The sequence below is a fragment of the Scatophagus argus genome, chromosome 9 (genome assembly GCF_020382885.2).
Source record: "Scatophagus argus isolate fScaArg1 chromosome 9, fScaArg1.pri, whole genome shotgun sequence".
In the NCBI taxonomy this organism is placed as follows: Eukaryota; Metazoa; Chordata; class Actinopteri; family Scatophagidae; genus Scatophagus; species Scatophagus argus.
The window spans coordinates 19882256-20170613 of record NC_058501.1 but is presented as its reverse complement, the minus strand read 5'-3'; the positions used below and the strand labels follow the sequence as shown (position 1 = coordinate 20170613).

Here is a 288358-nt window from a genome sequence, read left to right as displayed (position 1 = left end):
TTCTTTGATGTAATTGGAATACTTTTGATCTGTAGGCCCAAAAGGCTTCCCTGGCGCTCTCTTTCTTAGTCATCCACCAGGTTTCTCTTCACTCAAAAGAGAATGGATGGTACTTAGCAGCTCTTGGATTAGCCTTCTGCTGGAAAGAGAGAGTGAGATTTGCGCTTGCATGTGCATAAAGTGGCTGCTGTTTATCTGTCTCTTAAATACTGATACCATGAACACACTCCTGCTGCTCCTCTGGATCTCTGCCATCATCGCAGCAACATAATGAAGCTGGAAAATGGGGATCTCAAAGCAAGCAGCAAGAAGAGGAAAAGGTTATTGGCTTTAGAGAAAAAGTGGTAATAGGCTTTTAAGGCGTAGCACGTCGTGCATATCTGCTGTTGAGATGTATGAGCGGATGTCGAAGAGCGCAACTTAAATGAGACAAACAGGATGTGTCACTTAGGGTGGTGACTTCTTATCCTAACTACCACTGACGTACCGATGTTGGCAAGAACCAAATATTCGATCTTTATTCACCAAGACCAGACACTGACTGATCAGTCAGCTCTTGTGTTCTGAGACAAAATGCAAATAAAAAAAAAAAAGCCAAATTGCCAAATTTCTCAAAGGAATGAAAAGAGCAGCCACAGTGTCTTTTAAGATAGGCTACTTGAGCTGCATTGAATTGTTCCACTTCATATAAAATTGGCGGATATGGTTATGGATATGGAGACCTGTAGGAAGTACACATAGGTCAGCTTCAGGAAATGTCTGTGTGAATTTCTAGGTCCTTATTGTCCCAGTGTTTTATCTAATGTCCTCTACACTTTGTTAAGCATGATGAAGTCGGACTGTTAATAAGGCCAGGCTGGTAAAAAGAAAACATAGTTAAGACCAGGCATGTTTTTTACGCATACATTTTTGCCGTTTTGTTGTCAAGAAATTCTGAGTCTAACTTCTAAATTATGTTTGCCCCAGGCAGACGTGCTATTCATCTGATGATCTTATGGGAAAATCGATTGTTTTGTCTGCGCTTTGAGTTACCAATTAGAATTAGCATTCTAATCACAAGCATCAACAGCCCAAAGAATTATTTAGTTCAAAATGGCAGACGGGAAGGCGTAAACAGAAGCGAAGGTGGAAAGAACCCAGAGGTGGTTTAGGAATCAGATAGATGTAATGAAAAGTGTTTCAGCTGGACAGGAAAAATCTGAGCTGCAGAGCGACGGCTGTGGTGTGGAGGTGTTAAGTGTGCTGAATCTATCAAGGCAACGGTTAAAGGGGCCATATGGAGTTTCTGACCTCTAGTTGGCGCTATGGAGCAGTCCCTGTTTAGTCAAATGATTTCATGTTGTTCCACTGATCGACAGATAGCAGTAAAGTGCCAATACAGGCTGAGAAGAAGAGTGCAAGCTAGTAAACATGGACGCACAACCGTGATTGTAAAAAAAGGTAGGATGCTGTATAAAACGTAAATAAAACCAAACAAGAACCCATCCTCGCTTCTGACTGACCAACTTTTCATATTCGCTCATGATACTGTCAGCTGTTGCCAACCAACTTCATCCACTTCAAAATAAGCACATATAAATAAGTATCAACATGGCAAAACCTTCAATATCTCGTCTTCGCAATCTTTTCAAGTGAATATATGGCCAAAAAGGATGGTTTGATTTCGGGGTTACGGTACTGAAAGTAAACACAAGTTGTTTGTTTACAGGAAGACTCCACAGGGAAACCTGAAACATGGAGGTCATTTCAAGTACCCAATAACCGCAACATTAAAGCAAATTAAGACAGCGACACTTCTGAGTAAAATATGATAGAGTGTATCCACAACAGAGAGTGAGACGGAAATAAACGTCTGTCTCAACAGACAGACAGACAGACTTATTTCAAATGAAGGTTTGGGTTTTTGTGCAGTCGCGGTAACTTAAGGTCTTTTGAGAATTTCATGGCACGAAAAGCCTTAGACAAAGTTGACTTGACTTGACTTGACTCCATGGTGTAATTTTCCAGCTGCTACTCCTGTCTGCTCGGTATAAATGACACCTATCTTATGTCTGTCCGTCCAGGAGGAGACCTCATCAGGCCTCTTGATGAGGTTTTTCTTCCTGTTTGTTTCTGTCTTTTGTGGGGTTTTTTCCAAATGGAAGCCAGTGACCCACTGAATCTTCCTCTTTTAAAGGTGTTTCAGCCTCAGCACATAGACTGCTGCTCTTTGTTTTTAATTTCCTTCCATTAACCGTCAAACACTAAATATTTTCCTCCCTCTCTCTCTCTCTCTCTCTCTCTCACACACACACACACACACACACACACACACACACACACAGCTTTCTTATTTCAAGGTGATTGTCTGGTCAGATCAGAGGCAGATACTTGCAGAAACTCAGTGACCTAAAAGAACCTGCTGCCTCCAATTTTTCCAAATGGCTGCGCAGTGTTTGTCCAAAATCACAGATGATAAGCCAGAAGGAAAAGGAAAAAAATAAAAAAATCAAGCACAGTAGGTAGAAACAAAATTTCTGAACCAATTTTGCGTGGCATAATACAGTTTCCTCTCCAAGGAACCAAGTGTGTTTCTGAATGGAAGGTGTTGCTATGCCGATGTTCCTGTCCTGACCTTGGCAGAAATATATTCCTTTGTGCTGTATCATGAATAGAACCTTGTTTTCATGTGGTCTGGAACTGTGGCAGAAATAAATGTAAGTAGGGAGAAGAATAAGGAGAAAGAGGGGAAAAGAGGAGTCCGCAGACCATCTGGACAGCTGCAGAGGTCTTACCTGTTTAGTCTGTGCCTTATGTTTTAATCTAACAGTAACTCTGATGTTATTTCAGTTACTTCATTACGCTTTGAAGAGGATTCTGGATTTACAAATTGACTGCAGATGTGCTGAAAAAGTCCCTCATGTCTGTAGGCCAAAAGACAAATCTGTGTTTTATTTTTTTTATCTAATTTCCTGTCTTTATTTTATGTCTCTTGTCAGCCACCAAACTGGGACCCGAGGCGTTCAGATTTGATGCCGGAGGTGAAGCCACAGCAACCAGGCTGAGCGACAGATATTACATCCTGAGGCCGGAAGTCATCGAGAGCTACATGTATATGTGGAGACTGACCCACGACCCCAAATACAGAGAGTGGGGTTGGGAGGCTGTTGAGGTGAGACACACCAAGTACAGTGTTGATATTTACTGTACCAACCAGAAGTCAGACAACATCCCCTTTTCCAGCACGACCCTGCACTGAGATTTAAGTCACTGTGGCCTGAAAGTGTTTAGGAAGGCTCCATCCGAGTTTCCTGAGGAAAGGAAACAAGTGGAAAGTGTCCCCTATGATTTCCACTGCAGAAACAGTGAAGTCAAGCAGCCAGGCATTACCATTATTTCAAACAGTGTGAAAAATGATAGCAGCTACGGGGAATCATCCTGAACACTTCAGCAGGCTGACAGGAGAGTATGTGACACACGTAGTTTCTGTTTTAATGTAGACATTTCATTTCTATGAGGGGGAAAAGAAAAAAAGGTTTCAGGGATGAGGTCCAGTCCCCAAAATAAAAAACAAAAAAAGAGCTGTTGGAAAAGAGAGGGGTCGTCTTGTATTCAAGAGAATTTAAGTTGGAGATAAGGTGCGGTATAATTTTGTAACCTACACGCTCTTAGCTGTGGCTTGGACTCTGATTTTATAAAGTGTACTCACCTATTATGTCAAGCCCCTTTAATACCCTCAATTACCCTCAGCCAGCTTCCTTGATATTACGTGGCACTATACATTAGCCTGTAGATCAAGCAATCCCTCTAGTAGGAGGTGGAGGTTGTGTAGGGAGCACCATTATTAATGTGGCAGTAGACAGGACATTAGCTGTAGTAAACTGTAGAGAGCTGGCATGATAGATTTAGCATTAATTTAGTGTGCACAGAAGTGGAGAGATCAGGCTGACGAGTTTGACGGGCCTTTAATTATCGGTCACAAAGGTTGAAAGCGGTGCACAACGCTTCTCCTCATGAACATCAAGCATTAACACGTCGGGGTCTTTGTTAATTAGCACGTATAAGCCATGCCTTTGTAGCAGGGGTAATAATGTGCTAATCCGCTTGGCTAGCTCAGCCACTCTCCTTTAGCCCTTGTCAGATTTTGCATTGCTTGGGCTTCAATTGTTTAGCCGGCTGAAGGCCTTGACATGCTCCCATCATTTACTCTTTCTTTACATGTACATGGTCACACTGTGGTTTCCTCTGTGAACTATAATGTCGGAGGACTAGGCAATAGTCTTTCACTCGTATGCCCTGTGATTTGTACAATATTTGGTCCTGTCACAGTGCAGAAGTGAAAAGGCCACTCTGAAAAGCTGATTAAGCGGCTGAATAAATACACACGAATAAGTGAATGAAGTATTATTCATCCAATTTGCACAATCAGGCTGGCAGCTGCAGGAAGCGGTCTTTGTTCGGACTAAGACGTTTTTTGAAGCTACATGTACACATGTTAAACCTGCCGTCTGCCTCCTGTCAGGCCCTGGAGCAGCACTGCAGAGTGGAGTCTGGCTTCTCTGGGATCCGTGATGTTTACACCACGTCAGTCAGCCACGACAACATGCAGCAGAGTTTCTTCCTCTCGGAGACGCTCAAGTAAGTCCTGCTTTTCTCGACTCACCACTGCCTTGGTAACAGAGAATGTGAATGTGGCACATGACATTTTACAATCTGCGTAAACCATCACAGCTACAGGAAGTCATGCAGCGTTCAATACTGATTGCTGGGGATCCATTTCTACCTCTTATCTGCTCTGCCCATGATGTACCTGGTTGTAAAAAAGAAAGGAAGAGAGTTAGTCATCAGAGTCATCAGTTAGATGACTCAATTTTACCTTCACTCATTCTTGGTTCATTAAGCAACACAAACCATTCAGATGGTAAAAAGTCTTGTTGGTTTGTTTTTTTTGGTGTGTGTGTGTGTGTGTGTGTGTGTGTGTGTGTGTGTGTGTGTGTGTGTGTGAAGACACGAGCATCAGGACTTATATTCAGGTCAGCAGTCACCAGACAAATTTCAGCACCAGACTGTGCTGACCCAGTGTTACTACACCCCTAATGTGCATCCACTTTAAAACTGAGCTGACTAATCATGACAAACAAATCTTTGCTTGTGAATAATTTAGTAACACTGGATTGATCATGCAAAGCATTTTTGTTTCACTCCTGTACAGGAGATTAAATGTGGCCCATGCTAAGAAAATGTTCCGCTTAAGTGGTTAAAAAAAAAAAGATAAGACTGGTATTATTTTAGATTTTGCTTATCTCAAAAAATCCCATGAAAAACACAAAAGCCACAAAGTGTTAATCAATCACAGACAATTTTAACAGCCGAGAGAAGAAGACTTGCATCGTGTGGTAGTGATAAGCTAAGCTAAGCCAACCAACCAAGCTAAGCTAACGAGCTGCTGTCTGAAGCATCATACTTATTTTATATAATGTTAGAATAAAAATATAATTTTAGAATCTATTGCTCCGCAAGAAAATGTAAAAAATATTGATGTAATCAATGTGATCACACCTCATGTTTAGAAGTTACGTTTTCAGTGAGCCCAGATTTTGATTAAATCAGTGGATGTTTCTCCTGATCAGGTATCTGTACCTGCTCTTCTCTGACGATGACCTTCTCCCGCTGGAGGACTGGGTCTTCAACACCGAGGCCCATCCGCTGCCCATCATCCGCAGCAGCTGCCTGTGGGACGAGGGGACACAGGATAAGGCAGTCTCCGAATAAGACCAACCGCCTCCGACAACAACTGAGACAGTTCACTGACACAGTTCATCTGCACACACACACACACACACACACACACACACACACACTCACACCAATACTACAACACGAATTTAATGCAGGTACAGAGTCTTGTCAGGAGCGTGTTGTGGGACACTCAATTCCTTTCCAGTAAAGGATGTTGTCGTTTTACGCTGTGATTGTATATCCTTTCGCCAGGCTAACTTCCTGCTGGCACTTCTTTTTTGTGGACAATCAAGACGAACATGATTTTCATGAAAAGAGCACCTTTTTCTTTCCTTCTTTCCTCTGTGAGGAAACCAGTACAACTTTCAGACCCAAATGTATGGGAGGAGGGTTGAACTATGGGCCATATTGCTAGAAGAAGAGAGAAACATATGGAAAACCACTTGAGATTTGCTCTTTGATTTCCTTGTTTTGTTAATCTTAACTGATGGATGATTTCCTTCCTTCTCGTCATTGTATTTCTTTCCTTTGTGAGTACAATCTTTGACCAAAGGTTTCTTTGCATTTCTGTTTCCGTCTTTTCCAGTGATGTGTTTTTGGTTTGATTTGACAGAACGTAAATTTGACTTTTAAAGACTGAAGTGTACTGAATATTGATTAATGTACAGACAAACAAGAAATGTGGTTCTCGAATCCGCCTCGAAACTAATGTTGATGTCACGTTTCTTACTGAAACAATCTTGAATGAAAATCTTTTCCAGTTAGGAGATGTCAGGAAAGTGGCAGTGTCTTATGCATCCAGGGACCATTTATTACAAAGATTGATGTTGGGCTGTGTTCCCACTGTATGCTGTTATTGGTATGGGTTATTTTGTGAACAGGACGATGCTTTCTCAGTCCTCTCAGCCTTTCAAATCAAAGTAACAAATGGAGTACCGTCAGTTCTGTGGTTGTAATACACGCATAAAAGGAAAAAGAACGCATTCGCTAGCCAGCACCAAATGGGTTTTCCTGTTTCTGTTGTAGTTTTTCCTGCTTCACTCTGCCTTTACGTGTGAATCCATACGGCTGCCAATACTGATGTTAAAGCCTGTAGCCGAGAGCCGAATGCCGAGACGAGTTTTCATTCTCATCGCTGTTCTTTTCATCACTGCTGTCCTGCACATTTGTGGAGTGAATGTGCTGTACATACAGACGAAGTGAGTGACCCCTGTATGAGCTTGTCTTGACTTTTATTTTGTGATCTGTTCTTTTATTTTGGTTTTGGTTTTTTTCTTTTTTCTAAACTTCAGTGGTTATTTTTTCTGGGTTTTCTTTTGATTTGCTTCCCTCAGGTGATTCAGAAAAAAAAAAAGGAAAAAAACTAAACAGTTCAGATTTTAAGTCTAGTTATTGCTGATATTAATTAATGTTATTACTTATTCTTACTGTTTGATTTAACTTTCATTGTTGAATATTTTTCAAATACTGATAAAAAGACCTGTGCAACTTTGTACATTTAAAACAATCACAGTTGTTGTGTCGTTTTTATTGGCCTCGTTTGTTTGCTCATTTACAGATCCTTTAAAAAAGAAGAAGAAAAGACTCTTTTATGTGGTTTTTGTTTTGACTCTTTGATTCACACAGCCGCTTGCTACAGCAAAAAAAGGAAAATCCAGCTGCTTCCATTTGTTTCAGTATTTGCTTCCGTGAAGTTCATCACAGATTTAATTTAAGGAGGGCTAAAAGCAAGATTTAATACCATCCTCCCCAAATGATTCCACTCTACTTGGTGTCTTCTGAATCCTAATTTCAGCGAGATGGCTTGAAACGATTTTGCCCACTTGCTTCGAATAGAATCAGCGCACATTATTGACGTGATTGACATTTAATGGTAATATAAAAGATGGTGCTTAAATGTCACGGATCTGGTGACATTAATCTTACTGTCACCTTAAAAAAAGAGCTGCTGCAAAGGTGTTTGAGTTTAAATTCTGAGCGCAAATGTAATCTAATTTGAGGCTTGCGGCACTCTGCTACAGTGCACGGACGATTATTCCCTTCAGCGAAGGCATGATATTGAAAAGAAGGGCAAACGTGAAGGGCACAATTTGTACATGTGAGCTTGCCTGAGCTCCTGGGGACATAAATGGGAGGATCACTGTCCATTTGAATGCACCTGAGACTGATAGTGAAGGACAAACGGTACAGATAATCCCTCCACCCCCCGACTTATTTCTTCCTCTTTGCTGCTCTGAAAGACCCTGACAAGCCGAGCTGGGCAAGCAGAAACAGAAATGTTGGGGCTGCTGTCTGACTGGGTAAGACCTCGCGTCCATGTGCAACGAAGGGGGGAAGAGCCATCGCTATCTCTCCGCCACAGTCGTCCCGGCACGTCATGGAGATCTGGTCCAAATATTACTTCATTTCGAAACATCTTTGAGTCCCGTCAGCTCACATTGTCAGCTGCCGGGTGATGGAGGACAAAGGAAGGAGCACCGATAAAATATTGTTTTCATACCAGCCAAAGAAAGCAGCAAAGCGTAGTACTGTGATCCATGATCTGCGTTAATTACAAGCTACGTTAATGACAGAGATAAAGACAAAAACCAGCTATTATTCATTAAATGAAACATGTTTTCTGTGACTTGCGACATGCGCAGTATTAGGAAAGGAAAATGCCAGAGTGAGATTAGAGATACAAACTAGCCCACACGTCGACTGACATTTCAGTTGCTGACCATTCACACACTTAAAGTAGAAGAGCTGAAGACAACTCAACGGAGATATCAGCTGTTTAAAACCTCTTCAGCTCTAACACATCCGCCGCCTTCATCTCTTATGAACAAAAACAGTTGAACCTTCATCACTTATTCGTCCGCTCTCGTTTCATCTCATCTTCTACTGTTTTCAGCCATTTCACTTCAACAGCTGACACCTCAACTCCTTTCAGCAGGCACTTAAACTCCTGCATTGTGTCAGCTCTCTGTCCAACAATATTTTAACAATCTTGTTTTTTAAAATATTCTAACTGCACATTTTCAGCAGCTACCTGTTAACATGACTATTCTGTGGGGTCCAGTTATTGTAGATAACATACTGTGGGAATGAGACTATGATTTGCATTAACTACAATCCTCTGTTGATCTTGTATGTCCTTGGCACTATAAAGATACTGCAGATAAAAGATAAAGATTAGATGTTCCATTAATATGATCTACATTTTCTGAGACTTACGGCATTAGGAAAGAAGGACATCAGTGTCATATCAGCTCATTAAATTTCAAGGAAAGTTTGTTTAGCATTTAGTACTTTTTAATGGTAAACATCAACTTGTATTTCAGCTTCTATCAGGACGTCCTCTCCAGCTGAAATTTCCAGCAGGTTCATCGCTTCCACTTTAACTGACACTTCATCTACGTTCAGCTGTTATATATATCAAACCTCAGCTGCTTGAATTTCCCTCGGGATCAATAAAGTATCCATCTATCCATCTATCCATCTATCTATCTATCTTTAACTGCTTTCAGTCCGTACACATCAAACTACACCTTTTCAGCAAAACGCCAAGTCCTTTCCATTTACACTTTATGTTAATTTAAAAGCACCAAAGATGTAACAACATGTTAAGACATTCAAACTAATTAACTAAAAAACTAATAATACTAAGTTACACATTTTCAACAACAAGCATAAGTAAACTTTCCTCAGAAAATGGAGCCATTTATAGTTTAACCAGAACAGACTTTGATAAATTATCTCTTTAGTTGGGTCTAATTAGAAGTCTTACTGTGAGAAGCTGACTGTGATTTACGATAATTACATTAATGATGACTTTTCTTGGTACTGCAACGTAAAGATGCTATAGATAAACACAACAGATAACTAGATGTCCCTTTAAAATGTAGATTTTCTGTGACATACAAATGCCGGTGCACAAATAGCAGATAGTTAAGATACAAGTCAGGTTTTCTTTGTGTTCTCCAGGCACAAAAACAGTAAAATGACAGGTTCATTCTCCTCATCTCCTATCCTAAGCCTCCCTACCACCACCTTTGGATGAAATCAAAGAGTTTCTTAGATGTATTCTGGGATAACAATGTCATCTTGCGCAGTTCTTAAATAAACAAAACAAACACATCTCACCTGAAATGTCACCATCTGACAAGGAAAAGTTTGAAGTTAGTGAATAACTTCAAAAATAATTTAGCAAGTTGGACGTCTCATGTCTGCAGCAGTTTAGTCACATTTTTTTTAAAAGCTACTGAACATCTCAATTTGTGGAGTGAAGCCTTTCAAATTTAGGCTTAATTTCAAACTCCTATTCCCCCACCCTCCTTCCGATCATTCCTTCCCTCACAGGTCTTGTCAGCACACTTTCATGCTTTGTTAGACATAGTTATTTTCTCTCAGGCTTGCTGGTAAAAAGGAAGGAAAAGGAGACAATATGGAAGGATTTGCAGGATCGTTCCCACCTTGTTAGTTCCTGCCTCGTTGAGTACCTGACTGTGAATGTGCACAGATAAATATCTTGTAGAAAAAGTGTAGTTTTCATGGTCAGAATACAGAGAAGCAAACACTGGGATTTCTGACTGCATAATTGTTGAGGTACCACTGGACTGCCGTTAGCTGCTAAAGCAAGAGTTTGACATTTCAGGAAATGTGCTTAGGTGCATTCTAGTAGAGGTTAGACGCCTCTGTCTTGTCTATGGGGCAAACATGAAGAAACTAGCAGTGGCCCGTTAGCTTAACTTAGCTTAGCATAGACAGGAAACAGAATGAAACAACCAGTATGACTCTGTCCAAAGGCAACAAAATCTGCTTAACTGCAACCAAATTTCACCAATTGACACATTATATCTTGTTTGTTTTATCCCTCCCCCCCCAAAAAAGAAAAAGAAAATGGTATATGTGGTTATGCAGCTATTGGTCTTCCTGAAATTATGTAGATTAGCTAGTAAAGAAAATTGTAACATTTTATTTTTTCTTAACATAATGTGCTAGTGAACATTAGAGGTGCTGCTAACCCAATTTTGTAAGACAATCTGTTAAGTCTTTATGCTAAAGCTACGCTAACTGGCTTCTTGCTGAAGCTTCATATTTACAGCACACATGTGGAAGTTATATCTGTCTTTCAGCAAAACAGCAGGTAAATGTATTTCCCAAAAGCCTGGAAATATCAAAGCAGTATAAAAGAATACTTTTCCGTGTTAGAAATGAATTTCAGAAAATACTGAGCACCATTTTTCAAAGCCAGAGATGATGTCTTGAGATTCTAAGTGTTTTGTCAGACATGCAAGTTACAAAAATTTAATTTACAACAATATACAAACAGAAGAAAGCAGCAAATCTTCGCATTTCACAGCCTGGAAACACATGCACACGTTTTATTTCTATCCGAACAAAATGACTTAATAAGCTAATTGTTCCAGACTTAATAAGCAATAAAACAATATAAAATATGATAATAGGTGCTGTACACTACATTAGGATTCATCACAGATAAGGCAGATGGCACTATTCAAAGTCAGCGAAAAGACAGTCAAACCACAGAGTATGTCAGAGCGACTTTAACTCAAACTGGAAATGGATGCTGAAAGAAACATGAGAGCGGCTCATCGCCACACAGCTCCCCTCCTCCCTCATTGTGATTTCCCTACTTGTGCATCCCATCAGCAGACTGTAGCTTTACAATGAACTCAAGCCAAGGACAGAGAGATATGAACAAATTTGTTCTGCACAATGAACTGAAAATGAAAACCTTTTTTTTTTTTTTTTAAATCAATCTTTAATCTGGGTCTCATTCATGTATTGCAATTTTATGTTTTCAGGGAAATGAGAGCCTAAGGGCTGTTTTGAAACAAACTAAAATTGCTCTCTTAGATGAAGACAAATCGTTTAGAAACTGAGAAGTGAGTTACAGTGAGTGAGTTGGCTGTAATATTCTGCACTTTCTTGGACAGACTTGAGAAAGTGTGAAGTATATTTGAGAAGCGCCGACTGATGATTGGATAGCACTAATCAAGGCAGTATGGAATATGCTTTGTCCCCTGCCAGTAACCAATTTTATGATTATTAAAATTTTAATGTGATTATTAACTAGAATCTGATTTAGGGTAATGATACTATTCAGTCCATCCATGCTGTCATTTTATATTAATATTCAATTATTCTAATTAGAAACTAAAAAAGTAAAACTAAAAGTAATGCTAGAAGCCTATCTTTCTTATTTTTTTCAAATCAAAATCTCCTATGAGTTCCAAGGTGAAACTATGAGCTTACAGAGTGTTTGTCTGGCGTGACTTGATCTGTGCTTTTATGTCAAGTCTTGGAGTGTGTATAGCGCGTGTTTCTGCACATAGATGCACCCGTGTGTGTGTGTGTGTGTGTGTGTGTGTGTGTGTGTGTGTGTGTGCGCTGAACAGATGTCTCAGCCCTCAGACAGAGAACTGTGTAGCTTGTCAGAACATCCTGTGCTACTCTGTACTGCCAACACTTGAAGGTCCGCCAGGCCGGCCTCATCTGCTGCCCCAGCACCTTGTTAGCGCCCGGAAGGGAACACAACTGCATAATCAGCTGCTAATACTTCTAAAAATAACACAGGCAGCTCAGGGGTCAGGAGCAGGAGGTCTGAGAATCGACAGGTAGACAGCGTGCATAGATCCCTGAACACATCATACGGTAATGTTGGGTTGTTGTATTTGGCAGCTCCAAAGCTCCAGCTCCAGCATTTTTTTTTTCTTTTTTCATGAAGGTCAATTCAGAGGTTTCTAAACAAAGCAAGCAGGAGATGATAGAGCTGCTTTATAGTGCAGGATTTAGTATGATAACATTAAGACTTCAATGCGGCCTCCATGAGGCTCTGCTTTGTTTTGAGCTAAATGCTAACATCAGTGTGCTAACATGCTTGTGAACACGCAACCGACGAAAATGCTAATGAGAATACATAGTTGGGTCACCATTAACCCTCCTGCAGGAGGGTTAACGTTTTCAAAACACAGATTAAGTAATGAAACTAACCTGTTGGTGGCGCTAAAGGAAAAGTCACAGGGCCGCCAAAGGTTTTACTGTTTATCCTCTGGATGCCATGAATATGAAATGGATCAAAGTGGAGGATCGTTGTTGGTGACAGGAAATTGGAAACTACTTTGGGAAAACATTTTTCTCACTCTGTATCACTCTGTATCAGCTTTTGCAGGCTATGCAGTCAGATGGGTTGGTACATTAAACACCATCTGTAGGTCAAGTATGAAGTAAGTTCAGATCTATGCAGTTGTTTTTATTTTAAATAAAATAAGCATGACGCAGTTATGATTTGACCACATGCGTGATACTGAGTGATGAATAGCTGTATTTTAAAGCACACTCGCTGATTTTGGCGCCTGTGCAGCGTGATTGTTCTGTAGTGGCCCATCCTCCTTGACAATTAAGTGTTTTAATGTTCAAAAGCTTTGAGGAGCCTCATGAGTGGAGTAATTTAACTCAGAATCCTGATGAAAGCTAATGCTAATTGTTGTGGTTCCCACTGTCATAAATATTCATCTGTCAACACGGTCTAGTGTCTGTGACACACCACTTACTGCTCTCTGCAGAGAGTTACAGCTTTGAAAATGTACATACTTTCATTTTTCATCTAAGGAACTACTTTAACCTTTCATTAACCAAACCCGCTTTTACTGTGGGTTTGGCTGATGTGATTCATTACCTTTATTTCTCCCAATTTCCCTGTTTGCTGTGCCTACAATGACAATAAAGGTCTTCTGTTCTGTTCTTTATTTACAGCTGACTTTATTGCAGTGGAAGTAAGAAATACTATTCTGCAGACTATCCAGCATTGTGGCGTCTCTCAGTTTAATTTTTTTGATTCTTTGAGTCCCGTGAATGAAACGTCATTCTTCTCCATTGCAGAGAATCTCAGTGGCAGAAATTACAAAAGCCTCTGAAAATAAAAACCAAAACTATCTGCATGGCTTGATACCACTAAGGGTACATTTTTGTGATTTCAGTTAACTAAGCCCAGAAGAAGACGTTTGGTCTTAGCTCTCCACACTGAAACACAAACGCATACTGTGGGCTATTTGTCACTTCAGTGAAATACGGCACATCATGCATGTGCCATAAGCGTTAAAGTGGGGTGTTTTAGTGGGTACTAAGCTGCTGTGGACAAAAAGGTTTCTGTAGACAAAGTTTGAGCTGGTATTAGGTATTGCACGTATGGAATAATACTACAGCACAGGTGTGCAGCTATTGTGTAGCATTTAATCATTATGTTCTACATTTTTGTGTTTGTGAACCAGGTCCAATCTGGTGTCCAGCAATTTTATTTTGCGTTTATGATGTTGACCGAATCTCAATTATATGTTTTCATTCCTCAGACACTGAATACAAAAGCTGTTTCACTGGATATTCCATTCAAGTAGCAGTTTACTTGACAGTCTTGACAAAAACTGACATTTTCAGCTGCGCTCTATGCATTTTGTTTAAAGTAATTGTGGAAGGCTGAGGTGGTTTCATCAAAATGTGACTGGAATGACTAAATATACACATTTGAACACTGGAAGAAACTGCATGTTATCAGTGTAAACGAGGATACAAACGTGCTAACGTGGAAAAGAGAGTGAACTCTGAAGCAGCAAAATGTATAAAAAAGAGACTGCAGCAAATCCACAAAACTCCACAATCGACCTTAATAATGAGTCCATTTAGGCAGTCAATCAGGCCATAAGCAATCAACTCAAACTGCAAAACTCCTCCTCGACCACTGAAGCCGAGTGCGTCTCAGTCGGCTCTTCTCAAACTTCCTTTCTATTCCATGTTTTAACTTCTTTAGCTTCTTTAATGCCTTTGTTTTTATTGCATTACTTCACAGTCAGCAAAACTCACAGCCTCAGTGTGTTAGAAATGGACACAAAGCATTTGCAGACTGGAGCAGCTGCCTTCCTGTACAGTGGTTCATAAAGGCCTAGAAAGGATTTCTCTCAGTTTTTAAAGACATATTTTGTGGAAGCAAACATTATCATGTCTGTCCTTTCTCCTTTGTGCGTCTGTGCTGCTACAGGCAACCCAAATCCCTGCAGGAACTGTGGGGCCTGGTTGGCAGTGCCAGGACCACACTGGGTCTGCCCAGTGTGGGACACAGGCAACGGGCATCTCGCCAACCCAAGCTGAGCCTCCAAGCTGTCTGCACTCCCTCACTGCTGTGGCGGTATGATGAAAGAAATACATTTACATTAATCATGTCGCCGTGATTCTCTCCCTTCCTGTTGTCCCTCTATCCATATATATACAACAAAACAACCAAGACATTAGGTGTGGGCTTCTGTGGGTAGAACAGATTCAACAACAGCTATTTTAAAGTTTGTGGCTGCTGACAGGCTGCTCTCCCCACACACAAAACAACAGAGAAAACTAGTAACGCCAGCACAGCTTTAATGGTAAACTACTGCAGTGCTGCTGTGGCAGCGCCACTCAGGTGTCCTCACACTTTTACATTATGTTTGGTGAGAGATTGTTTGTACTGAAGTGAAGCCATACATTTAATTTGGATTGGTCCCTCACATGTTTTCTACGTTACCAAACGTCTGGGCTGGGGAAGCAGAGGATAGTCAGACGGACCATCAGCACCATAAAGCAGCTATATAATAAACTTATCTTGTGCGTCCACCAAACAGGTGTTAAATGTACATTTATAATGTTGGCATAATCATCTGATTGTTATCGTAACAGGGAGTTTATGCTACCTCAGCTGCAGTGTTATATTGTAATATTAGTTTTAATAAAGATGGCTGACCTCTGGATTTACAGGGCAGAGAAAACAGCTGGTCACTTGTGTGTTTTTGTTTTTATCTCACATATTTTCTTTGCTTTTGCTGTTGAACAAGCATGCGCGATTTTAACATTTTACGATTTACTAAAAGTAAAAATTTAGTGGTGGTATTGGCAAAATGACAGCAGTTTGGAACACAGCGGTCATATGGAGGGATGGAGTTTAGGTGGATTATGCTGAAGGAGAAGTTTCAGATGTTTGAGCCCTCATGTTCTGCTGTCATACTGGAAAAGTCCACTCCCGTCACGAAGGAAATGTTTCATTACAGGATAAAGATGACAACAAGGAGGGGGGACAACTCAGTCCATTCCAGCAAAGCACTCCCTGCTACACAGTAAAGCAAAGTAAGAGTCCACATGTCGTCACTGTGACGTTCTGCTGCCGTGCAACATTTACAAGAGTTCTGATCTTAGTAACTCTGAATGCTTTTGCAAAAGCAGATGGTGATTATCAGACTCTGACTGCAGCTGACTGACGTCTCGGCTGCGTTAGTCTCCAGACTGGACGCGAGTGACGCGCAAGTTTAAAACGTGTTCTCAATTAGACCCACAGGGTTTATATCTCTACACAGGTTTAGTTATTGGTCTGACCATTGGAAGCAGATTAATAATAAATAAAGTCTAAATAAATAAAGCACCCTGAGAAATGAAATGACATGTCTCAACCTTTTGTCTAGTATCACAGAGTTTGCTGTCTTTTGGATCTATCAGGAATAATGATGCCATCTGAGCAAAGGCAGCACATATGAGACACTGTGTTTTCACAGTGAAAGATCACCAAAGTCCATGTCCAACAGGGACAGTAATTCTTTCATCTCTCAGACCGCAAGGCTGTTAAGTTTCCACAAGTTTCCATATAAACAGTTGCCTGAATGGTGATGGCTTAACATTCTCTGGTTGGAAGACAGTTATGATAAAGTTGAACTACAATACTATGATAACCTTACGTTAAAACAGAAATGTTCATGCCTCACGGTTCAGAGGTGGTTGAACCTTGTTTTGTGTGAATCTGTGCCATGAAATCTTTATTTCGACTGGATAGACGGTGAAAACAGAAGCTGAACTCTGAGCTAGCTTTATATGCAAGCCCCAAAGGGAAATTATCTTCACATACTCACTGCATAATCACATTTAATTCTCCATTATGGTTTTTAATGGTCCATTTTTTTCTTTATCTGTTCAGTTCCCCACCCTTTAGGCTACATATTATTGATTTGCTGTGAAGTGTTTGATTAATATTCCTGGCCCGTGGGTTAGAAATGAGTTGGTCATAATGTCCACACAGAACTTCGATATCATTTCGGAATACACAGGCAGGAACAAAACCTAAGTCTCATTATCTATGCTGTCTGCAGAGAGCCTGCAATGACACTCCAAGTTCATTTGTCTCTTGAAGGAAGGCAAAAACATTATTGTTTACTCTGAATCAGAAAATAAAATTATTTTGATGACTATCAGCCTACACTCACATCATGCTAATTGCCCGTGAAGTCATTTCCATAAATAATAGCTCCTGTTTATTACAGAGGTGCCATCTGTCACACAGGAGTAATCAAATGAGCACAGTGACATTGAGTAATGGCACTTGCAGGGCTCATATTGGAATACTCCACCACAAAAGCAAATGAAGCACAGGTTAAATATACAGATCAGGCTTAACTCAAACATCAAAGGAGACAATGTGATTTTTAGCCATGTTTAACAGATAATAATGTGTTCTGATAAACCACTTTGGTCCAGAATGAAATGTGTGTATTTGAGATATTGTCATGAAATTTTGAACAAATTTTGTGGTCCTCAAAGAATGAAGCCTACATTTACATTAGCAACGCCACGAGTTTTATTTCAAGATTATTATCAGGTCAAATTTTTCACTTAATGGGTCAAATATCTCAATGTCTACTGAACGGATTCCAAAAAAATTCTGTACAGATTTTCAAGGCTCCCAGACATTAAATTAGAGAGACTTTAAGTGTTCCTTCCTTTAAATTTGGTACAAAACATTCCATGTTTCCTTTATTATGAACTTTCCATCTAATACCATCATCAGATCGACATTTTTGCATGCTAACGTGATCTATAATGATACTGATTTTCTCTCAACTGTGAAAACTGTGGGGAAAAACAAAAAAAAAAAATCAGGATCAGTCAGGATAATTTTTCCAATTGTCCAATTTTTCCTCTCTGAAAACAGTTTCATTTTTTTTCCATACTGTGTTTCTGTACTAACATAAGATGTTGACAATGATGACATTATACATAAAGTTAACACAATATGATCACCTCAAAGATCCACTTTTCAAACTGAGGCCAAATGGACAATTTTTTGTACACGTGTATCAGCTAAAATCAGCCAATCATAATCTGATCCTTTCTTTACCAAACTCTACTGAGTCCGTCCACCTCAGCCTGCTGCTGTTGCTTCTGTCCTTTACCACATCCGACCGCATATTAAAATGAGAATTAATGAGTAAGAAATCATTTGGGTGTCTAAAACATTCAGGTAGCAGCCTCTCATGTTAAGCCAGTGTGTACCAGCTGCTGCGTGTTAGCTTTAATTCCGTGAGTCACTTGATGACAGGCCAAAATTAAACCTGTCAGGGTTTTGTGCTCTCTTGCACTCCTCCAAAGATCATGTTGTGATGGAAGAGGCCTCACTCTGTAACACCGCTGTACAACCACAAGCTACGACTCCGAAAGAGTGGCACATCCTCTCTGTCGCTGATTGTGTCACATTCCCCAAGTTAAACTGGCTTATCGTATCAGTAATTTATTCATACCAACCTACAAACTGAACCAGAATCATCCAGCATTTTGGAAAAATAAGGTGTGTCACATTGAACAGGCAACATTTTAATGGGTTACATTGTACTTATCAACCTTGGGATTGGGATTGGGGCCAAAAAATTTGATCTGGACATCCTTAATCTTGACAGAGTTTCCTTTTTTTATGGTTTGACTTTACGAATTTTACGATAAAATGGCCTTCATCACTACAATCACATAGGGCCATACACACAGGAGGACAGCCTACATTTCCATTTCACCTTGCTCTTCTAGTCTTCTAACCGGGTGTCGAACAGCCAGATGCTAACTGCTACCCTGCTAAAAGTTGCGAGAAATCAACTGACAGAGAAATGAACTAGCACATGTAGCATGACTAACATTACAGATTTCAGCCCAACTAACCAGACAAAGCAGGACAGAACGCTTAGAGAAATATGCCAATAACTTTGTAGCTGTCCACCGAAATCAAAATAAAAGTGCACATTGTGAAAAGGTGACCATTGTCGTGCACGCACACCACTAAGTATTAGCATGGAAATACTGTTTGTAGGATGACTTGATGTAGACAGTCTCAAAGATGATACTTAGCTGAGTCAATTAAGCAATTATATGCTCCATTTGACTGCTGACCATTATGTCCCCCACTGTTTTCTGCTTCAGTACCCACTGTGTGTCTCTAATCTTTATAAAGTGTTTAATTTAATATTGGTGTACCGGCAAATGACTGTTCTCAATACTGCAGAGTTCAATAAACTTTCGAGCTGAGATAATGTCTATTTGAACTTCTTCAGACTGAAGAAAGCATTCAAAAGGGACAAAAATTAAGAAAAAATCTCAAGTATTCTGAACGACTGAAAACATAACATTAAGGACTGCGATAACATTTAAACTCTAATTACATTTAAATTCATTGTTCTAATTAGAAAAATCTTTGATGTTACCATCAAATTAAGCAGAATCGTCAAAAATGTTGAAATTAAAGCATGAGGATGGTAGAAAAAAAGCTTCAATTTCACCATTAGTCACAGAATGTGTACACAGCCCAGTTTCACCTTTAAGCTTTTACCATCTCGAAAATGTATCAGTCTGTAATACAAACGCTGTGCGTTCAGAGGGGCCACGTCAGTGCTTCAACCATGTCAGTGCTTCAACCACGTCAGTGCTTCAACCACGTCAGTGCTTCATTATCAAATGCATTCTGCTTTCCACATTTACCACATTTTCACTACGACCTGCACTGAGGCAGATTCTCACATAGTGTATATACACACACACACATACATCGCCAACATTAGCTAGACAGTGATTCCCAGGCGCCAGATAAGCTGAGTTCAGCGATGCTGTCTGAGTTAAGGCAGGTCACACACCTTGAGCAACGAGAGAAGAAAGGAAACCTGACAGGAAAGTGAAACGGAAAATGAGACTAAAGACAGAAGAGACAGAGAGAAAAAAAACAAAGGTACCGAAGTTACAAGCGGAGTAAGAGAGGAAACAAAAAGGGGTGGAAGGTGAAAGATTAAAAAAAAAAAAACTCTGAAAGAAGTAAAAAAGGCACATTATTCATTTTTTTGTGTATTCCTATTCTTACTATCAATCTTTTAATTGTTACTGCAGTGCGAGCCTTACATTAGCGTTACATTTGCTGGGCACTGACTGATGACCGTATGAGGTAAAGCATGAAGCCCCTCAAAAATCAATGAAGTTGAGGTTCTGTTTTCAAGGAAATTAGGAAATCGTGACACTTTTTTTGCTTGTTTTTGAGCTTCCATGGCTTGATAAGTGATTTCTCCCAAGCTTGTGTATTCATACTTTATACTCTTGACTACTGTAGTGTCGTCCAGTTTGTGGTCTTAAAAAGTTGACAACGTGTGCACAGTTTTGTTGCTGGTGGTGCCTCTTTTTGGTTTCTTGTCGTGACTCCGTTAGCCATCTGATTGAGCCTCAGATGCATCGCATGGGGGCCTTACATTTTGAAGAGGTGCTGCCTTGGGCCGAGAGACACTTAATTATATCTGGATAAACAAATCAAATTCTGATACTGTTCCCTGATGATAAGCACTTAGCAAGTCAACCTCTGAAGTCTGAAGTGACTTGCAGCAAGCCACCAGGTGTGACTAAACAGACAGCCACATAGCAAGCAGTGACGTGATGAATAATTATTTTTCTGATTCCCATGAATCACACGGGTCAGAAGTATACAACACAAATTTTAGAGTAAATTTTAGAATAAAACATGGCATGAAAATGATATGATACAATAGAAATATCGTGCTTAAACAAAATGAAAAGAATGCTGATTTAAAATTTAAAGGTCAAAGTTATGAATGAAGCGTTAAACTATTTCAGATAATTTAATTTGATAATTTCACAACCCCATTTAATTCACCTTAAACTTACTTGTTAAAAGCCAATCGTTGAAGTCTGACAAACTGATGAATTGGAGAAAGTGAGGATTACAGATTTATTATCGAGTCCTGTGTGAACAGTGTGGCAGTTAAGTGGAAGACAGAAGGGTATGACTGGACACTTGAGTTGAAGGTTAATGCTTGTGTTGATATTGTTTTCTTCTCGCCTGTTACGGATTGATGGCGGTTTGATATGATGACATGTCATCAGTCACCTGTGATAGTTTAGGGATTGTTGGCTCAGATGAAAGAGTGAAGGCTAACTTAAAGATCACGGATGAAGGATTGAGTGTACACTCCCCTGCTGTAAACATCCCAAAGGGTGTTTCATCCTTCACAGGATCAATATTTCAATCCTCTTTATTCAGTGTGAGGATGAAGCGATGATTAACGGTGTCATTTGAAAACATCAGTGTCCAGTGCAGATAGACTGGGTTTCCTCCCTCAACGCATTCCTTAATTAACTTCTTGTCTCTCCTGTTTCCTTTCTTTTGTCACTGTTCTCATTTCGCTCATTTGTCCCATGACACTATTTGAGTCACTGGATATTCTTCACAGCTAATCTGTAGGTGACTCATTAAATTTTATGAGAATTCTTCTCAATACTGGTCACAGGAAGAAGTCTGGCAGAGAAACAGAACTGATTTCTGATTGACAAAAATGTGTGAAGGGTAATACTGATAATCAATCTGGTTTTAATGCAGGCTGTGCTGCAGATTTCCTTTCCAAGTCCTACAATTGAAAAGATGAAACATGAAAATATTTGATGTTTTCTCCTTGAGAAATGTAAACAATAAATATATATATTATTAAATAGTTACAGATGAATTTTTCTAGACAATCAGCTAATTGTTTCAGCACTATTTACTCCCTATTTAAAAGTGACCTCAGTAGCTTTAACATAGATTTAGTGGTTCATTTTCTTCTCCTCTGTCTTTGCAAACAGGACCAACTACAAATATCCATACGTGAAAACTCAACTTCAGAGTCTGTATTCAAAAACGTCACGTCAGACAAAGAAATAAACAAAACCAGAAATAAACCCAAAGGTCAATACCACAATAACAGCACAAGTGAACAGGAGAAAGCTTGAATATCCAGGTCATAGAGATACTATAAAGTGGTACACGTGTAATCTGCTGTGATTTCCTCTGGACACGTGACTTTAAAGGGAAACATTAAGCTGAAAGTTACTTCTTCCATTCTGAATTTGATTCCAGCAACACATTTGAAACGAGTTAGGACAGGGACAACAACAGACTGAGGAAAACACCTGTTGGAAACATTCCACAGGTAAAAACAGGTTCACAGGCAACAGGTGCTGGTATCATGATTGGGTATCTTCAAAAAGCTTCGTCACTCTCGAGCAAGGAGGTTGGCAGAATATTACGATGTGGCCTCAGGAACGCTTTGTAAAATCTTTGTCAGCAAACATTTTGTTGGCAAAACGATTGAATTTTGTTATTATTAACATTTTATTCTGTCTTACGATGATATACAACAGAGAAAAGTAACAAGTCACATTTAGAAGCTGAATTAGCAAATATTTAGCTTTTTTTGGCTCATAAAATAGTAGCCATTTATCGATTACCCGAGTTTATTTATTTCCTGGCAACTGACAAGCGATTACTCAACTGACTGCCTTTCGGAGTCACCTGAGGCTACCGTACGTTCCCTCTCCTCTGAAGACATGCAGGCTTTCACAGTCAAGATGGCTGCTGTGTGCATTTAGAAATTAAGCGTGCTGAGATTTAAGAGATGGCACGACTGCATGCAATCAATAGGAAATTAAAACTGAGGTGACAAATGTGAAGAAAATGTGTTTGTCGTTTTCTGAAGCAGCAAAAGAGTTTATATGTTGACAGTTAAGCCACAGATGAAACCTGTTCGATTACCGCATTGAATGTTTGTGGCAAATAATCACACTGCACAAACAACCCAGCGGTCGAACTCTCTTGTGAATAAAGCAAGAATCGTTTCTGTGATTGAACGGCCTTAGAAGAATAGTCGGCTCGTCATTAAAATGCAAAAGGCCGCAACTCTGTTAGTGTAATTAGCAATGTAAGCTGTCATAACAGATGGATTGTGAATGCCTGCCACAGACGATGTTCTGCAGATTAATACATCTGCTCCTCTGATGGTTAATGTTTGTTTGATTTGGAGCAGCAGCCTTACAGCTTTAGGACACTCGATAAGGACGAGGAAGGTCCACGCTCAGCTTGTCGGTTCGTGTGCAGGGGCTGCGCTTCACCTCAACTTCCCAGCATCAAACTCTGAATGAAGATGGAAGCCACTTAAATGCCGACCAAGTTTGAATGGAAAATGTTTGCAAAAGCAAACACCATAACATGATGACTCATGGACATGAAAAAACTGATTTAATCATGACTGAGGATGTTTTTGAATTTATTTACATATTATATTAATACTAACACACTGCTTCTTACAGCTATTTCTTTGGCTGTGATTACAACCTTCTTACGTGACAGATTTCCAATATTTTAAAGCAACATTTGCATCTTTGTCAGCACACCATCAATTACAATAACCAAGGGAGGATTTTTACGTAACAGTTTTGCATTGCGACTTGTCTGCTTTTCAAAGTGGCCGCTGTTTCATCTGGTCTGGTCTGCACTTGAGCAGCGAGTGATCGGGAAGCAGCAGATGAGCTGCCAGCTTCCATTACACGGCCGGCGTCGCCAGGTATTCGAAGTGTCATTCAGAATTTAGAGCGCACACAGTCAGCAGCAACATCTGAACAGAAAGCAGCTTGTCGGATTAAAAATTTCACTCCTTCCAATTAAGAGGCAAATAAAGAATATGAGACTGAGCGGTGGAGTCCCTGAGTAAAGACCTGACATCAATTTGAAGCACTGCACAAGACTGCACGCTTATCTGAGGTACGGACCACATTCTTCACACTGTCATTAAATACAATAAATGATATTTGACTGTATCTCACAGGTCGCTGAAACCTTAGACAGTGGAATTTAATAATTTCGCAACACATACAGCAGATAAGGAAAGATTTTTATTAGCTTTTCTCTTTGAAATAGGACTGTAACTAATGAATGTTTTCATTACTGAATAATCTCTGGCAGTTGACTGTTTCTTGCGATTACTGCGACAATCTTTAAGTCTAACGAGGTCCTGAATGGTGCATGATGTCCCAACAAAACGCACAGGAGACCAAAATGACGTTTCGTCTGATCAACACTCTACAATGAAAAGGCATCCAGTTTTACATAAAACAGAGAGAAGCAGCAAATTACAGAAGAAACAATTTTTGGGCTTTTTTTCCCCCCTTTTTTCCTGGTAAACGACTTCCACACCTGATTGATTAACAGATTAATCATTTCAGCACCACCTTGAGGCATCATGTTTAACAGCCTATTAGCCTCACAGCAGTGAACCTTCTCGCACTAAGCACTACACACATCATGGCTGAAAATAAAGAAGCAGAACACCTGATCAGTAGGGGACATTTGAAGACTTCGGTTCGTTCATAACGACGCGTCCTAATCTACTTTCTCTATGAACCCATTTTCCCTCAGTCTGACTCGTCGTACCGCCGTGAGTTGGCGATTAACTGCGTTTCCGAGAAGGACTTTCAACAGTCCAAAGAGAGGCATACATCATAGGTGCATCTCATTTCTCTTATTTCATATCTACCACAACCTCCAGTCTCATGTGACCTGGAAATCGATTGAGGTCTTCCATCACTGAGGTAATTTCAGTTTGCTTAGAGCCACTTGGAGGAGCGAGAAGGAGATTCAAGACACAGAAGTGAGGATAGAAATAACTATATGGCTGAAATCAATATCAAGATATTAACTGGAGTGAGACTGGCCTCACTGGGTTGCACTATGATGTAGATCTATAGTGTAAAGCTGAACATTTTCAAGTGTAATAACATTTATCACAATCTGCGTTACCGTGTTGTTCATTCACATTAACTTGAGGAGACGTAACTTTGAACGGCAACATCTCCCGCACAGTCTGACAGGAATAACTTGAGTGTGAGTCTTCCTTTGTGTGTGTCTCCATGTGCAGCTGAAGTTCTGTGTGAAAGCACATGTCAGAGGTGAGTTCATTTTTCATTCACGAGTTTCCGGGGATACAGCGAGGTTTTGATTTCCCCTTTCACATGGACGGTCTTCCTCACTCTTCCATGACAGGTTCATACATCAACACACACACATAAGACACACCTAAGAGAACTCCACCTCAGGACATAAAGAAGTTTTTTATTGTTTTTATTTTTTGGAGTTTTTCTTTGGGCAAACGCCTTATTTTTTTGACATCAGAAATGGAAAGGAAAAGAATGTTGCCAGTGTTGACTGCAGAGCTCCCTGGCCTGTTTTCACATCATCTGCAGCTTCAAAGGCTGCTCACAGTCTTCCATACAAGCTCACGCAACAGAATCACTGTGTGTTCATGGAGTCTCTGCTGGCGAAACACAGACCATCTAAAGCCTCTTGGCCTGAGCTCATGAAGATGAAAAGAAAACTTCCTTTGCACTCCCTGACCAAAGTTGATCCCAGTGTTGGGCCGCGTTTTCTTCGTGCGGACGAACTGTTTCGTCAATGTGTAATAATCATTAATCAAGTGTCAGCCTGATGTCAGAAAATCAGAAACCACCGGCTGAGCTAATCAAAGGCACTAAGTTGAACCAGCTAAATTTAATAAACACCAGGACTTAATGCCAAGAATATGATCTTTAAATGCAGCCGCCGACTTGGGCCAACCACAGTGACTTGGTGCCAAAATCACGGCTGCTTCCTTCATGTTGACGATGTGCTCAACAGCTGAGGAGGCTCCAGCGAACCTCACGTTGTCAGTGAAAGCATCACGCTTCACAGCACGATTTTATATGGATAAACACAGGACAACAGCGGGGCAGACTGCAAAGTTTTATGAGGGTAATCTTGTCTCACATCCGGCTGTCGTGGAAATAGATGGATGGCGGAATATGATGGGCACAATCATTCTCCTTCACTTGTGTTTCTGCTCACTGCCTCGATATTTTCAGCTTGAATGCTGAATGCTACCGAAGTTGGCTTACCTGTCCCTGAACCAGAACAGACTCTGTAACTCCCTCCTCTATGGCCATCGCGCAGCGCAGCCATCAACATCCTGCTGGTGTTTGCAGGATATCCGGTGATTTCACGTGACAGATGACAATCATGTTAAATGAACTAAAGCGTGAGTCTTGTCTTGCAGGATACTGTAGAGGTTTGCTCCAGGGGTGGCACCTCTGCAGGTTGCTTCCTAAAGATGTTCAAAAGGGGAAGCTTAAGGGTTTGACTTTAAATTTCACACACAGCTACTGTGCTCAGAATCAGCGTTAAATGGCCCTGAAATCTTTTTTATTTCACTCTGTGTCTAAAGTTATCTCCTGCATGACTGAAAACTCTCAGTGGTTTAAAGTTTGGGTATAATTAATTAGACTGGACAGATCTGCAGGAGAAAGGAGAGGTTCTTTTTGCATTTAGTACTGAGAGACACGAGATCAGGAAACACTGAAATCAGTCCAGTTCACAAGGACGTGAATCATTAGGGATGAAACATGAGAAACAAAAGTCAAGGCCTAAATAAAACTTCTCTCTTCTTCAGTTCAGGAGAGGCTGCCGCTTTATCGGACTCATTTTGTTGCTGTTACACGCTAACTTATATAAAATGAAGACGCAGCAGCAATTTGGATATAATTGAATGAGATCCCAATGAAACCGCAGTAATACTTTATGTATCCAGGAATTATTTAGTATGCACTGCAGCCGTAATGGATGTTTTATAATTAATGTGTAATAGAGAATTGGAGCCTGCTTACATGTATGAATTATTTATTTATGAAAGGAAAAATCCTATTTATAGGTGTCTGCACATGCAGCATCTGATGTTCACATGGTGATCTGTGCGTCACGTGGCCTCTAATCTTCTAAATGAGCATTAGCCTGTTTGTGATAACTCGAAATGCTTTGCCTTGTGCCTCCAGCCTGCAACAGATGTTTTTCTAACCAATGATGTGAAATCCCACTGAAAGTTCTGAGGATTTTCAGATTTCCTGTTTACTATACGAGATCTTTAAAGTCTTTTGAGCATCTCAGAGCTAAGTGATTTCCTCTGGAGATACGAGTGGGAAGACACATGCAACAACGCTGAAGTCAAAGACAAGAGTGTCTCACAAGTTGTCAATTATCTCACAGCCTTCTGCATACTAATGTTTTTAAAGATGCACTGATCAATCTTTTATATCACAAATGTTTGCTATAGTGCATACATATGTATACATATGCATACATTTGCACATGTATATAAACTTCATCTGGTGATAATGAGGTTGTCCTGCTGCCCCCAAGTGGCTAAAAAAAAAACCAAAACCTCAAAGCAATTTTAAGAAAAAAAAAAAAGCTAAACGTATGAAATACAAACAAGTGACACAATATTTTGCACTGATTTTCACTTCACAGAGTTAGAGTGTAAAAGGTTTGAACACAACTAATTATTATGGTTTTAGTAATGTACAGCTGGATATATATACATATATATATATACAGTTGTGTTAGCAGAGAGTGGTAAGCCTTCTGTAACACACAAAGGAGAAATAACTGTATTTTCACATGATTAGTTAATTTGTCTGTGAGAAATTAATTTCCTTTGGGTATGCGAGTCCATTAAAAAGTGCTCCAGTGCCCGTGTGAGATGATGATGCAGTGAGATGCAAAAAATGGACGCATAGACACATCTGTAGCCTGGCAAATATAAACTAATCGCAGAGGCAGGGCCCACGGCTCTATTCTTCATCCTATTACTCATAAACCTCTCAGTTTCCCCCCCAGCTGTCTGCTTTCCACAGATAATAAGGAAGCCAAACATTTTTCTCTCTGCTTTATGAGTCTGTCCTGTCCTCGAAGTAGATGCTCCTTCTCAGGATTTCTTCGTTTTCTCTCCTCCCGGAGGACGCGCCAACTGTCTTTGGCGTAGACTTGTTATGAGTTGTATACATTTAATTAATGTGACCTTACGAACGATTTTTGGCTCAGAGTGGAGGCCAAACATGCAAAATAATTTCTTGCTATTGTGCGGCTTTGATGTGCTGGTGAAACTCTGCGGGCGATGGACACAAATGTCAGGGGCGACTGTTTTGGGGGATGTTTTAATCTTTTAAATCTGAATTCAGACAGAATATTGTAACTTTCATTGTCTATGCTCTATTGATTCAGAGCATCTCTATTATTTGTTCCATGAGAGGGTGGTGTTAAGTGGGAGGTGAGTTCTGCTGTGAGAAACAGCAGGGTTTCTGGATGATATTTTGTCCCTGCCAGAGCCATCTGCACTGTTGGAACTGCTCTCCTTTTTAAGCAGTCGGTTTGGTCGCTACATCTGTTTGCGAATTCTCTCACACTGTTGACACAATGCACAGTGTGAGAGAGAGAGAGAGTGTGTGTGTGTGATTCTCTTCTAACTTTGCAATGACCATTTTGGGTTTCACACTTTCAAGGTGACAACATCTGTACGACGTATGAGGTTAATATGGCCGATCCTCGCCGCGAGGACATGAGGTCTTTATGGTTTATGCTGAGATTTACGATTAAGTTAAGGTAAGAGCTGAGGCTCCGCATTAAGTGCTGAGCCAATCTGTGAAGATTTATTTATTGCTTAATTAATCAAGCAGCTGCATGTTGCCAAGAGTAATTTTTCCAAGTACTTGTTGAACTGCGTAAAATGCTCGTGGTAGACCTTCACAGGCCAGCTCATAAACTCCTTTGTAGTTTACTATAAATTGCTTGTGGATATGTTTTTTTCAGAATCCTCTTTACCTGGCTGAAGGGCTTTTCATTTTTCTTCTGAGGTATTTCATTCATTTAACGCGTCTTAGCGCCTTCCTGATGAGGTGAGTTATTTCATCCATCCATCCATCTTCTATACCGCTTATCCTTCAGGGTCGCCGGGGGGCTGGAGCCTATCCCAGCTGACTACGGGCGAGAGGCGGGGTTCACATTGCACTGGTCGCCAGTCAACCGCAGGGCTGACACACAAAGACAACAACCACACATGCACACACTCACACCTAGGGGCAATGTAGAGTAGCCAGTTAAACTAATGTGCATGTTTTTTGGGATTGTGGGAGGAAGCAGGAGCACCCGGAGAAAACCCACGCAGGCAAAAACATGCAAACTGAGTTGTGTTATATGCTTTCTTATTTAAGTTTCTGATACGATGATTTTACTGCGTGATTGGATTCGTATGTGATGCAAACGTGACTTCATCCCACCACTCGTGTTAAGTGTTTGTATGTTCACACCACCACTGCCATTGTGTTTCTACAAATAAATACTGTAAAACCAAATTTGCATAGTTTCATTTGTCAAGATGAACACACAGCACAAGGCTTCAAAGCAGAAATGTAGGTTTTTTTGTCTCCCCATAGAAGTAAAGAGCTGATTCACTGAGTTAAACCATTTCGCAGATGAGCTCACAGCTAGAAGTGGTTCGACGTGGTTTGGTGGTCCAGAGCCAGACCAGCACAACATTTGGTCCATAGCTCACCCTGCAGGGTAATAATACTATTCACTCCGCCGCTCCTGTGCCCTCGCCATCTGGGGATTTAATGAGCCCAGACCAGCCTCACTGATGCCAACCAATTGCAGAGCGCGCACCCGGTTCCCTGGTTAGTCAAACCCCAGCATGAGTCAGGAGCTTCGCAGAGGCAGAGAAGCATGTCCCATACAGCGAGTTCAAGTGAGGCCCTGCGTGACGTGCAAGCTGTATACACACACACATACACACACCCCATCAGACACAAGACACACACACACTCTCTCTGCAAATCAATGTACTGTACATCATTAGTCTTAGAGTTAGAACCATAATTGCTTCAAAATGATGAAGGAAATCCAGCGTGGCAGAAAACTCTCACACATGACTGAGCAGCCGTCTTAATAACGTTGCATTATCTTAGTTAAACATCTGTAATTAGCGAGTCACACTGCTCAACTTTTCATTAACCCATCGAAGTTCTCAGGCGTCTAATTCCAAACCTGTAATTGAGAAAAGTTTGTTTTTCCTCAAAACTCCTATTTCCACACAAGGACATCTGATAAGACCCCGAGCAGTGAGGAGGGCAGCGCACTTTTGGAGGCAGTTTGCGAATCCAAGTCTGGCTGAACTGCTTTTTCTCACAGCGTGTGGCCAAAAAGATCAATACTGCGTGCGTGTTGCTCATGTTTTGCCCCGGAGTGCTTTGAATGGTGTCATCTTGACATGGTAGCAGGCCCAGTTGCTGATTCAGACTGCACTGATGGTGGTGAAATCCCTATGATTGAGGACTTTAAAGCAGCAGAGCCCTCCCAAAAGGCCTGAGTGGGTCTCAATCAAAGCACTCTGATGCTGTTCTTCAGGCCTGGAGAGCCAACAGGGATTTCAAGCTGTATGCATTTAGTTAAAGAAAAAAAATATACAATACAGAAGACCCTCGTTCTTCTTCTGTATGGTCTTATGTATGACCGGACCCTGTTTTCCTTTCAGCACGGACAGTGGTAGCTGTAATGGTTGTTAAAATTAGTTAAATACTGCATTCAGAGTGCATTAATGGTGTTGAAACAAAACAGAATACTGCGTTAAGCTTGCCACTGCTGTACTCGAAAGACATGAGCTTCAAGTACTGTGTGCATTTACTCACATATCTGGAGGAAAATCTGAAGAGCTAAAAACAGCTTTTAAGTCCTGTGCTAATATATACACACACATATACATATATATATATATACAAGAAAATGGTGGTGCCAATACAACTGAACAAAATCCCTATCAAACAGTAAGCAGAGGGAGGCTTTGACGGGCTCTTAATCAAATTATGGAACCATCTGGAGCTCTCCTATTAATTTCTAAGCGCTGATACTAGCGTTCATTCAGGCCAACACTCGTTTTATCGGATATCATCAAGCTCACATTAATGCCAGATTTGATGAAGCCCGTCCAAAACGTCACACTGCGGCTTCGAGGAAAGTGACAGGAGAAACACACCACAGTCTTGTGTGTAAAGCTTCAGTTAACTTGCCGGTAATTTTCCCAGATAGCGGCACTCAATTAAGAGCCTAAATGGCACCTTTTATGCATTCAGGCACCGTTTTCTTATAGCTGATTTAACCCTTTGTGCCGTTGCAAACCTTTTATTTAGAGGTTTGCTGCTCCTTTGAACCATGAAGAAACCGAGCACAAGTTTGAGAGGAGAATCGAAGACTTATTTTCTGAAATGCACAGCGAAATGACACAACCAAAGAGGAACTAATTAACCATATTTTCTGCACTGACACCACACAGATAAAAGTGACTTTGCTGGCTTCTCCGTCGTCTCTTTGACCAGGCAGACTTTGTCAACACAATTTAATTACTTCTTCATTGGTCACAAAGAGGACTTGTTTATTGATGTTGCCTAATTTATACGCCTTTGATTCTGTTTTTCACTTTGTGAGACTTTCCAGTTTTGCCCCACAGTTGCAGATAGCTAATGAGCAGCTTTCTTTGTGTCTGCTGCCCCCCCCCCCCAACACTCCCGTCACCGCCACATCGCCTCCTTCCTCCCTCCTCCTCTCAGCTCACATAATGTGCCCTTCAGGAGACCCTAAAACTGTGCTCCACAATCTGCGCTGAGGTGATCCTCTCTGTCTGCGCCTCTTCCCAGCTGAGACTGTAATTAACTTGCACTGATTGAGCCATCAAGCCCACTCGACGTGTGCTCCCGCTCATTTGAATCCCACTGACGAATCAACGTAAATACGAGGCGCGCTGCTGTTTGGTTGATGATGCTTGTTGTGGTTTTCTTCTTCCTTTCTTTTCAAGTTCTATTGTGTTACTATTTCAGATGACTGTGCCTCCATCTTAAAGCGCTAAAATTAATTCTGCCCAAAGGTAAAAAAAAATACAGAATACGGTGTTAGAAGAGAGCTCGGTCTCACAACACTCACATGGTTTAATCTGGAGAGCTTTATTAACAGTTACTTTGCGTTATCTCTCCAAAGCCTCATAGACTCTGGCTCAGCGTGAGGCACACCACTCAGTCCACATGCAGGCCTCCCTATTGGGCCAAATTATTACAGCTAAAAATTTAAAAAAAAGACTCTTCAAAGGCCTTTGTGGCTTAGTCCTGCAACCAACAACAGCTAATTTCCAGCCATGGGGTTTATCTGGGGTCAGACAGGGATTGCAAGAATTGTGTCTGGGCCAATTATGCAAATAAAACAAGCCATATTTATTGTCCTACGGAGACTTAACTACAGCTCACTGATCTTATCATCGGTTTGATTTAGGAAGTTTAGATGCACTTGATGGGGTTTCTCTGTATCATCACTAGACTTTATGGTCTTAGCATTCATCCTGTGGATGGCAGAAAACTCTCAGCAGACCGTTAACACACTGCAGTGACTTTTGCTGCTGTTAACTAATTTCTTTTTTTCTTTCTTCTTTTACTCTGAACACTGGCTGTCTTGTAACTAGTGATTACAGTACAAAGATTTTTTCATCTGCAAAATTAGAAACTATGAACTGCAGTGCCATATAACGTATGACAAACACTTCATACTTCTGACCAAAAATGTTAGTAACTGACAGTCCACTTCTCACGTTTGGTTAAATTAATCAAACAAAGCACAGGCTGTTGTTTTGCTGTCAAAAATTCAGTCGTTATTCCAGACAAATGAGCAATTCCTCTGAGGAAACTTTACAAGTCAGCGTGGAAAAAACTAAGCTCAAAAGTAACAAACACCTTAAATACAAAGAGGTGTTGAGAATAAACAAGGTGACAAGAAGCTGGTGATTAGGGCTACAACTAATGATTATTGCAGAATATTTCCATGATTAATCAAATTGTTAAGTTGTTAAGTACAATGTAAATAAAAAAAATGGGAAAAATACTCATCACAGTTTCCCAGAGCCCAAAGAGACGTCTTTAAGTTGTTTTACTTTTTCAACCAACAACCCAAAAGACTTTTCATTCACTATCCTACATGACAAAGAAACTGGAATCAGCAAAAGTTTGACATTTTTGTTCAAAAAAATGACACAATCAACTCATTCAACTAACTGATTAATCATCGCAGCCCTGTTGATGGTGTGGCCACCTTGTCTTAATGCCAAATGAGATTAAACTACTTCCAACACAAAACAGACTGGAGATGTGCACCCTCAACTCTGCCAAGAACCTGTGGCAAACAAAGATGGGAAACATGACACAAAAAATAAACCTAATTAAATGAAAACACACAAAGTGCATGGCATTTACGGTGTACACAACAACAACAGCAATTAGACCCCTGCTGAAATGAACACCGTGGCACTCAAAGAAACATTCCCTCAACAAACAGTAATATTGCTTTTACTTATTTCCAGCGCAAGCAGACACATCAGAATTTCTGCTGTTTTGTCTGTGTGTTTTTTCTACAGGAAGCAAACTTTTCATGAGAATTCATTCTGTATATTGAATATTCACTGTCTTTTTTATATTAGTGGATTTTCTGTGGGCTGCTCATACAATAAGCCATTTTCAGGGTTTGAAGGTAGCTGAAGTATATGATATTGTGATATGATGAAATGGTTTGCCTGGATTGACAGCCTATTCATGTGACAAACTGTATTTCTGTAGCTGAAGAACAAGAAAACAACAACTTACATACAAATAATTTAGCTCTGAAAAGGACACATGGTGTAAAAACTGATCCACTGTGTACTCAGCAGCTGTTCTTCAACGTGAATGTCAGTCACATTTATCGAAGACAGCACTGGTATCGTGAAGTCAAACGAAAATGCACTGGCAGTTGTAGCTGCATGTCCGACACACAGCATACACTGAAGGCACAGATACTGTATCTGAGGCGTCTGCGTTGTTAGCAAGAGATGTGTGAGGAGAAGCTTAAGATTCTGCGAATTGTTTGGGAAACAGGCTGGAATGAAATTAGGAGAGACAGCAGTGAAATGAATCCTGGTTGGTCTCTCGCTTCAGCTAATCAGATAACAACAAAAGGCAGCAGAGCATGGGGAGGGAATCTGTCAGCGGGAAGCTACAGTCATGAAACTCCGGGAGAGGAGCGAGGAGATGGAGCGAGTACACAGCAAATGTATCTGATAGAGGATAAAAGAGTGCTGGAGTTTCTTTGAGAGCACCGTGCATCTAATTGCTTTTGTTATGGATGCACCAGCAGGTGTCAGCAAAGCAAATGCTAACTAGGACGTACACCAAACCGCCTCTTAGATGAATTATTCACCCTGAGCCTGATGATTTGTTGGGCAAAAATTGGAGTATGAGAAAGAGAAAGTTAGTGCAACCTACTGACGGCCGTGATTCATGAGCTGTTCTTTCATATTCAGTAAGGCACAGACAGACACACACACACACACACACACAATGGCAGGCTTATATCGCTAAAGGAAATGATAATGTCATTTACATTTTCCTCAGGTTGAAAGATCTGAAGTTTTTAGTGCCTTGGAAAATAAAACAAATGGCACATTTGACCGTGTCAGAATAACTTGCCGCCTCTCAGATGTGTGACAGCAGGGCGTCCCAACTCCAACACTGCCTTTGATATCCAATGTCAAACTAATTGTTATAGGAGCTTAGTCTATTACAAGCTACTGAGGGGTTTGACCCCAGAGCGACCTATCTGACGCGCTAAGTTGTCCAAATTTCCTTACACGTCTCCATTGACTGTTTCATCATACGAGGTTTATTCTCCAATCAATCAATAAATTGAGAAAATAAAGGACGAGATTAATCGATTATGACCATAATTGTTAGCTGCAGCTGTTGATTTTAACATTTTGTAAAAACTATCTTCCTCTGACAGCTTTGGTACATGTCGCAGGACCTTCGGAAGCAGATGGAGTTTGTCGGGCTGCCATTAAATTGTAGATGTTCAAATTCTGTTGCTTGCAAGGTCAAGAACAAATAATGGACCTCAGCTTTCAAGGTAACACAGACAAGAAGTCATTAAAGGGCTACAATTTACAACCTACAATAAAGTCCAACGGCTGATGAAGGTCTTCTGGTATGAAATGCGGTTTCTAACATAAAAAATGACATTTTGACTTCAGATATTTTTGAGGTCTGTACCTCAACATTTGATAACTTTTCTGTTTAGTGATTCTGTGCAGCAGAAGAAACATCTCGTAGGAAAAAAAATTACTCTCCTTTAGAAGAGTAGAATAGAATGTCTTTACTGTCTGCCTGTCACTATAGACGTGTACAATGAGATTAAAAGCCAACTCCGCAGTGCAAACAGTGCAATCGTAGAATGAAGTAAGAATAAACAAAACAATATAAAAATAGATATGTTTGTTTTAAAAAACGGTGCGTTAGTCATTCCTTCAGATTTGGCTAACAATATTTCCTATGAATTGTGCAGCCCTGCCTCAGGTGAGTACATTATCTCCTGAAAAGTATGACACATGGGAAAAGATATTTAGCATGAAGTAGCTCTGAGTGTTGGTAGTTGGCTGGAAAGCTCACAGCAACTTCTAAAATTTATTTAGCATGACAGAGGCATGAAAATGTTGGCTTAAGCATAAGCTTGTACAGCATGAGCCTAAAACCAAACAAAACACTATTATACACGTGTAAATAAACACAAATCGGAGATTGCACGCTGCTACATACTGCATGTCAGTATTACAGCATGATGGCTCTGTAAGAGCACCTGCCAAAACGAGGCATTTGACAAGTGAATACCTGAGGGCACCAACTGCCATCAATGCTATAGAGCCTTATGGACTAATTCATAATAGCTCCTGCAGACGCAGAAGGTGGTAATTATGGATCGTCTGTCATGCAGAGGGAGGCTCGAGACGGATGGATTGGCAGCCATCTCTCGTTCAGTGTCAGGTCTATTTGCATCTCCTTAAGGCCTTAGTGCTCCTGTCTGTCTCGCGTCAGCTCGATTCCTGTACTCTCTCAGTTTCACTGCCACTTTTTCTGTCTCTTTTTACAGTCTCACTCCCATGTGTTCTTTCCAAATTCTCAGTCTCTGCCAGCCTTCACTACCTCCCTCAAAGCTCAGGATGAAGTTAGATCAGATTTATGTCTGAGAGTACGACCAACTTGTACGTAAAACTAACCATATGCACAAGCAAAAGTAATAAAATATAAAAGGAGTACTCAGGGTCCTCAGCTCTCTCACTTGTTGCGTAAATCTCTCAGCCCTCGTTCCCTGCTTCCTTTCTTTCTCCATCCCTTGGTAATTCTTCATGGTCGGCAGATTGCAAAAAGGGTTTCAAATCATTGTCAGCCCTGACCTTTCCTTTGAAAACTGGCCCGAATGCTCGGCATATATTGTTGAGTTCGTGGGTATGCATGTGTTTCAGGGCATATTTATGTGTGTGCATATGAGTATACTCCATCTGCACAAATTTAAAAAAAAAACAAAACAAAACACACCGTAATCAGAATGCCACAGTCATTACCCTTCATTTCTCCAGAAAAAAAGGAGCGAGTTTACAAAAATCTATTTGCAAAAGGTCACAGCAGACAGTCCAACACTTTGCTGTTTCGTTTTCATTGTGTGCCACCCTCCTCCTCTCCCGGCTCCCTCTCTCCCTCTTGCCTCACTATCTCCCATCCCCGTCTGTCTTCCTCCACAGCAGTTCTCATCAGACAAACAGAGCCTGTCTTGCTTTCCAAAGCAGCTACAGCGAGCAGCTATCAGCCTGTCTGATCGTATCTGAGTTTTCGCCTACTTTCGGGGAGAGGAGATGGAGCTCCAGTGGAATCAGGGCCCTGTAGATTCTCAACCATGAAATAATAATAAAAATAATGAAAAAAAAGGCTGGCAAGATCTTCTGCCAAATTGTTTCTACCATTTTCAAGTATTTTGGTCACTGGTGGAGTCCACAAGTTTGTTCCAGGGCTGGAGAGTATTTCTCGGTCACATAAGGAGAGAAAGTTGGATCTGGATCTCAGTTTAGATGAAGAAATCAAATTTCTTCAGATGGCAGCTGTGGTTGCTTGTTTTACAAACCAGCATTTGATGACACTGATAAAGATCACAAAAATCCCCCTTGGATTCATTTTTCTGTGTTGTATATTTTGCTGGATGTTGTTAGATGTTGTAGCAGCATAAATATTTCATAATTTTTTAATCATTTATCTAAGACAAGTTTTTTAAAATACTTTAAATAGCCTCCAACTACTGACATATTAACAGACAACACTTAATATATAAGTTTGTTTATATGTTATGTGAATACATCACATCAATCTGTGTGTCCCAAAATATGGTGAATAATCTGTAGATTATGACATAAACATTTTTGGATTCAATGATGCACTGGATGTTTTGTTTGTCAGATGTATTTAAAACCTGTCACAAGTCTTTGGGAATAAATTTAAAGATAAATGTCTGCGCAGTCAATTCATCGCGTCTTATCTTGTTAACGCCCACCACATGACAGCCCTGTCTGAAACTCGGAGCTCAGCTGCGATTGCTTTGCACAAGGTAGGATTATTCAGCGCACTCTGGTTTTAAAAGAAGCACGAAATGCGACGAAGATTACAGCGATACTGTGTCAAGAAAGCCTCTTTGACATTCAGTAATGGAAACAGGCGTCCTTGCCAACATCTGAGGCCGGATGGATATTTAAGAAGAGAGAATGGGAGGGAATGGCTGAGTGAGATAACCTTGAGCAAGTCACTTCATATTTGTATGGCTTGGAGCCCTTTGTGAAAGATGGAGTCCAAATTTCCATAGAAATGTTCAGCATTTAGCTGACACGCCTACTGTACTCCGAGTGTCTTATTATAAGTTGAACAACAGAAAAAAAAAAAACTTCAAATCCTCAGAGCATCAACATTTTCAAGGTCACAGTAACCAAGAAACAGAGGAAGCTAACATTCGCTCCTTGTACCTAAAACACGCATGCTTAATGAATGAAGTTTTGTTGTAATTGTTAAAAAAGGACCAAGGAGTAAACGTATTTCCTAAACCAAGAGACAGCTTGAAAAATTCTGCCCTTTACTGTATCCAGAAGGTTAATGGAATAGAGTTCCACTTAGTCTTCTAATCAAAAACTACAAAATGGGGCAAAGGGGGACAGATACTGTAAATCGCTGATATTCATGAGTCACTTTTTATCTCCCTCTCTCATAATTAGCTGATTAAAAGAGAGAGTATGCAAAAACATTTCAGTGCTCATGTGAATTCTAGATTCATTTACATTTCCAAAAACTTCTAAATCCTGAAACTGAAGTCATACTTTTTTTGTGTCTTGTTTCTTACATCCATTTTTTTTCTTAATTGCCAGCTTTGTTTGTTTGTTGTCTTCTCCTGGTTATGATGTTTGCTGTAGTTGTGTCTTGATTATCACTACATCAACAAGTAGTCTTAGCTACACTTTGGGTTAGCTTGCTGGTAGTTCAACTACGTTCGGATTCAGTGATTCAAGTAGTGAAATTACTATTAATTACATTTTCCCATTTTTGCATGGTTAACCACTGCAAGCTCAAGCAGTCAGTCAGCCTCTTTTGTTGACTTTAACTGTCTGTCCACCTGACTCTTTCAATCCTGTTTTGCCTTCATATTAATTTATGTAAGAAAATGGCCTCCCTGTGGCCATTGTGAGAGTCAAACGGAGAGAGGAAGAGACTGTGTTTTTACAACCCCATGCCCTGTACTTACTTCCTGTGTGTGAGTGATAAGAGTTTGATTAAAGATTGTAGCACTCGGGGGGGGTGGGGGGGGGGGGGGCGATTTACCTGAGGATTATACCTTGTTTTATTTTTGTTCGTTTGTTTGTTGAGGGAGTATATTCCAATAAATAATATCAAAAGGTACATTACTGTGTAAAATATACTTTTTCATATCTACCTAAATGAGGTACTTCATATTCTACACACTCATCACAAAGGGGAACTGAACACGAACACAAACAACCTTTTGGTGGACGGGTTAACTACGCTTACTCGTGTCTTACAATATTTTCCTTTTCACTACCTGACGGCTCTTCGGAAAATGCTAAACTGTTGAAATTTACTTCAAAGTTTTTATCATAAAGCTCCCAGTATGGAGTTTGGTTCAAGTCTGCACAAAATACTTGAGTCACTTTGATTCAAAAGCAAAGACTTCATGCAACCAACTGCACGTTCGGTTTGATCTCGACATTTCTTAGGGAAACAGATAATTGTCTCTCAACAGAATGGTTTTTAAACTTTTATTTTCCCACAATTTCCAGATCAGACAAAATGAAAATAAAAGCCAAAGAAACCCCTTTATAGAAAAGGCCAAACTAAAGCATCCACAAAGCATTGCTGGAGGTCATGGATGTACGTCTTTCTTCGCTTCAAAGTGAACTCCTGCTGACTCCTTTGTTAATGCGAGCTCTGAACCTCTCTTCTCACCCATGAATAAATCAAATCTTTAGAGAAGAGCGAACAGAAACAAAGTAGGCTTGAAAAAGAGGAAGAAGGCAAAGAGCAAAAAGTGGAATATGTCTGAGGTTGTGTTAGACTTTCTTGATGTCCATCGAAATATATTATCATTTTAATTTGCAAATGGGAATGAGATGTAGCCTATTTAATAGCATCTGAGTTTGAAAAACAACTCAATAACAATAACATTTAATATACAGAACAAACTTACAGATTGTGCATTCATAAGCACAATCAAATTAGATAATTATCATAATTAAAATATGATGAGAAATTAAATACAAATTAATTGACTTGCTGTAGTCTAGACTGAACTCAAACCGTCCTTCTGGTCCACATGGACTTAAACCGGGTGCTCGGAAAGACTCTGAGCATGATTCATTCATCAGGAATCGCACAGATTAAAGTAAATTATTTAACTCAGTAACATTTAATTTAATTTGTAGCGCTTACTATACAGGACTAGACACATGTATTCTGGGAACAGTTAATCAGCACTCCCAATGACATTCAGATAAAACTGACTTTACTGATCTCAGGTGAAAGACGGAAATGCAGCAGAGAATTTGACTGAAGCAGGTAATGAACAGCCTGGTTCAAGAAGTTTATATTTACACATATATGGATGTATTTGGTATTTAGTGAAGTCACTGTAAAATTAGTCAGTTGCCATTTTATAAGATATTACCAGATTTTTTTCACAGAAAGATTGTTAAAGTGACCTTGCAGGGTGGCAGGAACTCAGTACTGAGCTGCAAGTAACATAAAGAGGAACTATTATGGTCTTTCATTGCTGACAAAGATGTAAAACATCTTATGAAATGAAAAAGAAAAAAAACACACACATTAAAACATTAATGTTGTGAAAACATTATGTGATTGAATACTCACTACTGTTGTGTACCTTTGTCTACAGTGCACTAAATCTATGGCTTTATACAGATTTATAGGTACCATATGGATGAAACAGTATTCAGAGTTATTATTTTCACTTCACTATTTTAAGTCCGCTGTCTGCCCGCACTTCTTCACAGCATATTAAAAAAAATCAAAAACATTTGTCATGCAGACAATAACAACAGGGCGACACCAGGAACTTATACAACAATGCAGACTGTGACATTTTCTGTGCATTTACCACAGGAGGAGTCCTCAGGAGAAAATACTCCACAGGAGTGTAGTGGCTTAATGATTCATAAAAAAACTTATAATGAATTGATTAATGAGTCATTTACTCTCACTTTGTTCTGACTTGTTGCATAATTTTAAAAAAATAAATAGCATATTCTTCACTAATGAAGTCCCAACGCACAGTAAGACAGTCACGGATTCAAATCACACTGCTGTTTTGCTTCACTTTTGTCTCCGGGCTTTGATCGCAATGGAAACCTGTTCAGGATGTTTTCCTGGTCAACAGAGATTTTATGTGCGACGTTATTATTCACACAATACATGTGAGTGTCTCATGCCTCCTTTAAAATATCAAGTTGTAATTATTTATTTACTCATAAACAAAATAAACAAGAAAAGAACATCTGAATATCTTCTACAGTCAACCATCACAAGTTATTTTAGGCTCTGAACAAAACTTTTAAATCACACGTCAAGAGAATGGCCACAAGCATGACATGCTCCGATAAGCAAAATAGTGAAAAAATAGAAAAGGTGAAGCTCATTTCTTTTTGTTTTAAACCTATATCATAGACTTAATTGTTGCTTTATTGATTCTAGCTTTTCTCTACATTTCTCATCGTTCCATCTGCCTTACTTTTCATCGCTGCATCTCAGTCTCTCTGTAAAAGAGAAGCCACCGTCACTGGTTCAGAAAAGGAATACTTTCATTTAACAATCTTCTCTCACCAGCCAGTTGGAACCTTTTGTTCTATTCTGTATCTTCCGTTTAATTTCATTTCAACGTTGACTGATTTTGAGGGGTGGTGTTATGTGCTTTGGCTTAATACTCCCATGCTGGCAGAATGGGTAAGCAGCTTTCTAAATGTGAGAGAAGCCCACAGGAGTATAGCCACACACACAAAATGTCACTACCATGCCGAATAATCCCGGTGCTGAACAGCTTAGTGAGTGTAGTTTAATTGAGGATACGATGCTCTGCGAACAAGGACATGCGAGCTCTCATCCGAAGAACAAAAAGTTGAAATGAGGACTCGCAAGGCGGGAGGAAACAAACCGCAGCCTGTCTGGTCTGCGTCAGTGATACGAAAAAGCTAGATTTCACATTGTTTGGTAGACTCTAACAAACTACCCACAATTACAGAGCTGGCATTGTGGAAAAACGAGTCAGAGTTGCACTGTGGTGCAATTTGTTTCGGACAAGGTGGTAACCCTACTTCGGATTAAAAGAAAAAAAGAGAGGTGCTGTAACTTCCCACAGATTTGGATTGGTTGAGCGTTGTCTGAGGCAGCATGCTGATGTTTGGCGTGCAGGTAGAGGCACTAACGTTAGCTCATCTGGCTCACTGTCTGTTGATGCTGGCAGTCGATGGAACAGCTTTTCGACACTTTCCCCTTTACTAAAGCTGCTTCGTCTAATGTTTTAGTGCAGAGCCTTCATCCAGCACGGCTAAAGTCTGCCTGTCACATCAGCTGTGTCTCGTATTTATTGTTCAAAAGCCATAAATTAAACATGCACTTCCCAGGCGTTTGTGCAGGTAAGCAAGGTGATGAAGTTTACTCACTCGTTAGACATTTTGACCCACCGACTTGCTGCATACACCAGTGTGATTCTAGTGATACCAACTTTGAGACCAGCATGCTTTTATTTTTGAGACCAGGTAATATCATGATGCTTTTCTGCGACTGAGAAGAAGTCAACATCAGAGCTGTGGAGACTCGTGGAGACACAGCTGTGTGTGGTACAACTCAACCTTGTATGGACTGCACATTCTGCCACAGCGGTAAACCAAGTCTTTGGCTAGAGGTGACACCGTTCAGGAATGTGGTGATTCGATTAAATTTCCTTTCAAAATGGATCCATAATTCAATAAACAGAAAAGAGAGGACCGTTTTCAGACTCTTCCTCCTGTAGCGTTTCAGATTGTTCACTTGTGTCTTTAGTTCACCAAGCTGCAGCAGAAAACATCACTGGTGGTTAAGCTAACTGGTCTTGATGAAGGTCGCTGTCTGACAAACAAAACAAAATAAATCTGAGAAAAATGTGTTTGAGCGTGCAGCTTTTTTTTTTTTTTTTTTTTTAATTTGAAAAGGTTAACTGAAACTGGGAAATTTTTAACAGTCTACCCCTTAAATAATGATATCAAAGTATAATATAGTGATGTGGCTAAGCGTTTTTTAGTGGAAAGGGGCTCACAGGAGGACTGCTACGCCTTTTCAAACAGAATATGGACAAAGTTATTTTCTCCACCTGTTCAGATTGGCTGGTGACATCAGAGCCGGAGTTCGGTGTTCCTCTCTTCTACACCTCACCTTTGTCTTGCAAAGCCAGTAATTAAGTTATTAAATCTAAAATGTGTTTCCTCATGAAACACATTTTAGATTTAATAACACTGCTGCTTTTAGTCTACTTCTGACGATTACTTCTCTTTTGGCAAAAATGGAGATGGTTTTTGGTTCTTAAGTGATGTTATTTTGTAAGATCATTACTGTCCTCTGGAACACTGCATCATCTGCCGTACTGGATTGTCTGCGAGCTGTCATATTTCCTCAAGTGGTGTTTGTTCAGAGGGAGTGTGATTAAAAGACATGTTCCTTAGGATTGGGGTTCAGAAAAAAAGGTTTTATCTTTATTTACAGTCTTGCCAGATGTTTTCAGAGCGAGGTCCCAGTACACCGCAAATCCAGACAAATATCCACCAATATAACAACAGACAACACTGACTTTTGAGAAAGAGAAAAAGCCAACCATGTGAACCCAGAGGCCTCTGCGAAAATGCAGTAATAGGGACAAATGGACTTGTGACTTGGAGGACACCTTATCCCTTTTGTAGGGCACATTTATGACTCTTTTAAAATTCAATTCCCAAGGTGAAGTGACGATCAGGAAAATATTACACAGGCTACAGTCTAGAGGCTGGTTTGTGCCTTTCAATTGTCACATTTTGATTTGTGAATCCTTAGAGAAGCCTGGAGGGGACGCATTATTCTGTTGTGATGTATTTTGTCTTTTATCCGCGCATGAAATGTCCAATATGCCTGCTTCCCTGGGACGAATGATGGATGGTGCTTGTCAACCCAGGATGACGCATGAGGCCTGCGGTAAACTCTGTCACGAGCCTGTATCATCCTTAGCTCTCCAAGGTGGCGGCTGCAGATCCACATCACTCACTAATGTTGAGTTAAAAATGACAAGGCTTGCATTAAAACCCTCACGGCTGAGTTTGCTGGATATTGGCTGTCTGAACTCAAATATTCAATGATTTACTCGAGGCCCTAACACATTAAAGTCAGTTCTAGCATGGACTCGGGGCGTGGATCTCCAGAACATTTACATTTAGGAGAGCCAAAGCAATTTACAATGAGAAAATAGGGCATTAGACAAGGAGAGATAGAGCTACTGAACACATTCTTCCATGTGTCACATCTAAATGATTATGCTGGCATGTATTGTGCCAGTCAGTAGCGTCATTTAAATACGTTTCTACAAAAAAAGGAACAATTTGTCTGTTGTATTTCCTTTGACCAGTCTGGGTTTACCAAATATACAGTACATTACGAGTCATGGGTGTGGTGAAATATTTTCAATCTTATCTAATTTCAGACACCCAATATGAGAGTAAGCACAAATTTCAACTGCTGGTCTTCAGCATTGAGTTTTGTCATGGAGACAGCCACTCCGTCCTCTCCTCCTCCCATACTCTGCCTGCAATTCCTCACAACTAATCAAACCAATCAAATCGTTTCAGACCTGCTATTCCTCACCTGTCCACCAGCTGTCACTGGTGAGTTTTTCTTTTCACCCAGCAGCACCTAACTTATAGCTGTTGGTTTATTGTTCCAGTCTCCTTTGAATTACAGCATCATGTATCTGTCTATACGACCATCTATCGGCCTTCTGACCACTGCTTCTTGCTTGTCCTGTCCCTCTAAAATGAGAATTTATTGGTCTGTGATCCAGGTCTTACTCTTCACCTTTGATGGAAGTTGAAAAGTTTGTTGCACTGGGAAGAAATCTAACACAGGACCAGAGCACGCCACTTGAGAATTCCAGCACCAATGCAATCACGTTATCTTGTGATTGAATGGACAGGAGGTATTAGCTGGTCCCCTGGAGACCCAGTTTGTCTATGTAGTCACAAACCCGGAGATGCTGATAGTCACGCCACTGGGCAGAGCTGTCGTTCTGCGGGCTGCCCTTTTCAACTCTGTAGTTTTGTTGAGACAAAAATGCAGCCATTCTGGGAAGCCGAGCACGGTCAGCCAGGTCATTGTTTAATTCTGGCAGGAGCCTGCTCTTGTTAGGCGGATGTAATGATGTCTATGCTCTAACCTCAGTGCTCATTCTCCAAGACCAGTTCAACTTTTGCACGGGTAAAATATACAGTTTGTTATTCTTGTTAATCTAAGCAATTCAAAACTGTTGTCGGCTACTTGTTTAAACCTCCTGATTGATGGTTTATCGACTGCTGCTCCTGTGCAGGTAGCATGGAGCTACGCTACAGAAAGCTTACAGAAACGCGTAGATGTTACGAAATCGATACGCTTCTTCTTTGATACTGTTGCAGACCGTATTCTTCTTTCTTTTTGTGAATCTTTGGTGTAAACAAAATCAACAATGTGTTGGGAAACCGGAACTGTGAAAGAATGTTTTGGAATTTGTTTCATCAATGCATTTCTTCCTCATCCAAATACTCATGCTGTTCCATCAGTCAGGTTCTCCTTTTTGACTCACTGCCTCCACAAACACCTCCACCCCCTGCGAAAATTATAATGATCTGGTGTTAATTGATGGGTTTGGATAATGTCATGGCACAAGGCCAAGCATGCACCACACAAATCACATCACTGATTAAACCAAGGGTCATAGCCTCAAGACACACTGCAGATGAGTTTTACATAAGAAAAAAATCATTTCTCATTAATTTATGAAAAGGGCACATCTTACGACACCATAATGCTGCCATTAGTGAGCGTGTTGTTCACAGGAATCAATCTGTTTTGAACTATACGTTCTAAATACCTCCTCGTCGCTCTGTTGTGCTTAATTAAATTGTTTAGATTTATCCGTCATGTGCTGTCGGAGCTTCATGTATTTAAATGGCTGTTAATGCAGAAGTAAAAGCAATGCAGTGTCACTCAGTTTTTGTTTAAGTCTGCCGTGTGCTTGTAATGGGAGCATATCAATAACCATGCCGTCAGAAAATATCACTTCAATATAAATTCCCTGGCTTGTCTTTAAGAGAGTGATTTGTTTACCTGTCTGTTTTCTGCCTATCTTTAGAACTGTATTTTTATCTTGTTCTCATTCTGCCTGTCTGTAAACTAAGCAGCTCATGTTTGCCTGTCTACCTGTTTGTCTGTGACTCATCATCCTCTCAGTGACGATTTCCCTTAACACTGCATGAAACACAGCTTTCCTTTCTTGCTCTTAAGGACTCTGATCTGTCAGGTTCTCGTGAACTTTTTAAATATTTCACTTGAGGGTCTGTTGTGGGAAAGCGATGGTCATCAGTGGTAGGAGTGGCAGGGTTTCAGTCAGGAGACGGGACTCGTGGCAAGCAGCAGAGTCTTTGTGATCACCATCTTTCCCTCCAATCAATCTCTGTGATAGGCACAGCTTCAGGTCCCAGCTTCAAAATCGCACAAGAGTACAAATTGGAGTCTGCTGTCTTTTGTTCTGTGTTTCTGCACTTGACTGAAAGCACTGCCTACAGTGAAGTGCGCAGTACAACATGTTCAGCATCTTTTGGGTGTGTCACACAATACACAAAGGAAACTACTGATAGGCAAACAATCCTACCGCTCAATGTATCATCACTTCGTACTCCATATGAATACTAGAAGCCAAAAGGTGTACTTACACCACTTTCCACGCAGCTTTAACTTCTAAAAACCTACTGCATGGTGGTACAGTACATATCTTTTTATAGTTACACGATAGTTAGTTGACGATAGTTAAATAGTTACAACAACATTATATAAATGATGTAGTTGTGTGTAATGGCTGTGCCAAATGAGCGGTTGCTTTGGCATTGCTGGAAACAAAACTCTTATGGAGAAACCATGCAGTCCACCTTCAAGAGCTTGTGGACAACTCAGAGACATAGCACTCTGCTCTGAGCCGGGTCATGCTCATGACGTGAGGTGGCATAATTTACATCATGTTCCCTCACACAGCAGCTGTAACAGCAGCCAACATCCAAATGGATTCACAGCAACGCCCGGCATCAGCTGCACCATCATTGCAATAAGGGCACCTTGGGAGGATTCATTTGTTTACATTAATCTGAAACATTTTCACTCCATCAGTGTCCACATTGTTGGTGATGTGCAACTGATGCCAATAAATGTGGTTGCCAAATGGCCTGGGACAAGTCAAAATTCATTTATACTGTCTCAAAGCTGTGTAGGGAGGAGATTTCACGGTGGAGCTTCTTAGTAAGATATAATTCATTTATGCTGTTTTGAATTCATGCTAAGTAGACAATTAAAAACACACATTTTATACCCTCAGGTGTCAATGGGTATCAATTAAAGCTATAGCTACCTATGGCGTTTATAAACACCAGAGTGGACAACAGATGAGTGACAACGTGGTTGGCGGAACAGGTGCTCTCTCTCTCTTCATGAACAGCTCATTTCACTTAATGATTCTCAGAGAGTCACTTAAAATTCCCTCAGTTCCAAAGCAAAAACTATTCATAGAAATTATGTTTTGTGACTGTAGCGTAGTGAGGCTGTGACGGCTATGACACACTGGATTCTCTCCCCTGAATCTCTATCTGTTTGCTGGTGGCACCAGGGTGTTCATCAGAACCTGTGAATAAAATGTTCTACATTGTAAGAACGGACAAACTAGTCTTTTTCAACCCATTTCCAATGACATTAACACCCAAACTGGATGACCAAGCCTGTGGGGTCCCGGTTTTCTCCTCCAGGTTGATTTCACACACTCACTGTGTGCAGTAATGCGCTTCCCCGCCTCACGGCCCATTTCAGCCCGTTTTTTTAATCGCCAGGGTCTGTTGCTCAACGGCGATTACCGGTTACTTTCTGCCATTCAATTTGGCTTTTTAGGCTTTGAAATAATACACATTTTCTTCTGTCAGTTTGATAGACCATTATTTCAGGTTCACGGTTGGTAAAATTGCACTTCTTCTTCAATTGCTTCTTAGGTGCTTCCGCCATTTTTCCTCAAATCCCTTTCTATGCAAAATGGGCAATTAGAAGCCATTTATAGTAAATTGTTGGATGGGCAGAAGGCGCATGTACAGAGTTTGAGGATGAGATGTATGAGGAAGAAACACATGAGAATGAGCATATGCAGGGTTTTAGAAAACTGATGAAAAGAGTGAATATGAATGTTTTATGTTTCTGTGGGTGCACAGATTTATACTCCTAAATGTGGTGTTTTATACATTTAGTCCCTGGATGAAATACAAGTTCTACATAAACTGAAACCTCCCGAAAATGAAACATGAATTGGGAAAATTGGAAACACTCTTAGCTGAAACAGATTTTAAATAGAAATCTGGTCTCTCCTCACACTGGGACCTGATCCAGAGCCAGAGACCTGATCCAGGGCCAGGATGTGCTCAGTCCAACCTGTGTGTTTACTGAATAAGATCAAAGGTTTTTGCTCAGTCTTTGTGACTCAAACAAGCTGGCAAGGTGAGAGATGCAAGATACATTTGATTTGCTGTGACAGCGCAAAGGGATGATTCATTGATGATGTTCTTGAAGTGCAAGAGCCCTCAGAGGTGCATCACATCCCCGTGTCCAACAACATCAAAGCCTTTCGTCCTCTCAGGGACGTCTCCACTGTGAACGGATTTAGTGACAGAGGGAAAAGGAAAGGTTCTCCACAATGAAATTCACTGAAGTGTAACGTGAAAACAAGATGCCATACTGCACATGGTATCAGACTGTGCACCACGACATGGACATCTTTGATTGTTGTGTTTTTGCTTTCCACAAAAGTCACTCTGAGTTTGAAGGGGAATGGGAAACTTCGGGGAGGTCATGGTTACAGGCTGCTCATCATTTTTAAAATTAATAACTCATAAATTATTTAACACCAACAAGAGTTTTTCTGCTTTCACACCAAATAAATGAATTCACTGTGCAATGACGAGGATCGGCAGTCAAAAGACATGTGCTCATGTGCTTTGTGGTTTGACAAGTTGTGGTTGTTCAGCTGTGATTGGTGACATTTTATTTTTGTCCTGAATAATGGTGAAGGACTTGAAGGACAACCACGTCAGCTTCTCAACTTCCCATGTCAAAAACAGTTCAACAAGATCCATGTAAAGCCAGCATCATCTCTCAGTTTCATAAGTGGAGCACAGCCTTTATTATTTTGCAGCCAGGTGGCATATTGTAATAACACTGATTACAGGAGAGTAGTCAAACAACAGCCTAATTAAAATCCTCCATCGAAGCAAATCACTGCCAGGATGTTGTTGTCTATAACCCACTGACCATAACCCAATGAAAACAGACAACACCTGATGATACACAGATTGTGTACACAAAGATCAGTACATGCAATATTAGGAAAAGACTCAAATCAATAAGGATTTAAATGAGATTAGTGGAAGTGGACTGCATTTGCTTTGGTGGAACAAATCAATCTGTGCTTTGCATGTTACTCGTGCAAAGGAAGTTTCAGTAAAGGCAACTTTTATGAGACAAATTTAACCAGACCTTGTCCATTTAAAGTCTAAGTCAGCCTGCTGGACGGCTGATCGCTTCTTTTGTGATCTTAATCATTTTAATCTGGTGATGTTTAAGAGATCTTACTACAGAGGGGTTATTACGGCCACACTCTTATTTCATTGGCACTGGAATAGCAGCGCTGTAATTATGACCTGCAGCAAATCGCTTAAAACCACTTTTCTTTAGCCCATACAGTCTGAACACTAAAAATTAATATCTGCTGTATAACATGTAACCTCTCATTTATGCAAGAAAGAAACTTTAAACTACTCACAACTCACAGATATCAAAAGATGAGGAGTCACACCGAGAGGTCGCTTCATTTTAGGGAAAAGGAGCCAAAATGTTTGGGTACCATACAACTGAGCCATTTTTTAAACTAAAAAAAAATAATAATAAACCTGAGCTAACTTGCAGAGACTAACGTTTGTGAATACATTTAATGTATTGTGGGGAGGTAATGCTGGCATGAGTGAATCTGTCTAGATTTTGGACTAGATTTTTCATTCTCTTCTATGTGAATAATTAAGATTGCAAAAAATTAGCGGGAGAAAGATAAAGAGAAAAGAGAAAATAGAACAATCATATTCACTTCACCAAGTCCTGATTTTGCAAATTAACAGATTCAAAGAACGTGCATAATCTCTGAGAACAATGCAGCCATAACACAGTTTTATTTAAAATTAATCAGACTACAGACTACGGGTTAAGTAAAATGATATTGGCATTACTTTTTCAAAAAAAAACAAAAAAAAAAACAGCCTCAGTTTCTCTAAAAGCAAGCAGACTGTCTGTCATTACAGAGAGTTCAAACATCATGAATTGCACCAATATTCACCGAGACATACACTGACTTATTAAACAGTGCATCTGTTCACATAATACGTTCTCATTTTATGGCTGTGAGAATTATGGACACCTGACGCGCGCGAATCTAATGACATTAATAACGGCTGCGTTCCATTTATAGCAGGGTCACAGTGTCAAGGTTCTGTATGGTCGCTTGTTCAGAAAATTCAAAGAAACAAGGACATCACTGTTTGTTTCTAGGTGGTGTCAACTGAGTCAAAACATCTTTTAGGCATTTTTCAAAAGGACTCAGTGCTGAAACTCATTTTAACTGACTTTTTCCCCCCATTTGTTCATATGGCACCTTGGAAATTGCACCTGTTCACCTCAAACCTCGGTTACTTACTTTTCACCATTACTGTACTGTCCTCTGTCATCTGGAAACAAACAAGCCATTTGAATATTCATTCTGCTTTTTTTTTTGGTCACTTGACAATAGTGCCAGCAGCTTGTCACTAAAAACTTTACTTGACATGTTAATACTGAGATATGTTTTATGTGAACACTCTTGGAAGAATCCATGTTTATTATTTTTACATATGTATAAACAGACAAAGTCCCACAACTCCGTTTTTCAAATATACTGACTGCATCAACCATTACAAAAACCTTTTCACATATGACACGACAGCTATCACACAGGCCTTCAGTTCTGCATGTGTGTGCACAAGCAGATGTGGTTTACATCAAAGCAAGACAAGGCGCATCTCCCAGCTCGTTTTCGATTCATTACTCTCGTATGAATTACTGCAATATGAACAAAAATTACCTACCTATTCGTTCAGCGGTTTGCTTGCTCATTGCCTAAGGCTTTTGATAACTACGCCAAAGCCGACAGCCAGTTGCCACAGTTTCTGTGTAATGCAATGTTCTGCATGCTAAGATACACACCTCAAAACATCGTGTGTGTGTGTTTAATCGCATTGTTTCAGTTTCTGTCTTATACAGTTGGATGTCCTCACCATTTCCAGTAAAACACAGAAACCAGAAATAACCTGAAAGACAAGCAGAGGGAGAGAGAGAGAGAGAGAGAGAGAGCGACTGACTCAAGGTGTACAAGGGAGGAGGAGGAAAAGGGAAGCGGACAGTCTGAGAGGTGAATGTAAGTGGGTGGAACATACAGTAAGCAGAAAAACAGGAACAGAGTAATAACACCTGCACACCTGACTACAGCCACTCCTCAGAGATGACTGAGGAACGGAGGCAGAAAAATGCAGAGAAACTTCACACATCTTTAACATTTTACAGGACTTTCTACACTGATTATGGTTTTTGTCGGGAAGGATTTTGCTGATTAGGGCGTTTACGTGTTGTTTTTTTGTTTGGGTATTTTTTTTTTTATTATTATTATTATTTTGCGGGTTTTTTCTTCTTTGTTTTTTGCGTCTGTTGCTTTTGTTTACAGCCAAAAACTTTGCGGCAGCATCTTGACAGTAGGACAAATACCCATAAAAAGATGTGGTCCATGAGGGTCATCATCCTCCACCTGTTCTACTGTGGTGAGTGCACAGGAGCTAATATGGATTTCGGCTTTGATTTACAGATGTTGACTACAGCCAGTATTTCAAGGCCCATTTTTTTCAAGGGTGGTCCTAATAGGAGAAATAAACAATAACACAGATGACTAGTAATATATTTTACAGAGAGTGATTTCCAGAACACACTGAGGACTTTGGCCATTTTAAATGATAGTAATCAATATAAATGCTATTTCATTTTAGAGTCGGACTAATGTAATATTGACTACATGGTTGTGCAGCTTATAAAAATGCTAATTTTCAACTGACTACCCTTTGTCATTTTTCAATGCTGTGTCCTCTACAACAGCAATACACTAAACTACATGGGCTGTACTACAGTAACATTCTGTATGGGAAGTCACTGGCTGTGGCGTGTATGGCTCGACAGAATTAAAAATGGGTTTATGTATGAACAGCTAGACCTATAAGATACAGGAGACTATACTGCTTACACTTAAGGATTGAATTCTCATGTATTCTCGACTTCGTGTGACAGTTCAAGACTTGGAACTTATTTCCTTGTGTCAAAGAGGTGAATGTGAAAGTTAAGAACCAAAGTCCATCTGACATAATTTTCCAGTGTATGCTTGCTGTGTCACTCAGATCTCAGCAGTGATACTATTAAAATATTGGTGATGGACTGACTCTCGGACACAGACTTCAAGTGCTGGTTGAGGTTGCAGGGACTTGAACAGTGTGTGATTGAAAATGATTGAAAATTTGGGCTGCAGCACAGATAAAACGTGATATAACCTAGTACTAAAGGGTGTCTACGTCTCTTGCAACAGTAGAGTATAGTGACTTTACTTGTTTGGAGTTTAGAACAAAGTATAAAAACTTCAACTAAAATCTCAAAAAATATGTCAGTCCAGTTTGTTTCTCTCCAATTTGTATTTTAAGAAAATACACCACATTGCATGAGACCAAGGACACAGCATTAGTGCCTGCCATAAAATGATTCACGTAGACTTTGCTCTTTTGCCCTTTTTCCCTCTCCGGCAGCTTGTCTTTCAACTAAAACTGGGAGCGTGTATTTTATCTCCAGGAACTTTAACAACACACTTCACTGGGATGCTGCGAACCCTGCCTTCCCAGGGGAAAATGTCAACTACATGTACAGTGTGCAGTACAAGAGGTAAGAAAGACCCAGATGAGCGATTATTATTGCAGTTTTACTCCCACTGCCCTCTTGCACCTTTGCGTTCCCACATAGAGATCCATATGGAGAGGTGGGTCAAAGCAGGATAAATGGGTTTGTAGGGTAAACACTCAGCTCGCCCATAGTTTCAGTGTTTGTAGGCTGGTAACAAATTGATCCGGTCAGCAGATGGTCCGCTCTTTTCTGTGAGGAGGAATACAGTATACTGCATGCAGACACGCTGGATGAAACTCCAACAAAGCAATTTTTTGCCATTTGAGTGACATCCCATGCTGACAGTAATTTTAGTTGAAGAAGTCTGGTCACATTCTATAGTTTTCTTATGGTCAACAAATCCAAGACAAAAAAGCAACAATTTATTGAGTCTATACTGGCTTATTCTATGTCACAGACCTACATTATTATCCAAAAGCAATGAAAAAAAAGGTGCATAAATTTTGTCGCATTATTTCACATTTACCTTCGTTATGACAAACATGGACACAGAAGTTAATTTTGAGCCATTCCCACCTACAGTGTGCTGCTACCGTAAATACTCGCCACATTTAAAGCTGCCTCCAACATATACTCCGTTCAGACCTGTTTGAATAATGTTTGGTAAAACTACAGCACTCGGCTGAGTAAAGGAAATTAGATACGCCCAGAGGCCCACACACTGTATCGTATGATGAAGCCATTAAGAGGCGCATTTCCATCTTTCCTCTGCAGCCTCTCATCGCCATCTCTTCAAAGTAGAGCCTTGGTAAATGCACGGCTCAAAAAACTACCGTGCAGCTACTGAAACAGCGTTGCTCAGATTTAACTCAATTGCCAGCAACTCAGAGGAAACACTACAGAGTAAGTTTAGGGCCTGTTGCCAGTTACGGTCTGGACTACACTCCGCTCTCCCCACTGAAACATGAGGGAAAATTCAAAGTGCACCTTCATGGCTTCAAAGTAAAATTTCATTCTTCTTTTATTATTTTTCCTTTTCACTCGTCTCTGCAAATGGCCTCATCAAAGTGGAAATATCATCTTGTGTAATTACTCATGACGCAGTCTCTCAGATAAATGTCAAGTTCCACCCCAATCCTACTGATTTTCTCTCAGCCACTGTCATCTGGAATTGCTAGAGCGACTAGCAGCAGCAAATCAGCTGCAGAGGAAGAACGGTTTAATGATGCACGCTCAATACGTCTTCCTTTTTCCCTTCCCTTGTGCACTGCACAGAGATGCTTCACTGCTCAGCTGTAGGTTGTCACAACTTCATGTCTTTGCTTGACAATGTTTACTTTTGAAAGTCTGTGTTCTTGTGCTTCCAGTATCACAGCGTGATCGTGCTGTACTGCTCTTTTTACAGTGATGCTAAAGGGCAGTCGTTCCAGATGAAAGAAGGGTGTCAGAACATTACTGCTCTGTCCTGTGACCTCACTGCAGAAACCCCATCGCTTCCTGATGTTCACTACTGGGCTAAGGTGTTCGTTAATGGTCTCTTTTACAACTATACCAGAGTCAGATTTAAACCCTTTGCAGACAGTAAGAACCTCCATATTCATTCATGCATTTCTTGCTTTCCTACAAGACGCATTCTATTACATTTATTCAGTCATCTTTCTTTGTCCTTGTAGCTATTCTTGGACCACCCACCCTGTCTATAAAGACAACTGTGTCATCCTTGTATGTTAATGTCAACCTGCCTTTGGGGCCAAACGGAGTCTCCATTGCAGACATAATCACCAAAAGCAAAAACGGACCTGTGAAAACTTCTATTATTTATACCTTAAAAATCACACACCCAAAGTGGGCTGAAGTGGTGAGTTTTCATTTAAACAATATACTGTATATGACCGGTAATTCTTACATCTCTTCCAAAACTGAATATGAAGGATTGGAACCAGGTATTGCTCAATTCCATATCTATTTGTTTCTATATTAATAAAGGCACTAAAACAGGAGAAATCACAAGTTATTAATGGTTTCCAATGCTGTTAATTGTCTGTTTACATAGTAGTCAGAACCTCTGTATATTTTCAATCATATTAAGTTGTAGTTACCGAGTTACTTTTATCAAACTGCCCTCAGGATCTCCAGCTGTGTTTGTTTGTTTGTTCCTTCTGAGCTGAAAGTTTTCTTCTTTATCTGACTTCTACAAGCCACAAAGGACTAATCTGATCAGTTGTCATCCATGTGTGTGCAGACTTGTGAAAACTCAACTGGCAAGTTTGTCATCAACTTGAAGAACAACAAAACCAATTACAGTGGCTATGTGTTCTACACGCCCAATTCTGAACGGGGTCGCCCAGAAAGTGAGAAGGCCTACTTCAGTGTCACACTGCCAGGTGAGGCCAGTGATAAATACAAACTCTTCTTTTCTTGCACTATCAATAGATAGAATGCATTATCAGCATACGCATTATGTTTTACACAGTCTGAAACAAGTTTGAATGGATCAAGCTAATAAAAAAAACTTAATGTGCACTTTCAAAAACTCTACTGAAGGAAGCAGATGCACTTTTACAATATTTACAAAAACTTTGTTTCACTTTTGACAACACTGTGACACTCGAACACTTAAAATGTTGCGCTTCCTATGTTTTGTGTGAAGTAGTTTGTGCTCATCTCCTCGAGTGATTGCAGCCACTTGTAAACAACGCAGTGTTTAGCGATTAATCAAGTCAGTTTTGTAATAAATCAGTCCCTTTTTAGACGCCTCCGTCTGCATCAAGCTTCCCAGTCACAGCATAAAAGAGAGGCAGACGCCGGTTTTGCAATGAAATGGTAAACAATGGTACTGGCCAAACTGTTCATACTGTGAATTCACATCTATGAAAATAGTTTTGTTAACCACCAAATGATACTAGTAGTGCTTTCCAAGTTAAATGTGTGGGCTGTGATGTCTCAATCCTCTTCTGACATCATACTGATGGCACAGGAGATTAGATTACAGTCTGTTTGCAAAGGTGACATATTTCTCACCTGGGCTTGCCTTATTGTTTGTTCTTCACAGCTAACAGTACAATACAAGCTCTTCAGCTAAAACAACACAATAATGAACATAGACAACTATAAAACAATATGCACTATATAAACAAAAGTACTGAGACAGAGTTGAAAGTAGAGTTGGCCCTACCAAACTCATCCAACCATGTCTTTATGGAGCTTTGCTTTGTGCACTGGGGCACAGTCATGCTGGAATAGAAAAGGGCCTTCAACGAACTGTTGTCACAAAGTTGGAAGCACATCATTGTCCAAAATGTCTTGGTATGCTGAAGCATTAAGATTTCCCTTCACTGGAAGTCAGGGGCTGAGTCCAAACTCTGAAAAACTGCCTCATACTACAACTGAATTCAATAATAAAGAATAATACTTTTATATTAGAAAAATGCAAAAGCAGTCACAGTTTTCGAAATGCACCTTTGAGCCATATTGCCATTCCAGAAAGGGGGAAATTCACTTCTATAGGTTGCTGTGTAAATTTCCATTCAGTTAAATTCCTGCTAAGCAACATTCCTGAGAAGTACTCACATGTACTGGTACATCCAGGAATATACGGTGTTCAACAGGCTATTACTTAACATGACACATGCACGTCTAAGCTTGCGTGTCATAGTGTTGTGCTTTCTTTTTTTAAGCGCTGTTTTCAAGTGCTTTTATTTTTAAAACGCGTTGTTTTTTTCCCCAGATTAGTATGTGACACCAGTTTTTGTCTCCCTCAGACGATCCTCTCATGTTTTTGCCATGGTTCATCGCAGCCGCTGCTCTTCTGGTGGTCATAGTCATTATATCAGTCGTGTGCATGTGTATCTATGTCAACGGTGGCAAGACTAAGAGCATACCACACAAACTGGTAAGTCTGTTCTTTCTGCCACGTGCTTTGGTGTGTCTGGGTTAGGACAAGACACTGATGCCTTGGAGGAAAATCAAACCCTTTGACGCATTTGTTACTGTACACTAACTCCACTAGCCTAAGTATAATTATAGACACATTAAAGACAAACAATGGAGATGTTTTCATGAAGAGAGGGAATGTTTCGGTTACTCGTGATGCTTACCCAGATGACAAATGTAATGAGACTTATGTCTTGTCTTTTATTTGTCTTCTTCTTCAGAATATTTGCCTTTTAAATTTTCTAACGTGGTGTCGTCCCACATTTCAATTTTATGCATATGTATCCGCATATACTATTCTAATCACACGAAAAGTTGTTGATTCATCTACAAAAATCAAACTTTCATTCGAGGGCTCTGTCTTCATTATCTCAACAGGTAACCACTTCCAGCATCCCGCCCAGTGTACTGCAGTCTCTAGATAGCGATATCATCATTTCCAAACCAGAGTTCTGCTCTCAAAGTGAGAAAACAGTTTACGCACAAATTCGGACGAAGCCAACTGTGTCCTCAGCTGGGGTTGGAGGTTATTCTCCCCAGGACACCCCCTGCCAAGCATGGCAAGACACCAGTGGCTCTTCTGTGGACACAGGGGCACACAGTTCAGCCCCAATTCCAGAGGACACAAGCGCCCAGTCCTCCGAAAACTATGGCGCAGTGGTTGCCCATGTCCCCACAGAGGAGAAAGATTTTCAGCAAGCCACCATTAAAGACAGAGCAACCAGCAACACACCGTTGATTTCCAGTGGAGGAAGCTGGGATAAAGGAGGAATAAGTCCAAAGCTGACATCACATGGAGTACCACCAATACATAATCCAGGCCCTTTTGACAATCCCAATAGGCCAATTCTGTTGCACGCAGTACGAGATTCCAACGGACAACTCATCTTGCCTTCACTCATTTTTCAGTTAGAGAGCAGCACAGGCGACACACAGAGAAAACCCCTTTTATCTGACCTGATAGACTCCCAGGGGGAGGGGCCATCATTAGCTTCCTTGCAGAGCTTAGATGGCTCCGAGTGGTCAGACTCTGAGTGTGATAATAGCACTCTAAACACACCAACCCAGCTGTACTGCAACACCCATTACTCCCCATCTCAACCAGTTGCTCCAGATTCCTGGCCAGGATGCCAGAATACACCATCTAATGGGGACATATCTGAATCAGATTACAAACAAAACTGGATATCTGCAATCTGTCTTGAAAATAAAGTCAAATACCATTGTGAATACAGAAAGACAAACTGTCAGTGGACTTGGGCTGATCCCAAAAGGGAAGAGGAAAGAGAGGAAGAGGAAGACAGAGGAGGAGAGGAAGGATCAAGGCCAATTCTTCTAGGAGACTGGGCAGTAAAAATTCAAGAATAATTCTCCTCTCTACAGTCTTTCAGACCTAAAACTTGATATTTTCTAACTTGGGTCCTCACATAAAGGTCTTTCATTGCAATACCCTTTTTACAAAAGCAGGATGAGGAGGAAGATGATGGGATCACCGACAGATGCTTCGGTAAGCGAGCAGAACTTGAGCAGATGAACAGCTTTGCTGCGTGCTATATGGCTGATGAAACAGATAAGGATCTTTAAACTCTCGTCAAACATTCAAATTGATCCTGATATTAACAACCATATTTCATTTCTTGATATGTTTTGCTTTACTGTAAATTCATTTTTTATTTATTAATCCACACTTGTAAAGATTTAAAAATAAGTGAACACTGCAAAACTGTGAGTTTACATTTTAAGAAATCGTGGTACATATATGATAAAATCCTTGTTTACTTTGTGAAGTTATTGTATAAGAAAATAATCTCATTTTTACAACTTGAATTTGTATTTAGAAGATGTTGAATTCTTGAAAGCTGAGTCTGAAGTTAATGTCTTTCATAGTTCGTCCAATTTATTCTGGACTTCTGAATCTCCTCTTGTCATGGGCTTATGTTGGTATATAACTGATCATTTTGTGTCATAGGCAGCAAAGGGAATATAGCAACTACTATAAATCAGTGTCAGCTCCAAATTAAAATTTACATTCTTATGATAGTCCAAAAAACACACACATATGATCACACCAGTCGTATTTAAGTGGTGTAAGTGGTGTGAAAGACAATTAGAATTACAGTTAAATTACTCTCCTAAACTCTGGTCTAATGACTCAAATATTTGCTTTGCCAAACCTGCACACCTGCAGCTGGACAAATGAAATGGCTTATCTTAAAAAAGCATGAGCATAAATGCATAAGCAACAACCAAATGACTATCAGTCACATATTCGCTGACAACACATTATCACGGCCCAATTTATCAGCCGTCCGGTTTTAACACACAGTGTTGTATAGAACATAACGTGGAAAAAGATACTCGGGGTAATTTGTAATTCGATTTCCAGTTAAGTTGACTGTTTCTCTGCACTCATGTCATTTTGGAGACTGGAGTTTGTTAATTATACATCTTTGTAACATAGACACACACACACACACACACATATCAGCCAATATGTAGATAGCCCCCTTTTTTTTTAAACTCTCTAATACTGAGTCAAGCTCTCCACATTATTGCAACTTATTACACTCTCTAAATACACAATCCCATCTGGTCACTTTTAAATTACAATGTGGACAGTCAGCCTATGAGATTAGATATGAAAACCTTGTGACGGAAACCTATTGTCACATAATGAGCTGTTGGAAATGGGACTAAAGTGAACTTGTAATGGAACTGAAAATATTCCTATTTTGAGACTCATCAACATATTTCAGTGTCATCAGTGTCTGATGAAGTACATGTGACTGAGTGAATGTGCGCATAAAACAAGTTCATGAACTCATTTTGTTCTCCTCATTGTTTGCTGTTCTTTCAGAGGAAGAAAAGCATGGCGTATAAAAACATATTACGAGGTGGGGTCAGGGTGAAACTTAAACCACTCTGATAACAGCTCAGCTTTTATAGCCAAAGTGCAGCTCTTTCATGCACAGCTGTAAAGTAATAATGTCAGGTGTGTTGAAACAGTGAGCACGGTCACATATAGACGCACTGTGAAGCGCAATAGAGATGTACTGCGTTATATTGCCAGCAAGCACGTGAACAGTATCTGCCAAATGAATGCAAGATAACGTTGTGAATATCAGTGAAAATCACTGGTGGTAAAAGTACTTTGAACTAATCGCCCTCTACATGACACGCACCATCCTGCTGGGCAACAATAATATTCTTAGTCACAAACTTCTGCCACCAACTGCCACCTACCACAGGTGAGGTGAATAAGTGACATGTCACAATAATAAACCTGAACTTGTGTGACGTATTAAATTTAAAATGTGCATTATTCTTTCTTCGTTATTATTTGTGACATGGATTTCGCAAACGATCCAAAGTACAAGTCAGCAGGTCATCGTACCACCACTTCATATCACACAAGAGCACCAGCACATCAGACCGAAACTAGTGTGCTCGTCCTTTAAGAAAAGATATCATGAACTTTATTGATCCCGCAGTGGGGAAATTCACTTGTTGTGGCAGCTCACAAGAACAGAATAGAGTGCAAAAAGAGTTACAAAAAATATAGACTGGACTGTACAGTCTAACAGCAGTGGGAATGAAGGACCTGTGGTAGAATCAGCTTTATTGACAGTATATATATTTTTACATACACACACTGAATTCGTCTTCTGCATTCTGCATTTGACCCATCCTTAGTTGAACACACACATGCAACACCCGGCAAATTACATGCAGTGAAACACACACATGAGCAGTGGGCAGCATCAGGCGCCCGGGGAGCATATTGGGGGTTAAGTGACTTGCTCAAGGGCACATCAGCCGGCTAATGACGGGGGGGAGCATTTTTCGCATTAATCACTCCACCGCACCCAAATTTTTCCTGCCCGTCCGGTGATGTTCATAATCTCCTATATTTAACCCTAAATGGATGGATAAATAATTAGATGAAACATTAAAAATTATTTTGCTTTAGATGATATTTTTACAATGTATTTTCACAGAATGTTAGGGAACAATGGTTTGAAATCACCTCAAAGGTACAGAACAGCTTTTGTTACCTGTAAGGGGATTTACCTTTCCTTTCTTTTCCTTATTTCCCGAGCAGCTAGAACAGGAAGTGTTCACCCCATTTAACTGTCCAACACAGAAAGAGAAACAGTGTCGCTAGCTGCATCAACTGGATGTTATATCAAGGGTCTATATAACTCTTGGGTGGATCCCTGGTTTAATACCCATTGTGCTCTTGGTTATGCAACTGCCACCAGATACCCCAATGGAATATTTTACAGTGCAGGCCTGACCTATATACAGATACCAGGGAAGATGTAATGGATCTCATTTTGAAGAGCCCAAGCTTTAGGGAAATGAATCATAATTACATTGTAAGCCACATCAATTAGCACAGTTGTATCACCTTTAACAGAGGATTTCCTATTATTGTATTTATATATTATGTAATAGATGGCCCTAAAGATCGGTACAGGGACCAACTGGGCATATTTTGACTGATTTTATCCACTAAAATTATGCCTCATTTGGTTATTCTGGCCAGCACTAACAGTCCACCTTTACGTTACTCATACAGGGTTTCCCATACATTCATTTGTGATCAACTAACAAGTAGACAAACTCCCTTGGCTCTACTGACAATCACAGATGCTCGGCAGAAAAACACAGACAAGACAGCATAGCGTCTCTCCTATAAATGATCTGAACATCCTTACTGTTAACTTGCTGCATACCCTGATGATACTGAATATGTCAGCCCCATGGAACATGGAACATGGAACAATTTCATAAATCATGACAACAAACTGCAATGACTGAGTAGAAATCCAGTACAGTTTTAGCTAAACATTGAAAATCCCATGAAACTGTATCAACAAGAAACTTATTATGAACATGTCATTAACTCATAATTTATTTACTGCTTGCATTAGAGAAATCCCTTCCATATGACCAAATTCAAATGACCTAGATCACAGCATGAAAGCAAAGAACTGAGATTGTTTGGCGAATCAACCTTTATAGGTTAATCCTTGGATGAAAACAAATTATTCTTTTAATTTACGCTGTCCGCTGCCTTGTCGAAAATTAAGCCAGGTCTGCAAGGTTTAGAAAGTCACCTTACATGGGCTTCTTCATTTAGTGAGTGCTCTCTATCTTTAACAGCACCAGGGACATAGCAGAGATGTCTTTATTTTGCTGTAGAAAAACAGCTTCAGCAGAAGTGGATGCTGTTTGGGGGCTGATGCTAAATTTTCCTATGTTGTTCTGTCCAAACGAGTAAAAACCAGTTCAGGCATGTTGCGTGTTATATTTCATAGCTGTTGGCCATTCTGTGACCCTTTCTTCATCAAAGCTGAATCATGTCAATGAAAATGATTCCTCTGTTCTATCTGAGATGGAGTCAGCTATGCTGCCCTTGACATATGAGTGGGCTCAGTGCTTGTAGTGAGAACAGGGCTGACAGAGGAGCAGAGGAAGAAGTAGGCATTGTAAATGATGATTTAACATGAGCGGAGAGATGGAACTGGCAATGCACCAGCAAAGTTCACTGCTGCAGCTAACACAAAAAAACAGCGATGAAATGTGAAATGGCTCATGTTAGGGGGAGTAAGTGGGAGGTAGAAAGGAAAAGAAACTGGGTTATTTCCAGTCAAGAAAAATTTGGGACAGCTACCTCCAAATGAATGAAACAGGACGTGAGGCTGCAAAGAGGACTGAACCTGGGAAACAAAAGAGGATTCTAACTCCTAGGAAACCATCGTGACTGCACGCTGCACAGAGAAGGACAGGGTGATTTCATGGTGAGAGGGATTTCTGGTGTTTGGAAAGGGGAGACACGGCAAAGGGCATGCTGTCCAGTTTTCCATCCTGCTCTTATCTTCTATTTTTCCCACCTGGCTCTTCGTTGGACAGGAGTCTAAAGAAGAACCTTTACATGGCTGGCAACACTAACAGGTTCTTTTCTTTTTGTCCTTCAGAAAGCTGTCTGTCTCCTCTTTCAAGTCCCCAGAAGATTGAATGGGAGATTGCAGGGCAAAACCTCTTGAGTGCAACAGGCATGATAGAACTTTGAAAAGGGGAACAGCAGTTTGGATAAATCCTGTGCCTCTGCACAGACAGAATTTCAATCGCAGCAGAGGGCGTGTGCCTGCCCTGGATCAATGGATGTATTGATGTCCACTTAAGTCATTTCTGGTACTAAGAGCACATGGGAGGCAACCAGTTTTGACTCTTGTACAGAGAAAAGCTTATTTCAGTCACTGCCAGAAAAGTTAAAGGCTGGGTCAAAATTCAGATATGCATGCTTTGATTTCTTTTTCCTTCCTTCTGAAAAAGACACACACACACACACACACATACAGTGAACCCCTGAGTTAAACCTGTCACACTAACACTTCTGAACAATATATCGAATATGCCAATGAATTTTCTTGAAAGCGTGTTGGTATCTAAATTAATGTTTAATGGCTACTTCAAAGTTTAAACTCCAAAGCAGTCTTTCAGAAAGCTAATTTGGGGTATACACAGTTATCATTTCATAACTCATCATAACTTTCTATACAGCAACAGAGCAAAGAAAAAGCAGCTTTAAAGATATTAAACCCCATCAGATAATGTTTGAAGATGGTGAGAGAACTTAATAAGGATGAGTTTGGGTGTCTTAGTCATAAAACTATCACCCAACATTCACCTTATCTTGGTGGTAGCCATCGTTTTTTTAAATTTATCTTTTCAGATAAGGTGCACAGAGTTAACATGGTCCATTGAAATGTATGCATGCCTTATTGATTATGATTCTGATCTCCAAAGCAAATGAGACACCATGAAGTTGCTTTGCGCCCGTTTCTCATTTACTAAGCAAGAGTATGAAAACTTTGAGGCGACCAAAGAAAAGTCTGTCTGAAAAGCTTAATTTATCGCCACTTATCTGTTCCTGTCATACAACTGAAGGGATACTGCATATAAAATGAGGATCCACATGCAGTGTAAGTTGTATACACTTCCAGCACTGATGACAGGTAATGTAAAGTTTAGAAACATCCAACAGATACTGAGCTTTTCTTTTATGTGGCATAATCACAACAAGCAGGCCATTTCCTGCCAGTCCCTGAAAAGGCACCAACCTCTCTCCCAAACCAAATCACTTGATGAATTGAAGTCTGCATGTAATTGGATGCAATCACTTCGCCCCCTCCCTTTCCTCTCTTGCATTCTAATGAGGTTTTAATGGGTCCTTGATTAGAAAAAGGCACGAAAACAGCTGTCAAGGCTGGCCAGGAAATGATGGATCATCGAGGAGACTTTGGTGTCCATTAAGGTCTATTCTGAGCCCAATCACTGGTAGGTGAGAAGATGAAAAGAAACTTTCATTATATTTAGTTTCCACTGAGACAATTCCCTGTGGAACAACGATCACCTCAGTATTCAAACCGATAGTCCGAGCATGTCAAGACTGTTTAGACAAATAACGACGTGGCTGCAACAGTTGTGGAGGAAGCAGTGTTCAAGGGTCAACTTCATAGTCACATGATAATATCCTACGCCATATTTCACATTTGGTTGGATACTGAACTGGTGACAGTAATCTTGGGTGCCCACAATGAAACTGTGCCGATTGTATAGATTTTCTGTGCTGCAGGGTTTAAAGTGTGTGTGAGGCATCATGTTTTAGAATTTGCAGTTTCTCTGCAGTGAAATCCATATCTGAAGCATTGACTGTCATGGATACAACTATTAGTTTTATCAGAATCAGTTTTATTGGCCAAACATCTGCCTACACAGCTTGTCACCTAAATCAAGTACAAGTTGTGCTTTTAACCCGGCATCCTAGAGGAGCAGTGGAGCACCATCATACGGTGCCCACAGACTAACTCCAGATCTAAGCCAGTGCCTTCGTCAAGGGCACAGACTAGAGAATTAGCATGTTTTTGGTGGGGGGTAGGGTGGGACCAGAGTACCGGGGGGATACACTCACAAGTGAAGGGAAAACATGCAAACTTGACACAGAAAGACTCTGTTCCAGTCAGGAACTGAACCCAGGAACTTTTTGCTGGGAGGCAACAGCGCTAAAGGTGATTGTGTGTCAATGTGATGAAGCTCTCCATTAGTCCTCTGTACTCCACTGTAAAAACAGTCTCTACATGAAGACTTTTCACTGTCAATTATTCACTGGATTCATGCATTTCAATCTAGTGATAATTCCATTTCACTAAAATAAAAAAATACACTTAATACCTTTTATTAAATTCTTTAAGGTCTTCACTATGTCTGTTATATGAGTCTGGACGGACATGGACTGACTGGAGAAGGGGTACAAATGCAATTTTAGTTTAAACCAAAAATGTATTTTCGCGCATATTATATCAAGTACAAAGACAAAAAGCAGGCATGACAGGTGAAGAAGATGTCAAAGAACAAAAAGCTGATAGGAGGACCTCATGTCAGAGGATATGCTTATCAGAAATGGCAGGTTCATCAGGTCTTTTTTATTATTACATCAACAAATCATCATATTATTACATTATTTTATTGCTTGTCAAAACATGAAGAGGAAGCCCGCATCAAAGAAGGTCTTGTCATGTCTAAATATTAAAATGCCTGATTCATATTCTGGCCTGTGGCTAATGTCATGTCGGATTTACTGTAAACACAGGCTGCAAACTGAGGAAAAACGACAACACTAGTCTGCAAGTTCTTACTACGAATACGAGTGTGTGTGGGGGGGACTTTGTATGCGATGAGATCTCAGACTTTATATCAAAACTTGCATTTACAAAACTGACAATTCTGGCTACAAACACTGCATTAAACAAATAAATGTCAGCAGTGTAAGGCAATAAAAACAGTTACAATAAACATAATACAATCAGCTCTGTTCAAAGCTGCTACAGTTCTTTTATGGTTGCTGTTTTTTTTTTTTTTTGTTTGTTTAATTCTCCACTCATTCTTCTTGCAAAGTGATCTGAAAGTGGTATCAGCTGTGGTATCACAGTCTGGTCCCTACACAATGACCTATACATTGAGGGTGTGATATCCTGCGGGATGCAGATAAAATGCAAAAAGATCCAACAGGGAATAAATGTTTGCCACAGTTACATTGACTGTGGTTTTCATTCATAATTTATGCGAGTAAAAGAACAGAACGAGCATGAATTGTGAATAAGCATCAATGATTAATATAACATGATAAGTCATTCGGGGTGTGCGGTAAGTATTTATTCCTTGTTGGTTTGCCATACATGTTTCACCTGGTACATGTACAAACTCATTACATATTTTGTGCTTCAGGTGCTGATCTGCAAAAGCAATCAAAAAAAAATCAGGCACTAAACAGACAGAAGCTGCACTAGTTGAGTTTTTTTAGCCTGGCTGAAGAAGTACTTCACAAACGTCTGAGGAAAAGTGTTTAAAATGTTCTATTGTCAGAGTTCAAGACAACACAACAGCCCCCATCACCTCCCCCTTTTCTACCATGAACACTGAAAGAAAGAAAAAGGCAACACTGACGTGAGATGTTTCTGGTGGACCTGGAAGCTGAGGAGTCTTGCAAAAGAAGAGAAACTAACAAAAGGTGGGCCTCAGCTGCTTTGTCCCAGCAGTTATTCTTAGTCTCACAGTCACTGCTAATGCATGATGTGAAGAGAAGTCCTGGCAACCACAGCAAGTATTGTGTGTTGATATTCCAGAGGCAGGTGTGGCCACTAAAAGCTTATAAATAACACCCCATCCTTCCATACAATGTTGAAGCCTTGAGTGATGCCTTCTTTCCTAATAGGCCCAGTGTGGTTTTTAGTCCCCCCTCAATCAGCACCATTGGATACACAAAACCACCCAACCATGACAACACAGATAATAATAAACAAAAAAGTGGATTTCATTCAAATTTTGGTTTGCAGAGAAAATAAAACTTTTCACTTTCACTGATATGTCAGGCTTCAGTCTAATGAACTCTGCCAGACGGAGTGCCCTGTTTAATGAGACATAACAGTGGACATGTTCCAGGAACTGATCAAAGAAGCAAGAACTGGGAAGATCCAGAAAAGGAGATGGTGCACGGATCAGTTCAAATCAAGTATGACTACAAGAACAACAAGGGGACAAGTGGAAGAGAAGTGAAAGGAGAAGATAAAGAAATAGAAGAAGAATGAAAAGTGGATCAGGTGTGAAGGCTCAGCTGTTGCCTCCACCATTATTAACCTCTTGCTTTTTTAAAAAACAGAGTCCAAGGTCAGATTTGGAAAAAGACTTGTTCCTTTCCTCTCCTTTCCCTTGCTCCCCACCCCCCCACACACATCCCTCTGTCCTCTCGCTTGTCATTCCTGCTCCTTTAATTTTGGATGCCTTGTACCCAGGTGGGATAGTGCAGAGAGGGCTGAGATAAATGTATATTTCTTTTAGTGACAGTTATTAAGCAGGCATTTGTAGTTCCATCGCAGCCAGCTGCTCTCCCGAGACTGCTCCAGCTGTTCGGGTCATTTTGCCCAGCCTGTCTTATTGTACAGGGAGCTACTGTGTCGTTTCTTGGCTGCTTGTCCTCGGAGCCGCCTGTAAGTCAATATGACTGATGGAAAAGATCTGTGTGGGTGCATGTGGTGGTTCTGTGTGTCCCATTAGGACTGAGTGTAAAGTTGAAAGTGTGTGTGTGTGTACGGGGGAGGTGTCATTGGTCTATATTTACCAACTTAAGAATGAGAGAGCATTGTGTCGTCCACATTCTTGGCACTGAAGGCCACTTTGTGCTCAGGGTCACCCTCACCACTTCATCAAGGGAGGCATAGGGAGAGGAGAGAGTGAGGTGGACGCAGACAGACAGAGAGAGGCAATACTGAGAGGTGAGACAGCAAGACTGAACAAGATCTTCAAGGAGACTGGCAGACAGGCAGACAGAAGAGGAAGCGGGATATATCTGTCCTACAGATCTTTGACCCTCAGGGGACTTCCTTTCTTCCTTCCTTTCAAGAAAGCGTGAGTGGGATTTCCTTTGCTCAGCCTTCATCTAAATCGAGAACAAACAGCACACAGTCTTTTTAAAGAGATTACCGATGCATTAGAGTACCTGATAACCCTCAACGAAATATAAAACCACGACACTAGCAGGAGTAAAATTCACATTTTTTCTTTGTTTTGTGAGAAAGGTTTCTTTTGTCTGGTTCTTTCTCTTGAGAGTCTTTCCTTGCTTCTCCAGCTAGTTGAACTTCTTAATGGTCTCATCTTTTGATGGCCTCAGTGGATGCAGCTTTTAATTACTCTCTGAGGAAGGCACAGCACAAGCTCCTGCGTTCAGACAAATCTTTGCTCTTCAGTGAGTACAATAGTATATCACTTAGCCCCGTGTTCCTCTGTTGAGGCCGTTTTTTTGTTTTTTCCACTATTTTTATCAGGAGACTTGGGAAGTGAGCTCTCAATTCACTCCAGAGACTGAACACTGTACTTTGTGTAGAAAAGAGCACTGCTTTTCTTTTGCCCCCCCCCCAGGGACCCGTGATCCAGGCCTACCCACGGAGAGTGATCAATTTTAATGTGCCAGAGGTCGACCCTCTATTAACAGTGTTCAAACAAAGCTCCCTTCCTTGCACAACAGTGAGCCACAAAAAGAGCAACGGGGGAATCAGATGGCCTGCTAGCCTATTAGTTTGTTCGCTAACTCGTTTCTGTTTTCCACAATGTAATTGAAGGAGATGAGAAGAAATAACACATTACGCTTGTTTATTGCGCTAACACAGGTGGTTGCCATTGGGACTGGGTGAATGAAGCCATCATTCAGGCGCGACCTGATTCTGTTTGTTGGATGTGTTATGCACTCACTTCCCCAGAGAAGCCGCATGATTAATGATGGGCAGGGTGTGGGCAGCAGCATGGCGGGACTCAACTGATGAATTACTGGTGGCTCGGCGACCCACAGAAGGGTGATTCATTCAGCGTGGGACTGAATCACACCTTTTCGCCACATCTACACCTGAAACCACACCGCAATGACAGAGAAACTTGACATGACCAATGGTTTATATAATTTGGAGTTCATTTCAAAATGGCTCAAATGAACGTGAGATAATAATAAAAAAAAAAAGCACAAAGATGATAAAACAGAAAATCTTACAGTTTTAGATTTTTGGCTGGACAAAACAAGACCTGACACATCACCTTGGACTCTGGGAAAATGGGGCTGCATTTTTCATTATTTTTGGACATTTTGTAGACCAACACATTGATAAAAAAAAACCAAAAAAAAACAACAACAACAAAATAAACCCCAACATAATAATTAATGAAAATAACAAGAAACTGCAGCCCTTGCTGCTTTGAAAGTTCAACAATTATTTCAAAATTGCCTCTGTTTTAAAGTGCTTACTATTAAAAGTGCGTAAATGACAGTATGAATTAGAACTGAAAGTATTAGTCAAGTAATCAAACTATTTTCTTCATCATTTAATCATTAAAGTTCTTGAAATGTTAAATGTTTACTGGTTCCTGCTTCTTAAGTACAATGATTGCTGCTTTTTTTGTCATCAATGATAGTAAAGAAAGAGCTTTTCTGTTTTGATTCGGTTGGTTGGACAAAAGAATCCATTGGAAGATGTCATTTTGGGAATTAATCTTACTGAAAGATTTTTTTTTATATATCCAGGAAATTTGCAGTAAATTTTGATTTAAAAACATCCTTAGTAGCACCTTGTTGTGTCTTTGGGTTGCAAACCCCAAGACATGTTTCCCTTTAGACAGAACTCATCATCATCACAGAGTCAAAAGGTGCAGCATTTTGCAAACACTTAGCACACCCTTTGGTCACCATTCTAATTCTCAAGGGACGAGGATTCACACAATTTGCAGTTCTGCACCGTCATGACATGAAACAGTCATTACTTTACTACCTCACCCGTGTAAAGCACTAGAAACGTAACTACACTAAGGTCCCATCTAAATACAAAGCACAACATAAAGAGTCGTGCCTCTCGCCGAGGCTGAAGCGTCTACAGTAGAAAGTGGCCATGCATTTAGCAGTTCGTCTGCACTCAGTCTGAAGCACACAGCTTTGAGTTGTTCCAAACACAAGCGTCTGTTGACTCCTTACAAACACAACGTAGCTAAGTTCCTGGCTGAGGCGACGGCACCTTTTGTGTCTGACTGTCTCAGATTGACTCTGCGTGGCACTGCCTCATACATCTCTGCATCCTCAGCCTCCAGCTTCCCTTCCCTCTACAGGTGCCGGTTGGGGAGGTTACCATGGAAACCAGGATAGTGACGCAACGAGAGCAGGAGGAGCAGTCGACCCAGATGTCTCACAGCATGCAGCTGTCCTCCCAGATCAAGAAGAAGACATTCACTTCCAGGTGCAAACGTGTTCTCCTGACATCAGTGGTGAAAGTTTAAAAGGATGAATGGAAGTGTGGAAGTTTTCAGATCATTTACTTTAGTGAGAGTAACAATACAGCATATACATCACAAGTAGTCCTGTACTTAAATTCTCAACCCTGTAAAAGCACAGAAGTATTATTAGCATACTGTACCTAAAGTATCATGGAAGAGGCACGGATGTATCAATGTGTAAGCAGCATTTCACTGTTGTAGCTGCTCAAGGTGGAGCTAATTTTATCTACTCCATTTACATGTAGGTAGTTGAGTTCCCAGTCAAGCAAATAACTACCAGAATACAATCAATGTACTTTTTACAGTAAATGTACTTTTCCGCCACTGTTGGACACATAGTAGAACACAGCAGGAGAGCAATATTGTATTTCTAACCTCTAACCTTTTTTTTGGGGGGGGGGGGGGGGCGCATGCTATTTTTAAAGGATCAGGTACAAGTATTAACGACTACCGTCCGTGTAGCGAATGTCTGACGTGGTTTATTCCTGTGTGGCATGGACCCCCGTTGTGGTCCAAAAGAGTTATGTCTTCAGAGGCTTATTACAGCTGATTTACAGTGACCAAGCATCAAAGTCAATGACACACGGAAGGAAAAGACTTTTATATCGCATAGTTTTCTTGGTTTGACGAGCTGAACTGTGAGCCTTCCGAACACAAACACACTCCTGTATTTTCTGGCAAAAAAAAAAAAAAAGGCTGTGTAATGAGTATTATGTAGTAGCAGCTTGAAAGGCTCCACCTGTAACACTACAGCACTGAAAAACAATGCTCATCTCGACAAGTCATCAAGTTTCATAGCCCTCAACCCCAATTTTAATTAGAAACAAGAGGAAAACCGAGCAGACATGATCCAGTGCAGTATCTCTCGTTTCGGGCATTTTTCAGAAATTAGTTTCTTGAAATGAGACAAAATAAGGGAAATTGCTACACTAATCTAGAAAACGGCACTTCAGGCCATCTAACTCATGGAGAAAAAAAAAATTATGAATACTGGAATAAAGTTAAATTATCTCACCCTACAGCAGATTCATTCATTTGTTCAAAAAACTGATGTGGGATTAACAGATTAAATTACTTGTTAGGACCCAGAATGTTTTGCACTAAACATACATTTTAACCAACAGCACAGAACAATTACACACAGTAAAGAAAAAAAATGTTCACAGTTTCTGGCCTAAGCACACAGTGTATAAATAATAATGTGAGTAAATATGATTAGTATTATGCTGCTCAGTGAGAGTAAAGATATTCTGATTGATCACGACTGATTTGTTTTTTCAGCTGCAGGATGACATTAAGTATTTATTAAAGAGAAACACATGGCTGGTTATTCTGAGCTCAGTGAGACCTTACGTTCGCTCACGTATACCCTGTGGGCCACTGGGGGTAGCTGCTAGCACCACAAATTCACATACAGTATTCACAAACACGTCGCTGAGACCCTCTCCACCACTGTCTGTCCGCCTCTTGCTTGGGAATGAAGTCCTCTTTCACCCCACACACACACACACACACACACACACACACACACACACAGTCCCTTTGCAAAAACTCAGTGGTTACATTGCAGCGTTTCCCTGCTAAAGCTCAGTCTAACTTTCACTACTGTAAGTTTCAGCATGACTGAGGCCTGAAGTCACACACGAACGCTCGACCACAAAACACACACGTATACTACAGCTAGGTGGAGTCGGCCATTGAGTAAATGAAGAAAACTTTGTGTAGTTGCAGTTCAGTTACTTTGTGGTTAGTGGTGTTATTGCAGCACACATGAGAGGTGTTCCAGTCAGCTAGTGAGTTGAAAGACAAATATGAACAAAGGCAATAGTGTGACTACAATAATGAGCTTCACCAGCTCTGAAAATAAGCTATAAAACAATGACCTCTCAGGTTAAAATAAAAGAATACGGCAGCAGCATCGGCTCACTTTTCACATCAGTGTGATGCATGACCTTTCTCAAATGATAATGATAATAATAACTGCTAAATAAATAAATAAATAGGTAAATAAAAAGCTCCTATGAGCTCCAATGAAGATCATGTGGTACGAGTGAAAGCTCCAGAACAGCAACTAAATTCAGCAACTAAGTTTTGAGATTCACCCAAAACGTATCCTGTTTCCCTTCATGACATTTTAGCTCATCTGTTTGCTCAACACAACACAGTTGCTGCTGACTTAACTAGATATAAGATCTTACAAGTATTATGTGTGATAGAGCCTTACTTCATTATACTGTGAAATGAAAAAAGCAGGCATACCAGTGCTCCCAGGTGAGTCAAGTGAAATCTAATAGAAATCACTTCTGGTCCTGCCCTAATAGTCTCATGTCAAATTTGCCTTCATTTTCACAGCCCCCCTGCTGCAGTGAGTTATTAAATTAGGTTAACCTGTGGGTCTGCAATCTCCATCACAGAATAAAGGGAATTAGACCATTTTTTTTTCTCCTTAGGGATGATGAAAATAAGCAATTATTCCTTCAGGCTTAGTTCAGTACAATCTCTCTTTGTTAAAAAAAGGAGCAGGATAGACAAAGCATTGTGAAAATTTACACTTAGGACATCCTCACTGGGAACACACTCAGATTTATCTTCATGTGGATTGAACAAATTGTCCTCTGGGTAGGTTTATCAGCCAAAACCACTAAAGAAAAGAACAGTTTTGCCTACAGAGTTTAGTTTTTTCTGTGTTGTACAGTAGATATTCAACTATAGTACAAGTTGTTGGCAGCGACGAGGACAGATATTTCAGTGAAATAGAAATTTAAGTTACATCACGTTAATATTTGCAGGAAGGCTGCAGTCTCTAAACTTTAAAAATTCATTCTCTTGCACAAACAAAAGCAGTATCAGCTCTTTCCAGTGTGTTTGTTTGCTCGCGTGTGTGCACATGTGTGTGAATGATCCCGTTCACTTGCATGCCATGAGTGTTTGTGTCTCGTGTCTCTGTGTGTGTGTATCTGCAGGCTGGACCTGTTCAATACTGCCCAGCCGCAAGCTTTACGCTACATCATTCAACGGCCTGAGCCTCTCAGTACACATTCAAAGGGAACCTAAACAAAGGAAAAGAGAAAAATAAGACAGCAAAAGCAGAAGTTGTCCTCTGAGCACCGTGAAATGGGGAAATTTTCCAGCTTACAAACAAAAGAAAACGAGAAGTTATGTTGATTTGCATCGCTATTTGTAAGAAGGCTTGTTGAAGGTAATGCCTAAGGCTAGATGTTAACAGCAACGGTAGTTGGGGAGGAGGGGGGGGTTCCATAATACACACCTGTGTAAATATACAGCTCTGGCAGAACTTTATAGTTTTTAAAAGGTTGTAAATACACAACAGTAGCAAAGCACTTCAATGCTGGGCAAAACCGTGCGATAACTACAGATCTATCTCTAACACATTAAAAAACATGGAAAGCATTAAAACTTCCTCCTCTCATTGTGGTTGTAATTACTCTTGTTAACAGAGCAGCAGCCATCGGTGGATAAACGGAGAGGGAAAAAAATAATGCTTCTCTTGTTACAGTTTCACTGCCTCAAATGACCTTGTCACCAAAAACAAACGCCCCTCTCCTGTTTGTGGGGGCACACATAGTAAAGGTCAACTCGGTTTATTGTTGGTGCTTTAAATCGAGAGCTCATGCTTTAGTGTAGGTTTACACACGTGTGCCTATTGTTTGCATGACCATATGCCCACCATGAAGAGACTACTTAAAGACAGCAACTGGCAGAGCGTCTGATGTGGAATCCCTTCACTGCAAGTGTCCAGTGACAGTGTGTTTTGTGTCTTTGGTTTATCGTCTTCAGTTTGTATTCCTCAACTGGAACACAAACAACTCGCCCACCAATTGACACAGACTGCGGCTTAAAAACTAAACACTGCTGACTGCACGCTATGATGACGAACAATTACAATTGCCAGTGTACCGTGAACAACCTATTGGCTCAGATCCCAAACCCTTTGGCTCATACCCTACACCACACTCCACTACACCACCCTATCCTAACTGAGTACTACGTACTGAGTGTTGCACTAGTTCCTCTACCTCACTGCTAATATAGTTAGCCTACTGCCTATCGCTGTACACACCATACTGTCCATTGCACTAGTGATTTATAGTTAATTTAACATCTGTAAATTGTGTTATAGTTTCCGCCTACACTGGATGCACATTTAAGCACATATCCATCTGTATAGTATGTTCATAGTACTTAGAATCTCTGTATATTATGACAACTACCTGTATATCATGTTTATATTATGTCTGTTGCATAGACACCCATACATACCCTGTACATACTGTAAAATATTGTATATGAGGCACTTACTGCTTATTGCACTTCTGGTTAGATGCCAAACTGCGTTTCGTTGCATTGTACTTGTACATGTGTAATGACAATAAAGTTGAATCTAATCTAATCTAATAAACACCACACTATCACTATTTGTCTGTGTGCACATCAGCAGCCCCATGTTCCTCTTGATTATATAAGCTCCCTATAGACAATAGCATGTGGCTTTGCACTCCAGTGAATAAAAAGGGGAACACTGGCAGAGCAGAAGCGACTGATGACGGTCATAACATTTTTCGTACAGATAAAGCAGGTCGTACGCTGCCCTGATTGAGTAACTGGAAAAGGCCATGCACCCCACACATTGGAGGCAACCAGTAGATTTATCAGATAACATACAAATGCATTCAGTAAAGAAAAAAATGCACCACTCGTTCCTCATATCAATACAAAAGCACACAGTTCATGCCCAGTGGTCGTGCAACACAAAACTGTGGCCAGTCGACTGTGACCAACAACAACAATGCCATTGTAGCTGATGACTGTAAGCTGGAGAGAAACTCAGAACTAGCGTCAAATCCCTTGCACGTGTACAGATACTCAACCGGTGAAGCTAATACTGAATTTGATATCTTGTTCTGAACTCTCATCTCTCGCTTGGGAAAGAAATATGCTGGAAACTACAATATAGTCCCATAAAAGCGTATTTCTTATTAGACACGAGCTCAATCTTATTCTGAAACTGTAATATTTTAAAACACATTGTAGCGTGTGTTTATACTGATCAATAACAAATAGCCCACACTTGGCGGCTGACCTCCGAGCTGCACAGATTGACAGGGCGCCTCAGTGCAACAAACAATACTGACATCCTGTCTCTCACAGGCTCTCACTTCTTTGCAGTCTGTTGTTTTGTTTGATTTCGACTTTGTCACTGTTCACCTCGCAAGGTCTTCACAACAGAAAGAGGAAACAAAAATATGCATTAGAGCTGTTTTCAATCTGGAGATATGAAATGCCAGTTTTAAACTGAACTCCTGGAGTTCATGTCTATAGTGCTTTCCTACATTAGTGGAGGCCTCTCTCTGATGTATGGCCACCTCTGCTGTTCACACAGAGAATAGGAAAGCCACTACTGCTTTCTAGTGGCAGAGGAGAATAGTGATGTGATGAACTTGAGATTGGATAATGCGCCATAGACTGTGACAAAATGAATAGACATGCTAATATGAACACTCAATCCTTCCATCTACAGAATAAATAACTGTGAAGGATGACAAGGGAACTTATCCATTTTATAATCTTTCACCTGTGTCATTTGATGATATGCAAGATATCTAGTGTTAATCAGGCTTTGTTTTTGTTTTTACAACATTCGCTGAACGCAACAGTGATGAGGAAGCCTCCTACTGTGATTTCTATCCCATCATCCCTGCTGACCTGATGTCGGTCAAGGAGATCCTGGACATGGACAACCTCCCCCGCCACAGGACATGGTGAGACACAAGAGCCAGCAAAATATACGGCAGTTGTGTGTAATTTCACAGGATAATATCAATATGCATGATACAATATATTTTCTGGTCAATCAACTGGGAAATTGTTAATGGGCATAATGATCAGACAGCAGACAAGAAGACAGACAGAAGAAAACCAATTCACTTTCGTATTCTAATTTTCGCTCACATATGCAGTGAAATGCTGCATTGCAGGCTGTTGTTAGGGGACAGCAGCTTTGACACATGAGCAGACTGATGTGGACAAAACAGGGAATACGATGATCCATTGCAAAAATGCCTGCAACTGCCACGATAATCATCCTTATGATCATCTCTCTCATTGGTAACCCATAATTGTGGGTCACACCGTTGTTCGTAGGTAACAAATTTGCATATTTAAGAGCCATGTTTATCTAACTCTTTGTGGGTACAAAATGGCAGCAACAGAGGATTACTCTTTTCTTCTGAATCAAATACTTAAAGCAAGCGTCCACTTCCCTCCAGAGGACTTCATTCCAGGATCATCTGTGCTCATCGTGAAATTCTGCCTCCCTGTCAGTAGTCAACACCACATCTTCTCTCTCCACTTTAATTGAAAATGTGGAGTGGGTCAAGTTTCACTGTTGCTCTGCTTTGCGAGCCAAGAGCTTTTAAGCCAACAGAAAGTCTCAATAAACAACAGAGATCAGGGCTCTTTTTGTCAAAGGCCAGCTGGGAACTCTCACTATTTACAGTTTTAAGGATGTCATGAATCCAATAAGCCATAGCCTGCTGAGTAATTCAGTGAAATTATTGTATCTGTATTTTTGTGCTGATGGGAAAGAGGAAAGAGCCTCAACTTACTGGAAGAAAGACGAGCTGAAACTCAGTGGATCATCACCAAATGTATGAAATGATCACACAGATCTAGCACATCCACTTTGATTATTTTATGGTTTCCAAGTTATTTTTAAAATACAAAAGATAAGATAAGTTTTTGTTTTATTAGTCAGCTAATTCTCATTGCAGATTAGCACTGAGTGGAATACATTTCTAGCCAAAATAAAAACATAACAGTAATATTACATAACTTGCTAACACACAATACCTTGTGTTTAGAGTGCATGGAGGAATTAAAACTCACCTAGAAGGAAACATGAATGCATTTAGTCCAATATAGAACACAGGGTTGTGGTACATTTCTGCCTCTTGTGGCCAGAATGAGTATTACAACAAATACAAACAATCTTGGGGAAAAAATTCACCTGTCATAACATCTTGATCGCCCCCTGCTGGCTGGTAACAATACTGGTGATAAATCCCTCCACCTCCATGTTAGCAAAGGAGACTCAGCAAACTAAAATGTCATGTATGTTCGTGTATGTACGTTTTTTCTAGCTGGACTTAATTTCCCACTGTTACAGAGTCTTTAAATCAGAATCTGAGAGAATTATGTTGACGACATGTGTGAGCCATCTTTTACTTTTTAAGTGTCTTATGGTCGTGTTGAAGGGACAGGATTACTGCTCAGCTGTCATGGAATAGATGTCACATTTCTAAAAATAACTCCCAGAAAAGAAAGGTTTAGGTCACCATGAACAGGAAGCAAAGGGATTGTTGCCTCTTGTGACATGATTTGCTTTACCAAAATCCTTTTTCTACCGTAAAAACTTGCTGTGTCTGGATCACATAGTATCTGTGGTGGGACTTACTAGCACTTTCACATTTTTAGGATTAGAAGACGCCTTTTTTTCCTGTTCTCTCATCCATCCGGTTGATTAGAGTCTTGCTGCGTCAAAAAATAATTTAACATCTCTCTATTATGCAGACGTCTTCATCAGTGCCAAAAATAACAGATATTTTCTTCTGTAAGCCGTGAAAGCAAGCTTTGGTTGGCAACACTAAGTAGATGGACGAACAGAGGTCACAATGAGGACAGAAGGAGAAGATGGGTAATAGTAGAAGGATGGAGAGTGAAAAGAGGGGAAGTCATCGAGGGTGCAATCACACTCATTTGAAAGACAAAACACATCTGACAGTAATGAACCTCAGCTGCAGAGATGTGGCCCTGCCAACTAGGACTCTCATTAGATGTCCTCTCCCATGCCACCACCATAACCTTCCATCTCATCAATGAGTGTCTATCCTATCCTCTAAAGTGCTTAGCTCTAACTTGTCCGTTTCCACCTGTTTTCCACCTGTTAAAGCCCTCCACCACTTGAATTCCCTCTCAAGAGCAAATTCACCATTGAGCCTCAATTCTTTACAAATCTTGCCGCCCCTCAGAATTGCTGAGATAAATACGGTGTGGATGGATATTTTAGACTGGAAGCTGGAAATCCAGTAATGCTGGAGCCGGTTGTCTCCTCCCAGGATGGAAGAGAAAGGATGAAGCTGAAAGATCTCAAGGATTGGCATGCTATTTCTGGAAGGCTTGAATGTTGCAAGATGGGGGAGCATGACATTTGTTTTGATTTGTGTGGAAATTAATGTGCTAGCTCTTTGCATGTTGGCAAGTGGGGCTGCAGTTGCACATTACCTTCTGATTCGAACAATGGTCTTATCCTCTCCTCATGGTAAGGGGTAACATGTAAATTATGCAGCTGACTCATACACGCCTGGTTCATCCCGGCAGGAGGGGTTTGCTGCTCTTCGCACCAGTAAGCAATGTTAAAATTTCCATTTGGAGTAATAATTAAGCCATAAACCCTCTTATACCCACTGGCTTGATGTATTCCAGTGGTTCGTTCCCTCCAGGCTTAAAATCTCTGAGCCCTCAGAGATTAAAAACACTGACAGGCACAAACTCAACTGAGCGAGCCCGTGGCAGAAAAAGTCAAAAGTGTGTTTGTGCCTGGGAATGCGAGTGTGTATGTGTAGGTGTCTGCATATGCATCTATGCACGCTTGCACGTAGTTATTTGCATATTTATTCATGCCATTTGGGCATTTCAGTGAATTATCACAAGCACTTGTGTCGCCATTCATGCTCTAGTGGCCATCAATGCTCAGAGATGTGTTTGTGAATATTTAAGATTCTGTCTTCTCTGTTTGTTGTGGCAATGTGTGTGTGAAGTATGTGTTCAAATAATTAAGCCCTGGGGACTGTCAATCAAAAGACGGTTCAGGATACACACCCCCCTGGCCATGAGAGGAGTATTAAAATGCTGCATTTAATTTAAAAGGCAGGGAGATTGCGCATGTTGGAGTGCAGATACTTCAATGTATATGGATGTTCATATGGATATATTCACACCCACAACCTGCCATATACATGTGCATATATTATAGTCTACCAAAGGGCTTTATTTACACATGCAAAAGACTTGCGGAGGCTTTACAATGAGCTCAGAGAGCAGGTTCAGCAACCATTGAACCCGGTGGGGCCTCAGTGTGTTGCTTTATGACCCCCTACATACAGAAAATGCAAATCAAAAACGAGGCTTAAAGCAGTGCCCTGTTACAGCTGTTGTCCTACTTACTGTACTACCTTGTTGTGTGTGTATTGTGACAAACGATCACGATTGTCACAATATCTCCGTGACAACTAACTGCATGACAAGGTGTCAAACAGGCAGCGATAAACCAACTCTTTGAACTCTCCACACCTGGAGGACTCCCAGAGAGGTGCACATCAACGTGTAAGGGATTTATGAGCATCTCTTCATAGAGACGTGAATCAACAGTAACAGCGAGCCTTGATATTCCACTGCTAAAAGACCGACTTCTTCAATCCTTTGAATGTGCGTCAGAATGGAGCTCGTGTGAAATGACACATAGGTTTAAATGGAGCAGCAAACCACTGACAAGATCACTGAGCCTTTTCAACAACACCTGCCAAACATCATACAAGTAGCATTTGTCTGTAAATAGACTGGACAGAAAGAAATGTTTAAGTGCAAAAAAAACTCAGAAAAAAATAAAATATACATATATATATATATATATATATATATATATAAATCAATGTAAAAGTGCTGTTTTGTTTCACTCACAGGTTGACCCGTGCTTTTAGAAACCGTGTTCAAACCCGTGTCTGAATCGCTGTTTCTACTCCTGTCGCCTCCTCTGATGATGCTCTGAATTGTTTTGACAGCATCCTCAAAACTTTCAAAGGAAGATAATCACTTCATGTCTACTCTGAGTTGAACATATTGTGTGCAGCTGAAAATAAACACTTCACATGTGCATATTGGACAAGTCACTGAAGGGCTTGCATGCACGAGCCACCTAAGAAATACACTGAACAAATGCTATGGCTCAGTACCAAATGCATACAAATCTGTTGCTCTCCCCCCACTTGGCTCCGCTGACCATCACTCCATACTGCTTGCACCTGGGATGCTTTGAAGCCACTGACTGGAACTACCTCATATCCACATCCTCCAACATCAACAAGCAGATAGATAGACATATCATCATACATCTCCTTCTATGTGGACTCTATCATTCCCATCAGAACGGACACAGACTTCCCCAACAATAAACCCTGCGTGACTAAAGAACTCAAGGAAATCCTCAACAAGAAAAAGAGGGTTTTCTTCACTTCTCTGAAATGGGAAAAAAGGAGGTCAACCAGCGGGACCATCCAGGTTGTAGGTAATAACCCAGCAACACTCCCTGATGACCTTAACTCCTTCTACTCCAGATCTGAGACAGACAACAGCACTCACTAAAAGCAGCTATTTCCTCATTCAAACCCAGCCACTCTGCCCTCACCTTTAACACAGAGGACGTGGTCAGAGCCCTCAAGAAATCCAGAAGACCCGTCCCACGTCCTGTTCCCTGCATTTGAGTGGCTCCCCTCACGACGTGGGCTGCGCTGCCCCAGCTGCAGGACTCAGAGGAGGAGAACAACCTTTGTTCCCAAGAATGTTCAACTCCTCAACTCACAACCATCCCTGCAGCCCCCTGTTGCACAGCTGTTTCTGTTTTCCACTACTCTGTGTGCCTTCAGATTGCCCCCTGGGGACAAATAAAGTTGTGCAATGAAACTGAAGTGAATATTAACACAATATCTACAGTTGCTCAACAGTATGAATTGGCCATTTAAATGTCCCCGCTCTGCAGTAAAGTTAAACATCAGCAACAATCTGTGAGTCCTGCCACCATCATTAGCTAAAAGGTAATAGATAGCTTGTGCTGTGTTTTACCAGGGAAATCCTGACAGAAACTCTGGCTGCTGATGAAGAGTACCACAGAGACAAGTGGACCCTGTTTGGGAACGAGGCTGAAAAGGTGGAGATAGACGTGATCAGGAACCAGCATTTGTTACGCACACGCGTTGACACTCTGGCCCTTCGCAGGCAGGTAAAGGTCAAGTTTTGGTCTCAGGAATAACCTCTAACAAGGTCTTCCTTGTATTCGGCTTTGTCAACACAACTGTACTTATCTGCTCAACCTTGTTTGTCATATTCTCAACAATGAAACAGCAGGATTTAAGAGTTACCAGGTCTTACAGAAGCAGAGGAGAGGATTTATTGGAATGAAAACTTGCTGAATGTTACTTCTTAGTGATATACAGCTGGGAACCACTAATGTAAAATAATAAATAACACGCCCTCTGCACAATTAATGCATGCGCTTAATGAGAACTTCAGCTGCAAATTCTGACAGTGTCCAGTGGTTGTCAAAGTTTTTCCCAGGCAGGGACGCCTATACCAGCACAAATTAAACCATAAACCTCCATCTGATAAGAATTGTGCCTTATCAGATGGGGGTTAGCACTGTCTTCTGGGTGGAGTTTGCATTTTTTCTCTGGCTTCCTCCCACAATCCCAAAAACTTGCACATTAGGTTTATTAGCTACTTTGGGTGGATGGATGGATTTCACTTCTTGTTTACTGTGATGTTTCTCCAGACCAGAACCATTTTTGCATTTCTTTAGTTGTGAAGCACTTGGACGTTTGCTGTATAGAATAAGTAAAGAATATTTTCATCAGTGCATTACTTTTCCACCTTATCTTCCGCCTTCAACCTTTTAAAAAACTTTGCCTTTCCTGGTTCCATCTATGCTCCAGGCAGAAAAGAAAGCATCTGCCTACATGAAGTACCTGGAGCGCCTGAGTCAGAAAGCCCCAGACTTTCCAATCCCTCTGAGGGCTCACACCGTCTGGGAGGGCATGACGGTCAAACTGTCCTGTACCGTCCAGGGTTGTCCACCTCCAAAGGTCACATGGTAAGAACTTCTGTTTGCACTCCATTTTTCTGGCCTCCACTGGCCTGTGGCAATCCCTTCTCTAGAAGTTTGCCATCAAAATCCTTTACTTGTGTCATACTGCAAATTGATTTCATTTAAAAGAGTTGACCAAAGACTCGGCTGAAACAAGTCCCATACAGAGAATGTACTTTTTACAAGTATGAGTAGCACCTGAGTAAAATGTGTCAACATCTGTACTTGGGGTGAAGGAAAATCCACATTGGTAGCTGATTTCTGTAACATGTTCTCTTATCCTTGTGATCTAAACCATTGACCTAAATAGTTTTCTAATAAATATTGCAACTTCTGATCCACCCATGTCAGTTTCAGGCTTAAAATAACAACTTCCAGCTAGCCACACTCACTTCTGGGTTAAGCATCCTCCACTTGTGTTTTCAGCCCTGCTCAGTCCAAGTACGGCAAGACATACGGATCATTTAGTTGGTGAAACACGTACAGAAAACTCGCTCGCGCTCGCTCATCCCTGCCATTTAAATTTCTTCTTTTTAGTTTCTCGGTCGTTTGGAGGGGGTTAGGGCAGCAAAATTGTCCTGGTCCACAGTCATAACTTTCAGGCAAGGACGACACACGGTGTATAATAATGTGCCCTCCTGTTCTTACTTTGTGACTGTAGCAAATTTGAAATGATCAGCTGGTTCATTGATCAGTCGATCAACAAAAGCCTGAAAGATATAAAAAGATCAGTTCTTTATTGTGATCATTTGTTGTTTTTCCCATTTTATATCAGTGACTGTAAATTAAATCTATTTTTTTTTTACTACAAATCAGTTGGAACTTTTGACCATGGGAAATGGTAAATGACATTTTTTCACAATTTTCTGACTAATAAATCAGAAAAAATAAATTAGTCTGTTGCAAAAACCAGCAAAGAACAAATTTATCAATAATGAAAATAGTTCTTAGTTGCAGCCCTGCATTGTATTTTTAATTCATAACTAATCCATAATACAGTAAAATACGAGTGAATATGTCATGTGATTATTATTAAGTATAGTATTTGTATTATCTAAACTAGAAGTACATAGTGTGAGAGGTAAAGTGTTACGTTATGCAGCTGTACATGCAAATGGTCGAAGATAGACTAAAGTCTCTCAAGTTGCTTGCAAAATCACAAGAGTCATGACACTACAGTTCTGAACCCTTGAATATCGCCTTCCATATTAATATGAAATTACCTGCGTTAATTCAGGCAACGTGCCAGGCTGTCGACCTCGATCCTTGAGCTGCTGAGAGACTAGACTGTGTGTGCTCAGTATTCATGAACCTAAGCCGAGATCCTGATAACCTGAGGCTTGCGGGTTTCACGATTACCATATGGGACCCATCGAGCCCGATGAGCTGTAAAAGGCTGCCCTCAACGGTGCCCGGCACAAAACAGAATACGAGATCAAAGCCCCCTTTGGCTGTTATAGATTCATCCAAACCGACGTTTGGTTAGTGAAATAAGTGCATAAGTAATCAGTGGAAGCCTGTTGTTTGCTTTGATATCTCAAAAAAAAAAGCAAACTTTTAATAGACTCTTTTTCTAACTTCCTGCTTCAGGTATAAGGATGGTCTACCGCTGACAATGTCTGACCAACCATGGAATTACAGTCTTCAGCAAAAAATAGGTCTTAACACCCTGGAGATCAGAAGGTAGGTCAAGTCCCTATTTAAAGCTGAAAATCTAGTTGTATGGAAAGCATGACTTTGCCATTGATTAATTGACAATAAAATGAAAAAATTACGAAACCAGAGTGTGAGGTTAGGAGACTGTGGTGTTATGAGAATGTATGGCTATCAAACTGATAAATAAATGCTTGTGATGTTTTTAAAGTATGTCTTAGTACATAAATTCAGAGGATGAATAGAGTGTATTAAGGTGAGTAGTCTGATGAGAACTTCATGTTGCATCTGGTTGTCATCACAACGGAACAGGCTACCGCTAAAGCAATGCAATAAAAGTGCAGATTTGCAACTCTACAGTTACATTTGTTCTCTCGGTCTTCAATCTCTTCAACCACTTGCACTTCTAACAGAAACATAAAATTCCATGTCCTTAGGTGCTCTCCTGATGATGCCGGCGAGTACAAAGTGGTAGCCCAGAGTCCCCTTGGTGAAGCTATGACTTTTGGAACACTTGTGGTGAACTGTGAGTAGTTTCCTGTTTCATATCAGCACCACCTTTCTGGAAAACCGTCATGGCTGATACAAAAGATGGGTTGCAATACAGTTCAGTCTCAGGGTCCAAAGCACTGACTATATAAACATGACTGAGGTGAGAGTATGAGTGAAGCCAAAATATCGCCATCGCCCCCTGGTGGCAGGCTCCAGTACTGCTCTAAACCCCTCCCACCTCCCATGTTATCAGAGCGGACTTGGACCAAACTAAAAAACGCACAGAACATGTCAAATAAATTTTTCTGAAAGATGGCTTCTGTAATTTTAGGTAGTTGTTTTCAAGTTGATGGCTGTCCAAGATTGGATGTTTTGGCTTCAGTTCTGACCAGTTGGACGAAGTGGGGACACATGCTGGATCTATGTTTACACAACTGGTCCACATCCACAGTACTCAATAGACTTTAAATATTGATGCCACTGGCCACTAATGTCCTTTGTGTATGGCTCTTTAAGTGTTTATTTAAAACTGAGAAATTGCATACTTAGTGATCTTTCAGAATCTAGAAATGCTACCACACTGCATTGTGTTTGATGAAAGCAAAATCAAGAGAAGTCAGAGAAATCGCAATGAAACAACAAACAGGAAGACGATTAAGAGCACAATCAAACCAGAAACCAAATCACATTACACACAACCACAAGCCCAAGGAGCAACACAACAACACACACTTCCTGTGTGTGTGTGTGTACGTACCAGACTCAGTGTTAACCACAGTCCAACAACAATGCTGACGGAGACCCAAACGCATAGAGCAGAGAAAAGAACATTTGCTAAAGTTAAATGAATAAATACAAACAACTCACCGTTACTTTGATTCTGCGAGCGTTGAAGGTGAACTTCTGAAGGTAACGTGTGAAGGCTGGATGGTCACCCACAACGTCCTGGGAGTCGAGGCCGTATGAACAAGCGGCCTGTATCTTCACAGTATATTCCAGTCAGATTTACACCATGACAGGTGAACGCTTTTAACGTAACAGTGATGGACGACGTGACGTTAAGGAAAAGGATTAAACTTGGTAAACGTGGAACTGGGGTTAGTTGTCCGATATTACAGACAGCGGCTGAAATCCACTCAGGTGTAGTCCTCGCCTCGGGCCCAGTTGTTTCTACAGGTGTATCAGCATCTTGCGTCCATACCGCTAACGTAGACTTTGCGTCACGCGTAGACTTCCCGTACACTTGAATTTATGATTCACTTTAAACTGTTCTAGCTTGCGTATAATATACTCGAAAAACTTCCGTCATAGAAATTAGTTAAGATAAATTTAAAAAAAATAAATCGTGAAGGAGATTTGACTGCAACCACTTGGGAATAAAAGGTGAGCTTCTCTTTATTGTGACTTAATATAAAAACATGCTTGTTGTGTTCATGTATTCATGCTGGTTTCAGATATTATTAATATGATTTGACCTCCATCCTCCTATTGCTTCCAGTTTTGGATGCTATTTTCTCCTTTTTCCTCATGCAAAGTTTAATTTTATATCCCTGTTGTCTTACTTTCTTGATAAATATGATATTTGGATGAGACTCAACACCAGAGTAATAATAACAATAATAATAGGAGAATCAGATCTCATTGAATTCTAATGAGGTTACTGGGTGTATTGTTGACTAATCAAACATCTGAGCACCATTGCCCACAGTGCCTTAAAATGTTTGTTCTTTTTCTTTGCCCTTTTTTGAAATGGCCCGCTCTTTTCGTGAAAGTACCCTGTGTTTGGCTGTGAAGTTCCCTAACACTGCAGATCAATTAGATGGTCAGAGCTTTAATGAGACGCTTCAAGGCTTCTCCTCTCCATCTATATTTCGCAAGATTTTCTTAGGTTGTTAAAAATAGGTTAAAGGGAATATTAGATGTGACTTGCATACATGTGACACTGCCAGGTTGGATTTGTCTGCTGTGTTTCTAATATCTCACCCCTTCAGTTTCACAATATCTTCCTCGGTGTCTGTCTCCATTTCTGACCCCCCCTGCCTTTCTCCAATCTGTCCCGCACTGCCACTCTGCGATTCAGCATATCAAGGAGCTGCGGCTGGTTCAGAGCACTCGCAGACCTCCGGTAAGTTTCATGCCAGGGCCTAATGAAAAATGTCCGCTTTCATTTTCTCTGCCACCCTTTGAAGTTCTTTCCCTCCACCGGTAAACGAGGGAGGGCTGGGTGGCTTTGAAGACTGTGACACAACACTCTGCTCTGCCGTGCCTGCTGCACCTCATAAACAAAGATATGGATGGATTGAAAGGGAGCAGTGCTCTAACAGTGTTTGTTTGTCATGGGAATTCATGTTTCTCTGTGGGTGTCCATGTCCATGGGTGTACGGGTGTAAGTGAGAGTATTTGTGGGATAGTTGCTGTAGGGATAGAAAGACTTGCTTCCAATTGAGCAGGGACAACAGTCATGTATATTTCATTTCAGGGACAGCAGGGGGATTTATTCTGTTTTGCTCCAAGCTGTGGAGTATCTCATAGTGGCTGTGGCACTCTTTGGCCTAGATTAGCCTCCATCGTGTCAGCTGTCATCACTAGAAAAACTACAGCATTGGCCATTGGTTCAAATGCCTATAATAAAATGTTTAACTTTAACAGAAAGGGCCTCTTTTAACAGAGAAAATTCTGACTTTTGTGTATGAGAAGCAAAGGCAGAAGAAGAATTGTGATGTTTTAGTGTCACGAAATCTCCTTGGGAGGAGGTCAGGGGTCTACTGTCAGACATGTCTTTCCAACAGTCAGTATTAATCTCTTTTGATCACGATAACAATATCTTAGTCTTCTTAACTGCGTCCCCACTCTTAAACAAAATCTTAACCCAAACATGACAAAGTGTCTTTAGTGCCTAATTGTAACCTGGCCTTAACCACAGCAATGGCAGGTCAGACAACAGATGAATGAATCGTCTCTGTATCTTTGTACGATATCCATTTGGAAAGGCTGATATGGTCACACAGCATTAATGTTGTTGTTTGGAAAGAATCAAGGACTTGTTCAGAACGAGAAAGATGTCTTTTCACTCTCATCGTGTCACAGACGGCATCCCATCCGTGTTTGTTTTTCCTTTACAATAATCAGAATCATTAATGAGGTCTGTATTCCTGTCAGTTTTGATTATGAACATTGTGGTCACTAACTTTATTTCTTAGATGTGGTGAAGATAAAAAAAAGTGCTTTACAACTGGAAAAACAAGCAAGCAGTCAGAAAATATTTTAAAGTACCATTTCATCTAAGCCAAGTACAGACAGAGAGAGGAGGCTGAATTAAAGAAAAACCAGCAAGAGTACAGAAAAATGCTGAATATCAGAGCCGATAATCGACCAGGCCAATAATGGGTCTATCCCTAATTCTATTACTCTTAAATTTGACCTCAAGTTATGGAAAAATTATGAATCAGCTATTAAAATGAAAATCAGACTGAAATAATAAAATAAACATAAACTTTCAACAGTATCTTTCTGAGAATACACCATTGCATCTACTGAAGTATTACAATACAATGCATCCCCCACACACTCACAAATTAAGTACCAATCATTGTGATTGGAGCTTTATCAGCATGTAATGGCGTCAGGGTCTGCTTGCTGCGAGCAAATGCTGAAGGATTTCACGCTGCCATTTCCGTGCGACTGATGCTCAATTGTCTCATACGGCGTGCGAAACACTCAATAAACAAAAGGTGCAATTTTGTTGAATATATCGTAATCATCGCTGCCGTGTGGAAGCTTGAGTGTTTGAATGATAGGAGTCAAAGGTCTAAGCGGTGAGTTTCGACAAAACTCGCACACATTCCTGTGACAACCTGGATGGCTAACCAGAACAAGATCATTATAGGAAACATGTCACAGTCTCTCAGACTCATCCCTGAGAACTGGATTTGACAAGACCTCATGGCACATATATCTCTCACTTCCAGATTGTATTGCTTCAGTGCTTTGACAAGTGAGAGAATGGTAGCTGAAGGAATTACTTGTCAGGAATTGCTCACTTAAAAAAAAATTCAGCTGTTCTGCCATTTTCTGTTGTTCTTTCCAGGGTCTTTCCTGACTGTCCTTTGTCTCCATGAAGGTTTTGTCTTTTATGTCTATGCAAGTCTGCTTTTAGTGGGTTTTTTTTTTTTTAGTTAAGTTAAACGAGACCATCCGGTTTGCTTTGTTCAGTTTCAGTGGTTCATTCATTGGGTTATTTTGGACCAGGTTTGGTAACAGAGTTGGGCAGATCAGGAATCAGCATATTTCTTCCTGCCTGCAGCTTAACCTCCCTGCACATCCTCTGCTTCCTGATTCCTCCTCTCTTTACCCGTCATGCTTCTTTCCTGTGCAGCAGTCCAAAGGAGGCATGTGCAATTTTATTGTGCAGAACCCACCCAAAATTATCAGGTCTGGGATATATTTTTTGCTGCAGTAAAGATTGTGTCTGGAATGTACCTACTTTTCAGTATTCATTTTATTTTTGCCCAACATCAAGGAAAACAAATGTGTGCATCTTGATGAGAAATGCTTCTCTCCTTTTTCGTATTTCTTACTTTTTTCCCTTTCCTCCCCACTCACCTCCCACTTTTCATCCTCATCCACCTCCTCCTCCATCTTTGTTCACCCCCCCTCTCTTAGCCGTGAGGCTTGAGCAAGAAGCCCTCTTTGGTAACACCTTCCCTCCAACATGGGTGAAGGAGGGTAACACTCTCACCCTGGAGTGTAGCTTCACCTCAGCTCTGCTGCCCTTCCAGCGGGATATCATCTGGTTCAGAGATGGTGAGTACAGTTAGAGATGAGTTACGTGAGCCAGGTGTTTGACAGTGTAGATACAAACTGTAGATTTTGGGGGGGTTTTTTGTGAATTTTTAATTCTTCAGGCATCCAGCTTTATCAGTCGAGCACCGTGGACATTAAGACAGTTGACAACAAGGCCTCCATCACTTTAAAGACGGCACACAAGGAACATGAGGGTGTTTACACTGCCCAGCTGAGAACCTGGGATCATGTCCAGGAACACAGTGCTTTCGTCTATGTCAAAGGTGAGAGCCGACATGAAAGTGGTTTCGATGTTAATACTGCACCCGCCGTTGGTCCTTTACTAATCATGTAGCATTTTTAAAGGGTGGAAGTATTAAATCATTTCACAAACATAGAGTTTTATTTCTAATAAAATGTATTAATTTGTGTTGCACTATGAAATGCTCAGGATTTTGAGCGTAAAGTTCAATCTTGAATCTTGTGAACAGTAATATGCAGCACAGTACCAACACAAACTCCACTTAATAGCTTCTGCCAGGGCTTTCAAACAACTCAGAGTCTTCATCAGCAGCTGGAGGTTGCTCAGTTGTCATGGAGACTGGAAATCCATACTTAGGTCACAACTGAGCAAACTCCCCCTCAAATACTGAATGGACCTAAAGAACCCGCCAACCTGTGTTTCAGATGACAGGCTTAGTTCTGAAATGGTCCATTTGGTGTTTGAAAAACCTGACAAGTGCACAGGAGTCACCTCGAGTCCAGTGCATACAAACACACTTCTGTTTTTGAAGATGGAATCATTTATTGCCCCAAGCTGGATAAATGGTGTTTTGACTGAACGTTCACTCAAAACACTATTTGTATTCACCAGATTTTGGTTCTACTTTCATTTCCTGTCAGCAAACTTCTGTGATTCATACTTGGAAATTGCACCATCAATCAAGCTGTTCTGCACTAGAGGGCTTGTTAACTTTGTTCAGTAAAACTATATATTCTTCACAGACTGCTGTTCTCTTTCTCATACGTTGCAGCATGCAAATAAACCTCTGAACAGCTCCTTCACTTGACTCATCAGACATTTGAAATGTGTCTGGGCAGCTCTGCAAGGACGCTTGGCACACATATGTGTTTCAATGCAATACCAGTGCCTACTCACTCGCTCATGTATTGCACCTCAACTGCCACAGTCAAGGTGTAATATGCAATGAATCATTCAGAGCTTGGCGTGCACGTACATCCCACGTGAACATGCACTTGCCCAAACATTCACACACACACAAACACTTCCCACAAAGCTTCCCTTAAAATCTTGGCTCGCATCTCTCTCTCTCTCTCTTTCTCTCTTTCTCTCTCTTATTAGGGAGCTTGATCTTTAGCAGAGCTGGAGGTACTAATTAGTGAATCAACAAATTTCCCTGCATGTGGTTTTTCGCCTTCATTCAGCCATCATATTTGCATTACAAATAGGCAGTACGGCAGAGCAAAAACAAATGAGGGAGAAGGAGGAAAGGGAGGACGGGAGCATGAGGTTGCAAAGTGAAAACAGGAAAGAGTTGAGTCCTTTGTTGAAAATCACTGAAAAACCAAATGTTTTCCCAAGGATGATTTCTGTGTTCAAGTGTTCATTTTTTCTGTTTCTGGTTATTAAGTACTTTCATATGCAGTCAAGTCCAGAGTTTTGAAAACTTAATGTCATATGTGAAGGCTCTTTACATAAGGGTTCAAATTTGCTGTGTAGGAGAAAAAACAGGGTGGGTTAAGCGATCATTAGCATAGTTATAACCACAGTTAGGATATCTTCTATTTCAAATCAGACATCCCAGGATATGATTACAATGTGTAGCTAACCTTCGTTTCTACCCCTTTTCGACTCGGAAATACCTTATCCATGTCATGTGATCCACTACTTTAGTTCAATTTAACAATGTCGTATCCAGGAATTGGGTGGCACGGTGGTGCAGTGGTTAGCGCTGTCGCCTCGTAGCAAGAGGGTTCTTCTATGTGGAGTTTGCATGTTCTCCCTGTGCCTGCGTGGCTTTTCTCCGGGTACTCCGGCTTCCTCCCACAATACCAAAAACATGCACATTAGGTTATTTGGCTACTCTCAATTGCCCCTAGGTGTGAGTGTGTGAGTGTGTGGTTGTCTGTCTTTGTGTGTTGGCCCTGTGATTGGCTGGTGACCAGTCCAGGGTGTACCCGGCCTCTCGCCCGTAGTCAGCTGGGATAGGCTCCAGCTCCCCCGCAACCCTGACGGATAAGCGGTATAGACAATGGATGGATGGATGGATATCCAGGAATTCATATTAAACCACTGACCCCTGCATCAGACTGATCACGGTCTTGCACACTTGACCATGATGCAGCCCAGTCGTATCGGTTTTGACTTTGAGTCTTGTTTCCTCCTGTAACGAGCTTTCCTCCCTTCATGCTGCAGATGCATCAGCTGCGTTGCCCGGAGGCCCCGCCTCTCCTCTGGCCGTCCAGGTGTCTGACGTCAACAAGGACTACGTTTTCCTTACCTGGCAGCCACCCAGTGCTGACGGCGCCTCGCCTGTGGAGGGTTATTATGTGGAAAAGTGAGGATGGAGAGATCGAAAAGTCAATTTTTTGAGTTGAAAACATGAGTGCACAGCCTCACCACGAGGTGTATTTAGTAGCTGTTTTCATTTTAGAGAATTTTACGGACTTCGCTTTTTCACCTCTCTGTCAGTTTTTGATTATCAAGCTAGCTGATGTGTTTCAAACTTCCCATATCATCAAGGGTCAATACAGACTTTCAGCAGCAGAAACCGACTGTTAACCGACTACACTCTACAGTCGCCAATGACAAAAGTTTTTATTGGCAAAGAAATTGAAACTAAAAAGCTATTTTAAAAAGACAGTAGACAGCACATAACAGGTTCTACAGCTTAAGTTTTTTAATTAACCAGTTAATTGAATGTGTCAGAAAAATATGCCTAAGCTGGCATAATTTTGTCAGGTCAACCATCTAAAAACCCAAAAATCTATACATAGCTGTTGCAAATCTTGTGAGAAGGTGAAACCAGAGACTGTTTGGCATTTTCACTTGAGAAAAAAAAAATGACTAAAACAATTCATTTCAGCTTAATTTTAGTTAATTTTATCACATGATGGGTTCCAGGTTCGAATCCCGGTCTGGGTCCTTCTATGTGGAGTTTGCATGTTCTCCCTGTGCCTGCGTGGGTTTTCTCCGGGTACTCCGGCTTCCTCCCACAACACCAAAAACATGCACGTTAGGTTAATTGGCTACTCTAAATTGCCCCTGGTGTGAATGTCTTGTGTGTTGGCCCTGCGATTGGCTGGTGACCAGTCCAGGGTGTACCCCGCCTTTCGCCCGTAGTCAGTTGGGATAGGCTCCAGCTCCCCCGCGACCCTGACAGATAAGTGGTGTAGAAAATGGATGGATGGATTATTAAGACATCACAGCTACACTAAGAATGTACTGCTGAAGTTGGTCCTGCTCTGCGTGCTGCTGGTGAGGATCAAGATGGCGGTGGTGGCAGCCAGCAGTGGTGTCACGTGCATTTGGCAGAGTTCACATGAGATGGATGGTGTACGTGGTAATTATCAGCCCTCTACACCATGTTAACAGCAGAGTCAAAGGCTCCCACAGGAGAAGAGGTGCCACACTTATCACCAACACCGATCAATCAGGATCATCCTGTACATGTGTGTGTTTGTGGAGAGAAACAAAGCATGTTCATTTGTTCATTAGTGTGTTTTTCGTTAAATGGCACCCAGGTATGTATTGTGTATTTTTGTATATGTGTTTGCATACCTTCTCGAGATTACAGAACTCCTGAATATTTTTGGCTTTGGGTGAGGAAAGAAGAAATGTAAGATACTTCCCAGTTCCCTAGCAACCTCCTTATGGTTAGAAGACAGCACTCTCTTCTGTCTGTGTTTTGTTCACAAGTGGCAATAGTTTGATATCTGTGTTGTATAATATGAGCTCGCACTCAACCTTAAAAGTTTTGCTTTGTTTTTATTGTGTTTGGAGGCACATTATTTTCACACAATGGTATCAAACCACCTTTATAGGTATTGCTGAGGTTTTTACTAACTTAGAAGTGTTGTTGTGCAGGCTAACGTGCTTTACATTTGTTTCGAAGGTTACGCCCTCTAGACTGCACATAAAGCAGGTTCAAAGCATTTGGTTCTTTCTTTAACTCTTGCTCGTTTGTTTACGTCTTACCATCTTTTCTCCTTTTGTCGCAGATATGATGTCGGTCAGGGTGAATGGGTGCGCTGCAATGTCCATATTCAAAAGATGTGCCACTACCCAGTGTTTGGCCTCAAGGAAGGAACTCTGTACCAGTTCAGGGTCCGTGCTGTGAACAAGGCTGGAGAAGGACGCCCCTCCATGGCTACCGAACCCGTCCTCACCACAGACCCCCTGGAACACACCAGGACTATGGGTAACACGTAACACATTCTGACAGTCTCATTGCCACATAATAAAGTGTGAAATCATAATCCCCTGCAGCTGGAGAAACACAAATTGGTAACAAACTCAAAGAAAGAAAGCAGCACGGTCTGTTTGGTTACGGTTCAAACAAGTCATGGTGGTGTTTTTGTGGTTTGAAAATGGACCAACCGCAGGATTTTGTGAGAAATGTGAAGAATTAGAGTGAAAAGCAGTTGAAAACAGGTTTGCTGGCCTTCCATCCTACTCTGTGTATTTTAACCAAAATTTGATTTGCCACTCTTGGGTCCACATAGCACTGATGGTGCAGAATCAGTCACTTAAGTTTTTTAAGTAAAAGTTGCTCCTCACTGTAGAAATATAAGCATTAAATAAGTAAGAAATGTAACTCATCATGCAGAAAGGCCCAGTTCAGAATAACATACAGAAGTGGAATGTGGGGACGTCTGCAGCCTCCTCATCTCTGCTTCAGGCTTTATTAGCCACTGCTCCCATCACCTGGGACCTGAGTTATGTTTTACTGCCCATCATGAGTCCATAGTGAGTCTAAAGGCCTTTACACGCCGGGAACATGTTGACAAAAATGCAAAATACTCGCCTTGCATCAAAACTGTTCACTCTGGCAGTGATGCAGATACGCAACATTTGCAACACTCGTTTAATGAAAGGTTGAGATAAATAAACGTCAGCTTGTTCTTCAGGGAAAAAACATGATGGATTCAACATCATCCAGTGATGAATATCTTGTCCTCCTCCAGCTCACTCCACAAAAGCAGAGGAGATTTTGTACTCCTGTGGGAATATACCCTTTCCTCTCTCAGTCTGGACTAAATGAACTGAGCTACATGAGGCACCAGAACAACTTCAGTGCTCTTCAGCACTGATTCCTATGAGTCTCTGAATGTCCGTTGGCACGAAGGAACCAGTTCTTCTAAATACATTTGGTGTTTTGATGGTGGTGGTGGTGGAGCGCTGTCACTCCAGAGTCTTCCACAGGTGTTCAGCTGGGTTGAGATCATTTGATTGTGAAGGTCATAGCACATGATTCACAACATTTTCATACTCATCCAACCATCAGTAACCCTCCTGTACTGAAGCATCTGCATTCATTATGTTCCTCCACCCATTTGTTCAGTTGTTTTTTCCTTTCTATTCAGTTATATTTTTACCTATATTTCTTCCTTTTTTCCCGACTCATTCCTGCTGTTAATTCACTTCACCTGCCTCGGCTGTGTTGCACCTGCAAAGATACCAACGCAGCCGGGGAAAACAGATGTAGGTGTGTTGATGTGGATCTCATTTCATAAAGCCGGAAGGTTCGGCAGTCGTTACTGCAACGGCTTCTTAATGGCATCCTGGAGTGGAACACTTTGTTTCATGAATGATTACTTGGAAAGTGTTTCCGTATTGTGGAATACATTATACAGTGGAGGTATGAAAACGATGGAAGCGAGATGTAGCGTAGAGTGGATCATTGAGTTGTGTGTGTGTGTGTGTGTGTGTGTGTTCGGGGGAGGACAGATGGGCTCTGGTCAGATGCTGTGGATCATTAAACACAGATGAAGGACAGACAGAAGGTTGACTTGCCTCCAGCCTTCTCTCTCACCTCTCTGTGTCTCTCTGGCTCTCTTACCACTGGCTGTTCCTCTAACGTTAGCATTAATAATGTTATCGTGGACTCTTACATAACTTCATTACCCTGATGTGACTTCCTTCTTTATTCCCTCCGCCCCCCAACCTCCTCTCTCTCTCTCTCTCTCTGTCTCTGTACAGTGGTCAAAGTGGACAGAGGAAGGACGATCACCATTACAAAAGATGAACTAGAAGGTGAGGATGCCTTCTCATTTTACCGTCTATAGATTTGTCATTAAAAAGATGCCAGATGAACATTTTCACACCTGATTTCAAACAGCGTTGACTTTTCGCTGGCGGGCAGGGTGCTGCCTCCTCGACCCCTCGACCGTGGGCTGCCTGAGGCTGCCTGGGGCTTGTGTTTTAATGCATCTTCATATTATTTTGAATGCAGTAATTGTTGCGGCTGAGGCAATGAGCTGTTGTTCCATTTAAAGAAGAGAAAGGAATGAACAGTCCCTGGCTGTGTCCTGGTAAATGTGCATAATGGCCTGAGGTAGCGTGAATGCCTGTGAAGAGGGCTGATAACCTTGGCAGTGTAACTCACAGACAGAGGGAGATAAAGGAAGAAGAGGGGGAGGCAGCTAGACGATAAATGTAGCAAAGTCAGTGCATTAATTAATTTATTTATTTTAAATCCTGTTCCTCAGTGGAGATTTGGAACAGACATACACATTTGTGTTTGCGTGCAGCTCTTTTCCAGGTTATCAAATGAAAACGTTGAATCTGCGTGACGTGATTCCTCCACCAGGTGTGGGCTCATGTTGCAGTACATGTACCTCCACGCACAGATACACATAATTAGTAGGAAGGGTTTAAATACACACCTGATACAGGTGAGGTGGAGCAAAATTTCTCTTGCCATTAGGATCCTGCATTTGTCGTGGTCGTTTGGAGACTTGGCTTTCGCTGCTCAGGCTTGCTTAGAGAAATGAGACAATCCACAGTTATTGTTTTAGCTGCGTACTTTATCACATTGGATTTCAAATCGAACAATAACTACGAGTTCACAAGTGCCAACTTTCAGGTTTAATTTGAGGCGTACATCAGAAGAAGAAATCAAGGCCCTTTTTGTTCGTAGTCCCCCAGTTGAGGGTAAATATGTAAATAACACATTTAGAGAACCAGCAGCCATGGGACAAATTCATATAAGTTTAAATAATATCATTATATTTCATATTTGTTATGTTATGTTATGTTATTTGTTCTCCATGAAATCTGTTCCAACGCTCCAAAAGAGTTTCGGATTTTTCTGTGTTTTAGTTCAGGTGTCATCTCAGATATATTGCACTCAGCATTAACTTAAGGTCAAATAACTGGACCTGTCATGAACAACTCCACTTTTTGGCCTTAAACATTGGTTTTGTTTTTCTTAGCTGCAAGTTTAAGATCAGCATCCAGACTCCTGCTGTATTGTCCTAAAATAAAAAGGCCTATGAGTCCTACTCTGTTCATGCAGCATGAATGTGAACCACCTCCACACTTTCACAGTTAAGCAGCAGCACTTTAACCACATAGTCAAGGTTTCATTTCATATTCAGTGTGCTTGCTTAGAGTTGTACAGGGCTACAACAATGAAAAATGCTTCACTACTTACAGGCTGCGCTATACACCCACACCCAATACACACAGTCACAGGCTGACTGCTCCTACCAGATCAGATTTCACTCACAGTCTTTGGTCTGGAGCTCCTCTCTGATCCACACTGCAGTTCTGCAGCTCTTCAGGGAACACAGACAGCGAGACGAGAGACTCACAGAGAGAGAGAGACAGGCACACAATCTGAACACGTCCATGGTCCTTGAGTCACTTGGAGTGTGCTGACTCAAGACATTTCACCAAATGTTATCAGCAAACTTCTGTATTAGGAAAGGAGGTGAATCTCACCCGATGTGCTTTTCGCTCGGATTTTAACAAAAAAAAACAGCAATGTCTTAGCTGGCACTTTTTGGACTCTGCATTCATCCTCACTGACCTTGTTTTAACTTTTTCTTTGTTCGCACTCCTCCTCCTCCTCCTCCTCCTCTTCTCTTTGCTCTGCAGGTCAGGTCAAAGCTCCTTTCCCTCCTACAAATGTCCACGCCTGCGAGGTGAGCGACACCTACGTGGTGCTGAGCTGGACTGAGCCTGAACCCAGAGGCAGGGAGCCGCTCACCTTCTACGTCGAGCGGGTCAGCTTTTACTCCCACATGCCAAACACGCTCATTACAATAACTCTGGGGATCTTGCTACACTATGATTATCTGCTTGCTCCTCTAACCGTTTTCCTGCAGAAGGACCATGTGAAGGTTTCAGAAAACCTGCAACAAATCACTTTACTACATTTTTTTTCCCCATTTTTCAACACATACTGTAAGTGCTGCGCTCGAGTTCTCAAAAGCAGACTTCAGTTTTTGATTATGTGAGTCTTGAGAAATCAGCTGGCAGAGTTTTGGCTTGATAGGCAATCCATCCCGAGGATCCAAATTTTTGAGTGGAAGTTTTATTACAGGTTAATGTCTCGGGAGTTTGGGACAGCGTGGCATGTTTTGAAAGCTGGTGTGTTCAAGAAGTTGGCTGCTGTTTTTGAGTTATGTTGTCACAGTGATAAAACAAGCTAAAAAGGTTGTGCCAAATCCCTTTCTTTCTTACATTTATCCACTAGGTGATTTTTTTAAAAAAACGTTCCTATACAAGTTTCAGTTTCTCTTGGTCAAATTGTGCAGCAGTATGTGTAAGAAGGTTTACGTTCGTTAAGTGAAAATTTAAATAGCTGCTCTGGAGTGTTGATTGAAGGCACTTTTGTCAGTTATACAAAAAGCTTCTTCAGTTAGAAGTTGATGTTTATATTGTGTTGAAATAAACAGACTGATAGCTGTCTTGAATGTGGGGAATTAGCCTAGGAAGTAATCGGTAAAATGGACAAGAGTTTAAATAGGTTTAATTCAATTTAGTATAACCTGCTGTGATGAATATTTTTATAGTAACAATTTGTTTTGTGTAATGTAGGGGGGGAAAAAAGTTTAAGTTTTACAACAACTTTACTGTTTCGTTTCACTAGTCACATCAGTGTAATGGGCAGCAGCAAAGCGAGCACCCAGCGCCAAACACCAGACCGACACAGTCAGCAACGAGCTGGTGAGCATAGTGGAGCATTTAGCGTCCATTTGTCAGGTGGTTCACATATGCTGGATGAAAAAAATAGGCAACTGTTTGCCGCGAGTCGCCCCTCAAAGCAGCGATGAGCAGGAAAACGGCCTCACAGTGAAGCTCTTTGGTCACGCTCTCTTTCACACATAGAAATGCATGCACACAAGTAGAAAGTCTGTGCATTCAAAGACAAGCCAGCGTTATAATTAGAGCTACCTACACAGTCACTGAACACAAGGATCAATGTTGATGCTTCATCAGTTTCTGCGGTCGCTTGTTAGGTTTGTGCAGTCCAGTGATGGAGCGTGAGCCAAATTAACAGCAGGCTCCTGACCGCAGCACTAGTCAAAGAGATTGGAGGAGGAGAAAATGCACACACACATGCACACATAGTGTCAGTCTACCACTGTGGTGTCAGTTTAAGTGTGAGTTTGTGGACTCATTAAAGGGAAACAGACCTTGATGTTGCTGTTGCTGTTGCTTCATGCCATGCACTCCAGCAGTGGGAGTTTGATGTTCTCGCTTGCACACTTGAAAGCGTTTTTTGCTTCCTAACTGGTGATATAAGGGTTTTGTTTGGTTTTAAGATTAGTCAGAAGTTCATTCTAGTTTTAACTTATGGAGAAGCCTTTTAATGATTCTTCCAATGTAATGTCTGTAAAAGAAAATCCAGATTAAATTTTTATTTTTTTGGTCAACACAAAAAGTTCAAAATGATACCAAAATAACGCGGGTTTCCAGCATATCACAGTTAGGTGACTGACCTGTTTTTTAGAACAATAAAGGGCCTCAACTCTACAACACCATCCTCAACACATAACAGTTCCAATAATCAGAAAACTGCCACAGGAAATCGATTTTTATTGGACTTTTATAAGCTGCCAGGGTAATAAAACTGTCAGATCTGTCAAAGGCATCTGAAATTATTAAAGTCTGTGTCTTCACTTCTACTTAAATGATGAAGGGAACATTCAAATATCCCTTTTGCCCTTGAGGAAGCACCTCATAATCACTGATCTCTTTGACATGCCCCATTCTATTGTCAGGTTTTCCGCCTCAAACAGTGAGTTTTCATAAGGAAATGACACTAACTCAGAGAAGAAGATCAGAAAAGGAAATAGAGTCTATGAAACAGTGATGGTTTGTACCATATAATATAAAATGAAGAAAAGATGATAAGTCATGGTTGTCCACAGTTTACCTGCATGTCCATCTGGCTTTTGGGCCGTATTGTAGTTTGTCGGCACGTTCTTGTGCCTTTCTGACTCTCTTCCTTTAAGTTTCCCTGGCTGCCAGTCTTTATTCCTGTTTGACCTTGTCTGTACATTAAGTGGTTTGCTCCAAAACAAGAGAATCATCAGTTAACTACAACATAAGGGATTTCGCAAAATTAGAATGAATTACGGGACCTTTTAGAGAGTATTTGGCAGTCTTGGCAGTAATTCACGTTTGTGCAGATTGCATCCTCGAGCGTATTTGATGGATACTGAATAATGAAGATGTCCTTGCGGTAACTAGTGCTATTGAAATCATATTTGTGATGTTCTAATGGTGTACTCGGATCAGTCCTTGGCAGGGAAGAGCAGCTGGGAGCTAGCCAGTCTGGACATGGCGGTAAACTCTCCCAGGTTCCCAATGTTTGACCTGGTCAAGGACAAGCAGTACTGCTTCAGAGTGCGCTCCATCAACAAGTACGGTGTCAGCGACCCCTCTGAGCCAAGTGAACTGATCTCCTTAGGAAAGCCACAAGGTGAGAAAATACGCTATGCATTGTACTGTACCCATTTATTACTCTGCCTGTTGTAAAGGTCAGGTGTGAGGATTATGAGGCTCTGCTTCTTTTATGTACCGCACTGCACCTGGCTGTGCTTGTGCACACATGCTTAAAGATGATCATAACAGGCTAGCAGGTCATGTTTAAATCCCATAAGATCATCTGCTTCTGTCGCTGCACGCTGCATTAGGATCACAGTTTGCACAATTATCTGATGTATGTGATATGAACAGGCATGTGGTGTGGCATGAATACAATTCCATGTCATGAGACGTCACTCGGCCGAGATTTGTTTGACGTATTGTGTAACAAGCTGCGATATCGATACCCAACTCCCTGAGCAGCAAGAGTGGAGGAAACATTCAAGAAGCAATACTGTAGTGCGAAAAAGTTTGTCACGGTTAAAATCCCTTTATTCAAAATTTTACTGAAGAACAAGTACACAATTATTTTCAGTAAAATTCACATTTTTTAAAAATGTGAATTTTCCACAATCAAAGGAAGAGTTTGTTGATTCTATCTTTGCTTAATTTCCATTTGATGATTTAATCTAAAAATATTTTTTACCTGATGGCTTTTCATGTGATTCCCATCAGCTGTGCCAGCTCCACCTCACTCTGTCATGGCCATCAGAGACACGGACACTTCAGTGCTGCTCCAGTGGCAGGAGCCCAAAGACAAAGACGACATCCTGGGCTACTATCTGTACTACAGTGAGGCTGGCAAACAAGACTGGAACACTGTCAACAACAAGCCGTTAACCAAAACCAGGTAATGGGGATAGATGCTGATATAAATTGATTACTACAACGAGTCGCTGCATTGAGCTAAAGATGCCGTCCCTCCGTCTGTCTGTCTGTCTGTCCTCCTCAGATTCACAGTCCATGGCCTCAAGACCCGAAGGGAATATGTGTTCAGGGTGAAGTCCGTGAGCCGAGCAGGAAACAGCAGCTATTCGAATGAGTCCCAGCCCATCCTCGTCAAATCAGCCATTCGTAAGTTCTGAAAGAGCGGACACAAAAGTTTTTTTAGGGCTCAGTGATCGAGGACTTTGTAATCATTTTCTTGTGGTTCCTCTTGCAGAGGTTTATTTTAAAGCACACAGTGTTAAAAAACAGTATTTTTTATATATTTTTAATTACAGTTTGAAAATATCAATCTGTGCATAAATTTTGCACTTAAAATTAGAGAAATTTTCTGTACAAATGTAGAATCGGTTTAAACCAAAGCACATCTTTTCTTGACCTGTGAGATAAAATAACTTCTTTTTTGACTGGATTGTAAAACATATTGACAAGAACATTCCAAACGGTTTGTAGTTTTTCCTTCATAGCCTCGGGAGACCCCTCTGAGAAGGTGTGTGTGTGTTTTGGGGTTTTTTTTTTCAAAGCTAAAAAAGCTAAAAAATATATTTTCAGCTTTCACCTCATGTCATAGCTTTTCAGGAATCACAAAAGTATTTTTTTTGGTCTTCAGTGTTTTGCTGAAGTCACACAAAGAAGAATACAACATTGTTGCTTTTGCTCCTTCCACATGCCAGTATCCATATGGTCGGATTTGTTTTGTTTTGAGGCCTTCACCAGATGACTATCAGCCCATTATGGGCTGTCCATAACCTGAATTTTGTCTCTTACTGTGGTTGGTTTAGAGCTGTGGTGACATGTTGACCCTTCTTACTTCCTGTGTTGCCGCCTCAGCTAATGTTCTCTGTGCAGCCTGCAGCACAGCACAATGATGACTCATTTTGCATGTCACTCACTGCCAGGATATTCTCACAGCTATTCTGCCACTCAGCCATTACCTGAGAATAAAATGAAATTCTTTGTGGGAAATATGTTTTTGTAAAATAGACTATGAGTTGAATAATTCTTTCAGTCTCATTCAGGAAAGCTTAATACGAGCCTGGAGTTATGAATGTGCAACCCTAGGAGGCAGGAGTTGTTGGCAGGCAGGGAGTCATTGTCATTTCTCGGTCTATTTAGCGCGAATGGGTGCCTGCTGAGATTCTCCTCTCTATCACCTCTCTTCTATCCTCCCTTCTGCTTGTTCCAGATGTTCCTTCTGCTCCCTCTGCCATTGCCCTGCTGCTGTGCACTGGATCAGAGATGGTGTTGGGCTGGAGGGCCCCGGCTCATAACGGAGGAGACCCCGTGCGTGGATACTACCTGGACCAGAGAGAAAAAGAAGTGAAAATATGGAGAGAAGTCAACATAAGGCCTGCCAAAGAGAGACAGTTTAAGGTCAGTAATGCTCCAGCATGATGCAATTATGGTGTAACGTGCTAGCGGCATGGCTGTAAGGATCACACTGTCATTCCACCACTTTGGCCCAGACTCAACAACTCAACAACAACACAATACAATGCAACAACAACAACGAGTCCCATGAAATTGTGTGATCTGCTGACTTGTCCTCTAGCACCACCATCAGGTCAAAAGTTTAATTCAGTCTGACCAAATACTTGTGAAACTAATGGTATTCCCATCATCCTCAGCTGTACCTTTTTACTAACTAGCATGCTAACACACTCAAATGCACTCACACTTTAGCTCAAAGAAAAGCCATTAGCATGGCTGTGCACTCTCAGGCCTCATTCTAAGTACAGACTGTTCTCCTTTTGCATGATATGCATGAAGCAGGAAGATGTTTTACATAATGCACAAGTGAACTTGTAGTATCCATAATGTACGACAGTGTCTTCTCACTGACCCAGTGTGAGAGCAAACAATTTATTTTTATTGGATGGAAGAAGTCCCACAGTAAACACAACAAAGAGATTTCTAGTCAGTACTACCTTTAAGGGCTTACTTTTAATATGATTATAACAACATAAATGATCTCTCCATTTAGCACTAGCTTCAATTTAAGTTGGCTAAAGCTCCCTCATCCACATTGTCTGTGTCACTAGGCAACAAGCAGTGTCCATGGAGACCTGGAGCAAAGCTACATCTTTAACCTGTCTCTGGGAGATTACAGGTGCTCCATAATTAGACTTTAAGCAAACATGTTTTGTGTGAGTGGTTCTTTTTAGCTCCTGGAAAAAAAAAATAAATTTAAAAAACAAAGACAAAGCTAATTAGGGAAAAAAATGATTGTGCTACCACATCAATATTAACCCTGCATGCTGTGAGGTGGAGAGTCTTGAGGATTGGAGGCACCCTTTGCCAGAAGGAACACTCTGACAGGAACATGCAGCGCCCCCTTTTGGGGTAAATGAGCAATTTCAACATCCTGAAAACCTCATCTGCTCTTCCTACATGAGCTGTTTTCTGTTGTTATTTGAATCAGGTCGCTGGCTTCTTGGGTGCAAATTAAAGTAATTGGAATATTGATAGTGCTGAGATTTTGTGCTCAGGGCGCCCTTTATTTTCCAGGGCAGAGCTGTGCAGAAAATGTAAAGGAGGTTGCCGTGAAAGCTTCCACCACTTTACTTGTCAACAACACATGCTATTGATCTGGATTCAGGAGAGCAAGACAGATGCAGCTGTTTTTTTCTCTCCTTGGATTAAATTCCACCACACAGATACTCCTACTTGAAGTACAAAAGTATTATCAGCTAAATTTAATATTATTTTTGATTTAATACTTCAAAGTACTCATTCTTCAGAAAAATGGCTCTTTTGATTGATATATTGTTGATATCCCGCAGCATTTTACTGTTTCAGTTGGTCAAGGTGGAAACTGGGTTAACTACTTTATGTGTGCTCAGGTAGTTTAGTCTGGTAGTTGTCTGTACCCTCGCAAGAGTTGCAAAATAAATGTGAAGTTTTGTTCATTCATTGGGTGCAGACAGAGAAAGAATTAAATTGTGCTGCATAAATTTATATTCGCTTTTTAGATTTTTCTCTAGCATCATTTTTACTGTGCATCATTTTACCTGTTTGAGCCAAAAGTATTATTAAAACTTTTTGATATTGTTATTTAGCATTTTTACTTGATTTTTGGGAGGCACAAGGCAAAATGTTGGGAACCGCTGTTTTAATCTTAACAATGCATTGTATTTTATAATCATATGTATTTCATATAAAATATTAATGTGAAATTTCATTAGTAACTACAGGTTTCTGATTAATGCATTGAGCTAAAACGTACAACATTTCCCTCTGAAATGTAGTGCAGTAGAGGTATAAAGAGGTACTATGTGGACATACTCAACTAAAGTCAAACTTATACAAACTTGCACATGATGAAGCACAGGTCGTGTTTCTGTCTCACAGCCAACCGCCAAACCTGCCGATGTTTCGCTGAGGAAAATTATAGAAAGCAGTGGAATCTGCACCCCAAAACGTAGTTTGATTTCTTAATGAAACGTATGAGTCAGATTCATCGAATGCAACCTGTTCGCCATCTAGTGGATGAAGGCTGTAATTCTTCCACTTATTTTGGCAGACAACCTTTCTATTGCTTGGGATGAACTGTGTATCGATCTTATAAGATGGTTGTCGTTCTACCTAAATGTGGTTAGAGAAGGATTTATAGATAATGAAGGCGGTGGTAGGTGGTGGGAAATTGGTTTTTAGATAGCAGTTGCTATTACTGTGAAATAAGCTCCCTCTGGTTGTGTCAATTAGCTGCCGGGAGGGAGCCGAAAGCGGCAGCACAAGTTCACAGCTGTTCACAGAGGCGATAAGAGCCTTAAAGTCTAAGTGGCTGTGAATAGGAAGATCAATACACAGATCAATGAGGCCGAATCCCCTCTCTTCCCAAAGCCAAAATGTCTTGAGGGCTCAGCAAAAAAATGTTGTTGCAGCGGCAGCAGCAGAGCTAATACCTTGTAAAAGGCCTGCTGGTGTCAGGAGGGGTTTAGCTGTACAACCAGGGAACTTTTGCTCCTTTACGTTGTGCCAACTGATCCGCATTTTTCTTACAAACAGGCATAATGTCATTTTGTGGGGGGTTTTTTTAATATGGAATGAACTTTATATAATGTAAACATGTTGCAAAAATACAGTCCAAAAACTACAAAAAAATGTTAAAGTCTGAACTTTACTCTCTACAACAAAATTCATGCCCAAAAATATATGTACTGTGTTAGATTTAAGTTACAGTTAACAAACTTAAACACCCTGTCTTGATTGGATGCGTCTTCAGGAGTTCATCACGAGAGTTAATCAGCTTTTCTATGTGTGATCAAATTCCAAAGGTTTGCAACCTGAATAGTGGACACTTCTATCAGTTCCGTGTGTTTGCTGCAAATATGGCTGGAGTCGGGAAGCCGTCTGAGGCCAGTGAAGCATTCCTGTGTGAGAAGTGGACAATGCCAGAGCCAGGTAAAAAGAGGAGTACGCCTTCAAATCATTTCAATCACAAAGTGTATTTTCTTTACTCATTTTTAAAAAAAGACACAGGAGTTAACACGGGAGTCTGCTGACTTAACCAACTGTTTTCCGTTTTTTTTCCACTTTAAGAGCAAATTGTCCCATGATATGAGTAAATTTGATTACATGCATCTTCTACATCTTTAGAATCTTTGTACCTATTTTTATTTTGTTAACAATTACTCTTCAGGGTGAACTTTACCCTCATGATTCTCTGAGGTCAGTAACCATTCTCAGTGCACTGATGGTTTGAAGTTTCCACGTCACATGATCACATGTGTGTAAGCTGCATGCTGGACCGTGATTGGCTTTCAGAGTGGTTGTACATACACGCATTAAACTGAGGTTTAAGGCGAGCCCGGAGAAACTTTCCCCCCAGGTCAGATCAACGTGAAAACAGTCTTCTGCACATACGTCATCCTGCATAGTGAAGGTCAAGCATCCAAGTGAGGTCACTTTAGAAATGAATCATTTCCAAATTATCCAGTTATTTCAGGGCACTGGCCATTTGAGCCTCCACGATTTCCACCCTGACCCGCAGTTTGTCCTAAAGACTGTTTACATAACAAGAAGTTTATTAACCCCAGCTTGGAAAGGAAGATGAGTCGGATACGAAGACCATCCATCAACTGAAGGTCCAATTTCCACATGCCCCATTAAAAAGTGCATACATCCATCACACAACACATTAGAGCAGGTCACAATGAATTCCCAGATAAAAGAAAACTACTATTTGCATATTATGCCATTAAAGTGGCAAAATGAAGGCAGAGATCAGCAGTCAAGCACATAATACAATAGCTGAAATAATAGCTAAAATATTAGATGCGGGTGAGGGGCAGTCGATGGAATTCTTTTTGTGTTCTGTGTGACTTGTCCTTCAACACTGTCCTGGCTGGTGGGGAGCATCTGTGCTGCTGTCACTGGGCAACACACCAAATTCACTATTAGTATCACACTGTGTGAAAAGGCTCTGGAAAGGTGGCGAACTAAAACAGATTTCCACTTCACAAGTCAAGAAACAGTACCATGAACAAAGTTATGCAGTTTAACCTCTATTGTTTAGTTACGGTTACATTTAAATCCCTCTGGCAAAAACTTCTGCTGTATTGCTAATGCAGTAGCTTATGCACAAAAGCATTTTAACAAAAAAAAAAAGAAAAAAGATTCAACCCAGTGTTTGGAGATGTTCCACACACTCCTAACAACACCCACCAACGAGTCATCACTGGCCTTATGTATCCTGAGAGGCAAAACACAGGGCAAAAACACACAGTGTGTCAAGCACCAGCTGTCTCTGCTGCTCATTGAACTCATTTCTTTTACAACAACTGAAGAAAGCTCATATAAATATATCAACATTTTAATCAACGGATGGACCAATGGACTGAGGAAGCCTGGAAGAGAACAATGTTCAGAAAGATTTTAGAAGACAAAAATCAACCTGAAAAGGATTGTGAAAAGTGAGAGAGGAGATCCAGATTGGCAAGTATGCCCCTGAAATATTTTTATTACAACCACACACACCCTAGTTATATAGAAGCGCACAAACATGCAGTCACTCCAGAATGAGCTGGCTCAGTCAACAGCCTGGCTGTCCCGCTCGTATCAGCTTCTTGTGACATTAATATTAAAAATGGAGAGGGGCTTTCTCACAAATGCCACTTTTAAATCGCAGCTCATTAATCTTGGGAAATGGGCTTTCCTCTATACCGTTAATAATTTAAAAGTGACCGAAAATCATTAAGCAAATGAACTTCTACATGCTGGCATGAAGTCAGTAGGGGTAGATTAAGGAAAGTCGTTTTGACTTTACTCCTTTTTCTCATTTGTTTTGTTATGACTTCCCGTTGTGGCGAAGAAGTTCCATTTGGTTGGTTTTCGTTATGGACGCTGAGGGAATGTACAGACCGATATTTTTTCTTTGTTTGTTGTTTTTCCTGTAGTTTATTTCAGCGTGAAATGTTATCTTGTGGGAACCCACTCTGTCCCCCTGCACACCAACACTGACCCCGAGGTCCCTCGCTTGCCTCTCCCTCGCAGGTTGTCCTTATGACCTGGAGTTCAGAGAGGTGAGAAACAGCTCCCTCGTGCTGCTATGGGCGGCGCCGTTGTATGAAGGAAGGAGCCCCGTCATTGGCTATTTTCTGGAAATCAGCCAAGGTGACCAATCAGACAGCTGGACTGCTCTGAACGAGAAACCGATCTGTGACACGCATTACAAGGTGAGTGAAGCTGGAAAAATGTTCACAAGCTACAGTTCAAGATAACGGGAAGATAAAGACGTCAAGTACACTCAAACATTTATTTTTAGGATTATTCCATTACCTCATTTATAAGCTGTTGTCTAAAATGTGAGTGCATTTAACAATTGTAAGTGCCAGTGAATCATTTTAATTATTTTAAAACCCACTGAACAGAAACTAGAAGTGCAGCAGTATTTCATTCCTTTGTGTTTACACAACCGTAAATCGTGATAGCGATGGGTAAATGGTTGATGTGTTTCTTATGACATCCAGGTGTCAGGTCTTCAGGCCGGTCAGACCTACCGTCTCCGTGTGTCGGCTGTCAGCGAGGCTGGAGTGGGCTGTGCTTCTCTGCCCACTGAGCCAGTCACAGCTCAGACCCAACCAGGTCAGCCTTCATGGATCCAGATGTTCCATTGCTGTAATAATAAAAAAAAAACCATCCAAGGCTTGTTGTTCATGCTGGAGCTGTGATGCAGTATTTAACAATAGGAGAGGCATCCACTCACATCACACACTGAGCATCTCTTTTAAGCATGAGATATGACACGTGTACCTGACACCGCACACACTAAGTAGAAGTATGTGATGATACATCTTGAATCTGCAGAGACTCTGTCCTCTGTCTGCATTGTCTTATTTTCTTATTATTTTTCTGTGTTTCTGAGCGTCAGTGATTCCTGAGAAAAATTGTCAGTTACTGAGTCCCATTATTAGGTTGTCGAAAACTGACCATTTGGTTTGGTGCCATTTTACCAATAATTACTGCATATTATGCCTTTAAAAATATGCGTACTTTTCAACATATGCAAGTTTTTCAACATATGCAAGTTTTTCAACATATGCAGAATTTCCTTATCTCCTTTGAAATGCTATAAATTCACTGAAGAATAAAGTATGAGTCGCTCTAACCGACTCTTTCATCCTTAGGCACCAAAAACATCGAGATTGGAGTGGATGAAGACGGTTTCATATTTCTGGGTTACGAGGCTGATGAGATGAACGATGAGAGTCAGTTCCTCTGGAGAAAAAATTACACCGAGCCCATCGACAGCGGGAGAGCTCGGGCAGAAACCAAGAAGAACGGGTGCGGCTGTTCGTTCGCGACATGGACTATCGGTCTTTACTTGTTGAATTCCAGGAAGTCTGTAGCAGTCTGCATGAACATGTGATAAAAACCCACGGGTGTCACACTCCTCAGTATCTCTCTGGTTTTCACACGTTAAGTGCTTGAATTTGCTTTATAAATGTTTAGAGTGTTTCTCACGGGGATTCCCACTGAACGCTTGTATTTTAAAACTAAAATAATTTAAAGTTCAGCTCACATGAAAGGCAGACAACAGCACCTATACACCTGTCTGTTCTTCAATTCGTCCATCAGGTCAGCCCTCACCTTCACAGACCCCTCTGAGGAGGATCTGGGTCTCTACACAGTGGAGATGAGCGACAACCCAAACCTGTCGTCCAGCTACGACTTCACTGCTGAAGGTAAACTGAAGCAGAGTAGACGGTCGGTCTGTCTTGTCAAGTTCACAGCTTCGCCACAGAGCGCAGTTCAACCCTGTTGTCTCTCGTGTTGTGGAAAAAGCTGACGGCAGCAGCCATAGCGGGACTTTTCATTTTAAAGGCTGTCAAAGTTTTCTCTCAAGCAAATAATTAGGGCCCATCACTACCACCTCGACAAGGTCGCTCGTCTAACTGTGCGCTTTCAATCTACGTTCAGCTTAAACTTGAGAGGCGTGAAACCAATGTTCTACTCACTGGTTCTTTGACAATATGTAGGTATTACAAAATGTGACTCTGATCAAAGTGTAATTAACCTTCACTTACTGTTTTACTTCTTTTCAGACCTTGAACGACTCAAAGAACTCAGCTGGCAAGTCAGACATCCACGTATGTACCAAAGACTGTGTATACAGTGTGTACGTGTCATGGAGACATTTAGGAGAGAAGTGAAATACGAATAACTCGTCAGGTGCTATCAGAGTAATTAACATCAGTAAAATAAATGAATGTACAGTAATTATTCTACTTATACATGGACTTGAAAATACAGTACAGTCAGACATAAGGTCTAAAGACAATACAAGACTCTGGTACTGGTCAGTCATCAATCGTCTATTAACATCTACACTTTCAGAGATTTATCAGGGTATTTATCCAATCCTAAGCTGTGACTGTTTTTGGTTTTTTTTTGGCAGTGATAGCTCTGAAGTCTGGCTGGCACGTGGAGGTTTCTGAGAAAGGTGATGTACGACTTTGGCTGCAGACAGAAAGTCTGAGTAGCTCCGCTGAGCTCCGTCTCATCTTCAACGACAGAGAAATCTCCAGCACTCCGGTAAGAACCGCCGCACCGGTTAGCCTGTGATACTGCAGCGCTGAATGACTGAGCAACCTGCAGGTCCCTTCCCCCCCGGGTGGACAACGGCTGCTGCACACCACAGTTTGTGAGAGACTGCCTGCAATACTGCATTTCCAAATGGCACCAATTACATTACAGTAAATTAGGCATGATTTTGAGTTAGAATTATAAGCTGGTAGTGCTAATGTTAGCTATGAGTGTCCAAATAAACCTCCTGGAAGGGAGGATATTGAGGCTGCCAACAAACATGAAGGCCGGGTGTTGTTGCAAGGCAGCAGAAAAGGTCAGGTAGCTGAACTAATTTCAAGTCTGGGAGACGGGAGGACCAGCTGAATTGAAGGAACCCACATCTGGTACATGTGTCAACTTTGCTTAGATGCCAAAGAAAGGCAAAGGTGGAATAAATGGACAATCTGGGCTTGTATTTCTTCAAGCAAACAGGGTTGTAAATCAACAGTATTTCATTAACTAATGTGGGGTTTCTACAACATGGCAAGACGTGTTAAAAATAAACACAAGGACCCTCAAAGATGACATCCAGATTCATGCACTTTCATAAAACTGCTCAGTGAAAGGCATAGCTATATGCAACAAAACCAAAAAGCAATTTCAGAGACATTCCTCCTCTTTTGTTGATAAAATAAGGCAATGTTACAGCAACGTGGAACAGAGTGACACAGCAATGTCATAAGCCATTTTTAAGACCTAAAATAAAGCAATAGTGTGTAATCATCAAGGAGCATAAAATGAATGCGAACAGTCTTCCTCAGCACTGGTATATGTTAAGACACCAAGCTAAAAATAATCTGCACGACCGTCAGGGTTATTGAACCGTGCACTGATGTGTCCACAGAGGGAAAAACAAACACGCAGTATATTTATTGTGGTTTTGCAACTCTGTCAGATACATTTTGTGTGTCTGTGTGTGCTTGTGTCCGTGTGAGGCAGGCGGCCGTTTTATATTCAGCGGCCTCCATTCATCGCTTGTATTTCATTTTCATTTATTCCATTATTTCCCAATATCGGAGCCCCATCTGAACAGTGCTGATTACACGTTATTTCTAAATGATCACAGCTGAGGTTTGTGAATTCAAAAGCCATTTGGCTGATTAGGGCCCTTGGGCTTGCCATACATCACAAATCACATCCAGCGCTATCAACATGCAAGGCGTACACTTATCTTGATGAACATAAAAGCCATGAAAATGAGCTCAAAGGCTGCTTCCTGCACGTCTCTGTTTGTTTGTGTTTCTATGCGAGTGTGTGTGCAAGCAATAGAAAAAGGAATATTTCATCTAAGCCGTGCATATGTCATCTCAAACACCTTTTATGCACTGGTTCACACTGCATTCTCTCTGTGTGACTTGCCATCTCTGCAGTAGATTTGCAAGCGGGGTTTCTGGGATCATGTGTCTGCAATATGAGCCGACGTGTTCTGTATGTGTGGCAATGCTTGTTTGCTCTCCTGCAGCACCGTAAGATCAACTTTGACAAGGCCAAAGGTCTGGTGGAGATACTGTTTGATCAGCTCTCTCGGGAGGACGAGGGCTCGTACACGGCTCAGCTGCGCGACGGCCGCGCCAAAAACCAGTTCACTTTGGTCTTTGTGGACAAGAGTAAGTCGCTCACTCATTTCTGGCCAAGCTGTCACGTTGGATTTTATTACAGATCACAATGAAAGACAAGCACAAATGTAGAGGAAATCACATGAGCTCGATTTAGACTGATTCTGTAATTTAATGCCATCTGAAGAAGGTGTTTGGTTGATGCTTGGGCCTGTAGCTCCCAGTGAAGACAATGAGGTCATGTCCTCTGTATTATTTTCTGGGTATTTTAGCATCTTCAGCAACCATCCAGCAATCGAGAATAAATCCAGTTTATTTTTGAATCAGTTTATTTGAATGGGATTGTACACACACACGGACACGCACTAATTTTCATGGCAGGCATAGTGGAGAGGCCTTTGAACGTGCAAGTATTCACACTGTTGAATAAAATATGAGATATCACAAAAACAAAGGCTTCCTGTCTCTTCCAAATATTTCGTTGTTGTCTGCATGACCTCTAAACCTTTAAAATCCTCACTGTGGCCTTGGGAGAGACGTGTGTAGGGCTCATCAAATCAGGAAAATTTGTTAGTGTTTATTTTGAATATCAAAAATAAATGACTGCAATATTTTGGTGAAAAATGTTTTCTTTAAAAAAAAAATACAATTTGGTTAGAGGGAACAGCTCATTTGATTATTCACTCCTCCATTGTCTGAGCTGTTGTCATCATCAGAGAAAACTGATTTCTACAAACTGTGGTGTTTAACTTTAATGTGCATAAGGAAAATTAAATCCAGGTGAAAGTCATTTTTAAAACTGAACTACTTCTGTTCTGGGTATTTTTAGAGTTAAAATTGGTAAAATTATTAGCCTGACTTGGGATGTTTTTAGTATTTTGGGCCGAATGGAACCTGTGATGTTGGCATTGCATGGTGTGCATCTTTATCACTCAAGCATCAGGACCACCCAGGAGCAGATTACTCTTAAACATAAACCGAAGGCATATCAGTTAAGGAGAAAAATAAGAATGTTTTTATAAGAAAAGCAGAGTCACACGTGTTGCATGATGTCACGGATTGTGTTTTTTTCTGCAAATAATAGGTTTTCAGGAAGTAAAAGCCAGCATTCATGGTGCAGTTATTTCTGGACGGCAAATATCTGGTCTTTTTAATTGTCTCATTCATCCTCGACAATTACAGTGGTGGTTCCCATCCCTTTCTGTAAGACGTACCCCTGCGGCCCACTCTGATGAACTCAAGTGCCCCTTCATCAACACCACCAATTGTGTTCCAATTTGAGTTAATTTCAAACTTGATTTTATTTAACTATTAATCGTATAAAAGCAGATGTAATAACCCATTACTTTTAGTGGTCTGTTTCAACAGTTTATCCATTGATTTTATCTAATTATTTACATCATTTATCCAATTCATTGCTTTTTGGGTTTTTAAAAAGGCTACTGTACAGTCTTTCCATGTACCTCAAAGTATTCCCTGGGTATAAGTACACAGGGGGTACTTTAAAGCAAATGGAACTCCAGCTTGATTGTTGGAACTTCGGCATTCAACTTCTTGGAAAGAAGGACTTTGTGGGAGCAGCAGGTTATCAGTGCTTCCCTCCACATGAACTGTGTGACTCTGCTGTTTTGCATTCAGTCTGATAGTGTTTGTTTGTGTCTCCGTCAGAGTTCCGTGAGACGCTGGCCCTGGCTGATGCAAAACGACATGACCATCAGAGAAAGTCGGGTGAGAAAACATCAGTAACATACATACACAACATAGACACCAGCTTCCACATCTTCTGGGAAGGTTTTATCTGTGGGGATTTTTGCCCATTCATGCAGTGGAGCATTTCTGATGTTGTCCAACACTGTTGTTGGACCAAAAGGTCTGGCTCACAATCTCCGTTCCAGTTCATCCCAAAGGTGTTGGATGGGGTTGAGGTCAGGGCTCTGTGTGGGCCAGTCAAGTTCTTCCACACCAAACTCATCCAACCATGTCTTTATGGAGCTTTGCTTTGTGCACTGGGGCACAGTCATGCTGGAATAGAAAAGGGCCTTCAACAAACTGTTGTCACTAATTTGGAAGCATAGCATTGTCCAAAATGTCTTGGTGTGCTGAAGCATTAAGATTTCCCCCCACTGAAAATAAGGAGCCGAGCCCACACCCCAGCCCCATAAAAAGACGTGTCTGGATACTAATTGTTTTAACCTGCAGTTGAAGCCATACCTGTGTTGTGCTTCTGTGCGCTGTAGAGTGAGTGAGGTAGAAAAACTACATTTCTTAGAAAGTTGCAGACATGACTCTTTCTTCTCATCCCAAGTTGAAGATTGCATTCAACAGCTGCAATAGCTTTTTGATGGGTTTTTGACACAGCTGCCTCGTCAGATAGATAGATAGATAGATACAGAGACAGACAAATAGATGGATTCTCTCATATATGACAAAGAGAAGCCATACAACTCTTTCATGTGTAGAAGTCAATGTCCCAGCAACTGCATGTGCAAATGCAGTTTCACACCGTGTTCACTATTCAAAGTCCACGTGAGACTCAAAGTCCACATGACACATTTTGTCTGTCACATGCTGAATCTTATGATGTAAAAGAGATATTAAAGCGAGATGGACACATTTTTACTGTCTTTTCTGAGTAGTCTCATCACTCTAAGTTCAGTCAGGTGTCACTGCCAGAATCTCACAGCCATAACTTGTTATTTCCATAAATACATTTCCATTTATTATGATGCATGAGAGTTTCATTGGCTGATCTGAATGAATTGTGGTCTGATGGCCGCTGTTTCTATGGTTCAGTACAGATGGATAATTGTGTGTTCTGTTTTCCAAGGACCCTATTTCCAGGACTTCTTGTCATGGAGTGTAAATGAGGATTGTGAACTTATTATGAAGTGCAAGGTACATTTTTACATCTTCGCTTGTTTTCGTATGAATTAAACCAAGAAGATATAACATGTTGATTCATGAGCTTTTCAGATGGTCTCTGGCAAATTTCATTCGTTTACCTTTGGAAAAAGCTAGGCTAGCTGTTTCCCCCTGTTTCCAGTCTTTATGCTAAGCTAAGCTAACTGGCTTCTGGCCCCAGAGTCATATTGACTGGACAAACATGAGTGATATCAATATCCTAATCTAACTCTTAGGAATAAAAAAAAAAGCAAATCATATTCTCTCAAAATGTAGAACTGTTCCTTTAAATTATTTCTGTCAAACATAACGTAATGTTAAACCAGCGATTATAGCACATTTGTCTCCTTTAATAAGCACATGCAGGGTTCCAGTTATTACTAAAATTTGATGAATTAATATTAAAATAATCTATTTTAGAGGACAGCCTTTTAAACCTTTCTTTCAGGTATAGTGTGTCTCTCCATGCACAGGTGACAAATACAAGCAAGGACACGTCTCTCAAGTGGTTTAAAGAAGGTGTGGCGTTGACCGAAGTTGTGTATGACCAGTCATCAGGGGTCAGCACACTCACCATCCCACAGGTATTCCTAGTGATTCTGTTATATTGTCAGACCACCACAGGTAGCCAGAGGAGTTAATGGCTCAGGCAAACATGACTCGGCAATTGTAGAGAATAGCTGATTTAGTGAAAACGAGATAAACTGAGAGACGGTTGATGTTTATGGGATTTCTGTACATCTTGGAGTGAATTTTTGGGTTAACCTTGATTTAAACAATGAATTAAATTATGTGCTTGTTCTCCAGAGTCATCAGTATTTCATTTGAGAAGTTATGAACGTGTTTAATTTTAAAACGGCGGCTGGTTTTCTCCCTCAGGTTACGAAGAAGGAGGCTGGGTCGTACAGAGCCGTGGTGTCGGACGGGAGAGGAGAGGACGTCAGCACCTTAGAGTTATTGGATGACGGTGAGACGTGACCTTGTCAACGGACAAACAATAAAACCATAAACAATAATCCCCATTTTTTCCTGTGTACATTTCATTTGCCATAAATTTTCCATCGGCAATGCAAGTGAGGCGATTAATGTGGTTTCTTTTTTTTTTTCCCCCTCTTATCAACATTATGTGTCCTTAGCATTCACTTTCCTCCCTCTAATCTTTCATTTAGTATTTACTGAGTTCCAAAAGCAATATAAATGCTATCTGAAAGCTTAATTGTTCTTTTTATTTACAGAGTATGACAAGCTTCTTCAGCAGCTGAGTAAACAGTGTGGTGAGTTACAGTTTGAAACTCTTCTTTACAGAGCAACCTTTGTGAAATGTGCCATTGACTTTTTTTTTATTTTTCTGCAACAGCTGTGCTTTATTGGGATGAGGATAATACAACTGAAAGCCATGTTGATTAATTGCGCTACGTGTGTCGTTTCAGAATATTAATGTGTTGAGCTCCCCAGATAAGAAATGTGTTTTAAAGCTGTAAAGTATACAAATAATCAGCAGGCTGACCTGCTCTCTCTGCATCTCTGCAGCAATGTCAGCCAGCCCGCTGAGGATTCAGAGCACCGCTGAAGGGTTCAAGCTCTACTGCTCACTCAAATACTATATAAACTACCTGAAGACCAGTTGGCATTTCAAGTGAGTCACACCTCTCTGCCACTTGACACCCACGTGCACTTGCTGCCACGGCTGAAGCGTCCCAAACTTATAAAAATGCTTGAAAATCATCATGCACAGTAAAGCAAATAAAAAGCTCATTAAAATGTATCATGGCTTCAGTATCACGTAACAGCGTGTTGTTTACTACAAGCCGTTGAATGCAGCACTCTAAATGCCAAGCTTGTAGGAAGATGCGCAGAATACTGTAGAGCTCTATGACTGTCATCAGCATGGCAGCTGTCTCTGTGACTGCTGTGGTACTGTGGGTAATCAACATGTACACATCACACACCTAAAAAAGAAGTCACACACACTGGCCTGACTGCTGTGTGCACTCACACACTCACACACAAGGCCCATTGAGTTGAGCGGTATATTAATTTATTGAGACATTCCTCTTCACGGTGGCAAAGCCTCGGGCTCCTTTTCAAAGTCTCACCTCTAAAGTTCTTATTAAAGTTCAACAACTCAAAAAAAGTTCAGCATGTAAATGTGAGTGAAGAGCTGGATCTGCATGCAGATGTTGTTATGTGGCAGCTGGGGGGTACATCTGGACCCTGAAACATGTGGTTCATCCTATTTAGAATCGATTAAGTAGAAGACTGCACATGATTCTGTGCAACCAAACATTGTTGAAACCCACATTACTTTATATAAAATTCCACAGGAGATATAAAGGTGTCACAGATACCAAATCTATCAGCCTGAACATGTGACGAAGGTGTATAAAGCACGATATAGCAAAACATATAAATTAAAAATGTAGTTTTAGGTTTGGATAATACATTCAGTATGAAGGTTATAGAGCTTCCATAAATATTTGGAACAAACTGATACAGAATATTTAGGATACTGTCATACAGTTTGGAATAAGTTGTTAAGGGGAAAAACCTGCAGGTTTGAAGTCGAGCCAAGATTGTCTGGATTTCCATTTTATTAGGAGGAATATATTTGTAATTATTGAAAGGGCCTGCTGTATGAATAGTATGGCATAATTATTACATGGTTAAGGGCGTAACCTGTTTCCTAAGTAAGGCTACTAGCACCACCTGCTGGACGATTTAAGGATGTCCTTTTTAGAAAGAAGAACTAACAACTGAAGAAAATATGACTGGTGTAACAAATGTCCTCAGGTCTGTATATCTTTTTATGATTCTACTTTTAACTTTAAACTTTCTAAATTTTGTACGCATTACTTACCTGTTTATTCTTTGCATTGAACTGTTTGGTTCAGTGGGCAGCACAACTCTGGTGATCACATGTTTTGGGTGTTGGATGTTCAGGACATAAGCAGGAGTATGAAGTTTACATGCATGTTTGTGGTCAGGATCTGGTTTAATACATCTCTGTCTAAAGCATACATAGCAGTGGTGAAATTATCTGTCCTCCTTTCAATGTAGGGAGAAGAGGATTGACCAGGAAGCCAGAACAAAGACTGGCAGCAGTATGCAGAAGGTCTGGATTGAAATCTTTAGCCCAACAGAGAATGATAAAGGCAAATACATGTTGGAGATGTTCGATGGCAGTGAGACGCACAAACGTTATCTTGACCTGTCTGGACAAGGTGGGCCGAAATGACAAATAATTGGTTTGAAGGCTTTAAAACACAATTTCCAATTAAGAGAAAATTTCACAGCAGATGTGACATGTTATTTTTTTCAGTCTTGATTTATTATTTTCTTTCAACAGTCTTTGCTGATGCCTTGCTGGAGTACCAGAGGTTGAAGTAAGTGCAGCACAACATGCAATAGATGATGCACCTAGCATGGCTTGCTGTGACACTAACAGACAACACTGAACAGTCAGAGGTAACAGACTATTAGGTGAAAACGTTTCAGCATAGATTGTATCCTGACACTGTGCAATGCCATATTTGTCTGACCATTTGTTTTCATCCTTCAGACAATTGGCCATTGCTGAGAAAAGTGAGTCACAATTGTGTGTGTCCACAACAAATAGTTACAGATTCTACAGTTGATGTCAGCTGGGAGTTATTGTCGCTTATTTTGTTTCAGATCGAGCCAAAGTGACAAAGGGTCTTCCTGATGTGGTAGCCATCATGGAGGGCAAGGTACGACATTGTCGGGGAAACAGACCACGCTACTTAGAGGCACCTGCATGTCATCTTTTTGTATGAAGCAGATGTACATAACACACAGTTTTTATCGATTTCACCCTTTTTATGCCCAATCATTTCATATTTTCTCGACTCGTCTTCTCTTCAGTCTTTGTGTCTGACATGCTTCATTGACGGTGAACCAGCCCCGGAGGCCTTCTGGCTCAGGAACGACAGGGAGATTGCAACCCAGAACCAGTTTACCATCACTAAGGAGCCAAAGTGCAGCACCATCACCATCAACAATGTCAACTCAGAAGATTCTGGAAAATACAGCATCTTTGTGCGCAATCAGTATGGCTCTGAAACGGTTGATGTGACCGTGAGTGTTTACAAGCGTGGGGAGAAGCCTCCAGCAAACGCCCTGGAGATGGGTTAAGACTGCAGACTGAGACAGAAATTAAATTTCTGCAGGGATTTTATGCTTTAGACTGAGATTTTTTTTTTTACAGGAGTTGACATTCACTTTTACTTTTCACTGTAACATTTAAACCAAAATAAACATCTGCACTGAGAGAAAGAAGAGAATGAAGGCAAACACATATATAGATTGTGTGAATGAAATGATGGTGGATTGCTCATGTGTCAGGAACCTTTAGGAACCTTTATTTAGCATGAGGAAATTGTATTCAACATATATGTCTCCATTTTATTTTTAGAGATTTAATCAACTTTAGTTTGGAGACTGTCTATATAATGTGTACCAGACAGTGCATGCCATTTAAAATGTCATACTCTGGCTTCTCCTGTGATGGGGATGCATACAAAGTCTCCTTAGACAAACTCATTTTGCTGACTTCATGAACATTTGACATAAAAAATGTTTCCTTATTGAAGTTACACTATGTAACCTTTGACATATAACACATATAACACCTTTCCCTCTAATAAATGAAAAGCTGCTAAAGTCAGGACACCAACTGTTATAGATGTACTTGGTTTGGTTTGTCCAGCAACTCATGGTAGCTAATGTTATATGATGTTATCTAATATTAGTTTCCATAAGAAACTAGATGTGAGCTAACACCAGCTAATTTCCCATAAATCCCATAAATGACCTGTTCCTTTGTTATTAGCTGGAACCAGACGAATTAGCAAGCTTAGATATTGCTTAATTATAACTAGCATTTGATAGTACTACTCTTCTGGCTTATCATTTACCCTTTTTTGATAGCCTAATTGTCACTTGTGGTCATTGTCTTACTGCAGAAATAACCACATGATTCAGTTGTCGTTCGTTTGTGTGTGCGGTGAATAAAGCAATTTCAAGTACCGTAAGTTTAACTTGTGGATTTTTATGTGCACTTTCGAGTACTGTAATTCTTCTTTATATTCATATTCAGTCAATGTTTATTCCAATTTATGATCCACTATGAAAGACAATGTGGACTACAGATTTATTTGTGAATGATTTTGCAAGCGTAGATTGTGTCTTGCACTTTCAAAGCAAACTATCCTTAGTGTCATTAACCCTACTACTGGGTCCCAGTCAGTCACATTAGGAGGTTCAACGGCACGCTGTGGAAAGGTTGCAGACATGCATGGAGTTCAGCTAAGCTCTCGTGTTCAATGAATGAGTCCTTAAATAAACTACTTGCTGATAATCAGTGTATTGAATGAATCATTTTCTGATTTTGATCCTGAAAGTTACAATCCTAACCCTGTGAACTTTACAGCAAATAGGCATCATTATGTGTTCCTTGGTCATGTTCCTACTGTCTGTTTGTTGATAAAGATCTGTACATTTTCTCTTGAACACACAAAAATTACCACCTTTAGGGGAAGCTGAATTTGACCAAAGAGGAGTAAGTGACCTCCAGGTTGTGTAAACGGCACTGATTATTTCAGAGAGGTTTGTTACTCATTAGACATGGTGCCGGGACCCCACTTACTTTCTGTATAAAAAGGTGCACCACTGCAGTTACATCCTCCACATTGTGTTGAGCTTCACACAGCTGTCACAGCCTCCAACCCAGTTTGGTAAAGGAGAATCTAAATCTTTTAGAAAACATGGACTTCAATGGAACATGGCAGGTTTATGCTCAGGAGAACTATGAAGAATTCCTTAAGGCCATGGGTGAGGAAAAACAAACCTGTATTTCTAGCTATTTTTGATGCAGCTAAAGCATTCTAATATTCAAAAACACAGACAGCAGAGTTTGGCAGTCATCAGTTCTTGCTTGTTGCAGGAATTAACAAAAACTTATCTTCTCCTTATCAGAACTTCCAGCAGATGTCATCAAGATGGCCAAGGACATCAAGCCAGTTACTGAGATCAAGCAGACTGGGAATGACTTTGTTGTCACTTCCAAGACTCCTGGAAAAACTGTGACCAACTCCTTTACCGTCGGCAAGGAGGCTGATATCACCACCATGGACGGCAAGAAGCTCAAGGTGTGTAATTCTAATTTACTTTTCTATGCAAGGTGCAAAACAGCCTCAAGAATTGTTAATGTTATATTATCTGGCACAGTATCCATCTGCTTATTAAATCAGAAATCTGTTTATTTTTTACTGTCAGTAATGAGTCTGCAGGTGCACAGTGTCTCATCGACTCTATTGTTTGTGACATTGATGATAATGTGCATGTTTCTTTTTTGGCTCCACACCTGCTGTTGAGTAATTTTTAATGTGCGCTGTCTCCTTTTGTAACCACCAGTGCACTGTCAATCTGGAGGGTGGCAAACTGGTCTGCAAAACTGGCAAGTTCTGCCACATCCAGGAGCTCAAGGGAGGAGAGATGATTGAGGTACAGTAGCTACATTTTACCACAGTCTCTTTTTGTTTTCCATATAAATATCTAAGATCAAATGAAATTAAAATCTACTTACGGTTTAATTATTTACATCAGTGTAGCATAAGCTTAAGCTTAACGTAATTTAATGTGTCTCCTTTTCCTTTATCCCATTTCAGACTTTGACCATGGGTTCAACAACTCTCGTCAGGAAGAGCAAAAAGATGTAACCTAGACAGCGAAGAAACCAATGTCTATTTAAATAAATAAAAAAAAATGTTGCTTAATATGTGTGGTCTGCATCATCTTTTCATCAAATTCCTGTGCATCTTTGCAGCTAGGCCTTAACATACTCATCAAGTCTGACAGCAAGCTGTGAACAGGGAAAGTACTGTAAAGTGAAATAATGGAATACCTGGTTAGACTAACTTTGTGTTTGTGTAAAGAAATTCTAATAGCAGAATGGGAGACCATACAAACTCCACATAGAAGGACCCAGACCAGGATTCGAACCTGGAACCCTCTTGCTATGAAGTGAAAGTGCTAATCGCTGCACCACTGTGCCACGCACTGATACACATTTGCACAACAAATTAACCATAAAAGGAGAAAAACAAAAAGTGAAGGGTGTGCACAAATTACCATCCGTTCCCTAATATGGGGGTGTGGTGTGCAGGTGAAGAGCCCCACCACCAAACCACCTGCAGCCAATCGCTGTAGCACCCAACAGCACAATACACAAAGAAAAACCTGAATGTGAGTTCTACAGAAGACCAGTCTTGGGGGTAAAAACAGCAAATAAAAAATTGCAAAATATACAACACAACACACCTAAATAAACAGAGTACCCTGCTAACTAAAATAGCAATTGAACAAGACACTAAAACTAACACAACATAACCAAACAAAACAGAAATGTGGCAAACAAAAGTTCACCCAGGCTCAGCAGGCAGCTGAGAGGGGGACCCAGCAGACTGGGGGTGGCCTATATAGCCTTGCCCAGCCATTAGGAAATTGGTGTGGCTAACTCCTACCACCTGGAGTCAACCACACCTACCACATTTATATCATTCCAAAAAATATAAATTTTAGCTTATAGATCATCATATGATAAACAAGTAAAACAAAGAAAGCATCCATATGTTTTTTATGATTTACCAAAGTCTAAAGATTTGTTAGTCACGTAAAATATGTATTAAAATTTGGTAATTGAGAGACCAGGTATGCTGAGCACTTGTGGTCATATGAGCTGACAGATAAAGTCTGTGTGTCAGCTAACTGACTGAGTGCCACACATTGTTTCAAGCAAGCTCTCACAACTTAACATTTCATCCCAGTGTCTGAGTAAAAGAGCCTCAACACACCAAGCAGCCATCCCCAGCCTTTTGTACCTGGACCCTTCTGTGAACACAAGTGATCACTCCCCTGGGCAGACTGCACAACATATTTAAAGGGAATGTCTGATTTCTGCACTGACTGATGTGTTGTAGGTACATCTTCCAGAAAGACTGAACGATTATGAGCTGGAGCACTTGTGCATTTAACTGTTGATGCACACCAGTAAGAAACCAGCATGTGGTCAGACTGTGGTGTGAGGGTAGGTCTAATAATAAGGGAGCAGTTGATACAGCCTACTAATATGTGTGAGGGGTCTAAACAGCTTGTAAAAAAGAAAGCCAGCACCTGGAGAAGCTCTTTGTTATGTTACCAGCTCCCCCAACAGTGTAGATGGAAGTGACTGATGTTCTGAAACCATCTTTGATGAGGTCAACACTGACAGACTCATTTACCCTCTTGTCCTGAGACTGTAAAGGCCCTCATATTCGAGATGAAAAATATTTATTAAAAAGTGTGAGAAGTTACCATTGTCATTTCTAGGATTTGTTCTTACTTTCTGTTCCAAAGGTCTGTACTGAATTGGGAAAAAAAGACATTTAAGTTTGCTTCTCCTTCTGCCTCAAACCAACTACAAATGATTTGAAACTTAATGAGCTGGTCTCATTAGATGGATCTGAATAACTTGGAGACATCTGGCTATAGATGTTTTGCTTATCTCAAATGTATAGTGATTGTTAAATAATATTTTTAATTATATTTGATATTTGTGTATATGGATGTTTGTTTAACTGTGATTTTATTCCTCACAAATTACTACTTCCTATCTTTACCATGACATTCCTGTCAAAGAAATAGTAATAACAACGATAATAATGATAATAATAATAATAATTAATCAAAGCAATGTAACTTGATGACATCTTTGACATCTCACACACAAGTTACTCTACACACACATTTGTGCATTCCGGAACATTTTGCTTTGAAAGACAACTCATCATCAAAGAACATTCCGTGTTCTATTTATCAGACCACGTGCTTTGAAGCCCTGCGAAAACTCACCCCAAAACACTCGTATTCGCTCGACAGTCGCTTGTTACTTGAAGTTATCGTATTTGAAACTTCTGTACGATCGTCATGACTAGCAAAGGTGAAGATACGAAGGTGAAGAATCTTCCTAAGGTGGCCCTTAAGAGCAATGGAGGTAAGAGAGAAATCTGGGCTGACCTTGAGTCACTCGTGTAAATTATCCATACGAGTTATCAGGTAGGCTGGGCACTAATTCAGAGAAAGATGACGTTAAGTGCTTTCTCATCACGCTGATATCTGTAATACAGTTTCATCCATTTAGCCACTATGATACACAACAATTTCATTTGATGTGTTTTTATCATTTGCAGAGAGCGGCACTAGCACAGCTCAAGAAAGTGCAGCTCCAGCAAAGGCTGGCTTGAGAAGAGGGAGTAAGAGGAAGGCCAGTCCTGAGAGGAGCGCTCCATTGAAGAAGATCAGGGGATATGACCCTGAACCCACAAAGGACATCTTCAAAACAAATGTCAAAGAAGGTGGGGAAGGACCATCAGAGACAAGGAGGAGCACACCTGACATCAACCAGGGTGAGAAGGAATCAGCATCTTCTTCAGCAGACACTGACAACGGTATGCCAGTCGTGTGAAGTTACTATTTGGGGTGTTTGACATTATTAGCTGAGATGTGCATTTGATAAAATGATGAACTATTTCTTTAACTAAGAGGTGGTTAAGGAGAAACAACATTTTATTCTGGAGCTGATACTGAGTCCACCCCTTAGTGACAGCGGTGGACTTATTGTCTCTATCTTATTGTCACTAATAACGGCTGATCAATAACCTGATGGTCCTCTTGGTTTGTGTTTCTCCTCATGTGCAGAGAGTAGCAGCAAACAGTCAAACCTTTCAAATGTAGAGGAGGTGAGCAAAAGGACTGGTAAAAGGAAGGCTGCTGCTGCTGATGAAGAACAACCACAAGCAAAAAGGAGGAAAGACCTGCCAACCAAGAAGAACTTGATAAATGCCCAAAGAGGTAAGTGTTAATTAATATAAGCTTTGACTTCATGTTAATGTTAACTACAAACCTGTTCACATTAATGATAACATTGAAACCCTGATTCCAAAAATGTTAGGACACTGTTTAAAACAGAAACGTAAAAACAGAGTGGTCCATTTTCCAACTTGTTTTTGTGGTCCATTTTCCAACTTGCTGGCATCAAATTCATACATATATGTACAAAGGTAATTGCTGATAAAGCAAAACATTAAATATGTTGTTTTTGTACTGTTTTCAATTGAGTATATCCCAAAAAGGATTAGCAAGTTATCTCATTTTGTTTCTTTTGTTCCACACAGTGGCCCATCTTTGTCAGAATCAGGGTTGTAGGTCTCACATAGGAAGGATTAATGTTAAACTTCTGTAACGTGTAACTGATGCTCCTGGCAAACGTACTGAAAAAACATGTGCTTGTGTGTTTAGCTGAATTTGAGGCCAAATACAAACAGCAGAATCAGCTCGGCAAAGGAGGCTATGGATGTGTGTTTGCTGGCTATCGCAAAGCCGATAATTTACCAGTAAGTATGACACTCACATTCTCAAACACACACACGCACACATACACACATACACACACACACACAGTCTGGTCAGGAAGTGCTAACTAAAGTGCTATTTGTGTCTTGTAGGTTGCCATCAAACACATCACAAAACAGAAGGTAAGTGACCAACACCAACCAGGTTACTACACGCAGCCCAGTGAATGTGTGTTTGATGATTCATGGTTTTCTGTAAACTTATGGAGTTTTTCTTTCTCATGCAACATTTTGTTTGGATTTTTCAGGGCCAAAATGGGAAACAGCTCCCATCTGAGGTGGCAGTGATGCTAAAACTCCAAGCTGGAAAAACTGGTTTATCAGGAGAATCAGCAGCTGTGTCCCTCCTGGACTGGTATGATCTGGACCAGGAACTAATCCTGGTGCTGGAGAGACCAGTGCCCTGTATGGACCTCTTAAGGTACGTCAGGGGCAACGGAGGTGCTTTACATGAGGAAAAGGCAAAGGTAAGCTGCTCGAGTGAGTGTGTGTGTGTGCGTGTGTGTCTGTGTGTGTGTTTCAAGCATTTTCTACTGCAGGAAATTAAAGACCTGACATACTGTTACATCCAGCCATTGCCACAAGTTCTCCTTTTGTTTCGCTTTTCTCCCCCATAACAGGACCACTTTTGCTTTTGTTCTCTGTGCCACAAGTCAACTGCACTGCACATTTGTCCATCTATCTAAAACCGTGTCACCTTTTCCATCATGTCTATAGAGAATGTTCTGGTTTTTGACAGTGTAAAACCCAAGGCAGAACCTAAAACTAAAGCACTACATGTTCTTAAAACTTTATGTTATGGGAAGCTCTAGTTTAAGTTTGCCCATGGCTGTGGTAGAGTAAGAAGCCATCAGACAGGCTGGAAATGTTCTAATTTGGAAGTCAAAACAAACTTAAATTTTTACCAACTCTGCTGAAAATCTTTTAATTCTTTCAGTGCCTTTGGGTTTGAAAGACAGCTGTAGAAAACTGTTAGTTTTGAATCACTCTGATCGTTCATTTCTCTCTTTGCGTGTCCCTTTCAGATTATTCTCAAACAGTTGATTGATGCAGCAGTACAACTGGAAGATAACTGCATCTTTCATCGGGATATCAAAATGGAAAACATCCTGATTGAGACCAGCTCAGATGTGCCACGCGTTCGGCTCATTGACTTCGGACTGAGCTGTTCCTTCGAGAAACAATCAGTTTACCGTGCTTTCGGTGGTAAGCCATCAAAGCCATTGCTTTGTCTTCTGCCTCTCACTAATTTACCTGCCTGTGACTTTAACATTTAAACAAAGCTACTTTTCATCCTCAATTATTATTATGTCTGTGTATTGTAGGTACCCTCCAACATGCCCCTCCGGAGTGGCACTTTTGTCACTCCTATCGACCCGGCTCCACCACAGTGTGGCAGATAGGAGTGGCCCTTTTTGAACTGCTTCACAGAAAAGGTCGATTTGACACCACAAGGTTCCTCAGACGTGAGCTGACGATCAGCAATGAACTGTCCAAAAGTACGTAAAACACGCTGATATGCAAACACGAATCTGCTCATTTTAATTCACATTCTGATGGACCGCTGTGGCTGTCAGCTCTAACTTTCTCATCTTTCTTTCCCTCCAGACTGCCAAGATTTTTTGCAGAAGAGTTTGAACCCATGTGACATGATGCGCCCCACCCTGAAGGAGCTCCAGCTTCACCCGTGGCTCAGCTAAACTGGCGCAACACCCACATGCAGTTTTAGTTCATACCCTCTGCAATACAACAACTAATTCTGTTCTCTTTTTTTGAGAAACAGTCATGCTTGGACTGATTCAACTGGACTGTCCACCATAGGGGGCCTAAAGGAGTCTGCAGTTCCTTTAGGCCCCCCGGTCGTCCTCTCTTGCTGCTTATGATTTGCGCCAAAATGGCCAATTGGCCTTTCTGTGATATTAAACTATAAGCATTATAATTAAAAAAAAAAAAATATTTAAGACTGCTACAGTTTCTGAGACCGATTGCACAAGAATAATCCTAACAGATGCAATAGGGTTGTCTAAATGAATGGACAAGACCCAAAATGAAGTGTGCTCTCTGCTTGTGTCTTTACATTGCTGTATGCCTCACTTACTCATGTTGGAATAATGAATGAAATCGTTTTAAATACTATTTTTAAAGATAGTAATATTAGCAATTGCGGTCGTTAAAATGGCGAGGCAGCCTAATACATCTCTCTTTTTCAGACATATCACCGACGAGTCCGGGTGTGCTGGCATTTTAACTGCTCTGGCGTGTATACAGGCGTCTTTGAGCTAACGCAATGCTAGTTAGTTAGCAAGCAAGAATTCATCTGTCATTGGTTAAATGACATGTTGGCTAAATGTTTAACCTGATGTCAACTTTTCGGTGCGGAAAAGACATTGTAGTTATTTATTTTAATCCAAATATAACCTCAGATATCCACAAAGAGCGGTCATTATCATGAAACACACTTCGCTGCAAACGTGTGCTCATGTTAACACCAAACAAACAAGAAGCCAAATGGTTGTGTTGTTGTGTCACTACGGTAATGGCACACCCCCCCAAAATCAAGTTGTTTATTTGTTATGGACATTTATCAGTGATACTCTGTGGTCTCTTTACTCACATGCAAATTAACTGGTGAAGTTGTTTATTTTTGGACAATACATCTTTATTTTGCCTTGGAATAGTAAAGATAAAGTTCTGCAGACTCCACACCAAAGAAAAGTGAAAGGCGGGTGTATAGTAGATTCAAGCCAAAGATATCAAGACAACAAACAGAGATGGAATAGGGGAAATAAGGCTTCCATTTATCTACCAAATTAGAGGAAAAGCAAAGTGTTGAGGACTTGATAAATGCCCGAAGAAGTAAGTAATAATTAATATAGGCTTTGGCTTTATGTTAATGTGAACTACAAAGCTAAAAAACCTCAATGATCACATTGAAACCCTGATTCAAAAAAAGTTAGGACAATTTTAATTTCAATTCAATTTTATTTCATAACACAGTTATCTCAAGACACCTTACAGGTGTGTAAACAACGACAACAACAACAACAAAAAAAAACCAAAAAGAAGGGAATCACAGAAAAACAGCTCCCAGGGCAAAACCCCACGAGCAGAAGCTCGAGCAGAACCAGACTCAGTGTAGACGGCCTTCTGCTGTGACTGCCTGGGAGGGACGGGGGGGAGAGGAGAGACAGGAGAGGGGGAGATAGAGAGAAAAAGGAGAGGGAGAGAGGAGAGACAGGGAGGATAGAGAGAACAATGCAGAGCAGGAGCAGCAGGGTCCGGGCAGGGCCATGGAGAGGGTTCTGGATCCAGCAGCACTATCAGTGCAGTAGGTAGGGCCCCTGAGGGCCCAGGATCCATCAGCGGTACCAGGCCTCAGGAGGGCGAGGTAGGAGATTCTGGATTCAGCAACATGCTCCGGAAGTGCTAAGTAAAGACGGAGCGCACGAGCTCCGGGGGAGAGGGCGAGTTAGTGCAGTACCGGTGATGGGACATGATGAGCGAGTCCCCCTGCTCTGAAAGCTCAGTGTCTCAGGATCTCCCCCAGGAATCTAAACCTATAGCAGCATAACTAGGGGCTGGTCTAACTATAGGCTTTGTCAAAAAGGAGGGTTTTAAGTCTACTCTTAAACATAGAGGCAGAGGGTGTCTGCCGTCCAAACTGAGGCTGGTAATTGGTTCCATAGAAGAGGAGCTTGATAACTGAAGGCCCTGGCTCCATATTTACATTTGGAGATTCGTGGTATTACTAGTATGTCTGAATCTAAGCAACGCAGCACCCTAGAGGGCTGATATGGTTCAATGAGATCAGTGATATATGATGGTGCCAGACCATGCACGGCATTGTAGGTTAGGAGGAGGATCTTAAATTCTACTCTAAATTTTACTGGAAGCCAATGTAGAGAGGTCAGCACAGGTGAAATGTGGTCACGCCTCTTAGTTTTAGTCAGGACACGAGCTGTAGAGTTCTGAATGAGCTGCAGAGTCCGGAGCTCGGAGTAGAGCCGCTGCTCCTCCACATCGAAAGGAGCCAGTTGAGGTGGGTCGGGCATCTGTTTTGGATGCCCCCTGGACGCCTTCCTGGGGAGGTGTTCCAGGCATGCCTCACCGGGAGGAGGCCCCGAGGAAGACCCAGGACACGCTTGAGGGACTATGTCACTCGGCTGGCCTGCGAACGCCTTGGGGTCCACCCAGAAGAGCTGGAGGAAGTGTCTGGGGAGAGGGAAGTCTGGGCATCCCTGCTCAAGCTGCTGCCCCCGCGACCCGGTCCTGGATGAAGCGGAAGAAGATGGATGGATGGATGATTTTTCACCACACTAATCTTAGTGCAGAAACTAAACTGTGTGTAGCTATCCACCTGTGCTGCAGCTTATTTTTCAAACGTTTAGGTTATTCAGCAAACATGGCTTGTTTTGTTTTCTTCAGTTTAAGTCCTGGTCATTATAGGAAAATGTGGTCTATTTGCACTGTGAAAGAGAAGATGATCACCCATTACAAGACCAAGTCTGCTTGCAGGGTTCTTAAAACAAAGACATATTCTATCATCTTTGAAAAAATCAATTTTATTCTAGTGCAGGTTTGATCTTTCTGTATGCCCAGTGAATTAATAATAAATGCAACATAATTAAATCAAAGAATATTGAAACTTTAAAGGATTGTTTTATGGTGTTTACTTTCTCAGGCTGATGATTTCAGCCTCTGTTGAACTGGTACAAACCAGTTATGTCTGTAAAAAACCAGGAAGCCATACAATACTTAATTCGCCTTGGTCAGACACAGTACCAGAGGGTACAGTTTCTTTAAGCCTGGAGAAACTGTTCTCCGTACAGCTCCTGGTCCTACAGCCAACACAGACAGAGCAGAAGCTATTTTGTCATCTTGCAGTTTTATCAACGAGGAATGACCAACCTATCGAATACAGAGGTCCTCCCTGTGGCCACCAGAGAACACACCATGAACCAGACTCACAGAGCAGCTCTGCGTGTCACTTCACCTTCCAGATCCAGTCCCAAAGTTTAAAAGACCCGCTCCAGGTCCCTAAACCCAGCTTCCACCTGACCTGTGGGACAATTTCCATCCTGCTCCTACACTAGATTTATGTCTCTGTTGTGTTCTGGCTCCAAGTCCTGGGCTGGACGAAGGTCTGGATGTCATTGAACGCCCTTTCCTCAGAAGCTGCCTTAACCTGCCTGAGGGTGTTTCTGTTCAGCTTTCAACTAAGATAACAAGAGTGTTGCGCTTTACCGTCTGTATGCATTTGCCCGTCATCAGATTATGGAGAAGTCTGTCGCCAAGGAGAGGGGGGGAAAAATGCTACAGTTTGGCTTTGCCAATAATATGGCTGTACTTTGAGATAGCAGATTTCACCTTCTTACATTTGATGTGCCTGTCTGAGTATGGAGATGAATAAAACATTCAGGCTCCCCTGAATTGTCAGTAAGTTAGTTCCACTGCATGTGGAATGCAGCTACCTAAAGCTTTGTCCATTGTTTAATGTGACAATATGTGAATGATGAGCTGCATTCATTTCTCATGTGCTGTTTAGCGAGTGAAACAAGTCAGTTTAATATTTCCAGTGTTCCTTAGTACCATAACCCTTGTTTTACTTTGTCAAGAAATGAGCCTTAAAATTAAGCCGTACTGTGATAACAGTGAACACCAAAGGTCTAATCTTAGGCTAGTCACATTATATGTTACACTAAATAAGTATCAACAGAAAAGAAGATAGACAAGCACAGACAAAAATAGGGGGGAGGGGAAGGGGATTTATTTTTTTTTTTTTTGGTAAAAAAATTTGTCATCAATTCACAGAGTGCATTCTTTGCTTTTTTTTTGAACATCAATTGATACCAATCTTAACAGGGCATTTTTTTTCCATATTCAGTGACATTTCATACCAGAGGGACAAATTTACAGCCAATTCATTACAGGTTTAGAAATGTAGAAGGAGACTTTGCTATGCATAACTCAATCAGGGAAAGAAAGAAAATGTTAACATGAACAACCAATAGAGGGGAGTACTTATACAGCATGGGACCATGTTCAGTTTTCAGCTGGCGGAAGAACAGCTAAGAAATGAAGGTGGTTCTGGAGGAAACATTTGGTCAGTTTGTGGCATTGCCACTGAATGAAACTGGTCTGTTTCAGCATGGGTTTCAACTCAGGCACAAACAGGTCAACCCAAGAAAAATCATCACGCTTACATGCCGTAAGCACATTCACAACACAAATTCATACATAAGCAAGTCTCCTCTAGGTTCCAATTGATTTTTTGTTTCTGTTTTACTTCATTTGCATTTAGCATCTTTTACCCTACACTGCATAATAGAAAACAATAAGAAACATGTGCAAGATCTCAAGAAAGATAACAGTGCAGGGGTACTGGCAAATGTTATAGGCAGATTTTTTTTTAACAAAAATATTCTTCAGTATTGAAGTTAAGACATGTCCTTAGCATGTCTTATACATTCAGTGTTATTACTAAAAATACTTTTGTCAGAGAGGCCTCAAACTTGGCCTGCAAATGTACATATGCTACAAGTACTTTATACATTTCATTATTTACATGGCTCTGAACAAGCTCTCATACTTTGTTTTGTAATCTTTAGGCTGGCCATAAGCAACTTCAATTCTGCAAAGGGAAATTAAAGAGAGCCTCAACCGAGGACTGAATAACAAAAATAGAGAATCCATAGGAAGATAGTCAATTACGCCATTTCAATAGCATCCTGGCCTGTAACTTACTAAAAACTTGTCTGATTGCAGTGCAAGAGGGTAAACGAGGCAAGAGACAGGGTGTCTGTTGATTATGGGATAGTCAGCCACTGAGACCTTTTTGTAAACATCAACACTATCCTCCTGCCTCACGTAGCATCCCTTGGACCACCTCACTTCAGAAACCTTCCTCAGCTCTGCCTTACCTTGCTCGTGAATGCATGCAGCCAACAGGACCACGTCATGTGACGGCCTGGCCCTCTTCCGCATGTTAAAGCTGCAGCACTGCCCTGAATAGGCTGAGACTGAGGAGAAATAACAGTACTGATCGGAACATATTAACAGTTAGAAGTGACCAAGGGATCTCTAGCCTATTCGCCACTCTCACCCACGCAAGATTAAAGTGTCAGCGGCAAAAATGCCAACCACACAGAGGATGTCCAAAAAGAGAAAAAAATTACAGCAAAAACATTGCTTTGGTTACACACAGAACTTCATACATCTTTCAACCACAACAAAAAAGGACTTGTACAAAATAATGCTATGACTGAATGCTGGGACCTCAGACAAGGTCAACTCCTATAGTGCATGTGCGCACAGCGCAATAAAAAAAGTTACAGGAGTTGACAGTCCAAAGTCCGTGTGCCATGGTCTCTTATTACCCTTCAGTTTGAGGTTATACTTTTGACTTGTACTTACTCACTACAGCTCATTAGTCCAGTAAGATAGCCTTGTTCCCTGCAGAATTACAGTTGAGTGTCTTTTCCATACTAAACAAGAAACATGATACACTTATGGAAAAAAAGGGCCCTAGTAAAATAAAAATATAATTAAAAAAAATGCTACAAATGCAAGTTTGTAAAACTTGCATAGATGAAAAGGCATACCTGTCCACAGAAATGGACCGTATTAGTGTTGGGAATTTATCTGACCTATTCTATATTCCCTGTTTAGGGAAAAACACACTCAATCTGCTTTCATAGCCAACATTAAAAAGAACAAAACAAAAGTACAAATGATATCCAGTTTGTCATTAGTCACAGAAATTGACTCCACTAAAAGCATCACCAACCAGGAAGGCTCCAAGACTGTAATATAATGGAATTCCAATTTTAAAAAAAAATGTTGAGTAAACATCTGCAACAATGCTGCAAATGCCTCCCAACACGCAAGGAGCTAGTCAAGCTAAAAACAGCTAAAAGTATTACAGCACTGAGGTGTTCCTGGTGGGTGCATGCATTCGGAAAAGTCCTAGTTCATTGGCTTTTTTTTTTTTTTTAAACCATCAACTGTGGGTATCCCTCTCAGGCCTGCACCTTGAGGAGGCTCTTGAGCTGGAAGGTCATCATCTCCCTGTTGTCACAAGAGCCCATTGGGAAAGACACCCAGTGGCTAGGGGGTTTGGGCAACACGCTAGGTGAGGGCGGCTCGCTGAACTTGGGCCCTGCGTAGCTCGGGCTTCCCTGGGTGGCCAGGAGCGTGTTTAGGTGAGAAACCGCACCTTCCCAGTTCTGATCATAGTTGGTGGCAAAACGAACTGAGGCATTCTTCTCAGCAGACACGGCCTGCCGCGCCTCTGGAGACCTGTGGTAGGCCGCACCTTTGTCGCTCCTGCGGTGGCCATGATGGTGAAGACCCCCTACTCCCCCTGTAGAAGCTGCTGCTCCATTCTGGTCGCGGCTCCTCGGCTTAGCCCGACCAAGTTGATGGTTCTTCTTGGGCAAAGGGCGCTCAGGGTGGGAAACTGGAATGTTGTACCTCTCTCCACCTCCCATAATGCTTCTGCACTACGTGTCACCTAAATGACGAGAATACATTATTACTTCAGAGCACTAATGTGTACTGTATTGTCTGACTGATATTCTTTTTATTGCTAGATGAAAATCTAGAGCACGCAGCTCGCACTGCCTCACAATGAAAACAAGCGCAGAGGGTTACGTGCAGAAACACCAGGCAGTCAGGACCGCCTCGCCCCTCCCCCTCTCACACATCCACACAACCCTGAGCAAAACAGCTCCAGCTCACCTCTTTGTTGTCAGAAAGTTGACGAAAAAGAGATCCTTCTTCAATCTTTCGCCTCCAATCGGGCCCCAGGTCCTCGAAGCAGTTCTTAATCTACTTCTCACTGCACTTTTCTGTCCAGCAAGGTTTAAGGTTTTCATGTGCCAATGAGCGGTGTTTTGCCGTGAAGCCGAGCTGAACATCAATTCACCTCGGCACACGATGCTCCAAGAAGTCGAAGACCTGTGAAGCATCACAATTTCGATCAGAAATGCTATACGGGTGCAATTTGACGTAAAATCAACCATCGTAAACATAGATTGTTTTCTAACAGAGAAAGGCTAAAGTTATGCAAGTGCGTCATCCCATCTGGCATTGCAAAAATAATACTAATAATAAAAATCAATCAACGAAAACTGCAGTTCTCGTTTAATGATAGCAAAAAAATTGCTACTACAATAGGAACGATGTTTTCAAACAAAACCACGACATATTATCACACTTGTGAGTCTCTCGCTTGGTTTGTCGCTTCGTCCTGCTATGTGGGCACTTCAGTCGATTTTCGGTGTTAAAAAAAGCAGTTGGTGTTGCTAACTCGATCGAGTTGGATTTCGAGTAACATAATCATCATTACCGCATAAGTAAATAACCCTTATGCGATGTGGGTCACATTAGTTTGGCACCAAACCAAAACAAAGAAACGACAAGCTCAATATGGCGACGACACACAAAAAACTGCTCCTCTTACCGACTTCTTCAGGCTTGGTTGATGAAGCCCTTCGTCAATGAATATGTGAGATCAGCCTTTGAAATTCCGTGGCGGATCATGTAAGAAGCACAGCAAGCTATATTTCCTACAAATCCGTCACCTTCGAAGCTTATGTGGTGTTAAAAGTGGCCGTAGGCTGCCACTACTCTCTCCCGACTCCGTCTGAATTGCAACAAAATGGAATCTACAACTGAGATATGTAGCTCGTTCTTGCACAGATCTGACCAATTACGTACCGAGTACAAACCGAACAACCAATCACCGAAGAGACAGCCAGACGCATTCACGCCTGTTGCCAGACTGTTGACGTCAATCGCTGACCCTCCTCTCCTTCCCTTTGTTGGAGCTCGGGTATTTCCTGAGAGAAGTGAGAAAATAACAGAAACCAACCATTTCCAAACACCGAAAACGTTCCGTTTTTTTTATTTAAATTACAAAGGAAATAAATACGCGGTTACATAAAATACAATGCGAACGTTCGGGTTAGCATACGGTGTAGTTAAGTGTTATGTAATGTCAATGTTTTGTTCAAATTATGTAAACATGTACCGCGTTGGGGTTTACCGATGTCAGAACAGACTTTTTTCTTCCATAGGAAAACGGATTCGTTGTTTTACAGTTCCCGTTTGTGTAGGTTAAACCTGTTGTGCTTTGTTGAAACAGCTGCAACAGGCTGTAATGGTACACAACAGCTCCTCTGTGAGATGCCCATCCCCCCCGTCATCTCATCTGCCTTCTCGCTACAACAAAACCATGACCATTATTATTGAAAAAGGTCATTTAACCCTCTCATCGCTTTCCAACCGGTGGAAGAAAAGAAAGTATTGTTTTTCACATCTTTTGAATGAATTTGATGAATATGCAGAGTGCAGTAGCTCGTGATACTAATTATGCCATTATCCAGTGTGACCTATGAAACAAAGACCAAATTTAAAAAATAATATGGGCAAGGCCTACTACTATTCAAACGAGTGTGATATAAACTTCAAACTCATAAATATTTAGCAACATCTGGACAAGTAATTGTAGGGGGCTTGAGAACCTTTCTTCCTTGTTGTTTTGTTGATTTAACCTAAAGCCAAATGGTTGACCAATATCATGGAGAGAAAATGAGTAGGGGGTAGGGAGTTAAAAAAAAAACAATTAGTACACCGTAATGCAGCACATAAGAAAATTACAAGGAACACGAATATAAAAATGGACTGTTTGCCTCACTAAATTAAAAAAAACTAAGGCCGTTATGAGCCGCGTCTGACATGGTAGCCATAAACGAACTCCTGAAAGTTCAAATTAGCCTACTGTTTAAAGCTTAAAGCCACTGCATCCTTTAATTTTAGGCCTTGGAGTTATTTTCTCTTCTGTTCTTCACAATTTAGCCTTTAAGATGTGTTAGGTTTGGGGTACTGATTGAATATATTCATTTATTTTAGTGTTTTCTACTTTCTCACAGAAATAGTCCTACTTAATGTCTGTTCAAACCCAGTTACTTTGTGTCTTATCTTCATAACGTCATCAACGATACTGTGCTCTTCCAGCTGGTTTTATGGGAGTCTGCAGGTCCAAGTCTAAAGAATCAAAAACACTAACGTGACAGATTAACTCATATCCAAGTCCACAGTCAATGTTATTTTCTTTCCTACTTTGTTTAAGGTGGCTGGACTTTAAAAGAGTTGTGCAATGCAAGTGTGTCAGCCAGCGCTCACAGCTGAAGGCCACAGTAGGACACTCCCCAAAGCAAGGGGGGCTGTGCCGATCAAGAGTCAGCTATGTATGGAAAGTAGGTCACTGAAAGGCTTTCTGTCGGTTACACATACCTTAGGAGGTGGACAAATCTCCATATTTGACTGGTGGCGAAGGTTTACGGTATAAACACGTCACAGATGTAGTGAATGTTCAGTAGGCCATTCTGGAAAGTGGAATGGAAACAATTTTCAAAACAACAGAGCTGCCGGGGTTCCTTTTTTCCCCTTACACTCTTCTTTCAGTTTTAACTTTCAGATATATTTCAGTCTTTCAGGTCTTATTTTCTCAGTTGCAGATTTCATGTTTTGAGGTTGACCTTCTTTTGTTTTTTTTTTTAACAGTTTCCAATCTTATTTTTTTTCATTTTTCATTTCAATCATGAGTGGCAGCATAACAAAGAAGGTTGAGGACCTTCATCAATCACGTTGCCTTCAGGGAACATCGATACTGTGAGAAATATGACTCCACACTTGCTATACACCACATTCACATTATAACCAGTGAAAAAGCTATTGATAAGGTTCTGTTTAGCAAGCGGTTTTAAACCGAACTCGACACCAATCGTAGTATAAGAGCGATAAACTATGCCTAATTGTTACGTTCAACAGCGGCACAACGTTTGCTTTTCAGTGTTGTTATGATGGCTAATTTTTGTAACATAGGGGCATAGGTTAAGTATGACTGGCTAAAGCTGGAAGTTAAGCATAGGGCTAGCAGAGTGTACGTGAACGGCTACTGGTCAGGGTCATGCATTGTTGGTCAGCAGATGAATACCTCAAACGGCTAAAATGTCCGGTGGAAATCATGCTAAATAAATAGGTAACTGTGTGACAATCAAAATGTTCACGCCTGAACGACCTTACTGTCCCATGTAAACGATCGATATGAAGAAAAATCTTTGGCCTCGGTGACACTGATCGAGAACAGGATACTTTGCAATCGCAACCAGACTCCATTAACAAAAACAGTAATTTTACTGAGCAGAACACAGGAGTTGCTGGAGTATCCCTGCCTCGATCGGATAGTCAGTTTGTGTTATTGTGAAACTTTCAGTGGTGGGAGAAGTATAAAGACCACTTACACGGGATAAATTAGTCCCCCTTTCAGTTGCTCCTCGAAATAAACAAACACAGCTTAAATTATCGTACTGGTTTGCTTAAATTATTTAAGTTGCCTTAAACCCAGACCCCGTGAATAAAAACAGTAATTTAACCGAGCAGAAAGAGGACCTGGTGACACACCGCTGCCTCGGTGATAGTGACATGTGGCGGTGTCCGGGTACAATAAAGGTTTCTTAAGGTTTGCAGTACTCTCAGCTCATCCCTCCCCTTCATGCTGCCGGGACCTGAACATGACCCTGCACGAACTATCACAGTCACAGCGCGTTAAATTACTTGACTTCCGTTTCCACAACACTGTTCTTTCTCTCAGGCAGACATTCTTCTCTTACATTCATACATTTTCTTCTTACATACATATAATATTTATAGTATTACATGTATACCCTCTGAGGAGATTTTTAAATTTTATATCATTTTATGTACATTTGCAGTTTTCTACTTTTTCCTAATTCTAATTTCTAAATGCATAATTGCCCTTTCATTTTCATTTTGCAACTTTTTTTTATGTTTTTCCTAGAAGTATAGTAAATAATCAAGCATGATTGAAACATTACATCTAAAGTAATTGGAGTTTTGTTTGACCTCTTAATTTTATTGTTTTTTTTCCCTCATATCGGTGATCTGATTCTGCTGTCTGACGGTCTGGCAATCTGGAAATTAGAAGAGAAAATGTGATTAATGGTTTCAGGCCGAATCTGTCTGAAACAGCAAAGCAAGCTCTGATGTTTGTGTCCTTGATGATTTCTACAAAGGGATTGTGTAACAGGGTGATGTATTCCAACTGATAGCTGAACATATCCGGCTTTATTCCATCCTGTGCTGTGTTCTGTTGTGCTGCACCTGGTCAGTGACTGAGAAGAAATCTTATTGGAGCTGTGCTGTCTGCTCCTAATCACATTTGTTTGCTCCTGGCCTGCTGGATCTATCAGGTCAGAGGAGGAGGAGACAGAGCCAGTGCACCAGACTCTCATCAAGCCCTTTTTAAAATCATAATTTGTTTACTTGAATGCTGTCTAAATATAGAGTTTTCACAAATCATCTCTGTCTGACCCCTTTTTCTCAACAGAACATTCACTATATTTGTTAGTCCCAATTACTGTTTTATTTAGCATACTTTTCTCTGAAGTAAAAGGCTAAAATAGGATGCCAATTCATTTTAGAATGCCTAAGGTATGTGATTTCCTGACCTTATTAAATTGTTATTGAACTACTAATGTACTTTTTTTTATTTTTACCAGAGGGACAGAAGCTAAATTAAACGGCCCTAATTGATGAGGGAACTGCTTATGGAGTTCAATTTGGTATCTATGAAAATGAATAAAGATTAAAAGACTGAGCAACCTTCTTAACCGCTGCCAACATTGCAACATTGCCTCCCAGGTTACTCAGTCACTCATAATGCCCACTGGTTCAAGGTTGCTTAGTGTTGCCCCCTGTTGTGTTGCAAGCAATATTACACCCCGACCCATCCACTAGCTATGGCTTCAGTGGGCAATAGTCAGCAATGGGATATAAAAGAAAAAAAAAAAAATCATTGCGACTTTGCAATCAGTGCTGGTTTCCACACCTCAGTTCTTACAACAGATTCAATATAAACATGTTTGGCTATTTCAAAATCAAGATATCCTTATTAAACCTGACTTGAAATGAATGAGCGTGTGTTGCTCAAACGGAGAGCCTGACTTCAGGGTAAACACGTTGGCAGAAAAGTACGAAAAGGAGAGAAATCAAACAACTGACTGGGGAAAAATTGAACAAAACAGTTTTATTACATTGTCTTTTCTACTGTGCACACTTGTAACCTTTAAATGAACAAAGCAAAGCAAACATATTGAAAACACCCTTTCGAATTGTCTTGTCAGTTCTTCTAATCCACTTTGGACAAACAGTTAAACTTTTCTTGTAAACCTTTGAATAATATGTCATGACACACAGCACAAACCGTGTTCTTCCACAACGAAGAAGAGAGTGTGTGCATATGCGATGCTGGACGCTGTCTGTAAAATGAAGATGAGTGGAAAGTAATTAGCAAAATAGGTGGAAGGAAACACTGCTGATGCACGACTAGGAATAATTCAGTGGCAAGATGTCCTTGACTGGGTAATGTGTGTCAGATAAGGTTAAAAACCTGAAGCATGAAAGTTCATTCTTGACCTTAAGAATAGCACTTTGACAAAATAATCTCAACTCAAGGGCCTCTTTGCAGGTTGGAGAAATGGATTCACAGCCGAGCGTAAGGTCACCTTGTTCATATTTGTCAGATAAAAGCTCCATGGTGTTGTTTTTTTTTTTTTATGTTTTTCACAGCTAGCACGCTAGCACGCTGCTTAAGTGCTCCCCTCTCCTGAGTCCATCCTGACCCAGTCTACTGGAAAGGCATCACTCAAAAAGGACACCAACGCTCAGAACTGTGTGATCTCTGTTACCTTGTGTATCTATGTTTCATCTAGTTCCTTCCACTTCTATTATTATCAACAAACACATAAAAATTGGACTTTGCTGCTGTGACTCGGCTCCGTCAAAGACTCGAGCTTATGATGCTTCAAAAGAACATAATCATCAACATCTCTGTCTGCCCCCACCACCCCCACCCCCACCTCTCCCTCATGTCATCACAGCCTCTCTGCTTGTCTTCTCCTGTCACTCGCGCACTTAGCCACCAGTCACATCTGTGGGTCTGTGTGGTCTCGCTGTGGTTCCTCTGCTGCTGACAGACAACATATTTCAGACTTATTAAAACGGAAAGCTTTTCTTCAGAGAGCACATAAGGTAAGTTGTTTATTTAGTGTTTATTTAATGGGCAGTGATGCACAGTAAATGTGATGTTAATATGTTTTTAGAAACTTTAAGGGGAAATATGTTGTCTGCTCTTATTCATTAGCAGCTTCTACTCTATTCAATAGGTGGATTTGTGGAGAACATGTGCTATGTTTGACCTATTTGATAATGCTTCTGTTTCCTACTGCTACAGAACAAGATGTAATACATATGAAAAGACACAATGGTTTCATTTTTTCCCTACTTGTGATGAAAAGGCTTGTGATATTTTGCAACAGAGTGGCAGCGTGCAATACTGACGGGTTATTGGCACATCACATTTCAGTGTGCATGTCACCAATGATGTGACCAAAATGGATGCTTTTGCTGTTATGCATGTGTGCACCACTGCTGCTGTCTTGAAGAGGAAGAGGAAACATTTTTATGAGAATGACAGGTTATTAAGAATCAAAATGCAGCACTCTGTAAATCAAGATTATTCACCTCAAGGGAAAAAAAGAGAAAGCCTGGGGTGGTGTAATATCCACAGCGCATGCACCCATATGGCCCTTTGTCAAATTGAGAAATATTGTCCCTCAAGTCAGTAAGAGGCTTTCTGGAAAGTAATTTAGTTCCGTCACTTTTGCCCAAATATAGTTTCCATGCTTTCATAAGGCTGTGTCATATTTGTAAAGAAAAACAGATATGGAAACTGGAAATGAAGTGCATAATAACCTGTAAGGTTGAAAAGGTTTCCCATAAGTCTACTCATGACGACAGTAAGTATAAGCCTATGCCTTTATCCATTTTAATATTATTAATGTAATTTACTCAGTGCTTTCCAGCTGCTGTCTAAAACATCACTAGCAAAAATACAGCAATTTAATTTATGTTTCTTATGAATGTATAAGAAAAAATATTCTCCGTGTGAGACAGTCTAGGTGGCCACTCCCTTTAAACACAGCATTATTCACTTTAATCAAATCAGCTTCCCATACTTAGTTTAATCTATTGATTGCATACAGGTGATGCACTCTACAGGAGATTGTCGATGACCTTCACCCACCGATTTCCTGTCTCATTAAAATACAATCCCCTCTAATTCCAAAAGGGGGCAGTCTACATCCTGTTAAATACTGTATGATAATAGGCCAACAACATGAGTCTGCTGTTGTGTTCCTCTCTGCAGGTAACTGAATGCACTTACAGTAGGACTACAGCGAACGTGGAAGCATGAATTAGATGTAGATGCTCGCACAATCACGAGACGTGCAAAAATAAATGTTCATATTCAAAAGTTGTAAAGTTGCCATCACGTTTTACAACTGCAGCTGCTAGTTTGTGTGCAGCTGAAAGGTACAAAATCTTACAAGCTTAGGAAACACATCGGACATTACTGGATCACACTGATTGCTCCTCGATTAAGCGGCGGTTTTCACTTACTTTAAACTGTGATCTCACAGGCTCCTTACGACTATCTCTTCAATATCAGCACTAGAAGATACAGTAATGATCATCGTCTTGTTTGCTCTGACCTCTAAATGAGTTTTTGTCACGCCAAACGGATGTCAATGTTCCATTTAAGCATTGAGTTCAATATTGACAAAGAGAGAAAAGGTCATCATATATTTTACTTTATTTGTTTCTCTACAGGAAATTGCTTGTCTCACACACTTAATGTAAAAAAAGAAAAAAAAAACTTGAGGTGAAGGTTTGCCATCAGATAATTATGTTAAAATTATGTGAATGACTATTCTGCCTGCTTAAAAGTAATAATGCTTTAAAAAGTGCTGAACAGTACACTTCACTTGTTTTGATGTCTTGTGGTTTTTTTTCTTATGATACAGATAAATTCTTCATCCAAAAATAATAAGAGATTTAAATTTTCTTTCCTAATTACAATCTAACACAGGCCCATACAGTAATAGTTGAAATGGAGGAGGTTCAAACTTCGTCAGGACCCCCAGACGCCAAAGAGAACATCTTATCATCAATAGGTACAGTGTACAGCCTCAAATATATACATTACCTTGCTTCTTTAAGATTGTTTTCAGCAAATGTTATATTTTAGGGGAGTATTATAATGGTAGTTCTGTTTTCAGTATGCTTGGTCACTAAAATTTCTCCTGACTTTTTGCCAGGTAACAGGTCTTGTGAGAATCTGGAATGCTACATGGTCCTCACGAAGGCAGAGAAGACAGCCATTGGCTCTATCTGCTTACTGGCAGGTCCTATCACACTGCTGGAAAACGCATTTGTGTTGGGAGTAATCGCTGCCACAGCCACCCTGCGGCAACGGCCTTCATATCTGTTCATTGGCAGCCTCGCTCTGGCTGATGTCTTCGCCAGCTGCTTCTTCACCACCAGCTTCCTGGACTTTCATCTCTTTCGCCGCAGTGACGGTCCCACTGCCTACCTCTTTAAATTGGGTGGTGTTACCATGGCCTTTAGCAGCTCCGTGGGGAGTTTACTGCTGACCGCTCTGGACCGTTACCTTTGCATCCACCAGGCTTCCAGCTATAAGGTGGTGCTGACCCGCCGGCGAGCACTGCTGTGCCTGCTGATCCTCTGGAGTGCCACCATCCTCATTTCCTTCTTGCCTCTGATGGGTTGGAGCTGTCCCACTGGGCTTAGTCCACCCTGCTCAAACCTGTTTCCCTACATCAGCCATGGCTATCTTGCCTGCTGGACCAGCATAATTCTGGTGCTTCTGGCTCTCATTTTGGGGGCGTATGTTCTGATCCTGTGGAAGGCCCACCGCCACGAGTCCTCCATGGCCAGCCTCCAAGGAGCAGCAGGGACGGGCCATGCTCGCATGAGGATGGACATCAGGTTGGCACGTACCTTCGGCCTGATTCTACTCATACTAGTGAGCTGCTGGCTTCCTGCACTCTCCTTCATGTTAGCTGATGTCTCTGTGCTCCTGACCCACACCCAACAGAGGGCCTTCGCCTTCTGCAGCACCCTCTGCCTGGTCAACTCTGCAGTCAACCCACTGCTGTACGCACTGCGCTGTCGAGAGCTAAGAGTCGCTCTGCTGCAGCAGCTTCAGAGGTTTTGTGCGGCTCAAAGGTGTAAAAAATCCACAGAGGAATTAAACCCAGGATTACCCTCCACAGAAGACAACAACTGCATTACTTTCTCCGAGGATGAGATGCCCAGAACCAGAAGCACCCAACTTAACTCGGTTTCAGAAGTGGTGAACAATCAGCAGCTGAACACCAGAAAATGAGTTTAAATTACGGAGTAGCTGTACAGACAGAGAGTCTGTTTATGGCTGACATCACTGAGAACTCCTCTGCAGATTAAGAATCAGTTCCAAAATGCCTATGAGCATCATATTATTAGTGCTTATCTCGCATTTTTGATAGAGGCTGTTGTGGTAAAGGCTATAAGAGTTAAGACTATTAAACATAACATAACTGAAATAACAGGTAATAAGAAAGAGCAGAAAGAAAGGGTGTAAAATGTGGGAACCATCCTTCATGTTGTTTTATTTGCAGTTACAAGTTACACTGAAAAGACGGCTTATAGGCTTTCCTTTTTCACCATTACACTTTACTTTGAGTAAGTCTGATTAACATGGTATGATTTCACTTTTTTTGTACTTTTTACTTTTACTGATTACTGGAAGAACAACACGCTTCTAACAGATTTCAGTGTAAAGAAAGCTATTATCCTTTGTCTTTGGTTTAAGCCTGGCAAACTTTTTACTGTACGTATGTTAGGATTTTTTAAGCGAGATGATGTAATGCGGCCATATGACCTCTAACCTTTAACCTCTCTGCCTCACACGTCAGTGCTTTAACGCTCACACACATGCAGCGTCCTGTGAACCGAAGTGCTGACTTAACATTTGTTCACCACGTGACAGAGAGGTGGATTTGTAGTTTGTGCTTGTTTATGTTTGGCGATTTGTCCGTGGAACAGAGGACCTTGTGGGTTGCCGGTCCTGTCTGCACATGAATGCCAGGACTTCACAAAGGCCCCCTGTGTGGGAGGAATCCACACAGTGTTCACCACATGAATCCAAGCAGTGTGCTGAGGTAAATGGGACACGTGCTATCAAGAGAACAAGCACGGACACTAGAACACTCTTCGCCATACTCACAACTGGCAACTGCAGAATAGAGAATCACAAAAGTAGCACAATGCTTGATGATTTTAGGTCATTGGATAACAGACAGAACATGTTTCAATCACGATATCAACTGATGAAAAAAAATACTTTATCATACTTTGATTCTTCTTGCATAGCCTTTTTTTTTTTAAAAAAAAAAACAAACCCTGCAAGTAAATCTTACTCATCTGTCATCCTTACTCATTAAGGGACAAAACAAGTGGGCAGTCTGGTGTTTGCAATGACTTGTACGTGTCTTCATTTTTGGATAATCTCCTGGGCGGGTCTTTGCAGTCAGGGGTGACGTGCTGGATACTGGGAGTCTGTAATGCCAGAAAATGAGAGGGAAAATACATAATAATCTAGGGGCTGAGCTGATAACAGATTATATACACCCAATCACCAGTTTATATTCTGGTCCAATAATTCAACCCTGCGTAAAGGCTTACCTTTATAAAGGTTATACTGATAAGATTTTTGTTGAAAAGACTGTGAGGTGGCCTTCATATTATTTCATAGGTCCCATTTATGTGAATGAGCGCAGACCAGAAGAAGCTCCTCTCAGTACAATGCAATACGGTTCTCTAGAATGATCATTAAGTTGGCAATAGGTGGATTTTATTCATCAGAATCCTACATGTGACAAGTAAACAAGTAATGAGTAAAAACAAGTAGTTGAGGAAAATAGAATTGTGTGTCATATTAATGGGAAAATTTAAGAATATGATTGTTTGTTGTTCATTATTGTTTTGTTACATTCGCATACCTACTCCGAACTATGCTAAAATGCCACCCTAATTGATTTTGTTGAATAGTTCCCAGCAGTATGAGCTAAACTACTCTAGGTGCAAGCTGCTATAAATTAATAATAAGTGCTGGCTGGGCATAAAGCTAAAGCTTATTAAATCACAATGAAGACTGCATAAGGTTTAGTTTCTCCTACAGTGATATATTATACATTAACAAGTCAAAACATTCCTGTGATCAAGATTATTAATTTTGGTAAGAATGCTAGTAGTCTATCACATTTTTTTCCCAATCATGGATCCCCAGAGTTCATTTTATCTAACCTGCTTTTCTTGTGTGCACACATGTAAAATAACTGTCAGATGAGCATCAGGTAGCTCAGACTGCAGCACATACACATAAGTGTATCGGTAATCCATTCCTGTACAAGTTTCAACGGGTGACTCAAAACCATAGACAACAGTGTGACTGCTGTCATACAAAAAGAAGAGGTGTGGAGCTAATAAAACAAAGCAAAATATGACTCAAAACTAAACAATCTCTACTTAAAATAAAACGTTTTCATCCTGTGGATACAAAATAATGCGATTCCTCTTTTAAGTCACGGTGCACAGTGTGATTAAGTTCTCTGATTAAGCATTGCTGCTCAGGTCATCATCACCGTGTAGCCACGCAGCCGCACGGCCTACTGTAAAAGAATATCTACCTGGCCAATATCCAACAATGATATATCCTCAAACGCTGTATTAAGTTTGCTGATAAAACGTGAAAATAGAGTGTCAAGTCTGTTAACTGTTGACAGGCGGTAAGTACAAAATAAAATCTGCTTCCTATCGAGAAGTCTTAAATCACTAAAGAGTTCATTTTTTTGATCTACCTCATTTACCTGACCATCGCCACCAGACGTCTCGTGAACCTTCACTTTGAGTTCAACGGAGAGCAATCAACAACAACAATGGGGTTGGGCGGCAGGAAATCGTAGGGTAAAAAGCGAAAAATTGAAAACTAAATCACAATAGATTCCATTATTTATTAAGTTTAATGTTTTAAAAAAGTACGTATTGATAATAATTACAATCCAGACAAGTGAAATATATAAAATAATATGTTATAAATATTTAACAACCCCCCTCTTTCCCGTAATGGTAGGATCTGCCATTGTGACGTTTTAAAAATTGAGCAGGCAGGGTCGGCACTTGGCTTACTACTCAGAGAAGAAAATCCGTTGTTGTGGAGAGGAAGAAAGGCTCAAGAAATCCGAGGAGCGTTAAACGTATAAACAGCGATTGTTAAACCCCAGTTTTTGCGGGTCGTTTTCTCTCCAACTTGTTTTTTTCCGTTTTGTTTCGCTAACATGGCTTGTGGAGCAACGTTAAAGCGGTCGATGGAGTTTGAGGCCCTCCTCAGTCCCCAGTCTCCCAAGCGGAGAAGGTGCAATCCACTACCGGGGACTCCTAGCACTCCGTCCCCGCAAAGATGCAACCTCCGTCCCCCAGTCGACAGCCCAACGCATTCGATGTCTCCTCCGGCCACTGGAGGCGAACACAGGCTCACCCCAGGTATGAAATTAAGACAAATTTGTCATTTTTTCTGCGTTTCAGGGTGGGTGTCATGGGGGAGGGGGTTTGGGTGGAGTGGAATGGTCTAGCTAGCTAGTTGAGAGAATCAGAATGGGGGTTGGAGGCTAAACGTTAGTTAGCCTAGCTAGGCTAACGTCAGAAAGGGGAACGTCGTCGCTAAGTTACCGACACAGATCGTTTTACTAATCACAAGAAATCAGTTGACGCACACTAGCAGCGGTGGCTGTGTCACTATAGGTATTCATTGGTGGCGTTTTGCCAGCGTATTGTATTGTTGCATTGTTAGCTCACACATACATATGATTTCTTAACAAAAAGTTGAATTCAAAGTTCCTTGCATAGCTAAATCGAATAGTATTTCTACCAACAGGAAAATTCAATATGTTACAGCCCACGTCAGCGTGGCCTGTGCAGTCTGCAGCTGTAGTATGGAATATCACGGCTATTGTATCTGTTAATATGTCCAGGTTAACCTTGATTTTAAAACCGATAGGATCAACCAAAAGATCCTACTCATGCTTTTAACACCCAGGTGAAAATCTAGCCTGTTGGCTCTCCTGAGAAGACAAATGGCATCACAGCAGCAGGAAACACCATTGCAGGCTGTTAATTATGAGCTGCCTGAGTAATGTTCCTTGGCTTCAGTGCCACGATTGTCTTGCATTGAGGTGGGGGTTACCATTATGCACCACAACCATTTCTTTTCCTCTTCAGGCCTGGGGGGGCATTGTTCATTTCCTTTATGTCTGTACCTCACTCTGCCATTGACTCAGAAAGCTCTGCTGTGAGTGGTGGATGGGTGTGGGGTGCACAAGTAGACGAGAAATAATTACCTGGGTGTCTTCTCTGTGATGCAGTGAGCCTTATTATGTGTGCCAGTTAGTGAGATTGGGTCGCAGGATAGCGTTAAGGTCTAATCCTTACACTTTTTGAATTCCAATTAAAAATTGGTAGATATCTTTGAATTCATTTGATCACCTCATGGCTGTTAAATACGAATACATGTTAAATAGAGATGGTTGTACAGCCTGCGCTAAGTTATGCTGTTAACATTCATTGACTTTATGTTGATCCCAGTGATTAGAAATCCACTGCCTGGAGCATAATGTAAAGAGTGGGCTTAGCCCTCATTTTCCATGCCGTCATGCCATCACACTTATGGCATGATGTCCTTCCATCTTGCCCTAAGTTTTGACAATTCCATTAACTATGAAGAAGTCAAAAATACATGGAGTTTTTTATTGGCAGGGAACTGCTTGGAGACCAAGTATTATGATTTATCAGCGATGCATCTTTTTTAGTTGCCCATTGTCTGTGTGTTGATCCACTTGTCTCTTCCATTAAAGTGCTTTAATCCAAGGAGTTTTAAATCCCCTTATTTCTTCCTTTTTCAGTATCGCAGATTGTTAGCCTTTTTCCATAACATAATCAACTAAAGCTGGGTCAAATGATAGGTACCCACTGTATAGGACCTTATAGTTCTGTGCTCATTGTTAAGAGTGTCGTGTTTTTGATTCAAAATCAAATTATTGAAATATACTTTGGTCGATCATCAAAATCAAAAGAAATCTCAGTGATTCTGCTAGTGTCCAAAGAGAACCACTAGCTTTCCTGCAGCTACACTTCTGGTAGCTTTTCCTGTGTGCATCAAGATAACCAACAGACTGGTAGTAGAGGTAGTCAATCCACTGCTGTATGCACTGTGCAGCTGAGTGATGTTGGATTTCTTTTCTTTTTGAAAGATACTTTAATGACTTGTCTGGGAAGAGGTTTTACTCAGGGCAGATGTGAGAAATCACACTTTGTAACAAACTGAATTTCTATCTGAACTTGCCCATCCCCAACCTGATAACCCCCGTTCTGGTTAGCCAAAAGATTTTATGTTTTGTTTCCAAGAAGGTACAGGGTAGTTCCTTGTGCTAGATACAAAGAAACATTTTCTCTGTTGGTGCTCAGACATTTTATGCCATTTTACCTACTTACCCTTACAGAGTGTGCAGCTGTGTTTATGTTGGCACACAAAATAAATTATTGGTATCTGTTTTCCTGGTCGTCTGGGTTGGTGTTGCTTATCTAGCCTGAACTTTATGTTAATAATCCAACAGGTCTCTTCTATGTTCAGTTTCATTTAGAGACTGTCTGACAAGCTGAATTACAACACAGCAGCTGCACGGGTGAAGTAATGTTGATTTGTCTGCTGCAGACATGAGGTGCAGATGCAAGGTATTATACTCACCTTCACCCAGAAAGAGGCCCCTCCTGGGACTGGTGCTACGAGCCTGCCTTTCTGCTGTGGTTTGCCAAGTGAAAGCAGTTTTGTATTAAGCGAAAGGTCAGCTGTCATTCCTCCCACCCGTCTCTACCCACACATGCTTTCCAGCTATTCAGGTTTGCTTGTGGTGAGCAAAGCTGTGTGTGCAGGCGAGACACCGGGATCTGACATTGCCATAGAATCCTTAGGTAATTATTTCACAGAGTGGATAGGATCACTCAATGTGTTCTTCTCCTGCCTCATTCTGTGAGCCAGGGCCTGGGCTTGGGTAAAATTCCTAGCTGGTATAGGTGAGGCTGTTGTTTTCTTGGGACATGATGTCACCTAAATATTTGACAGGTCATAGCTCAGGCATCAGGCTGCATGGCCATCAAAGCTTCCGGGGCTAATATGGGTTTTGTACATGGGTCACAAGCCACAAAATAATTTATTTCTCACCAACCAACTTGATAGTCATTTAGTGGTACTAATTTGCTATATCCCATTTCTTGTGTTTTCAGACTAACAGTGGTCACTCTTAAATTCTTTACTTCAAAAGGGCAACTTGAACTGACCCACAGTACACCATAATGTACTTCCCGGCAGTTGGGACATTTAAAACCCACCTCCCCCCACAATCCTTTAGTGGTGGAGGGTGAAACAAAATGAGTCAGCTTTGTTTTCTCTCCACCACCACGACCAATCTAACCAGCCGATCTCCCTTTCATATTCACTGTGTGGCATGTGCCTAAGCCTTTTAGCCGAGGCTTTCTCCACTGTGTTCCCCTGGCTCCCGGAAGTCTCTGTGATTGATCGCTTGCCCTGGTTGTGGCAGGTTCATTGTTGCCAAGCAACGCCCATAGTTGAGCTTCTAGTAGCTGGCAGAGCTGGAAGTGACGGGCAGCAGAAGAGGGTTTTCTCTGAGCCCTCAGATATACCCAGGAGAGTAATCGTCCAGCGGTGAATGTCTGACATCTGAATTTAACTCGGTCAGTTTTCATGAATTTAGTTAAGCCTCTTTCATTCACACGGTGGCACATTCAACCAGTTGGGTATGAGAATGCTGACGTGCAGTCCCTTGTTGTCTGTGTTCAGCCACGAGTCTGAATCCGTAGTTCGATATAGATGAATACTAAATGAAATGATTACACAGAGATTGTAGTAAAACCAAAGCTCTCGGTTTCAGTTGTCTGTGGAGCTAGCATCTTGCTCTCTCTTCGTTATACAGACTTTGAACAATAACATCTCTAATACAGGATTTCCCCCAGGAAATTGGTAAGCGGAGGTGGTAAGATCTGCAGTGACACCTCACTCCACAAAAAATAACAAAACAAGAGACACAAAATGACACTGAAGAGACACACCACCTGCATTCTTTGCATGTACAAAATTCCCCCAACTATATGAAACTCAATGCAGCATGATGCAACCTCTTTGTATTAAAACATCCAGCTGGTACATTTAACTTGATTCAGTATCTGTTGAATAAAATGTTTTTCCAGCTTGTGATTATCAAACTTCGGCTTAATCTTTATTCGATTAATTGTTTAGTCCGTGTAATGTCAGAAAACCATAAGAAACTGACTGTTTAGTCCGTGTAATGTCAGAAAACCGTAAGAAACTGACTGTCCATCACTGTTTCCTAAAGCTGAAGGCGTATTCTTCATATTGTTTCCCTTACCAGGCGTACATGCAAAAAGTAATTTAAAAAGCAACACTCAGACTTGAGAAACTGGAAACTTTGAGTATGTGGCATTTGTCCCTAATAAATGAATTTAATTATTCATTGATTGTAGGTAATTGTTGAACATTTTTACTGTCAATCTACTAGTGAAAGGCCTAATGGTAGCCAGCCAGGTGGGGGTCTCTGTACAGACCAGTATGGCCTTGTTAGCATGGTTTGGTAGAGAAGATCCTGCTTTGCTCACCATCCTAACAAGCGTACTGATATGAACAGGCTGAAGTGGCGACATGGCCTCTAGCTCCCTCCCCACCCCAGATAAACGAGGCACTGCTCCCCAGATAAAGGTGCAGTATGTAGAGTCTTCAGCCCCTGTATGAGCTGCATGAGATAAAGTCCCTCCTCTGCATTTGTTTATCAGCACTGGTTGAGGACATGGTGTTTTTCCTTTTATTTTTCCCAGGGTTATTTGAACTTTAGCCTTTTATAATTAGATATGTGTGTGACCCATGTTTAAGCCATTTCGACACAGGGCGGCATGGTGCTCATCCTTACGAGGGAACATTTGAGATGAGGGTTGTTTGCAGTGTTCCCCAAGCCCGTGTCGTAATGTCCTTTATACAGTCATGTGTCTGTGAACCTCAGCCCATCCTTGCTAGTGAACGACTGAGCCTTTTGAGGATGCCCTGTTTTATGTGCAATAAAGATCAATGAAGTCGATGAAGTAGAATATTGAATATATCTTTGTGATGTTTTCGATTAAGTATATGTCAGAAAGGATTAGCTAATTATCAAATTCTGTTTTAATCACATTCTACACAGCATCCCCTCTTTTTGTGGATCTGGTGTTATTGCCAAACACATAAATCTTGGCTTTTGGAGCTTTCTTGAATGGAATGAGGATAATGAGTCTGCCGGTGCCATTTTCTGTTTTGCAGTCTGTCCTTATTTACAGCCTGGGCAGATTAAATGATTGTGACACCAAGATGTATCCAGACAATACAGGCAATTTGGAAAGAAAACCATCTTTGATCCCATTCCTGGATGAAAAACTACAAACCTTTTGTTCTTGTTTCTACATTGTAAGACTTTGCAGATAATCTTCTGCAGTACATTTACTTTTTTTAACCCTTCAGGAAAATGGAAATGATTATGAAATGCATTTGGCATAATCTGCCATGGCGGTGCCTCTTTAGTATTTAGTTGAGCAGTAGTTGTACTTAACGCCTCTCAGTTAGGCTAGAAGCACTGGTGGTAATCATGGGCAGCACAGGGTTAGGCAAGCTAGCCAAGTAATGTCCTGTTTTCCCTCGTCTGTATCATCAGTATTTCATGGATGAGTTTACTTTGGACATCCACAAAAACCCCAAGCGTTTGTTCAGCCACTAAACAGGCCCCAGAAGAATGAGAGGCCTTTGCTTTGCTGTAGTCTAGTCAGTAACACTGATTTATGGTGCAGCCTGACTGTAAGCTTTGTCACCAGCTGTAGCTGAAGTCATGAAAAACTTGAGGAGAAAAGTGAAAGTGATACAGTCACCAGATCACAAAGTGTCTTTTACGTTAGCTGTGTATTTATGTCACGGCTGCAGTAGGAGTGTTTCTCACATCTCTGCTGGACCTCAGTGAATGATAGGCAATAATCTATATCTAATAATAAACTACTACTGCATACATACAGGTGGGGACGTTGCAGTGCTTGTTGTTGTTATTTTCAGCAGGAAGTGATTTTTGTAAAGTGATGCACTACTTTTTGTGTCTCATGCAGGCTTTAGTGATGAGGAGGTCTTTTGGGCAGTTTCCATATTCCGATTGCATTCAACTTCATGAGCCAACATGTAGCTAAACCATCACATTTTAAGCCAATTTTCAATTAAGAATAGGCTACATCGATGCCTTTAATCATTAAAATTGATAGAATGTTCTTCCGGGGGACATACCCTCAGGTCCCTCTAGTCGGTCACAGTTTTCTCTATTCATGCAGTGTACTCACCTGCTTACCACTAAACTATTTGCTTCCCTGAATTTTGGTTGGACTAAGTTGCATCTCCCCATGTTGTGGGGAACATGTGAATTGCCATTCTTGGTTGTGTTTTGTCCTGGTTTCAACAGTTTTTGTCCTTGTTTCTATTTACTCTCTACAGAGCAGATCTTCCAGAACCTCCGTCAGGAGTACAGCCGGATCCAGAGGCGGCGGCAGCTGGAAGGGGCCTTCAACCAGACTGAGGCCTGTAGCTCCAGTGATGCCCCCAGTCCCAGTTCCTCCCTCAACGCTCCCAGCTCTCCGCCAGGTAGGAGAATCCTTTGTTGTCCACACACACACACACACTTTTACTTTACTTTTACTTCAAACCACAACTCAGGCAGAAAAATCATCATTAATTACATCTTTGTAAGCCATGTTTATGTCTGTGCCCAAATATCAGTTACAAATGATAAGGTCATTCGTTCTGTGAGGTCTGCCAAAAGACGCTTGGCTGGACTTGCATGACCGACTCAGGTCTCAAGACACAGGCTACTGCTGCTCATCAAGATAATCTCAAGGACAGAGGAACTGAGATACCCGATCAGAGTTTATGAAAGATTTGTAGTTGTTTGTGCCAAATCCAGCCCACCCAGTTCCTGAGAAGTGTACTTTTATCTTCATCATCTCAGAGTAATGTTATGTTTCAGATGCAACTCCTAATAAGCAACACTTTCCTGCTTCATCAGAGTTTAAAAAGGAAAAAAAAAAATAAAGATAATAAAAATAAATGAAATTTCTATGGGCTGCAAAAGGGTCATAATTCACTTACTGTGATGATGTGAAGAGCTAAAAAAAAAAAAAAGGAGATGACAAAATATTTTCTTTGTAAACCAGCTAATAAATCCATACAGATAAAAGTCAGAATCCCAGAAAAGCAAACTGTAAGTGAATTCTCGGTGGTTTTGGTGGTTAACTCATTCATCCTCTGGGAAAATAATGACATTTCTTTTCTCTTCAAAATGGCAGTCCTCATGTTATGTACTGAAACATCAGTCCTTTACTTACTACACCTGAAATGTGTGTAGACTGCAGTGCTTTGTTTCAGCATATCTGTCTTATCTCTATGCCTGATAATAGTTGGCAGTCGGTTGGTACATTAGTTTTTGCTTTTGCTCGTCTTTGAATGTTTGTGCTGCAGCAGTAATGGTGCAGTGGGACGCGTTAAGCAATTTGGCAGTCAGGACGCAAGGCGTAATCCAAGCCCCAGGCCTTCAGGCTCTGGTGTTTTTCCCCTGTCACTCTGCAGGCTGGTCTCATAGATCACACTGACTGCACTGTTACTGACCTGGCCTCTTTCTGTCTCTGACACGGCCGTTAAACCTTCACGCTGTGCCATCCTCGTCCGTGATTTACAAACATTTTAGTCTGAACGGCTCATAGCAGACTTAAACGACCCCCGGGCAAAGAATCATCCCGCTAAAGCTGACTCCGGGGGACATTGGGGAGACTCAAAGACGGATCCCGCATTAGTGCTGCATGACCCTGCTGGCTGGCAGTGGAGAGGGACAATGGAAGGCAATGTTGTAAATTTTCACCTGGCTGAGCACCTGTTTCCGGAGAGAGAGGACATTTCTGTCTCTGTGACTCATCGCTGTGCAGCAGAAGCACATTTTTCTTTTTCTTGGGTAGCTGATCGGGTTTTGTGTTTCTCAGGTGCCTCAAGGAAGGACCAGCCCTCGTTCACACTGAAGCAGGTGAGCTACCTGTGCGAGCGGCTGCTTAAAGACCACGAGGAGAAGATCCGGGAGGAGTACGAACAGATCCTTAACACAAAACTTGCAGGTAACAAATATTCCTCTCATGTAACAGAAATAAAAACTATAAAAATGCCCCACTTTAATACAAGGAGTCATGATTCTTTTTTTGTTTTTAACAGGCAGCGAGGTGCAGTAAAAGTGTCTCTGTGTAATGAGAGACATCCTGCCTCCTCCTTTTCAAATCATAACTTATGTCTACAGTGCTCCATCCATGATTCACTTAGACTTTATGCCTCCAGAGAGCAGTGGTGTGACCCTCTCTTTGTTTTGGCACACCATGCCTGCTCAGCCGCCACTTTTCTAAACCAAAAGAAAAAAAAACACTGAGCTCTACCACAGGCTTTAAATTGCAAAATGACGATGGATGATTGTGAGTTTGGCTGGATTTTAAGACACAATAGATGATCACATGGAGCAGTGGGAGACTGAACAGACGTTTAACAAGCTGAGACAGTCGGCAGTCTCACCAGATGTTCACTGACATAAACAATTTTGGTGTTTGCTAACTGAAATGAGGACTAGGAAGAGATACAAGTGGTTTTCCTGTTAGGTTGTTTCAGTGTCGAAAAGAGAGAACTTTAAAAAAAAAAAAAAGGTTGTCTGTGCACATTGTTCTTGAACAAACTGTGTTTTAAAGATTAAACAACTTAGTATGGATGTCATCCCGGTTCTCTGCCCCATCTGGTGTTTGAATCTACAGCCCACATCACTTTCATCTTCTTATCTTTCCAGAACAATATGAATCTTTTGTGAAATTCACACAAGACCAGATCATGCGAAGATACGGAGCCCGGCCTGCTAGTTGTGAGTACCACAACACCACAGTTTTCTCCAGAAAGAAATCTCTGTCCAAGTTTCGTGTTTCTAATCAGTTTTGTGAGTCAGAATGGATGATCTGATTATTACCGTGTCTGACCGCAGCTCTCATCTTTGTTTCAGATGTGTCCTGAACTCACATCGATCCCAGCTTCCTCTCACAAGATGGCTGCTCTTCTACTGCCCCCCTCCTTCCACCTGATTTTCATTTTACTTACCTTTTCTTTTTTTGTTTTTTGTTTTTTGTTTTTTAAACCCCTCCATCTCAAACCGCTTGGGTGCCATGGTTTATCCTCTTTTTAATCCAAAAGTTGATTTCTTACTTCAAAACTTTCGCTGCTGGCCAAAAGTCAGAAGAATCTGAAAGATAAACTATGTATGAAGCCCATCCCTTTTTTTGCCCTTTTTCTTGTTGATATACTCTTTCTGGAAATCCTGACTAAAGCAGATCTGTGTCAAATCTCTTGCCAGCGCTGTAGAAAAAAAGCTTATTGGCTCATGTGATGATCCTGTATAACCTTCCAGCAGCTGTATTTAAAGGCTCCTGCTTTTCACGTCGTCCCACTTTTATTGCCCCACCGCCCTCCCCCCTCCTACAACTCTACCTGAGAATGTGGATTTTTCTCCCTTTTGAAAAAAATAAAAGTTCTGTGATTAAAATTTGTTGTTGGAGATGTTTTTCTTGAAGCAAAGATTTGTTTTGTTTTGTGCGATCTGGTTAGTTGACAAGTTGAAAAACCAATCTCGCAGGTGATTGACACAAAATTTATATTTTGGTAATCTAATAATTTTTTAAAATGTGAACTGTTGCCTCCTCCATTTTCCTGTTTTAAAATCATTTTAAAGTTGGGGTTTGGACTTTTTTGTGACCAGCTGTATTTGAAGTCCTCACAGTTATTTTAGAAGACTGCAGTGGGGAATTTTTGTTCTATTATTTTCTGCCATTTTATAGCCAAAAATGAGAAAATCTATATAATTAACAGATAGTAGGAATACCTGTTAGCTGCAGCAGGAGGTGCAGAAGATACTTTATATGGGTAATAGATACTTTGAAAAATAAAGCTCAAAGGAATTGTGTCCCAGGCTCATTGTTGTGTCTGATGTTATTTTTAATGTACAGTGTAATTTTCATGAAACCGTTAAGTGGTATATGAAAGAAGATCAGGGTATAATCATTTTCTTTACTAACTTTTCAAATGTGTTGTGTTTTAATTGTAGAGTCTGGTGCCGCCTTGTGGTACAGGCGGGTAACGCCGCATCAGTATTAAAGTGGGACAAACTGCAAAATATGTTAGAATATACGATACCGTCGATTAAAGATTGTGACTGTTACTGATCTTTCTAGGGATTGTGTGTGGGTGGAGGCAGGGTGGATGCGTGAAAGAAAGGTCTCCAGCCCTGGATAAGAACGAGCCCCGCTGCCTGTGACGTCACAGATCCCAGGTGTGGCACATGGAAACAGGTAGGCCGTTGTTGTCGTTGTGGGCGAGTTGCAGACTTCAGTGTCCACTGCGGCTCTGTCTGCTGTTGAGAGGGAGGGAGGTGGTGGTGGTTGGGGGGAGCATCTTTGGTTTGTTTGCGCTGAGGAAGGAAGTTGCAGGAAAGAGCAATGAGAGGGCTATAATTATCTCCAAGGGTTTCTTTTTTTCCCCTCCTCGTTTCCTCCGACCTCACGGGGACGGCCGGTTTGAAGACGGGACTCCGCGTGGTTGTGTGAAAACATGGAGAAATGGTCTTCCTGAGGACTTTACCGGACAGTAATTTGAACTCATCCTACGAACATGTGCGCCTTTCATCTCTCACACACTGAGCTCTTTGACTTACTTTAGTCCAATCAATATTTATGCGCTTGGGACCGCACGGAGCCATCTGCACGTTTCCCGTTGAAGGTTTAGGTGAGTAGGCAAAAAAAAAAGTTCAATTCATAGAACGCTTAAACAAACAGCTTAGGAGAAAAGTTTCCAATGGAAAGGAGACCTAATTTAGACAGTCTGGGATCCTAAAATCACAATATTGTCATGAGCAACGCCCAGTAAACAGGAAACGCCAATTGACGGGCTGCTGGAAGTGACTGTAACGTACTGTACATGCATTCTCTTCCAGCTTACATCCAGTCAGGGAAACATTGTTTAAAGAACAGTAAAATCTTAGCCCATGTCTTAAAGGTGGAAGTAAAGCTTTTTGGTGAAGTAGTTTGGTTTGAACTTCTACTTTTTGTACATTTTTTTTTTTTTACCCCACAGGATTTCAGTCAGGCCTTAACATGAGTGTGTTAAATTACACTTTAATTAACCCAATTGTAGTGAGCTTTTCAGCAGGTAAAAGGATGAGAGTAATTAAATAAATAAACCTTTTCTGGCTTAAACTGAAAACCTTTTTGCATATCTGTCACTTGAACAGCACATTGGTGGACTCCTGGACTGAAAACTGTGAACAACACAGCGTGTTTTTAAAAGTTCAGGTCCAGGTGTGCAGCTGTATTTCATTTACCTGTCAGCACCGCAGCGAGTAGCCGATTATTTCATTCATCTTTCGTCAGAGAACTGAATTGGTAACTGTTTTCATAACTGAAAAATAAAACGCATCTCGTTCTCATTCGTCGTTTTGGGCAGACATGCCAAACATTTTCTGTTTCCACCCTCTCGGTTGGGAGAATTTGATGCATATCTTTGATAGTAAACTGAATATCGCTGGGTTTTTGGGGCTGTTGCAAGACATTTTAAGATGTGTGATTATGGTAATCATAAAAGGCGTTTTACAGTATTTTCAGATATTTTCTAGACAAAACAATGAATCAGTTAATCAAGAAAATGATTGTTGAATATTAATGTATACTTGAATATTTCTGCCACACATTTAGGGCCTGCAGAAACACCACATGGAAATGACACGCACCCCTTGTTCCTTATTAAAATATTCCAGAATATATGAATTTGCAATTTGTTTATTTTTTTCATTTCAAAAGTGAAACTGGTGCACACAGTATGTTTCCTGCTTCACTGTAGTTCTCAGTGTATGTGCACTGGAGGCTTCAGGTTTCCACACTTCAGTTTTGTGTACTAAATCCTGGACCAGGACTGGCTTCCAGACTATCTGTGATGTCACAAGTCATGTCCGTAGGCTCCGCCTCTAGAAAATCTTATTTCACATGAGTACACAAATAAAAATTTACACTTTCAGCAATGAATGTGGAAGCAGCCTTGTAGTGCGAAACTCTGCACATACATCATTCTACACAGTGAAGCTCAGACATGTTTGACTGGAGGCTGACCTTAAGGGACAAGCCTGTGATAGCTTATGTAACTTATGGTGATTAATTTCTCTGGTCTTAAGGTGTCTAGAATAATGAGATTAGAATAAGGTGTGGTTGTCGGTTTATTAGGTACGCCTGAAACTAAGGGAGCCTAACACAACAGCCCGGCAATAAACCCTACCCTCATAAAGAGTGTTAATGTCCAGTTTTGATTGAGCTTTGTGGCTGGTTTGGAAGCTATAATTTGTGGTTAAATTGCCTTACCGAGTGGGAGGTTTTCCCAATATTTAGTACCCATTAATAGAATGGGGTGGATGGAGTATTAGAAAGACTTCTCTGTATGATGCAGTGGTTAATTGATAGCCGTAACCAAACAGGAATGTCTGTTTTTGGTTACTCCAGCAAATTATATAACTTAAGTATTTTGTCACGTCGGTGGAAAAAAGACCTCCAGTATCACCATATTGTGCGACATTGCCTACAAGCTCCAAATATACTCTGCAGCAGGTATGTATTGTCCCCACTCGGTCTGAACATGTAATCTTCTGTACAGGACTGGAGCAGTGATGGAGGACATCGACCTCGAGCAGCAGGAGCCGTTTCCCGTCGATCGAGATGGCAGACCGCTGGGGAATGGAGCCGAACAGCCTGATGGTGGCAGGAAGTTGGGATGTTGTGAGAAGTTTCAGCACTCTGTTTCCAGATGGATGCTCCCAGAACACGCCCGCAGCAAGTACCTGGAGCGGGCCAACTGCTGCCCACCACCCATCTTCATCATCCTCATCAGTATTGGAGAGGTAGCTCTGCCCTGAATGTACACGACACACATATCGTACGAGTACTGGGACGATGAGTATGGATTCTGTGGTACACGCTGCATTTGATTCATATGTTCCCATGGAGATGATTACTGTATAGATTTGCTCTAGCTATATTTAGCAGAGCAGATGTTGTGATGACGTCGTGGAGGTCAGGGTGGGATATCTTTGAATCGTGGTTTTCGCAATGACCGAGCTCAAAAACGGGAAGCTCTTGAGTGGCTCTGAATGTCCTGATTCACCTTCCCCAGTGGGCAGCAGGCGTGGGGTCAATGGAGGATGCTGCAGCCACTGGAAGCGCGTCAAGTCCAGTGTGAGCAGTCACGTCACAGTGATGAGATGGTCTGTTTACGCTGCATATAAACACACTGTTTGATATAATGTGCCTTCTTTGTGTTGGATATTGTTGGACATTTACTTGTACTTAAACTCATTTCTGTAAGCAGAAGCAGAAGCACGGACGTAATTTGGGGGAGGGGGGACACAGGGGACATGTCCTCTGCACTTTTTCCCGTCCAAAAACAATGTTAGGCTATAGTAAACAGAGGCTCGTCAAGCACTAGGACCACGCGGAAAACGGCTGCTCAAACTGAGTTTAGACCGCCCACCAGCTCCTCGATTGGCTCTGCCGTTTCTCGTGTGATTGGCCGTCCCTGCTGTCACTCCACCCGGTTTGCACACCGGTGGGTCTGCGGTCAGGAGTCCTTGTTAGTCTGCCACTGTAGATTGGCCGTTTGTTCTGCCTGGCCTGGGTCACGTCAGCTAGAAGGATTGTAATATCAGAGGTTTCATTTACGTTAACGTTTGAATCGGTGTCCATGTGTGTGTGTGTGTGTGTGTGTGTGTGTGTGTTTGGTAATTAGGCGTAGCCAGGATGTCTAAAAAAAAAAAGAAAAGTGGACATAAGAGACTTCAAAAGAAGTCTTATATGTATATTTTTTTTGTGTAAGTTACTCAAGTGTAAGTTACTCAAAGAAATGCGTGACACCCATCCTGCAACACCTTCACTGGCTCCAGTGAAGCAGCATATCCACTTCAAGATCCTCCTCATCATTTACAAAGCTCCCAATAATCTTGTAAAGTGTATTAGTTTTATTGATTAGAGTTTTATTAAAAATACTTGTATCCCCCCCCCCAATGAAATCAAAATTTCGTCCTTGGGCAGAAGTCTTTATGTATCTGTCATCAACAGTAAGTCCTCCTTTGGCCCACTATAAGTGGAGGATAAAGAGATAATTAATGACAATATAGTAAACACAGTTGTCTATAAATATAAAATATTGTTAATAAACAGTGTACATTAATGAACAGTAACAAAATAAGGGGGACTTTAAGTAAAGTGTTACCCATATGTTGTGTTTTTGGAAGCATTTTGGTGTTTATATTTTGGATTTTTAGCAGTTAGATGCTTGTAATGGATTCGCAGTCAGTACAAAGTTGCTGTTAAAGTCAGTTTTCCACTGCTGTCAGACTTGTTTAAAGGCTGCTGCTTTACAGTCTTTTCACTGAGCCTGTGAATATTCTCATTCATCCAGGTCATGGTTATCTCAAGGAAATTCAATCGAATGCAACTGGACTTAGTTATTTGTCTTTTTGTCTTTGTCTTTTCACTGAGTGTTTTGCATGCTGTCCATTTCTGTTTGGGATGAGCAGCTCACTCTGTGTAGCTCACAGATGTCCAGTGTCACTGCATTTGAATACTTGTGAGAAGAGCCACTTTATTTACCCAGAGGAATACTGAGCCGTGTTTTTTTTCCCAGCGAGCCCCGGCTTTGTACTCCTACAGATTCGGATGTTCACCAGGGGATTTTCTGGGCTTGGTTCAACTCATTCCAACATCTGTATTTCTGATTCTGTCCTCCCCGTCTTTATTTTCCCAGCTGTTTGGGATTTTTCACTTCTACCCCCATCCCGACTGCTGCTAACCTAAAGGCAGCCAGTTTCTACCATATTTTGTGGACCAACATAAAATCCTCTGATTTTTTTGAATCAGTTAATTAAAGACTAACTATTGTAAACACTATCTGTTCTTCATCAGCTGGCAGTGTTTATCTACTACGCTGTGTGGAAGCCTCAGAAGCAGTGGGTGACTCTGGATGAAGGCATTTGGAAGAGCCCGCTGACGTACAAGCCTGAGCTCAGGCAGGAAGCATGGCGCTTTATCTCCTACATGTTTGTCCATGCCGGGTAAGCACCAACAGGCCTTTTAGAAAGGTCTTAATTACATGATGAAAGCCTGAGTCAGTGTTGACAAATTCCCACACACGGTACAACATGACATTAAGGCCCCGCATTTAGTCTTTGTGGGGATTTTTTTGATGCTGTCAAACTCTGTGGTTATTTTTGAGACTGCGGGTTGTGGCCGCTGCACCTCTTTGCCTATTCCAGCGTATGTCAACATGATTTTGAAACTTCCTCAGTTTCCCCCAGCATTACTTCATTAACTGATGCACTCAGTTACAAAGTCTTATACGCTAAGTGCTATTAGCTTGAAAAGAAATTCGCTACCGTGACAATTGTTTACGGTTCACTGAGGCCCAGACCGTCATCGCTCGAATTGCTGGCACATCTGTCAAAACACAGTAAAGTCATGTGATGTGGCGAGCAGGCAGTCACAAAAATGGTGATGACATAAGCCACAGGAACACAGGAAAGCCAAAAATCATGACTACACAGAAGCACATAGGAAGACAAGATTACCAAAGAGGAACGGCGGTCACAGTCAGTAACGTTTAACAGGATATTTGCTTCAAGGATAAGGCTGGTGATGTTTTTTCCTCAACAAATCCCAGACAAAACCACCGATGATTTGCTCAGACTGTCAGACTGTGAAGCCACATATAGCCTCTTTGTCTGTGCTTCGTATGGCCCATCCCACACGCTCCGTCCTGCGGCCAGAAACACTCACCAGTGCACCAAATTGTATAATTTGAAGATGAAAACAGTTCCCAGTGGAAACACAATCTGTGGGTATTTCAGGTTTTTGTTCACTCCATTACAATCTGTATGACTTTTCACCATCATGGTCAAGTCTGTTCTGATTATGGCCTCCTTGTAGTGTGGAGCACATCATGGGCAACCTGATTATGCAGCTGCTAGTGGGAATTCCACTGGAACTGGTCCACAAAGGATTTGAAGTGGGTATGGTTTACCTGGCAGGCGTCCTGGCAGGTAAGCATCATCTCTTTTGTTTCCCGGATGTGGCACAGCTGGTTTTGTCATTATAAATGCAGCTTTCAAAATCCTAAGCATTCAGCCATTCAACAATAACTCATCTTGAAGTGATTTCTTTCCTGTTTGTGTTTTGGTCCCGGCTCTCCACTGATTATAAAATGGATTGCTTGTTTCCCCTCAGGGTCTTTGTGTAGCTCCATCTTTGATCCGCTCAGTGCTTTGGTGGGCGCTTCTGGGGGTGTTTACGCCCTAATAGGAGGTTACTTTATGAATGCGGTGGTGGTAAGTTTACATACAGTTGTACTGTGACAGATCACATTTATATGTTACTGAACCACTGAAGACACATTCAGTCCCTTAGTGTTTTTCCTATAAGTGCATTATCCTAAAAGTGGGCTCTGTGAAACAGGCCTTCATTTGTGTTTTTAAGCTTAATACTTCATGGGGTAAAATGTCGTTCTGTTTCGATTGACAGAATTTCCGAGAGATGATTCCTCTCCTTGGAGTGTTTCGTATCCTCGCCATAGTGATATTTGGTATGTTATCCCATGTGTTTTCAACATTCTTCTGACTGCTGGGATCATACTTTAAACATGTTCAATTCATAACTGTTTTCTTTCTCCAGTTGGGATGGATTTTGGATTTGCCTTCTACAGAAGATTTATCAATGACGAGGCTGGTTTGAAGGTATGATTTTCCTCCCCCTTCTTCCAGAGGACTTCAGTGGAATACAAAACAAAGCGTCTCACTAAACCTTTACCAGATAAAGAAAGAGCCCAGAGAGGGATCCAGCTAATCCAGCTAACCTCCCCCAGCGCTGACAGTGTTTGGTAATAGACTTAATTTGCTTGTGGCTACAGACAAGATCAGCAGCTCTTGCTGGGACTTGAGTGTTCATGCTGATGCATACCTGCCTGTATGAGCACGCACTAATGGACAAAGAGTCAAAAGAAACACACTTTCCACGTCACAGGCTTCTGTTTATTTTAATCATTAATCCACATTTAGAAATCGTGACCTTTGTACTTTGACTCAACAATTTGTTTTGAAGGTACGACTTAAAAAAACTCAATCCCTTATTCCCTCCCCCACTTTGTTATCTCTCTTCTTCTTTCCTTCCTTTGAATTGGCTGTCAAACTGGTCCTGCGTGTTTTTCTTTTCTGTGTTTTGGATGACAGAGGTCACGAGATAAGCTTTGAAACCTGGCCTCTCACACTCCTCTCCTCCCAGGTGTCCTTCGTGGCTCATTTTGGGGGAATTTTGGCGGGGATGACCATCGGCTTTGTCTTCTTCAGCGCTTACAACAAGAAGCTACTCAAAGATCCACGTTTCTGGCTGTGCATAGTGGGCTACACAGTCTTTGTGCTCTTTGCTGTGGTCTTCAACATCTTCCTGTCTCCAGCATCATAGGACCACAAAGCTGCACTCGACAGTGTTTTTTTTTTTTTTTTTAAGTTAACACTAAATATGTCTTAATATCACACCCAGGAAGCTTTTTACTCATTTTACTCATGTTTTAGTACAAAGCTGCTCTTCAGGGAAGCTTGTGTGACTGTTGTGCACGGGATGTTTTTATTTTATATCAAATTTGTACGACAGTGCCTCCTGCTGTTAAAGCGCAGCAATGCAGAAGGAATATTTCATACTTTAGAAAATGTTGAGGAAATCATGCCTTAAAAAAGTTAATGATTTAGAACTGAATTAAATGTTATAAACAGTGAGTAACTGTTAACTATAATTTATGAGCTTTTGAGTTTGAAGTTTTTGTTTGTTAGATTTTTTTTTTAATAACTTTTCATGATTATCAGGTAATTAATGATCACACTGGTCCTACTTCATGTCTTTTTATATTAATTGGAAATAATCCCCATACAGTTGAATAGAAAAATTTATTGCTGTTCTTTGCTGTCACTAACATTCAGTTGGATCATCATGGGCTGTTACGGACTTTCAGTATTCACAAAATGTGCCTTAAAGGTGGTAAAATCCCACACTTTGTTAGACACAGAATTTGATGATGACATGTTGATTGGTTATGTGACGGCACTTGCACAAGATGTCTCAGGAATAAACGGGGTGAATGTTCAAAATATCAGCGCTGCCCCTTCCTGTTGTAAGCAAAAGAGCTCGTTTACCGTCAGGCCTTGGCTTAATGCCCCGTTATTGTTTCACATCCTGTTGACTGGATGTAGCTAATTAGGTGCTGAGATGTAAAACTGATTGATTTTTCTTGTGTACTATTTTCTTAACCTTGAAAACATAAAGCTTCGTCTTTAAATGTGACCATCCAGTTTTCAGAAACACCATCGACTGTAAATATAGTGTAGTTAACAGTCCGTCTGCAGTTTCATAAGTCTGTAGATGAAAACTATTTAATATCACTGTTGTACATCTGGTGTCAAAAGGGCATGAGGTGCTGACTGTTTGACAAACCTTATTTTAGAAAATGTGCTTAATTTATATGTGATTACAGTAAGACTATGACCAAAGACCAAACAGGAACCTCTCACACTGGCTTATGCATTTCCACAGCTCAGTGTTTAAAGTGTTTTATTAAAAGGTGGATATCTTTTTGTTGTTGTTTGTTTTCTCTGTTTTTTTTTTGTTAAATTGAATCTGAACTGCTGGTTCTGAGATGACTGATTTTGTCTGACGAACATATTTAGAGTTAAAGTAAAGTAAAGTTAGAGTAAAGACAACATGTCCAGTGGTCGTCCATTTTATTATCCTTTAGCAAACAGCAGCGTGCGTACAGCAGCCTGCTGTTTAATGCTGCAGGGATTCTGTATGGCGGCTTGTCTTATTTTACAGTATGGAAAGTTCCATATTTTCCAAACTCAACTCATCAATATAACTTAGTGCATCAATATTCAATTATCATGAGCCTGTTTGCCTTGACCCTAAAACACTGGGAAATGGTATGTTGCCTTATGTAGTACAGCAGTCAGAAAATCAGTTGTTATTTGACAATATTTCAGAAACATCGAAAGGTGCAACATTTAACCTTTTGAATTAAATATTTGGTGCTAAGCAGTCTTTGCTTTGGTATCTTTGCATTGAATTTTCCTATTGAAAACGTGCCGTTTCAAAGTGTTAATGAGGAACTGGCAGTATAAATGTAAAATACTGCAGATATCACCAGTGGTTTCTTACAGATACAGTCGTGTCAACATGTGAGTCATGTTGCACCTGATAAAAAGTCAAGTGTATAAAATACTTTAATCCTTTTAGACCTTAAAAATTGGACTTTTTAGCCAATGTGAGTCAGAACTGAAGAAAAGTTCAAGATTCGACAATAACAATTTGACTGAAATGAGTTCACCACAAAATAAGATCACATGGGATACACACACTAAGTTTCATGTTGCACCTTGATTAGCTTCAAAAATTAGCTGTGGTGTCACGAAGTCATGCAGCCACATACGTGTGTTTTACTTGGATTTTAGGTGAGTACAAAAAAAGACAGATTCTGTGAGATGCAGTCTTTATGTCAGCCTAAAATGTTAGGTAATTCATTACTAAAACAGTTAAACATTGGGTAAGTATTGTAAGTGTATTGCATGTATTTGTATAAATGTATATAACCAGTCCTATGTTTGATTCTGTTGATACACAGTAAGCCAGAGGATGTCCTGGGGCTGAAGTACAAGTGAAAATTGATTAGAGTGATTGTCAGAAAAAGAGAGGAAGTAGCCATGGGATTTTCCCAATATGTTACCCCACTGTGAACCTTTGTACCCCTAATGTGTTTGTACCAGACTGGTTTGAATCAATCCTGTTATTCTGGGCGGAGTGAGAGGTTTTAGGTCAGAGGGCAATGAGTTACGTTTAGGTTGAGGCAGTTTGTGTGGCGCTGTATTACCATGACTGGTTTCACATAACAAGCATATTTATCACACAAAGGCGTTTAAATGTATTTAGAATTGGGTGTTGTGAAGAACTGCACTCGGCAAGCGCACTAATACACTGTGACAGATTTCTTGTAGATGGTATATAATAATGCATCAAGTGCACAAGAACTTAATTACAGAGAGGAGCACCAGAGTATGAAATCGGACATCATGACTCATTGACCGCTTTGTTATAGTAGAAAACTATTGATCGTAAAGGCCTGTGTGGATAACTGACTGGTATTGATAATGTGGTCATTCCAACCACACTGACTAGTCCCCTCTTTGTACATATGGAAGAAATAGGCTCAACCCACCGAGTGCTAAGCATGTAGTCTGGTCTTGTTGTCTCTGGTCCTGTTTGTAAACAGCTTGGTTATTTGCATTCACACACAATGTAGACGATCCCAAATGAATCACAAAAAAATACATGTGAGTGAGGTGCAGTATTTCTGTTTGGAAAGCGGGTGGAGGGGGGAGAAAGGGTAAAAAAAAACATGCTGAATGAAAAAGTTCTGAACAACAACGATTGAGGTCAGTATCTACATTACAACTGGTTACAGCCCCATCACTGCGAGGCCATGATCTAAATGCATCGCTGAAGCTGTTGCTATTGACTTTCCCCAGTCAGAATAGTGTTGGCAGCCTTCCCTCAGCTGCTCAGTTGTTCCCACTTTGTTTCTGGCAACAGCGAAGCAGAGGCGGGTCACTGAAGTTCAGGTGATGTTCAGGGACTAATGTGGAGGGCACTAACGATTTTTTAAAACTTTTTGGCGACCTTGTCAGGCCTGCATGACCCGAGGAGATTTAAGTCACCACCGGCAGTCTGTCCATGCTGCTGCAAGGTAAATGGAAACAGCAAGTGCACCGAGCTCTGCTCTGGTTTATAAAGTGCCACTGCTGAGAGGAAGGGTTTTATTATGACAAGAACTGGACAGCGGACTGAGGGAACATATCACTGGATTTACATTTCCTCTCTGTCTACTTTTAATATATCTTTTTGCAAATATGTGACACTGTAACTTTTCTACTAGTTAATGTTTCATTTTTCCATTTGAGAGGTACTGTTATTTTTGATATTTTCATTGTTGCTAGGAAATAAATATTTTTTCCCAAGCGTTTTAGTGGTTTACTATACATTTAGCAATTTTATATCATGTTCATATAATCTAATGGCTGCTAATATTGTCAATATGTCTTTGATGTCTGTACCTCTTGGTACTGTATCTTCATTGTACTATTACCATTATCTTTCTAAACACCTATTTTAAACAGTTTCAGCAGATTTCGTCCCTAATTATTTCACCTTTCTCTGACCACTGACCACTTCCTACCAGTCATAATAACAGAGTGAAGATGGGGGACTGGAACTTCCTTGGGGGGATTCTGGAGGAGGTGCATATCCATTCTACTATGGTAGGCAAGATCTGGCTCACCATCCTGTTCATCTTCCGTATGCTGGTCCTTGGGGTGGCAGCTGAGGATGTGTGGAACGATGAGCAGTCTGGTTTCATATGCAACACTGAGCAGCCCGGATGCAGAAATGTATGCTATGACCTGGCTTTTCCAATCTCCCTCATTCGCTACTGGGTGCTGCAGGTCATTTTTGTGTCGTCTCCTTCCCTGGTTTACATGGGCCACGCTCTCTACCGGCTGAGGGCACTGGAGAAAGCACGACAGAAGAAAAAGGCTTTGCTGCGGAAAGAACTGGAACTGGTTGATGTGGAGTTGGCAGAAGCCAGGAAGCGGATCGAGCGGGAAATGAAACAGCTCGATCAGGGGAAGCTAAACAAAGCTCCTCTGAGGGGTTCCCTGCTGCGAACCTACGTGGCTCACATTGTCACTCGCTCTGTTGTCGAAGTGGCCTTCATGTCGGGCCAGTATCTCCTTTATGGCTTTCACCTCTACCCGCTCTTCAAGTGTGAGCGGGATCCGTGTCCTAACGCTGTAGACTGTTACGTTTCCAGACCAACAGAGAAAAGTGTCTTCATGGTGTTCATGCAATGCATTGCTGCAATTTCCCTCTTCCTGAACATCCTGGAGATCATGCATCTGGGTTACAAGAAAATTAAAAAGGTTATCTTGGATTTCTACCCTCACTTGAGGGATGAGAGAGATGAACTTGATGATTATTATGCCAACAAGTGTAAAAAAGAATCTGTTGTGCAAATATGCACAGGGGTAGCCCGGAAGTCAACGATTGCCTCTGAACCCAGTGACTATAACCTCCTGATGGAAAGGGTACAGGGCACAATTATGTACCCTAGCCTTATCAAACCTTCAACTTTTCTACCTCCTCGGGGCGAGTTGGCCACTCAGAAGGATTTGGATGATTCTCGATGTTTAGCTCAAAGCCCCCAAGATTACAATTGCACCTTGACTACCAATGAGCCCTGCTTGCCACGCTGCGACTCCCCAATTAATCCAAAGCAGGAGCCTGAGGACGTTTTGCATCTTCCCCCACACAGTAAAGAGGAGGACAGCAGTGAGAAAGGAAGCCCAGACTCTCCAAAGTGCCCACAGAAGGCAGCTCACGCTTCCTCGTTCCCCACACTGCCAGTTGGTGCACTGAGGAGGCCGTGGATGGCTCACGGCTCTTTCAAATGCTCCACCCTGTTGGAGGGTAAAAGCTCTGACACAGATTCGTGTGGGGGTGAAAAAGAAAGTAGCGAACCACCCTGCTCTCGAAAGCAATCAAAATCAGATGCCAAACATCAAACTCGGCCCTCCACGCCGGAGTCACTGGATGACTCCAGCTCAGGATCCAGGCACAACCACAGACCGCCTTCCTCCAACTGCAGAACATCAGTGGAAAGTAATGCAAGCAGCAGACGTGCAACAGACCTGCAAATCTAACCTTAAAATGCCAACTGTTTCCTTATTTACTTCATTGGCACACAGTAATCCATATTACAGGTGTCATTTCTACGACTGATTTATGGATTTAAATGAATTCTGAGCTGCCTTCAGACTGGTGAGAGTCAGCAGATATTTCTGTTTTGTCTGTCTTTTTTAATAAACCTTTAACAATTAAGACTAAATAACGTGACATGCTTTAAAAACTCACTGTAGCTGACATGCAACTGACATTTTTAATAAATGCTTGACATTTAACAATGAGAAACAACAGAGGACTTTGTACTGTATGTTTTGTATTTTTTTCCTAATGTTTTTGGAATAAATCTTTGTTTTCTATTGCAACTAACTGCATGCATTCCTACCTAATTAGCATGAAAAATTATTTAACCCAATTTGAAGCTACCAGCTGCAACATATATTTTGGTAGGACTGTTTTTATTATTTTGTGTACAGCTACAATTTTACATTTGTAGCACGGTGAACATGTATAGACTCATGATGGCCCTCTGCGAGTCAGTGATATAACAATATCTTAATTACAAGACCGTGCTTTATTTTACCAGCGACTTAAATTTTTCAGTTTTTACAACTGTTTACTTACATCAGATATTTGGAAATAAAGTATAAGTGTGTCTTTGACACACACCCACCATCATGTAGATCAGGACAGAGTGTGTGTTTATAACTATGCAAGAAAAATAAAATTATCAGAAGTATAATCAGACATTATTTTCTCATGCAGAGCCCTAAAAAAGTCCCACATATTAAGCACTTTCTATTGTAAATCTGTACTAAAGGTATGAATAAACAAGAAAGAAGAACATATATACATACATACATACATGTACAGAATAAATTAGACTGTAAGAAACAAAGCTGGAACTAAGACTTACAAAATCAGCACAGGTACATAAAAAATGTTGGCATTGCACTTTACAGCATCGTCTTGTTTTTAAATTCAAAGTGACAGCACTATAAACAAAACAAAACAAAACAAAAAATTCTCAAACCAAAACTCTGCTGAGGTCTAGTCAGCTGTGGCTCCATCTTCTGGTTCATAATGCTGCAGCTAGAGAGACAGAGAAGTACATTTACATCATTGGTTATGCTTTCAGAAACAGATGGTACGCTTAAAGACAGACGTTAAACCTCATTTTGCTCCACAGATTGCTTGATCAGAAGGATCAATTGCAATAAAATGCAAATGACACACGGCCATCATATCACAAGGATGTCTTTAACAGAACCATAATGGAAAGCGTGAAAGAGCTCTGATCATGTAATTGTCGTAAATCCCCGCCAAGGTCACATCACAGTTTTAGATCAGCTACTGTCCCTATATATTTACATTCATTTACTATCTGTTAAAAGTCACCATAAACAGCTACTTGTTGGCGTGTCTTTAGACTTGTTCCGAAATCAAAAATCACTTCCTCAGTTTTCTAGCCAATGAAAAGTGGTCACCTGACAGCAAACAACAAGCTCATTCGCACACCTGAGATACTTTGATCAAACCAACAATCACTCAAACTGAAAACACAAGATGACAAACATAACGTTCACAACAAGTGCAGCAAATGCTTACCCTTGTCTTGAGATCTTTGTTTTCCTCTGCCAGTCTGGCACACCTCTGCCTCAAGTCAGTCACCTCCTGCAGCAGAGTCTCAGAGTCTGCCGAGGTCGTGTCAGCGGTACTGAGATTCTCCCTGATGAACCTGAGAGCCGTCGGTTAAAGAATCTATAGCGAGCAATGCACTCGTCAGTTTTCTCTATTATTATTTATGTTTAGCGGGGCGGGAGGTGAAATTGAGCGCAAGGCAAGGCTCAACAACTAGACCAAATAGGTAATTTCTGCAAGTGCGCAGTGGTTTAGCAGAGTGTGATTGTGTGAATGAAAGGATACTCCAAAGCATTTTTGGGCTTTTCTTGTTGTTCATACAAAGCCACTAGAACTGAAATCCAGGAGAGAAGAAGAGTTAAGCAAAACTGCACAAGAATTGAGGCAAATACGACTCGGGCTCAGTATTAAACATCAACATTTTTTGGGTACCGACAAACCCTGACAATGAAACTGACAGCTGGCAGCGAATGTCTTGTTTACTTGATATTAGACATTCTTATTTGATTAGATATTTCCTGAGTTAAAATTTAAATTATAATTGTGTTTGGACAATACTTGTACTAATGCTTTGTGTTAACACAAATTAAAATTGATGCATTTGTGAAGCTGGGCATGTTATTCATTTTGTCAGGAAATAAAAGGGGTTTGGAGAACAACATTTTTGCATTCCTCCATATGAGGGTAATATGAATTTCAGTTGTAAACCTGTCTTCAGCTGCCCTGGTTTGTTTCACTTGCTCTTCCTCACAAAGTGATGAGGGCCCAACCCCAGTGAGAACAGACCTCGACAGGAAGAAGTGGCTTACCACTGGTAAGACTATCAAGTACACCAGTTTTCTCCAAATATCTCCGAAACTGTTCCCTTTTGGAGTCTGGAGCCTGTAGGAGGAAAAGTCATGGATTTAATCACCAGCTGATTAAAATAACTGCCAGGTGCAGTCCACCAGAAAATCTTTAGAGATGTAGATATCAAACAATATGGTTCAAAATCACAGCATCTGATTTCGAAATTAGTCGCTATTTTGCCTTAAAGGCCCAGTTTGCTAATTACGTTCACAATTAACAGTTAAGAGTCTACTGGACGTTTTAAAAAAAACTCAAATTATGAACTACAGGATGAAATGTGAGTCAACATTTTCCAACTTTTTGGATCCCAAAGTCAGTTTATCCAGAAACATTTCCAATTCCCGTTCATTAAAAATACAAAATATGAACTGTAACAGGTGGTCAGTCTACTCACTAATGAACACCGTAACCTCCCCGGTGGCTAATATTAGCTTAGCTAGCTTACAGTTACTAGTCAACAGACAGTTCCTACATAGCATTAGTATGAAATAAAGCAACAACAAACACACTTACTCTATAATGTGCCATGATAATGGAGGGTGTAGTGCTGACTTTCCCCTTATAGATACGTTCTTTTGCGTCTCGCTCGATGTCCCGAAACCAATTTTGAGAAGAAAGAAAAAGTTAAGTTTCGTTTATAGCGTCCTTCCTTTGAGCAACTGCTCAGCTGGGTTTGATGCTGCCTTCAAGTGTTCACGTAAAAACAAGAGCATGTATCAACCTATGGAATAGAGAAGAAGTCCTCATTGGCTGTTGGTGTTATTTCGCTGAGAGCACTGGCCTAAAGAAGAGTATTTCTGAAAATCGTAAAGTCTTGGCTACGACACTGGAAAGAAGACGCAAAGCTCGGTCTTTTAGCCAGTGTTATCGTGAAAGTGAAAATGTGCATATTATAGACCTCAATGGAAAATCCTTACATATCATCCCTGTTCTAATTCATGTATTTCACCTCATATCCGCAGCGCTGGAAAGTGTATATTGTGTAAAAAGACATTTTTGGATCTTTGTGGTGATTTTACAGATTAATTCCAATATTTTAGAAAGGCCGTAAAAGCTTTTACTTTACCGTGGATTTCTGCCGCCACCTGCTGGTGATATTGCACAACACTCGAGCAGGCCACTTTCAATTTCGTTCGTTTTGAACAGTTTTCTTCGAATAGTTATTTTTTTCCAGCAAATAAAAACACAGATACTATGCATTATTGTTACTAACTCAAATGGCTTATAACTTCTGTGTGTATTTGCTTCATCGGGTGAGAGGTCACAAAACAAGTCTGAGTACTAGTCAGGTGACAGCGACAAACCTCAGTGGAGTGACAGGGGGCGCAGTCAATCATTTCGCCTTTTTTAATTCAGCCAGCGAATCAGAATGAAGGGGCGGGACCAAGGGTCGAGTTTTTTTCAAGAGAGAGGAAATCCTTAGGAAATGTGTGGGATCACGCTCAGTGTTTCCAAGTAGCCTGGACATTATTGTCAAACTATTATCATTGTGTAACGTTAGCTCCTGGTGCCTGTCGAACATCCGATACAAACACGGGTGTGGTGACCGACAAGTAAGGGGGGGAATAGGGGAAGCGACCGTCGTTAGGTCAAAATGTCGATTCAGTACGAGGTGGAACAGCTGGCTGACAGCTACGGGGTTGCAGACTCGTTCCCCAAAGATTTCGGTTACGGTGAAGAGGAGGCCGACATCGAGGGCAGCCCAGCGCCGTCCGACAGCAAACCGAGAATCCTGCTCATGGGTTTGAGAAGAAGTGGCAAGTCGTCGATACAGAAGGTAGGCAGAGATAACAAACTATTAGCCTTTCGAGGCGAGCGGTGGCTCACGCAAGTAAACGGGACGTTAGCCAAAATAGCTAGCGAGGTCGTTTAGCATGTCGCCAGTGATGACAACTATCAACCAGCAGACAACATGTCTAGCTACACGAGAGCGGAGAAACTGAAATTAAAACCTTTTCCCGAAGCCGTTTAGTAGTTAGCTTTCAGTCATAGCTAACGTTAGTATAGCTGTGGCAGTTACGTAAATTATTAACCAGGTGGACAGAGACGCCAGGTGCATCTTTACCGATATGTGGACATAAAGCATGTGACTGTTTGGTTAGCAACTTGTCCAACATGCCAAATATGTCTCAGTCCCACCCAGCTGTGAGGCACCGCACAGGTTCTGATGTGAAGCTCTCACATGACAAGCAAGCCGACCACACCTTCCATTCTGCAAGTCATAACATTTAGTTTTAAATCAGTGCACCAGTCACTGCTCTTGCAGCTTTGTCAGTACACTCTTTACCTTTGCATTATCTCATGGCTGGATTTACCTGTTAATGGGGACCTGGTTATAGAAACGCCCCAGCCATCTTCTGCCTGTGCACAATTCCTGTCACCCTCACCTTACCTCCAAGTCCAGAGCAGGAAGTGCTCCCATGGTTTCCATCAGAAAAAGCTGAAATGATAAATCACTCAGACCCTCACGCAGTTTGTCTTGTGATCAGTTAGTAAGTGAAGGCCTGAGCAGTAGTCACATTCACTACGTACATACATACATGTCCACCTATACTATAAAAACTGCGCCTTACTTAGAGTAAATACTGGAATAATTTTTAATTATTGTTTGCTTGTGGACATTGAACGGCAAGTTGTGATGCATTGTGTGAGCCCCACACAAAGTAAAATAATAAAGCCCTGTACAATTAATAGCCTACTTCAATGATGCATGTTCCTTACAAATTAATCAAATGACCAAAGCCAACTGACATGCAGTTAACCTGGGGCCTTTGAGGCTGCTTGGAGTTGTTCCTCACTTTGTCCAGTTGGTAATCCCTCCTTGATTTGAATGCCTTTTCTTTTGCATCATCCAGCTAAGTTCTACAGCTCACTCAGCTGTCTCAGTCATAGTCTTCTGGCCTACCGCTTTGTGGCACTGTGGTTGAATAATAGATGAAATGCAGTTGTGCCTTCTATGATATTTTATTATTTATGTTAAAATTCAGAGCGGATAAAATCAGGCTGGATATTGCATATTTCACCAAGAGCCTGCCCCAAAGGTCCTACCTGAAGAAACACAATCAAAGGATTGCAGTTTTCTGTACTGAAGTGCACTTTGCTATAATCCACACACACACACACACACACACAGGGTTAAGTCATATTAATCTCCTTTTGCTCTCCTGTAAGCCTCCTGTATGGGGCTGGAAAACATGTGATTTGGCTTTTTGCTGGTTCATTGGCCTGTGACCCCAGTGGCCTGTACACTGATTCAAAATGGCAGTGTTGGAGAGCAAACTCCCAGGTCATCCACCATCATCTAATGCAATTTTTGCCTGTTACTGTATTGAGTGGACCAAGACCCTATACAAAACCTCACTTTACATCTACAGTATTACTGTCTGCTGTTTGAAAGCCGACAGCAGAAAAATGCTGAATGTACAGTGACGTGTGTTGCATCAGATGAGTGTGAGTCTGCGGTCTTTTTGCCCTTTTCCCTCTTGCTTGGCATGTGGCGCCTGAACGACGTCTTTGTGCTTGAATTATACAATAGGTCAAAATACAGGACCGCTGGGAAAATTCATTCAAGTACACATTTACTAAAACAGGCAGTTTACAACATATTGTGACAGTCTTTCGTAGGATTTCTTAAGTAAGTTCTATTAGTCAGTATCGAACTATATTCTTCATTGTTTTAGTAGATACATACTGTTTATCACAATCTTATAAGCAAATGAGATAAAAGGTGAATGGAAATTTTGAAGGTCCCAGCTATTTATTCAACACAAAAGTCTACAAACACTGAAAGGAAGGCAAAAGCTCAGAAGTAGATGCTGAATGTGCTGCACAGTGTCTGTTCAGGTGTATCACTCACTCAGAACTTCAGGCTGTGTGAGAATTATTTATTTAATTTTAAATCTGCGTGATCAAAACCATTAAATCCTTCCCTCTTAGAGAAGGCAGTAGTGAGGAGGATTTCCAGTCTGTTAAAATTAGCCTCTTGGCTGTGAGAAACTCGAGCATCAGATTGTTCCTGTATGAAATACATCTCACAAAATCTAAAATTAATATGTTATGTCAGTTTTACATACTTTTTAATAAAAAATAGCCATAGTTGGCACAGATGTGTGTCTGTAACAGATCAAAAAAAAGAAAGCATTTCTGCTTTATACTCATTATCCCCCCCCCCACACACACACAGTATGTCTATTTATATCTCAGTGACTGATAATACTGGGGAACTGTAATTTCCTTAAATCTGAAAGGTGTTCACTTGTTTTAATCATAACCTGCTCTTTCACTGTTGGCATTTTAGCTTGGTTAAAGCCTTTATCTATCAACCTGTAGTCTATCTAGTACACGTCATTACATTTACATGACTCTGATTTCAGGTGGTGTTCCACAAAATGTCTCCCAATGAGACCTTGTTTCTGGAGAGCACCAACAAGATCTACAAGGACGACATCTCCAGCAGCTCCTTTGTCAACTTCCAGATTTGGGACTTCCCAGGTCAGGTTGACTTCTTCGACCCCACCTTCGACTACGAGATGATCTTCAGAGGAACGGGGGCTTTGATATTTGTCATCGATGCTCAGGTGAAGACCTGAAATAAAAAAAAACAAAGGAAACTCTCAACCTGCTGTTGGGGCAAAATGTTTCTGACCAAAACTCAAACCAGTACTGATTTTTTTGCTTTTCTTCTTCCGTTGTGCATACTGACTGGACATTTTGCACATATGAAATCTAACAAGATCCACTACCATTTTCAAATCTGTGTTCCAGTTTGTCAAGGTGAAACTTCATACTCAGCGCAAACAAACTTTTCTTAGTGCTCACTGTTGTGTGGTGCAGTCGAAGCCCTCGAGAATAAACTCAGTGATGAACGGCCAGAGCAGGCGGGATAAAAGACCAATTATGTGCCATGGCTTTTATGCCAGTGCTATCCACATGACTCTAAGTGCTTTCAAGAAGTAATCTCAGCTACAATGTTAGCCACAGCTGATCTGATTGCAGGGTTTATTTGTACTCAGGGAGGTGCATCAGATTCGATTAGTTTCAGCAGTGGGTCACACGGTGATATCTGAAGAGACTTGTTTTGGTCCTGCTGTATTGGAAGACAATGCAGCAGTACATTTCCTTGTACCTGTAAGACTTTTTACATGACAGTGTTTTGATTTTTTTTTCATGTTCATTTAACTCGCAGGAAAAATCCCTGGCATAGTTTTGAAGTGTCATTTTTGTAACGCATTCATGGCCAATTTAATGATGTGTTAATATGTTTCTTTGCTCCTCTCAGGATGATTATGTCGAGGCTCTGGGCAGGCTTCACCTCACTGTGTCGCGGGCCTACCGAGTCAATCCGGAGATCAACTTCGAGGTGTTTATCCACAAAGTGGACGGCCTCTCGGACGACCACAAGATCGAGACTCAGAGAGACATCCATCAGAGAGCCAATGACGATCTGGCAGACGCCAGCTTAGAAAAACTTCATCTCAGGTACATTTCATCAAACGTTTTGTTATTTTACTTAAATAATAAAATCATTTCTTACCTGCTACAGTCCCAGGGGCTGATGGTATAGAGAGTCTCTAACAACAGGCGCAGTGTTTTCAAAGCAAGTCGGCTCACACCTGTTACTGCATGACTTGTCACAGAATCAAACCAGCAGCCTAACTTAACTACCAACTGTTGTAATTCTTACTCGCACATCAGCGAGAGAACAAACAGATCGACAAGACGTCAGACGCGAAGCTGTAGAGCACACGCTGTGTTAAATCCTTACAGTGAGGCTGTTGTTCTGCAGGATTTACTCACGTTTGACCAAAATTACATTGGCAGCTTAGAAATGAGCTCTAACAGGTTGGTACAGCAGCTAACATCTGTCTGCTTAGCTCAGTTATCCTCAAGCGGCGGGACACAGTATATAACAGTGTGTATGTATGTTCAGGCCTGGTTTGATGTCCTTTAATGCGTGAACAGCACAGTGGCAGAGAATAACAACCTGTACCTGACTAGAAGCGTGCACACATGCTCTCTCTTTCTCTGCCTCCATGTCATGATGTAGTTAGAAGTCTGGGGGACTTCAACAGAAGTTATGTCAAAACACTGGAAAGCAATGCAGACCCATCATTAAATGATACTACCGAATGACAAACAGCAACATTAACTTTTTTTTTTTCCTTTCACAATTTTCAAAATAAATAAAGCTCATCTTATAATACAGATTGACTGGCGACCAGTCCAGGGTGTACCCTGCTTTTCGCCCGTAGTCAGCTGGGATAGGCTCCAGCTTCCCTGTGACCCTGACGGATAAGCGGTATAGAAAATGGATGGATGATACAGATTTCATAAAAGTTACGTGCAACCACAACACGTGTAGGTGTTAACATGCATAAGTAATAAAATGACACCGGGTGGAGGCTTCAGTTACCAAAACTCCAAAGCCCATACTGAATCAGAGATGTGTCGCTCATCCTGATCGGTTGGGGAGTTCTGTGCCTCTGCCCTGCATACTCAAGTGCTACTGTCACATTCCTCTTTGACCTCCTAATGAAAAAAACAGTGGCCAGTGCTTCAGATACCAGAGCTGTTGATTCAAGCTCCAAACGTCTGACATACATGAGATGTAGAGAGGTTAAAGTCCACATGTTCAGGTGTAGTTCACGACTTTACCGCGATAGGAGACTGATTGTTTTTTTGTTTTTTTTTTCTGAAGAAAATATTAGCAACGTTACTGCATCTTGAAACCTGAGATAAATCAATAAGCAGATAGTTAAATACTCCCGTCAGTAAATTAACAACACTGTCATGAATTAAGTCGTTTTCAAGTAAAGAATTATGGTTATTTGTTTATTAAATGTGCCTTTCACCTTTTCCCGGTCAGCTCTGCAGCAGCTTTACTGTTGATGTTTGGGCTCTGCTGGCACACACTGTGTTTTATGTGGGGTGAGGTTGTTCTTCATTCCAGTTAGACAGCCAGAGCAGGATATACGGTGGCGCTTAGAAGGCTTTTTTATTCCTGCTCGCCGCTGTGGCTCTCTGGTGCTTTCTTCACTGTAATGCATTGTCAACTTGAGCTCCTGCCAAGCGTATGCAGACAGTCCCATTTGGCTCAAGCCACAGGCTTCCGCATGGTCTGACCTTTTATTTATATATCTCAGTAACCAAAGTCCTGTTTGTCCTGTTTTTGCAACAGTCTTGTAAAACCGTTTCTTGTTTTTGCTTAATCCTGTGTTTTTGGGTCTCGGTCAGGTTTAAATTCTTCAGTTAACAGCTCTTTTCTACCAATCAGTCTCTGTCTATCTGTCATGTTGTCTCGTGACTGTATTTTTTACTGTTTTTTTTACCTCCTTCTATGTGTGTTTTGAGGAAGTGAGAAATGTTTGCTACTAGTAACTGCTTATTCACTTCCTCTTTTTTAAAAAATCTCATTCAGCTTTTACTTGACAAGTATTTACGACCACTCCATCTTTGAGGCCTTCAGCAAAGTGGTGCAGAAGCTCATCCCTCAGCTTCCCACTCTGGAAAACCTTCTAAACATCTTCATTTCTGTAAGTAAAGAACAGCCGACACTCGTGTGAACAAACCTTTTTGTTTGTTTGTCTGTAGTTCTTATGGTTTATGTGTGATGATGCGTGCGTGATGTGAGTCACTGCCTGCCCTGATGCTGCTGTAGAGTTAGCACTTCCTCCAATGGCCTTACAGTCCCTGAACGTAATGTCGGTCTGTGGATGTTGCACAGGATTTCAAATTCAGACATTCTCAGTGATACATTTTGAATTTTATTACTGTTGATAACCAAACCAAAAGACTACAGAGAGAGATTTATCTCATCAAGCAGTCCTGCCTTGATAGTGTGTCAGTCAACGTTTTCTTCCCGTCCCAGGTGCTGTGTCTTCTTTGTATTGATGTTACAAATTTAACTGTTTGTATACTACAAGTAACATTTCATTTAACTCAGTGCCATCAGACTCTGCCTTAGTAATGACTCACAAGATCCAGCTCAGCTCACGGTGTGACATCATGTTTCAGAAAAGTTTAATTTTTGGTCGTGCTGATGTTTTTGGGTTTTTTTTGTTTTTTTTAACTTGTGCACATCCTGTCATGTCTGCATAAGCCTTGTGCTTCTTTTTTTGCCTGCTTTGTCAAACCATCTTTTAAAATTAATGCTGAGCTCCCACAGCTTTTGACACATTTCAGAGTCTGTATTAATATATTCTGGAAAATCAATTGAAAAATTGTTAGTGCATAAAACATGCTGGCAGGATTGCCTGGTTTGTCTTACTGAGCAAACTAAATAACTGACAAATCAGGTCACTCCATCACATTGACGCAAAATCATATAAAAAAATCCAATATTAACACCTAATGATGAAACAATTAATGGACAAGGCGTTCATCAGAATATTTAGCAGCAACAATTTTCATGACTGATTGTTTCTGTAAGGTTTTATAAGCAGAAATACTGAAAATGCTGATTATCTTGGTCCTCTAGAAGTGGAAACTGAGTGTCTTTGAGTTCTGGACAAATTAAGCAATTTCATTTTGTAAAATTTCACCTCAGGAAAATATAATTTCATTGTTTTCTGATGTTTTATAGACCAAACCATTAAAACAAAATGTCAAAAAAAGTGTCACATTCTGTGACAGTGTAGGGGGGGGCATGAGTGGTTATCCTTATAAAATCTCTCACAATTTAATTTCATATTGCCTCTGTAGCTGCGTTTGTCTTAACATCAAACATTCAGTGTAACTCGTCAGATGGTAGTAACCTGTTTCCTTTACCGTCTTTATGATTCCCTCCCAGAATTCAGGGATAGAGAAGGCCTTTCTGTTCGATGTGGTCAGTAAGATCTACATCGCCACCGACAGCTCTCCTGTGGACATGCAGTCCTATGAGCTGTGCTGCGATATGATTGATGTGGTCATTGACGTCTCCTGCATCTACGGGTGAGTGTTTCTGTTTCTTTATGTGTGCCTGAAGTAGTAGAGGTTAGAGTTGGGTTATGGCTGTCAGCTCAGCTCGCAGATGGATTTTCGCAAGCGTGAACTTTACAAGCAAATTGAAAGCACTGGGACAGAATAGATTTTGAATTAACGTTCTGTATAAATTTACACATTAGATACAGAAAATCATTCACTCGAATCTTCTGTTATGTCTTCATGCTTTTAAGACATAGAGTTCACCCGTGTGTTGTTGCTGTGGATGCTTTCGCTGGAGCACAACTTAATTATGCATTTATTTGCTTAATTAATCCGCATCCACACGCTGCAGTTTTTTTTTGTGTGTGTGTGTCACGTTGTCCCCTGAACATTATGGTGTTGTGTTGTGCCTCAACAGTCTGAGGGAGGATGGCAGCGGCAGTGCCTACGACAAGGAGTCCATGGCTATCATCAAGCTCAACAACACCACTGTGCTGTACCTGAAAGAGGTCACCAAGTTCCTGGCCCTTGTCTGCATCCTGAGAGAAGAAAGCTTCGAGCGCAAAGGTAAGCTGTCAGGGAAATCTGTGCTTCCCCTGCAGCTCATTTGGCATAATTTGGCTAATGGTGATGTAGCCTCGAGCCGGTTTTCTTCTAGTGTGTTTTTGTTTGACCGCATGCCTGCTAGGTGCTCATCTTTGTCCGTCTGTATAATAAGTTCGTAGTACCCAATCTGTAAATCACTGTAAATTATTCACATAATATACCATGTACATACTGTTAATTTATTTATTATATCTGCACTTGCTGCATTTTGCACTTCTAGTTAGATGCTAAACTGCATTTCGTTGCCTTGTACCTGTACGTGTGTAATGACAATAAAGTTGAATCTAATCTAATCTTTGACCATTTTTAGATTTGTTGACACTTTGTTACATATGTACAAACTGAACTTCTGAAAAGTGACTGTAGAGTTAAATGATTATATTTTTGGATGTGACATAATATCTAGTTTATGTGACCAAAAAAGCACAGACTTTGTAATCTTTGTATGTCAGATGGATGAAAATGAGAACACAACTGAATTGGGATTGTTTTATCACAGCCTTTCCTCACAGCTTTCTTTTGCTTGTTAAGAGCCCAACATGACACACTATGGTTTTTCAAACAGTCAGGACATAATTACTCCTGTGACCCTTTGATTTATGTGCCAGTCCTCTGTTACTGTATTTCCACAACACCAGAACATTCACACATTCACATTAACTTATTTTGTGCAGATTTTGTGACATAGGAAGATATGCTATGTCACACAAATCTAATCATCCGCTGTGTCTCTCTTGTCTCCTTAGGCTTGATAGACTACAACTTCCACTGTTTCCGGAAGGCCATTCACGAAGTATTTGAGGTGGGCGTTTCCACCCAGCATCCAGTGGGCTCCCAGGCGGTGGGCTCTCCCTGCACCAAGGTCGTTGCACTGAACGGCACGCCGCGCAACACTGTCTAGACTCTGATGCCAAATAAAAAAAAATAAAAAGATGCAAAATGAGGGTAGAGGGAAGGAAAGATGGAGAAGGGCACGGGGAGCCTGTAGAGGAGAGACTACTGAAGGGGGGGCTCACCGGCGTGCAAATCACAATCCCTTTCTCCCAGCACATAAAGTGCTGAGAGACGGCTTGAGCCCAGAGTGTGTGAGACGGCGCTGGAGCACAGCGGGGTCAGGCTTCTCATGCTAAGACGGAAGGGAAATTCAAGCATTCGTACCAGGCGAGCGCAAGGCACCGTGTTGGCTGTGAGGAAGTCAAGAGAGCAGAACTGCACCTGGACAGGAAAAGGTTCAGGATCTTTCTTTGTATTTCCTAAAGCGGTCAGAGGCTGTGATGATTATCTGCTGGTCCTTCTAAATGAACAACGTGAGGAGGAAAAACAAACCCTCATTTTAACCTCTTGCTTTGGACAAACTGTGATGTCAGTCTTCAGGAATCTGTGTAGTGATGAACCCACCCTGACCACTTCTGTGCTGATTTGGGAAAAGAAACAAAAACAACATAAAAAGATGGTGGATGTGAACCATTGGACCCACACATGTTCAGAGATGGCCTTATGTAGATGAAGCTTGTCTGCAGTGCAAGCTTCCTCTCACCACAACTCACCTCACTCTACCTGAATGCTGCCCAAAACTCGCTTTTTGGTTTCACTTGTGAAGGGAAAACAAGGTTTTGTAGCGGACTGAAAAGGGATTGTGCTGTCCGTCGAACTTGGTTGTGTATGTGTGTGTATGTGTGTGTGTATGTATGCATGAGTCAGTGAGAGGTTGCGATTAGATCCCGGACTGAGATCTAATTTGTCTGGACTGGTGAGGGGTCTTTACAGGAAGAGTGTACTGTATACTGTCCTTCTCTATAACAACAGCTTAGCATAATTAAACCCTTTTCAATCAGTGAAATTAACTTTCCTGTGTGTGCGCCACTGAAATTCAAACTCTTGATTGACTTTTGTGATGTGTTTTAAAAACAACAACAAAAAAAATATTTCGCTGGATCTTTGGAAATGGTCTGCAAAAGCACTGCCTACATGATTTGGAAAAAAATGATGAAAATATGTCATGATTAAAACCTTTTTTGTTGCCATCTAAGAAAGAAATGTATTAGGCCTGGTCGAGGGGCAGGACTGATGGAGGGGTTCACACTTTATGTTAGCTGACATTGTGTGATGGTGATCTTATGAACTCATTGAAATTTGCATGTTTTTCCACCCACAGCTGCAGTCCTGCCTAAAATTACTACGTGCAAATCACAGATTTAGTTTGGCTCACGAAGGACCCATTCCAAGCATGCATACATACGTCAGTGTGTTATCAACTTGTATTGTTGTCAACTATAACACTGCTCATTGTATTCAACGGTGAGAAAGGATACTAACCAAGAAAATGAATCAGATAAAGGAGGAGAAGAAGACAACCTCTTGCCATTACAATGACATGTAAAATGTTTGTGCTTGCGTTTTCTGTTTGTTTGTATCAGTGGTGAGAAGTGGAAACTGTGGCAGGCACCCGACTCGCAGAGCACGATCAGCGTGCTGTCTTGATAAATTTTGCAGAGTAAATCGTTGCGTTCCAGGTTTGAAGATGTTTGGGGTTTTACTCAGCAGAGTTATTCAGGAAGTCTTTCATGAGGCAGTTTCACCAGGCTGGTGAACTTGCTTCTCAACGCAGGCCCAAGATCTTCTCAGCATAGTCATTATCACCTGGAAATAAACACTTGCACATCTAAAACTGTGATGGATGATTGATTTGGTGTATTGTGATGCTATACTATGTGAAATAAATGAAAATTTACATTTTGGTTTTGTCAGTGTAGTAACTGGCCCAGCGGGGTATTGAAGCAATACTAAATTCCTGAAACCAAACTCTTTCTGCGGGTATATTTTTTAAAACACACTCAAAAAATGAAAAAACTTCTCTACACGAGGAGGCAAAATAAATCGGTGGACTCTCTAATCTAATGCAAACCTGCAAGCGTACACAAGATGGCGCAATAGGACTTGGCCAGTCTTCATCCCACAGTGAGCTGTTCATATTTTCCCGGACCCCTAACTGTTTTCAGTCTTGTTTAATTTACAGTAAGCATTTATCATGTGATGAACCTGCGTGGTGAGTTATACAGCCTGTTAAATGTCAGCAGCTTCTTTAACAGCAGCAGAGGAGGTCCTGTTTCACTCGCTGGGCCTGCATTAGAGCGAGTTGGATTATTCAGCACTGATGTAGACACTGCTGTGCTGCTTTATTTAATTGTTTAAAGAAGTCAAGTTGCCTGGACATTTTCTTCATCTAAACTGTCTAAATGACCTTTTTAATTTTTGCTATAAGTGCTCAAAAGAAAATTTCCGGCTGATGCTCTAACATGAAACTAGATCCCCTGTTAATTGTCAGTTTTCTTGATCTGGCTGTTGTTCATATTGGCATTGTAATGAGTGAAGAGGGGGAGGAAGAAGGGAAAAAAATCCCCTCGCTGGTTTACTGCATATGAAAACAACTCGCTGAATAGCTCCGCCATGCAAGTTATTCACCAGTTAAGTTAAATAAGCCTCACAGCTACTGTCACGACCCATTATGTGGGGAGTAGGCGAGACAGCTAAACACCACTTCCACACAATTTAGATGCAATAAAACACTGACAGCTTTTTTATCCACTTCATTAAGCCAGTAATTTCTTATAAAAATCTCCTGCATTAATCCTGGCCATGGTTTCCCTGCGGTTCCTTAAGCTCTCCTCCAACCTTAGCCGCCTTGCTTTGATGCTTACTCAAATAGGCGCTAATTTGAGATAAATTATGCATCCGCATGTAGCCTACCCATGCCAAGGAATATAAAGTGTGACACTCTGAAAGATGGCGAATTAAAGCAAAGTGCGATATCTTGACGGCCTAATGGCAGATAGGTTAGGCCCGTCAGCTTGATGGTTTGTTGATCTGCAAGTCACTTCACATTCAGATAAGGGGAGGGGTCATGTTTATGATGTTTTGAAGGTCATTTGAAGTGTAGAGTTGTTTTGTCAGACCTGAGGTTGGCTATAGAGCCCACGATGTACCGAGTCTGTAATAAAGTCACTCAAAAATGATTTTCTTGTAATCTTTATTGACGTTTTAATGTTGGTTGAAATACGTTAAAACAAGAAATTTTAGACTCTTGATCCAGCAGAGTTACATTCAAAAGTGTTGCAGCAACAGCAAGTAAGCAAGTAAGTTTAAAAGACGTTTAAAAAATAGATACTTTATGAATATGAAGTGAAGCATGAAATAACTAAAATAAAAGGTGTCGAATATGTAGACCAACATAAATGGTGTATTGGACAAAAATAGGCACAAAGGAAGTGAGGAGCCAATGAATTTCAATGAAAAGAAACAAAAATACACTTGAGGGATATGCAGATATCAGTATAAACATCATAAACAGTAGTTATTGCGCTTTTGTCAGCAAAAAGCCTGTCCCATGACAATACTGCAAAAGAGTGCAGACTGCAGTGTCTAACTGATGCTGGGATAAATATACCATCTGGTGGACGCCGTCGTCCCGGGCAGCTTTTACCACTGACCCATAAGTGTGTTCATTCTGAATGAAAGGGCCAAATTACAGTTGTACTTCATGACGTCTCATACTTCAGTTCAGCTGTCTTGAAATCACACCAGAGACTTTTGCTGAATTTAAAGTGATTGAAAAAACAATAACTCCCTCAACATGTCAAAATGCCCACATCAATATGAACTCAGCATGAACTCTATCAGTTTTAAGTACGTCTTGATCGTCCAACATCCGCTCAATGATGCAGTGACTTCATATCATCTCTAGATGGGGCTGTTGGCTGCTGTTTCAGCTGTCGTCCCTCACTCTTCTTTCACTCTTTCTGCCTCACAGTGCATCAACATGGAGATCCACATCACATACAGTCCTTCCATATGGAGAGAGCGGGAGAGCCAGAGAAAAGGGAAAGGCTGACTGAAGAGAAGCTGAAGAAGCAGCGGCGAGCACAGAGCTGCATGATGTACAACTGTAATTTGGCCCTGTAGCAGCTGCTGAAATTGCCTTGCTTTATCAAAGGCAATGTCCCCCCCACGTCTCCCCACGTCCCCCCACGTCCCCACGTCCCTAATAAGGAAGCTTAACCAATAATGAAATAAAGCGAGCAGAGCATACTTTTGGCTGTGATGTCACGCTCACTTCCGCACGCTGGCCCGCCCTTCATCTTAGATGCCTTAGTATCATTACAACAATGATTTTGCCATTACGCTCTTAATAAAACCCAGTCTGTCAGTCAGCCATTATCTCCCATCTTAACATTTTATTAGCTATGCTTATGAGGGACGAGGGGAAAATGATGTGACTAAGTGAGACGTCTCAGATAGGTGACAGATGTAATACAGACTTCATTTGTTAAACTGTGAGGTGAAGCAGCTCCAGTGGGTGTGCAGCATTGACAAGTGAAGTCGGGATGGGCAGCTCAGAGATTGTTTCAGTTGTTCACTTAATGTAATAATAACAATATTTTGAGTTTCCTGCCATGATATTTACAAAGTAACTCTCAAATCTTAAAGTGCCAAATAGCCAGTGATATGCCCAAAGGTGAAGATATCAGTTGTAAAATAGTCTTAAAAGCAGAAACTGTGTGATAAACCTCTTTGTGTTTTCCATGTGTTTCTTTTTCTATTCTCCTCTTTAAAATTTATTTTTTAATTGACTGGACACATTTTTTTATTTTAGACTAATTCAAGCTCGTTAGAGCTGACGGGACTGGTCGATTTACAGAAAATCGACCTTAGCTTTTGTTTTTGTCATTTTCAAGTATAAACCAAACATTTCCTTGTTCCAGCTTCTCAGTTGGGAGAACTTGAGGTTTTTCTGTGTCTTATGTAATAATAAGTGAAAATATTTGTATTTGTGACTGTTGGAAAGAAAAACATGGTAATTTTCTTGGACTGTGAGAAATTAATCAAGGAAGTCATTGTCAGATTAATGAAAATAAATGTTTCAGCTCTAAAGTCTAAATGGTTCATTCATCTGCAGTGGAAAACAACCAGTGTTGTCATAAGCTCGAATAAAAACGTAAAGGACTGCAACTGATACTGAGGTATCAGAAAAAATGCAACTTAGAAAAACCCCACTTTTTAAACCATCACTTTCTCATAGAGGTGATACACGAACAGAAAACCTGGGGTGAAGCTTCCACTGCTGTTGAGTCTAATCTGTTTAATCACACCTGCCATTACATGTTCTCCATTTCAAATTCACACCTTTCCAGTTTATCAAACTCCTTGACCACGCATAACGTGCAGCAGTGGGAGGAGCAGAGAAGGGCAGGGGAAGGAAGGCTAACGAAAACTGGAGTTAGAGGAAGGGACAGGCGTCTCCTGTATTTTCTCGGTCAGGCAGCAGAGCGTGGAGCGCAGGGGCCAGCGGGCCAGCAGCCAGCTAATGGGGACCAGCAGTGAGAGGGGGCCAGGGACAACGCTGACAAAAGGAGCAGCGACAGATGCCATTATCTCAGCCACATGCAGATACAATGGAGCTGGACGACACAGGCCCTGACACTGACAGACGTGTGCAAGAGTGTGTGTGTGTGTGTGTGTGTGTGTGTGGAGGGCCCGTGCAGACTACGAGAAGGAGCATGTGTGTGTACACCGTGAGGTTAATGAAACACGATCGAGGAGAAGTGGATTATGGTAGAGACTACGATCTCTTGGTAACACTTGTCTGAGCTCCCCTGCACCCCACGCATGCATGTGCGCATATGTGCGTATGCAATTGGAGCGTGTATTTGGCTACAGCCTGCGTGACCCCGTCTTGTTACTGTAAGACAGCTAGATCAGTCACCCATCACTTGCTTAGAATTCAGGGGCATCGAGAAAAGCGCATCACATTTGGTCCCAAATTTTCACTGGGTGCTACTCTTGACCTTAAAATATGCAACATTCGCTTCACCCAAGGATGTTCTGGCCATTTGGAGAACCAAAAACGTGTCGGGGTGGGGTTTCGCAGGGGGGATGCGAGCAGGATATGGTGATGTGTTTAGCAGGATTGGCGAAGGCAGAGAAGGGCTGTTAAGCAGCAGTTTTTTGGAGGGATAAGAAATGTGAGCTTTAGCCAGTGTAGTGCGGTGACATGGGACAGCGTTATTGACTGTGGCGCATGCTGACAGTGGATTGTCAGCCCCTGCAGTCATTTGCCAGACTGAACGAATGCAGGGATCAGAGTTTTTGGAGCTTAGAAAACGAGAGGGAAAAAGATGAAGAAAGTGAGAAAGAGAGGAATGGCAAGAAAAAAGGGGTGGTGGTGGGGGGCATAAAAAAAAAACTGGCAGCCAAATGCTTGAATATACACATAACACACACACAGACACACAACGAGCGGTGGACGCCCCGCTGAGTGTCTGACACTGATGCTGCCAGACTAATCAGGGTACTTTCTCTCTCCCTCTCACTTGCTCATTAGTGTTAGTGAAGAAACCAGACAGTTGTGACGTTGTAATGACGCTGGCCCTCGCTGTTTGTTGTACTCGTGTTCGGTATGAGAGGCTCGGGTTTCGCGCTTGGTGTTAAGCCCTGGTTTTCTGTGGTGCTCCAAACAGGTCAATGTCCTACTTTTGATAGTTCCCTGCATGATGCCTGTAGAAATATTGTTATGTTTTGCTTAGAGGTGGTATATATTCTGCTTGCTTTATCAGATCAAGACTGAACTGAACAAACTGATATGGAAAAACGTCTGCCAGAACAACATGGCCAGTTGTGCACACACTGGGCCACCATGAGCCACCAGAGCTCTGTGACAACATGTGGCCACAGCACGAAATTCACATTATTTTCATTTTCTCTTCTCATTTACTCTGGGTTTTTCCTTCTCCCTCGTGGGTTTTGTTTGTCCTCGCCAGAGAGTCTTGTGCTCTTTTGGTCAAACAACATTAAAAAATCTTCACATTTTTAATTCCACGAGTAGCAGTGGGGTCAACAGCTGAGCCAATAACAGTGAGAAGGAACTTAGACGATTCTTCAAAATGAAATTTGAGGATACTCTTGCATCCCTAACCAGTTCATGATACTTCAGCAATAACACCTTCAACAACACTGTAGGACACACAGACTTTATTAGTCTTTCCACTAATGTTAGGCTTTTTTTTATGTTTTCTCTTTACAGCCCAGGCATGTCCCTCAGCCATGTGAGTTTTATTTTTCTCGATTTGTTGTTCCTAAAGGGAGCTATGGCAGCACAAAGAATACTAAAGCAGTTGCTATTAAAACAATAAACCGGCTCTTTGGTGTTGAACGGCACCGGGCAGTGGACCAGTGTAGGGTAACAGCTGTCAAAAAGGCCTCTGAGAATCTTTGGGTGGAAGTGGATTGGACTTGTGCACTCTGAGTCGGGATTGTTATACAACAGAACATTAGGAACAATGATCGTCGGGTCGCATTTAATCCACAGATCCCATAAGCAGAAAATTAAAGGCTTCAAATGTAACCCCTTACAAAACATACATGAACTCAATAAAACTGATATAATTAGGTGTACGACTTCTGGACAGCAGTAGCAGCACAGTGTCAAATATTCCATTACAAGTAAAAGTCATGCATTTGAAATATTATGTCATCAAAAGTGCATCAGCTCAACAAAATGTTAAAAGTCAAAAGCAGTCGTTAAACATAAAAATCTGACTGTTGTGTAGCTGGCTGAGGTGGAGCAAGTTTTAATTGCTGTGAATGGTTTGTGGAAATTAGACCAGACTGAAATGTTTCCCAAATTAGGGGTCAGGTCCTTTCAAAGGGTCACAAGTTAAGGGAAAATTATGTTTTGATTTAAAATAAGCACCAGGATTATTCAAGGGTCAGAGTTACAATAATAAACATCAGTTATTCTCCACCACTGATGGACAGGCAGCAGACTTGGACAGTAAAATGAAAGGAAAGTTTCTCTTTGTCCACAGTTGGGCACCAGTGGTGTTTGGAGGTGACAGCTAAGGAAAGAAGGCAGATGTTTTGGTCTGCAGAGGTGACAGTCTTCCAGCGTGGAAGTGGCAGAGTGAGAAAAGAGGAAGCCAGGTGGTCATGTTTCATCTTCGGATCATACGTGCGCTCTCATGCCTGAATGTTCCCTTGTTTCCCTAAAAAACTTTGGAAACTTCTCATTTCTTTCTTTCCTCCCCTTCCTTCCTTCCTTCCTTCCTTCCTTCCTTCTTCATTCCCTTTTTTCCATCCACTCTTCTACCTCTCAATCTGGTAGACATACTAATGACCCTGCTGTCTGCCCCGGCAGTTTCTCATAACAAAACTTATCAGCCCCGAACAGGAGTATATTTTTAAACTCTGCTGCAACCTCTCTCATTTTCTCTCTCTCTCTCACACACACTTATATACATACACTATGTTACTATTCAGTCAACTTGCTGGGAACCTGTGCTGAGGTCCAGATTGAAAATGTGATGTGTGCTAATGCATTCAGAACAGAGGTGAGGCCGGTCCTTTCCTCCTCTTCTGCAAGCCAACAGTGGGAACAGCAGCCCCAATACGGCAAGCTAGAAAGGCAAGCACATTACAGTGGCTGAGTAATGAGAACCATGGAGCTCCAAGTCAGAACCACATTCATGCACACACACACACACACACACACACACAGATGCTGGTCTGTGGGAGTATGTGAAGCAGCATAAGACTCCAATAGAGTCCTGCCAGCGCTATGCTCTCCTGATGCCGATGCTGTGTGAAGTGTAGAGCTTTTCGACACGGGCTCCGGCTGCTGCTGCCCTGTATTCAAATGGCGCCACACGACACAAGCACCGTCGTCTCTTGGTTCTTATTAGACTCAGCCCCTCACTCTTGTCTCGGTCTTTCTTTCCTCAAAAGTCTCTCAACCGTCTTCACCGGCAGCATCCCACTTTTATTTTGCTTCCCTCTCCTCTCTCTTCACTTGCTTCGTGTGCTGTGTGCTCTTGTGGCTGTTAGGCATCAGTTTGTGGCACACTACAAGAGGGAAAAGAGAAGATGCAATTGGAGTTAAGCTTATAAGTATTAACTGGCTTGCTGACAGCATTCAAAGGGACATCTGACAAGTACAGTGCGGTTTTGGAGGCATTTCTTAAGCTTTTATTTTACAGTGACTTCCACTTGAAAGAATATGAATGGTATCAAACAGGTAGTGTGCAGTATCCACCTCTGTGAAGCAATGTATTTTTTTCTCTCTCTCTCTCTGTGTATACATGCCAGTGAGTAGGTGTTCTGTGACAGCATACTGTCACACTTTAAGAAAGTGTAACAGAGAAGTGAGGAAAGAGATAGACTGCATCCAGTGGCTGTATGTCTGCCTGGTGGTCAGGAATGTGTGAGACGGACAGAAGATGAAGGCTGCTGACCGGCTTCTCAGATCATAAAGAGAAAGTACGCGATATGGACAAAAGTATCGACCATTACACCACATTCTAAATACATAAACATCAATATGAAGTTGGTCTTCACTTTGCAGTACCAATTCTGTAGTGTTTCTGTGGGCAGTTTTTGCCTATTCACGCAAACGAGCATTTGTGAGGTCAGGCACCGATGTTGGACCAAAAGGCCAGGCTCGTAATCTCCGTTCCAGTTCATCCAGAATGTGTTAGATGGGGTTGAGGTCAGGGCTCCGTGTGGGCCAGTCAAGTTCTTCCACACCAAACTCATCCACCTATGTCTTAATGGACTGGGGCACAATCAGGCTGGAATAGAAAAGGGCCTTTCCCGAAACTGATGCCACAAAGTTGGAAGCATAGCATTGTCCAAAACGTGTTGGTATGCTGAAGCATTAAGATTACACTTCACAGGAAGTGAAGTATTCAGCCCCTGTCTGAATGCTAAAGTGGAATGTGAGGGAGTATTTTAGATTTTAGGATGGATTGCAGGATAGTGTGTCGTTTTTGTTATTTTTATTCTTAATAAAAGAATATATTTTACTGGGAATTGTGCGGTGCTAGATGACAGTTAAGTGTGGAATATGACTAGAAATCAGCAGGAGAAGATCTGAACTTTTCACAAAAGCTGATTCTAGTTTAGGCTACGCCACGACCGACTGCACCTGCGGCTGCGCCATCTTGAATTCTACAGGTTGTAACCGTAACGTCAGTGATTTTTAACGGTCTTTTGACGTACAGTGAATGAGACGTGTTTTGAATTATCCACTTATGACTGAAACGGACGTGAATTTGTGAAACGTCGCTGCTGAGAGGTAAGTTTGTATTTTCAAAGCGTTTCCCGAGAAAACTTTGTTAAAATTGGCAATAGACGTTTAGTTTCAACTTGTTACCAGCACGCAGATTCAATTAGGTGCCATAATGTCGCCGCTAATTAGCTGCAATCAGTACGTTTTGAGTAAAGAAGTCAACATAGAGTTAGTTACATTGTTTTTAGCTACCACAAGAGCTGCTCACCAGGGTAACTTTCTTTTCTATTGCTAACGTTATCCAGATGGACCCAACGCTGGTGGAAGTGAGCGAAATTAATCTCCTAAGACGCATGACAGGATGCATCTTGGTAAGTAACCTCAGAAGGCTTCACACTTTCATATCGCTGTTGGGTTTATCAGTCAGTTTTAGTCCAGTCCATATCAGTGTGTAGGACAGCGACAGTTTGCCATTGCTACCGTAAAATGAGGTGTCCGTTAAGTTATTTTAGTTGCCGGCCTTTCTCGTGAGAGACTGTCTGACATGTCGCAGTAGGAAAAGCGCAGGTGTACAAAATGGCATTAATGACGGCCGTATTCCATTTAGCTGCAACTGGGTCCTGGTGTGTTTAAATGTTGCCTCGCTGTCATGGCTTGTTGTTTAGACACGTGGGTAGCCTGAAGTCATTAATGTTATCAGTAACATAACAGCCCAGACGCATGTCACAATGTTTGTTGTGACAGAAGGCCTTTTCTAAATGCTGGCTTGGCCCATTATAGATCTTTCTCTTTTTTAAATGCTGTTATTGTAAGTCTTGCTTTTAATTGACCGCTACTGTTTATTTGAGAAAGTACTGTAACTTACATGTGTGTTGTATTTGTGTGGGTTGAATGTCGGCGGGACAGAAATGCTTAAGGAAAGCAATGCTGTCTCTTGCTGTGCACACGTTGACGGCTTTGATGAAGCCACATCACAGTAAGAGTATATCTTGAAAAATAAGACTGCAGCCCTACAGTCAGGGGTGTGTCCACCTCTGGCCCAGCACTATACTGAGATGGCAGGCACTTCTGCTGAGGGATCCAGGGCCACCAATGCATGCTAATGGGGCGTTTCCCTGGACCCGCAGTTTCTAATCTGTCTGCACCACACAGTGACTGAGTGTATTTTAGACACTGCTGTAGCCTGCCTCCCTCTTTTTTGCTCTCTTTCCTGTCTCAGTCTTACTAGCTTTTCTTAGACTCATACGTCTGTGGATGTTTGAGCGCAAGCTAGTGCACCTAAACTCACACATATGCACAAATGCGCACACACACACACATACACAGCAGGAGCAGGGCCTGCCGCTCCTGGGTGTTTTGCGGCTTGGATTCACACCGATGCTTTCTCTGACTGCACTATTGTTATTTAAATGTGGGAGGGCGATCTGCAGCAAGCATTAATGGCATCCTCAGCACTGTGGATGAAGCACAAGACACACACACCCACGCACACAAAGCGTACGCACATAGACATCCACGCGTGCACATGCAGACACACACTTTTACGCAAGCCTTGTGGATGCACCTTGAGGGCCATATGAATAACAAATACCTCTGCCATCTGCAGTACCACAGAGTATTTCCAACCATTTCGGCACATTAGTCAGCAGTCCTTTGACTTGGGCTCTCCACGCACCACTTGGTGTATTAGCAATGCCCTCCTCAGCGATGATACACTGCATTTCAGCTTGAAGAGAAGTTTGTTTTCTGAGATTAAACTTTATGTCGCTGCCGATCTGACCTTGTCCTCTTGAGTTTGATGTTGTGGGAGGCGCTTGAGTCGTTTGCTGCGGCGATGTTTTGTTCTGTCAAGGCCAATCAGAGCCGAGCTGGAATACCTGTAGTGATGGTATCGTTTTAAACTGGTGAAGACCTCCCCCCACGCTCCCGACACTGCCAGACCAAATGGAATTAGACAAGCACCCCTGGCCATTAACACTTGATCCTTACCTGCTTTCCTTCTCCCTAGAAAACCATGGCTGCAATAGTTGGACATGTTAGCTTTTAATTCCATTTGAAATTTATAGTTTTTAATTTAGTCCAATGTAACTCCTGGACAAAAGAAAAGGTGTTTTACTTTGTTGCTTGGGGGCTGTTGAAGTCAATCAGGGGCATTTGGATTATTTTTGGGTTGAATAATTATGGCTTCATTTGTAGTACATGCAGTCCAGCAAAAAAAACCCCATACAATATCTACAGTCTCTACTGACGTACAGTATCTATGACTTCAATATCTTTTGTTTTGTCTGGATTTATAGAATTTTTCCAATAATGTGGTAACATACCTTTTAATACCTTTAATTAACGGAATGCCATCTAGTTATTTTATGTAGACACATATTCTCAATTGAATTTGCCAAAAGTGTATGATATTATATCTTATTACACTATATATTAAAATCATGATATAAAACTACAAATGCCATTATAGAAGACATTATTCATGCCATTATATTCTCTATAGTACACAAAGTGAAACTGTCCAATGTAATTTTCCTAATGAAATGGTTAATTACTTTAAATTTAAATTTTAAGAAAATCATTTCACACTAATCAACGTTGTGTATTTGTGGAAAAGCCTGCCGATGTACTTAACATGAAGTTAGACTTTACTGGTGTCCTTATTTTTACTTTTCTCAGCTCATCTTAAATGTATCCTTACTTAATGATGATAATACCCCCTTTTTTTTATCACAATTTAAACACATCCTCCGACCTTCGCTGTTTCTGTATTAGATTTTTCATTCTTTAGTCCTCTGGGTTGTCAAGCATCCCTTTAGCCTGTTTTTTTTTGGGGGGGGGGGTTAGGTTGCAGATTGGCACTGAAAACTGAGGTGGGAATCAGGTGGGCCCAGTGTAGAGGAGGCTTGTTCTTAATGGTGTGGCCAATTGAAACCAACGCCACAAGTAGGCCTACATTAAAGAGGAGAGGTGTCCCCACAGTCGGTGCACTTACAGGACGGACATAATACCAGGGAATGTCTCTGTCAGAGTGTTTCCTGCAGATCATATGCGATTGTCAGGTGTAGTTTGAGTAGTGCCCACTAGTTAATCGATGGCGGATGGCACTATTCTCTCAGACAGTTAAAAAAAAAATAAAAATAGCCTTAAAATGCTGGACTGGGTTGCCAAATACACTTTGACAGAAGTTAAAATACCTGGGCAGCCTTCTCCAGATAAAGAAGATTTACATCTGGTAGGCAGTGTTAATATTGTTTTATTGTATATTGTAATATTGTTAATATTGTAACAGGCTGCCCATAAATAAATGAATGCGTGGGAAATCCCACTTTTTTAACACTTTTTTAAGTGGCGTCTCCGCATGTTCAGCTGCCAAGTGTGTCGAATACACCATGCTGGACTTCACCACACCACAGGCTGCATGGGTTGTAACTGCTGTGTTAGTGGGCCTATCACACATTGCATTAAATCAAAGAATGCTTATTGTCATTATATGTGAGCTGAAGTATAAACTTATTTTATATTCCTGCATCTGGGTTCAAGAAGGATAAAGTAAAGGTATCGTCTGAAGTTTCAATACTACTCTGTACTGGGTTAGTTTGGTCAATACCTTAAAAGTATCGAGTACCGATACCCAACCCTAATTGATACGATGGTTGTATATCAGCCTGTGTGTTATAATCGGATCATTTTGTTGCAACAAGCACAATGTAGATGTGTTTGTGTGTGCATGCGTGTGCGCGGGAGTGCATTTGTGTGAGTCTCTGTGTGTGTTGTCAGAAGTGATCCCATTTTCATTACTCACTGGCTCAAAGAAGGAGGTGAGGCCCTGGCTCGCAGCAGTGATAAATGCATTACCCCAATAAACCCTGTCTCCACTGAGGTGCTGAATGCTGACACACACACATACGCAAACACACACACACACACACACACAGAGGAATGGAGAAAAAGGAGGTTGGAGACAGAGAGAAGAGGGATGGATAGATAAAGGGAGTAAAGAGACAATCAGATGGCAAGCGAAAGACAGTGACAGGTAAGAGGAGATAAAGAGGAGATGTAGAGAGAAAGAAAAAAAACAACAGAGATGGGGAGACAGGGAAAAGTGACGGGTGCTGAGGAAAAGAGTGACGGGAAAGAGAGGAGACAGAGGAAAAGATGGAGGGAGGTGGGGGGAGGCGGTGGGTGCGGGGAGGCAGAAGGTTAGGAGTGGAGGGGTGCTAATGGTTGTATGCAGAGCAGGACTGTGGGGCATGGTTGTGTGGGCAGAAGGATTGGTGTGTGTGTGTGTGTGTGTGTGTGCTGGATGGATGGAATGGGTAGAGAGAGGTATAGATGGAGTGGTGGGAGGTGAAGGATCAGTGGTGTCCAGCTGGTCTCTTCCTCGGCCCCTCATTAGAGCAGCACAGGTCTGTCGCGAATAGTAATCCTGGAGGAGACGGGGGAGTGGTGGTAGAAAGCATGTGTATTGAGAGTGTGTGTGTGTGTGTGTGTGTGTGTGTGCTTTAGAGAGAATGAGCACACCTGACTGTGTATATGATTTCATGCATATCTGTGTTCCTGTACATTTTGGGACGACTTCGAGAGAGTGAGTGTACTTGTACGTGTGTGCGCTTATGCAAATAAGTTAGTATAACTGACTGCAAAAACGTGAGTGTGCATGTGTTATTTAATGCATGTTTACTGCTGCATTTGTGTAAACGAGTGGATACATAATAAGAAATACTGTGTGCTTGTGTGGGCATATCATAAGATGAATGTGTGTTTATATGCAGTATGGTGTTTGTGTTTAGTGTGCATACACCTTAGTGTGTATATAATGCTATGATATAGGAATATTAGAATATTTACATGTGGACCTGTGTGCACAAAGTCTTTATCATGAATATCTGTGAATGCCTCTGTGTGTGTGTGCACGCACTCTAACTCCTAATCACCAGCTCCCTTTCTCCCTCACTCTCTCTTTTTCTTCTTTGCCTCCCAGCCCACCACCTCCAGTAATGAGGTGAGGGTGGGAGAGGATCAGAACCCTTAGTGGAGTGGGCCAGCTCCGTCCTCAGTCTCAACTACACGCGGGTCAGGCCTCCCTCATTAGCTGCCATCACAGTGACATCACAGGGGAGAGCGCCGGTGTGCAAATTGAAAACACCAAGTTCACCGAATCATATCAGAACCTCGGCAGAGATCTGATGAGTGTGAGTTGAAATAAAAAAGAAAACAAAATGACCAAATGCCAGGTGTTTCAGTGTCTTGGGATGGGATTCTTGAGGAATTAGCAAAGTCGGACATGATATGTTGGGGGGGTTGATGGGGAAAATGGGGAAAATTGAGAGGCTTAGAGGGGTGTAGGGCAGAATACAATTAAAAGGGAGCAGGGAGTCAAGGGGACTGACCTGGTGATGGGAGAGGAGGGGAGGGGAGAGGGGGCAGTTCTTAGCGCACGTGCACCACATAATGAAAGGTTGAACTTTTTGTGGCCGGGGTGGCATACCAAATCACCTCACCATGGGAGTGTTGAGATAGAAAGACCGGTGGGGTGGTGGTGGTGTGGGGGGTGGGCAGAGAGAGAGAGAGAGAGAGAGAGAGAGAGAGAGCAGACTGCATGGTGAGAGAGGGAGGAAGGAGAAATGAAAAACGACAGGCGACCTGGACGAAAGAGGCAAAGGCGAAGGGGAGGCAGAGGCTCTAACGAGGGACAAGGGAGGTAAAGAGGGACTGAACATGGGAGGGACAGAGGGATGCAGACCGACTCGCTGAATGCATAGAGAGGAAGAGGAGGATGGAGAAAGAAAAGAGATAGAGACAGAGAGAGTGAGAGGCCCCCGCTATGTGGCTGCCACGGGGGCCTGAGTGACAGAAATTAATAATTAGTGACAATGATTGACAGCGCTCCCTCCATCTGCGGCTCTCCGCTGCCTCACAACGCCTGCCTCCGCCAGCGACCGCGGGCACAATGAGCTCCAGAGGGATTGTGGGAGACGCTCTTGATTGACAACTGCCTCCTGGAGAGACGGGGGTGTGGGGGGGGTTGTGAATGGAGGGGTGGGCAGAGGAGAGAAAGGAGAGCGTGAAAGAGAGGAGGGGTGGTGTGCAAGAGGGTGGGATGGAGGGGAGAGGTGGGTGACAGAGGGGCAAAGGGGGACAGAACAAGAGAGGGGGATTTGGGGGGTGGGGGGTTCAGGAGAATGGTCATAGGACCCCCCCCCCTCCCAAGAGATTGAGGTAAGAATTGCTCCTATCAGCTCCTCTGTGTCCTCTCTTCTCTTACTCCTCCCCACTTTCATCATCACTCCTTTTGCTGCCCATCTTGCCACCCCACTTCCACCAGCGCCGTACATCGCTGAACTCCAATGTATAGCACCATTATGCAAAAGTGACAAATTTACCACAGAAAGAAGGAGAGAGATAAATAAAGAGGAGAAAATGAGAAAGAGGCTCGAGGCCTCGGGTTTCTGCGGTTAGCGGGAATGGCCTGTAAATAGGCATCAGCGGGGAATTTGTCACTCTCTGCAGCCCTGTCCCGTCTCCAGCCTTCTATCGCTCCCACTAACCGTCTCCTGTGTTCCTCTTTACTGTCAGCAGTGGCACCACAAAAAGTTTCGCGCTTGCCATACGTCTTCTCTTTTCTGGACGTAAAAATTCTGTGGAGGAGTGAAGTGAAGTCTTGTATGGCGATGCATGCACAAGCTGTTTGACATGAAGCCACACAAACGTCTTTGTTGCGTTTTTTTTCCCGTCTTTGTCACATTTCCCTTATTTCTTGTTTTATCTCTGTCCCTTTCTACTCTTCCCTCACATTTTTCTTCTCTCCTCCTGCTCTCTTGCCGTATTTTTCAGTTTTCGTTCATTTTATTCTCCTTTGATCCCATTTTTCCTCTTCTTCCCTCCGGTATACCCCTACCGTCATCCTTTTCCCTTCCATGCCAGGCTTGTTTCAGCCTGCCATGACATGGCCTGGGCTAATGTGCTTCAGTACGACTTAATCGCTGCACAGGTCTCCAAGGCTTACAGCTACACACTGTAACAAAGTACACTATTTACCTCAGGGCCACACAGAGAATAGGCTTGCACAGAGCACAGCGAAATCCAGTGGGGAATCAGTTTCACATCACAACACATTATTGATTTCTTTTCCCCCCCAAAACAGACATGTTATTCATTGTTGCCTGAGCCTGGTTTCCTATCTCTCTGTCCCTTACAGAGATGGGGAGGGAGCTCAGGATTAAGGTCATGCCCTAGAGGTAAACACTGTAATGCGTCGTATTATTCCAGCAGACCCATCCATTTTACTGGTTAATGGTTATTTCTTCTGTTACTATGTGTATGACTTTCTAGTTAGCCCTGTCTGTTTCATTTCATTTCATTTCATTTTCATTTCATTCATTTCGATTAATCAGAGAATTATTTAGTCTGTCTGTAAAATAACAAACAAACAAACAAACAAACAAAAAAACACATCAAGCCCACTTAGAATCTGGTGGTGACTTTACATTACTCCAAAAGATGTTCAATTTCCAGTGATTTTCCAGTGAGGCCTCAACTCTGTGATTTGTGGAGTTTCCAGATGAACATGTAGCTTTACTTATCACTTAAGTAGCTGCTAACTTCTAACTGCAGCTGTAAGCTAGTTAGCTCAGCTAGCTGTGCACCAAGCTGAACCTGCTCTGCCCGGATGTGTTGGTGTTTATGTTGCCAGCACAGGAGCTTTGGACCGTCGGGAATAGGAGGAGGTTTTCAGGCCTGTGGCAGGGGGATCTAATGGGGAATGCTGGTGGGGAGCAGAGTCTGAACAGGCACCACAGCTGGGTGAGCAAGCAGCAAAACCGGGCTGAGCAGCTTTTACTGACGTTATGGCAGAGATGCAGAGATGAGTTTTTGTTAATAATTAACGCAGTCATAACCAATGCACATGTACAGCTGCCCATATTAATGACAGTGGTGTATTAGTGAATGTATTAGTGAAAATTGCCAGATCTCGCATAACGTTATTGAAAGGCAGAGAAAAGCATCAAGTCCTTGACATTTTCTGTTGATCTTTCACGATTTATCAGTTAAGCCAGTAACCGATTCATCATTATGTAAAGAGCTGATTTTGGGAAAGGTAGTTTAATATCAAGTAGCCCTGATCTTTTCCAAACTCTTGCAGTATGTCAGTCAAAATCATTTATCTCTACAGCCCTGATCTGATTTAAGGGTTCAGCTTGCTTTTGTGTGTTTAGAAATCTTTCCAGCATTTTTAAGAACATGCAGCCTTTCATAGTTAGTTTGGTTTTGCTTAAACATTTGAACATTTCTTGAATGTGTGCAAATGTCCTTGAAGGTGCCTCATCACTTTCTTCCTCTGTTCGTGGTGCAGCTGAGACATGTAACTTTGCTGCAACCCTTTGCTCTACACACACACACACACACACACACACTCTGACACACACACACACAGACATTCACATACTCTAAACAGAAGGCACAGAACACGTGGAGTTGACAGCTGGTAACTGCAGGGCCCAGCAGGTGCTGTGTGTGTGTGTGTGTGTGTGTATGGCCCCAGAGGGCCCCTGACTCATGGCCAGAGAGGCAGGCAGAGGTGTGTGTGTATGTACATATATATGTGGATATAATGGGGGCCTGGCTGACTGACTAGCCTGGAGTTGACTTCACTTCAGCTCTAGTGATTGATTCGAATAGGCCTGGACATGGGACAATGTATTGCCTTTGGTCATTACCTTTGACTACCTTCATTACATCAATACCCCTCTCTTTCCGCTTTTCTGTTTTGGTTTTCTTATTTGTTTGTTCTTGTGGCCTTTTACTGAACTTCGAAGAGTTCCCTTCATTGTAATAATCAGCACTAGACATGATTTCCTGGTCCAGAAACTTCACGCCGAAGACATGTTTTGTGAAATAAATCAATGCTTGTAAGTAAAATGCCAGCATTATCTTGACTTAACATGCTGCAGATGGGAAGTTTAGAGGGTTTAGCGCACACTGAAAGGCTTTTTATCACTGTATCTGTCCCTCTTTTTCCTCTCTCTCTCTCTCTCTGTCACCAGAACCGGCTTGTTCTTGGTCAGTATGCCATTTGATGAAGTGTGCTTGCCATCCCGCCTGCCTCTGGCTATGGTGCCATCTTGAAAGGCGCCGCGGCACACACCTGGCCCGCCGGCTGCCTCTTTGGTCTGCCTCACCTTTTGTCAGCACCATGTTAATGAAGGCCCTGTCAGTGTCCACTGCTCGCGCACCGGGGCGCCTTTTAATGAGTTCGCTATTTGATCGCTATAGACACCCAGCATGAACGATGCTCCTTCTTTTTTTTCTTTTCTTTTTTTTAATCCCTCATGGACGATGATTCTTCACTCTTGTATATGTATGCATGTTCACAGAAGTGTGTGTGTGTGTGTGTGTGTGTGCGCACACGCGTGTGCGAGGGTAGAGGGGAGGGAGATATAAAGGAGGGGGCTGGTCAGCTGATTAGGACTATTTTATAATAAAAAGGGGAGGGTGGTTGTCTTTTTAAAAAAGGGAAAGAAACAAAAATTATTATTTTTATCCCCCCCCACCCCCACCTCCATCCATACCCAAGTGAGTCGTGGCTCTCCCTTTTCAGGGGTAGATGAAAGCAGCTGGGCGCAGGGCTTCCAACAAAAAGTGCCAAGCGATCACAAACAAACCTTCAGATGAATCACATCAAAGGCGCTGCCCCAATTGTTAGCCCTCTCGTATCTGCGGAAAATTGGCTCATTAAGGGCAAAAAATGACATTGTTTACATTAGCCGGGGCCCTGATTAGTGCCAGCCATGTTTGTTGTGTTGCTCTGCTGTCCGCTCACCAACAGACCACTTCAGCCGCCCTGCACAATCGCTCCTTTGAAGGCTTTCTTTCTCTGGAAAAAAAGGAGATAGAAAGAATGAGGACAACAACAACAAAAAGAAGAGGGGGGGGGGATACATCCGTACACAGACACACACAAACACATACAATTGCTGTTCCAAACCCACACAAATGGACATGATAGCTGGTCTTTTCTCTCTCTCTCTCTCTGCCTCTCCTCTCTCCTCTGCTCATCGGCTTTTCTCTCTTTAGGACTAATTAGGTTGCTTGTGGAAATGGAGGCGATAGGAGAGGACAGTTGGACCAATGATGAGTCTGTTTGTGCTGTAATTGCACTGATAAAGAGGGCGGTGTTGTTGGCGGCAAAGAAAAGAAAAGAGCTTGACAATAAAAGGGCCTGGGGCTCTTCTTTACGCCGATAGCCTCGTCTCCTTGAAAAGAACACCTTTTGTGGCGCGAGGGTTTTGTAAACGGAGATGATTTTTAATCTGTGGAAAATGCCATGTGTTTTAGACAGATGTGTGTGTGTGTGTGTGTTTGATCTCCCAGATCTGAAGTGTAAGGGTCCTTCTACCTTCTCATCCCCCACTTGAACTCCTTTGCTCACTCTCTCTGGTCCTGTTCCCTTTTTTTTTTAAACCATTTATATAATCTCTAAAATCATTCAGCACTAGAAGGCTAGATGAGATGTAATAAATGTAGTAATAATAATAAGTTTTATCTCTGCTCGTGTCTGCAGGGTTAGTGAACTTCTGAAGCAGCTAAAGCAAAAGGACAGATCATGCATTTTGTGCAAAGACAAAACTGCGCCGTATTTGTGCATTCTCTTTACTGTAGGCATGTATATGTATATGGTATAGTTATATATTCGTTTTTTGTTCAACTTTGTTATCTGTGTTTTTGGCTTAACAGAATTATGTTTCTTTCTCTCTTAAATTGTTTTTGAAGTACATTGAGAACAACTTAAAACCAGATTCCTGGTATGAGTACACATAGTTGGTATATATGCAGAGATTCATTAAATAAACACACATACCATTGCTGCTCTAAATTAATCTAAACAAAGTAATCATTTTCCTGTAAGAAAAAAAGAAAAGAAAAGAAAGGAAAAGAACATTTCTATCATTTTTATTCTGAGACTTTTCTGGCAAACTTCTCCCAACAAGTTCCCTCTGTGAAACATCTGATGTATTAAAATTCAGGAGAGGACATTTCATCTATTTCAGCTTGGTTTGGCAGAGGTGAGAGAACGAGACATGACATTTTGCATGACAAAAAAAAAGAAGAAGTATTAAAAAAAAAACTTGGGGAGTAAAACTTCATGTTATAGGTGAGCAGGTCAAGCTGCATCGCTAACGACAGCCCGCGACCCCAAGCTCGCCCTGCGCTACCCTTCACCTTCCGCTGCTCCCCAGGCCACCTCACCTTTGCCCTGGGAGAGAAATGGAGTCTGAGATAGGAGGAGAGGAGGGGGTTGGAGAGTGGAGGGATGGAGAACACCTCCCCCTCAACATAATGATAACCGCTGAGATCTGGCCACCGTCCCCCACTGGCCCCTGGACACTCAGCCCCGCAGCCCCCAGGTCAGCTCAGCACATTATACCCCCTCACTCCTCCTGAACTCTCTGACTCCACATTTACATAACCACCACTTTTTTTTTTTTAAATCCTACTTCCTCTTTTTTTCTGGTTTGCTACTTTTCCACTGTTTTTTCTTGCTACACCTCAATTTCTTCTCTGCCTCTCCCTGAACTCCTCCCCTTTTCTCTGTCTTTTGCATTTCATCTGTACAGTCTAGGTGGTGTCTATGAACACCTGCATGTCTTCGTGTGTGTGTGTGTGTGTGTGTGCGTGAGCAATAATTACCATTTAGAATACTAGCAGATCTCTGAGGGAGGAAAGCCAAGTTTGCCAGCAGCGAGGCATTGTGGGAGCTGTTTGGTTTGTGTTTAGGTGCCCTTGGTGTGCTGTGCTGAGGAATCAGAAATTTCCTTGACTTCTGACCACCCTTGTCCCCAGGGGGGAGGCAAGGAGGGACAGAAGGGCAGGGACTGACTTCTGTTTGCCATTTAAGAACCCATATGGAAAATATAAATTGGTAGCAGCAGGAAAGACTGAAACCATTGGCATTCCAGTCATCGCCCATTTGAATTCATGAGGTTGTGTCTCTGCCCACTTCTCGATTGGAATATTTAAGAACGTGTCACACGAGGGAAGATGGATAGAGATGTCGACAGAGCTTGTTTCTGTCATTGTTTTCTGCCCTGAAATCTTTTAAAAGTCTGTTTTTGGGTTCTGCCCCACTCTTTGGTTTGGCAGCTATGATGAGTTGATTTAGGAACAACTGTGTATTTTAAACATTTTGCAGAATTCTGCAGCCTTGTGAGAACCATCTAATATTTAGATTCACATTTATATCTTCTAGCAGACGCAGTCATCCAGTGAAACTAAGGTTTACGATCAAGGCAACACAATCACATCAAGTGAAAATAGATGGTCGGCAGTACAGGTGGTATAAAATCAGGTATTCAAGAAGTAAAAAGGACCAGGCCTAACGTATACCTACTGCACACGGTGGTTCCCACACTTTTTGGCTTTTATTTAAGCCCTTAAAAACAAAGCTGTTACTACATGTGACCCATCATCACGTTTTAAAAACGTTGATGTTATAGAAATAACAACACCATCCTGTATTTCACAAGAAAAAACATGACAGACAAAAGTTGCAGAAACCTTGTAGCAGAAATATGTGTTTCTTGTTTTCTTAGGGCACAATATGAATTACTGGGTTTCAGTCATTGTTAACCTGCAAGTACTTTCTATTTATAAAAACACAAGTACATTTAAGTGTCATTTTAAGGGACTTTTGTATCTAATATGTTATCTGATTGAATGTCAAAAGGTCATTCCATAGCATGAAGACTCTAATTATTTACTTTCTTAATTGATATTTTTTACAATAAATTAATCTGTCAGTCTTTTAACTGTTTTTATATTAGCAGGCATACTGAAGAATGACCATCATCATTTCCCAGAGATGATGGAAATTGCTTTTTTTTGTCCAAGCACCTGTCTAAAGTCCAAACATACTTAGTTTACAGTGTTATAAAACATACACAGGCATATATGTGAGAAGCTTGAACCAAAAAAATAAAAATAAATAAAAGTTGCATTTTTGCTCTATAAATGACTCGCATAGTTCAAAATAGCTGGATCAATTTTCTGTTGAATGATTGTTTAATCAGCTGTTATGACACAGAACAGAACTGTTTTACTCAACAGTTTAGCTTGTTGGGTAAATGTTCATGTTCAGGTTGAAGTAAGCGTTCAATAAAAATGAAACACTACCTTGTGAAACATGCGTAATGTCTTTAGTCATGAATCAGTGTCACATTGACAACATAATAGACCTCCTACCTTACATCACATCTCCTCCTGCTTCCAGGAACCACACTCGACTAGCACAAGGCAGTGGCAGAAGGGAGTAAAGCTTTCTAGATGGATGGGCAGGGTATGCTGTGTACTGTGTGTATATATGTGTGTGTGCGCTGCAGTGAGTATATGGCTTCTCAGGAGCAGGCCTGGTGGGGGACTACATTAGGCAGGGGTTGTGTCCTGCTCATGGGACGAGGGACCAACCGTGACCTTGTGGATAATAACTGCCACCAGGGGTCACAGCTAGCCGCAAAGGGAGAGACAGAGACAGAGAGACAGCGAGCGAGTTAGACAGAGAGGACAACGCTTCATCACTTCGCCATTCTCTCCATCATTCTCAGAGTTGCCCTCCCGCTCATGTCACTGCTATCAGTTTAAATGGAGCATTATGCAAAATGGAGATGATTTTGGCTTCAGGGGATGTGATGGGGAGAATTGCGGGTTAATGTAGGGGAGAAAAGAAAAGAAAGATGGGGATTTTGTTGGGTGGGAAGAGAGGGTTAGAGCAATAGTAGGAGGTTGTGGGGTTTGGTGGGGGTGGAGTGGCGGTTGTTGGAGGGGAAAAAAGGGTATAAGAGGGTTAATAAAAGTGACAAGTGAGCGTTTCATTCTATCTAAGCCACCCTCCCAGACAGGTAACACACTTAGAGGATTCGCTGAGGGAAGGAGTGAGGCTATTGGGGGAGATCGTCACTTCGGTGTCTGTCTTGATATAAGCCGGAGGCGACACAGGACCCCAGGGTCCGGCTTTCCTATATAACAGCCCACTTGAGAGCCAGCACAATAAAGGCCACTCAGCCAGATGCAATATACCACAAAGAGAATTTTCTGAAAAACTTGATTTAAGCTGGAAAGGAATTGAAAGTTATTTGCAAACACCGATTTCCTAAAATCATATACCCCAGGTTGACTTAGGAGAAGCATTCATATGAGATTGACTGTTATCCACAAGCTAAATGGATTTGGTTTTACCTGACTCAAAGGAAAAAGTTATTGGAAAAGTCACTTTACCCTCTTGTCTCTTCCTGTGCACTGCTGAGGTGAAGTGCACTACTGGAAATATCATTATAGATTTTCTATTTTCATCACTTACATTGTTTTGAAAGGGAATCAACTTTTAAAGATGTTTAAAGAAATCTCAGAAATCTCCTACACATTTATTGCTCCTGCCATTAGTCAAAGTTAGTGGTTATTTTAAAATCATTGTGGTTAAATCTCATGAGAATTTTACTGTAGTCGTGTGTTCAACGGTATTGAATTGAAAAAGTTCTCCTTTCTAAAGACAGTATGTCTCTTTGGATTGTGTCACAGTAAAGGGTGAGTGTATTTTTTTTGGGTGAGGGCGGGTTAATTAAGATATTTTTTTAATTGCTTATATTAGATAATAATAAGAAGATAAATTATCTTTTCTTATTATCTTCTTCTTATTACCTTATTATAGATAATAATAAGATAATAAGAAAAGATAATTTATAACCACAATATCTATTATAAGCCTTAAACGCCTTATACACGCAAATTGTAGACGACAAATGTTCCTCAAAGCACAAGAGGTGACCCTGAACTTACATGATGGTGTTTTAGAGTCATTTTTAGCTTTTTTGTTTGTTTTTTTTAAAACAAAAATTCATTAACTAAAGTGCAAAAAATAGATAATAAGAGGTGGTCTGAGCAGGTTTGTGAACCCCGAGTCCAAAGGGACCTCTTCATACATCTTGTTTTATTTCACTGATAGGCTAAAATGTTAAGATGTTCAATTAAAGATAATATTAAACAGAGGAAAGCGGAAGTAGCTGTAAGTGCAGTGTTTTTCGAGAAAATCATTTGAACTTCTGAACCGTCTGAGTTTGTGTGTGTGCGCGAGGTGTGAGAGACACCCCTGGGGTGTGTTAAATAGTTCTGTGCATCGCTATCACAGAGGTTAACAATTATTTTCTCCCTTAAAATGAAGGGCACTGACCCTAATATGAGGCCACTTAACACCCATAATAAGATGGTAATTGGCCAATGGCGATGGTCCCCCCCCCCAATTCTGTCATTTAATTGTAATAGATTACCTGAGTATTAGTTACATTTATCATTTCTGAAATGAAACTCATTGAGCTGTGTGTGTGTGTGTGTGCATTTACACTTTGCATTTGTATGTGATTATCAGTAGGTTAGGGGCCACTGAGACTTGAGATAATAATACTTCAAATCATTTCCTCCTTCTCCATTCTGATATTTTCTCTTTTACGCTTGACGCCCCACTTCTTCACGTGCGCGCTTCACTGATGACTGTCGTAATTGCGTGTTCACGGCCTCGATTTCCCCCAAGGGGTTCCCCAAATTAAAAGAAGTCATCCCACTCTTCCCTCATCTCACTTTCCTCCAGCACCCTGTTTTCTGCATACACACACACACACACATACTTTCACCCCCCCCTTGTTTCTCTCTCACTCTTACAATCTCGCTCCAGGGATGCCATGCTTATTTGAATGGAACTTTCTTGTCTTTTTTTCTTCTTCCTTTTCAAGCTGTGTGTCACTAATGAATAAGTAAAACACACACAAGCAGTGGATTGACTTTCATGCATGGATGCTTTGGCTTTGATGAGAACCCCCCCCACAACCAATCTTATAGACAAGCTGCTAGCTGCTGAGGACAGTCGCTCTCTGCTCTGCTAGGCTACTGTTAAACATTTGTTTTGGATGCAGATGATGCACAGTTTGAATTTTAGAAGGCCTTTACCAGGGTCAAGTAACTGTAAGGACAAGGAAATAATTTTATCTTGTAAAGTTAATAATCACACTTGAATAGAGCATTTAAAATAATTTGCAGCTTCCAATCACTGAGAGTTATTTTGCCTGTCACAGGCTGAAAAACATTTGCGTTTTTTCAGGGTAACTGTGGGCAGTGACAGCTACCAAAGAGAAACTCTAAACTTACCTATAGAAAGTCAGAGGATAAAGTCATCTGTGAACCATAATTTGCACAGGAAGTGGGCAATAGCAGGCAAAATAAAATGTCTATAATTCAGAGTGGGATGCTGCTTTACATAAAGCTTCAGTAAGTTAAGACTGTGTGCGTAGATCAGAAAAGGTTTCGTGCCATTTATGCACAGATAAAATGTGTAACTTTACGAAGGATCAAAGTGTAAACAGAACCAGTGATGAGATCTACTAGGTTGCTGTAGTTACCGACCTTTACAGTCACAGTTTAATAACAAAATTAGGACGCAATTGGTGATTGTAGTGTTTGCGAGTACTTAGGCAGCTAAAGCCAGCAGTGTGTGCCATCTCTGAACTGCCAAGGGCCTGCCATGTAGAGCACAGGGATCCAGGCACTAATTAGATTGTAATAGCATCATAAATTATGGACAAATCAAAGCAGTACATTGGACAGACGTTTTAATGAAAAGTTGTAATGGGTCACCCCCAGAGGCCTGAGGGCTGAGGTCCTCTCACCTGCCGGGGGTATCTATCACATCACAGCGAGCAACAGGATCAGATCTACAGAATGGTTCAGGCAGTGTGGATGGTCTGGAGGCTGGATTTTTATTCTGGAGTTTCTGTTCTCTTCATCACCAGTACCTGTTTGATTGTTTTGTCATATTTAAGATTCTCTGCCTGGCAGAGCTGATATTAGATATTCCAATGAAGCAATCTTTTCCCTATTCAGCTACGTTACATCACCTTGCATCACATCTAAATAGATGCATATCCGTGGAGATTCACACACACATGCCCACTCACCACTCATGCATCAATTTCACACTTGTGATGCAGCACAGATGATGAGGCCTTGAGTTTTCCAAAATAGAGGTGCCTCTCTTTCACCTAGACACCTTTAAGAAAATGGACATCAGTCCCTGCAACGGATGGTCAAATAAAATTGTTCTGGGACTTATTGATGTTTCTTTTGTCCCTCTGTGAAAGACCCGATAGGGTTCTGGCCGCGGCTGCCAGATGAGCGTCTGAGAATCATTAGCGAAGCTGATTTGATTTACGTCTTGTGTAGATGGGGCCACCCAAATGATCTGCCTCGCCATGGCCGTCATCAATCACCGCCAACCAGAGGGCACAGCAAGCACGCATGGGAAAGAGAGCGGGGTGGCACGCCAAAGCACCCACAGGGCTGTTAATGTGTGGGCACGTGTGCACACACTTTGTACAAATGTATATTCTGCAAATGTCTGTGTGTGCTTGAATGTGTGCACAAGAGATTGTGTTGTTGTGTGTGTGGGATGAAATTTGTGCGTGTTTCACATGTATGTGGGACACATACTATATGTGCGATTCGTTTGAGTGTTACTACGTGAGCATGTAAGACTTGAATCTGGACTTTGAGTTTTGAATCGGGATGTGTGGTTTAATTCACCTACATTTTATCTGTAAGTAAAGCAAAGATTACCTTTCCTTCAGTGAATTCAGAATATTCGAGCAAAGCCTTGTTCATTCAGTACTGGTACTTTTCATGGTCTTTATGGTGTTTTATAATGTTCTTTATGCTTTGTTTCTTTATTGTTGTGGTCAGTATTACCAGGGTATCTGGTCCAGTTTTATTTCACAAAATGAAGAATTAATATAAAAATGTATCTGTGTCTTAAAATCCGACTAAAAGTATTGCAACAGGAATTAAAGACATTGAACGTAACGTATAGAAAATTTTACTAATTCGGGCTTAATCCGATTTATGATAGTAAATAGGATTATTTTTTTTTCTTCAAAGTTAGGCTGGCTTATGACTTATACTATAGGTTCGTATTAGACCAAAAACAGAGAGGTTTCTTTTTCAAAAGAGTTAAAACAAGTTTAATATATTCTCTGTCTTACTTGTTGTTCTTACTTGTTGTTCTTACATTTGTTTGATAACATGACCAGTACAAAAAAAACTAGATAACATACAGCTGGACCAAGGGTATTTCTGCACAGTATGTAGATTCAATACACATTAAACACTGAATTAAGAATAACTTAATAGTGTCAATTGACTGGAACTTACTGAAGATGGTTTTGAGTGCTTGTACAGCAAATCTAGCAGATTTAACTTGACTGTTTCTGACCAAAGGTGAGTGAACTCAGCTGAATTTTGTGCAGCTGCTCGGTTAATCAAGACATTGCGGAGCCTGTTGAAACCTTGCCTTGTGAGTGCTTCCTCTTTTTTTTTTTAATTTTCAGTGCCCCTTGTGTCTGTGTGTTTGCACGTGTATGAATATCCAGGTGTCTGTCTAAGAAACTGAGTGAAATCAGGGGCAAGTGAGAAATGGGTGTATTTCCATCTGAGGGCTCATGATTGACGGCCAACTTCGGCTTCCTCGGGAGTATGTTGTTGCTGGCAAGGATCCATGGCGCCTTGTTCACTTACAGAGAGTTGGCACAGGCTCCACTCCACAGCGGCGCACAATTCACATGCCATCGCACTGTTGCATCAGCAATAATCTCTTAAAGCCAAAAGAGACAGGGAAACGGATCAGGGTTTCGTTAATCGAAATTCCTTTATCCAAACCTCCTCCCATCATAACCACCTCCACGCTAAAACACCATGGCACTTGTATTATTGGAACATGCATGCTCAAATATCTCCCTGTGATATGCTAATGAAACACTAATCCTTTATCGTGTAGGTCTATTTGCACTTTTATGGCGTTCAGAATCCAGTGATTCCGTTGGATTCAGGTTAAAGGAATATCAAATTAGATACGCAGTATCAAATCCGGAATTTATGACTCAAATATAGGGCTATTTGTTTTGTTTTTGCTAATACGCTGTAGAAATAGTGAGGATCTTCAGACATGGAATGCTGTTAAATGCTAACCCACATCGAGCACACACATACTGTGGATTATATTAACAACATCCATATCACACATTGCGGAGAGGAGGGATGTATGTGTGTATGTGTGCATATGTGTGCATGGGGTGAAGGCCAAATTAGCCAGGTTGTATAAGCAATTATTGGGGCACACTATGTACCTAAGCACCCTAATAGGTATGTAGAGGAGGCATTATTCAATTAGAGTGGCAGTTTGCTGTAGCGAGGAGCAGAGCAGTGGTGACAGCGCTGGTGTCTTCTCCTTATGAAACAACCTATTTAAGCTAAATCAACTCCCACTTAAGAGCTGCGGTAATAAGCGTGCGGCGACGCTCTCCGGCCCGCGGGGGCCCATCCGTCATGCTGTAATACGGAATCAGAATGAGTGATAACACCTAGTCCTGCTACAGCGCCTTAGCTGCTGCCGAAGGAATGGCTTTTGAGCGCATGTGCATGCACACACGCACACACACAAGATAACATACACACCTGCACAGACACACGCACGAACACGTTGCTAGCAGCAGCAATACTGCTCGATGGCTCTGCTCATTTCCCTCTCCCACCCACCTCCTGCACTACCAACTTACATATGCGGAAAGAAATTGTGTTTCTATGGATTGGAAGTATGAGTCTCTGTCTCTGCCTCTCTCTCACTTTTTATTTATTTATTTATTTTTTAACTTTTAGTCATTGTCCAAGTGTGAACACGCTGTACTCTGTGTTGGTGTGGTGAGTATGCAATTGTGTGCATCAGGGTTGCAACTAGGAAATATTTTGATTATTGATTCATCTGATTATTTTTGGATTTATTGATTAATCTTCAAAAATATGTTTCAAAAGTTTGAAAAGGTGATCACATGGACAGCATTTGACGTTTATGCTGAGTAAAAGACTTAAAGGACTAATGGCAGTCATCAACAGTGAAAATGTTGCTGTTTAACTTCCTTTCATTGGTTAACTGAATAACTGTCAGCATCTTTTTAACCACTCTGACTGCTGTCTGTGTCCTGTTTGACAGTAAAATATTTGCATTATACCAGGCCATATGGTGAATCTGGTGCCATAGTCAGTCGAGATGTATTTTAATTAATTACTATTAACCCAGTCAAACCAGTCTTCCTGTTGTGGTATCGACTTATAGATATATTATAGATATTTGTCAATTACATATTGGGCATGTTGTAAATCCTTGTTTGGGAAATCTGGCAGATCTAGTTCACAAGGAAGAAACTGTAAAATGGACTTGAATCTTTCTAGATCACTCAATATACTAAGTTGAGTTACTTGAATCCTTTGAGTCAGAATCACCAAGAGCTCCAAAGTCCTCTTGGGTCATGCAAGTCCGAGGGTGCAGGCAAAATGCCCATCACTATAAAACACATAGGTATTTCACTTCCAAATAAAAATTGGAGCAGAACATAATAGTATCAAACGTTTGCTTTGTTTGCTTTGTGGTGTCATGTCTTTGGTATAAATAAAGTTAATAGGGTATTAAATTACTGCTGACAACCCATGGAAATTCAAACTCTAACTTGTGCGATTCATTGTCTGAAAACTTACAGAACAGATCGTGACTGTAACCAAGGTTTCACTGGCTCTGGTTACAGTCACGAGTCCTGTGGATCTGGAACTATGTGGCACTGTTGGTGCCGCACACTCCCTCGAATCAGACGGTTACCGTTTGATCCAACTGAGCCATATCAGCTATGTTTCTGGCCAAGTGGGAAGTTTTTTTAACCCGACTCCGTTGGCTCCCAGTGAGTCCACTGATGACAAATAAGGTAGCAACCACTGCTAGTCCATGTAATATATGCTATTTGTGGCAACAGTTTCTTGCTAACAACTACTTAGAGTGAATGGAGAAAATTATAAAGAAATTATGAATGGTGCAATTTCTAATTTTGTATTTATATGGGTTGTTAGCAGCAAGTGTAGCCAAAGACTCAACAAAATCGGGTTTATGAAGAGGGGGGATTCATGAACCTTGGTTACGTTTAGGAGCCAAGTGAATTAATGGACTGACTCGGGACTTGTACATGTCTATTGCAAAAGAAACCTCGACAGTGAACTGAATAGATCAGGGGCTGTGAGGTGACGGATACTTACTGCAGTCTGAAGGACCCTCAAAGCTCCAACAAGTAATGAAGGTAATAAACTTTTGTCTTGCAGTCTGTTTAATGGAAAGCCACACTGTTGAGTACACATGGAACAGCTATTCCAGCTACATGAAATTTCAGCATCAGTTCAGCCATTGTACACACCTACATAACTGTAAATGATGTCCTGGGGTTGAAAAATAATGATAAATGTACCAGTTTTCATGATCAAAGAATCATATTCTTAAGACTTTTAACAAATGATTGTATCTTTATCATCTCTGTCTCTGTGACCAGGTGGTGCTTTGTGTTGTAGTCGCACCACAGCATTCAGAGTTTTTACTATACATGTACTTCATCTGCTCACCACTGTCCTGTGTACAGATAAAACTTATTACAAAGAACCCAGGCAACAAATACAAACAACCAGGAAAAAGACGTTGAGTACTTTCCCGATTTGAATTATTGATAGCTGAATGAACAGATGAAAACAACAACAAAACATCTACCGAGTGATGAAAACAGAGGAGGGGAAAAACACTCAATAAGCGGCATGCGTGAAATGTTTGAGAAGCGTGGTTTCATGGGCATCCTTCTTTCTTTATTTATATCTTGTTTGTTTTTCTACTTCATTCATTCCCCACCTCTCTCTCCCTCTTTCTCCTATCCCTCTCTTTCTTCGTGGCTCATCAGTGTGGTTGTTCATCGGTAATGACTCCCACTGTGGCAGGGCCCCTTTAAGGTTGAGGTCCCCCCCCACCCCACCCCTCCATCCCTCCCCCCTCCTTTAGTCCCATCCGCCATGCATTATTCATGGATTCACAATCAAATGAGGGAACTACGGTTGGTAGCAGGAGACATGGTGCATGGCTCTTCCTCTCCAAAAGTCCCCCGAGGTGCCCCAGTCTGGTACCCACCATCACCCACTCCCCCTAACCCCCGCTCCGGCCCAACCCGCCACCTCCCACTCAACCACTTTGAGACGGTGACAGATTTTTTTTTCTTCTTTTTTTTTTTGGGATGGGGGTCCAGACACATTGACTCCATCCCACCCTTCCCTGGGGTCATTGGCAGTCACGCTGGTCAGCAGTGACCTCCGTTGCCCTTTGGGGTACTCATCACTTCCACTTCCTCTCCACAGGATGCATCCAAAGTGTCTGGCACCTTTTTTGGAGGGTGGCTAAAGATGGGTGGGTTGTGCTTGGGATGAGCTTTTTTACAACAGCTAACACAGTGGTTTGACATCACTGACAAGCTTGTAAAGATGTTGTTTTGTCCAAACAGTCGTTGCCAAATCTCGGAGCTCCTCTTTGAACTCTTGTGCTCATCATCTGGATGAGTCTTCAGACTTCAGTTCAACGTAATACTTTATTTGTTGCCCTGAACTACATACTGCTTTTCTCACACCTGCGTGGAACATGAGAGCAAAGGACGCAGGACAAACTTAAATGTACTGTAGTAGTGTATCTGATCACCTCTGTTCAACTTTTCTCTCCTTGCCCTTTTAAATGCCTAATCGGTAAATGTGCTTATGTTCAAGTTGTTCTTGAAAAATTGTTTTAATTATTAAATTGGCCATGTCTCATTAACCTGAAGGGCAGTAACAGATTATGGCAGTCAAGTTCAATCTTTATGATCCTGTCTATCAAACAATGAGCAAGTGAAACTAAACCGAGCTGAAAGTTAACTTTATTTGTTACTTTATTTTATTGCCATTTCCACTCAGATGAGGAACAGACTTGTTGCACAGATGATGCCTGCTCAGCTGCTAGCTTCAGGTATTGGTAGACTCTGTGTGTGTGTGTGTGTGTATATATATATATATATCATAATACAACAAGTGTTGTGTAGGAAGCTTTTTTATTTGGAACTTCAGTATAAACAAAATCAACTGAGTCAACACTAAAACTGACATTCTCTAAAAGTAAAAGCCTTAAGCAGTAAGCAGGTAAGCAGTGCTGCGGCACATACCTTTTGAGGCAGCTGGATTTATGAGATAACGTGAGAATCCAGCCATGATTTGCTGCACAAAACTGCCCAAAGAGACATGAAAGCTGTTTTCTCATATGAGAATCTGGACTTGTCTTTTCAGGCAGGAAGCGCGCAACAGTAGGTTGTCCATGTTGGCTGCTTTGTCAAGTACTGGAAATACTGTTTAGTTTCAGTGAGGGTAGCACCTGGGTAGAGCATGCAGGAGGAGAAAGACTTGTCCATAGTACTGAGTTTGTTTGTTTGCGTTTGAGTGTGTTTGCGCTGACATAAACTGTATATGTATTTGGATGTATCTACAATATACAGGTGAGCAGAAAAGGGTACGACGAGGCTGCAGTCACAGGGACGCTTGCTTGCTATGAATTTTCTGGACAATGACCTGCTCTATTAACACATGGGATCAAGTGGACATTACGTGGACTTTTACTTGGGTGCTGGCAGTGTAAAGTCCATTTTATGTCTAGTCTAAGTGATTTGCACATTTGCGTTCAAAAGTACAACTTCTTTGGGTAATGTCCATGTCCAGCCGGGGTTGCTGTGTGTGCTTGAAAAGACCCAGCTCCCTCCCTCCAGATTTTTAGAGACAGTGCTCATTTGATTAGTGCCTTTTAAAGCAAAGCCTGCACAAAGTTTACTTTAAACGATTAGTGTTTCTGAGACCGACCAGAATCTTTAAATGTCTAGTTAGTTAAAAAAATCCCCGTCCTCAGTTCCCACCATTCATTCTTGTAACCAGCGCCTGTGGCGCAGTGAGAAATGTCAAGATTATAGTACTGGAGAAAAAGACAGAAAAGGAGAAATTTTCTTCAATGCCGTGCCCGTAGTAGAATAGTTGAATGAAGAGCAAAATTGCAGATTAACATATTAAATGCCAAGATAGGCCCACCTGGTGTGTGACAGATCTTTCACACAGCGCAGCCAGTGGAAATGGAAATGTAGCTAGGTCTCTTGTGAGTAATTTTATTCTGATCACTCCTGGTTTACTCATTTGCGGCTTCTTTTATTACAGACTTTTATATGAAGGATTAAGTCCTGTTATCATGTTGGTAATTGAAATAGGAGGCTCTGATATTGTACGTTGCTTAAAGCCATACAGTCTCACATAGTCACCTGTCTCTGTCTCAGAGTGTTTCCCTTTCCCTGCCTGCCATTGTGATAACCCAAACATTGCAGCCAGTCTCTTCTTTTCCTGGCCAGCCCATAAATATGCCATTATGGTACTCTTATTATCCTCATTATTGGGGTGGCTGGAGTGGCGCCTGCGTCTATCATGGCCCTCTAATGTGGGTCTAATGGTTCTGACCTGTACGGGACACAGGTGGTCCCCAGAACAGCCTTGATTGGGTCCATTTATTAAGCTGCTCTGGCGCCAGAGATGGTCCGGTTAGTCATTTGCGTGCGGTGCAGGTTCCATTCCCAAGGCTGTTGATGGACTACTCCCCCCCACAACCTGCACACACCCTCACTCCACACCCCTGCCTCACCCCAAAGCTCCAGCTTTGTTCTTTCCTAATGGCTCAATTAAATGGGTTAATTCAGAATGGGGACCCTCTTCAAATCTGTGATTATCACATAGCCCCCTACCCTGCCACATCAGTAGCACACATACATAGACACACACATACACACATGCTGCTATTACTCCATTGTTCACCCCAAAACTGCAAGCCCACACATTTATTATTCATCGCAATCAAATAAGTGAGGTGGTTGAAGAAAGTTGCTTTTCTCTCTCTCACTTTCTTTCTTACCTCTCTCTCATTCTCTCTACCTCCGTCCCCTCCCATCGACTTTTCTCCTCCTCTCCACTCGACACCTCTCCTCTCCCTGGGAAGAATTTCTTTTATTGCGACAAACACTCTGTGGAGCCCTCGGCTTTCGGCAGCCCCAGCCAGTCATTGATGCGAGCAGTCAGGGAAGCAGGCAGCCAGGCAGCCAGGCAGCCCTCCCCGTCAGGAAAATGAGCAATTCTCTCATTGTAATAATGCGCCTCTGTCATCTTCCCATTATCGGCATGATAAAAGATGAAATATTCAGGGAGGCTGGCCTCCTAACCTGATCTGGGCACGATATTGGGCCTGTGGAAAATGAGTTTTATCAGCTTTAATATACTCCTTGGCAGACTGACCCTTGAAATTAAACATTATTACAGAGCGGATATTTAAAAAACCGGGGCCACAAATTACATCAAAATGAAAATATTAAGGAACATTACGAATATATCAAGTGGCGCTTCTCTCGTCTCACACTCGCACACCAGCTCTCCTCATCCTGACACCCCCTTTCTCATCCAGCCTCATCCACCCCACCATTTCACCCCCCTCAACCATCTTCGATGAGTGTGGTCGGGATGCGGCAGGCGACGTTGTAAGTGTCACTGTTGTTGTGTGTGTGTGTGTGTGTGTGTGTGTGTGTGTCTGCAGTGGGCTGGCAGAGAAATAATAACAATGCTGCCTGTCCCACCAGCTTCATACGTCTGCATAAACTAATTAGACCTAGACGCTCTCATCACCTGCTTTATTGAGAATGGAGGGGAGAACACTGGCAGGAAGTGTGGGACTTGAGTATCAGAGTGTGTTCTGACACTCGTGTGTTTGTATGTTTGGGAGGGAGCATGCGATGGAATTAGTGTTTGAAGTGTATTTGAGCGGGAGAGCAAAAGTGTGTGAGCTTCTTTGGCAGTTGTGGTGGGACTTGAAATACTGTATATGATGCACATCTACTTGGGTGTAGATTTACAGTCATGTGGGAGGTTCAGTTAAAAAACTGTCAAATAAATAATCCTTCCTTTTCAAAATAATTCAGACTGCATGTTTTTGTCATGTAAAGGTACCTCTGGGCTGGACTCCTAACATGACAATTCATATACAGTAATGATCATGGAAAATAATGGAAAAACCAGTAGGAAGTGAGTTTCCCTAATCACTTTAAAAGTAAAAATCCCCCCCAAATCTATCTGTCCCCCAAAATGGAGAGAAAGTGATGTTGGCTCTGTGAAGTGTGTGGTGATTTGTCACTTTGTGATGGGGGGATATGAGAAATGCAATAAAAGGCGGAGGAGAGATGTGATTTGAATAGATTTCAGAGGAAGTCGGTCCTTGGGGGAGTTGGATGAGTAAGCAGTGTCCCCGAGGACCGAATTAAAACTTTACTTTTGGTCACGGCGCCCCCTCCCCACAGTGATCCTTCGCTTATCGCCTGCATGTGCCAGTGTGTGTATGCATGGGTTATATTGTGTGTGTGTGTGTGTGTGTGTGTGTTAGCTTATGAGCATATATATATGTCTGACTTGTCTGTGCGCGTGTGTGTGCGCAAATGTGTTTTCAGATGTGTGTGTTTCCACTTGTGTATGTGTGTCCCACACAAATGGCGCGCCCTCCCCTGCCCCTCGCCCCGAGGTTATGGGGGGATACACACAGCTCCCTCTGCCAGGCTCAGATGAGTATTCACAGCAGCACGCCCCTCTCCCTTAACCCAGCACAGGGGAGCTTTGCATATTGAGGCCGTGTATGTATTTTAGCGTGTGTGTGTGTGTGTGTGTGTGTGTGTCTGTCTGTCTGCACACCAGTCTGTCTCCCCTACTCAGAAATGAACAGGGGGTCCAGTTGATTCCATGCACTTGCGTTTTTATTATTCCATTGGTGATTCAGCTGGCTTGGTTGGTGCCAAACTCATAGAGCTGCATGTGTGCATGTACGGTGGCTCAACATCAAATGATGCATGCTGCCAGCTTAAAATGTTGCTGTGTGTACATTGTGTAAATGCTCAGCGCTTCTGTTCTCATTGGTCTGATTACTGTAGTGTACTGTGTATGAAACAAATGCAGAGTGTCAAATTAGGTCTTGAGTGTTCTGTCCGGTCCAGCTTTCAATGCCCGAATTCTTTGTTAATTCTTTGCTGAAGGAGAGAGCAGCACTCTGATCAGGTCAAGCAAAGAAATAAAAGAGGGGCAAAAGAGAAAAGAGCAAATGAAGAAAAGGGGGAAGAGATACCACAGGGGTTGGTTGCAGAGAGGGGAGAGAACAGCAAAGGGAAAATGGTTTTCTCCATCCCTTCCTCCCCTTCACCCTCCCTCTACTCCTTCTCTCTCTCTGTTTCCCTCTCTCACTTGATTCATTATGCTGATATACACAGTATTTGCTTCCTGAGTGAGCCCCCCCCCCCCCCCCCCCCCGCACTCCCGCCCTCCTGGAATGCACACACTGGTGAATGTACACACTCACAGACCCGCACAAGCACACACACAGAAACACAGAGCAAGATGGTGGTGGTGGTGCCATAAATATAGCAAACGACACAGCCTAGCAGCCGTGCAAGGTCAGCCACGGCCCAGGATGACAGTGCCGTGGGCGCTGCACCGAGTTCTTGTTAGAAATGCACACAGATAGCTCATTAGGACGGGCCCCTGAGGCCTACCCCAAACACACACACACTCACACACAAACACATACAAACATTGATCCATTTACTATTTAATTACAAAGTTACAGTGCATGCTCCGCCGTAGAACACGGACCCCTCTTTGACAAGATTCAATCTGCTCCCCTCATCAGCGACTGCTTTATTCCATGTGCAAGGATGGCTGCTGGTTTTCACTGTGTTTATAATGTGAGCCTGCAAGAGTGTATATGGAAAGTATGTTTTTAATTTGAATATCTTCAAGGTAAGTGCACACACATGTTATACATGTTGCATTTATGTGGTATCTCCCAGTGCTAGAGCTACTGTATATTAAAAGCAGTAAGCACTGGAAACTTGGCTCAGTGTGGAAGGAAAAGCACTACTTTGAATGCAAAAACTCATGTTCACATAAACATTGGACAGCTTTGTAAAATATCACAAAGACACACAACGACACACACAGACAAAGGAGATATCTTTGTGTTTTGTTTTTTTTTACCTCGGTGAAATAAGACGTCTTGTTAGAGAGTGAAAGGGAGATGTTGAAAAATGTAGAGCAAAACCATTTAGAGAGATGTTCTCAGTCCTGATGGAGCAGCTCTGGAAAGACACACATGTCCAGTATGACTTTGCATGAACTTCATAATTGCAGGGTAAAAGTTTGATGCATGTGTCGGTACGATGCACTGCAAGCTTATACACTGCTGCGTGTCTGTGTCTGAGTGTATCGTTGTGTTAGGTGAGGTAGAGGGGTGGTAGGTGTGCATGTATAGGAGAGTGTGTGTGTGTGTGTGTGTGTGTGTGTGTGTGAATGTGTTTGAATGTAGCAGAGGCACTCGGCTCATGCTCTGGACACGCCTGAGAGACTCTGTGAGTGTTGCCCTCCTCTCTCCTCCACACCAGCCTCAGACACATGCTGGGACACACACAACTAGTTTTTCTCTCTCTTTTGTCCTTTTTTTTCACCCCTCATCTCATTCTTTGGCTTCTCTTGCAGATAATACATGACTTTTTTTTTTCCAGACAAATTCTTTTTCTGACTCAACTACAGTGCTATTGTAGCTATATATTGCTATCTATCTATTACATGCTCAGTAATTGCTGTCTATTGCGATTTCTCTCCTCTCCCTGTGTCACCTGAAACAACTTCAGTCAGGTGCCAACAGAAGGCACAGTGTCACACCACTGACTGTCCCTTCTCTCAGTGTCCTCTCCGGCTCTACCCTACTATATGAAATAGATATAAATGCATTGGAAACTGATTGTCCCCTATGCCAACGTCCACCTCCATACACCCTTTCGCCGGCCCCCTCCCCTGCCCCCTCTCTACCTCCTGCCCAGCCGGGGGTGGTGTCAGTCTGGCAGGCCTTGGGGCCCGTCAGGCGACCAGTGGGCTGTGACGGGCAGCAGCTCCGCGTCCCTCTCCCTGCAGTCTGGCGCCCGCTGGGGTCTCGTCCGGGAGCTCAGCCTGCCAAAGTGACCTCACTCCAACTGAGAGGAAAAAAACCCCACTCGTGCAGGCCAAGGTTCACGCCATTTTCACTCAGTACACTGGACAAAACTGGAAACAAATGAACCAACACTGGTTACTTTTCCGCTTAAATTTCATATTTTCAGTACTTCAGTAAAGTAAAATGCTGACTCATCTTGCTAGATAATTTAACCAATATTTTTTTCTACCTATCACTGATTTGTGTTTTCAACCAAAACATTTATAGTTGTGCTTTCATCAAACTGTTTAATTCGGTTGAACGTTTGCTTTTGAGACCTTTTTGATCATTATCACAGCTTGTTCAAAAACAGAAACCTTATATGACTCTTAATAATAATTAGCTGAAGTTCATTATTCTGCTCACATGCAGTCATTTTGTCTGTTTTGTAAAGGATCATAAGTCTTTGCTGTTTAACATCTTTTAAGAAAGTCTGTGGTGACAGTTTTACCTTCCTTACATGAATTGAATGGTTCTGCCAATGTATTTTGATTATTTCCACTTGAGCGGAGTCATCATAATAATGTTAAAATTTTATGGAAACAATGAGATAATCTCAGCTGCTGACACATTTTTCTCATGAATTTACAGAAAATAATATTGGGATCCTTCAGTAGAAATGAATGGTTGTCAGGAACACGTTTTTCTTACTGTCTATCATGCTGGTAAACTCGTCTTATGTTTGAAATGCCACGCGTTCATTTTCAGTCACCATCTGATCGAGGCACTTCTAAATTCATCTTAATTTTGAGGACTTTCGAGGCAACATTTAGCTGCTCTTGCAGCAGATGAGTGGAGTAATTATAAGTGTGCCAGAAAAGATCCAGGTGCATTACACAAACAATTTCCCTGCTACCATCTCTGGTGGCAAAAACACAACATCGCAGTCTCTCCTGTGACTGAGCGTTGAGCTGTGCCTGCTGAGGCGAACCTCCCCCCTGCATCCCTGAGAGGGTGATGCAGGGAGGTGACACCGTTAGGGAGGAGAGCTGTGGGTATGTGTGTATGACTGTGTGTGTCTTTGTTTATTTGCATTCATATGATGTGAGTGTGTGTGTCTGCTGCAGCCAGTGTATGTTTTTTGTTTCTCTCTTTTTGTGTGAGTTCTGGTGACTTCACATCCAGTTCGAGTCCTCTTTCTGGTGTGTGTAAACGATACAGTATACATACAGTATGTGTGCATCCAAAAGTGTGTTTATGTGTTGTGTTTGCAGTGTAATGTACTGCGCTTTACTTCCAACCCCTACCTCTCCCTCCCCTCCCTGTGCCCCGCCCTACCTCAGCCCCTTGGAGATGCATCGGGGTCAGGGAATATGGGGAGAGGAACACAGGGAGGCCGCACTCCGCAACTTGAAAGGAATTCTAATGAACCAGCACAGTCGCACTGACTATTCCCACGACAACAGGCCCCAAACAAATAGCTGCATTTGAAGTCCCCTCGTTTTATGACTTTGAAAATGCTGCATGTGTGTGCGCGTGTGTGTGGTTGTTTTTGTTTTTGGAGTACAGTATATGTCTGTTGTGTGTGTGTGTGTGTGTGTGTGTGTGTGTGTGTGTGCATAGTGTCTACCTCTACATTTTTTTCTAGGAAATTGGCCTGGGAACTGATTTACTTTAATGTCTACACGAGAGGATGTAATTATTGTCTGCTATGACCAGAGATACACTTTTTTTTTATTTGTAATTACCAGACTCGTATCAGTGTGCACTGTGTGGTACTGTGTGGAGATGCAAGGTCTGCTATACATGTAAGAGATAACAATTAGAGGATGAGGATAATTTCTATTTTATACTTAACATCAAGAAAGGTGTTTAATCCAAGAAGCAGGTAATCATGGAAGCATTTAGTTGCCTCAGTGCCAGTAGTGTTTTGTTTTTCTCACTTGATATTGAGATACAGAGTGTGACTTACTCAAATGGCTTTTCAACAGATCGGAATGGAAAATAATAGAAGCATAACTGATTTAAACAGACCTTAAGAAGGATCTTTAAAACAGTTTTCAATCTTGTGGTTTTTGTTTTGTGACGTGGGGGACATTTTAAACGCCTGTTCTCAGATTAGGAGCTCTAAACCAATCGTCCCTAAGCAAGAATTTGAATAATTCTTAATCCTTTGGAAAAAGTGAAGGGGTTCTCTTTATGTTTTGATTACCTTATCGTTAGTTTAGGAAAAGAAAAGCACTTTAATGTCATTCTTACCTTAGCTTTGGGCTAAGACCACCATCTTATGTCACACAACAGCACTGAGTAAGACCAAAAACAACCCTTTGACACATTGTGCACCTGTTATCATGCAGGGCACACACTCCTGCGCTGCTTTTCCTTAATTCACACAAGAACCACATAAAATAAGAATGAAGAAACAGATCAGTGGGGTGGTGGCCAGTCAGGTGTCTGCATGCATATTAATATCAGCACCCCCTCAGTGCTCGTCCCACTCCACCCTTTTCCAACCCCCTCTGTGCATGTGTGTGTTTTTCTTTGACAACCTCAGGATGCATGTACAACAGCTCCTATGAACCGAGATGTCTTTTATTTCTCAGTCCAGTGCCTTTGCATCAACTGAGCGTGGCGCGGCGCGCGTGGCTGCCCGGTTTGGTTGGCTGCCTGCTTCGGCTGGCGGGGCCGGCTTGTCTGTCTGCGTCGTGCGTTGTTTTGCCGGCTCTGCGCAGACGGCGTGGGTGAGAATGTCACTTCACAAAAGCAGCATGAGTTGAGCTGTGTAAACAGTAAATAATAAACAAGTGCTCTAATACATTATTGAGAGAATCACTTTAGGCAACTGGGACAGCATGAAACGCATACCCCCTTCGAAACCCCCCTCCCTCCCTCTCTTTCTCTTTTCAAACTTGCACTCTTTATGTTTTGAATTGGTGATACTGCAGATAGGCTACAGCACTGTCACACTTCTATGTGTTGTTATTGCTTATTTTCTTATGCTGCATTAAATAAAATGAGGTATACTTTGATTCTTTTTGTTTCATCTCTGGATTTAAGATTGTGATTCCGTGACTAGTGCTACACTAATGTATTGGTTTGAGTGCTTCACCTGATGGTTATTTCCAATATTGATTAGTTTGGTTTTTTTTTTTTACTTTACTGAATGAAGTTTTAAAAAAATCCAAAAGTCCCTTCATAATTTCCTATAGCCTAAGGTGAAGTTTTGTATAAACAGCAACAATATTCAATTTACAGTGTTATTAAACAGAGAAAGGGAGCAAGTTTTCCCATTTGAGAGGTTGAAACCCGCACATTCTTGGCTTTTTTGCCTGATAGACAACTTTAACCCTAAATTCATTACCAAAATTGTTGTCTGATTTTCAGTCATTTAACTGATTGATATTTTTTTTCCAGCAGGCTTTGTTGCCCATAAAACATGAAAACATTTATAATTTGACAATTTTCAACTTATCTTTTCCTCCTCCTCCACCAACAGGCCTAAAACGCATACCCCATCTTAATCGTGAACTAACAGCAAACCCGTTTAAAAATGCATGTGTAATTTTTCCCCCTTAACCAGTAGCATGTTTGCTCATATTGTGTGAACATAAAACAGCATCTGAATCTACCTGCTTTAAAGCGTGTAGTAAATGGAATATCCTCCTCCAGTGGCTTATTGAGCAGAATAATTACATTGCACATATTGAATTCCACTAATGCTCCAAAGGTAGGTCTTATTTAATACCACAACTCCCCGAGGGTGCAGAGCATGATTTGAAGCACACATCTCTTCACTGTACCTAATGCTCCAGATAGATTTGTACATAAAAGAAATATGTCCAGAGCCATTTCAATAGTAAACTTGGCAGAATTGGTCTGAAGGATACCTGGGAATTGAGCCATTATTTCTTTGAATTTCTCTGTGATGGTTTAAAGCATGGTAATTATTTTTTTTCTCAAGCATGCAATGTAATAATATTTATATGGTGACTCGTCTGCTGTTCGTTTTCCACGCGTAAACCATTTGTGCTTTTGAGGAACAAGGTCATATAAATCTGTAAGAGCTGATGATGTGTATTTATGTAAACAGATGCAACAGTTGATGATTATGTGAAACATAAGTGTTAGGGTTATGGCTTTGACAAAACCTGGAATGTAAATTGGAAGAGATTAGGGGTGGGGATGTCTAATTTTCATGAAGGAACAATCACCATGTTTAGCTCTGGGGGTTGTGAATCCTATGTGTTCAGATTGTAATACTCACAACAGCCTGAAGATGGCAGCCAAAACCTAGTTAGCTGCCATGTGAATTTACAGACCCATTTTCCTAATATTACTTCATAGGTCAAATATGTCATCTGTGTAGAATCATGTTTTACCAGCATGTTTTCATTTTACTTAAAATACAGTAGTCAAAGTAGCAATAAGACAAATTTAAACTTTTTTTTTTTTTATCTTTAAGTGAGATGCATTTTCAATGTTTTGCAGTACCAGGAAGGTTAAGCATGATAGATGACACTCAGAAAACACAGTATAGCTGTTGTTCCAATGGAAACAGGAGAGAGAACATTTGTATGATTGGGCAGAAAATAAATTGAGGATGTCTGCTGTTTTATCAACACTTTTCAGGACTAAAAATGTAAAACTTGTCAGAGGGGGCAGGGACTTAAAACATGAAAATTACTCAAGGTCTGTGCACATTAAATAAAATGGCAAAAGAGTTATGCTAATTTCTAATTAAATAAAGTGTGAATTTGTTTTCAATTAAAAAGGAAAAAAACAAATGGAAGTGATGCAGGTAATTTGCTCCCAGATGGATTTTACCCACTGTTGCAGTCTCACTTTTCAAAGTTGAGTGTTGGCATCAGCATCAGCAAACCTCTCTTTTTTTCTCTTTTTTTTCTTTCTTTTTTTCTTTGCCCCAGCCTTTATGATGAACCTTCCAGGCGACAGTTTTCTACATCAGCATCCTGCTTTCACCGGCTGCTCATCCCTCCATTCTCAGCTGAGACAATGGAGGGGAGGAGAGAAAACAATGGGAGGTTTGGGTGGACGAGTGAGGAGAGGGGAGGGACAGAGGGGGTTAGGGGAGGGAAAGGGTCTGTATAGGACTCACACACACACACACACTTGCACGCACAGGACAGCGTACACACACATACATACACAGGCCAACTCACAGACAGAAGGACGGTGGCGTTGAGGGAAAGGTCGGATAGGTCAACGATCAGGCCCTTTTTATCTGTGTGTGTGTGTGTGTGTCTTTTGGGGTGATTGTATGGACCCATGCATGTGTGCGTGCACACACACACAGTGTGTTGGAGGAACATGCACATAAACTCTACACCATGGGCAGTCTGGGTCATGCCTGTTCCTTCACAGTCGACTGCGCCATTATTGACGGCTTGAACTGATACCCCAACAATGAGGGTGTGCACGGTCATACGTTGTACGTGCATGTGTTCACGTATGGATGCGTGCATGTATGTGCACATGCTTTTGTGTGTGTGTGTTTGTGTATGTGTGTGTATGTGTGAGGGTTGAGAGGATGAGGGGTTTGGCCGGTAGTCTTAAAGATGCCACAGAGATCCAGACTCTTCTCCCCCCCCCCCACACACACATGTAGCCTCTGTTGACACCAACTGCTGGTATTTTGCACACATGCACACGCAGGCACAATAGGAGCCCGGGTGGGGAGCCGGAGAATGGGGCCCCTGCGGGAGGGGCCTCCTCCTGGCCCAAATCAATATATGAGAAGCCATGCAAGTATAACAGAATCATTACTCTCACAGGGCTTAGGAGGGTACAATACACACTATGGTTTGTGTGTGTGTGTGAGAGAAAGCGTGTACTTGTGTGTGTGTGTGCGTGTGCTTTGACACCTGTTGTCTCCATCCTGCTGGTGTCATTTTTTTTATGCAGACTTTCTTTGATATCATTAGTGTTATGAGAAGAGGATTGCTGCTTCTGTAGCATCTTCAGTAGTGCCTCCACTTACGGAGCTGGATTCAGCATCGCGACTGCACACATCTTAAGTACCCAGTGTCAAACATGTTCAGTACCGTACGATCAGCGCGAGGAACAACAAGCTATTGCTGAACCTGTGTCTAACAAGACTTTGTATTTTTCCTCACTAATCATGATTACTGCCACAATCTTCCCCTCCAGCCCACCTCTTTCTACCCCCTCACACATCAATGACAACCTCCTTTCATCTGCCGGCGTGCAGCCCCACATCCACGATGTATTTACAAGGCCTGAAATGAACAGAGCAATTATTATCAGTCATGTTAATTCTGCAGATAATGATCAAAAGGCGAGTCCTGCTCTCCTTTCTTTCTCCTCTCTCCCTCCTCTCTGCCTGCTCTGGGGAGCTAACAGCAGTGACTAACTTCCCCTTTTATTATTTCATGGCCTGTTTAAAGATTTAGTGAGGCCCACAAACCACTACTTTTAATGACCAATTAACAGGAGCAAAGCTCTCTTCGGAGAACCGCGGCCCCGTTCAGAATTTGCTAGTGTAAACAGTGGTGCGGCACCGGTTGTGGTGGTGGTGGTGGTAGAAGGGGGCGCATGTCTCGTTCCCGGCTCACCGACTTGCACACATACAAACAGCCGCGCATGTACATAAACCACGCACGTACACAAACCCTCTGCTCCACTGCTTATTAAAACCTGGAGGAGCAGCAGTGCTTACCAAAACCTTGAGAGAGAGAGAGTCAGTCAGCAAGAGTCAGAGTGGAGAGTCCCACTCCCACTGGGTACATTTTTTTTCTTTTAGTTTTCTTTTTTCTTGTTTTAATTTTCAATTTTTTTTTTAAGGGTTGAAATCTAAAATGATAAAGCTTGCTGCAAAATCAGCCCGGCTAAATCTGATACGAGAGCAGGCGAAATGGTGTTGAAGAGAGAGTAAATGAGTGGAGCTTGGATCATTAGCATTGCTCAATAATGTAGCTGGGGGGTAGGACAGCACCACTCAAGGCCACAGGCTTTCTGAGCGGCTAATTTGGACCCGTCTTGTTTATGGGTATAGCATACCGGCCCCTCAAGATGACTGTCAAGCTGAGGCTCGCTCCCCAAACTAAACAAACACAAGTGAATACACACTCCTTGATGAAATCCACAACATGCATGAGTGATCAAGCATGTACCAAAACACATCCATAGCTGGTTCATCACTGTAACTTCTCAGCAGTTGGGTTTGAAGTACAAATGCTGCTACTTCTGCTTAGTTCGTGATGACGCTATAGTTCATTTTGCTTTGGAATTACTTTTTATGATTTATTTTAGATTCAGTGCAAAGCACATATGTTGATTGTCTCAGAGTGAATGTCTGTGGGCTTTGGGCTGTTGGTTAGACAAAAAAAGCAAATTGAATATGAACTTGGGCTTTAAGAATTTGTGAGGTGCAGTTCTGTTTTACCATTTTCTGCTATTTTATAGTCCAAACCTTTAATAGGCAGATAAAAGGATTTACTTGAGAGCAAAGTCTAACCGGGGTCAAATTCCTTGTTTGTATACACAAACTTGGGCAATAAAGCTGATTCAGATTCAGATTCTGATTTATCAGATTAATCAGTACTGAAAGTAAAGTTGTTAGCTACCTGAGGAAATGTAATCCTTAAACTTACATTGTGAAACTTTTGTCTCCCCCTCATTAAGGCTGACAAAGCTAATCAGACTTATGTCATCTTACATAGCGTCTTTAAAGTTAGTCGCACATCTGTTTCATTTTATTACTGATATTTGTGAGGTCTTTGTGAAGCTCTGCCATTTCAGTATTGCACCTAAGTCACTATGTAAATAAAATTTCATTTGTTTCTTTTTTTTTTTTTTGAACATAAACACCAATTTGGAGTTACAGTGTTAGACTGAAGCGCCTTCATTTTGCATTTGGATTCCCCTTTGTTTGCTTTGTTCAAACTAAGTCATAGACCTATTAAGGCTTTGCATCGCAGTCCCTATATCCCTTTACCTTTTACCAATTACAAACCAGTGTTGTATTGTGTACTTATGCAAACCTGTATTTACATTCACTTCACACTCTCTCCTTCAGCACATTGTAGTGTACAGAACACACATGGAGACAGGGTATTGTGTGCAAGAAGAGGTGTAGGGCAGGATCAGACAACCTGGTTAATAAGACAGTGTGTTGATTGTATTTGTTTTCCATTTGTCTGTCATCGTTTGCATTGAAGACGCTCAGCGGTAATTAAGCCACTAAGTGAAACTGAAATAGGCGAGTCGTGGGGCGAGTGCCACAGCAGCATTATGAGATGAAAACAACAGACGCAGAATGACAAGAGCTTGGTGGAACAATGCAAAGAAATGGAAATCCCCCCATCAGGAACATCCTATTGTAAAAGAAAGACAAAACTAGAATAGACATAAAGAAAAGAGGGAAATAATACCACAATGCCGGATTGGTGCCAAAGTGTTTAGCATAACAGAATGGAAGCATGACGTTTGTTAGAGCATGAATATTATAAAACGTATAGAAACCAGACAGGTTTAAACGGGTGAAAAAGAGAGAATGGAAGAGAAGAAAGCAAAGCAAATGATACATCTGAAATGACTGTATTTTAATGTTCATTATGAGTCACAGAGGACAGTCCAGACTCTGAGGTAGTGTGTCATGTAACTGAAAGACGCAAGACTCTGTTGTTTGTGTTTGTCTAAAGCAAAGACCTCTGCCCAAGTCTCATTGTTCACAAAGATAGCTTTGATATATTGAATGCTCATAAAACCCAATATAATCACCCAACACTATTGCAGACCTCATTAGGGCCGCAACTAATATCCATGTTCCTAGTTTAGACTACTCTTCCACAAAGAGTGAAAACGCCACAGATGAGACAGGCAGTAAATCTTCACACGTGAGAAGTTTATATCAACGCAAATTTGGTGATTTTGCTCAAATAATTACTTAGTAGTAATTACAAGTAATTCCAGCAGCAATATATTCTACAATCTTATACATACATACAGTCCCATAAAATACATTATCAATGGAATAATAATTATGGTTTCCATCTCCAACCCAGTATCGCTAATTCCCCTCCTCCCTCAACTCACCTCTCTCTGGAGGTCCAAGAGAAGGACGAAGACCCTCTTTTGGCCTCTCTTGAATTCCCCTCTTTGGTCTACCTTCCATCCCCTTCTCTCCCTTTTACCCAATGAACCCCAGCAACAAATCAATGGTCAGGGATAAACACAAATCCCCCGTAGAGGTGACTTATAGAAAACAATTTGAACCTGCGCACCTTGCTTAGGCGTCCCTGCCCAGCCTTTTCACTGTATGGTTCTAACCTCAAACCTCCTCTGTCTGGCAGTCAATTGAAATTAGATTCCCAGGTAGATGGGGGTTGGGGTGCAGGGATTGGGGTGGAGTGTCAGGAGCGCTGTTCCTATGTTGGAGGACGACATGGCTGTGTAACACAGCTGAAAAATGTTAACATGAAGAAATGCTGCAGCATTTCAAAAGAAACGGAGGTGTTGATCTGCGTGAGCATTAAAAAAAAGGAGATCGCTGTTCTTTCAATGACACTGACTGTCGTCAAAGGCAGAGAATATTGATGCTGTCATTGAAGATACCGATTCACTGCAAATGTTTTGATAAATTACTGGATAATTAATGAACATGTGTATGTATGTAGAGGAGGTGTGTGTGTATACTTGTGTGTCAAGGGAGTTCAGTGTCATTATTGATTTCATTCTGTTTAATTCAGCCTCTGTTTGAAATGAGCAAAAGAGCTCTGCAGTATGTAAAAACCCAACACACGGTGTTATTTACACATAGCCACCTCATGGTACCTAACCACCTACAAAATCAAATATGACATGCAGGATCTAATGAGAGCAAGTCTGAGGAAGACATGGAGATGAGGCCCCGGCTTCCTCAGGGGAAGATCTGGGCACGGAGCTCGCACTGTGGAACTCGGGGAGGCGGCAGAGGAGTGAGAGGAACTCGGGTGAAGAGGCTGCAAGGGAGGAGGAGGAGGTTGGTAAGACCAGGGCCTTGTGCTGAGTGGGCCCTCAGAGGGCTCCATCTCCTATTTGCAGATGTATTGAGGTGGGGGTGCTTTCGCTTTACCTTCTTCTTTATTCTGCTCAACCCCCCCCCCCTCTCTCTCTTTCCCAGTCTCTGTCTCTCTCCCTCTCTGGTCATGCTAATTGCTCACAAGGTCAGAGCGTCGGCTGTGCTCCCCTGAACACCCCCCTCCACCCCAGCTCTGACTTTGAATGGCATGTTTTGATCAGGCCTAATTTGATTGGTCGACGCTGTCTGGGGTGGATAGGGACAGCGCTTTACAGCCCACTGCTTTTGATGTGTGTGGATGTGTGCATGTGTGTCCGTGTCAGGGTGATGCATGTCAGGTTATGAAGTGTCTGTGGATGAGTGCATGAGAGTGTTACACGTCAGCAGGGAAGTGTTTTTTGAGGGGTGTCAGAGTGTGTAAAGGGGAGTGTGTGTAAAGGGTGGTTTATGTCACAGACTAGGGTGATTTTGTGTACTTGAGTGTCAAGGAGAGTTTAATGTGTTTTGATATAGCATATGGCAAGTGTGTTGGGAAATATGGTCTGACATGGACTGAAATGCTGCTGGACAAATAGGAGTCCTCATATTGCCAATATCTGACAAAACTCAAATTGTGTAAAACACATTAGTCTCATATTATTATTTTCATTGTTTGAATTAAAAATGTATGCATGCAACATTCTTTTGATCTTAGAATATATTGTTTGACCAGTTTTGTGTTTTTGAATCAATTATTAATGGTGTAATAGTCTCAGATGTTTGTGATTTGCAGCCTGTGGCTTGAGTATAAAGATATTGTTTCATATTATGAGTTATATTGTGGCTGATGAAGGTCTAAAACCAAAATGTTTTATTTGAAGTGAACTTGGTAATGCCAGTGTACATCACTTCAGGATTTTTTTGCAATACTGTGAAACAAAGACATGGTTGGCATTTTTGCTTTATAAACAGATATTGCTGATTGGTTTGTATTTCTGGCTATTGACAAATGGGCTGATTATTTCAGCACTGAAATACTGAATACTGTGTTGACTGGAAACAGCACAGATATGAAACTTGACAGTAACACAGTAAAATGTTTCCCTCATATTATAAATATTTCAGACCATTGCTTTAACGTTCCAGCGGAGAAAAATATTTGAACTTTCAAAAGACCTTTCAAGTAAAACAAACAGAATGATTTTGGCGTCAACCCTGTTCAAATCCTGATAGCAGCGTCTGTATGAGCAGGACTAAAGTTTCAACCTTTCTAGAGTTCAGGAACAGCAACATCCTCTCCGTGGGTCTCCCTGTCTCAGCAACAGTCAGATCCCCATTGAGTGCTAGTGCTTGAGGTACAGTAGGAAGTCCTAGGCAGGCAAACAGGCCATGTGTGTCTGCTGTCTGACAGCAGCGCTGATCCGGCCCCTATGAGTGAGATTGATAGGGCCTGTGATCAGGGACGCCGCGCTCCCTCCATCGCCGGCGAGATGGATCACATCACACTGCCGTCTCCTCCGCTTCCAGGATAAATGAACTGAGGGGGAATCTATCACTCCCCAAGAAGGAGAGGGAGAAAGTGAGAGAGAGTGGGAGAGAGAGAGAGAGTGAGGGGTACAGAATATCTTACAGAGATACTGATGAGGATACAGAAGTAGGAAGGGGAGGAAAAAGGTAAAAAGTAAGAAAGGCAAGCCGAACAGAAGACAGGGAGGGAGTGATAAAGAAGAAATGAATTGGGCACAGGAAGGAATAGGCTCGTGACAAAAGGGAAAAGGAAGTATGATGGAGACAGCTGTGGAGGCCTGCTGCTAGGTCAACCCCCCCTCCCTTGCCCCAGTCCCCCTCACAGGTTAGGTGTTAGGGTGTGGGCTTTTTTGTGCTCGGCTGTCAGCCAGCTATTTGTCACAGTGAGCGATCTGATGCCCCTCTGAATCAATCACACAGAAGCACTGTGGGTTGGGTGTACTGTATACATGTTCCTGTGTGTGCCTGAACATGAAACTGTGTTTGTGCGTGAACATACATGAGTGTATGCGCAAGGTGTGAAGCAAAGAAAAGAAGCGCGTTCCTCTCAGCAGGAGGCCATGCTGAACACACACTTCATCTTCCTTGCACCAGGCGGAGGACTGTCTTTTGGTTGGGACAAGTCTCATCTCTCCCGACTCTTTTTAAATCACGCTTTCCAATGGTCACAATCATTTCTCTGCCCCCAGACTCCCTCTCCTCTTGCTTACTTGGCCTGACATAAATTAGACTTTGTCATGGCTGATTGGGAATAGGCACCTTATTGCATTAGGCCATGGCTTATTAAGCAAATGCTCCTAAGACAGGCCTTGCTTAACTGGGTGACACCTTCTCAATTAGGTCGTCTGTGAAATATGCCCGAGATAATTGCCCCCCAAAACGAGCTCATGAATTGTATAAGAACTTCTTCCCTTTGACTTGTATGTTCGCAGGTGTCATGGAGCTCAAACTGATTGTGTCTGCGCACCTATGATTGCTGAGGCATCTGTAGTGACTTGGATCCTCCCTTTTGATGTCATTTATGCGTGTGTCTGCATAAGGCACTGCTTTTCTGAGTGCCTTTGTGCATGTGTATTTACAGCTAACTGACACGTGCTTTTGCTGGATATAGCGCTCATGATATCCCCCCTCTTCTCCTCTCTTAGAGGAATGACAGCTTCAAAAACCTTACCCCAATGATTTTAATTGACTGATTGGCGAGTCCTTAACTTCCTCTGCCTCCTTCAGTAATCCCAACATGGCTCTCAAGTGGCTCTAGGCTGTCTTTATGAGTGCCTGCTTGCGTACTTTATGATTGCCTGATGTGAAAATGGCAACGGTGGTACGAGGGGGTAATTTGTCGGAACCCAACAAAGAAATGTTGTAACAATTAATCACGGGGTGAACACCGAAGAACGTGGTAATTATGTTCATTAAGTGGCGAGCACGAGGGCAATTATCTGGCATCAGCTTGGGTTGTCACATGTCAGGCTGAGATTTTGTAATAACTCACCATTTCTTAAAGGGTTGTTCCCTCTCATCCAATATGGTCTGATGGGTAAGGATTAGTATGTTAGCAGCAGCAAGGCCACAATAGGGTCACATGGCTCACATTGCCGTTAAAACCGCTGCCCTGTGTTTTTGAGCTGCTGTACAAGTCCAGCAAGCAGCCTACTGTATGGGAATCATAAATACTCTGAAAATGCAAATAAATCCCGATAAGAGACACACAGAACAGGGTATTATAGAAATCGTAACAAAAGGTGGCTTTCCAAGGTGACCTTGTCAAACTGTGCAGAATTGATGGTTTGGTAATTTTATTTTAACGACGATCAGTGGATTAGCTTGAAAATTTGATTGCAGATCTGTTTTTGAGCCCTGACAAGCTGGCTGTTGGCTGATGGCTGTTGGTGAATGTTTATGGCCCTTGTCCTGGTGGGCAACTGGGCCTCTGATAAATTATTCTCTTCCCATCATAGAAGATGAGTTGCCACCACACTTGGATAGAGGAAAAAAACAACTGTCTGCTCCCATTTGAAACTCCTACCAGTCCCTGTCTGATGCATATCTACTTCCTGTCTGACTTAGGGTGAGAGAAACTTGCAAGCCCCAGTGAACCCTTAAACAAAAAGCTGAAACTTAAATCCTTACTCACAAATCCCAGCCTTGTAGATACAAAACCTGGAAATACCATTGGGCTAATTAAGCTGATTGGCTCTGTCTGTCCTGAAAGAGGGCCGGCCTGCCAGTCAAATGCGGATGTTTCTGCTGTAACAAACTCTGGCTACGGCTTTTCTTTCCCACTTGAAGACGGTGGAAGAATCAACATGACAGTGGAGCGTGTGATTGGACAGAACTATGCAGGCTGTACTTGTCAATCAATCAGTGAAGAGTTGAGTATTTCTTACCCTTTTCACAATGCTGCACACCTCTGAAGCTGCCAGGCGTGAAAATAATAGATACTTAGGATAAAGACTCCCAGTATAATTATACAAACCTGCAGAAGACACCGAATCCTCTACTTTGTGAACACATAGTGCACTCAGTTCTTTCCTGACATACTCTCTCCTCTATCTCTGGTTGAAAAAACATCTCCAGGTATCTATGCTCTCGAGGAGGGCAAAGCAAGAGAAAGACAAATAGCGTGGGCTTTTTATCACCAAAGCCCTCCTGGAAACAGACAATAGCCACACAGGTCTTATTTTAGTCACTGCCTTTTGTGGCTGCCAGCCTTCTCAAGCTCCCTCTCTCCCCTTTCCCTTTTATTTTCTTGTGTTTTTCCTTGGGCACAGTTCTCCCTCTCTTCCTCTTTCTTCCCTTCTCTTTCAATTGCAAGCCTATTTGGAGCATGTTTGTTTTCACGCTTTCTACTCTCATTCTCAATCTCTCCCTCCCTCTCATTTTCTCTTGCCTCCCCCTCCTCCCTCTTTTCCCTCACAGTATGTGTGTGTGTGTGTGTGTGTGTGTGTGTGCTGTACATCCATCGATGGATGTGAGGCGTGTATAACCTCAGGTAAGCTCAATGAAGCAGCCTGACTAGCCAGAGTGTCTGTGGGAGGCTCTGGCTCATCTCTGCCTGCATCCCTGTAGCCTTAATCTGTGACAGACCATTTCATAATCACAGCCAAGGGGGCTTCTCTCTCTCCCCATCTCTCGCTCCTCCTCCTCCTCCTCCTCCTCCTCCTCCTCCTCCTTCTTCTTCCTCTTCTTCTTCCTGTGCTCCTCAGCTTGCTCTCTCTCTCTCTCCTCCTTCTCTTTTCTCTCTCCCAAAATGCAATAATTCACAGGCATGCACCCTCCCACAGGCGGATTAGCAGGCGGCGTGCTCGTCCTACATAATCGCAGCACAATGGAACCCATACGTGCTGCCACCGTAGCCACGCCATGGGGCACGATGCATCTGTGCCGTCCCCCCCACATCAAATGACGCTGGACAAAATAGACCCCATCTAGCATCCAAAACCTGCAGTACAGACAGGCCAGCAAGTGCCTAGTCCTGGTTCAGTGGCCCACGGTGGACTGAGTTGGGACTGGATGCATCAGCCCTAACCTGCACTGGAATAAAGACTGAGGAAAATTCCCTCAGTCTCCAGACACATTTGGAAACCCTCTTTGTGTTTGTCTTGGAGTGATTTTTTATTTGTCTGCCAAAAAGTCTCTCTTCTGAAGGCTGTCAAGTATTATTTTAATTTCTCTTAGTCCTCATAGAGATTTCACAGACTCCTCAGTTAGAACATGTAAATCAGTTTTTTTGTGTGTGTGAATCCTCACTTCAGCTCTCTTCAAAAACTGAAGTTGTTCACATGATAAGAAAACAAATTGTGGCACTCTTTCTTTGATCTTGATGTCACATATGAAAATTATGTGAACACATTCACTGCACAGTGCCTGCCTCTAAATCGTTCTATGAGCCCGGTCGATTACAGAGTGCGACATTAACATATTGTAAAAAAAAAGGAACAAGCATCTTATGATTCATTTTCATTGTCAGAATAATAGCTGAGCCGATTAGCAGCATTGTTGCCATTGGAGAAGCAAAACATCATTACGCTCCTCAATCTGTTTGAGTAATTAAACCATTTGGGAGAATCATCTCGTGTGTTTGCTGATTCAGGGCAGAAGAAAAAAAATTGCTGTTGCGCGTTGTAGCTATATATGTAATGTTACATTTATGTATTAGCTTTAAAGGGCTTAAGTGTGAAGCTGTGCACAACTGCTCTGGTAACGGAATGTCAAATAGGATCCATCGCTCCATTCCAATGCATTTCATATAATGCTATAACGAAAGGCGAGGATTTATACCGTATTAGTATCAAGCTCCATCAGATTTAAAGCCATAAATCCATTCTATATCCTCCAAGTTTTTTTTCTCCAACATTTTCTGGGCGCTTAATTTAATTTTCTCTGAAAGTGCCAGGCGACCGCTGTTACTTGGTGTCAGGTGAATGAAATAATTTGCACATACTTTGCGCCTAAACTGTGGAAATCCAGGAAGCAATTGCATGCTTTGCTGTATCACACAAACACACCAAATCTCCTTTTTCTTGTTACGCTGTTGTTGAAAGCCCACTATTAGGCTCACTTTCAAAGCATGCAGTTGGAATACCTGTGACTATCCCATTTGATTTATCCAGCTTTACCTAAACCAGATCTTCTATGTTGCTTCTATAAAACCCACGCTCCATCTTTCCATTCACTTCTTTTCTATACTGTGTAATAGCAATACATGACATACATTAACGTCTCCCTCAGCAGGATCCAATCAGACTGCTAGAGGTTTCCTGGAGACTCGGCCTGTATGTAAAACACAGACACCATTCAGCTTGGTGTAGCTTCCTCTCCTCCTCTTATCCCTTTCTATTTTGCCACCTCAGCACAAGCCCACACTGTGGTAATCCCTCACAAGTCAGGACGAAATGAGTGATTCGGGGTGGGTCGCAGCTGGAACACACATGGCCACGCATAAGAGATCTCCAAGATTATGCCCCTACCTGGGTTTACGGACAGACCCAGAATGTATTAGTGATTTGGTGAGCCTTATGGCCTGGCATGCTAGAGTCTTGTGCGGCGTTGGCCTTCTCATACATGCAGCTTTAAACACACAGGACTTCATTAAAAACATCACTGCAAGATGATGCTAGCTATATGTAATCCACATGCATGTTCACCCCCTTCCGCTCTGCAACTCCAAAGAGGCTTGTTAATCTTTGCCTCATGTTGAGGTAGATGCTGAAATGCATGGGCAGGTGGATACACACATGCACACGCTTGTGTATGTATGGGGACATGTATGTGCACATTCGTATTTAAGCACACATGCCTTGTTTTGTGTGGGGTTTTGGACACATGGACGAGGTGTGTTTTGTGATTCGCTTTTGTTCTGCTTCTCTTCTTTTATAAAAATGTCCCATGAGCATCTCAAACACAACTCTGAAAATAGATGATTGTTTGAATAAATCAGTGTAAATGGTAGGAAGTCAGAATGGCCACATGAATGAGGGACAACTCTTACATATAAGTAGAAAAGATAAAGTGAGATATGCTCACTGTAATAAGAACATGAATGCAAAGAAATCTAAAACAAGTGCATACAGGTCATAGGAAGAGTTAATCCTGTAGGTTGGTGGGGCTAAACATTGGTAATGTTATGCTGTTGTCGTCTCACTTTTGGTTTTGCTCTATCTCTCCCTCTTTCCTTCTATCTTCCTCTCTCTCTCTCTTTCTCTCTCTCTCTCTCCCTCTCTCCATGTCAGTCCGCTGATTTATGGCTCTGTTTAAGCGAAGGCCACACGTCTCTCTCGACGCTGCTATTTGTTTCAACCCTGCTTCATTTTTTCCACTCTTCCCCCTTCTGAAGGCAACCAGGAACCAACAAAAATTAACCCTTGGCTCTTATGCATACAGCAGAGTGTGTTTTGTGGCTCTTCCCCGGCTGTACCTGCTTCGAAGGAACTTGACAGGGCTTCATAGTGACTCCACTGTTGTTCTGACAAAGTGCCTCGCAGGCCCAGCCCTCTGCTGTTGTTGTTAGGAGCGCGTTCGAGATGTAGAAAAATGACATGTCACAAGGATGCCATTAATAAGCCTCACAGGCAAGGTTGGAAAAATGGCCGACGTCACAAGGCCCTTTTATCAGCCTAATTTCATAAGAGGATTTCATGTCTGAGCAGGGAAAAGTGGCTATTTTTCCTCTTCTTTTATATTGTAAACAGCCATTACTTGGAGAGGTATACGGGCCGGCTCTGGCAGTAAGTGGATATGAATTTCAAACCAAACCATCCTTTTATATCAGCCCCTCTCACAAACGCTTTGACATAATCGCGACATCAGACAGTCTTACTTTTTTTCACTACACTTCGGTTCCAACTGCGCCATAATTCATTGCATTTTCTTCATGAGACTTTTTTTCTCTTCCTATCGGTGACACTGAAAATTAGTTCTTATAGATTTTGCCTGCAAACTAGAGCTATTGTTTGACTAAATCAAAGAGGCAGCTGGAGCCACAATTACATATTGTGAGTGTGATTGTGTTGCCATTGATTCCAAATGTCTAAAGCACTGAGAGGGATGTGTCTGACTTGGCTTTGTGTGTTGTGGTTGTTTTTTCTGGCAGTATTGTACTATATTTGCACTTCTTCTTCTTCCCTTTTCTCTGTCTGTGCCTTTGTGGCTGGCTGGCACGGAGGAGGCTGTTGTTTACCCTGGTAAGCTGCCCATTGTCTCTGGTGGGAATTCCCTTTGGGAGAGAGCGCCACGGGAACAAGGCTCGGCACAGAACGAGGAGCTAACCGCAGAGGTTCTAGCGCAGCATTGGCGGGGCTTCCTAGCTTCCACCGGGATCTGATGCCAGGGGTAAGACGGCCATCCCCTGGGACTGGAGGAGATGGTGAGATAGAGGAAACAAAAGGGAAAAAAGGAGGACAGACAATGGATGAAAATACAAGACAGACATCAAAAAATGAGAATTTGAGGTAGAAGAATTTCTCAGAAGTGTACTAGAAGTATGAGAAACCAGTGGAAAAGCTGAAAAAGTAACCCATGAGTTTCATGAATGCTGATGAAAAAGAATATGTAATCATGTGAAATAACAGGATCGCTTTATTCACCTGGTACCTAACTTTATTGTCATTTAAATGCACTGTAATTTCTACCACTGAGGGTGTACCAATCAAATCAATGGAAGAAAGAAGCAGTGAAGTAGAAGTAGTTTAGGATTGTGGGAGTTGCTGAGGTACTTTTTAAAAGTTTTATTCACGTTATGTTTAGTCACATTCACTTTCCCCTCTCTCTCTGACTTCCTCTCTCAACACGCGATCAAACAAAACGCAACTTTACCTTGAATAAAATTGCACATTTTTCTGGGTTGGAACATTGTTGGAAACATTTGGGATAATGCAAGCACACAACTCCACAAAATATATATCAAATACCTGGTCATTTTAGACATTTTAATGCCGAAATGTTTCATTTTATACCTTTAATATAGGACAGAACTAGTGGAGAGAGTGAGACGTAACATCAGAATTGAAAGAGACATCAAGCCCTTGTCTAAAATATTCCGCTTCCTCTGCCAAACACATTATTTCTAAAACAAAGCTTCCTGTAGTATGACCTAATCCTCCTGAACCTCTGCACAACAGTCAGCGCTGACTCGAGGCCCGGTGTGCCCGGGGCTGGAGTAGAAGGCGTGCCCCAGCTCAGGTGTGTTGGTAGTGGACGCGGGGCACTGACAGGATGGGTTAGTCTCCTGGCTAGATGTGACTTGACAGCAGCGAGGCTCACAGGGCCCAGTAGGCAGGTTGGGTGCTAAGGGCCTTATAGTGACCCTAAAGCACACAGGACTCAAAGGGGGGGAAAGCTCACAGAACAGCCTGAGTCACATCTCAGGTCGAGCAGGATGAACTGTTGTTCAATCAGCGTCACTTTCTGTTTCTCTGCTCTTCATAATGATGATAACAGACAGCCCGGTAGACCTTGTGTACTTTGTTTTCAATAAACATTTGATGTTTTAAAGTTGATGTGTCCAAAAATGAATCTTATCAAAGTAAACTTCTTTACACAAAGGCAGTCATTAAATCATTTTTCTGTACACCAGTTTAACGATTCAGATTTTTTTCTCCAGTTCAGCTAATTGAGAAACACTCTTGTTTTTTTTTTTAAAGATGCAGGCTTAATGGCTTTGCTTATTTTGGGAGCAGTCCACTACTTTGGAAGTGACTGAAATGCCATTGGTTAAGATAATGGAAGAGAGGGATGTAAAGTTCAGTGGAAGAGAGCCTAATGCCTTCTTAAGGTGAGCCATTTCAGCACGCAACCGCATTTGTATACGTCTGCGTATTTACCCGCGAAGGGAGGGAGGTGACCTTTCCATGTGGAGATGGTGTCTGCATGGAAACGGCACTTGCTGCATCCTAATGGCCACCCAGGGCCACCTCGCCTCCGCAGCTGTCCTGATATTTGCCTAAACGCGTCGGTGAATTTTTTTTTTTTTTTTAAACCCATTCCAGAAATATTTACAGAGAAACTGTAGGAGTAAGGGTCATAGGGTATATGTGGTGTTAGACATAATAGGAGCTCTTGTTGGCCAAAGTTAATCAGGTGTTAATTGGTGGTTTGGTAGATTAGTGCACTCTAATCATGTTTAGTGTTATTTTCAAATGAAAAGAGTTTAAGCAAACCTAAATAGACAGAGATGAACTTTCCGTGACTTTGAGCTCAAAGTAGTTTGTGCTATAAAGTTTTAGCTTGTGCTTCAAATAACAAAAAAGAAGTTTACAAACCGACAAGCAGACTCAACAGAGTAAGACTGACAGAGTATCATTAGCAATGCTGCTCTGAGTGAGGGTTAAGGCAGAGGTCTCACAGTCAACATGGCTTCCTGCCTCCTGCTGCTCTGCGGATCATTAGGAAAATGAACGATTGGAGGGCTGTGTGTGTGTGTGTGCATGTGTGTGTGTGTGATTTCTGTGCCACTGGGCTGTGGGCAGCCTGATTACTCTGCTCTGTCTCCTACTTACCTGCCGGCCCACTGACTTACCTTCAGCATACTAACTCCTTCCACCCCCATCACTTCTACAGACACACACACACACACACACACACAACCCACACACATATGGGAAGGAATCACAAATGCATTAATTTGTCTAGATTTATCTCTGCAAAACTTCTGAATGTATCACATCTTGACAGACGATTCTAGGCCAGTAAATCTATTCCTCGGGGTATCTGTGTACCTTTAGAAAAAAAAAATCCCTTTAGCTTGGAAAAGGCCTCACTACCACCCGTTCTTCTTCTCTGTTTTATGTGTGTATACCCAATTGTATACTTGAAGGCAAATGGCACACATACATTTTAAAAGCACATCAGTGTCTGGGGCAAAAGCCCCGAAAGGTGGGAGAAATTACAGGATCAACGATTGATGTCAGGGGAACAAATCTGAGCAAGGGGATGGAGATTTTTCACTTCTGCTGGGGCGTTTGTGTGAGCTGTCCCCATTAACAAGTAGAGGAGATAATGTTGGTGGGTGGACACAGTGTGTGAGTTTGAGTGTTTGTGTATGTGTGTGTGTCTTGCTGAACCTACGTCACACTACACGTGCCGAGCCTACCAAAACAAAAGTAAGATAGTGTTGGGGAATATATATATAAATGTGTGTGTGTGTGTGTGTGTATGTACTATATATGTACTTATATATGTACTTTTACAAAATATAGATTACAAAATCACTTATGTTTTTAAGAAAGTGTGAGCCATCTGCAAACTGGAAACAAAGAGGCAATTAAGTTTTGTAAAATTACAAATTAATAAGTTAAGGAAATACTGAAATATAGATATGTATAATATATCTCCCTCAATTTAAGCCACAATAAAGTACCAATCCAAATCCACCTCTGTCTGTGATTACCCTAATGTTCTTCTGAAGAGTACAAAGATAAAGAGTTGTCTTCTTTTTATAAATTCCCACCGTTCTTTATTTTGCAACACAAACAAATTCACACTTTGCTGTTCACACATTAATTATGCAGTTAGAGAAAGAACTGCCATGGTGAAAAGGAAGGAAGGTGAAAATGAGGAATTCAGTTTGTTGCTCCCTTGTTGAATATTCATATGAAATCAATTTTTGATGCTTTCGGGCGTTGTTTGTTCCAGGGCGGCAGAGTCACTTCCTATTTGTGAAGCTGTTAGGTACCAGGAAATGGGTGAATCTGTTTTGTTGGGAGGAGAAAGGTGTCTGTGCTTCAAGGTAGACATATGTGAGGTGTCTGTGGCAGATTGTGAAAGATATTTAAAGTGTGGCTTGATCACCAGCCCCACTCTAACCCAAATTTCACCTAAATTTCATTTGATTAAATTTGTTTAATATGTCATTCAGTGCCAGCACTATGGCAGCGTTGATTTGCTCTGACAGTGAATGCAGTGCATGTCTGACGGCCACTTTTGTGGCTCTTTCTAGTTACCCGTCATATTTTTTCTTGCAGCTCTGCACAGTTTGTTTCACCTCTCCAAGATGTTTGAGAGCACTTAAAGATAATTATTGCCAAATGATGCTCTAATGAGGGGAACAACTGTCGTTAAGTCATTGCGTGAAAGCTGGGCCTGCTTGCTGTGACGCCACCCTTTTATGCTTCATTTTGTTTGCCCGTTTGACAATGTCAGAATTTCTATAGATGTTGCCTCAATCTGACGCATGCCATAATAATTGGCTGGGCGCAGGAGATGCAAATTGCTGAGGATTTATTAAAATGCACCTTAAAGGGGTTAGAAATGTCTGTTGGCAAGTCAAATTACCATTTCGCCTCTCTTTGAGTCTTCCTTTTTTTTTGTCAACCTCTCTTAAACTTCCTGCGCTCTTGGAAGAGGTCAGACGCAGCCCTTCATTTGTGGAGGAGGATTTTCGTCTCCTGTGGAAAATTGCAAGGCATTTAGAGCTATCGGAGAGGGTCAGGGACCTTTCCTTTAATTTCCCTTTATCTTCTCTACCATGCTGCACGACCCCAAGCACATCACAGTGCTGATGTCTGGCCTGTCTCCATGCATGCTGTTTATTTGTATACCTGTTTTTCTTTCTCAATCAAACTGGATGGAATTTTCTTGCCAGAACTTGGCCCAAGCCTCCAAGATATTTGGATAATTTTTCATGTCTCTCTAAGCTGTAGGCGCATAACATGTTGTTGAATTCAAATCATGTCATATTAACTTTAGATCTTGAGAATTATTTTTGAGATTTGCTGATGAGATTTATGTTGCATGTATTTGTCGGAAAAGCCTACCTGCAGGTAAAGCTTTTGTGTTACAGCTTGAACTTCCATGAGAATATTAATGACTTTGGTCTTTGTTTTCAGTCAACAAGCCGCTTCCTCGTGGCTGTTTTGCATCTCTTTGGTGTCTTGAAAAGCCACGGTTGCTCCGGGAACACGCATTATGTCACTGGTCAGCGATAAGTGAGAATTGTTTCTCATCAGTGATATAATGGCACAACGATGAGCACAGAAGGATGAGAATGTTCTATAAGCTTTCCAAGAGGACATTAGCACAAACATCTCCCCAGTAATCCGTAACCGAGACTCGCAAGCAGGGGACTGGAACTAATGACGACAACTATTCAATTATGAGCTCAATTAATGCAAGTGCCTGGAAGCACGGATCACAGATGAGCCACGCAGCTAGCCTTAGATGTTGTGGACCACAACTGGAGGCGAACAACACACTGAGACATTGGATTCCTCCCTCAATCCCTTGGCTTAGCACTCATGGCTGTCTCTACTTTGAAATGGCTTTATGTGCTTATGAGAGGTGCATGAGAGCGTGCCTCAAATCTATGCCTTTGTCCACTGTGTCGGGTCATAAGGACCTGAATTGACTTCGTCTAGATACAGACCCTCAGTTTCTATTGAAGTATTACTCTGTTTTTGCGATCCTCTCCTGAGGTTCATTTCTAGCTACACTATATTTGACCAAGCACAACAAAAAGTCCAATTTAGCCTGATTTCCCTTATTCCAGCTTTGATTCTTGTTTTGGCTCATATCGATTTCATACAACTTATGTTCTGTTTCTTCTCTGTCTTGTTTTTGGATAAATCCATGTTGTTTACAGTGTACGATGACCCGCGGGGCGTCAAGATTATTCTTAACCCTCTCCTTCGCTGCGGTTTTGAGGTGTATCGATAGATAGCCATGTTTGCTTATAATTAAGTCCCTATCACACCACAGATGGGACTCGGTTCAGACCTCTTGGCCCAATTAAAACAAGCTTCCCCGCCTCAGTACTACCTGCTTTGTTACATATATAAATGTATTATTTTGATAAAGAGATTTACAGCAGTTTGGCTGATACATGACGCTTGCATCTTCGTGATGCAAAGCAACTGTGATACCACCACCACATATTACATCTTAACATAAAGCACCTTGTTGCCCAAAGGGAAATCTTCCACACTGATTAAAGATTAAAGATGGAAAAAAAAACAGAAGCTTTGCAAAAGAAAAAAAAACTTTAATTATTTCCCTAGAAATAAAATAAAATGGTAAAGGCCTCTGGGGAGATGTGTCTAATTATTTCATTTATCTGTAAAAGGCCTCGTGAGGATGTTTCCTTCCTCCCTTTATTTTAATTTTTCTTCTCATTTTACACCTTTAGGATTCTTGTTCTTATTGCATTATATTACATCTCTTCCTCTAGTTCATCTCTGCAGTACATATTGAGGACAATAATTGATGTGCACACACTCACTGGATTATTAGACATTGATGGTAATTAATAAGGGTGGCTGTGAGTAATTCAAACTAGTCTTCATGGTCCTCCGTGACTCATTAACTGAAGCTATGCTCAGTAGACCTTTGTCAAAACCACCGGCATGAAAAGTACCATCTCTTTTCCTGATCACACATTAAACACAATTCAATAATTTGCACTGTGGTGTTTGTCATATATTAGGTAACATGTATTTTTCTGACAGTAATGAGTAACTGGTCCGTAAATTAGCACACCTGATCTAACTAACTGTGATGGCTCAAAATGACTGCAGGCTTATTCTGTCCACAGCCCTCCTTGACACTTGTGATGGGACCATAGAGAGCATAGTGAACTGTGTTTTCAGCCACAAATGTGTTGTATGTAATGTCTGTAGCATCCAGAGTATATACTGACGTCAATACGAGTTGCATATGCATCTTTTTAAATTACAGTTTTACGTAGTGTGTGTAAAATCTCAATGTGGTAACCCATACGTGGTCAATTTTTACTAGCGAGACAGAGGGCTTCTTCATTTTTACTTCAAAAACAAACAAAACACTTCTTTTCTTGACCTTTATTGTTTCTGAAACTTAATAATATTTCTTGATGTTTCTGCAAGTATGTTGTTCATTTTTTGGTGTTAAAGCCAACCAGCACAGATTGAACCTGTTAAAACAGTCGTTTTACACTGTTTTTTCCCCTCCTCCTTTAGCATAAATGAACATAACTGACATAATAATAACGGGCAGCTGCTGGGGCTACTGTTGTTAACACATGACACATCGCCGTTTCTCGTTGTGGTTGTTTGCACAAAGTGTGCCTATAGAGGTGTTTAGATGATAAGTGGGTATTTTTTGAAACTTTGTATTTTGTTTTGACTTTTATTTTTCTGATTGCTGATCAGTATTGGACTGATACAAGTGCTGACTGTTAGATCAGCACAGCTCTGAGTATGACCAGAAGTGTTGCAGCACAGCAAGGGGTGTGTGTGTGTGTGTGTGTGTGTGTGCATGCACACGTTTGTGTGTGTGTATGTGTATGTTTGTGTGTTAGGAGAACCCAAAACAAGGTTTCACTAGTGAGGTGACAGAGGCAGCTAAACCAGTAAACAACGATGACAGTAATCATATGTGTTGGTGGTGCTATGCTTCATCACCTGTCCAGCACCAAGGCTTGTTAAAGGACAAATGACTCTTAATAAAGCATATTCTTTCGCCTCATCTCTCTCTCCTCTCTGTCCCTCCTGTCAGTGTTCCTTTGCTCCAAGCGGCCCTGCCCCCACCTGAGGAGGCCAGGTTGCCAGGCCATGGGGCGGTGGGATTGGCCAGCTCCATGCTGAGATTGATTACCTCTCTAATCTTAGGACTGCCAGTGTGTCTCCAGGGCGAAAACTCCGGCATGAATCCCCCCCCCCCCCAGCTCCCACCCTTCCTGTCTCTGTAGCTCCTCTCACTCTCTTCCTCCATCCCCTTCATCCCTCTGTCCCTGTGCTGCCAGAGGCACTGAGGGACGACACTAAGTCACAGCTCCAGACAGGGCCACTCGCTCGCAGTGCCTGCCTTGTTCGCCATATGTCATGGCAAATGGGGCTCCCGTGGACTCTGCCATGGACTCCCAGGGAAAAAAATGACACAGGGAGGTGGATATGGGATGTGGGATGTAGACTGCATGAGTTAAGCAGTAGAGTAGAGGAGAAAAAGGCAGTTCAGCTTAGATTCAAAGATCTTTAGAAAAAAAAAATCACAGTGCTCTTTTGGGAGTTGTGAAGAATATAGAAAAAGAAACTCATTGCTTTTATATGTTCTTGAGTGTTGAAATGCTTTGTGTCTTTGCTGCCTTGCTTGCTGTGTTCACACGTTATTCATTGAGGGGTGCAGGTGATGACATGACACCCTTCCAGGGTGCATTATCACAGCATCAAGGACACAAGATGCATGACAACTTGTAAAGGTGACAATTGTGCTTGGTGATGGTACGACCTGTCATCCAGATACCAGTGAAATGAGCACTCTTGGTGGCACTCCAGTTCTCACTCGAAGCAGAGAGACTTCCACTTTGGCTGGGTGGTGACATTACCTTTCAGAATGTCACTTTGGCATTCGTCTTCTCTTGTAAAGCTTGATTTATTTAGAACGAGAGTGGGAACAGAGTGGAAACTCACTGACAGTACAATTAGTGCTGTTGAGATTCTGCACTTTGGAGTAGCAGGATAAACTGGAAATGATGAGGAATATCATTAGAAAATACCAGCATGCAGTTCAATATCTTAGTCCTGTCTGAATAACATCATGACATTTAGTTTGAGTTAATTTCAAGCTAGCTATTTTTTTTTTAATGAGTTGCATGGGTGGCTGTGAACGTTGCTGTTGCCGATCTCACATTTTTTTCCTGGCCTTGTGGCGAGAATGAGCTTTTTAGGTCCATCTTTTTCACACCAACCCAAAATACTTCAATCAGATCTTAATTTCGCTACACATACAGGATAAACAAAGGCAAACATAAACCACAACATCCGATCACTGTGGCGGCGACCAGTTGAGTGATTCATGGCTGTAGTAAAAGTGGAAGGTGGGGGCTGGGATATGGTATCCTTAAGATGAAGAGATGGTGTTGTTGTGATGTTGTTTTTACATGCGCCTGCATGTATTTACCCTCAAGGGTCAAATTCAGCATGCACAACCTTGCAGTGCTTCTGTTTTTAATAAAATTGATTTTGGGCAAAGGAGCTCAATCTGATGCTGATGCTGACTTATAATTTTACATCTCGAGTTCAATTTCAAATTTCATTCCAAATATTGTGATAATAATAGAGATTGCAGGTAATGGGGAAATAGTAATGTAAGACAGTCTTAGTATCAACTGTGATGTTTTAAACAACACGTATTTTCATGGTGAAACTTTATGTTTACTGATCCACCTGCACCAAAGCTAGGCTTTTCACACAGGATGAGTAATGCTTAAAAGCACAGTTCATTTCGTACGTATGAGTACGTCCCCAAAAGCACATGGAAATGGCCAGACAACCATCAGAAGGCTCTTTGAAGTGCTCTTTCAGGCCACCATGGATTGCCCACACACACACGTACTCACAACCACACACTTGAGAAAGTCTTTGAGGGCACTGTTTTCTAATTCACCTCTGCACCTGTTTATACCTTCTCCCCATTCTTCCTTTTTTCCATGTCTGAGTGAGTCCGAGTCATAGAAAAAAAAAAAGGAGAGAAAAACAGCGTGGGTGAATCTGAGCAGAGAAACATCCTCTGGGTCTTTTTCCTTTTTTAAAAGAACTCCTCCAGATCTCATGTTTAATTTATGAAGGAGGCTCTGGCGTGATACATCCTGGCATGACAGGCAGAGTCCATCTTTGTTTGGGAAATGTGGATCGGACCGGACCAGGGGTGATATGCCAGTCCCCATCAGGACCCCGGGGTGCCACAGACTGGTCAACAGCTGGGAGCGAAACCAACCCTTTCACTGGAACCGGAGCGTGGTTAATTAAACAAGTTCCCCTCGGTCAGAAAGCAGCTGGAGTCGGTTTACTCCATGTGCCAGTCAGTGCCAGGCTGGCTGGAAGGCACACTCCACCACACAAAAGAAGAGGAGATGCGACAGTGTTCTTCAATGTAGGAATGTACATCACTCAAGAAACACATGAGAGGATGGTACTGTTAAGGAGTATTTAGATTTATAGATTCTGAGTTTAAGGACAGGAGTGGGATGTGCTTGCTTTGGATCACCCACATCCTACTGTAAGCATCAATCCACAACCCACACCCTTAAACCCAACTCCACAGCTTTATGTGCAAGCACATGAAGAACAAATTTAATTTGTTTTAGGCGCTCCAGGTCTGCTTGCTAACTGTACAGACAAACATACCAACACGCACACAAACGGGCGCATAACACAACCACAAACAAACTGAAACGAGTGAAATCTTGTCAAGCTGAGCACCGAGTAAAGATTAGGCATCCTTGTCCGCCTTCACAGCCGCAGACATCGTGGTCAAACCCGGGGCGATTTCGGAAAGAAAGGTAGAGTGGCAGTTGATAGTTGACGGAGAGGATGTGAGGAAAACAAGATGTATTCAGATTGCTAAATCGGTGGTCGGGTTGCAAACTGGGGGAGGGCGAAAAAGAGAGCAAGAGAGGAAAAAGTGGGGAGGCTGGGTACAAAATAGCCAATTTCATAGTACACATGTGGATTAAGTTCCCTCCTTTGAAAATGCTCCGGAATGCCCATGTACCAATTACGCCCTGGTGGTACAGGCGGGAGCTATGGGGCCATGTTTTTGGATGTTCTTGCGCCTGTGTGTGCTTGGGCTTGCCAGATTGTCTGCGGGCAGCGTTTGTGCCTGCTTTGATTCGGTGCCAGTGAGGCCTCGCAGGCTCTTGGCACCCTGACACCTCCCCATCAATATGCTGGCATCGTGTGGTAGGGGGTATCAAAAATGACCCAATTAGAGGATGGCAATGTGTTCTGACAGGCACTACCTGGTGGGGTGTGTTTAAAACTGCCATCTTGCTCTTTTTCTTTATTTCATTCTCTTCGGTGTACACTCGCTACGTGTATCTGCTTCTCTCTGTGTTTCGCCCTGCGTTTTGTACTCCGTGTGCTTCTCACAGTGGGTGACAGTGGTGGAGATGTGACTGGGTCTGCCCGCCTTGACACCCGCTCTTTGTATGTTTCTTTCAGCTCTTTGCTATAAACATCGCAGCACTTTGCAAGTGTAGAGATATGAGCGGATTGGTTTTGACTAAGAACACTGTGATTAGAGTACTCAGTGACAGAAACATTATGCACAGAGCTGGCTTGTCACTGTTCATTGCCATGACTGACAAGTCTCTGGATCTCCCATTCTCTCTTTCTATGTCTCTGTTTTTCTCTGCTGTTCTCCATCCCCCTCGATATTCTTCATCTGTCTGTCTTCTCCTTGTGTAGCTCGAGTTCAGTTGGAATCTCTGCCAGCGTGTGTTTGCAGGATGTCTGCAGCTCCTTCAAAAGTCTAAAAATGTCATCGGTTGAGTTTTAAAATTATAAAAACACATTAAATGCAATTTAATTAGCACCGGAAGCCTTATGTATTTAGCTAGAGAAGTAGGGAAATGTCAGAGGCTTGAATTGATAGAGAATTATGATCATATGATTGAGTGAAAGTATTAGGATTTATCACATTTTCAGCACTTACAGGTTTTTCAAGATTAGCTTTAATCTTAAAAAATGGTGCAAACTACCAAATTGGTTTTCTGCTCATTTATATCAGTGCTAGTAAAATTGTCTATTAAATTACTTTTAGTTCCTTCTCATTAGATTTAATGCCTCAGTTGCGCCATCTGAGAGCCGACTGTGAAAATTTGGCATCTGATACCCTCTGGCATTATACTGGTCATGAGCTGAGCCCTCACAGGTCTCGACTGGCATGTTAGAGCAAGCTGCCAGCCTAGATGGGCAGTTGGCGCCAGGTCCACTACCAGCTGGTGAGGTTCTCTGCCATTCTCAGTGCCATCAGGTTCATCTGTCAAAACTCCTATGACTCGTCCTCCTCCACCTCCTGTGTGTATTTAATCATCGTGTCACTCTGCTGCTTTGAGTAAGCATAAATCACCCGTAGAAACTTTGATTTAAAACCAACTGGTGTAGAGAATAATAAAATCAGAATGTAACAAAAATCTGAATAAAATCAAAGGCCGGTGTTAGATACAGTAGATTGTTTCAAAGAAACATCTGTGAATACCTGGGAATTTACACGTCAAAATACGCATACTTTCACTAGAGTAGCAGAGAACGTATTACTGTACATGGATCCCCAGGCTGTGAAACCCTGCCAGTGTAACTGCTATACGTCCCCTCCACTTATTTTCTGACCTTCCCCGGTTTCTCTTTGAGCTATTAACCTTTTGCGTATCGTGTGGTTTCTGTATGTGTGTGCTTGTATGTCTGCTTCGTCTGCTGATTGATTGGATGTGCAGGTTAAATGATCAAAAAAGCTTTTACAATTATAGGACGACTCCTTCTTAAGGGACCTGTTAAGTTGTTTGTTGCCAGAAGAAACAGACACTTCATCATGTTAGCGTAAATGATTTCCCTGCTCTCTCACCCCGAGCTCCCTTTTTTTTCAGCAGACCTACCATTTTTTTTGTGGGAAAGGCAGGGAGTGCTGAAAAGGATGTAGCGCTGTTTGAGGACAATATCTTATCTATGAGTAACGGTGCCTCGGCTAATTTGTACGACTGGCCATATCCTGCTGCAGCGCAACAGTTGAGTGCTCTCAGAGAAAGACTGATTTGACTTTGGCCATTATCTTTTGATAGATAAGAGGTCTGCAGGTGCTTTTCTCATCCCTCGGGGTGTGGTTCTGAAGATGGAGGACATGTTTTTACCCACTGACATTGATGCAATACAACCCAGAAGCAAAAGTACTAATGTCTGTGTAGAGTCCACTCAATCCTGCAGCCTAGTGTCCTCTCCTTGCCCCGGCCACAGCCTGCGGAGCCCTATAACCAAGGACTGTGTCCACCAACCATGAGTCATTAAAGTCTGTGTTCAGACAGGGCTAGGGGTCATTGTAGTGGACGGTAATGTATTGTTTCAAGTTGGACTCACAAATCGGTAGCAGTTCACTCCCAGACACCTCTTTTTTTTTTCTTTGAAGGAGCAAGAATGAAATTACAAGTAAAAAAGCAAGATGATTCTGTTGCAAAAGTCCAGAAAGTGATTTTGGGTACATTTCAGAACTCATTTAGCTGAGAATTATGTGGTGGTTATTCAAAAATAACTTTAAATACAGGCAACATGTTTTGGCAAAATTACCATATCACTCCACTGGCAAGCAAAAACACTAAAACTGATATTTATCTTGCATAAGCGGAGTGATTTCTGTAAGTTTTGAATGGCAAGAGTTCAGAAGTGTTGGGGGAAAAAAAATCACTTTGCAATTAATTGAAGTAAATCCTTTCATTTTAGTTTTTTACCATATTTAAAAGCCTGAAACTTGACCATTAACCTCCAAATGGATGTGAAACACCACTAGTGTTCCCCTTCCCCTTTCCAAAAACAATGTGCCACAAAAAGGCCTGTAAAATGAAATGATGAGTTTTAAATGTCTTTTTTCAGGCAAACTCAATTAGCAACATGTTTTTTTTTCTCCACTTTTGCAAAGAGCCCTACATTAGCACCAAGGCTAGTTATTATTTCCACCGCGGACATCTTCACAAATCATTTCTCTTTGCCTTTCCGCCGCTGCCTCCCGTGTGCCACTATGTTCCAGAGTGGGCTCCAATTATGAAAGCATTAAAAATGCTGGGAAAGGATTTAGGTACATTACACCACTCAATGACATTCTGCTCACCATTATGTTATTAGCAGAGTGCTATGTGTAAAAAGGGCCTTTAATTGAGAACGTGTTGTAGAAAATACATTTAAAACATGCTCCCAGCCGTCCTGCACTGGCAGCTGTGCTCACTGTGGAAAGCTTCTCATCGCGGCCAATTTGGGTGAAATCCCTCACCCATGACAGGTCTTTTAGGACAGGATGAACACGAGTTGTAACATAGGTACACGCATCCAGGTACACTGTACACAAGTGCATATTTTTGGACTACTCTAAATCTCTTTATGGACACCATTTACAAAAAGTCGGAGAAGAGAGTTTAAAAGGTACGCCCCACATCTGTTACATTTATGTTAGGGCACCAACTAACGATTTTCATTATCAGTTCATCTGCATCTTTATTTTCTTGATTTATCAATTGATCTTTTAGTCTGTACAATGACAGTAGAAAGAGTGAATTGACTATCAAGTCAGAGGTTACAGCAAATGTTTATTTATTTAGGAGAATCTCGAACCAATGAATTTATAGCATTTTTGTTCATAAAGGTGAAAAGAATAATCAATCAATTATCAAAATAAAATTACAGCTCACATTTAATTTTTGATGAGTTGTTCAGAGTTCAGTGTCTTGTGTGTATTTTCTGACTGCATGCATAAAGGTATGCATGTATGTACAATTTTTTTTTGTATGTCTTGCAGGCTTCCATTTTAGAGCCAACAATGTCACTGATCATGTTTTTGAAAAATTGTTTTTTAATTGAAAGGAAATGTCCCAACAGATTTAAACTATGTGGCGATTTTCTTTTCAAAAGAAAAAAAAAAAAGAGTCTATCTTCCTCTTATATGACCGAGTAACAGATGGAGTTTGGGTTCTGTTCTGTGCTGCATCCACACACCCTATGTGTCATCTGTCATTACATTCAGGTCATTGTTCGGAGCTCAGTGGCAGCGTGACTGAGTTGGCCACAGCTTGACAACTGTCTCTATTTCACACAGACAGGGAGAGAATATGCAGACACCGTCAGCGCTCACGGGGCAGAATCCGTGTCCATTGTGTGGCCTAGTTCAGTTTCTCAAATTAGGACTGAGACATTGTCCATACATATTGGATTTAATAGATCAATATATTTCTGCTCTGCCTTTTTTGGGTGCTCAACCAACCAAAGTATGGATATATGCTATATTCTGAAGAGTCTGTTGCATGTGGCCTGCTGTCATGCACATTTTTTCTGCACATATCTTTGATGTTTACTCTGTTCCTCAACAGAATTTCCTCAAGGATTATTATAAAGTTGAAATCTGGTGACAAGGATTTTCCCATACTTGCTAAAATGACATGAAGGCACACGCACAAAATGCAGCAGTTATAATGCAGGGACTCTGGAAAGTCATCGTCACACATGCCATTACAACAGAGCTCCAGTGGAGGAGGAGGAACTGGGATAAGGCCTATTGTTTGTAATAAAAATCTGCAGCTAGAGATCAGCTGCTGGGACTGAGTGAGGACGAAGAGAGCAGCAATCTGCAGTCTTATGACACTTATGTCATAGACTGCAAGTCTTAAGTCATGCGCAGGCACTGAAGAAAAGTTGGGTAAGCACAGCAGCACTCAGGTCTCTAAAGAGGGCCTCTATACAGTGTGCCCTTCCAGGGACTAAGAAGCAAGTTCAACATAGCCAAGAGTTTTTTTTGCATGAGCTGATCGACAAAACCCTAAAACTTTCTGCTTCAGGCTCTGTGCATGTTTCCACAAAAAGGGGTGTTTGGTGCGTCATTTGACACTTGTTCCAGACCAAAAGGACATATTGCATGATGCCTGACTTCAGACTAGAGACAGATTTTTATAAAATTGTTGAAAAAATTCTTACAGCAAAAAGCAAAACTTCCTGCAAACAAGGTTAGAGAAGAAGGCTGGCAGAGAAATGCTGATTGTGTAAATTCCTAAGTTAATCCATTTAGACCTATTTTACCACTTGGTGCACTCTTAATGTCCCTATTATTTCTAATGTGACAACTGCTCATTGCAGAGCTCGTAAACTTTAAACTTGATGAAGAGTATTTAAACATTAGACTAAAGAATTGCATTTAGGTCTGACACTGCCCCATAATAAATGATGCCTGGAAATCAACTCAGCTTTTGGCCAAATCAAAGTGAAATGAATTTTATTAATTGAATATTGTGATTGCGATAAATACCGATAGACTAATCAATTTTTAATCATTGTTTTCATTTGCAGTGCCTGCAGTGTGAGAGGGATTTGGCAGCATCATTCAGAGTGGTCTATAGTTGCTCTACCTTCATGTTTCTTTCATTGTATGGATGAGATGCTGTGTAAAATTTGATGTGTTAATATTACCTGAGGCGAACGGGAAAACCTATTTTCTGCATTGCCAACTAAATGCATGCAGCCACAATGCGATGCACACAGTTGGCGCAGCTCTGCAGTGATGACATGGCTTCCCTCATCTGAGAATCTACGTTGCTTTAAGAGAATATCTTTAGGAAAATAGTTACTGGCCAGCTTTATTTATGTCGTGGTGTATAATTAAACAGGTTAAGAGAGAGCCACCTTTGTGACATTAAAGAAATCCCGACTTTAATCTCAGCATTCCCCGTTAAACTGTTACGGTAGCATTTAAAGAGGTTTATAATTGTCATCAGATTTCTGTAAGCTTGTGTATTTAAGTTGTATTTGTCGATTTGAGCTTCAAAGTTTGTTTGTTTAGTTTTCTGCCTGCAGACTTTGTTTTTGCAAACTTTCAAAAGCTTAAGTGAAATCATGTAATTTCAAGCACAATTTCAGCGACAGCTTTGTAAAGTTCCAGGACTAATTTGAATTACTAATTACGAGAAAAACTGACTACATAACCAACACAAATTTTGCTTGATCCCAGCACAGAGAGTGTCACCCCCTCCTGCAGTATGTTTAACTGCCTAGTTGTTCGCATTCATCCATCTCCAACCATCTGACCCTCTTGTACTTTGCCTGAGCTCCTGCAGTGGTTGATGGGACAGGTTGTTATTAATGCCTTCAGAGTTTAGACTTTTCAGATGCATCTCTCTCTGGCCTTGCTCTGAACCTGCAGGGTCAGGGCTACCATATAGTCTGATGATTATATATGTATGCATAAATCTAAGTATAAGACGACCTGACATTGTGTGCAGTTGTTTATACGTGTGCTCCCAATACGTTTGCAGGCGTGTAATGTTGTGTTTGTGTGTGTGTGACTAGCCGAAGCAGATGTAGTAGATGGTTACTTATGTACCTCTATGTCTTTTTGTATATTGATAAACAGAGCAGATGATGATGCACTACTGCATCCGATGCATACTTACATCTTTCAGGCACCCCGCATTCATTTGAACCAGAAGCCCTGTAGTGGTGTTCTTCTACTGCACATTTTACATTCAGGTGAATAAAATAATCCTTTGCAGTCCATTCATTAATAAGAACTATTGACCAGCAGTATTGGCTAAAGCTCAAGGGCCTGTAGCCAATAAAGTCTGTTAACCTTGTGCCTGAGAGGAAGTGTGGAGTCAAACCTCCTTGGGGGGGGGTCATGTGTTCAGTAAATCAGAACGTTCTGCACATCATTGTGAAGATGAAACTTGTTCAGCAGTTGCAGCCTTTTTCTCTTTATTATGATTCTAAGTATTTTTGACTCTTTTTACCGCTAGCCAACTATATAAATGACAAAAGTGACTGTTTGCTCTCATAATTCTTCACACCTTCCCACACTCATGCTTCCTCCAATGGCTACAAGCACATTTTCTTTGTGTGTGTGTGTGTGTGTGTGCGTGCGCCTTTCACTACTGGTTGGGGGTGGGGGGTGGGGGTAACACCTCTTTCAGGTTAAGTCTTTTTTTCCACCTCATAAAAGAGCACGAATAGCAGCATTTTGTGTTCCCTCCTCCCTCCTTCCTTTCCTTGCCCCACTCATCTGTCAATGAAAGACAGAGTTTTGCCACAAGGCATTGTATGTTTAGCGGTGGTGCCAGCAACTGCCATTTGGGTGCAGGGGAGGCAAGGGGATCCACCCCCTTTGAACTGCTGCCAAGCCAGCCAGCTTGCACCTTCTTTAATAACTTCCCCCGAAGGCACTTCCTTCTTTTTCTCTCCCTCTTCTTTTTTTTTTTTCCTTTTCTCTCATTCACTCCCACCCTTCCGCTTCAATTTTTTATTTATTTATTTTTTTTTAAATGACTGCAGTTTTCACGGGTAAAGCTGCGATGCTGATAAGAAAGGTAAGGCTGCTTCTAACTGACAGCCTGACATCAAGTCTCTGTGGAAGACACGCAAATAAGTCGACGGTTAAGAGCATGTGTGCACTTACAGACAGCGGCTTATAGAATGTGTTCTCTGGATTAAGATTTGGTTGGTTTTGTAAATTGTATTAAAAACTAACTTAACATGTCAGTGTTAAGTATAACAACCATGTCTTCAAAATATATAGATGCTTTTCAATATTTTATCTAAGATGCACACAAACTTTGGAGAATAAATACATGTATACTGGAGGGGGGTTTACACAGCTTTTAATCGATTTAAAGCTAAAGAGTTGCTGTTTTAAGCTTCTCACCAGCATTCACGTAAGTACTGTTATTGCTTATTAGTACATAAGAAAACAGATACACCTATTGACGAATGAAACACCTGAATACACAGATTATACATCTTCTTGACCTTCAGGACCAGACAGAGAGTAGTTTCCAAATACAATTACGTGTTCATTATTTCTTCATCTTTCAACTTTTACAACAACTGACGGTTGATTTATACAATATAAAATATAAAATATACACTGTGTTAAGGGAGAGAAAAACTGAAAAACTGCAACCTCATTTTTGCCATGCCTGTCTGTGATTTTTCTTCATTCCTCTCAGCCTCTGTGGGCCTCTGAGGACAGGGTTAACTTGCACCATAAAGACCTTCTGTGAACTCCCAACCTGTCAGTTTCACTGTACAACACCATGGCCCCGGGACAGACAAGCTAGAGTGGAGAAGTAAAGAAGAAAAAGGCAGAGAGACCTGGCTAAAAGCACAGTAGGCAATAGGTGTCATATTAAGGGTGTGTAACACACTATGTCATCTCAATGGCGTATGGCCCATTAAGGCTATAACCTCATACACCGTGGCGTTTATTTTGTCACTAGGGATTATTTGGAACAAACGGGCTTGCCTGGGAGTGTGTGGTTGTTTGTGTACACTTGTATTCTGATTGTGAGTGTTGCAGAATGTATTGTTTGTGTACGGTTGTTTGTGCGTGTCTGCATCCCCTTGATGTATATTATCTTTCGAATATTTGTCGCTTTAAATCCATGGCCACCTTATTTTCACGTGCGCCTCCAGCATGTGTGTGCGTGTTTGTGTGTGCATATGGTGCATACTTTGCACGGTGTGTGCGAGTGGCAGTGTATTAAAGAATGGCATGTTGGAGGGGAGGGGCGGGGGCGGAGGGTGCTGGAAATGAGAATGTAAATACAGGCGTGAGCTCACCCAGCAAACCCCCCCACCCACCCACCCACCATCACCACCTCGTAGTCGTCGTCCTCCTCCTTTTCCTCCCGTGTGAGGGTGATCCAGCTAGGGGGTGACCTTGCCCAGTGTAATTAAAGTGAAACACCTTGACTTGTCACCATTGCCTGAGACAGCTTAAATCTCCCTAATGTAAATGGAGGCTGCCGCTGACGTGCTGCTAGGCATGGCCACGGAGAAGATACAAACGCTGGTGATCCATCTCTGTACCAGTGTACACACACACACACACACACACACACACACTCCCTCTCTGTCTCCTTTTGCTTTTTCTCTCTCTCTCTTTTTTCTGACACACACAAATGTACACAATCTTTCTTTCCCTCTTTCGCTCCGTCTTTTCCTGAACACCATCCTTCCTCTCCCCTCATACCCATCCCTGGCATTCTGCACCCCCCCCACCCCTCCTCCTCCAATCTTGCTGTCCACTGCCTTTATTTATTTTACACCCCAGACAGCACAGTGCTTACCTTTACATCAGCATCAGCAATGCCTCATGGGAAAGCTCAGGTGGTTTGGTGAACGGCGGGACAAATGTGCAGTGATTCAGAGGATGGTCAAATTATCAGTCATATCAACAAGAACATAATATCAGTCATTTCACCTGTCAACAGTTTCATATATGAGAGACAAATGTGTAGTGCACTGGCAGCAGTTTATTGGAAGTGCGTCATGACTTGACCCACACTGCACTGCAGCTTGTCTGCCTTTTGAATTCTGGGGCACCAAATCAGGTTGATTGATTGATCCTGTTCTGAGAGGCCACACACATGGCTTATATGTGCTGCCAGTCTCGTTGGGAGTCGGGGTAGATTGGGGTACAGAAATGTCAATTAGCAGTGAAATTCTGTTGACTTTACCCTTCAATTAAAGCTCTGTAATACAAAAGTCTTGTTGACCCTTCTGTCCTGCCCTCCATTAGAGTCATGGCAACACATTGCTGAAAGACAGCCTACTAAATTCCAGGCTCATTTGCAGTTTGGGGAACCGGGGACTGCCTGAAACAACAACAGAAGCAGGACTGGGGGCTCCTGCCAAAAAATCGCCTTCTCTGAATGCCACAATGGCATGTGAAAGAATGCTATATGCCCCCTGTGCCAACTTTACCAGTTGCCGGTGCCCTGTGCCAGGTCTCTCCCCCCTTCTCTCCTGTGCCCTGTCCAGGCAGTGGGCACCGTGACAGGAGCCAGACGCCCATCATGTGTCTGCACCAGGCAGCCTGCCCTCTTGCCCTGATCCCTGGGGCAGCGCAGCTACTGTCCCACACTCTTCCCAGAAAGATGCCAAGGATTGCGGGTGGTGCCAGGCAGCGGATATGTCCCGCAGTACACACGCCCTCTGACGAGCTTTGAGCAGGCCCAGAGGTTACAAGGCAGTGCCATCTCAGCGGGGAGGTTTTCTGGCAGAGGGCTTGTTTCTCTGTTTTTCTTGCCCTCCAGTAATGCCTCTGCTGTGGGCATGCTCTCTCATTTGGAAGCTATTTAATCACCAGCTGTAGACCGGTGCTGATTGAGCTGGAGTTTCAGTATCATATCTCACAGATATAAAAATTGTGAAGAAATACTTAAATGTGAAGTGAATGCTTGTAGAACTGACAGATCAGGTGGTATGAGATTATACACTGCTGCAGAACCATATTTTCCCCTCTTAAAAAGTCCTGAAGACAAAGACCTTTCACTTGTCTGCATATACTGTAGCATCATAGACAAGAACAGGTTTAGACAGCAAAGCAACAGAGAGAGAGACAACAAACAAGCATGCTGCTATTGTGATGGACAGCCTCCACTGTGAGGTTCAGTATGTCAGTGTGTTCAGTGTGTGATGTAGCAACTGCTTCAGCCACGGGGGTCTGTAGGAGGGCAAAAAACATGAGTGAGCAAGAAAGAGAGAAGGCGTAGGAGAGAGAAAAGAGAAAGAGAGAATGAGCAATGAGCTCAGGTGGGTCCTACATCTGCTTTCACTTCCTGTCTTTTTGCGAAGGGAGGGAGAGGAGAAAAGGAGGGGTATGTGTGTTTGGGGTGGGGGTGGGGGGTGGGGGGCCTTGAAGAAAACAAGTGTGAGATGAAGGCCTTTCTGGAGACTACAAAGGAGCTGCACACTGGAAAAGGGTTGGGGAGCCCTCAATGGGGCTGAAGAACACACAGACAAAACTTGGGAAGGAGAAGGCATGTCTTACAATGGTACCGGGCCCCATGCTTGGTTCAAAGAGCCAGTCAGAAATACAGAAAAAGGAAGAGAGTGAAAGACAGAATGGAAATGATGGACCCGCTGGGAAGTATAGTAGTCGTAGCAGTAGGGGCAAGACTGGTATATATGCTGGGCAAAAGGCCACCAAATTTCCTCAGCTATTCATTTGAAAACAAAGTGTGCGGCACAGGCAGGCGCAGTCAAGCTGCATCTGGGTGTAGAGTGGATTTTGTTTTGGTTCTCAAAAATAGAAAAAAGGCCCACCGGTGCTCCATGTGTGGCCCTGCGCTAAAAGTCAGGCCGAAGTAGCGGGGAGAAGGAACCGAGTGGGAGGCAAAATGGGGATGAGGGGGAAATAAGGAAGGAGGTGGAGAAACGAGCAAAGACAAATGGAGAGAGTCGGTGGGAAAGGAAGTGAGAGTGAACAGGAGAAGACTATTGATGATGTCATGCCATTGCTGCGGCGATTCAAATTATTTCAACATTGTTTCTACAGCCGAGGGTCTTTATCTTCTTTTTACCCGCCAGATATTTGTTTGTTTGTTTTTTTTTGTTGTTGTTTTTTGGCTTGCAGCTACAATTTCGCATGATTTTAAAAGTCGGCGTTATTATTTTTTAACAGATTTTTTGATTCAACATCTATCATGTGAATTTTATCAGAACAAGCAGTTGTAGTGTTAAGATTGTTAACCGTTTTTAGCCGTTAGCCGAAGCTTGTTTTTGTCGTTGTTTTTTGTTTTTGTGGACACTTCACACAAAGAGAGGAACCGAGTGACAGTGAGCTGGTTTTATGTCCTTGGGATGCCAGTGTCTTTGTCAAGGCTTATCAGAATCTGGGGGCAAAGAGTGAGGTGGGGGGGAGGGAATAAAGGGGAGAGTGCACAAAAAAAAAAAAAATAAAAAAATGCACGTGGCTTTAATAAAACTTTATCAGTAGTTACCTGAGCTGCGTCTCCCTCCTCTGCTACTCCGCGACACCGTGGCTCTAATATTCAAAGAGCTCCGGGTGCACGGCTGCGGGAATCACGTTTAACTTCACCAATTTCTTATTGCCTGTCAGTCTCTCTAATTTGATCCGGCGTTGGACAGTTACCGTTTTGGACAGCGGAGTCACGGCACATATTGGCAGGCAGACTGGCAGCTAATAAAAGCCAGCCTGGTATTTACTCCCCTTTTCCTTTTATTTATAATATATCTCAATATTGTTATTATGAATATATATGCATTTAAGCCTCACCTATCTCTCTGGGTGGCCTCTCGGTTAATAATATGTTATTGATTTCCATACAGGACTGGCTATATATCTGCTTTAATTTCAAGACCTTATCGCTCCCTCTGTGATTCAGATGAACCGTTCCTTTATTTCTTTTTCTTTTTTCTTTCTTTTTTTCCTACAGGCATTATTAAGTCTGTGTAGGCGTATAGGTAACATATTTTTCTTTTACAGTCTGACTGGTTACTTTGTATGAGGGAGGGATACTCATTACAGGCCCCACATCTTCCCCAAGTCAGTCTTCGTCTTTTCTTTGACAGATTGGATCAAGAGCAGATTGGGTCAGGTTGTGTGCCTAAATTTAGAGTCTGACAAATTAGAATAGAATATATTATAGAATAGAATATTTTCACAAACATGGCTTGGTACAGTAAAAATACTGACTCTGGTATAATTTGATGAAAGTTATTAATAGTTCATCCAGGATTTGATTTTCTTACTGGTTCGTCTGTTCAGAGGACATCAGGGACGTGCTGCCTCACTAGTGAAAGCTTTGGCCAACTCTATTGGATAGTCAGACCTCTGAGGGCACTGCCTCGCCCTTCATCTCCTTGGCCCATCTCCTACCACCAGAATGATAAAGGCATGGAGATGAAGGAGAGGAGGAAAGGAGCAGCAGCAGGAGGAGGAGGAGGAGGAGGAGGAGAAAGAGGAGGAGGACTTGGCGAGAAGGAGGAATAAGCAGTGCATGTATATATGCGAAATATATGTGGCATCAGCAGAAAAAGGGACTGAGTCAGCTGTTTGCCGGGCCTCGCCGCATGCTAAAACACATAGAGGCAAAGCCCATTAAAAATGAATGCCACACGATAATCACATTCACACTTAAAATTTAATGTTGATACGCTGCGGCCGACAAAGAGAAGGCAGCATAGGGCGCTATAATTATGACCGTGTCTTCTGTACTTCCTACTTAGAGGTAATGCCTTCACATGGCCTTTGGAAGCGGTTTCTGATTCGAGGGGAACCAAGGGCAGGTCATGTAGTCTGATTGTTGTAATTAGCATAAAGGACTACACAGACCATAATGACATCTTCATAAGGGAGAGAAATTCTGTCAGAAGTCTTTATCATAAGTGTAGTGCAGGATGGATCACATATAAAATCTTTTACCTTTCTTTTCTTTTTTTTAGCATTATGTCTCCCTCCCTTTAATCCTTTTAAGGTTTTCTTTTGATGGGGTGTTTCTCTATCTGACTTGGGGGTTTAAGGACAGAGGATGTTCTGTACTATAATATATATAAAAATTCTAAAGAATTTTGTGATTTTGGGCCTCATAAGTTAAAATGAGCTAACTTGACTTTAAGTTTGTGACTGCTTAGCCACCTTCTAAGCCTAAGACTGTTTGATGTATTATTTTTGTATACTTTCATCAAAGTAAACCCATAGTTTCCAATTACATGCATATATAAACTAATAATAAAATACATTTCTTTGTTTTAATGTAATTTAATCTAAATGTACCGTAACTTGCATTATATTTGCTTGGATTTCTGCTCAGTGACAAACTTCGACCCCTCAAACCTGATCCTTAAACAAATAAAGATTTCCCTCCGTTCGTAGCAAAGAATGGACAGTACAAAATGGAACAACTCCATCATCCACTAGCTGACCTCAAGGCTTACATGCAGCAATGAAGCCCCACCCGGTGAGAGTGCATGGGGCCTTGGGGGCCCTCATTTGGGGAGGCAGCAGAGACAATCAGTGGGTGGGTGGTGGCGGGAAGGACTCCACTCCAATTCTAGCTCAAGTGGACTGAAGATGGCTGAGAAGTGCACTTCCCTTCAAAGAAGGCAAATTAATGTTCTTCTTTCCCAAACATAATATTGTCAGAGAGGTGCACAATAGGAGCCTCTCACCAGTGTTTCCTTGTGAGTGTGTGCATTTACAGTATGTGTGTGTGGGTGTGTATGTGTTTGTAAATGTGTGGCCGTGATGGCCCCACTTAACCCACCTTTCTTGGTCCACAAGAGAGTAAGAAGCTCCTCCTGGTCCTCCTTCAAGGTCATGCTGGAGTTTCTGAAATACGCTCTCCCAGTCAATTTTACCTCCTTATTCAGGCAAAGGATATCTCTTTTAACCTTTCCCCCTGCTTCTCCATCCTCAGTGACAAAAAAGCCTGGGCATCTTCATTTGACAATGACAGGGGTCCTAGAAAAAGACAGAAAAAAAGAATAGCAACACACTTGAATGAGCGAAGAGAGGGCAGTGCAGTCCAGGATAACCAGGAGTTTGCTGGTTGAGTACAGCTTATACTATTCATCTCTGCAAAATGCAGATTACTTTTTGCTCTGTTGGTCTTTTCTCATTGTGAAATGCTTAAATTTAAACTTTGGACAAGTAAACAGCAGTTCCTTGGAAATAAAAAAAAAAAAAAAAAGTGAAATACTTTTTTAATTTAATTTGATTTAATTTTATGCTGGATCATTCCTCTAATACCGATTTATAGAAATCATACATATGTAAAGGTGAAAATTATGCAAAAGTCCTCTATTTTGAGACAACTAGACCAATAAAATGAATAGACAAGTGTCAAACACAGACGAAGGCAGCGCTACCTATAAGAGTGAAGTTTTTTTTCTTTATCTAGGTCACAATATGTGGAACAATTTCAACAGATGGGCCACGTAGTACTCCCCAGGCGAACAGAAGTTAGTTTCTCTGCTTCTTTCTCTTACTGTCGCCCCTGTACCCCTCCTCTGCCTTAAAGGGTTCCATCATCGGTATTTTGTTGCAGGCAAAGTGGAGTGTGCATCACACACGTGCGTGCCTGTGAATACGCACACTCACACATACAAACACATTGTATTGACTTTGTAGGAACAACCACAAAAACAAAGTGTGGCCAAGTAGGTCAGAAATAATATCTGTTTTTTTACCTGATGGTTAAATATTAAACCAGCAATTGTCAAGAGTTCGCTGCAACTAAAATGTAAAACAAATATCATACTTTTGCAACATTATTTTTGGAGATTGCTCATTCCAATAAGGTAATGAAAAGAACATCTAAAGTCGTTTTGGGTGATTTTTGAAAGTTTTTTTTTTTTTAATTATTTTTAGTTATAAGAAAACTATTTATAGTTTGCAATCCTTCAACTCCAAGCAAAGAAAAAGAAAGAAAGAAGCAAACTTGGCATGTGAAAAACTATAACATTTAATTGTTTTAGTTGAAAGAAAACAAGTACGAATCTGCAGTAGCTGCAGCCATGTACCTACATGCATCCCTGTGTTCATGCATTTACACACTAACAGGCACGACCTCACATGGCATCAGCGGTTAATTGGCTGTCTTTTTGCTCGTCAGCATTTCAGCAAGTCTGTGAATCTGTGAAAGTGGAAGTTATGCACCTTTTTGCGATAGGCGGCTCCCTTTGCCACACTCCCTTAGAGACACATGTGCAGGAAGCAATGTTGTGAAAATAAAGAAGCAGGTAGAAAATGACTATGACATGGATCCTGTTGGAGTTCATTCAAAAACCTCTCCACACACCCACACACACACATGCATGCATACAGCTTCAATCATGCATGGAGCCTGTGGACAGACCACTTCAGACAGTATTTGGTTGGAAAAGAAAAAAAAAAAAAAAAAAGGCACCCTGGGGAGCTGTGGGATGCTCTTTGGGGGGCCTTGTGGTCCAACAGCAACACAGATGACAGAGATGTAGCTCTGGAAAACACACACACACAACGAAAAAGTGACGGTGGAACGCAGACTCTGTGTGTGTTTGACGATGTGTATGTGCGTGAGACACATAGAAAGAGACAGTTGTAGGTGGAGTGTGTGAGTATAGAGGGGGTCCCATATAATGGAGAGGCTCCACCTGTTTACACTTCTTTGCCCCGAGCATTCTTGAGTGGGCCCCTTTAGAGGGCCCTCGTTGTCGACAGCCAGCTAACTGCTCTTGGGGAGCCCTCCGCCGGGACCACAAAAACAGCTGAAGCCTCGAAGGGCTTCCTGAAAGAGAGAGAGAGAGGACGGTGGTGGAGGCGAGGGCATGACGAATAGGCAAGACAGAGCAAGAATAGTAGCAATAAAACTAAATAGAGAAAGCAAGCAAACAGACAACTTAAAAGAGTGTATCACTAGTGAACCTCTTCCAAACAAACCTTTTTAATGAGGTCTGCTATTAATACAGAAAAGGAACAAAGAGAAAAGCAAAAGAGGGGAAGTAAAAAGCAGGAGGGGCTGACGGCGGACAAGGAAAAGAATGAAACGAACGGGTGAATGTGTGTGAATGCCGTGTGTGTACTGAATCACTTTATCTTTGTTTTCTGCGACTGTACAATGACCTCTGTTTGGGCCTGGGATGAAGACAGTAGTGGGCTGAGGATGGGGACGAAGAGAGGGAGGCGGAGGCGGAAGGGGGGGTGTTTGGGTAGTGGGAGGCTAACAGGCTAGACACCAGGCCTTTGTGTGCAAATTTCCCAGCAGCGCCTTACCAGTTAATTAAGGAGGTCAGTGAAAGAACGAGAGAGAGCGGGATAGAGAGACAGAGACAGAGAGAGACAGGGAGATGCAGTTGGTGGGGGTCGGCCCTAACGAGCAGTCCACAGCACATGAATGAGGGGTTTGTCCTAAACTAAGCAGCGAGAGGCCAAACAATGTCAGCAGCAATTAGCAACCAGTGGTGGGCAGCCAAGGGCCTGTTGACTGAGCAAGAAAAAGATGTGAGAGAATAAAACAGGGAACATGGGCATGCAGACACACATATATAGTTACAAATAAATAGGATGGAACTGAGCAGTAGGAGTGGGCCGGCAATAGAGAGGAGTAGAATAGGCAGAGGCGGGTCATGGTGCCTTCACCTCTCCACACAGCGAGGCCTTGACCCTGCTGGCTGAGTGCTTTGAATCCACAATACCTGGTAGAAGGTAACGTAGGCCACAGGTATAGCAGTGTTATCTGTATGCTCAGGTTACACTTGATTTGGTAGAAAGAAGGTCTGAGGGGTGTGAAATACATTTTCCCAGCAAAAAGCAAAAGCGAAATACACCTTGCTCTCTCTCCATAGATGTCCTATCTTTACTGTGTAAGATTGAGTGATTATCATTTTTTTACTAAATTGCCTTGTTAGAAAGGCATTGAAACCCCCTTTTTTCCGGACAAGTCACTCCACTCAGCTTTCCAGCAAGTCTGTTTTTGGCTCCTGCCATTCTCCTCTCCTGTCTGTTACCATTCTTGGCACAATACGAAGACTTCAGTCTTTGTTTCATTCTAATCTTGGAGGTGAAGTGGCCCTCTTGTACCGCGGGCTCTAATCGCTGGCAGACAGTATTCTCTAGTGGTGCTGGACTGTGATGAAAACCCGACATCCCCACAAAGAGAAGGAAAACTGCTGCGTTTGGGCTTTGTGTGCAAATATAAAAGCACACAAAAGCGGGAGCCTGAGATAGTGTCAGTGTTAGAATGTTTTCACTCTCCAGTTCTAGATATGGATTATATTTTTTTAATATGAGGGTTATTTGTGGGACACTTGTTGGGAAGGAGGGACTCGGTGGCTGTGAGAAAGTTGGAGCCTGCAGAGTGTGGGCTGTGAAGAAAGTAGGTTGGGGTGTTGTAGAAAGGCGAAAGGTTCACCGGCTGTTGGAGAAGATGGTCACAGAAGGGCATGAGAAATGTGAAACTTGTACTTAGTAATTGGCAAATGGGTTTCTGAACGTGCAGAAACTCAGTCTTTTAATGCATGTGCATGTATGTCCTGTGAAATGTTTCTGAGTAGGTATTCTAACTTTTTGCCATATATTATGAATCATAGTCAATATATTATGAATGTCTCCATGCATCTACACAGCTCATTGACATTAATTGCCCCATGCGCTTCCTCACATAACTCTTGAGTGTGCAGATATTGCTGAAAATATGCAGATAAAGCGATCCGCAATCCATCTAATCAACAGACAGATAAATCCATTCATACTGTGATTTGTAAAATCCAGCCTCCTGTGTACTCTGAAGGGGGAGAACGATTCACTGAGATAAGTCCCTCCTGTCCTTCAGAGCAATCCATAATGCTCCTCATACAGTAATCAGTGCATATAGGGGCTGGGTGATCAGTGACAAAAGCTAGGCAGGGAGACATCAACCTGCTGGAGGAGAGCTGGGGAGAAGGGGGTGGCTGACAGGATGAAAGTGGTGGCGGTGGAGGAGGAGTAATCAGAATCCCATCGAGCCCCAGTCTTCAGAAATTGCCATGCAGATTTAAAGCCTATAAAGGAGGATCCTTGGACTGCTCCTTCTCCCCACTGCCACTCCAGCACAGCACAGACCTCCACTCCCCCCTTCCTACCTTTCTCGCTCCCCCTCTCTTCCTCTCTCTGCGGTGCTCATTGGAGGCAGGTAGCCCCCAGATGCGAGGCCCAGGTTACCGTAACCTTGGTGGTGAGATCGGCTGCTCGCCTTCATGCGGCCGGCTATTCATCAAAATGGAGGCACTGGGGGTGGCGGTGGTGGTGGTGGGGGTGGCGGCAGAGGGGGCAGAATATGCAGCAGGGGGAAATGAGCACTTCCCAAAAGGGTAACAAATCACCCTCCTTGCCCTAATCCACCATGGGGGGACTTGATGGACCAGTGGTCACAATATGTGGCTGAAGACATGCATGGCTTTGACAAATCACATATCTGGAATCATCTGGGATTAAAAAAAAATTCAGCTTCTTATCCTCTTTTAGATTCTCTGATGTTATATGTGGTAGTACAATGAAGTGCAGAATACACAATAATAATAACACATTGAAACATTAGATTTAGCTCTGTTTTGTGGTATTTATTTGGCTCATAGTGTACATAAATATTAAATGATAGACCTACAGATTGCTGCAATAAATGCAAATCACCATGCAAGGCTGTACAGCAAGTCTTATCAGCAATATCCGACTGATCGATCGCTGTGGTTGCATTATCAATCATCCATCATCGCATTGATATTTCTGCAATACCTATAATCTCACCCAATCAGAATCATTGATCGACACTGTAGCAGGATTGATTTCCCATGCCGGTTGGATTGGACAACAGTGACACCGGAACATTGCAGACACTTAAAACATTTACAAATTAGCAGCAGAGACCACTACATGGTGTCGTACTAAAAATACAAGGAAAAAATCTAAATGCATGCCTGCAAGAGTAGCAGCCAAGCAGTGCGGAATATATCTTTTCTAAATTTGAAGCAAAGGGAATCCTATTTCAGCTAAAAAGAAATATTTCATGTGGCATATTACAACGTAATTACCCCTGATCTTGCATTTGTGATGACGGGTTTGCTCCCCATTGGAGAATACTGAGCTAGTGGCTTGTATTCAGCAGGGAAAACAGGCAGCCACGGCACGGTACCACTCAGAATCTCGTCTGCATAGGACCTTAATCATCCTGCCTCTGTGTGCGTGTGCATATAGGGAGATTTGTGTGTGAGCAGGTCTTGTGTGGGTGTGCATGCGTGTCATGCAATGTGTGTTCTCCAATAAGTGTCTATATTTGTGTGCATCTATGTAAGTGTGTTCTTGCTGCCATGTGCCGATGTGTGTATGAGAAAGAGAGAGAGAGAGACACTGAGAGAGAAAACTCGTCCCTCCAATTCCCCCGTGAAAACCCTCTACACCAATTTCCAGCCATGGGCAATCACTCACTCAGCATACACATCTACATAGAGGCTGATGAGATCCTCCGTGGGCTTTACCATGTGACTGGAGCTCGTCATCTACTGTATGTGCCTCCCCTTTGCGCTCCAATACTATAGTCTCTAGCTGGGGTGGGGTTGGGGGGGGGGGGGGGGGGGGGGGGGGTTGATCTACATACACTTATGATACATAGGTAATCTCCGAGGGGCAAATCAATGATACTCCCTGCTATGTTTCTCTTTGAATTCAAGAAGAATCCTTCATTTTTGCATGCCCATTATTGGTAGAGGTGATATGTCTTCCAGTTTGAGATGTCCTTGTTCCTGGAGACGGTGCTTTAATATATTGTGCTAACCAGCGACTGATATGGATGGATGTGGGATTGTAGACTCGGGTAGATAGATTAGCGCTTAAAAGAATGTCCACCCTCAAGCTGTGATGTTAACGTAGGGCACTGTATGCTGAGAGTTCATTAGTGTAATTGCCAGAATATTACCCACCGGCGTGGTCATAATGTATAGAATATTAATACTATAAATCTCCATATCTCTTGCGTTCAGCGGGGCAGGAGTATAGCCAACATCATCGCATATTAATGAAAAAATGAACTTTTCGAGGAGAGTCAATAAAATGATACTCTCTACTGTCACCACTTTACTCTTCCTGTACACCGAGCACAATGTATATCCACATCCGTTTTGTTGTGCACGTATATCTGCTTTAGCTGCCATTGTCTCCAGGGAAAGGCACTGTTTTGACGGACTAAGAGAGGGAATTTCCTCAGAGTTGTACAACAGGGCAGCCCACCCACCTCCTCTTTCTAACAGCCAGCCCTCTCCCTCTCTCCCTCTCTCTCCCTCTCTCTGTTGCTGATGTCAGCACATTGCTCACTATGGTTCTGGGACCACAGCTGCTATTCAAAGAATAAACAGACGTGTAAGTGGAGGGTCAATATGGGCTTTTTGAAATTATCCCATTTTGAAATTATCCCACGATAGAATGCTCGGTGTCATTGATGGGTTTCGTGTTTGTCGCTGCGGTGGCCAGAGACAATATCATATTCAGCTATAAGCGACACTCTGGAGGTGTATAATGACCAGGTAACATTTTTATACTACACAGAGGTCAGGCTTTTACATTTGTTGACAGTCTCAGTTTTCTTTGCCCACACTCTGTCTTGCAAGCTTTCAACTTATCATGACCTTCTGGAGGGGACAGTAAAAACTCATTCATCTGTCTCTAAGTTAAAGTGTAAGGGCATATAGCAGTATTTATCTAAAGGCCAAAGCTCATTTTAAAGGGACACATAGTTCTAAAGGTATTTATGGTGTTTCTTTAAAATTTAAGTAGGCATTAGAAAGGGGAGGCTGCAATAGCATATTCTGTAAGCACCCATTTTTTCATTTATTGATCTGACCTTCTGCTGCCCAGCCGCTGAATATACGTGTGCATTTTCTTTCACACAGTCTTGCATTTAGCTTTCCAGGCTCTTATACAAATACTGTTTTACCTAAAGCTTCTCAAAGTAGCATGAACAGGTTGGGTTCCATGCGCTGATGTCTGTTCGAAATATATTTTCTGTTTGCTTTTGCCAGTGTTGGAAGGAGTACTCAGCTTATTTTCTAAGGTAAAATTACCAATACCACAATGTAGAAATACTCTATTACAAATAAAAGTCTTGCCTTTATAGTCCTTCTTTGGGTTTAGTGCTTTATTTATAAGCTAAATTTACTTAAAATATTAAAAGTAAAACTATTAGTTCAACAGAAAACCATTGTTGTTTCAAGAATGGTGTATTTTTGTTTGAGTAGCTCTTGACTGTTGTAGCTGCTTAAGGTTGAGCCAGTTTTAACTCTTTTATCCAGTGTTTGGTAGTTTAGTGGTTCAAACATTGGGTTTGGGTCCCTCCAAATGGTCAGAAGAAAAATCTCAGAGCCCTTGAGATAGACATAAACAAAGACATCTCAAATGTGACCTAGACACAAGATTTTTTATATGAGGTTTGTAATCTGTTAAAAAAAAAGCTTCTCATATGTTTTTAGGTACAGTTTAAAGATTTAATATGCAGCATTTTTGCATTAAACTGTCAAAAATGACTCAACATTTGTTATGTTTTTTTGAGTTGTGTACTTACATTGTCCCAATGTTCCCAACCATATTCGAACCCAGAAAATACATGATTTTATTTAAAGTAACAATGCAGTTAATCAAGTCGCCTAATACCTTGTCTATGAACATTTCTGCTCGAGTCACGTCAGATAGATTTTTACTGGGAACAGTGTTTAACAGTGAAGGCGACAGCTCTCATGATCCCATGCTACTTGTGTCTTTTGTGTTTATTGAGAGACCGCCTAACAGTAGAAATTAAATACTGTGTGTTTAAATTATATTGGCTTTCAGTAGCAATTATCTGCCAATCTAAGTATCAGTTTAACTAGCACATTTCTGTTGCAGTCTGCAGTGAATATCTTTCACAATGCTCTTCACCCTCCCTATCTTACGCTCATTCAGTTTTGTGACTTTTTCCTCATGGCTGCCATGCCACTTGCCTCTAGATGCCTTTTAATCAATGCTGAGGAGCAGGTAGACCATAATGGAGGATTTATCTCAGTTCTTCACACCACTTAGTGCCCAGTGGACACCTCTATACCGTGTCCTCCTCTTTTGTACCTTCTTACAATTTCTCTTCCCTCACCTCCCCCCATCCCCTCAGCCCCCTGCGTACCAAAGGCCTTGATGGAAACACCACTCCTGAGAGAGTTGTGGAGGTGGAGGAGAATGGGTTGGAACGAGGGACAAAATAGGTTGAGAGGGTCGTTAGATAGTGAGCAAGGGAAAAGGGTTAGAACAATGTTGCTGACATGGTCAGAAGTGCCAGCGCACACGAGAGGTAATTTTCGTGTGCATGTCTGACCTCACATAGATCATTATAGTAATTTTCAGCTGGGTCTCTGAAATTGAATAAGTTCACATGCACGTTAAATACATGCGGCCCTTATTTATATTTCATAAAACGTCAGCTGCCACTGCGTCTTATACTGGAGTGAAGCTATACAATGCACTGGCAGACTTGCTTCAGGATCACCATTATCCATGATGAATCACTGGGTTAATAGTCTGTAAGGGTTAATACTGGTCAGTGAAGTCCTGGACTGTGTGATGCATTAGTGATGTAAGGAAAAGCCTTGAGAAATACAGGCATGCTTGTATCTACATTGTACTGCATGATTTACATGCTTACGTACGTGCACACAGGAGAGTTGGCCCTTTTTGAGGGAAGAGCAAGTTAGATCATTAGCAGAGAGGACTTCCTTCTTAGGTTGTGTGTTTTGTTTACATCCTTACCTTACCGCTTGTCCAGTTCACACTTCTCATGTACGGGGCATGCTGATGCTTGTATACATCCCTTGACTTTTCATGCAAATTTATGTTTAAGCATACTTGTTTGTGTGTAAGATGGGGAACACAAACACATACACACACACACATACACGGGGGTGGAGGGAGACTTAGGAGGGGGGGAGTGAGGAGTCGGTGGGGGTATCGGTGGTGGTGCTGGTGGTGGTGCAAGGCGGTGACAGAAATTGAGGGGGACGGGGTGGCAGCTGCAGGCTGCTCGGTGCACTGTCAGAGCGGAATGATTAATGAATGGCGGCCCCAGCTGAGCCTAACCTTTGGAGAACCGCACAGGACATCTGCAGAACTGTCAGCGCTCTGACAAGGACAGAGCTGAACAACCAATTATTTCGCCATCACTAAGGTGGGCTGTCAGCTTAATCCTAGCCATTCACTTAGGCAAGGACAGGCAAATTTCTCCTTTACATACACACACACACACACACATAGAGCAGACCACGGTCCTGCATGGACACACACACACACACACATAAACAAGAGAACAAACAGGCATGCACCGACAGGAACACATGCCCACATGGACATGTACGCAAAGTGGACTGGTACACTCACACAAACACATGTGCACGCTCACATATTCACACACAGGCATGAGGTCCTGGACAAAATAGAGTTAACCCCTTCACTGCTGGCGGTGGCAACGGGATGCAGGTGACATATAGTGAGGAAAGCAGGGCGAGCAGGAGAGGTTTAATGATGACAAAACAGGGCTGGTGGATGCAGGCTGGGACTGTGAGCTGGACATGGGTGGGGCCACGTACCGGGGAAGACACTGTGTCTGGTGCATGTTGAGAGGGAGGAGGGGTGAGTGGATAGAGGGAAGGTGGGAGCTAGAGAGGGGTGGGTGGATGCCCCTAATGTCTGCAGGATGTATTCGCATACGATTCTTTAGCGGGTGTTTGTTTAATTTACATATTATTCCAAGTGCTTTCTGAGATTTTTTTCAGTGTGTTAACGTTGCAATCAACAAACAATTTTCAGTAGCCTTTGCATTCTGGAGTTTGTACATTTTTATACTCTCCGGTGAGGAAATGAAGTATTGATTGACCTTATGAATTATACAAAATGGATGTTGCAATGAGGAAGATTAAAACAGTATATTTGAATAAAACATGATGACGATCATGATACTGTGTCATGTCAAAAAAAGTTGATGTAATCTTAAGTCATGTACAGCCAAACACCATTCAGTTTAAGAAATCTTATGTTATCAATACAGTACACTCCTAAAAGCAGAGGTTTTAGTTTTACCTTCTGACATCTTGCTCGACTATGGCAAAACAAGAACTCATCATTTTACTACTACTGAGGAATTCAATTATAAAAAAGGTGTATATAAGCGTTATATGTTTGCGTTTTCATTTTTCACTTGTTATCTGTATCTGTGTGTGCGTGTGTGTGTAGAGCTGGGCCAGACTTGGGTGCTGTATGAATGACTGATTGAGGATTTGATTGAGGCATTTCTGAGGCGATAAGGGATCGAGCGTGGCTCCAAAGCCTATTGACAGACTGCTGATGAAGCCAGTGGGTGACAGGGAGGGGGAGGGACCCTCATCAATGGCTGACCACATGTATGTGTGTGTGACTTTATTCTATTTCCCTTCACATACCTGTGACTGTACTATGATAGATCCATCTACAGTAACTACTCACCAATGGGCAGCAGTGTTTTGGGTGGATTGACCTCCTGCTCGCAGACAATTAAAGCATAAAATGCCAAGTCAAGTCACTTGAATCCTAAACACGGCTTGGCTGGTGTGTATTCAGGAATGATCCACCTACTACACTTTGTCAATGATGAAGACTCTTTTAGGCAGGAGAATCCTAATACTGCCTGGTGATTTGCAATCTAGACAGTTATGCTGGTATCGTCTGCAGCTTTGGTTTCTGTTGAGAATGTAGAAATCTGTTAATTTGATAAGAAGTGTCCGATAGTCCACATTTTGAGTCTGCAGACTGAATAAATTTGAGATAAAATGACAAACCTTTACTATAAATGTGTCAGAATTCGGAAAGTCTTTCTTTCTTTCTTACTGGTCCACAGGCGAGTGAAAACTAAAAATGTGTGAATTTGAAAAATTATGTGGTCGGCAAGATCTTGTTTTGTAGATCAGGGCCTAAAAACTTGCTCAGGACAGTCCTGTTCAGAAGTACATAAGACGGAAGTAAGTGGATTTAGAGTGCAGTAATACAGAGGCAGCAGTGTTCACGGACGCTTACAGCAGTGTCTGTGAACTGAGGCTTCAGTCTGTATGTAGTTTTTGGAGCTTTACACTGGTGTACACACACACACACACACACAGACACACACACACACACACAGTGAGAATGTAGTGATTAGAAGCCTAGTCCTACTAACAGGGCTGTCTACTGTCCCAGACAAACTGCAGGAGGAGGTGTCTGGTTGCTTGCTTTTAGCTTTTAAACTGGGTTAGTGGACCAAAAAGGGAGAGAAAGAATGAGAGAGAGAGAAAGAGAGAGAAAATCTAAATCTAAGTCTAAAACTGGGACAGAGTACCCGAGCATGAGAAGAATTTTCTTCATCAATTGTAGTGCTACTCCCTGCTGTGTAACCCTTTATACCACATACGTGAGTTTGAGAGTGTGTGTCTCTGAATGCACCACTATGTGTGGTGAGGTACGTGCACCATATTGTCTCATGAAATGTCTGTTTGTTATAGAAAAGTTTCACAGATGTCATTTTTTGATGTTTTCATACTTTAACTCCACCGACTTTCTGTAATGAACTGGATATTGCTCACTTTAGTCTCCTGCCCTCGGTTGATTTAGGAAGCCAAATGGCAGCCCATTAACATGTGAGAATGATTGTGCAGCCTTGGGGTTGTAGTGCGGCAACCCACAGAGAGGTTTTTTGCTGCACATCTCTGTGATTTTCAGTCTTTTCACTGTCGACGAGAGTTAAGCATCAAAGGCAAGAACTAACTATGCTCACCCTCAATCGCTGTCTCTGTCTCTTTTTTGGCCTCTGGGTTCACACTGTAATTTGCTCTCTCCCTCTCCCTCTCGCTCCCTCTTTGTCTTTCTTTCTCTTTGTCTCTGTCTCTCACTCTCTCTCCTTCTCTCTCTCAGGGCTTGGGAATGGGGAGAGGGAGGTGATGAGGTCAAAGTGAATCTTCCCCTCGCTGAAGATGATTATGTCTTAACCTGCTGTTATTCAAAGGACCAGGCCCCGTGGCCATGAGCTGGCCTGCCAGCCACGTGTCGGCATTGGCTGTGCAACACCTCGGCACGATCACAGAGGAAGAGACGGAGAGAGAGCAAGAGAGGGAGAAGCTGTGCGGTCCTGTGAACTCCCAGGGTCAAATGAAAAGTGTTTCAAGTGACTCGCAACCCCATAGATCCGCTTGTTTGATGGATTCTTGTCGTTTGCCTAATGGACTGGGTGTTCAGTCTTAGTCCCCCAAATTGATTATGAATGCTGGTGACATCACTGGGAGCAGACATTATCAGAGGTTGATGTAAGAATGAGTCAGAAGCTGCTGAGCCAATCAGATGTACCTTAGTATTTCTAGGGAACAGGTGATGCCAGTGGTCATGCCGCTGGTGTTAATTAAATTGCAGCTAATTAGCAGCTAGCGTCGGTTAATTGGTCAGTCTCGGCTACTTGAAGTAACAGAACAACACCTCAATTGTGTGCTGTCTCAGTGAACAGGGCTCAAGGCTTCTCGGAGAGGAAACTGTTGAGTCTTCCACCTTTATCTTTGTCCCTCTTGACTTTTCTTTAAGCCTCAGACTTCATATTCAGCAGCCCTGGGCTTGAGCTATCGGTCTTCCCCTTTTTCAATTAATTCTTTCGAGGTGTGACACTCTGTGTACCTTAATACGCTTGCTCAGATGGACTCTGATCACATGTGCACACTTCTTGCAGATAAACATATAACACACACGCACAGGAATCGTGTTTACGCGCGCCTTCACACACACATTATGTCGTTTAGAGTGCGTAACTAGGAAGTCAATGAGCACTTATCTGAAATCCACTGGCAACTCTAACAAGCCAGTGTGAGGTGTGAACACAGCTGTTTGAGTCACAACAAATCTAATACGCATTTCATCACTTCTTAAACAAGCCATCAGCAAGTCTAATGCTCTGGTATGGAGAGCAGCACTCCATGATACATGTGCCTTCAAAGCATTTCTTAAACATCAGCACTTAGCACATCCTCCCCACACGTCGGCATCGTACATCTATTGGAAGCGTTGCCGCTGATAAGTCAAATTTATCGTTTTTGTGATTCAGATTTGTAAAACCAACAATGACCTAATTGATAACACCAACAGCTGCTACAGGAAATTAGGTCTTAATCAGCGACTATCAAGCAGCATGTGCCAGGATTGTGGAGGCAGCCACATTTTCCTTCCTATTTTTTGGAAGGGGAAAACACACCAGAGCTGTCAGTGTCACTCACGATTGAACCAGGCGAGCCGTAGGGATTCACCCTGCGTGTCTGTCTCAGGGTTTAAGAGTTACTCTCTCATGACGTCTCACCATTTTAAACCTTATTTGGTTTGCAAAAGTGAGACTAAGCTCTTTCTGTGCCACTCTTTTTTACGAGTTCAATTTTTGGATTGCATAGCTTGAGGCGGGAGATAAGGCGGGATATGAGAATAACTTTTGGGGACAGTGGACAGCGGATTTCAAGAGGGGGTCACTAGGGGAATGGAGAAACGGGGGACGGAGGAGGAGAGCACATGGGAGGATTAAGGGCATGGAGGTGTAGGGTCTGGAAGGGGTTGGGAGTAGGAGGTTGAGGCATGGAGACACTCCAGAGAGTTTTCAGAGCTTCAAAGGGAAGTTTTCTTCTTTGACTGACAGGCCCCTAGAGTGAAGGGGACCTGGTAGCAGGCAGCATGCCTGATCCCAGGATGCCCTCCAGTCTCCATGGTACCCACCCCTCCCCATCCCACTGTACTCATCAGAAAGTGGGGTTGAGATGATGGGGGTCAGGATGCATGGAAGGGCTGTCCTAGATCATGGCTCTGTTTTCCAAGGTTTTTTGCTTTTGGACTGAGAATGTGAAGGACATGATCACTCCTGTGAAGGCTAGAATTCCAACTGAATGTTAAGTGCAAAAGCATACACTTCAAATATTTTTTGTTTGCTATCAAAGGAGCTAAAGTATTTCCTGTTGCTGTTTTGAATTGGTACTAGAGATGTGCGAAATTAGTCAGTCATTTTGCTACCCACAGTTGGCAACAGGAATACTCGTTGGGTTTCAAACTAATTATTATGATTCTGTTTATGTACATGTAGGAGCCATTTCTAGAGCAGTAAGTGTATGTAGGACACCACGTTGGTCCAGTAGGTGTCATCTTTTTTTGTTTTTGTCATTTACAACATCGGTAGGAACTTTCACTCAAGGGACAGGTGATGCTAAACGGAGGAGAATGATGAAGAATAGACAATAGTAATTGATTTTTGCAGATAACACAATGAAGAGCATCAATGTTAAGCTGAGAAGCAAAGCTGGATTCTGTCTTTTCACTAGACACTGCTAAGTGGTGTGACTGTGAGCACTCACTTAATAACTATTAAGCCCCTCACTGGCTTTTAAGTCTGGTGCATTTTCCCCTCAGCTCTCAGACTGGTATCAGAAAACTGCATGTTTTTTTTTTACCCCGTTGACTACTTTTTCTTTTGTTTGTTTTCACTTGGTCCCTTGCTTGTATGAGAGAAAAAACTGGAGAAATGTAGCCTACTGGTTAACAAAGCTTATCACTTGAGCAGCACTACACATAGCACCATTAGTTGCAAATTTTTACAGTTGCATACCAAGATGCTTCATGATGGCAGTGTGAGCACGTTACTCTTGAGTACAAAAGTGTATTCCCATTGTATTTTTGAGGGCGCATCACAACCATTGTACAGTAAATGTCTGTTTTGGAGCCAAGATAAATGACATCCCATTCCCGTTCCCGATCCTACACGCAGGTTGATAGATGAGAGCACGGGGGCTGTGTTTAAATGTGTCTCAGTAAACACTGTTAGGCCTGTGTAAACGGCAGTACATTGATCAGCCCTCTATTCATGGTCAGCACGTCTCTGCCTGCACTGGATTAGTCAACATACCGACCAATCTGTTTGCTCCACTGTAAACTGAGGCCAATGTCAATGCCAAAGCCTAATTGGAATACTACACAGTGTTGGGGCTTACTTGCATGAAAACTACGGACTTACACTGCTCTGGTTGAATTTTATATTCCTAAAATATATAGTGTAATCTCAAAAAGACAATTATGGGCCACAAAGTAAAGAACTTAATAAAGATTGAGATGCCTTAGACATAAAATAGAGCATGCAAGCCTATAACCCCACTGCTGATAATACTTGCCAACATGTTAACACACTCCTCACAGATAACAGCCAGTTTAAATCATGTCTTTATTTGTCCAACTCCGGTAGTGAGTATCCACAGTAATAAGAATGACAGCGTGCCAGTAGAAACCCCAGGCCCATGAATATGCAGCTGGTGCCACTAACAGCCTCTCATCACATTGAACTCCTCAGAGAAACGGACCAACCAGGACCACTGGTTGGCTAGTCAGTGGCTACTGTTTACGGCAGAGAAAAGAGAGAGCTAAGAGAGTGACAGAGATGGAGAAAAAGAAGGAAAAAGAGAGAGAGGCATTGAAGCGTGGAGGCCAGCTGCATTGTATCACCCCATTTTAGTCCATTACACTATGTATAGGGGCCTTTTTCCCCCCTCTTTTGCATGGTAATTATTTTCCAGCCCAAAGGTAGCTGCAGGCAACGTCAGCCACTGCGTCAGGGCCCACTGCATTAGCCGGCCATTGCATTATTTATTTGTGCGCGGGCAGCTGGATGGATACCCCAAATCCGCTGAGACTTGGGGGCCTCTCAATGTCACCTCGTGCATTGTGGGAGGCAGTTTTGGCCGCTTGGACCTGCACCAGGAAAGCTTAGGCAGAGAGTGGCTCAAGGGCAAAATGGTATCTAGACGTTGGAGGACACGTGCGTGGGAGTAGTAGTTAGGTGTGTAATGTATTCAGAAATGGGTCAGAGGTTTAGAAACTGACCTCACTTATGCAGGAGTCAACTGTAAAGGCTTCGTTGTGACGCGCTGGATGACCATCTAAGGGGTCCTATAGGACATCACTGAGTACCAGTGTAGTAAGAAGTATAAATAGAGGGTCATACGGTTCAGAGTGCCTACAGGCTTTTTGTGTAGCTATAGATGGTCACATGCAGTCAGTTACCCCTGGGTATCATAGGTAAATAGACTTGATTTCAGTGTGCAAGAGCTGATTTTACGCTGTGCCACTCACCCCTGTGTGTCAATGAAGGGTTATTACACCCGAATACCAGTGGACTGGGTAAGGTCACAGCATGTCATGCTTATGTGGAGAAGGAGAGCGACACGACTCAGTGATTGTGACGTTTGGGAAGTAATACCCTGGTGTCCACTTCTGTTATACAGCACACACACGGACACACAGAAGCGCCCACGCACTGCTCTGTCGGACATGAACCCCCGTGACCTGTCAGCCCCGGCCAATCGCATCCTAGTGCCCGGAATGACAGCTGAACCTCTGTCGCTGTCATGGCTCCTCAGTGTGGATACACAAACATGCACACAAACACACACATCCGCTACAGCAACAGCGCAACATCAACATTAACATCAACTCCCGCTGGCCCCTTGGATCTATCTCTCTGTCTCCCTGCTTGCCAGGCAGCTCGACCGCACGAGACGCTCAGACGGCCTTGTGACATGACAGTGACAACGTACTGATGCTCCGGAGAGCAACCCACAACGGCATCCACCTCGCCCTGCATCGCCACACTCCCCCCACTCCCCTCGCTCTCCCTTTTCTCTCTGTTGATCTTTTAAGGAAGAAGACCCCTTGTTTCCCTCACTCCCCCTGTCTCTCGCCACGGGAGAGAGGAGAAACAAGCCCAATACAAATGCACAATGACTATAGTATCAGTTGGCAATTATTAACATTTTCATTAATAGATGCAGATAGACAGATCAGTAGATATTAATGGCTAAGAATGAGATAAAACCTACAAAGAACCAAAGAGACTAAGAGAGAAAAAGAATCGGTGATAGAAATAGTTAGACTCTGCCCTGGCGCCCGTCGTTACCCCTAATGGGAACTGACACCGCTGAAGCGACCCGGGCGGATGGAGGGGAGGACCGACGGATTGCAGGCGGCAGACCTCCCAATTATTTTTCTGGCTGATAAGTGCTGGTGCTTGTTTAAGGCTGCAGCATGGACGGAGGGATGGGATGGAAAGGGAGAGGTGGAAGGATAGAAGTAGAGGAGAAGGAGCAGAGAGCATGTGGCTGGGGTTGGGTTGCATGGCTGGCAGGTCTTGATCTGGCGGGATGGCTGGCTGGTACACACAACTTAAGTGGGGGTTTCTCTCTGGCGCTTACACATACACTACACACAAAAATGCACAACTTGCACGCACACACTTTATACATCATGTAACCACGTGGAGACAGACAGGAATGTGCGCTAATGTGTTTACAAACATGTCACATACTGTATTGACTACTTTGAAAGACGGAGCAGTAGCGCATACACACTGCATTTGTTTTGTTTTTTAAAAATATATTTTTGCTTTTACGGAAGCAGTTTGATGGTGAAGAGGAAGATATGAATTGTAGTTGGGAGGATGACATGCAGCAAGCAAGGCATTTAACCCCTAGTTTGCTCCCTGGGCGCCTGACGGTGACCACTGCTCCTGTGTGTGTGTGTGTGTGTGTGTGTGTGTGTGTGTGTTCACTGCATGTAATTTGCTGGGTGTTGCATGCATGTTCAACCAAGGATGGGTTAAATGCAGAGGAAAAATACAGTGTATGTAAAATATATATACTGCCAATAAAAGTTGATTCTTCTTTTTTTGATTCTTTAAATATAAAATAATTAGTTTACCCAACAAACAAATGATAAAATAATCAGAAATTATTTTTGATAACTGGGCCTTTTCAAGAATATAAAAATCAACTGAGTAAATCTGTGATCCGCAATATTTATGTTGCCTACTGTTGGCTTTATGAGGATCATCAACTGGATCAGTGAAGTTACAGTGTCTGATTTGTAGTGGATTTGTAGCCGCAGTGTCTGGGATTTCTAAAAGGCTCGAATGCATTGCTGGACAAGGAAGAAGGCTTTGCCAATGGAAAGTGAGACAAATGATTAATCCGTGTTCCTGTGCATATGTGTTTGTGTAGAGCCGGTAGTTGCAGTTGCATATATATGAGGGGTAGGATGCTGCCGCTTTTTCCTGTTTGAGTGGGAACAGAGCTGTAACGAGCAGAAAGCGGAGAAATCGAGCAGTGAGCCATTAGAAAAAGAAGCCGCTCTCATTTGCTCCCGGATGGCTTGTTGTGTGTGTGTGTGTGTGTTAGCAGCAAATGAGAGGACATGCTTATATTCAAAATTAATTTATGAGTATGAAAAAATATCAACTTTGAGGACAATTCATTCTAAAATAAGGCTTTTCAGAAATAATTATATACTTATAAAATAATTACGGACGTGAGACATACTTCACATCAGGGAAATTGTTGCATCAATCACATCAGGCCGAATCATGCAACCGCAGCTCCTTAGTGTCAGCTCTTGTCTAAACAGCCGTGGTATCAGTGTCACGACAGCCTATAATTTGCCTCCTGTTAGCTTAAATGAACGCCATAATAAGGGTTATCCAATCCATGCTAAGTGTCATAATCTACAGCAGAGTGGCTGCATTACACTGGTGTCGTTGCTGTTAATGCCTCAGTGATCACCGCCACTGCGACCGCGGCCCACAGCCAGAAGAGTCTGAGTAGCATCAAAGAAGAGGAGTTGTCTGTTTGATTTCATATCAGCCAATAAAACCCATCACTTTCTCCCAAAGAACTCCAAGATTTCCTTTTATACTTCTTATTTTACCTTCTTTCTCCTTTGAATAGAAAAGCACGTAAGAAACCCTTCCTCAGTCTTTTTACAACACACATTGCGTATTTATTGCAGGTCCTTTCATTATCATTTTTGATATTCTTTCTGCTTTGCCCGAGAGGAATTTTCGTTTGTGTAGCCAAGGTGCAGCTTCAGCAACTTTGCTGTGCTCCCGGTTTGGCTAGGGGTTAAGTAAGTATCATTCAGGGATGCTTCCACGGATATGGTCATATTGAGGAGCAAATCTCGTCCCACTGGGTGAAAAACTCACTAACCACCGCACTAACCTGTCAACTTTACCTATTGTATGACCCTTGTATTTCAAAGTACAAAAGCCTCTCTGGGATACTTAGTTGTGCGGTTTTGAGGTTCCCCTGGTGAGGAAGCCTTTATGTGTGCCTTTTCGCAAGCAAGAGTCGCTCATTTTGCTTTAATTACAGTAAGTACAGCGGGCCCCCCAGGCTTGTTTAAACAGATCAACCAGCAGAAGAAAGAAGAAAATGCTAATTAGTCCCATAATGTTGCTGACCACGCTAGTTCCTTAGCACTGCTGAGTTTTATTGACATAAGAAGGACAATAGGAATCTGTATTCAAATGACTTGCTCTGCCCTCGTGTTTGGGTGCAGCAGCTGCTGGTGTAGACCACTAACTACCACATATTTTTATTGTATCGTTAGATAGGATGAAATTAGATTTGACGATGCCAGGGAGTCGATATGTGGTTGTATGTACCTGTTTTGTTTTGTGTCTAAGTGTGCCAAAGCCTATGGGATTTCAGCATTAGGGCGTGCTTCACTGTTTTACATGCGTGAATATTGAAAAAAAGTGTGTGTGTGCATTTCCATGTCTGTGTGTATGCATGTGTCAACTCCCCATCCTCAACTTCGATGCAATGCAGAAAGCGTCTAATGCATTCCATGTTTCTGAGCCGAGAAGCTCTGGGTGTGTGTGTGTGTGTGTGTGTGTGTGTGTGTGTGAAGGAGAGAGAGAGAGTCAGAATCAGGATCAATACTATTGACCTGTTTACCTTGGTGCCGAGCGTACAGGGCCAGCTCTCCGGTTTACCACTTGAAACATTAAAACCAGACTATTAGTAATACTTTGGTCCTTCTGTTGCTGATTGGACGATCTGGGCCAGGGCAGTCCACCTAACAGACATGAAGAGAGGAGAAAGACGGGGGTGAGATGTGGAGGGGGAAAGAAAAAGCGAGCGGGTTAAAGAGAGAGGGAGAGAGACCCTGATTCTAATCCTCTTGACTTAAAGCCATCAGGTTTCGCCCATGTCTCGCCGCTCACCTCTCGACCCGATGTGGTCACTCAACCCTATCGAGCTGCAGGCCATTGTGGTCCGTCCGTCTCTGCCACACTCACCCCCTCCACCCTCAGGCGCTTTTGTGCTCCCTGTTTCCCACCTACCCCCCTCATCTTTTCTCATCCTCCTCCACACCACCAAAACAGAATTTCTTTTAAATGCTTAATTTTCCCCCCTTTGGCTTCCTTTTTGCAAGCGCCCTCTCACTTGTTTGTCCATCGATTTTTCATCCCTCTGCAGCCGCTGCCCCCCTCCGCCTCCTTCCCGTACTCCTCCTCCCTCTCTTCCTCTCGCCTCTCTCTTCAGTCTCTCTGGCTCTCCTCTGTTGTTGATGCAAACTGATTTATTTATTTATTTTAAGCTTGTTGCCCAGGTAATTTGTGGCAGGTAATGACTTTCAGTGAATCTACTTTGTGCTCTTTGAATTCTTTTTCCCACCTTTGCATCATCCAGGCCCATCTCGCTGCACATCCCCTTTGTCCTATTTGCTCTCCTACTTTTTCCCCCCATTTCCCTCTTCTACCATCTCTGTCTCTCCTCCTCTCTCACGTCTCCTCTCTCCTCTCTGCCAGTGTATTTTTAATTCCCCTAGATATTGGTGGTGCATGGTACATGCGTGTGTGTGTGTGTGTGTGTGTGTATGTGTGTGTGTGTCTCTCTGAAGCCCATCTGAGGAGGTGATTGACACATGGCCCTCTGCTGTGGAGGCCTCTCACTCCTGTTTTCCACCTTTCCCATCACTCCCCTTCCCTCCCTCCTCCGTCTTTCCAGCCATTGTTCTTGTGTCCGTTGGGGCATTGGAAGAGCGGTACAAGTCTCTGAGAGTTGGGAGGAAGGAAATTAAGGTAGAGGGGAAAGGAGGGAAAGTAGAGACTGAAGATTTGCCTAAAATAATTTGGCGGTATTTTTCTCCTTTCCACGCTCTTTTAGAAAGAATGATATTAAATGAGCATTCTTATTCAGGAGGCAAAGCTAAGGGAGCTCCTTTTTTCTGACACTAAATGATCCCTGCATCTTGTTATCAGGGAAGGTAGGGGCAAAGAGGGCGAAGAGGGGTGCTGTGTGCTGTGTGTGTGAGTATGAGTATGTAGGCAAGTGAAATCTCATGAGTACCCTCCACATATGTTTTCACCTGCACTCCTCTGTCTCTCTTTTTTCATACCCCACTGTCCATCTCTCCTTTTCTTTGTTCCCATCATCTCCTCTTCTGTGGCCTTGGTTGCATTGCTACATTTGTATTCATGGGGGGGACTCTGTTGGGGGGGTAAATAAGGCTTCTGGCTGTTCCCCCAGCCAGCTGGCATACTGGGGCTGGCTGTAGAGCTGGACTGGACACTTACAGAAACAAGCAGTGGGTACTGGGAAGAACACAAGGACTGAGGCAGGAATTACAGTAAAATGGTTCAGAATGTTTTAGTCTTAACAGAAATAACCTTCATCTGATGTATACCTTACACGACAGCATACTTAACTGTACACTTCTATGCTAAAAGGGGGGAACTTGTTCCCTGATTGCAGATACAAACTTATCTCTTAAATGAATGCTTTCAGAAAAGATCTGCAGCATGGTACTCACATTCCATTATTTGAAGGACAGTAAAGCAGATGGATTAAAGGAGTGAACAAATGTACATCTCACTTTTTTTGTTTTGTGTGTTTGTTAATCAAAAAACAAAAACTTTAGCACACTGGAGTTTTTTTTTTTGCCACTTCATATTAATGCATAAACTGTGGTTGCTTGCACATTTTCTTCACTGAAACCCGTGTACAAAGCAAGGAAGGTATCTTTAATAGTAAAGGGATATCTAACAACAAGCAGCATTAAATAGGCACAATTCTTTATTGTTGAAGTTTTAACAGAAGTGCAGGCTCCTGAATGAGTCTCTCTGCACTGTGAGTGTGATGGGCAGGTGTCAGCATGTGGAAACCAGCTGCCCGGTCCCTCCAGGAGGGGACAGTAGAGAGCAGAGAGACCATGTTCATCTCCACTTTATGCAGGAGGACAAGGAAAGGAAGGAGGAACAGAAAAACCAAGATGCCAAGAGAGAAAAAAAAAAGAATGGGACAAAAGTTGAGGAGAAGAAAATCTCATAAATCGTCAACAGTATTTCCAAATTTCGAAAAGGGCACATGGCACACCCAGTGGTCACGCATAGACAGATTCATACACACACAACTACTTCCTTCTGGCATAATCCAGAGGTCAGGGCAGAATTCATCTCCTTTAATCATGCAGATGAACATGACCTTGGCCGGCCTTGGCACCTGGTCACATCAGCACCCTTATACAGCCTAGCTTTGCATCTCTGATTGTGTTAAATCATGTTTCCCTATCATCAGCAGACACAGGATGGACAGCATCCTTCTCTAAGCACATCCAGAAAAGGATAATTGCCAAGACCTTTAAAAGCCTTTCAGAAAGAAACTGGAAAATCAACATAATTCAGATGAAGGGGAATATGGGATATGTAAAGCAAAGTATGCCAGGCAATACTGGGGGGTGGAGGGATAAAAGATGCAAGAGTTTTAAAACGGTGGGTCCTTGCCATTATTATGATGATGCGTTTAGCCATGCAGAGTGGGCCAGCCCATTGGTGGGCCCCTAAATGAAGAGTCTGACCTTCAACAAGCCCTCTCTCTGTTCATTAGCCACGTGGTGCTTATCTACAATAACACTGCTGAGGAGAATATGAGGCCAGCGGGCCCAGCCAAAGTCAGTGATGCACTATAGGTGAGTGTCTGAATTTGGCTTAGGGTACTGGACTTTTACCCTCTTTCCACCACACCAATCTCCCCAGGGTCCTATTAAAAAATGAAAAGTTTGCATTCTTGCATCTGCATTGTGAGTGTGATATATAGTTTCTTTTGAAATATGCGCACACTCCTATTAGGTCAGCTTACGTGGTGTCTCCGTTGTGGTGTAAAGGCAAGGTAAGGGCAAGAGGCTTTATGTGTTTCTGTACTTGATGTCTGGCAGAACAAAATAAATAAAATCTTCCCTTTGCTTTGGGTTGGGAAAAAAAGATAAATTTGCCTGATAATCTAACTACAGTGTGTGCCTAGTGTGTGCCATCTGTAAGTGGTGGTAAAGACTTAAATGCATAACTATCCAAGTCTGCAAAATTCAAAAGTGCCCATAGCAGTGAGTATAGGCCCAGTTCAAGCACTGATATAAGGGTCTGGGGGTGGGTGGGGGTGGAGATTGGGGGGGGTGTAAATAGATGAATAAAGAGCAGAGAGGGGAGAGCAGACGCAGAACGTGGTCGATAGTGTCAAAAGCGGATGACAGATCTAAAAGAATGAATATTGATCTTCAGAGGGCCTTTACTCAGGCGACCTGTGGGAGGTCAGCCTGCGTAATTAGACGAGTGGAGGTCTAATGCTGGTGTTAGAGGAGAAGGCTGGAGCTGGGAAGGATACTGAAGACAGTGTGATACCCGGACCTTAGGTATGGACAGTGTACATAAAAACTGTGCAAAAATGATAACAAATAGTTAACCCACCCATGTAATTTTTCAGTTTCTGTAAAAATAGATGCTTTTTCAATGAAAAATGTGTGCTGTGCCAGTGGTTTTGTGTAGCAGGAGCTGAAGCAGTACGTCTGGGCTCAGCGCGACACGTATAAGGTGCTGTTTATTGAAGTGGGCCTGTGGTGGATTAGATTCCAACAACTCGGGGCTACAGGCACTGCTCAAACAAGTTTTATCTAGATGTTGGCACTTAACTTAAAACTTAACTTTAAACGCTTCTCTCTCTTTATCTATTTGTCTGTCTGCCTTCCGGTTAGTAGTGCAAACACTCACTTGAATAAAGGGAAGTGGGTGTGGTGCCTACAAACACGCATCCTAACACACACAGATGAACATAGCTGCATTCCCAAGGATACACAAATAAATGGGCCCACACATAGATGGACATCCATACAGGCACACCCTCTGTATGCAGTCCTGCACGCACCCACAGACACCCACTTACACACACATGCATGTGCTGTCTCTATCTGTCTGGCTGTGGATAAATGTGAGCAGCAGAGACTGAGTGTGGCTTTAATCCGTGTATCATTGGCTTTATCCACTGCAGTAGCACTGCTGATTTAGTGCTCCACAGCCTTAGTAATGGGCCCCTGACACACACACACACACACGAGAGCACACACAGTGCATGGTGTAGTGCATCCACCCCACATGCTCTGTCCTCTCTAAGATGTTACTGCTCACTGATTGACCCCCAGTTCAGACACACATATGCACATAGTCTCATGCGCATGTTTACGTAAAGATAAAGAAACACACAAGCATGGATGTATGAGCACACGCACACATGCTCACAGACACACACACATCAGCAGCATGGTTGTCACCGCCCGGGGACGTCTCATGGTAAGGTGAACTCAGAGTGAACCTGCTCCAAACATAAATAACATCTCTCTCATCTCTCCCGAGCCCCCTCAGTCCTTCTTCCTACCCTCACTCTCTTTTTCTCTCCTTCTTTCTCTTAAGTCCCTCCCTGGTCTTCCCTTCCAGTTTCCCCTCATGCTTTCATGTGAGCGGCGATACGCAAAAAAAATAAGAAATAATATAAAGGGACGTTACGCATCCTGCAGCTTGCAATGCCCACATATAAACAAAGTGTTGGAAACACCTGGAGGTCATGCCTTGAAGTACCCTCACTGACACTCGGCAACTATGTGCCAACATTACCACAGTCACATCAAAGTGACTTTCAAAAGACTTCAGATCATATTTTATTAGATGATGTCTTAGATCTTTTCTTGGCCAAAATTGCCTCCACTGCGTCTTACCTAGCTGTTTCTACAACCTACATTCATCCCACCTCTAAGCAACGTGCCCGGGAACACAATCCTAGCATACAATGCAACATCTTCCACTAATAGCCTGCTACCTCCCCGTGTTTAAAGCTATTTATATCAGAGAATTCACTCCTTCCCCCTC

General features: G+C 41.8%; 12 protein-coding genes and 1 long non-coding RNA gene across 19 annotated transcripts in view; 10 read left to right on the top strand and 3 right to left on the bottom strand.

Annotated features, from left to right (window-relative positions):
* Positions 1-7225, top strand: part of LOC124064191 (mannosyl-oligosaccharide 1,2-alpha-mannosidase IC) — a 165297-nt gene extending 158072 nt beyond the window's left edge. For all 4 annotated transcript variants that reach the window (XM_046398421.1, XM_046398420.1, XM_046398418.1 and 1 more), the window contains 3 exons: positions 2979-3151; positions 4502-4617; positions 5610-7225. In XM_046398421.1, the coding sequence (XP_046254377.1) occupies positions 2979-3151; positions 4502-4617; positions 5610-5751 (431 nt within the window). In that variant the 3' untranslated portion in view covers positions 5752-7225. The remainder of the gene's footprint in view (positions 1-2978; positions 3152-4501; positions 4618-5609) is intronic.
* A 43752-nt stretch (positions 7226-50977) lies between these two features.
* LOC124064190 lies at positions 50978-59197 on the top strand. Its single transcript, XM_046398416.1, has 7 exons — positions 50978-51326; positions 52350-52482; positions 53846-54021; positions 54114-54298; positions 54683-54824; positions 56202-56332; positions 56752-59197. The coding sequence occupies exons 1-7, from the start codon at positions 51284-51286 to the stop codon at positions 57739-57741; spliced, it is 1800 nt and encodes a 599-aa protein (XP_046254372.1). The 5' UTR covers positions 50978-51283; the 3' UTR covers positions 57742-59197.
* An 8007-nt stretch (positions 59198-67204) lies between these two features.
* myom3 (myomesin 3) lies at positions 67205-119037 on the top strand. 3 transcript variants are annotated; one of them, XM_046398414.1, is made up of 38 exons: positions 67205-67344; positions 67565-67681; positions 69580-69707; positions 75420-75524; positions 80662-80815; positions 81525-81682; positions 83267-83359; positions 83767-83855; positions 85902-85946; positions 88484-88624; positions 88726-88887; positions 91041-91182; positions 92846-93045; positions 94827-94880; positions 96729-96856; positions 99381-99564; positions 100185-100359; positions 100462-100583; positions 101641-101828; positions 104732-104858; positions 106950-107131; positions 107426-107540; positions 108083-108239; positions 108534-108640; positions 109001-109045; positions 109354-109490; positions 110986-111130; positions 112748-112807; positions 113907-113974; positions 114454-114564; positions 114860-114947; positions 115216-115254; positions 115511-115616; positions 117038-117201; positions 117327-117363; positions 117540-117562; positions 117653-117708; positions 117863-119037. In XM_046398414.1, the coding sequence occupies exons 3-38, from the start codon at positions 69601-69603 to the stop codon at positions 118130-118132; spliced, it is 4284 nt and encodes a 1427-aa protein (XP_046254370.1). In that variant the 5' UTR covers positions 67205-67344; positions 67565-67681; positions 69580-69600; the 3' UTR covers positions 118133-119037. The 3 variants fall into 3 exon arrangements, 2 of the variants coding, with proteins under 2 accessions (XP_046254370.1, XP_046254368.1); XR_006844234.1 differs by lacking the exon at positions 67565-67681 and having other exon boundaries at positions 67218-67344; positions 117327-117445; positions 117863-117925; XM_046398412.1 differs by lacking the exon at positions 67565-67681 and having other exon boundaries at positions 67218-67344.
* Positions 119038-119667: 630 nt separating this feature from the next.
* Positions 119668-120804, top strand: fabp10a (fatty acid binding protein 10a, liver basic). Its single transcript, XM_046398415.1, has 4 exons — positions 119668-119830; positions 119975-120147; positions 120413-120502; positions 120667-120804. The coding sequence occupies exons 1-4, from the start codon at positions 119764-119766 to the stop codon at positions 120715-120717; spliced, it is 381 nt and encodes a 126-aa protein (XP_046254371.1). The 5' UTR covers positions 119668-119763; the 3' UTR covers positions 120718-120804.
* Positions 120805-123362: 2558 nt separating this feature from the next.
* On the top strand, positions 123363-126400 carry LOC124064247 (serine/threonine-protein kinase pim-1-like; the record flags this gene model as incomplete). Its single annotated transcript, XM_046398539.1, has 8 exons — positions 123363-123483; positions 123734-123886; positions 124334-124428; positions 124540-124569; positions 124695-124913; positions 125472-125652; positions 125772-125945; positions 126055-126400. Coding segments are annotated over 8 exons (1065 nt in total), but the record flags the coding sequence as incomplete, so codon positions are not given.
* Positions 126401-130191: 3791 nt separating this feature from the next.
* pnrc2 (proline-rich nuclear receptor coactivator 2) lies at positions 130192-134123 on the bottom strand. Its single transcript, XM_046399728.1, has 3 exons — positions 133910-134123; positions 133186-133404; positions 130192-132958 (listed from the first exon to the last, which is right to left on the bottom strand). Exon 3 carries the CDS (start codon positions 132933-132935, stop codon positions 132465-132467), a length of 471 nt encoding a protein of 156 aa, XP_046255684.1. The 5' UTR covers positions 132936-132958; positions 133186-133404; positions 133910-134123; the 3' UTR covers positions 130192-132464.
* Positions 134124-139407: 5284 nt separating this feature from the next.
* On the top strand, positions 139408-142796 carry cnr2 (cannabinoid receptor 2). Its single transcript, XM_046400572.1, has 3 exons — positions 139408-139563; positions 141464-141548; positions 141693-142796. The coding sequence occupies exons 2-3, from the start codon at positions 141485-141487 to the stop codon at positions 142781-142783; spliced, it is 1155 nt and encodes a 384-aa protein (XP_046256528.1). The 5' UTR covers positions 139408-139563; positions 141464-141484; the 3' UTR covers positions 142784-142796.
* Positions 142797-143486: 690 nt separating this feature from the next.
* Positions 143487-145460, bottom strand: LOC124065311. The gene is made up of 3 exons (XR_006844383.1): positions 145296-145460; positions 143873-143994; positions 143487-143613 (listed from the first exon to the last, which is right to left on the bottom strand). It is a non-coding gene; the product is annotated as an uncharacterized LOC124065311 (long non-coding RNA).
* A 154-nt stretch (positions 145461-145614) lies between these two features.
* On the top strand, positions 145615-155186 carry akirin1 (akirin 1). The gene is made up of 5 exons (XM_046400576.1): positions 145615-145977; positions 152072-152218; positions 153607-153735; positions 154443-154514; positions 154650-155186. Exons 1-5 carry the CDS (start codon positions 145773-145775, stop codon positions 154658-154660), a joined length of 564 nt encoding a protein of 187 aa, XP_046256532.1. The 5' UTR covers positions 145615-145772; the 3' UTR covers positions 154661-155186.
* Positions 155187-155837: 651 nt separating this feature from the next.
* Positions 155838-164471, top strand: rhbdl2 (rhomboid, veinlet-like 2 (Drosophila)). 2 transcript variants are annotated; one of them, XM_046400575.1, is made up of 8 exons: positions 155838-155988; positions 158333-158576; positions 160636-160784; positions 161656-161768; positions 161953-162053; positions 162247-162307; positions 162397-162458; positions 163003-164471. In XM_046400575.1, exons 2-8 carry the CDS (start codon positions 158346-158348, stop codon positions 163180-163182), a joined length of 897 nt encoding a protein of 298 aa, XP_046256531.1. In that variant the 5' UTR covers positions 155838-155988; positions 158333-158345; the 3' UTR covers positions 163183-164471. The 2 variants fall into 2 exon arrangements, with proteins under 2 accessions (XP_046256531.1, XP_046256530.1); XM_046400574.1 differs by lacking the exon at positions 155838-155988 and adding an exon at positions 156057-156421.
* Positions 164472-166999: 2528 nt separating this feature from the next.
* gja9a (gap junction protein alpha 9a) lies at positions 167000-168518 on the top strand. The gene has a single exon (XM_046400579.1). It carries the CDS (start codon positions 167019-167021, stop codon positions 168516-168518), a length of 1500 nt encoding a protein of 499 aa, XP_046256535.1. The 5' UTR covers positions 167000-167018.
* Positions 168519-168735: 217 nt separating this feature from the next.
* LOC124065309 (c-Myc-binding protein-like) lies at positions 168736-171928 on the bottom strand. The gene is made up of 5 exons (XM_046400578.1): positions 171502-171928; positions 170949-171021; positions 170425-170473; positions 170107-170236; positions 168736-169590 (listed from the first exon to the last, which is right to left on the bottom strand). The coding sequence occupies exons 1-5, from the start codon at positions 171514-171516 to the stop codon at positions 169549-169551; spliced, it is 309 nt and encodes a 102-aa protein (XP_046256534.1). The 5' UTR covers positions 171517-171928; the 3' UTR covers positions 168736-169548.
* A 431-nt stretch (positions 171929-172359) lies between these two features.
* rragca (Ras-related GTP binding Ca) lies at positions 172360-183235 on the top strand. The gene is made up of 7 exons (XM_046400573.1): positions 172360-172765; positions 175362-175565; positions 176267-176466; positions 178406-178520; positions 179777-179919; positions 180311-180459; positions 181245-183235. Exons 1-7 carry the CDS (start codon positions 172583-172585, stop codon positions 181397-181399), a joined length of 1149 nt encoding a protein of 382 aa, XP_046256529.1. The 5' UTR covers positions 172360-172582; the 3' UTR covers positions 181400-183235.
* Positions 183236-288358: the final 105123 nt, after the last annotated feature.

Coding starts and splice junctions, on each gene's coding strand:
- rhbdl2 (XM_046400575.1), top strand. CDS start 158,346: ATGGAGGACATCGACCTCGAGCAGCAGGAGCCGTTTCCCGTCGATCGA. Junction 158,577..160,635: donor TCCTCATCAGTATTGGAGAG/GTAGCTCTGCCC, acceptor GTTCTTCATCAG/CTGGCAGTGTTTATCTACTA. Junction 162,459..163,002: donor ATGACGAGGCTGGTTTGAAG/GTATGATTTTCC, acceptor CTCTCCTCCCAG/GTGTCCTTCGTGGCTCATTT.
- pnrc2 (XM_046399728.1), bottom strand. CDS start 132,935: ATGGGAGGTGGAGAGAGGTACAACATTCCAGTTTCCCACCCTGAGCGC.
- rragca (XM_046400573.1), top strand. CDS start 172,583: ATGTCGATTCAGTACGAGGTGGAACAGCTGGCTGACAGCTACGGGGTT. Junction 172,766..175,361: donor GCAAGTCGTCGATACAGAAG/GTAGGCAGAGAT, acceptor CTCTGATTTCAG/GTGGTGTTCCACAAAATGTC. Junction 179,920..180,310: donor GACGTCTCCTGCATCTACGG/GTGAGTGTTTCT, acceptor GTGCCTCAACAG/TCTGAGGGAGGATGGCAGCG.
- akirin1 (XM_046400576.1), top strand. CDS start 145,773: ATGGCTTGTGGAGCAACGTTAAAGCGGTCGATGGAGTTTGAGGCCCTC. Junction 145,978..152,071: donor CGAACACAGGCTCACCCCAG/GTATGAAATTAA, acceptor TACTCTCTACAG/AGCAGATCTTCCAGAACCTC. Junction 153,736..154,442: donor CCTTAACACAAAACTTGCAG/GTAACAAATATT, acceptor TTATCTTTCCAG/AACAATATGAATCTTTTGTG.
- cnr2 (XM_046400572.1), top strand. CDS start 141,485: ATGGAGGAGGTTCAAACTTCGTCAGGACCCCCAGACGCCAAAGAGAAC. Junction 141,549..141,692: donor GAACATCTTATCATCAATAG/GTACAGTGTACA, acceptor ACTTTTTGCCAG/GTAACAGGTCTTGTGAGAAT.
- myom3 (XM_046398414.1), top strand. CDS start 69,601: ATGGAAACCAGGATAGTGACGCAACGAGAGCAGGAGGAGCAGTCGACC. Junction 83,856..85,901: donor TGGAACACTTGTGGTGAACT/GTGAGTAGTTTC, acceptor TCTGCGATTCAG/CATATCAAGGAGCTGCGGCT. Junction 96,857..99,380: donor TCACCTTCTACGTCGAGCGG/GTCAGCTTTTAC, acceptor TACTCGGATCAG/TCCTTGGCAGGGAAGAGCAG.
- LOC124064190 (XM_046398416.1), top strand. CDS start 51,284: ATGTGGTCCATGAGGGTCATCATCCTCCACCTGTTCTACTGTG. Junction 54,022..54,113: donor ATTTAAACCCTTTGCAGACA/GTAAGAACCTCC, acceptor TTGTCCTTGTAG/CTATTCTTGGACCACCCACC. Junction 56,333..56,751: donor AGAGCATACCACACAAACTG/GTAAGTCTGTTC, acceptor TTATCTCAACAG/GTAACCACTTCCAGCATCCC.
- fabp10a (XM_046398415.1), top strand. CDS start 119,764: ATGGACTTCAATGGAACATGGCAGGTTTATGCTCAGGAGAACTATGAA. Junction 119,831..119,974: donor AGAATTCCTTAAGGCCATGG/GTGAGGAAAAAC, acceptor TCTCCTTATCAG/AACTTCCAGCAGATGTCATC. Junction 120,148..120,412: donor TGGACGGCAAGAAGCTCAAG/GTGTGTAATTCT, acceptor TGTAACCACCAG/TGCACTGTCAATCTGGAGGG.
- gja9a (XM_046400579.1), top strand. CDS start 167,019: ATGGGGGACTGGAACTTCCTTGGGGGGATTCTGGAGGAGGTGCATATC.
- LOC124065309 (XM_046400578.1), bottom strand. Junction 170,474..170,948: donor ACTTGATAGTCTTACCAGTG/GTAAGCCACTTC, acceptor CCTGGATTTCAG/TTCTAGTGGCTTTGTATGAA. Junction 169,591..170,106: donor ACAAAGATCTCAAGACAAGG/GTAAGCATTTGC, acceptor CTGTCTCTCTAG/CTGCAGCATTATGAACCAGA.